The sequence below is a fragment of the Lontra canadensis genome, unplaced genomic scaffold (assembly GCF_010015895.1).
Source record: "Lontra canadensis isolate GAN:19392208 unplaced genomic scaffold, GSC_riverotter_1.0 scaffold38, whole genome shotgun sequence".
Taxonomy (NCBI): Eukaryota; Metazoa; Chordata; class Mammalia; order Carnivora; family Mustelidae; genus Lontra; species Lontra canadensis.
Window position 1 is genome coordinate 18,347,143 of NW_022631032.1, and position 215,030 is coordinate 18,562,172.

Below are 215,030 nucleotides of genomic sequence, written 5' to 3' on the forward strand. Positions count from 1 at the left end.
CAATGGCTTGGCTTAGGTTTACAAAGCGCAAAGTTAAGTGTCTGAGTGATACGTTTACTCCTATAAATCCAGATTATAATGCTCTTTCCAGAGTTAATTCTAGACTCTTAGGGTCACTTTCCAAACAAAAAACTATAAATATTCCTTGAATATCTACTATGTGCTGAGAACATTTCCAGGTCCTTGTCCCCTGTGTATTCTGAACTTTAGCTCTGATGATCTTGATGAATCACCCATGAATCAGAAACATTGCAAAATATCATCTTCACTGCATGTTGTGTCAGCTCAGTCTCCGAGCTGGATATGTACTCTTCAGTTTCTGGGAAGGCAGAGATATTTCAAAAACAATTCCAGGAAAGGAAGCAAATGTGCCTTTTGATACATTTGCCAAGTAGGACACAAAATAGACCTAAATTTGTAAATAACATAACAATTATTTTTCCAAAATTGCTATGAGGACATGCCCAGCCGTCAGTGATCCTTAAAATATAATTCAGCTATGCTAAGATCATTTCCAGGTATTTCTCCAGCCTGGACTCCTCTGGAACCTCAGACCCACTCATCCAGGCACCTACCATTGACACTAGAGCCCAAGTGATGTAGCCTAAGTGCTCTCCTGCCGGAAATCCTTCCATGGCTCCCCATTGCCTTCAAAACAATGCCTTGCCTTCCCAACACAACCTGCCCACGAGGTCTTTTCTAACCCTGGGCCTGACCCTCTGGACTCAGTGGCAATCTCTTAACACATAGTCTTCAAACACAACACTTTATTGTCTCTACTTTGGCCACACTGTTCCCTCGGCCCAGAGCACCCTTCTCTCCTTTCACCATCTTGCTCATTGTGCAAGACTTGCTCATCCATCATCCCTCTGAACTCCTAGGCTGGACTAAGGGCGCCTCTTCTGGACCTAACGTGGGCCTTCTTGCCTAAACATGGACCACTCCGTATTACAATAACTGCACACATTTCCTCCACTAGACTCATTACATTTTGCATATCTTTTTGCCTGGAGTCCTTCGCACACTTTCTGACTTCTGTTAGATACACAACACATGTTTATTGAATTTGAACTGAAGTGGTCATGGTATCTTAGGTGTGTGTGTATGCAGAGTCAGGTGGAGTAAAAGCAAGAGAAGGAAAGTTGTAGAACTTAAATGCAGTCACCCAAGAGCTCTTACATGAGGTCAAACTTCAGAGGCTTTTGTCCTGATCACTTTTCAGTTTTCCAGCATTGATAGACTAGGAGACAAAGACAATCAGTGGAGAAAAGATTTTCTTTGAAGAGTGCACAAGTCTTGTTCATTGAGATCAAAAGGAATCTTTTTACAAAGTAGAATGTCTTTTAAAAAAAATTTTTTTTCCAAATAGTGCACACAGGGACACAAATCAGAAAAGCCAAGAGTGCTCTGACTAGAAATGGATTGAGCACAACTCATTTTTCTAACCGAGGAGACTAAGGAAAAAAGCTTCAAAGGGCCTGGAAGTGGTAGACAGGAAAGACACCAGTGCCGGGGGGTGGGAAGTACATATCCGCCTCCCCCTGCCACAGAAGGCGTGGCATTCTACCTGGAATCTGTGGGTTTCAGAGCAAACAAGGGAGATGGGGGCCCTCCTGCAAGGCCACAGACGTACCCTGCACTTAACAGCCCCCTGATTGGAGTCGGGGGTGGGCACTGGTCCAGCATCCTTTCCAAAGCACATACTGGCCTCTACCCCACCCCACTGCTCTCCCAAGTCTGCCGAGCTCCATCCCGGCATGTCCAATCTCTCAGACAACGAGGTGGGGGCTTGTATGGATGTTTCTCTCTGGCTCCTCAGGAGAGTTTAGGATATGGGAGTATACCCTCATTTTCCCTCAGAACCCAGGCTTTCACACATTCTCAAACCTTTTCTTTGAATTGTTGTTTTTCCCCTGAGGCAGTAAATGCTACAGACCCGGTGATCTCTATCTAGATGAATTCTGACATGTAGCCAGGTTCAGGGGTTTCTGATGTCCTTGACATGTACCCTTATCAGGTAACTGCCCTTCAACAATTGCAGACGCCAGAACAAAACTAAACTTTATATTCTTCACAACATAAAGGAAAACTGGTAATGGGGCAGGGGAGCTGGATCATTCTGGATATTTTGGTTTACAAGCAAAAGAAAACCTGATCCAAACTGGTTTAAGCAAAAGGAGGAAATAATAAACTCAAGTAATTGGCAAGTCTGGAGTAGTTTACCTGCAGGTCTGGCTTGATCCAAAACTCAAACAGGATCATAAGGATCCATCACTTGCTCTGGTTTCCTTTGTTTTAGCTCTATTACCTGGTTCCCCAAGATGGCCCCTTGATGACTTTAGACTCCTCTTCTGACTACAATCATTCCAGACCTCACCCCCCAACCCCCTTACACTGCTCTAGTGCTTTATAGCTGTGCAAGAAATTATCCCTAAACTTAATGGCTTAAAGCAACTGTTGTTATTATAGCTCACAATTTTGTGGGTTAGGTGTTTGGGAATGGCTCAACTAGGCAGTTCCTCTGCTTCATGTAGTTCTACTTGGTGTCATGTGATTGGAGCTGGGTGTAGATATAATCCCAGCCAATATTATGGCTAAGGAATCCTATAGGGAGGGAATGGTGGTGGATGGATCCTGGGAAGGGATGTTAATTTGGGGTAACCTAAGGAGCAGACCTGTACAAGGTCTTGTAAGCAGGTGCTTTATTTGGGAGGTAACCCCAGGGAGCAAGAGGGAGGGAGTAGTGGGAATGAGACAAGGAGGGAGGAAGATCCAAAATAAGAATGTTGTGAGCAATGACGCTTGATTCTTCTATCCTGGGACATTTTCCCACAAGTTCCCTTCCCTTAGTTTGAAGGCTTCCCTTGGGGGCATCTCCAATACACCTTACAGGCTGTACTTGCAGAAGCAAAGCAGGCTCCCAAGGCTTCAGAGAAGACCCCAGGCAGAAAAGTGGGAAGACATGGGCATGACCTTCGTATGGTGTAAGATGAGTCTAGCCTGTATGGAAATGTGTTCCCAGAGCTGATGCTGAAATCCAAAAAAGACCAGGGATGTGATTCTAGGTATCAAAAACACCTGCCGCATGAGCCAACAAACCAATGTCCCCTGCAGGGTCAGAGCCCAAATCACCTTGCCAAGTGGCTCTGGGGAGCGTTTCTGCAGTAGATGTGGCAGGCGTCCACAGGCCCCTCCTGTGCAGCAGATCAGCACAGACCATCTTCCCTTTGGGCCTGTCGGTGGCACCAGCCAACACCACCTGTGGCCAATCCAAGTCAGGTTCTTTGGCACTTGTTGCAACAAGGGACACCACACACCATGAAGAACCATGTAGGAGGCTGTTGAAAGAGGCTTACAAGATCAGAGCTCGGGTTGGGTGACTTGGGAAGAGTGCCAGGGAGTATGGTCTTGCTCTAGACTGGAGGCTGTCAGAAAATGGGGCAATTTTACGATTGGGCATCTTAGTAATTTTTTTATAGAAGGCAGTGGAAGGAAAAGAGGGGGACTAAAGTATGATTGATCAACAACAATTCATGTTTTCCAGCAAGAGAATGCTATTGGACCATTCTTGTAGTTTGCTCAGTTCTTGCTTTTGTCTTTTCTCACCCATGCTGTCAGTGTGGACTTGCTCTGTTTCATTCCATCCTGGACACAGAGTGACCTTGTCCAAGGCTGATGTTCATCACATTGTGTGTTAAGCAGGAAGGGAACTCTGCAGCCCAGGTATGGGTGCCAGGCTTGGTGGCTGGTGTCTTTTTCTTCTCAGGTGTCATATGATACAAGCTCTGCCCTCACAAGTGACAGGTTCCCTCATTAGCCCAGCTGCATGGCTCTGAGCAAAATCAACTCATGAAGCACAAGGAGCAGAAGAGTAGGCACAGATCAGGAGCACTCCCGTTTCTCGAAAAACTCTAAGTGTGACTGGAGACACAGGAGAAGATTCTATCTTCTCAGTGACTCACAACCATGATATTCACGGCCCAACCTCAGAAACCACCAGGGCTCACCAATTCACTTCCTGCCGTCTGTTTGCAGGCGACAAAGCATGATGGCGATGGCTCAGATAACCTTCCCAGCCCCAAAATACTTCAGCTGAACGGAGCCAGGCTGTCAGGGAGGAAAGCGACAGGCATGCCACATGTTGTAGACTCTGTGGCTGCCTGCAACCATCACAAAAGTATTTTAAACAAGACTTGGAGCATGTGGAGCAGTTTCTGAAGCAGGGTTTGTGCAGGGCCACTATGCTGACCAATGCCTACAGTGGCCCAGGCTAGAGGACAGTCAGGCATTTTAATGCCTTTGGACAAATCAAAGGTTTAAGAAAGTCAGCAGAGTCAGGGTACGTGATAGAGAAAATTACATGTTCCTAAGAAGGTTCACACGCCTTGATCCCCAAATCAACCTCACATTGCCACTCAAACTGTGCAAAATCAAAGAAGGATCTCATCAGAATTTCTGGAAGCTCAACATTTTCTCACCATGTTTAAGACTGGAATTATGCACAGAGGCTAGTATTCTGGCTATAAGCCAGAGACAACCTCATCTAGCCAGCAGCGTCTCACCCAGCCTGGGTTATAAAACTTATTATGACTACGAAGTTCAGTAAGGCATTGCTGAGACATCTCTGGTGCCTGCGTCACATGCCATCAGGCCACTTCTTCCAGCCACGGCTCCTGGACAGCTCTGTGTGGCTCTGATTCCCTTCACCCCATCCTAAGGGTCTTCTCTGAAAACAGAGGTGTTCACAGAGCCGGGGAGCAGGAATCTTGGCTTGCTGGGCAAGTTAACAATCCCAAGGCAACTCTTAGTCACTGCGCGGGGATGGGAATCTGTGCAAGGAAGTTCCCGTCTCCTTTTTTTAGCTGGATAATTCTAGGAGGCATTCTGTATACTTCTCGGAAGGGTCTAGCAAAATCAGGCTGCAACTTTGAGAATGTGCCCTTAAATTGGCTTTTCCTTCTTTCCTATCTCACTTCCTCACTCCCACAGTCCTACTTCCCAGGTTCATCTCCCACATCAACCACTAGTACCAAAGCCTTGCCCAAGGCTCTGCTTTCAGAAGAATCTAAATGAAATCACACATAAACACAGTCTTCCTTTATTACATTAGCTTTCCGGGCTAACACATTCCTTCTCCTAGTACAATCCTTCTCCAACTTAGGGCTGCAAAATTAGACCAGGGCCTCTGAGAATCCTGCCACAGGGCCCCAGGCCCCACTATAGGGCTAGTCCTGCACCCCTAACATAACCAAGAAGTTCTTTTCAGTTTCCTTTGATGGGTCAGCCTTTCTAACAGGCACCTTTTGCTAGCATGTGGCAGACATGTACTTAAGTGTGCTTAGTCCTACAGAGGCTGGGAGATACAGAGTTAGGTTACTTTAATATCTCGTATAATTGAAGGAAGGGCTGGACAACCCAGAGTAGCATGACACAGATTCTTTACATGGAGAGGAAGGTGACCCCAAACAGCTCAGGAGGCTCATATTAAAGAAGACAAATGAATCTACAAATACAGTAATGTGAATGGGTTTCTGTAAGCTCCAGGAAGAAGCTTTGTCACTGCTGTTCACTGATTAATTTGAGTACTTAAAACATATCTTCAGTATGGGATATGGTTAATAGATATTTATTGAATGGATGAATCAATCAATGAAGGAAGGAAGGAGGAGAAGGTGAGAAAGAGAGGAGGTAGGTGAAGGAAGAAGGTTTGGGGAGGAAATGAGGATGAAATTATCTAGTCCCCAGGCTTTGGGCAGTCCCTGCTCTTTCCAGGGGTCATGACAGGTGATAGTGTCCCATTATTCCTCTGCTCAGAAGGCTGCTGTGGCTCTCCACTGTCTAGGACAAAGATCCCACCCGCTTAATGTTCCATGCAATTCACCCACAGCCCAGCCCTAACCACCTCTCACACACTCTCCATTCAGGGCACACTGGCCCACGAACCCGGTCCTGACGGAGCTGTCCTAAGCCAGCATCATCCCAGTTTTACAGAGGGAGAAACTGGCTTGTCCGAGGTCACAAAACTAACAAAGGATTCAAATCCCGAAGCACGGATCTCAGTGCCCTAGCGTTCTTCCGTGAGGAGCTGCGGCCGCCCAGATAGGTGAACTTGCGCCATCTAGTGGCACAATTGGAATAGGCACCAGGTGCTCGCGCGTCGGACAATTAATACCGCAGGCTATACGCCCCTGAAAAGTTTCCTGAAACTTGGAAAAACAAACGGGCCTGTGTCCTACCGTCACCCCAACACCATGATCAAAAAAGTCAACAAAAACTAATGCCACCATAATACGAAAGAAGAACAAATAGTGCCAGGAGATTTCAGGAAAGTTCAAAACCCTGGGCGGCTGGGCATGCCTTGATGGGGTGAAATGATTCAGAGAGGAAACTCCTATTTCCTTTCAAACGTCACCACACTTTTGAGTAGCTCAAAACCAGTTCAGCCGCTGATGATTCCAGCTACCATTTTATTTGTTCATTTTTCTTTTCTCTTTCTTCCTTCCTTTCCTTTTCCTTTTTCTTTTCTTTTCTTTCTTTCCTTCTTTCCTCATTTTCTCCCTCCCTCCCTTCCTCTCTCCCTTCCTTCCTGTTACTCTTAATCCTCATCACCTGTAGCACCCACACTTCCATTCCCTCCTCCCCTCTGGTAACCATTAGTTTGTTCTCTATAGTTTAAGGGTCTATTTAGGGAGTTGTTTCTTTTTTCTTTGTGCGTTTGTTTCTCAAATTCCACATATGAGTGAAATCATATGGTATTTGTCTTCCTCTGACTGACTTATTTTACTTAGAGTAATATTCTGTAGTTCCATCCACATAGTTGCAAATGTCAAGATTTCGTTCCTTTTGAAGTCCAGCTACCATCTTCAACATCCATTTTAAATGCCCATTATACGAAAGATGACATGAACACAGGCGTCAGCGGGGGGTTGTTCTAAGTATCTAAGCCTTAGCTTGGAAACCCTCTATTACAGGACTCACATTTCATTGTAATTGTCAATTTAAGAAACAAACAAGTTTTCTCTGGCCACAGGTGTGAATTCTTTGAGCTCAGTGTCTGCTTCTTTCCCACCCCACCCCCCGCAACTTCAGCACGCAGCCTGGTGTCAGGCACAAGGTGGGCACTGGGTGTATAACGGGAGAGTGGGGATCACACTGCTCTTTGGGGAGACCTCAGGATGGTACCATGCAGAGTCTACCACAAGCTGCCAACCCCACTGTTAATATTGTAAATTTCAAAAGGTTAAAAAAATATCGCCCTCATTCAAAGTGTAGTGAGCATGTGCCGAGGTTTATTTAGCTCATTCATGAGGGAATCCACAGAATGATAAAGTTGGCATAATCACGTGGAGGAAGAAAGAATGTTGAAGTAAGACGTGGAAATTAGATAATGTCTCACAGGGCAAGAAAACCTTTGCGAGTTATATTTTCTGGTGGATAGAAATTATTTGCTTCTGTACCAGGATCAAGTCACTTAGAACTCTCCACTCTTCCACAAATTAACATCTAAATTAACACCTAATCTCATGAGTCCAGCCCTAGCCAATAATAAATTGTAAGCCAGATTCACGTGTCTAAAGAGATTTTGATCATCCTTAGGTAGGTCCTGTTGGCTAATATCCTGCTATGATACTGGAAGGACATACAGCCATCATTTTGCCTTGTTTATAGGTTTTAGATGATTTCTTAGCAGAACCAATGGACTAGTCCCGAGATGTTTCTAGAACAACGTGGAATCCTCATCCTGCGGGGATGCTCAGAAAGCACCTAAGACCTTCAGTTTTGTAGACCAGGGATTCAAGGATAAGAAAATTCGTCACCAGAGAATTGGCGCTGTGCTAGGGGGAGTCCAGTACAGAGCTCCCTCGCCTAGGACTGTGGGTTCCCTGGGGCTCCCAGATATCCAGCCCTTGCAGACTCTCAGGACAATACCCCCCAACTCCTTTCCTCACCCGTGCCTGGGCTCTGTCCCTCCCTCATACTCTGCCCCTCCACACATACCCGGTGTCCATCGCCAACTTCTCCACGCACCCAGGTGTGTCCAGCTGGCTCTTCCTCCTCACACACTTCCAGCTGCCCTCTCCACAATCCTGGGAACACCGTTAGAAGATAATTCTCAACCAAATGGTAAAACCATGAGTCTCATACAGATATAAAAGGGAACATGTTAAAGATTATATTTAACTAATGGGAGAACCATTTTATTTAAGTAAGGAGAGAACAGGAGATGTTATAACCAGTTCAAAAGAGAATCCAAGGAAGAGACACATTCATGGATGAAGAATATTGAAATGAATATGCAAATGGAGGCACAATCTGGCTTTTCTAGTGGTGGGAGGGCAGACAATGGAACCTTTACTGGACAATACAGAACGTGCAGGCCAGAATGGTCTAGTGGTGAAGCTGGGGTTGCCTACAACTCTGGAGTTGCAAAATAGCTCAAAGACAATGAGAAGCTGGATCCAGAAAACCTGCAGGAGTGTCCTCTAGATCGAGCGGAGTTTTCTACTGAAATATGAATTTGTTTTCTCTACACGAGAGTCATAGAAGCCCCTTACCATCCCCCTGACCCATCCAAATTTCCAAGGCTTCCCTTAACCCCAATCTGCTACCTTCCATCCTGTTTGAATACTGAAGCTCTATCTTGTGCCCACAAGGCCCGGCTTTTTGGCAACACCTCCCATGGCACATGGTGTTCCTGGGAACCACAGGGCTTCTGCACGTAGCACAGAGGCCTCCGGCTCCTCGGTGGGCAGCCAGGACATTTGGGTGATTATAACTCCCCATCACAGTCACTCTCCCTCTGTGCACCCACTGCTCCATTCCCCACTTGGTTGCAGGCCTCTCTTCGCCATTTTCACTACGGTAGTCTCCAACCCGTACCCTTGGGACATACGTTCCAGTACCCCAATGGATGCCTGAACTCATGCATAGGACTGAACCCTACATATACTGTTTTTCCTTATACATACCCACCTATGCTCAAGTCTTGTTTGTAAATTACACACAGGAAGAGGTTAACAACAGCTAATTAAACAAATAGGGCAGTTATAATGATATTGTAAAAAAGTAATTATGTGACTGTGATCTCTCTCGCTCAAAATATCTTACTGTACTGTCCTCATTCTTGTTTTTGTGATGATGTGACATGATGAAATGACTACATGAGGAGATGGAGTGAGGGAAAAGATCCCTGAAAGTGTACACATGTGCAAAGCAGTTGTCCAATATCTATGCCACGATGTAACAAAATTAGGAATAATGGAAAAAATATTGACTGGAATATATATATATATATATTGGTTTTGGCCAAATTCATCTTAGAAATTGCCAGCTGACTTGCTTTTTGGGCCCAAGCGTGAGCTCAGATTTGGTGAGAAGAAGTGGTTGCCTCCCTCATTTGTCCCTCGGCCATCTTAATTCTCACAGCCATTGGGTGCCCCTCACCCTGCACCTGTGCCTTGCACCCTGTCCCTGCATCGCACTGTACTTAGGTGTGTGTCATCACCCACCACCCTTTTGCAAAGGGCACATTGGCTCCCCAAATCTGCCACCTGCTTCCACCACTAATTCATAGGATGACCTGGGGCTCCTTCCCAGCTTCTGGGAAACTGAGAGGACTTCTTTTGTTGTTGAAACTCAGCGATTTGAAATCCCATGTAAGCCAAAGCTTTGTAGTACTTAAAACAGAAATTTCAGGGACATCGGGTTGGCTCAGCTTTTGGCTCAGGTCATGATCTCAGGGTCATGAGATCGAGCCAGTCATGGGACATTGTGCTCAACGTGGTGTCTGCTTGAGATTCTCCCTCTCCCTCTGCTCACTCCCTAAACAAACAAACAAACAAACAAATAACATATTTAAAAAAGAGAGAGAGATTTCACTTCAAGGACTTTTCCAGAGGTAACATTTTTAGAGTCATCGATGAGTTTGCCATCCGAGAGGCATAAAGCCAGGCAGTCTGAGGACTGGCCTGTAGTAGTTCTCTCCCTCCCTGAGCTGCGTCATTGCTGTGCCTCGGGGTACCAGAGCTGCTGCTGTCCTCTGGCCTAGGTCTCATTTGCGGCATCCCGGGCATGAAATCAGCCAGAAATCCAGCCCTTGCCTCCTCTGAGCCCATCGCCTCCAGAAGGGGGCTTTCCCTTTGGTACCTCCATTCCACATCAGAAATCCAAGTATCCTCTGGTCCTACTGGGCAAAGAAAACAATCTTGTCAACAAAAAAGATCCCTTCACACTTATACAGAAGAGAGACAATGCATTGACAATTTATTTATTTATTAATAAATAATAAATTAAATAAATTTAATTTATTAACAATTTATTGTTAGGTGAGAACCAACAGACTCACATGGGAGGTGACTTGAAAGTGACTGGAGCATGGACACAATTTCACATGAATTTAAGCAGTAACGTGGCAGAAGGAAGAAAGAAAACTTCTCTTGCCTTTCCTCTCCTTGAGACAAATGGTGGGCCTCCTGATGATCTTCCAAGCACCTACAGAGACTCCTGAGTTCATGTTCACGGTATGTGTTTACAGTTCCAGTGGTCAGAAGGCCCTTGACCTTGCATTATAAAATCACAAGGTCGTGCCTCTTCTCAGGCCTACTGTGTTTGCACGAAGACCCCCTAAGCATCGGGAAGTGGGAGGTAGATGCTTTCCCCCTCAAGGAAATTATCCTTGTTTTACCTTTACAGTCCCCTCTGAGAAGCCCACCAGTATTATTCCAAAACCCAACCCTTTTTGGACAGAATTCTAATGACATTCTCCTCTCTTTCTACTCTTTGTGCATTACTTGATGAGAATTTGTACAGTGCATAGGGCTTACCAGTAACTTCATGTTTTTTATCCCATCTGATCTTTACAGCCTGGGGGAGGTGGTACATTACCCTCATTTTACTGACAAAGAAACAGAGGAAGTGACTTTTGTAAATTTGCTATGGGGAAGTTCAGACATGAACCCAGGTCTTTGATGTCAAACATCTCATCTTTTTCAGTCTCTAAGAAGGTATTACTAGGTCATTCTAATGCAAGCGAAGAAAGAAAGGTAACTAAGAAGAGGAAGTTGGGAGAGGCATTTTATATTTTTTCAGTGTTTGAGCACAGCATGGCATTCTACAACAGAGCCATTCAATAGAACTTTCTGTCATGATGGAAATGTTCTTTACTTGAATCGTCCAATGTGGTAGCCGAAAGCCACAGCTACATGTGTACACGCGTACTCAAAATTAAGAATTGACTTCTTAACTTCATTTCATCTGAATTAAAATGAAGATTAAGAAAAAAACAAAAACACATGTATCCAGTGGCTACGATGTTGGACAGGGCAGTTCCAGAATGCAAAAACCAGAATGCTAGGTAGGTGGTCTCAAGATGTCACGTAGGCCAATAACAGCCGGCTGTGTTTGCCTCAGACCTTGGAGTGAAGCTCCCACAGATGTTGCTTACCTTAAGTAGGCTGCCCCTTGGGAAGGAGAGCATGTGGGCCCAGGAGGTTTCAGCTGCTGGCATGGGCTTGGGCTGTCAACACTCCCATCCGGTGTGGCTCTGGCTCCCTCTACAGCCCTAGCCCCTGTCAGCTCTCCACTCCTTCTCTTCCTCTGCCCCCTCCCCCAGCCCAGAGCACAGCACTCATCCCTGGGTTCCCCCTGCAGGCAGATCAGGACAACTGCATCAAACAAGAGAAGTAATCGTTCACCTGCTCAAAAGTTACATCAGAACAGAGCTGAGAAAGACCTTCAGAATTATTTCTTCACACCCCCCTGGTTTTACAGTTGAGAGACCAAAGCCTGGACAGGTGACCAGTAATGTCCTTGGCCTCTTTGCCCGGGGCCCTGACCCACTGAGCTCACAGATGGTACAGGACCAAGCAAGAAAACTGGAGCCATCTGGCCATGGTCAGCGTTCTTTCTGCCTAGTTACATCCATGCAGTGATTCCCTTAAAAGTGATGATGGGGGTACCTGCAGTCAGTTAAGTACTTACCTTTGGCTCAGGTTGTGATTCTGTGGTCCTAAGATAGAGCCCCTGGTCAGGCAGCCTGATTCTCTCTCTCCTTCTGCTGCACACCCCCTCATGCTCCCCACCCCTCTCAAATAAGTAAAATCTTAAAAAAAAAAAATAGTGATGATGCATAAGGCATAAGTTTGGCAAAGAGCACCAAGTTTCCAATCCTTTAACTACCAACACAGGCATTTGGGTCACTTACAGATGAAAAACATTTCCATCCTGTTCTTAAAGATTCTCCATAATATAATTCTATTTTTTAAATCCCCCCCCCGTATAGATTAGGCTCAACTCTCATAAATAAAAAAATGCTTCAAGCATATTTACTGATTGAATGACACTACTTATCCATTTGGGGGGTAACTACTAACAATCTTAACACTTTTATAAGCAGAAAGTCCTGCTTCATGTCTAACTTCACGGATTTTTTTTTTTTTTCCCAGCTCAGCATAGAGTGGTGAGTGCTTAGCCATGCCAGATGGACAAGTCATGAATAGGTCACACTTGGCTAGAAACATGTAAGCTCTAACTAGCAGACTTTGTCCAATGTCCAGAGTTCAAGGTTTCAGACATGGCAACACAAGTCATCTGAGACTTGAAGTGAGCAGTGCTCACCTGATTTGAGAAATTCTGGATAGCAAACTGTTGGGCACCGCTGGAATGCGTCAGGGAATTAGTTGCCATAGGAACATTCAAAATGATCTTCCTGAAGTTCCAGCAACCAGGAAACACATACATCAGGAAGGTGGGTAGTGTAGGTTCCCGTGGGTATTACATCTCATTTTTAATGACATCATATGAGCCCAAGCCCCATTTCTCTCTATAATTAGAGCTAATAAATATCTTCAACTGGATTGCATGGCAGACTTTGGAAATATTAATCTGCTGTGACTAGAGTTATATTGCTCTGAATTTGAATATGGAGAAGGCAGCCAAAGCCTTGCGCATCTCAAAACGCATATGTAGCAAAAACTAGTCCCGTGGGCTTGCTGTCTGATGTCTGGCCGACAACATGAGAGTGGCTGACTTGCTTTGATGTTTTAAACCGCTTCCATTTTATCACTTGGGAAGTTTTTCAATTATTCCAACCCTGCCATGGAAGAAAGAACGTGCGATTTGGAGTCAAAAGTATTGGATTGAAATGCCAAGCCTGACACTTAATGACTGTGGCCTATTAGATTACTTTCTAAAAATAGTCACTCCTTTGCTTCCCACCACCTCCCTGGGAGAATTGTATTTCCCTGTCTCCTTGACATTGAGCTCAGCCACGTGACTTGTTTTGGCCAACAGTAAACTGGCAGACATGGCTCTTGCACCTCTGTCCTGGCTAGTCTCCTGGTCTGAGGAAGAAGGGTGGCATGGGACCAGATCCAGACCCAGCCTGCTGTTCACAGCAACCAACTCAGCCACGATCTACCAACCCCAGAGGACCCCTAGACACCTAAGAAACGTTATCAGACTACTATTTTAAGTTTTGGGTAGTTTGAAATACAACACCTGATTGACACATTGATAAAGACTTTGTTTCCTTTAACACAGGGATAATGATATCAACATCACAATGTAATCTAAATGACATCCTGCTGTTATCACTTTACCTGCTTAAGAACAGGTAAGTGCCCCACTCTTGCCTTGGCTTCCCCAACATTGCATGTGGTGCCAAATTATCTAAACTGGGACTACAGGACTGCCTTCCCAGAATTTCTGGTATGGTCCTAAGTTAGCAGTGACCACAAGAAAAAGACTTGTAAAGCAGCAGACATATTTTTTATGCTCTAAAGGTTGGAGCGGGAACCAGGAACAGTGGGTGCTCACACACATTGTTGTTGATCTACTAGCTTGCCTTGTTCTAGGCTGACTAACTATGCAATTCCACAAGGAAGGACACCAGCTTCCCCTGAAGTCACCCACAGCATCAAGGTTGGAGGTGGTGAAAGACAGAGGTGGGTTCCAGGTTGCATTTTCTCTTGTTCATATCAAGCTTTCTCTTCCAACTACCGGGTTAGCTGATTTACAGCTACTTTAGGCTCAATCCCGAGGTAACAGCCCTGCTTGGATGCCTCCAGTTCTCACAACTGGGTAGTCTAATCCTTTAACACATCCCTCATTCTCTATCACTAATGGTTCTTTGGTGTCTCTGGACAGACCCCTATACATCATGACTGAATCTGTTGTCTTAACGTGTAAATTCAGGCAACTTCCCCAGACCCATAGTTGCAAGTCACTTCCAACAGAGCAAGAAATATATGAGATTAAGTATTTCTTGAGCCCTTACTATGTGCACTTTAACTAATGTATTATTTCATTTCATCTCATTAAGTGGTCCACATTCCTTGTCCAGGCTGGTTCACTCTTGCCATTATCACCACTTGGTAGTTCAGAGATACCTGCCAGTACAGTAATACTCCAAGTTCTTCCATTTGGGATTGCAGACTGGGACCCAGTGCCCTCTGGGTAACCCTGGATGGCGAGTGCTGTTCCTACAGAAAGAGCCTGGAACATAGGTGTGGGTTTGGGTTAAGGGTTTGTTTCCCTCTCTTCTCCACCCTCAATCTTGGCATCAATTTTTGTCCAAAGGTTCACATTTGCCCCTATCCAGGAACTCAGTTCCCCTCTAAGAATGAAGTCAGCCGCCAAATCTTTGCTTAGTGACTAAACTCTGCTACCATGATCAGGTCTGAAATAGGAACTACTTGCCTCAGTCCCAAGTGCTAACCCACAGAAGTGGCTTCTGTGACCCTGTGCCACTTACTGGGATGCTTGATCCCTTACTAGACATTTACCTCTATTTGGGAGCCACTTTGAATCGAACACGTTCCTTCATCGAATGCCCCTCACGTGACTTCCTTAGATACACCTCCCACATTTTAAGCATTTTGTGAGCTGGTGGCGGGGTGAGAGTATTTTTAACTATTTCTTATTCATATATCTTTTGTTTTAAACCCTTAACGAGGAATCATTTGTAAAATGGCTTCCCAGTCAAATATGTAATCATGAGCAATTGGCTTTGTAGGAAGTAGGGAATGGCAGGCAACGTCAAATGGAGTTAGAGTAATCCTAATTACTTATATCTGCAGAAGCTGTCACTTTTGGAAGGTGTATAATTAGCAGCCAGAGTGTGTGCTGGGAAACGCATGATTGCTTAAACAGGGCGCAGCCCAGGGACTGCCCAGGGTGGGACTCTCCCACTGTGCTCATTGGCCCAGCCTGGGCTCTCCGGTCACTTGCTGAGGCTGACTGCGCACTTGAATACGAGGTGTGGTCAACCGAGCCCAAAGTCCTTTTCCACAGGCAAAGCAGGTATGACCATTTAAAAAAAATTGGATTCTCTATACTCTGATTATGAATTTTCTGTTTTTCTTGTCCAGTGGTTCTCAGCTTTGGCTGCATATTAGAATCAACACTGAGACTCTAAAAATCCTGGTGACAAAGTTGCATCCAGACCCGTCAAGTCTGTTTCTCTAAGGCATCACTCTTTAAGTTCCTCTGATGATTCCAATGTGCTGGAAGTTTGAATACCAGTCCTCGACCAATGGTTCTCAAATGTTAGCTGCGTCGGAATCACTTGCAGTGCTTGTTAAAACCCACCCCCGATTCAGTAAGGGTGTCCAATAATTTGCACTTCACATATTCAGTCTAAGAATGCTGTCAATGTTCAAAACCATGTTGAATTCCTTTTGGATTAGCAGAGTTAACCTTTATTTTGCACATATGACAGTCATTGTGCTAAATGTCTTAGTTTTTTAGCTCACTTAATCTTACTGTCACAAGACTTCTTACCCTTCAGATCTTGGAAAAAGTATGGGACCTGAAACACCTTCTGCCTGCCCTTTATCAATGCGCCTGCCACAGCTCCCATCACCTAGTGTTTCCTTCTGGGCCCTAACAGCAGCATGTTAATCTTACTTCCTCTCTTCCACTTGCATGCAGAGACCCTACCCAGTGGGGACTCCATAAGCACTTCCTTAATGAATGAATCCAGAGTAATCATAGGAGAGATATTACAATGATCTGCATTTCACATAAAAGTACAGAGAGATACAAAAAGATTCAGTAACTTGTCCAAGATCATAGTGGAGGAACTGAGGTTCAGACTGTGTTCTGACCATAGCTGGGCTCTCAAACTGCTGCAAGAATGGATCCTCAGCCTTAAGTAGAATAGCAGCCTTCTTTTCCAGCAAAAACTGAATTCCTCATCTAAGAATGTCAACTCTTGTCACTTGACTCAGATTTTTCCCAGGGGGGAAAAAAATTCAGAATCAAAACCCATGTGGCCAAACTGTAGAATCAGTGGCAATTTCTTTACCATTTCAAAACTCACCTGTTCATACCAGAAACTTCCTTACAATTTTCCAAAACAGGTTAAAAAGACTTCTACCTCATACAAAATCACAACAAAATTTTTTGCACTCTTTTTTTAAAGATTTTATTTATTTATTTGACAGAGAGAGAGAGATCACAAGTAGGCAGAGAGGCAGGCAGAGAGAGAGGAGGAAGCAGGCTCCTCACCCAGCAGAGAGCCCACGCAGGGCTAGATCCCAGGACCCCAAGATCATGACCTGAGCCGAAGGCAGAGGCTTAACCCACTGAGCCACCCAGGCGCCCCCCAAAATTTTTAATATAAGATGTTGGTATTTAGGGGAAGAAAACCACATGAAAACAAACGGATTTGAATTATGACTTTATTTAGTATGTCAATAATTTATTCTGGTAATAAATTAGTTTGTACAGCAATCAAAAGTGTTGCGTGCTTCCCAGGAAAACTGCTTCCAAATGTGCACACTAAAATATACGCAGAATCCTTTAAATAGCTGACTTTATTTGCAAACTCAGAAGTGTGGTGACATCAAGTTATAAAGAAGTACTGTCTTTCTCTAGTAGTTCATGATTTAGTTTTGAGTCTATAAAGGTTTCAATTATCATTTCAGCTCCTGCAAGTTATAATACCGACAGTTTAAAAAGCACCTGATCTAGTCTCCTAATTGGAGAGATGATGAATCCACTGGCCTTGGCAAAGACTACAAAGCTAGCAAGAGACAGAGCATGGATTACAGATCAGTTCTCAGAGGTGGTCTGAAATGTCTGGTAAGGTGCACAAGGCACAGAATATCACACAGAACTCTAGTCGTGTCTGAAAGACCTTGGTTTTACTTTCTGCTTAACAGAAAAGTTCTTTTGTAGTTAGCAAATTTAGTAACTCAGTTGCTTTAGAAACGAACTCACTCCCATCACTGCAGGATTACCACTGGTCACTGATTGCCAGTGCAGTTTAATTCACTCCTACTGGAATGTTTGGAGTGGGGCAACTTTTATTCCTTTGACATTCACATCAAGGGTGCCCGTTGGTTTTAAATTCATCATCAGCCAAAGGAGCTGGTATTACCGGTATCTATAAAACCAACAAAATTGAGCATGGAACAGTTCTTTGCTCTTTGAAGTTCACTCCCACGAGGTAACATATACCATGCTCTCTTCGTCTGAGCTGCCACTGGCTCTAATCCACGGGTGGATTCTGGGACATCAGTGTCCCCAAATAGCCATGACACTTCTCATGCCATGAAGAATGTCATATAATAATACATAATGTACCCCGTCCTTCTGACATACAATTTTTGGTGAAGTATTAGGTCTTAGACTAATGCAGCCCATTTATCAACCAGTAGTACAACGGTCAGAATGGTCACATTCTGGCAAGCTGTTTTTTTTTTAATTGCAGGAGCTGTTCCCAAAACAACCTACCAAGCATCAGTGAGGTTGTTTTTTTTGTTTTTTTTTTTAATTTTAGAAACACACTGCAAAGTTGTGTATATGAAAGACATCTTTGGATTTTCATGTGATTCTAATTTCTTGCTATTATCCACAGCAAAGGAGGACTGATAGCCTGCCTTTATAAATCTGTTTTTTTCCAGGGCAACATCTCTCTGTAAGAGTGGATGTCTGGTTCAGTTACAGCCTATAAACACTGGTTAGATGTGTCCCTAGGGACACATTTATTTAGAACAGGCATCTCATCTTCAGGTTCGTCCTCCGCAAGAGCTGTTGTAGCAGCTCTACGTTTCAGGGCTAGTGACCCGATGCCGAGGGGACGCCGAAAGCGCTGCTGCCAGCCGCGAAGCCTTGACAGGGGGCCCTCTCTCGCGCCATGTCATTAGCCTTAGCTAAACACAGTGCGACAGACAAGACCCAGATCACACAAATATGGTCTGCTCGGATCTGGCAAAGCCACTGAAGCATTCAATTTACTAAGTTGGCAAATTTTTCTTTTTGTTCTGCTTCCAACTTCAGTTCCTTTGGCTGCTTTTCTTGTTATCTTGTCCCAATTTTCAAGGCACATGTAGAATATGGATAAGGAAACTTCCAATTCCTTGACCATTTCACTTTTTGACCTTACTTTCTATCTTCGGGCTCTGGAAAAATTATGAGCTTGGTACACTTTCTCTATAATACCGTGACCAGAACTGAATGCAGGAAGTACAATGGAAATGGTATGCTATGCAGAACAGGAACTGAGTTCTTATGAATGCAAGACTGAGCAGACTGGCTTGGTGTGGGACCTGAAAACACAGTGGGACAAAGCAACAAATTTGCTTAAGTTTAGAATGGCAAAGAGGATGTCCAATTTCAAAGAAAGGGCTAATTCCAATAATCTTAATAACTAAGCCAAAAATATAATCCCCCCTTTTATTAAGGAATCATAATGACTTTGAGGTAGATGATGCTGTTATCGGATAAGGAAGAAATCAGGTGTAAGACACAAAAATGATACTGAGAGAAAGAAAGCACTGATTTGAAAAGATCTTCCTTTAAACTCACATGGAAAATGGAGAACATTTCCAATTCAAAGTTCTAAGCACAAAATCCAGGCATGTCACGTCATGGACTTGCTTCTTTAATTGGAGATGAACTCAGCAGCAATGGTAAGGAACCACATGCTAATGGCACAGCCAACTATGGAAGGGTTGTTCCCGTGAAGGAAGCCGGTGACTTTGCATTTGATTTTTCCAGCTTGGCTCATTCCCAAATGTTCAGGATGTAGATTCCTAAAGTCCTCTTTAGCATTTAACTAATTCCTTGTGGGTGGAAGGGGGTGACACTGTTTCTCCACGCATAAATTGATCCTAAGACAGAGTAAGAAATTATATTAATCACTGAGTGTATCACAAATGTATCAATATTTGACTTTAGTTTTGTTGCAGAATCAATCTAGGTATTAAGGTTTAAAAAAATTTTTTTTAATTTCAAGGTTTATTTAGTTTTCAGTCATCTCTACACCTAACATAGGGCTAGAACTCACAAGCTCGAGAGCAAGAGTTGCATGCTCTTCCAACTGAGCCAGCTATGGGCCCGGCAGGTCTGTTCATTTTTCATTGCTACACCACTTTGTCCTTATTCAAAGAATCCACGTCAGCACCAGAATTATAATCTTAAAAGTGCTTTTCAGTTTTTAGCCCTGAATTCACACTTAAAACGCCTTATTTGTAAAGATATATCACATCTTAAGTTTCTGTATTAATTACTACACTAAAACTTCTCCACTTCACTATTCAGTCATTTGAAGACCTATCCTCTTCAAGGTACTCACTTCTTCCAACTAAAAGGGGTAGCTCTTTGTTTCCTGACCAAATAACCTGCAGGGTCATCTACGTTGTAAATGAAGTTCAGTCTCTGATTATGTATCCTGGCTTCTGTCTACTACAAGACACCTGTGCTTTCCAGTTTACCCCTCATTTCATGTAGGCTGATCCCCAGCAGGGTCAGTACACATCGTGTCCACGCTTTCACTCCTGCCCAGCACCTGAGGCCTCCTCCCCAACCCCAACTTCCTCTTTGGAATTTATGATCTGTCAATCAGCACATTGCTCCATATTCTCAACCCCTTCCTTAAAACATTCCCACACCTTCTGGCTCTAACACAGTGGTTCTCAAGAGGTAGTGGGAGGGGTGTGCTGATATTGTCTCCAGGGGGACATGTGGCAATATCTGGAACATTCTGGGGAACTGCTACTGGCATCTAATGGTAGAGGCCAGGAATGCTACTAAACACCCTACAATGCACTGGACAGCTCTGTACAGCAGAGAGTTATTCTGCCCCAAATGACCATAATGCTGAATCTGAGAACAGGCCATCCCCTAAAGACACTGCTTCCCCTATAACCTCCCCAGTGGCTGGGAGTTCTCTCAGAGTGCTGGTACCACAGAGACAGGAGGAGGGCCTGGTTGCTCCTTTCAGCCACTGTTCTCCTTCCTTCCCTACAACCAACCAATTTTGACTCTTATGTCATGACATATATCATCACTGCTCCTCTCTGTGTTTTCTGGACCCAGTTTAAAGTCCATGGTTAATTCTCACAATCCCTCTTCTGTCACTCCCTCCTACCTACTTGACAAAACCACCAACCTGGTTAAATCTAACTTCCTGTGTCTATATTCACCGACACAGCTGAATGTCTACCACCTTAAACCCTCTCCTGATCCTCTATCAAGAGGCCCCATGTCTCTACTCCCCTTTGCAGCAAATTCCTTGAAAAAAACATCTATGCTTGCTACTTCAAATTCTTCTCTTCTTCTCTCCAGTAAGCTTTCCACCAATCACGCTCCGTCTCTATTACTTCATGGAAACTGCTCTTACCACCATACAAATGGCCTCCCGGTTAAAGCCGTTAAAGCCAATGGTTAATTTCCAGTTATCTATCAGAGGCATCTGATAAGGTTGTTCACTTCCTCTACCTTTTCTCATCTGGCTTCCAGGATATGGCACCGCTGGTTTCCTCCTCCTTCCTTTTTGGCCAGCTTTGCTGATTGCCCACTTTCCTCCCTTACCTTTAAATATTGGGAATGGCAGAGCTCAGTCCTTTCTTTTGTCCATCTCTACCTATATTCACAGCCCTGGTGATCTCTTCCAATCTCATGGCTCTAAATGCTATTTATATACTGATAATTCCCAAATTTACAGGACTAGCTGATCTCTCTCTTTGAACAGTAGACCTGCATATCCAGTTGCTTTCTCACTTGGCTCTCCAACTGGATCAAAAAAAGACCTCCTAAACTTAGTATGTCTAACTCTAGCCCCTAAGCCGGCAGACACCTCCCCATCAGTTGATGGTAAATGCATCCTTCCAGTTATGAAGGCCACAAATGTTGAAATCATTTTTGATTCCTCTCATATCCTATATTCAATCAGTAAAAATAATCCTTATCCTTTAAAGTGTATTCAGAATCCAACCACCTTTCACCACCTCCAGTGCCACAGCTTGGTCCAAGCCATCCATCTCCAACTCTGGTTATCTAAGGGCCTTCTAACTGCTACCTTTGCTATATCCTAACTCCTATCCTTGCTTCCACACAGTCTACTCTGAACACAGCAGCCAAAGTCACTCTATTACAACTTAAGTTGGATTGTAGCACTCCCTTGCTTGAGAATCTTCCAATGGTTCCCCAAGTCATTCACAGCAAAAGTCAAAGTCTTTAAAGTGGCCCACAAATACCTTTGTGATCTGCCCAACTCTGCTACTTTCCTCCTGGGCTACTCCCTCACCTTCATCTATTCTGCTCTGGTCACACTTGATGTTCCTCAATCAAATCAGACCTGTTCCTGCCTTAGGGTCTGTCCACTCAAAGTTCCCTTTGCTGGACTGCTTTTTATCCCCCAGGGCTCACTTCCTCACCTCTTTCAATCTACGTTTGATAAGGCCTTTCTTAATAAGGCCTGCCCTGATCAGCCTATTTAAAATTGCAACTTCTTCTCCTACCAGCACTCCTAATCTCCTTTACCCTGTTGTTTTTGTTCTAGAACACATTTTGATAAAAGAATAAATCTTTAAACTTCTAAATTATAGCAAGCCTGTCACATGAGACTAAGTGCCTGGTGCTACATTCCCTATACTCAGATTAGGGTTCAGCCTTAAGAATGTTAACCTCCATTATATGTCAATCATATTTAAAAAAAAAAAAAAAGGAAAAATGAAAAAATCCTGTTAAAGCTTCTTACTTAAGACTCCATTCAAAATGCTGGCCAAAAGCTGTGGTAGGGATGGGCTTATTGTTCTTATTGAACATTTGTTTTCTACTGTCAATATCTTTGAATGAAAAACAGTAAGTAAATTAAAGGCCAAAATGAAATTGTAAAATTGCAGCTGTGACATACCTCAAACAAGATAATGCGGAATTCTATACGTAGAAGCCAAGTAAGAAATACTATACAACTGTTCCCTCCAAAATAAGTCTAGGAGCTCTGACAATTTTAATTACTTATTAAATAAAGGAGGAATAGATTGCCAATTAAATATTATTTTTCTATTTAACAAGTAATCAACAATTTTCATTAACTACAATGCAGTTTTTTTTTCCTTCTCAAAAGCTAAAATGAGTTAATTAATTTGAGTTTTTCAAGTTGTGATTTACAATACAGCTATTTAGTAATAGTTTTAAAATTTTTTGGTTTTTTTGGGGGGGGGGGGGAAAATATTTTAAAAAAAAAAAAAAAACAATTTACCTAACACACTGTCAAGAAATATTCTCCAGCACTTACAGATTGCTCTAGGTCCTTGCCTCGCAACCTTCCCTGACACCTTTTAAAATTCAACTACTTACCTTGTCATAAATCACTTTTATAATAAGAGAGCAGCTAGGACAGGTTGCCACGTCTTCCCCATTCTCCAAGTCTTCCTATAACAAAATAAAAAACCGTTTGGTATTGTCTTCTCTTTGCGATTTCCTCCTTCCAAACTCCTTCCACCCCTAGGGGCAAGCTCCTTTGTGGCTACCTCCCTAAAAGGCCTGTGAGGGACAAAAAGGCCTGCCCAGAGAAATACCAACTCCATTCTTCCGGCCAAGCGGTACTTAAAAATACCCAGGAAGAGGGGCTCCTTGGTGGCTCAGTCGGTTAAGCAACCAACTCTTAATTTCAGCTCGGGTCATGATCTGGGGGTCCTGAGGTCGAGCCCCACCCCAGCTCCGTGCTGGGCCTGGAGCCCGCTTAAGAGTCTCTCTCTCCTACCTCTGTTCCTATGCCGTAAACCCACCCCAACCCCGCCTCTACTCCCTCTCTCAAAAAAAGACCAGACCTGACCCAGGAAGGTTAGCCAAGGTTCGTCGCCTCAAACCCCTGAGATGACAACAACGTAACCCTGCCTCCAAATAACTATCCCAGCAACTGGGACCCTAAATGGGGAAGGAGGGCAAGACTTATGCTCCCGCCATCCAGCCTTTCCCACCCCCACTCTCCACCCCTCGGCCAGACTAAAGGCCAGGACGATGTGCCCACTGACAGATCAAAGTATCAACTTTCCGGGGACTCAGAGACAGGATAAAGAGGGCGTGTGAGCCTCAAGGTGACAGAACGGCGGAAGGAACGAGGAAGAGCAAACGCGCCTGCTCCGACGAACCGCCGGGCGGGACTCTGAAGTTACCTTGGTAATGCAGAAGTTATCCCCACACGGGCAGGGGTAGAAGTATGCCTCCGAGTCTTCGTCATATTGGAAGTCCTCGATCTCTACTTCGTCGTGAAACACGGACATTGTCCCAGGGGCAAGCAGAGGTCCGTAGCCCCCGCCAGCCAACACTTGCCCGAGAAGGTCTAACTCCGCCGGCGCTGGTCCCAGCCGGGTGTTGTCAGCCGGCGCCGGCTCAGGAGCGATCGCTTCCGGCGCATAGACAATGACGCAACTCCGGCCTCGGAGGCCAAATGGGTGACCGGGTGGCGGTCCCCATGGAGATGGCGGAGCTAGGAGGCGGAGACACTGGATGTGGCGGCTCGCGGCGTGGTACTGTGCGCTCCGCGCCGGCGGTCCGCGTTACTGACCAATAAAATGTGAGAATAGCTCGCGCCGCTGTGACGTCACGTCACCGGAAGTTCCCGGAGAGGGTGGCAGAGTTCGGCAGGTAGGCTTGCCTGGTTCCCGCGGCGCGAGCTGTGCGGAGGTCCCTTTCTGCGGCCGCCGTCTTCAAGGCCGCGGAGCTTAGAGAGGCCTTATGTTGGGTCCGCGGAATCGGTGGCATCAACCCGGCCCTTGACGTCCTGGGGGAGTCGCTCTTTTGCTGGGTCTCAGGCGACGGCCGGAGCACCTCTGCCTCTCGGACCTCCCTTCCTGCGTCCCCGGTGACGGACGAAAAGTTCTCTTGGAATTTTGATTCACCGAGTGACCTTGAGCTCAGGGCGACGCCTGCCTTGTAGTTTGTGGCTGCACTCGCCTACTCAGGTACACCCCCAGCTCTTCCTCACCCAGGGTTATCTTCAAATACCCTAACCTGTGTTGTCGAGAGGACCAAGAGAGTGAAGGCAGATTGCGTTCTAGTCCTGTGTTTGCCAAGCATATCATTATGACAGTGATTTGTAAAATAGTAATAACATCCCCTTTTATTATGAGGAGTTTGCTGTGTACCAGGTTATTGCTCTGGGTACGATTCTTAACATCAACCCCGGGAGTTTAGATGTTATTCCATATTATTAACCTCCAAACTGAGATACAGAGAGTTGGGGATCTTGAGAAAAATCACTCATTTTGGAAATGAAGGTCCTGTCTGTCCCCGAAGCCTGGAGACAAATTACTTAATTTATTTGAACCACGGTTTCTTCTTTGTAAAAGGAATGTCACCAGCAGATACTACCATGAGGCCTCTATACATTAAAAGGGAATGCAAATAAAAGGTGGTTTGTCTTGAAAGCAATGGTATTGCCTGTTTTAATACAACCACATTCCGTGGGGATATTGCTCCATCACCACACAGTTATTCAAATTTCGGTAGAGAAGGAATGCAGTGCAGTGGAAAAGATACTTTGAGAAATAGGTCTGGGATCAGACTCTTGACTGTTGGGAGCTGCCTCTGGGAGCTAGATATTTACATTCTTTTGGGCCTTATTTTGTCTATTGACTAAAAAAGGTTTGGATTAGAGATGATATGCAAGATCACATACAGATCTAACATTCTACTTTTGCATGGAAATTACGAGATTTACTGGTTTATATATACCATGTTCCTTTATATTTACGTGGTATGTTTCATGTAATACTTACATGTATACACATTCCTCTTCTTATTTATATACACATACTCAGGTTTGCATGAAGCTACCAATTTTGTGCATACTGAGTTGAAGCTGCACCTGGTTTGAGGCTTGAAAACCTGAAGGCAGAGGAGTCTTTGGGAGAAAATCAAGAAGTTACATTTAAGAAGTTTCTGGAAGGTTATCCCAAAGGCCTCACATTTTGGATAATTGAAGATCTACCTGGTAGTTAGGAAACACTTGTGAAACTTGTTGAGGCTTAACTGGGGTGATTCTGGTGTGACTGGGCAGAGGAGAAATCCCAGCAAAGCCCACCCAGCTCTGTGGCTGCTCCCTGTATCTCTATAGGCACAGATACTTTCCAGGTACTCCCTTGGAGACCGGAAGACAAGGGAGAGTTTTCCAGGGTCTGTTCTGTAGTCCCAGTGATCATTTTGAGGTTGGGAATCATCTTTAGTTCTTCAGTGCCTCTCAGCATAAGTATGTACAAATTAAAGATGAGCCATTTTTGAATGTACAGAAATGATTGCATTCATATTTGGTGCTTGGAAGTATGAATTGATAGACCTCTTTGAAAGCAGTTTGGACTTAGCAAAAACGATATGCTGGGGAATTTTAAAATTTGTGGTTAATAGCCTTGGAAGTTACAGGCGTTGTTGGGTAAATTTTTTTTTTATAATTTCCTTGTAACTTCCCAACTTTTTTGGAGTGCGTATTACCTAAAATGGGAAAAGAAAAACTAATGGACCACTTCTCAGTAATAATGGACTCTATGTGTGAGGCACTGTATCAAATGTTTTATATACATGATGTCATTAAACAGCCAGTGAGGTGTGTAGGTATCATTAATCCCATCATCAACATTGGGAAACCAGGGGCTGAAGGCAAAGCTGGTAAGTGGCAGTAAATTGTTGTGAGAACTCAGATCTGTCAGATGCTACAACTTAGGTTCTTAATTAACTTTGCTGTCATCTGTGATATGATGGCATTGAAGCATTCATACCAGCCCTGAAGCTCTGCAGACTGCTGAGATTGTCTGGCTAGAGCAGTGCTGGTGCCCTTGAAACCTAGATTTGGGAGTCTACTTGGCTTTCCATACTGCTTTCATCCTGCTGTCTTTTGGCCATAGGCCTTGTCTGCCAGAGGGGATTCCCTGTATGGTGCTGCCCAGTTTGAGTTCATGTTGTCCTGAAGAAAGTAAAACCTATAACCAAACATGTAATGCAGTTTTTTTGTTTGTTTGTTTGTTTGTTTTACTCCACCTAACATTTTTAAATAAAACATCACAATGACTACTAAACTTTACTTTGATTCCTAGAAGGGAGTGGAAATGTTTTGTAATGAGCCATTTTTGGACTGTGAGGGTAGGACCAAAGTAGATTTACTAGTTGCTATAGGATCATTTGCAATCACAAACTTAAAATTCACAAAGAAGTCAAGTCTGTTGAAATGTACCATGAGGCTTTGAGTGTGGCTCTTCCTGAGACAGCGTGGGCTTCCGTGTCAAAAACATATCTGTCGAAGATGTTCGGCGTGGCTGTGGGGCTGGTGACAGCAAAAATGACCCACCCATGGAAGCAGCTGGCTTCATGGCTCAGGTGATTATCCTGAACTATCCAGACCAAATCTGTGCTGGATTGTCACACAGCTCACATTGATTGTAAGCTTGCTGAGCTGAAGGAGAAGATAGATTGTCGTTCTGGAAAAAAGGCGAAGATGGTCCCAAGTTCTTGAAATCTGGTGATGCTGCCATCGTTGATTTGGTTCCTGGCAAGCCTATGTGTGTTGAAAGCTTCTCTGACTCATCCTCTGGGCTGTTTTGCTGTTCATGACACGAGACAGACAGTTGCTGTGGGTGTCATCAAAGCAGTGGACAAGAAGTCAGCTGGAGCTGGCAAGGTCACCAAGTCTGCCCAGAAAGCTCAGAAGGCTAAATGAATATGATCCCCCATTCCTGCCACCCCAGTCTTACTCAGTGGTGGAAGAATGGCCTCAGAACTATTTGTATCTATTGCCCATTTACGTTTAGTAGTAAATGGGTAATGATAGTGATGCATCCTAAAACCTCCAGAAGGAAAGAAGAGTGTTTTGCGGACCATTTGTGTTTTTTTGTGCATATGGCAGTTTTAAGTTATTAGTTTTTAAAATCAGTACTTTTTAATGGAAACAACCAAAAATCTGTCACAGAATTTTGAGACCCATTAAAAGCTTAATGGGAAAAAAAAATTCTTTTTCAATCATAAAATGTTAACACTGCTGCTGTGGAAAATGACCAAAATTCTCAGCATGTGATCGAACCTAGAACTTAGTTCATAATTCTGAATAGAAACTGTGTTTTGTGAATGCGGTTGTGTATCAGGCTGAGGGGAGTTGTTCTTGGTGGTATCCCACCGTCTCTAGGTGGAGTTCGGCAGGGAGCAGAGGGTAGGGGTTAATGGGATTGACCTGATTCTTACTAACACTCTTGCTTGCCAGGCACTTGCCAGGACATTTGTTCCTCTCAGCAATCCAGTGAATTGGTATTGGCATTCCAATTAAAAAATTTTAAGAGGTGATTGGCTCAAGATGAAAAAATAGGAAGGAATCAGATCTGAGCTTTGTTTCACCCATTTCAGGTCAAGCACTCTGTAACTTTGGTACTGCTAGGGTTCCCTTACCAAAAGCTAGATGCTGGGAGCCCCTTTGCTTCCTCAGTGACACTTAGGGTTCTGAATCAACAGGTGCCATGATAGTTCTGTGAATTTACTTTATTTCAGTGTATAAATGCTCTACGAGGCATTCTTGGGTTCTCTCTCTCTACCTTTCTTTTTTTAACTATTCTCACACCTTACCCAATCTGTTACCAAGTGCAGGGCTCTGATTCCAAAATACGCTCCCTGTTCATCTACTTCTGCCATCTCATAACTTTATCCTGCTTTCCTTTGGACGGGAACCTTTAACCGGAGACTCCTCCCTCTATGATCCATTCTTCACACAGTAGCTTGAGTGCTCTTTTGATGTAAATGTAAATTAGGTTGTTCTGTCAGATGTAAATTGGATCCTTTAATGTAAACCTTTCCAGGCTTACTCAGACCCTTCAGTTGCTTCCCGTTGCTCTTAGAGTAAATATTCTGTCCATGGTCTGATGTGATCTAGCACATGTCTGTCCGCTGGACTTAACCTCTTGTCACTGTCACCTAGCTCCCCGCTCGCCAGTCATACTGGTTGTGATTCCTGTAACATAGTAGGCTTGTTTCTGTGATTGAGCCTCTTTGCCTGCTGGCTCTGTCCTTACTGTCAGAATGGTTGCGTCTTCCTCATCCTTCAGGTCTCAGCTCAGATGTCTCTTGAGAGTGCGCTTTCCTGATATTCCTCCACTCATTTCCTTTATCATGCTTATTGTAATCTATATTTGTCTCATTAATTATCTGTTTACTATCATTGGCTGGACACACTGTACTTAAAGCTTCATGACGACATGGGCTTTGTGTCTGGTTCTTTAGTGTGTTTCCACACCCAAAATAGTGCCTGGCACCCCAGCAATTCTTAAATAAAATGAGTGTACTTATCGAACAGAAACCAGTATAGTTCATTTTAAATCTTAATCTGTTGCCTGCAGTAATTTTTTTTTTTATGGCTTAAGTGGTTACGGTTTGTTTATTTATTTATCATAAGATAATTTCCTGTTTCAGTAATAGAGTTAAGTATGAATTTTTTGGTTGAGGCAAGGCCTGTGAGAATAGAAACATTGATGGAATATTCTTGTATCATTTTAGAAAATCCTTAATGTATGTTAACTTTTTATAGCTAATCAAATATTTACATTGAATATATGAAACCATTGGATGTATTTGAAAAAATGGGTAGATTTTTGCCTTTTATTTTGTTTTTAGTACCTTAATGCTTTGGAGGGCCCTCTGAACACAATTTGATAAAAATACCTTTTTTTTAACCAGTAGGTGGCACTCTTGGTTATGCTTACTGGCATTCAAAAAACCAGATTTTAGAGTTTTAAAGAGAACAGCTTTTAAAAATTAACATTTCTTTAAGAAAATCAGAGAAAGACAATTATCATATGATGTCGCTGATATGAAGAATTTGAGAGGCAGGGTGAGAGGTCGTGGGGGTAGGGAGGGAAAAAATAAAACAAGATGGGATCTGGAGGGAGGCAAACCATAAGAGACTCTTAATCTCATGAGCAAACTGAGGGTCGTTGGGAGGGATAGGGTGGCTGGGTGATGGACATTGGGAAGGGTATGTGCTATGGTGAGTGCTGTGAATTGGGTAAGACTGATGAATCACCGACCTGTACCCCTGGGGCAAATAAAACATTATATGTTAATAAAAAAATTAACATTTCTTTTTTTTTTTAAGATTTTGTTTATTTATTTGAGAGAGGGAGAGCATGAGCATGAGCAGCGGGGAGGAGCAGAGGGAGAGGGAGAAGCAGACTCCCTGCTGAGCAGGGAGCCCAACATAGGGCTCTGTCCCAGGACCCTGGGATCATAACCTGAGCCAAAGGCAGATGCTTAACCAATTGAGCCACCCAGATGCCTGCCCCAAGACATCTTTATTTTCAAGTTCAGTTGAGCAGTAGACCCTTTAAACAGCATAATCACTAAAAAGTGTGTCTTAGGGGCACCTGGGTGGCTCAGTGGGTTAAGCCTCTGCCTTCAGCTCAGGTCATGATCCCAGGATCTGGGATCGAGCCCTGCATCGGGCTCTCTGCTCATCAGGGAGCCTGTTTTCCCTTCTCTCTCTGCCTGCCTCTCTCCCTACTTATGATCTCTCTGTCAGATAAATGAATAAAATCTTGAAAAAAAAAAAAGTGTGTCTTATTTGAGGACAATTTTTTTAGCAATGGTTTCCTAAAACACTGAGCAAAACAGTGTTATCATGTTAACTCTGTATCAGTTCAATTTTATCAGGGAACTTAGCCTTAAGTGACATGTAACTATATCATTCCAGCCATTGGTCTGGTCTTTTTTGTTTGTTTGTTTAAGATTTTATTTATTTATTTGAGAGAGAGAGCAGGGAGCCTGACATGGGGCTCAATCCCAGGATCATTACCTGAGCAGAAGGCAGACACTTAACTGACTAAGCCACCCAGGGGCCCCTGCTCTGGGCTTTCATGGGGTGGGGGGGGGCAGGTTATCATAAGGAGAAAGAGTCAAAGACAGGCCAAGGAAGCTGAAAAAGGAAAACATTAAGAGGAAACAATCAAAAGAGACAAGTGGAAACACGAGGAAGAATTGATGGGAAGGAGGTAGTGAAGAGTAGACTTGCTGTGAGGTGATGCTTGCTGATTGTAATGAGCCTTGCCTTTTGCAGCCCAGAGTGCCTTTTCATGGTTTCCCAGAACATGGTTCTTACATGTCATCTCTGCTATTGCAGGAACTTTGTGAGAATTTCAGTGTATGGAAACACCGCCCTTGTTCCAACTGTTGTATATCCAAAGGTCTCACTATAATACCAGGACCAAAGTGTTGCATGTCAGGCAGTCAGCCAGCCACATACTTAATGACTCCTAAAATCTCATGGACTTCTAAAGTAAGTTTCGCCTTCCTTCTTTCAACAACGAATGTCCCATTTTTAGTTTAGTACATTCAAAGGAGAGAAACTACATTTAGTAGTCATACATGAGGTGAAAGACCTCGTGCTTTTTCATTTCTTAGAAAAGTGAGTAGCATGTTTACCCACAATGATGCTGTGACACACTGACAGGAAATAAATCTTTTAGTCAGAAAGCAGTGCTTTTTGATATGACTTGGTTATAACTGACTTTTATATCACTTGATTATTTACTTTTGTTTTCTGACTCTGTCTTCTAAAACATAATCTCCCTCAGAAGGTCTTCGTTTCATTTATGTCTGTATCCCCAGTGTCTGCCACATAATGGACTCTTAATAAATATTTTTCCGATGAAGAACTAACTTAACAAATATGGAGTAGGAACGTAAGCACACTTAGCTTGAATTTTTCTAACATTGAATTTATTACAATTAATTTACATAGTATCTTCCAAAAAGTTCAGAAAAAAGGTTGTGTATATACATTTTCATTTATTCTCTAATATAGGAAAGGACAGCTATATATGGCAGTGTAATATGTTAAATGTAACCATCTGAGACAAATACTCAAAAATTGGGAGAGGACAACAGAATGGTAGGAACCAAAAATATCATCCGACTCACTATCAGTTCTTTTTTTGATAAGCCTATAAGTTTAAATGTTGGGTAATCTTTCTGGTTTTGTTTTGTTTTTTAACATTTTATTGAAACAGAAGTACATAAATCCTTGGACAGCTTGAATTTAAATTTTTTAAGACTTAATTTTTTTTTTTTAAAGCATTTCTAAGTTTACAGCAAAATTGAGGGCTAAGTACAGAGATTTTCCATGTTTTCCCTGCCTTCACACCTGGGTAGCTTTCCCCATTGTCAGCGTCCCTCACCAGAGTGGTCCATCCATGACGGCTGTTGAGCTGCCCTGACACAGCATAATCACCCGGAATCTGTAGTTCACTTCACTCTCAGTGTGGCATGTTCCATGGATTTAGACAAACGGATAAAGACATGTATCTATCGCTGTCACTATGGTACCAGACAGAGTATCTTTAATCCCCTAAAAATCTTATGTGGTTTGATGCATTTTTATAAAATGAAAATACCCACACCGTCAGAATTCAGATTAAGAAACAGCATTGCCACTATTACCTGCCCAAAGGTACGTGCTAACTTGATTTTGAACTTGATAGATGAATTTAGTCTGTTTTTGTGCTTTTTATGACTGGACTCATGCAACATATGCTTTTTTTGAGTCCAGCTTTTACTCTTTTCTTTCGATGTGATATTTGATGCTCATCTGTGTGCCTGCATATCGATGTAGTTAGTTTATCCTCATGGCCTCGGAAGATTTGCTTCTTGCACTTCGTCTAGCAAGAAATATTAAAGACTTATGTGGTGCTGTTTGGGTGGAGTACAATTATTGGGCAGTTATAAAATCTACTCTCCTCTTCTATCATAGCACAAGATTAGTCACATGAGCTTGGTTAGTGATTTTGGAAACTAATAGCTTGAGTATTTGATGGTACCACTAATTATATATATATATACTGTGGAGATCAGGTGAATCAGCTCTAAATAGTGGCAGAAATTTTGTCAGAGTGGAGTTAGGCCTTTTAACTGCTTTGTTTTGTTAGATCAGCTCATAACACTACAAGCAAAAATCCAAACCTTCACTGGCCCCTAAAATAGTCTGGTATTTCCCTACTTTTTCTTAAAATATTTTAACTTCAGTTTTATGTTTGCCCAGGAGGTGTCATGGCCTGTGCTGCTGTCTTGGTCCCTGGGTTGTTGCGAAGCTCTTCTGGAACCATCTGTAGTCCGGCTGCTTCACTGAGACTGACAACCAGCGCTTTGCGCCACCTTACTCTGACAAGGTGGGCTTCTGGCCCTTTGAGTTTCTGGCTCATTTGAGGTGATTCAAAGACCTGACCTGCTGATGGTCATGGAAGGCTTATCAGACTCCTGAAGGCATAGCAGAGCATCTTGCTTAAATAATGCTTGCCACCCATAGACTGTTAAACTTGAGTTAGATGCGCAAATTTTCACTGACCACTTTCTAGGATCTGTAATGTTCTAGTGTATTTTGGATAATCATGATATTACAGGGACAACTAATTACTTTTATGAAGATAATACTTAATAATCTAATTTTACTTTCTATTAAAGCATAATGAAATCCAAAAGGAAAACTGATCACTTGGAGAGAACTGCCAGTGTCGTTCGTCGGGAGGTTTGTATCTTTGGGCTGTGGCAAGTTTTTCTAGGCTGGACAGTGCACACAGATAATGACCAGCTCATGGAGGAGGCCGTAGATTAGCTCCATCCCTTTGAAGGACAGTCTGGGAAAGTTTGTTATGCTTTTGTTCAGAACTTTTCTGATAAGACATATGACAACTGATTCGAAAAGTTGGCAGCTAAATACTCACATTTTTCCTTTAAAACTGAGAATAAATGGATTAATTTTTGAGGAAGGGAGTATAACAGCAACTGAGGGACCTACGCTCAGGACATGTGTAGTGTTTAGGGTTATATTGTAAGGGTAGAACTTTGACAGCCTACATTTTATGAGTAGCTTACCTTTTCCTTTTTTTGTTTGTTTATTTTTGTGCTTCTTTTGGCATCATGTCTTAAAGTCCTTGTTCTTATCCCTACTTTAGAACAACTTCTTATTTCATCAGAGGAGAAAGCATCTCAGAAAACATCTGAGAAAGGAAGGTGGATGAGCTCTTGTTATCCTTCCCATGTGCAGATTTTTTTCCACCATATTCAGACCCTAGAAAGCTAATCTACCACCTGAAGGGGTGTCAAGGGCTGGGAAATAAAGGATCCTCACCCTTTAACTCAGTGAGTAATCCCATTTTGTTTTACAAACATAAATTGGATATTGGATTTTGCTTTTCGAGTAATTCTTCACATATTTAGATATATTTAGCTTAGGGTTGTTGTGTATTCAAACAGTAAGAAAATTATTAAACACTTCTATAAACATGGTCAGACATCATATTGTTGCAGGAATTTTATTTTTAGTATTAGTAGTAAGATAATACTTTAATGTAAAAGACTATTGTTTAGGCCCCATTTTTCAAGCTAATTCTAAAGAAAATTGCTTTGGGATCAGGGGTAGTGTGTTTGTAGATTCAGTTTTAGGCCAATGGTTTTTTTTAGATTAGTTCAGCATAATAGATTTATGGATGTAGAGGAAAGTACAGTTTCCTCAGTGATGATAAATCTGAAAATTCTTTTTTTCTTTTTGGTTTGCTCAATATACAAAAATGCTCTTTCTGTAAATATGTGACTTGTTAGGATTTCTTTTTAAAAAGTGAAATCTTGGGACACCTGAATAGCTCAGTGAGTTAAGCATCTACATTTGGCTCAGGGTCCTGGGATCAAGCTCTGCATTGGGCTTCTTGCTCAGCTGGGAGCCTGCTTCTCCCTCTGCCTGCCACTACCCCTGTTTGTGCTCTCTATCTCTCGCTGTCTCTTGCTCTCTGACAAATAAATAAATAAATAAATAAATAAATAAATAAATAAATAAATTATTTTAATTAAAAAAAATAAATCTTGCCAGTTTTGAAGAAAAAGCAGTTTATTTGACCAGCTTGAACTACATTCTTTTCTGTTGTTTGGTATACTTTGGTATATAGGGTTTGGTATACTTTCTATAAAGGGCCAGATAGTAAGTATTTTAGGCTTCATGGGCCATGTTGTCTTAGATACAACTACGAAACTCTGCCTTTGTAGTGTGAAGTGGTCATACATTACACATAAATAAATCTGAGTGACTATGTTCCAGTAAAACATTATTTATCAAAATACCCAGATTTGGCCTGTGGATCAGAGCTTGCCAATTCCTGAATTAGAATAGCATTTCAGAATTTTATAGGACAAACGTATTGAGACTATTGGGGTGTTTTTTGAGAGGAGTTTGTTGTTTTAAAAATTTTATTTATTTGAGAGAGGGAGGGAGAGAGTGTGTACAAGCAGAGGGAGGGGCAGAAAGAGAAGAGGACTCCTCCCCAAGCTGGGAGCCTGATGCCAGGACCCTGGGATCAGGACCTGAGCCAAAGGCATACGCTTAACTAACTGAGCCACCTGGGGGTCCCTGAGTAAAGTTTTAAGAAAGCTACACAGGAAGCTAATGTAAGCTCTAATAGTGTGATTGCGAAGTTAAGAATTATAATGTCCAGAAGTCAGAAAATGCACCCATGGTATGACCTTGGCAGAAGAATTTTCCATTTGCAATTCTTTTTTTCTTCATTTTTATTTCTTCTCATCTCCCAAACAGAATGGGAGCTGGGAGGAGCTGGATAAAGCCAGATGGTGTCTGGGCTACAGCTTCAGTGGGTATATAAGGTCTGTGGGGGTCTCATCCCAGTTCCTCCAGAGGATGGCTCCTAGCCATAGAGCAGGAGCCTGACCTTGGACTTGGCCAAAATGAATAGCATCTCAGCTTGGGCCCTAATGGAACTGGATAGATCACCAACTCATTCCACTCTGGCCTTTAACTTGTATTGCAAGTGCACTTTACAGAAAAGACTCCTGGCATGTCACTTGCTCTTGAGTTCAAGTCTGTGAGGTAGCCTCAGAACAGGACGGCATCTGCATTTTATGAAAGAGGAAGCAGAGCCGAGGAGATAAGCTAGTGGCTCTCCCTGAGGGAAGCTCCAGCCCTGTTTCTGACTCCTAGGCCTCAGGACCCTGCTGCCCCTCCAGGAGTGGCTAAAGAATAGAGTACTCACCCACACAGAAAGGTTTTTTCCTTGTTAGGGCTTGAGTTCCCTCTGAAGAATTTATTGAATGACCATATTATGATGTTAATGCTTCTTTCTTATCTGGGGCTCTAAATGTAACCAGCCTGAGGTCATGCTGATGCAGGAAGCTGAGGTCTGAATTGGATGACATTTGACTGTTGGTGTTCAAGTTCAGATTTTTTTCTTAAGGCTCAAAGAATAAGCAGTCTGGGTAACCTTAGAAATGTCAAGGAGATAAAAGTAAGATTATGTAATGCTGTAAGGATTGTTGAAGTGAGACTAAGATTTCACTGGAGGGGTCACTCCATGCTTGGCCTCTAGAAGGCTGGCCCACTGAGCAAGACGGACTCTGTCCTTCAGTTTGACAGCAGAGTTTGCTAAGGAAAGCATTTTTAAAATGACAAATTCAAATGCATTTGTTTGGAGACATGCCAGACACTAGGCTAGGTTTTAGGGTTGCAGCACTGAGTGTGATACATAAAGTCCTTGACCTCATGTTCTAGTGGGAGTCTGATCAGAAGAGGCTGATTTTATGCACCCGGTTCACTGCGGAGAAGCCTCTGATCCTTTTTCAGTTGTACTAGTTTGCTTCTTTTAGAAGCCTAATAAGCCTTATCCAAAAATGCCTTCTGTGTGTCATTACCTTTTTGTTGACAAAGCACTGGATTGTTACAAGTTGCTACTTCATTCTCACAGGCACCCTGCAAGGGAGGTGAAGGGGTCCTCACCCCATTTCACGGATGAGGAAGTGAAGATTTCAGAGATTTAGGTGGGATGACCCTGCTTCTTGATTTGCCCAGGCTGTCATCCTGTTTCACTCTCTCAAGTGCCCTGTTTTTGATGCAGATTACATTGTGGCCTACATTTGAAGGATTTGTTTAGTAAGTGGGGGCCTCAGCCCTTGAATTCAGATTTTTGATATCAAATTGGTTTCTCTTTCTACTACAACAGAACAATGTGACACTTTAGACCAAGTTTAATTGAGCAACACAATGGAAGATAAATTTCACATACCCTCATCTGTGTTCTAAACCAAAACTTAAGTGTTGATGATGTAAGAAAGGTAAGAGTTGGTGCTGGCACAGTAGTTAGTTAATAAAGTCAAATGGCTGGGCTCTTAGGACAGAGAGCTCTGGGGGTCCTATAGGCCTCGTGCTGACTGTCAAGTGCTAATAGTCTGCTTGGTCTGTGGTTTTGTGGAGGCTTGGGTTTGAGTGGGGTGAGCTGCTTAGCTGGAGATCTGGACTGTGTCCTGAGTTGAACCCTTAAAATTCTTTGCCAGTCATCACCTACACATTCTGGGAAGATTGTGTGCTGGAATGGCTTTCTCCAACTTGGGGGCCTCTGGGCAGGTATCTCCTTAATCTGGAATGTTTCTAACAGTTGATGCCTAATTTGTTGTGCTTATCAGTGTCTGATAGACAGCCTTGGAGAGATTATCCAGTCTAGGATGAGCTGTAGACAGCATTAGTCTTACCACACTGGTGGGGAGAAAGCTCAGGCCTCCATCTCTGAGAGGTAGCTGTGCGGCTTGTGGAGAGCCTGGGCCCAGTCTTGCGGTGAGACTCCCAGGGCCGTGTAGTTTGATGGCCTGGCAGCCGGCCTGTGGCTCCTACCCTGCTCCGGGTGGAAGCCAACGGAGAGGGGGGCTCCTTGGTGGAAGGCCCGGCATGCCAGTGTTGATCCAGAGGGTCCAGCACAGTGCCAGTGGCACAGAGGCCATGTTCCATGTTCACTCGTTCCATGTTCACTGAGTAGAAGAAAGTGTTAACTGCCCCCCACCTCCCTGGGGCTGATCACCTGTACTGCCTTGGATGACTGACTCTGTAGTAAGGAATGGTAATGGCCTCCATCTCAAGGGACGCGGTGACAGTGTGAGTATACTGTGTGGTTCTGCACAGGTGGGAGCGTGAAAAATGAGGACTTGCCTATACTGCCAGTTCCTAGCAGTACCCAGAACTTATTACTGTCTAAAATGTGTAGGGGTGCCTGGGTGGCTTAGTTGGTTAAGCATCTGCCTTCCCCTCGGGTCATGATCCCAGGGTCCTGGGATCGAGCCCTCTCGAGCTCCTGGCTCTGCAGGGAGTCTGCTTCTCCCTCGGATCCTCACCCCTGTTTGTGCTCTTGTGCTCTCCCTCTCTCAAATGAATAAATAAAAATAAAAAATAAATAAAATGTGTAGTGTCAGTGCTTTTCACGGACACACTTTTGCTCAACAAATTAAGCCATTTGAAAAGCAAGGCTCTTTTCCATTTTCCCCCTAGGGGATCTAATCTGATGAAATAGATTTTATTTGAGATCCGGCAGACCTGTTCTGAATACCTGCTGTGTGCACAGCCCTGTTCCAGGTGCAGCAGCTACAGCAGTGCCTGAAGCAGGTAAAGCCGCTGCTCTATGTGGAGCTTCATTCTGGGGCAGGTCAGCCAGAGAATGTCAGAGGTCATTGATCCTTGAAGGCAGTAACACAGGTGGGGTCCTGGGAGGCAGGACTGGCTGGCGGCAGGGGTGCTGTTCTAAATTGGTGTGTAACACCAGAGCCAAGACAAGAGGAAAAGAGCCAGCCACGGGCACAGCATTTCTGGCAGAGGAACAGACAAGAGCCAAGGCTTGGTGGCAGGAATGAGCTTGGCATATTCAGAGGAAGGTGGTAGGATGAGAGGTTGGCAGGGCCCAGGTCATATAAACTATTATGGGCTTGTATAAGGAGTTGGGATTTGATTCTGAGGGGAATGAAGAAAGGTTTTAAGCCGAGAAATGCCATATGATTCATATTTTCAATGGCTCACCTCTTGCTGGATAGAACATAGCTTTTGATGGGCTTTGACACCAGCTAGAGGCTAAGGACACAGTCCCAGGAGAAGTCACAGTGGCTTCAAATAGGGTTGTAGGGGTGGAGGTGGGGAACTAAGAGGAAGAGCTAGGATTCACAGATTGGGAGTGAAAGGGCTGTAGTGGATACAGTAAGAGCAGAAACCAAGAGATTTCTAGCTTTGGGATTCGAATAATCTAAGTAGATAATGATGCATATATTTGCTAATGTGGAGAAGAACGATTTGGAGGAGGGGAAACAAAGTGCTCAATTTTGGAATAATCCAGGGTGGGAGGTCGGAATGTGGGTAGAGTTAGAGATGAAACAAGATTAGCCGTAAGTTTCATCAGCTCCTATCAACTGTTGGATCTGGGTTGCGGATACAGTGGAGATTCATTATACTGTTTCTATTGGTTTTGTTATGTTTCAATTTCCCATAATAATAAAAAGGAAGAAGCTTGGGGAGATAAAAGAGTTTTATGTTCGATGTGTCATTTGAAATGGAAATTCAAATTAGCTGTTGGTTATATGAGTTTGGAGTTCACTGCTGGAAATAAAAGGTTTTAGCCTTGTAGAGAGTAGGGGAAGGGGCCTGCGGCTAGCCCTGGGATGTGTCAACGTTTGGAGGTGCAGCAGAAAAGGAGGGACCAGTGAGGCCAAAGGGAAATCAGCAGGGTGTTGGGGAAGCCAGGAAAAAGGGTTTCAAGGGAGGAGTGACCAACTGTTGAGCTCTACATGGACAGGCATCATTGGATATAGCAAAATAGAAGATGGGTGACCAGAATGACCGCTGCTAGTACATTGCTAGAGTGAAAGCCTGACTGGACTTTGTTGGAGAGAGAATGGGAGAGAAGGAAGCGAAGCCAGGGCTATATGCCCTTTTGAAAATGTTTTATGTGAATATGAGCAGAGAAATGGCCAGACAACTGGATTAATGGAGAGGCTTGTTTTGTTTGTCTTTTGAGAAGCAGCAAAGCACAGTGGCCTGATGCCTGAATTCCAATCTCTGCTTTGCCACTTACTAGCCTTGGGACTTCAGTTTTGTAATATAGAAAATATATAAAATGAGGGGCACCTGGGTGGCGCAGTCCGTTAAGCCTCCGACTCTTGGTTCTGGCTCAGATTATGATGTTGGGGTTCTGGGATCAAGCCCTGCAGTGAGCACCGATATCAGCATGGAGTCTGCTTGAGATTTGTCTCTGTCCTTCTCCTTCTGCCCCCTCCTGCTTGTGCTCTCTTTCTCTCTAAAGTAAATAAATAAATCTTTTAAAAAATGGGAATGACAATAATAATGCCTGCTTTCTAGAGCTGTTGCAAAGAATGCATAAATGAATGCACACAAAGTGCCTGGTGCATGGTAAGTTGTGCGTAGATGTTTGCGGCTGATGTTAGGTGAGTGGAAGATTGCGTGCTTGCGAAACTCTGTGTCTTGTGGAGAGGGGAGAAGAGGAGTGATGTGTGAGAGAGGGTACTGCTGGAGAAAGCAGAGAGGAAACTCAGCCCAGGGGGACAAATTAGCCTTTGGTAGGAGCAAGGAGATTCCATTTGTCATGCCAGGACAAGGTGTGGACAGGCCAAGCTACCTACAAAGGTGTCCAGTTGGCACCTTTGTGATCTTTCCCCTTGTCAGTAAATCATTTCAGTAAAATCAGTTTCTTTTAGTCAGATTCCTACTCATCACATTGGTTTTCTGCCACAGTTAAAAAATATCTCTGGGCCTTGATCTCCCTATGTGTAAAATGATGTACTATTTTGGATAATGACTAAAATTTTCTTCAACTCTGAAATTCTTTGTGTCCTAATGGTATTTTTGTTTAAGGTTATCTCTAATCCTGGCTTTGTCTACATTTTTAAACAGCAAACAAATGGATGGGAGTGAACAGAGGAAGCCAGCTAGGTTTCCCAAAGAAAGACCTATTTCCTGCACAGAGAGTTTTGCAGCAACAGTAGCAACAAAGTACCCTACATAAAACTAGTTTTTAAAATCGGTATGATGAAATTTCCTTTTAGATGCTGACTCCGTCAAACCATTAAAAATGTGCGCTAGTAAAAGTTGGCAAACCTATTGTTATTTTATTGAACAGTAGAAGAGTCTAAATGTTATTTTATGGAAAACTTCATTTCCTGCCATGTGTTTTAACTTAGGACATGGCTAGTTGAGGTTTTCAGTTGTGAAATCTTTTGATCCGTTAAGCATGAGAACAAGTACAAATGTTAAAACGTATAGTCTCTCCATCATGTTTTGCTTATTCGTAAAAATGAAGAAAGAATGGCATATAACAAGGGCCATGATTACAGATCTTAATTATGTGAAACTAGCTCCAGAATAAAATAAAGATGTGGCCTTCAAAAAGATTTTTCTAATGTTTTTAATCTACGTGATTAGAATTCTTCATGTAGTATGTAGATTTGCATTAATTGAATAAAATAAAGTATTAATAGGAAGGCATGTGTTAAAAAATAATGAATCATGCAACATATTTTGTGTGACCGGTTAGAGCAGTTTTGCCCAGGTTAGTAGGACTGATCACGACAGGTGTATTACCGTTTGTATTAATAGCAATAAGCATAAAACGTCTGGGAACCTTTTTGTTCATAGAGGCTATCTCAGTGAAAATATGACTTTTCAATAGAAAGTGTAACTTCTTTCCTTTCTTCATTGAATTTTATATTTGAACATTAGCAAGCGATTGTTGATTTCATTTTCATTGACTGAAGCATGCTGACCTTCCAGCTGAAATTCTGTGCCCCTCTGCCTGGCTCCCCCTCAGTGATTATGAATGTTGGTTTCCCTGCCCCCAGATGACTCTTGAGGATGTTCTTAAAGTTGTCTAGTTTTATCAGTGAATCCGACAGATGCCAGTTAAACTGTTATAAATGAAATAATCTAGCTCTTGGCTATGTTTTTACAGATTATTATGTTGAAAGAAAATAATGAATGTTTATACAATAAACTTTTTTTTGGTATATCTAAGAAAAATAAGAGCAGTAACATAATGGAGAGTCCTCTGGTGCATCTTATTAATTGTTTTTGTAATAAGGTATTTGAAATAGTATCTGGCAGACAAAGGAAGATTCCTGTTCTACTAAAGAAGTTCCGCCTTCCCTTTCCTCTCTCACAGTGTTAAGCATGAATCTAAATTTTCTGTAGTGGTTACCTCTATACCTCCTTTTCTTCTTAAACAACAAAAGGTTCCTGAACGTCTAATTTTTGTTCAGGAAACTAACTTTAAGTGACTCTTAGTTAGAGTTTTCATTCATTCTGCAAGTATTTACTCAATCTTCAGCATGCATTGAGCCCTGTGCTTGATCTGGGGAATTCATACAGACGCAGATTGAACCCCTGTACCTGACCTTGGGAGGCTTGTAGTCTCGTGTGGTGGAAAGAGAGGTTCTTGAGGATTGGTGGTTACATTAAGATGTGCTAAGTATGATAAGAAGATGGAAACATTTTATTGGTAGAATTGAGGGGATGGAGAGAAGCAGGAAAACGTCAGGCAGGGGTTAGTCTTTGATCAGGGCCTGGAAGGGTGAGTAGGAGGTTGAGGGACAGGGCTGAGAGCGTGGTGCGTGCCAAATGACCTAGGCAGGGTTTTGGGAGGCCGGCAAATGTCAGGTGCCTTTGAGAACAGCAGATTGTCCAGCTTGGCTGGTAAACCACTAGCCTAGGGATACAAGAGAACAGCAGATTGTCCAGCTTGGCTGGTAAACCACTAGCCTAGGGATACAAGAGAGGTCAAGCTACAAAGGCCATTTAGCATTTTTTGTTGTTGTTGTTTTGTGTTGTTTTTTTTTTTTTTTTTTTTCAGTTGAGTGTTAGCCACTGAAGGTTTTTGAGCTGGAGGGTCACTCAGTGAGGTCAGAATACTAGCAGTATTTAGCTGTTGGCTGCTTTGAGAGAGACAGGAAGGCTAAGGCAGTGGTTCAAGTGAGAAGAAATTCTTGGCTTAGGATGCTGGTGGGTGAGCATGGGGAGGAAAAGACATGAGCTGAATTTGTGGAACTTGTTCGTGGTAGGGACAGGATGCTTGGAAGAGAGTCAAAGATTCTGTGTGTGTGTGTGTGTGTGTATGTACATTTACGTGTATACATACACCTGTTGAAAATGGATTTGACTCTTGAGTTCAGGATAAGAACTGAATGGAAATCCTGGTGAGGGGAAGCAGCTGATTCTGTGGGACCCTATCTCTGCATCTCCAGTGCCAGGCAGCACATGCTCAGGGAATGTTTGTGGAAGGGATGAATATGGTGGATTTCGTTGGACACATAAGTGAGCTTGCCATTGGGACGGGACTGTCACGTGACTAAGGGGCCAAGCTTACCTAGGTTCAAATCCTGACTCAGCCATTCCTGAGTGATCTTGAGCAAGTATCAAACCTTTCTCTTGCCTCATTCAGAATGGAGGGTAGCAGCATCCCTTGGGATACAATCTAATTATTCCTATGAACTAAATGAATTGGTGTCCATGAGACCCTTAAGCCCGCACCTAGAATACACCTGAGATAAATGCTCCTCAGTCATTGATTGTTACTCACAGGGGAGCACAGATGTGGGCCTGATTGCCAGAAAAGTAACGATGAGTTGGGGTGAGTGTTAGTAGCTTTGAGAATACCTGAGAGCTGTGGCCTAGAGGTGGGAGAGGGTGTGGGAGTGAGGCAGTTTAGAGGGAGAAGCCATTGAGGAAGTGCGAGGACCGGGTCGGAGAGGCAGGAGGAGACCTGGAGAGTTCCGTATCAGCTCTCCCAGGCAAGGAGAATGTGTCAGGAGGGAAGGAAGTCAAAAGTATGGAGCGCAGAGAGCTCAGGGAGGGGGAGAACGGAGCCTGGACATTTGAGTTTGGTTGTTCAGGCAGGTGTCCATGCACTTTAGAAGTTGTTGCTGTAGAGTGGGAGCCCAGTTAGCGGTGTTGACCAAGAGTGTCATGGATGGAGAAGATTCTGTTGAATGAGGAAGTATCAGTAGAGCCAGAGATTAAAGACAAGATTTCTAAAATAGCTTAAAGACAGTATGGCTTTGAAGTCTGTTCTGGCAAATAGCTAGGATGTGGTACGAGACCACTGTACTTTATAGGTGCTTAGTGTTGTTCATGAGAATAGGCCCCCAGGGGTGTGCAGTACTCAGTGCGTGAGGGCCTGCGTGGCAGTCCTGGGGTAGTTTTGTATAGATATCAATATATGAATATAGGGTAATGTATAATATAATATAATAAACACTAATAAGCTAATTATAATGAATGCATTAAGATACATTATAACCAACATTGAGCCAGCAGCATTATAAGTGGTTTGCATGTATTACTTCTTTACTTCCTCTCTGCAGCTCTGAGATACAGGTGTTGATCTTATTTTATAGCCGAGGGGGGACTAGGTAATGTGCCCAGAGGCCCACAGCTGCTAAGTGTGTGCTGGGGGCATGATTACACACCAGGCAGTGTGCAACAGTGTGGTGACAGAGCCCGTGCTTTTGGCAGCCACACTATGCTGCTGCTTTTTATTCTGTCGTTGAACTGGTTGGGGCAGGCAAATGGCAGTAGGTACCGTGTCTGATAAACAGGAGGTCTAAGGGGAGGAATCATTACCCTGAAGGAAGGGGCCAGTGGGAGTAGGTTTGGAGAGGGAGGGCAAGACTAGGACCAAAAGTGCAGGAAGAAGCTCGGTGTGGACACCAACCCACTTGCTCTCAGGAAGAGGAGAAGGAAGACTGGCAAAAATCCAGAGGAAGAGAGGCAAGGGATTTTATGGGAGCAAGAGAAGGGTAAGACATTTCCAGAGATGTTCTGAGTCAGTGAGGGAGACCAACAACCATCTGGAGAACTTTGCAGTGGGTTTTTATAAGTTGTTTCCCACTGGTAGTTGGATTCCACCTAGGCCTGTTGGAGAAAGGGGCTGAAGGAGCCAGCTTTAGGGTGTGAGGTCCTTTGATCTTGTCAACTTTCCAAGGCACGCTTGGATGAAACAGTGAAGCTGACACCATCTGAGGAGAATGACTGTATTTTGGTCACCTGCTACTGCTTTTGTTTGCTTCCAGAAGTGGAGTTGAATGGCAGTCAGAGGTCGAGGAAAGAGTCATATTGTCTTTTCTCCTCTGTCATGAAAATACTCCAGATTTCAGGAGGAAGAAAAACTCAAAGGTAGAAGAAACAAAAAAAGGAAGGAAGAAACTAAAAAGGAAGGAGGAAGTAGAGGCATTTTGAATTTGGGGGATGCTGAGGTGTGGATGACACTGAAGAGAGCCTAGCTCGCACTTTAGGATTTTCTAGAAATCAGATATGTTGTTTTGAATAGTGCTTCTCAAGCTATGTGTAGTGAAGGGCTGTTTTGATACTGTTCAAAGGTTGTGGATTATTTGTATTTTGTCAAAGATAATCAACACTGATTTAGAAAAAAATTAAAAAAAAAACCGAAAACATAGGGAATACAAACCCAATTTGTTGTCCATAATTAGATTCAACAGACTGTGAAATTGCTAAAAAAAAGTTTCTAGTGCTTGCTTGTAATTTCTGAAATTTGCTAGTCCTGGACTTCTCGCAGGCTCAGAACACACACAAGCTCATATCCTACAGTGGGTTTCACTTTATGTACATCATACATACTCCCGCTAGGCAGGTGGTTCACAGGGCTCCCGTTCCCCCAAGCTCTTTCCAGATGATCCAGCCCGGTACATGGGACATACTAGATGCTCAAGAAACCAACACTTATTAAACAGCCCCTTTAAGAGATGAATTTTGTCTGCAGAATAAAATTCAATTAGTAGGATAGCAAGTCTCTCAAAAATAATTAAATTATAACTAAATTTGTTCACCAGGTGGTGGGCAGCATTTTAAAGCAAAGTGTGCTTTTCCTTTTTTTATAGTTTTCAAAAATCACGTCTTTGTAGATTTCAACAAACCTTAGTTACCAGAAAGCCACTATTTGTTCCTGGTGTGTAGACACACTAACCTCAGCCACAGTTCATCTCTTGGCTCTAGGTCGTGTCAGCTGCTAAGGTGTGTGGGGCTGCGAATGAGTCGCCATCTGTGAAGAGGCTCCGCCTGCTTGTTGCAGATAAAGACTTTTCTTTCAAAGCTGGCCAGTGGTAAGTGGCTTTTCTGTTTCTGTAGTTTTGTGTGTTCAAGAAGGTGCTGTCAACTACAAGGGCACATTTATTTATTTATTTATTTATTTATTTATTTAAAGAGAGCAGGAAGAGGGAGAGAGGGTTGGAGAGAAAGAGAGAGAAAGAGAATCTCAAGTAGACTGTCGTGAGTGCGGATCCGGATGTGGGGCTTGATCCCATCACCCTGAGATCATGACCTGAGCCGAAACCAAGAGTTGGATGCCCAGCCAACTGAGCCACCCAGGTGCCCCTAGAAGGGCTTATATTTTCTTCTGGAAAGGACGACTGTGGCTAGCTGTTTCTCCTGAGGAATAGGAATTCTAGACCATCCCCATTCAGGAGGAGCCTTCTTTCGGCATGGAGAATCTGATTCCCTTCCTCGCCCCAGAGCTCACCTTGGTTTTGAGCCCTTGACCTTCTCAGTCATAGATGAAAATTGCTGCCTTCTGTTTTGTAGATTGAAAAAAGCTTAGTTCTGAGCCACGGACCTGATAACTGATGATTATGCTCTTCAGAAACGGTTGCTATGATAGAATGCACTGGAATAATCTAATCTGCTTGATTATTTGTTGTTGGGGATGGATACATTTTTAAAAATTAGTTGTTGTGTCAGATAGAGAGTAAACACAGCAGTCTGGAAAGAAGAATGCCTGGTTAGGTCACAGAGCTGACCACCCTCTCGACTGAATTCCTGCCTTACTTGTCTGAGTTGCATTTAAATTTTTTGCTGAATCTATTATCAGGATTCCCCAGCCGGGCCCAACCTGCACCATGCTCCTGATTCTGCCGGGTTTGACTCCCTGCTGAATGGGGTGGTCTGGGACTGGTCAGAATACTGACAGGCCCAGCTGTCCCACTGTTCCTGCGAATGGCCTCACCGAGTTGCAATTCAAGTGGAGTTGTAAATAAAGCAGCTTGTATTTCCTTAGGAAAGGTGTGTTTGGGTGTATGTTTCCTTTATTTAAATAAAGCATTCATTTCTAAGTGAATTTCTGGCATGTCAATCTTGGTAGTGTTTCTTAGGAGTCACTTGACTAATTTTGGCAGTCCATCTGGAAATGCGGTTTTGTTAGGAGGAGGATGTGTGATAATAGCGAGAGAGCAGTCTTGTGTTAATAGTTTGCCTTTGAATTTAGAACTAGAAAACAAGATGCTGATTGCACTAATTTGCGTTTGTGAGGCAATTTACTGCAATCTTTGCACATGTTCAGTGATACATATTAAATGCATTTGGGCTGTTTTAGGGGGGCGGGCAACATTTTTACCCTTCAAAAATAGTTAAGCAGTTATTCCATTGAAAAGTGGAAACTTTAATTGTAGTGATCTGTCTTTCCATACTTCCCTTCTGTGGAAGCGTTTGGGTCCCGTGCGCAGCATTGTCTCTGGGCCTTTGGCTCTGGGTTGCACCAAGACTCTGGATTAGAGAAGGCCTGGGCGCTGGTTTATAATGCTGCTGCCTTGGTGGGCCTGCAAGTGTATTAGCTCTTGCGAACTGCAGTTACCCGATCAGAAAAATATATAGTGGTATTTTTAGTGATACAGAAACAGATAGGGTTCCCTTGTGATCCTCAAGGTAAAATTTTTCAGGGTTGGTGTTCTATATCCCATATCGATGAATGGGTTTGGTAATCTCACTGATGTCGGGACTGGCTTTAGAATGTGCCTGATGGACCCTGCTCCAGAGGGCAGTTGTCTTGAGGGTCATCTCTGGCTATTAAGTACTGATTGACCTTTCCTTGTCAGGTGTCCATCAGCATTCATTCCTGGCATCTGAATGTCCCCTTTTAAAAGATTGCTCCCTTACCACTGACTTAGTGTGTGGCTCTGGGGATTGTAAGTTCCTTTGGGTATATGACTGCTTGGTTACAGGATGGCCATTTGCTTGGGTTGGTGATGTCTGCATCTTTGGTGCTGTTGCTGGGATGGCTTTCACTCTGTGCTTTCTGAGGTCATCAGCTTGGTAGTAAGCTCCATGTGGCATTCTGGGGAAGAAAGGAAGGGTCAGGGAGAGAGAGACAGTATGGCTGTAGTTTCTGGGCAGCTGGTACAGTTAGGATTATTGTAGTGGAGTGCTACTAGAGGTAAGAGGGTTGTTCTTGGGCTTATCTTTGGGGTCAGAGATTGGACCATGATCCCACATCTCTGAATTCCTGACCACTGGCCTCCTCTAACACCTGCCAGACTGACGTGGAGGCGCTAGACCGGCCTCTAAATAAGTGAATGAATGTTCTGGAACTTTGGGCACAGAGTTCCAGGTAGACACCTTCAGTATAGACCAGACATCAGCCTCTGGGGCTCTTCCTGTGCTATACAGAGGGGTCTAGTTCCTATATTGGGAAACCAGTTCCAAGAACTCAAGAAATCCAATCTAAAGAGAAAGGTCGAAAGAGGGTACTCCCTCAAAACCATGGCTCCTAGGAGCAGGACTAAACCTTTTAGGTTTTTATCACCAGTAGATCCACTGCCTAGCATGTAGGTCCTTCATGAGTCCCACTCTTGACCTAATCAGTTCTCCTTCCTGATAATAGAAAGATTGGGATTCTCTCTTGGGGCTAGAGTGCCACCAGCAGTCCTCACGTAGTGTGTGCGTGCCTAAGGTTGGCAGATTCAGTGTTCCTTGTGGAGCTCACTGCTGTGGGCAGGGTCCATCCCCTGAGGGAGTCTCTACCACAGTGTCATATGCCTAGTTCTCTGGAGACCACATGACTCACATGCTGGCTTTTCTAGCTCTGTGTTATGGGTAGTTTCTTTCTCTGAGTTCAGTTTCCATGTCTTTATTTTTTATTTATTTTTTTTAAAGATTTTATTTATTTGTTCGACAGAGAGAGATCACAAGTAGGCAGAGAGGCAGGCAGAGAGAGAGAGGAGAGAGATGTTTAACTTCATTAGTTTGCTTTTGCTTTTTGTTGTAGCTGGTGTTTCACTCAGTCAGTTAAGTCATCTGTGCTGGTGAGGCCCAGGGGACAGATTCCAGTTCTTAGTTCCTTGGCTGGTTCCCCTGCTGTTTGGAAGAGCAGCAGGCCAGATAGGAGTGGATGAGTGCGCATCTCCACTAAGATGGCACCCTTCCTGCTTAGTCAGTGCTCATTCCACACTTAGGCTTGCATGGCACTGAGGGGGAGGAAGCAAGGCCAAAGCATTTTTGGAAAGAGCAAGGTCTTTGACTTAAGATGAGAGAACATAGTTTTCATGTTGGAAAGTGACTGAGAGAAGGACTCCAAGAAGAAATAGACGAGAGGAGTAAGATTAGAGAAAAAGGACTCTACCCCTTCCCTCTAGCAAGGCTGCTGCATTGTAGACAGCATCTAACCTACATGGCCACATTCGGCAGCCCTGCCTCTCACGTGTGACAGCCCCGTGTCTCTCAGCACAGAGACAGTGCCGCAGTCCTTGGTGTCCTTGCTCAGACTGTGTCCTCCTCCATGCTTGTCTGGTGAGTGTTGTATGTCTTTTAAGACTCCTCTGTGAAGTCTTTGTTAATCCCTCCTCGCCTGGTAGAATTGACTGCTTCTTCCTCTGCTTTCCAAGCAGATGTTTAAAAAATAAAATAGTGGTTTTATTAGTATTTTCCTGATAAAATCAGAATCACGTATGTAAGAGCTACGAAGAAATCTACACTAAGTACCAGTTCTTCCAGATAGGTTTAAGTGATGGGCATTTTCTGTCCTCCAAGCAGATTTTTGTCAGAGCCCATGTGATTACATTTGTTAGTTTTCCTCCTGTTAGGGTGAGATTATTGAGGGCAGGAATCCAGACATGCTGGCATCTCTACCTCCGGCACCGACAGCGGTGCCTGTAGATCATGAGCAGGAGCTGTCTGTGGTGTGCGCCCAGGGGATGAGGCAGGGCCTCCATGCCTCACGCTGAGGACTAAAGAGTTTTAGGATCTCATGGTAAAGCATCGACATTCGGCCGCGACTTCTGTGTCTGCTGAGTGCCGGGCACTGGGCAGCATCTGTGGGCGGGACGGGGCTGCCTGGGGTCACAGCTGGATATGGATATGTGGCTTCACTACAGAAATAGGCTCTTCCTCCCAGTTCTTCTAATATACACTCACCTGAGAGTGCAGTAGGTGCCTCAGCTCTTGGCTTCAAGAATGCTAATCTTGCAAGGGGCATTTTTAAGTGTGTGTGTGTTTAAAACTTAAAATTTTTCTTACACAGATGCTTCATTAAATATGTATCATGCATATTTTCTTAAATCCATTCAGATGAAGTTTTTATGTCATTTGAATTCTGTAGTATTTAATGAAGGAGTCCTTTTATTTTTTTTAAAGGTTGCTTTCCAAAGTTACTAGAGAAGGATCCCCTTTCACTCACCTGAGAAAATGGTCTTGATCAACATCAAGCAGCAGAGGGCGCTAGAGTTCAGGAGATGAAGCCGCAAGAGTCGCTCATTAACTTATTTTTTTAAACATGGAAGCTGTGGAGATACTATTATATTTCTTCTCGGAGAGCATACAGCAACTGTTTTAATAAATATTAACTATAGTCTTTTTATATTTATATCTTGTCTGAAATGAAAAGGAAATGGGGCGGCTGAGTGGCTCAGTCAGTTAAGCACCTGCCTTCAGCTCAGGTCATGATCCCAGGGTCCAGGAGCCTGCTTCTCCCTTTCCTGCTCCCCCTGCTTGGGCTCACTCGCTCTCTCTCTATCCAATAAATAAATCAAATCTTTAAAAAAAAAAAAAAAAAGGAAATAAAAATATTGGTGGAAAAGAATCAAGTGACTATAGACAAAGGTATGCTGGGAACCTTTTCTGTAGCACTTCCAGCCCAGACTGGTTTTTTAAGACTCAGAAAAATGTCCAGATGTTTAAGGCCAAAGATCAGAAGAGAACATCTTTTAAGGTCATAAATCAAATCAGTAGAGAACATAGTGTGATTTTCATGTAGGCCTCCTGGCTTACATGAAAATAAAATGGGGATAAAATGATACTTTTGCTCTTTGATGGCACAGAAACATCTAGATTGGATGTTTGTGTTGTAGACATTAGTAGTACTGTGCTTAATTGACTAAGCCACTCAGCCACCTCTATTTCCTGCTCATTTCAGACAAGATATAAATCTAAAAAGATTATAGTTAAATTCTGGATTTCTTGAATTTCCATATTAATTTTATGATCAACTTGTCAGTTTCTGCAAAGAAACCAGCTAGAGTTTTGATAGGTATTACATTGGCTCTGTAGATCAGTTTGGAGAGTATTGCCATCTTAATATAATTCTTTTAGTCCATGAACATTAGATGTCTTTTTATTTATTTAGATCTTCTTTGATTTTTCTCCGTAACGTTTTGTAATTTTTTAGTTTGCAAGTCTTATATATTTATTTTGTTAAATTTATTCCCAGTTGTCTTGTTCTTTATTATGCTATTATAAATAAAATTACTTTTCTTAATTTCATATTTAGATTGTTAATTGCTAGTGCTAGGGTATAGAAATACAATTGATTTTTATTACTCATGTATTTTGCAACACTATTTGAACTTGTCTGTTAGTTCTAATATCCTTATAGTAGATATAGTAGATATAGATTCCTGAGGATTTTTTTTTTTAAGATTTTATTTATTTATTTGAGAGAGAGAGAATGAGAGACAAAGAGAACATGAGAGGGAAGAGGTCAGAGGGAGAAGCAGACTCCCTGCCAAGCAGGGAGCACGATGCGGGACTCGATCCCTGGACTCCAGGATCATTACCTGAGCCGAAGGCAGTTGCTTAACCAACTGAGCCACCCAGGCGCCCTCCTGAGGATTTTCTATATACAACATCATGTCATCTGCAATTTCTTCCTCTCTAATCTCGTACCTTTTATTTCATTTTCTTGCTTAATTGCCTTGGCTAGAACCTCTAGCACAGTGTTAAAAAGAAGTGGTAGGAACTGACATCCTTGTCTTGTTTCTATCTTAGGGGGAGAACTTGAAGCTTTTCTCCATTAAATGTTGGATATATTATAGATGTCCTTTACTAGATTAAGGAAGTTCCCACTTATTCATAGTTTGTTGAGTATTTTTATATGTTAGGGTCTTAAATATTGCCAAATGCCTTTTTTTTTTTTTTGCATCTATTGAGTTGGTACCTAGGTTTTGCCCATTATTCTACTAAATGGTGTATTTCACTGATTGATTTTCAGATGTTAAACCAACCTAGTATTCCTGGAATTGTTGCATTATATTCACAAGGGTTATTGAACTGTAGTTTCTTTTCTTCTTATATCTTTGTCTGGTTTTGGTAGCAGGGTAATGCTGGTCTTATAGAATGAGTTGGTAAATGTTCTTTTCTGTTTTTTTGGGAAGAGTTTGTAAAAGATTAGCATTCTTTAAATGTTTGGTAGAATTCACCAGTGATGCCTATCCTTTTCTTTCTGTAAGTCTTGAAATTAACTAAAACAATTTACTTGTTAGGGGTCTAGATTTTTTTGTGTCTTCTTGAGTCCAATTTGGTAATTTCTGTCTTTTTAGGAATGTATCCATTTCATCTAAGTTACCCAAATTTTTGTCATACAGTTGTTCATGGAATTCCTGTAATAACCTTTTCTATTTTTATAAGGTTGGTGATGATGTCCCCTCTTCTACTCTTGATTTTACTAATTTTATCTTTTCTCTTAACTAGCTTAAAGTTTGTCAGTTTTAGTTATCTTGTTGCCCACTTTCAGTTTATTTGCCTTTCTTTATAGGGTTGATTTCTTTATCCCAGGAGTCTCAGTGGTTGGTGGGTTCTCAATATGCTCCAGCCCCAGACTGCTGGAAGAAGAGAGAATGATAGAATTGGCAGTGAAATGCACGAACCACCCTCCTGCTCTCTGGATTCACAATCAGGTGAGCAAACCTGTTTAAACTTGGAGATCTGGTCATCTCTGCCTACCCACAAAGTTTGTGCTCAACTCACTTAATGCACCCAAAAAAACCTAGGCTTGAATGGGAGGGGTACATGCTCACAGTGAGCTCCCCCACACCCAGAACTCAGACTCCATAATGGTCAAAGAAGCAGAAACTTTCTGATGCCTTAAGGAAGATGCAAAAATACTTTGGGATCTTAAAATATCTTCTAGGTTACCAGTGTTCAGTTGAATACTACTTTAGTATTGAAACATTTTACTTTAAGTTTCTTTAAATTGGCTCTCTGTCTGTATGTCTTGTAAATGGTAAATCTATAAATCGGGTTATTTTGTCCCCTAAGTATCTTAAGTAAAAGGAATTGAACTCTTGTTCTGTCATTTGGAAAGGTAGTGGTTTCTGAATACATCCCGCTTGTGCCCAGAGCTGAGTGCGGCTAAATCCATGGTGCTTTTACCTCTCTGGAGAGCTGTTCACACGGGATCCTGGCAGGAAATCCACATTTGTGACTATCACTCATGTTTCACCATGGGACCTGACACAATCCCACATAAGCTGACTGTTCGTTACCTCCGAGAACTCTGATAACAAGGAATGAGCTCAGCACAAATCAATTGTCTTCCTAGTTTTTGACCATTCCTTTTATTTCTAGAGTGTGCCTTCTGTAGTTACCAACAACCTGCCTCCCATCCCATCCCATCTTCTTATCTCCTTTGCCAGAAAGGAATGTACCAGTACAAAGAGTGTAGCTATAGATAAACTGATTTTAAAATTTATATGGAAGGGCAAAGGACTAGAGTAGCTAAAAGAGTTTTGGAAAAGGATAAAGTGGCAAGAATCACATTGCTCAAATTTAAAATTAAAGCTACAGTAATCAAAATAGTGTGGTCTTGGTAAAGGGATGGACACATAAAATTGATGGACCAGAATAAAGAGGTCAGAAGTAGACCAACACACATATGGCCATTTGATTTTTGACGACAGCACTGAAGAAATTCAGTGGCGAAAGGATAACCTTTTCAGCATATAGACAGTGCTGGAACAGTTGTTTATCCATATGCAAAAAACCAACTTTTTCCTAAATGTCCTACTATATGTTGAAAATTCACGCAAAATAGGTTGTAGACCTAAGTAGAGGGCACAAAACTATAACAATTTTTGAAGAAAACATAGGAAATATTCTGAACTTGAGGGCAGATGTGTTAGGACATGACACCCAAAGCCAGATCCGTAAAAGAGGAGATTGATTTACAGGACTTAATAAAAATTAAAAACGTTTTTCTGCAAAAGTCACTGTTAACAGAATGTTAAGAAACAAGCTGCAGACTCGGAGAAAGTTATTTGCACATTAGATATCCGACAAAGGATATGTAATATCCGGAATACGTAAGAACTCTCAAAAGTCAGCAGAATGGAAACAAGCGTAATTTAAAAATGGGCAAAAGACCGAATAGGCACTTCACTAAAAAGGATGTAAGGACAGCTAGTAAGCGATGACAAGATGTTGACCACCATTAGGGAAAGGCAGTTTAAAACCCGACAGAGTGGAATATCACTACACACCTATTAGAATGACTAAAGTTAAAAACCCTGACAATACCAAGTGCTGGTAAGGATGTGGAGTGACTGGAACTCTGTTATATAGCTTATATTGCTAGCAGGAATGCTAGATCCTGCTGCCAATCTGGAAAACATTTTGGTAGTTCTGTATGAAATTAAAGTACATTTATCATTAAGTCCTAGTAATACTGCTCCTGGATCTTTATTCTAGAGAAACTGAAAGCTCTATTCATATAAAAACCTGTGTGTGAACATTTATAGTCGTTCTATTCATAACTATCAAAAACTGAAAAGATCCCAAATGTTCCTCAAGAGGTAAATGGATAAACAAGTTGTAATCCATTCATACAATGTGTTGTTACTCAGCAGTAAAAATGGATGAACCACTGATGCACTGCACTTGGGTGAGTGTCAGAGGCCACATCTTGAGTGGAAAAAAGCCCGTCTCAAAGGTTACATCCTCCATAATCCCATTTTTGTCACACTCTGGAAGACAGAAATACAATGATGGAAAACAGATGAGTGGTTAACAAGAGTTAGGGGTAGGGAAAAGTGTGAGCATAGAGGGAAAGCAGAGGGAGGTTTGGGGAGTGACGAGACTATTCTGTATGTTGGTTTTGGTGGGAGGTAGGCATATCTATGTGTGTCTTAAAATCCACAGAACTATACTCCCTCCCCTGCTTCCCCAAGCAAGTTTTACTGCAAGATAATTTAAAAAAATAAAATAAAAGGTTTTTAAATCTACGGGGGGCGCAAAAAATGTCTAATCTAATTATGGTTTACATGTCAAGTTGTATCTGTTCAGAATAAGGCAGCTGCTTCCCTTAGCATTTCCATTCTAAGTGTGTCCTGTCACATTTTTACCCTCCGACCTTCTGAGTCATTCCTTCCATGTGTCCTCATCTGCCTCATTCATTTTTAGATTCTTTTTGGATTTCCACCCATTACTGTCTGTAGGCTGTATCCTGAGCCTCTAAAAAATGCCGTGGGGGTGGGACCGGCAAGGTTTCCGTGCGTCCCTTGCCCAGGGTTGCAGTGAGCTTGGCCATCTCGGTTCCTAGGGCCATGGAGCTCCCTCTGGTTATCTGCCGCCCATGTGACCTGACCTGGTGCTGCTCCACAGCCCCCTGCTTGGTTTCATGCCTCATTGGCATTTCAATGAAGGAACTTACTCTTGGAGGCTGTAAAAAATCTCCAAGTGGCATTGCTTGAATGCACATTTTAATTGTAGTGCCTGCTCCACTCTGCCCGGTGGGAGTTGCAAACAGCTCTTATGAAGTCAGATTTTTCTTGGAGCCATTCTCAGGTGGCTGATTTCCTCCTGAGGATTTGTCTTATTAAGCCATTAGAGTGGACAATGGAGGCACGTGAATGTCTGGGTGGCAACAGGCTGCTCTATTGGGACATGGGATAAAGTGCCATAAATGTCTTCCTTTATTTTATCTGCTTTGGCTCGGGCTCCTGGCAGGGTAAAGGGTTCTAGACGCCTATTGTGTGCTGGGCTCTAGTTGCTGTGGAAAAGTTGTTTATTTTACAAGTAGAAAATCTATACCCGAAACATGGCCGCATAATGGAAGGTAATGTCTTTTTGCTCACTTCCGTATTACAGTGTACGGTACTCGAGGTGTTGTGTTCGTGCTACCCTGTCAGCTTTTATTGATCAATAAAAGACAAAGATGGCTTTTCGTTCTTTCCAGATGCTAGCAAATGAGAAGGCAGACTAAGATTATTTTGTCACTAAGGAGATGACAGGCCCATTTTCTTTTCTTCTATTTTTTTTATTATTTTTTAAAAAAAATTTTTGGCCAACTTTCAGGTTTTAAAAATACTCTGGTTTCAAAAACAGTATCCTAAAGGCTTTGTTGTCATTACTAAGCCTGCTAAAGATGACCATTGGGGAAAACGATTTATCTCTCATTTCTTCGTCTCTTTTCTATTCTTAGGGATAAAGAGAGGTGCACAGGCAAGCGAGACTGGGAGGGAGGGGACAGAGAGATTCAATCTGTTGGCGTCATTAAGCAGAACTTCTCATACCGTAGCTTCTGTTTTTGAAACTTGCAAAGAAGGGGCATTTTAAAGCACTTTGGTGGCCGGTGTAGTAATTCCTAGATTGTACTTATTCCTAACAGAATGCTCCCTTGCTGCTCATTTCTTTTGTCAAAAATAAAACCCACCTATCCTCCTTCATATAAAAATGGCCCACATATTTAAAATTAAGTTTAGATGTTTTTTCTTTTCCCTCAGAGAAAGGATTTCCCTTCATTTAATAGTTTTCTACCAGAAAGGACCTTTTGTAAATTAAAATAATTTTCATTTTTTCTTCTATTTCTCTGAGATTAACTCTTCTTTGAGATTTGAATTCTTCTTTTAAGTTGTAAAGCCCCAAAGTAAAGTCATGTCAAAAAGTACTTAACTGCCTATCTGCCATGCAGGGCGCCGAGGAGTGAGTGCTGAGGGTTTGGTCTTTAAAAAGCACATTACAACTTATTGCTTCTTAGGAGGGAATTCATTTTGTTGATTTACATCAGGAACATGTAGTGGAGCAAAACCTTTGCTCTGCATACAAATTTCTTTAGTCCTAGATTGTTTTTTAGTGACAGGGAAGAAGGGACCAGGCACCCCCAGCACTTTTTCTTCACCGGCAGCTTCAATGACTAAAACCCTCTCGTATAATAGAGCTCGATGCCAGCAGGGAGTACCTTCCCACCGGGTGTCACGTGGTGGCCACCACAGCCCTGTGAGGTGAGCAGGACGGGGGTTAGTACCCTTTTAAGAGATGTGGCAGCAGAGGCTCAGAGAAATGAAGGAACTTGATGGATTTCATAGACTGTGATTAAAATTCAGTCTTCTGACTCCTACGTCAGTACAGTTTCTCCAAACTAGAGGTCTCAGCCCTGTCAGATCCAATGCCCTCTTTCTAGAACTATCCTGAAATGAAATTCAAAGTTAATGTAATCAACACATGAAAGTATTTTTTGTTTTTTGTTTTTGTTTTTTTTTGGGGGGATGCATAATTCTCTTAGGTGTAATGCCAGAGAGAAATAAAAAGAAGGGATTCCTAGTCACAGACCATGTATTTCACTAGGCCAGTGATTGGGCAGATCTTAAGTAGAAGAGAGAATGAAGTGGTCAGATGGCTATTCCTTGGCATAGAATCAGCGTTGTGAGTGCCCTCTCTGCAGGTGTGGATGGGACAGGCGGTTGTGTGGTGACGAAGGACCACACATGCAGGTTTCCAGCTGGCATGTGGTTGGCCAGAACAGTGATGAACATACTTGGTGATGTTCTGGATTCAGTAGAGTACAGTCTACACAATGGGTACATTCTGGAAAATTCAGACTCCACTAGATCCATACACAATGCTTTGGTTTTTTTGTAAATGAGTTAGGATCTAGTCTCAGATCATTACAAACCAGTTTTCACCTCCATGTATGTCCCGTGGGCCATTCAGCAGTTTCTGCAGGGCAGTCCTGTGCATTGGCGACAAGGATGTGCCGCTAAACCAGCTGAGTACGAAAAGTCGTGATTTGCGGTATTTGCTGATCTCTGTATTGCAGATACAATGGCCGATCTCAAACTACCAGTAGAAACTGGTGCACTGGGCGCCTGGGTGGCTCAGTCAGTGAAGCATCTGCCTTCAGCTCAGGTCATGATCGCGGGGTCCTGGGATCAAGCTCTGCATCAGGCTCGCTGCTCAGAGGGGAGCCTGCTTCTCCACCTCCCTCTGCCTGCTGCTACCCCTGCTTGTGCTGCCTCTCTCTCTCTCAAATAAAAAAAAACTTTAAAAAAAAAATACCGGTTCATGAAATCCTTCAAAATTTCACCATCAGCTGAGTGGGAGCCAGCTCCAGGGCACTGCTAAAACTTCACAAGACATCTAGCATCTCTGGTCCTGCCCTCTAAGTGCCAGTCAGGTTTTCCAAGCCATTCTGACAATAAAAGAGTATCACCATGTATTTCCCAAACACCCCCTTTCCAGGGCTGCTGTCACCCCCATGGAGAGCCGGTGCATTCAGCTCTGATGGTGTTTCCTAAGTGACCTCACCCAACAGGTGCTCTCAAGGGTGGGCAGGTATGGTAGTCGCCGCTTGGTGAGGGAAGCCTCAGCTGCCCATTCTTGCTGCTCCAGAGAGAAGCAAACAGTCCCAATCAGCACTGCAGTCCCGGCCTTAAGCCTGCGCAGCAGCTCTGGCTGTGCCCTGCTGGTGGCCCGGAGGGAGCTTCCCTGGGGCCCAGAGTCTTCTCTGACCAGCCCAGGGCATCCGCAGTGTAATGACACCTGCCCCACCTGCCTGTCCCCGCTCCATGGCTATGACCAGAAAAGGAGCGCCACTCAGGAAACTCCTGCTTCAGAGCTGTCCCCTGGGTCCAGTGTCTCTCTCACAGCCTGGTTCATCCCCTAAGAAGTGAACAAGTGGCAGCATGACTGAAGGGAGTCCCCTCTTCTCAGTTCTGGAGTGGCTGTGCAGTATGGATCACAAAGGCAGAGGAGCGAACAGCCTACGAAATGGACAAGTGGAACCAGGTCACAGGCCCCCCCAACAACTGAGAGCGGCTGTAAAAATCATGCTCCACACTGATAAAAAGGCAGGAGGCGGATGTAGTCCGTTTTCTTAAAGACGAGCATTAGGTGTAAGGCCTGTGCCCCAAGGCACTTATGGATCTTTTCCTTCCTGCCATAGTGTACACTTGACTCGGAAGTGGCCGTGAGAGTGGGTGGAGAGTTCTTCTTTGACCCACAGCCTGCAGATGCCCCCAGAAACCTCGTGTTGATTGCAGGGGGAGTCGGAATTAACCCTCTGCTCTCCATCCTGCGGCACGCGGCCGACCTGCATAGAGAATGGGCAGACAAAGGAGGCGGCTATGAGATGGGGACAATAAAGCTCTTCTACAGTGCCCAAAACACCAGTGAGCTCCTGTTTAAGGTAAGGGAGAAGCAGACATGTCCTAGCTTGCCCTGAGCGTACACATGGAGGCATGTGAGTCGTCCATGGAACTTTCTTCCCATCACTTCTGTCTTCTCCAAAAGAGTTCGTTGCAACATTAGGCATGGCAAGCCTTAACCATGCTCAGGTGGGGAGTAAGCAACACTTGTTAGGCAAGACAGTGAAACAGCTAGTGTTGAGGCTTCCAGTGAAAGGACAGGATAAGGACAGGTTGGGTGGGCCTGACTCGGGGGGGGGTCGGATGAACAGAAAGGTCACCATAGCCCAAGCGGCCACGGAGTCAGGAGACCTACAGGGGGGCTCACGGGTACAGGTGGAGGTGAGAGGCACCGAGTTTGGCCCCCACTGGGCGAATGAAACCTCTGTCGGTTCTGTTGAAAGGAAGTACATGGGACAGGAGAAGCCTTTCACTCTGGATTGCTTTGCAGCTGCAGGGATGAACAAAAGAACAGAAACAGTTAAAAGACACAACTGTGGTCAGTGAAACTGCTGCTTAATTGCCAATGCTTGAGGAAAAGGGAAAAGAAAAAACTCCCGGAGAGTTAGTAATCTGCTTGTTAGCATATTCAGATTTCAATTAAAGCCAAATAGCCTTCTGTACTCGGAAGGCTCTGGCCGCCAGGCTGCAAACAATACCTCTCTAAGTGGAGAGAGTGGCAGACGTGTGCAGAATGGGAGTCTAGGTTCAGCGGCAGTGGCTGTGCACATCTGTTTTGATTTTTTAAAATTGTAGTGTGACCAGATACGTTTGACATTCCAGAAAAATATCCTCGATTTAGTAAATGAATTTCCTGAGAAGATTGCGTGCCGTTTGCATGTTACAAAACAGACAACACAAATCAGTGCAGAACTCAAGCCATACATCACGGGTGAGTCCCTTAGAGGGATCTGGACTCTCTCCACACAGTTGTGTGGTGGCCCGGGGCAGCTGGTGGAGGGAAGACGCTTTCCTGTCGGGAGTTGCTGGCTGGGAATGTCCCTACCTGGGGAACTGGGAGGTGATTCATCATGGAAAAAGGAGGAGAGATTTGGTGGGATTTACTTATTATATACAGGGTTCTTACTGCCCATGTTAAAAATTTATTTTCCACATATTTTAAAGGGACCTTTGCGTCATCGCTGTAGTATGCATACAAAGAATTTATGTTCCGGCCTCGACTGAATTGATGCCATTTGCCATTAATGGTCATTTAAATTACCCGTGGTTTCCCCCTGCTTGGACAGTTTATTTACTTTGCTGAAGCCAGTCCTGAATCTCTACCAGAGACCAGGAAGCTAACTGGCCCTGTCTGAAGAGTGCATGGTGGTCAGCGCCCCGCTTGGCTCGCCATATGCTTGGGGAACCTGGAGGCGCACCCTGTCCCTTGGTCTGGTGCCCGGGGCTGCTACCAGGCGCCGGTGTGTGAGTGCAACCGTGCTGGACTCTTGGGGTTTGGGTTACTGGAAGTAAACCCCGCTACTGAGTTGTGGTTAGTCCTTCCCTGTTCCAGGACCGGCATGCTGGGCTTATTTGGTGTTTTTCTGTTTTTCTGGTAGAAGGAAGAATAACGGAAAAGGAGATAAGTGATCATGTTTCGAAAGAGACTTTGTTCTATATCTGTGGCCCACCTCCAATGACAGACTTTTTCTCCAAGCAACTGGAAAACAGCCATGTACCCCCAGAACACATTTGCTTTGAGAAGTGGTGGTAGGGAGCGGGCAAAGGTAGAAAAGAGAAAGGTGCAAAGTCTCCTCAGGACAGCAACAGAGACAGGATTTGTGGCGTGACGGATTTACCCCTACTCAGCTTTGCTTTTTTTTTTTTTTTTTAAGGCTGAACTAAGTGACCAGATGGAGTGTAAAAGAAAAAAACCAGCTGACAGACTTAGATGATAAATTTTTTACAACGACTTCATTGATTAAATTATTTTTTACTTTATTGATTTTCTTTTATTAATAACTGTCTCATGATGTATCTTGAGTTTCTTTCCTCTTAGGGAAAAAGGAGACATAGACTTAAATTTAATCATATAAAAATGTCATTTTGTGTGTAAAATGTAAGCTCTCTTTATTTGATAGCAACCTTTGTATCTTATGCTCAATAAACTTAAAATTTAAACAAGTTCCTAGTAATTTTATTTTGGAAATTTCTTATATTTAATGTCTTCATTCACCTTCCTGTACCTGGAAGCTTTGCTTCTTCAGACCATCAAAGGTGGGTTTGGAAGTGGAAGATTATGAAGAAAACTGCTTTAGGGACTTGAGTATCTGGCACGTTTGCTTAATGTTAATGAATGTCCTAAGTATGTATCCTGACTAATTGTTAGTTTCTCCTCAAACGAAACCCTTCCCGTGCTCTGCGTCTTGGCCGCCTGCCTTCACACCCTGTGTAGGAGGCGGCTTCTTATTTGGGACAAAGGCACTGGTGACTGCTGGATTGTATGTCGGACCTGCCTTCAGTGACTAGGCTGGCTGGCTATAAGAATGTGCTGAGGATTGATTAGGGGGTACAGAGCCACTTCCAAATCCTGTTTTCCTGTCTTTTATTTCATTTCTTTGCCCGGGTTCTTCTTGGCACCAGCAGCTCTTCAACACATACTTGTTAAATGACTGAAAGAAAGCAAATGACATTTAACTCCTTGCTAAGCCCAGGGTTGGGGGCAGTCTCCAGGATAGTTAGAGACAATGGGGGAGCCTCCTCTCATCCCAAGGCTGCTCTAATGAAACTGCTAGAAAGCAGACTGCTGTCCTTACTTTTGTTTAGATTTTTATAAAATCCAAAAGGAGGGCATAGGTTGAGGCCAGGCCATTCTTTCTGTGAGACACAGTGTCAGGCCCAAGGCTACCAGCTTGGAGAACACTGTGAGGGTAAAGGGAATCTGGGGAGAAAGAAAGATCAGTCCTGGGGACACAGGAGCCCCAGCTGGGATTCTGTTCCTGAGCTGCCGGGAAAAGACGGCTTGGTCCTTGTCATCTCTGGGGCTGTGGGCCTTATAGTGTGAGGACTTTGGGGGCATCATTGACTTTTGGGGCCTGATGATGGCTGGCACCAGTATTCCAGCCTCTGCCCCATTTTGAATTTTGTCAAGTTTGAAGCAGAGATCATTTCTCAACTGTTTCAATCCCAGATTTAAATTCAGCAGGAGGAAAGGAGGGGCTGTTGCCCTGATGGGAATTTCAAAGTTGATTCAAGGCAGAGGTCAGCAGCGTTTCAGAGGTGAGGGGAATATGAGAAGCTCTGGCTTCTGTAAGGAGCCCTGACTCATCAGTTGACCCCAAAGGACCCAGGCCCAAGGGCTGGGCTTTAGGGCTGAGCGCTTAAGATGCACAGGAGCATTAGAACCCTGAGATTCAGGGATGCGGGAGCAGCAGGGGGCTCTTCTGCTGACTGGCAAATGCATCTGGCAGGGAAGGAAAGGTACAGAGAAAGTGGCCAACCCAGGCCTTTCTGTGCTGGGGGAGCATCTTAAGCATAATATGAGATGGGAGCCTGGGGAGATGCCACCCACGCCTCTGTCCATCCACCACCACAGCCTGTCTGCCTGCCTGCCTGCCGTGGTCGCCGAGCAAGGCCCACCAGTCTTGCCCACCACCCTGCCAGTGACTCGCTGTCACTGTCTGTAACCTGCTGAGATGGGCCAGGTCATGACCTTGTCTTGGACCAGCTCTGTCGTTTCGGGTGCTGAGTGCTGGACAGCAGTTCTGGTTGGCTGGCCAAGAATGATCTGTTGCCCTTGTCTGCCAGGCTACTCAGTATCTCTTTGATACTCAGACTGAGCTCACGCCAGCCAGGGTGGCTTGGATTCATAGTGTGGTGGCTGAGAATGTAGACTAGAGAGGGCCCTTGAGTCATACTGCTTATTAGATGGATGACCTTGAGCGAGTCACTCAACTGTGGCATGCCTCAGTTTGTAATTACACACATGTGTGCACACACTTGCAACCGCATATAAAACAGATAATATGCCATACCTCCTAGGGCTGTTACGGGGATTAAATGTGATAAACCATTGAAAGTGCTTGAAGGAGCCCTGCTTGAGTGGGTTATTAATTTGCTATTCATTGTCCTCTTAAAGCATTTTAAGAGGCTGGATGACTTAGGTTTAGTCCACTGACCTTTAACCTCCATGCAAGTAGGGCCTTGTCTTGTTTGGCACTGGGCTTGGCACACAACAAGTGCTTAAGAAATATTTCTCACGTGGGTGAAAGGACCTGCCCAGAGCTGATGAGCTGTGTTAAAGGAATTCTGGAAGATCCTTCCAGCCTGAGTCTGTGAGAAGATGTTTCTTCTTATGACAGGAGACCCTTCTACAGTATATGCAAGAGATAGCTTAAGCTGATGTATGAGTCTTTCTCAAACTTGAAATGTTGCTGTGAGCACCATCATTCCCCAGGAAATGGATCAAATACTTGGTCTTTCCCAAATCATCTGCCATTCCTTAGCAACAGGGTATCCGCGGGTAGACGTGCAGCTCTGAGATAAAGATGGTCCCTGGAACCCTGGTTCGGGGCAGTAGACTCTCCTTCAAAAATCTTGTTAGGAAAATGATGAAAGACAGAATCAATGCTTGATTTAGTCCCCTTTGTTTATCAATTGGCCTAATATGAGTTGATGCCCTAGCAACATCCAAAGATGGTTACCAGTGAGATATTTTTAAAGTATTATTATGAACTCATGGCTTTTTGTACATTTGATGGTATCTACCAAGGCCAATTTTCTGATGCTCAGCTTGTTGGGGGCAAGGGAGGGTGTGTTGGCTGTGTGGATGATGAGGGTTGGGGCTGTCTGAAGTGCCAGCAGTGCTCTAAGCAGGAAGAAGGAAAAGGAGGGGAGTGTGGTGTCAGGAAGCTACAAGGGGAAAGTGTCTCAAGGAGGACAGGCTGGCCAGCTGTGTCATGTTGCTGGTAGGATAGGAAGGATGAGTTCCCATGAGTGGCAATTGATTTGGCAACTGGAAGGTCCCTGGTGATCTCCATAAGAAGGATGTTATGAAGGAAAGCATGAGAAGAAGGTTGGAGTGGGTTTAGGAACAACTGAGAGAAAATAAATTATAATGAGTGGGTATAGATAATAGTTTCAAAGAATTTTACTATAAAAGGAAGGAAAAGGGTAGGAAAGCCAAGTAGAGTCAAGAGAACTCCCCCATGTTTTTATTCATTTTTTAAAAAAATTGTTTTATAGCTTATTATTTTGAAATAAGTTTAGGTTTATAGAGGAGTTGCAAAGGGTTTCCATATACCTTTTACCCAGATTCCCTGAATATCAACATCTTACATAACCCTGGTGCATTTATCCCAAACTAGAAAGTCAACAGTACAGGTAAGTTGGTACAGTACTGTTAACTAAACAACAGTATTTTTAAGATGAGAGAAGTAACAGCCTGACAAGCTATGAAGGAAATCATTCAGTGGGATGCCATTTGGGGATATGACACCTTTTTCTGGAGGACAATAACTCGGTTAAGTGTGATTTATTGAGCGTCTAGTCTGTGCAGTCACTGGGCTAGTCGTTGAAGACAGGAAAATATAAGGTTATCTTGAGCAAGTTAAGGAGTTCGGAAAACTATTTTTTTGTGATTGAAAGTGGAAATGCTTTGCAGGGAAAAGTTTTTTTGTTTGTTTTTTGTTTTTTTTGCACCAGTCACTGGTCAAAAGAGAAGCTGTAGAAGGTCGGCGGGGGGAGTCACTAAAAGATGACATCCTGTGAGTGGAGGTGCGGCGGGGGCCGTGGGAAGGGCTGTGCCCACACTCTGGAGCCGGTGCTCAGGAGGGTTCTACAGGGTGCACAGCTCTGGAAGGTATGTTCACATGTGCTCATGTGAGCAACAGTAATGCGGGCATGTGCGCTCTGTCCAGTGTCGTGCGCCTCTGCCTGAGATTTTTTTTTTCCCCTTTCTGGATAGAAAACAGCAATTTCCTTCATTCCTGGGTACTGCAGATGATCTTATGCTGATAATTTAACCCTAGCACTCTTCTTTCATTTTATTTTAAATGAAACTCAAAGACGTTTTCTATTCTCATCTTAGAGAAATAGTGAGATGCCTTGTCTTTAATATTATTCTTTCCTAATGTATGCCTCCACAGCAAACGTAGTGATGACATAGGAAGATACCTCCTAACCCACCATCAGCTCGAGGCATGCATTTAGAAGTGTTTGTGTTCAGGAATCCAGACTTCCTCATTGTCGAGCAGCCATCTCCGTCCAGTTTGTTCCGGGTTCTTAAAAACCCCACAGGAGCCCATAAACCTGACCTTGTCTCTTCCATCTTTCCCCGGGTCCCAGTTCACTTGCATTCAGCATACCAAGATTTTGTCTATTCTCTTTAAATTACTTGATAAATATGATCATGAACCATCAAATAATATGAAAAAGTATGTACACCAAACTGCCAAAGTTTTCTTCTCTCCCATCCCACTCCCTGGCCTAGAATGAATTTCAATATAAAGAGATTGCTAGGTATTAGACATTTTACAGTGTATTCACCTTGTATATATATACAGATATGTGTGCTGGTAAATTTCAGTCTTCTCACACTCCACTGTGGATGTGTGCCACAGTGTATGTAACTGCATCTCTATGATGATTGTTCTAGATTGTTCCCAGTCTGGCCCTGTTACGAACAGCATTGCAGTGAACAAACTTATTTGTATAATTTTTATGCGTGTATTCCTCTTGAATTACTAGAAGTGTCATTTCCAGATCAAAAGTTGGCTGGTATTGCCCAGTTACCCTGTAAAATGCCTAATTGGCTTATATTCTTTTTTTTTTCTTTTAAAGATTTTATTTATTTATTAGAGATCACAGGTAGGCAGAGAGGCAGGCAGAGAGAGAGGAGGAAGCAGGCTCCTTGCTGAGCAGAGAGCCCAATGTGGGGCTAGATCCCAAGACCCTGAGATCATGACCTGAGCTGACTTTAACCCACTGAGCCACCCAGGCGCCCCTTATATTCTAATAGAGTATTGAAAGCACCCGTTTCTCTACTTTCTGGCAACACTAGATTGTCTAAGTCTTTAAAGTGTATTTTCTCTGTCAGTCAAATCAAAGATGATTTTTGAAAAAAAAAAAAATGCCAGGAAGTAGCTGAAGTATTTTAGCCATTTCTTTTTAGAATGGTGTGTTCACATTTTATGTCTGTTTTGATGTCTTACTGATTTGTCTTTATAAAATAGAAATGAATGCTACTCTTCTGTTTGTATATGTGTTGCAAATATTTTTCCTACTGATACTTGTTGCTGAATTCTGTTTGTTATGACTTAACACCAGAGTTTTAAATATATATATATATATATTCAAATATACCTATCTTTTCTCTCAGCTTTTCTACATATATAGTCTACTGATACTTTTGCAGGCCTTTAACCCATTGGGAATTAATTTTTGTGCTCGACCAGGGATTGGCATCTGACCTTTTCGTACTGCTCTCCAGTTGCCCACCACCATTTATCCAATAGTCTACACTTTCCCCCATGATTTAAAATGCTTCCTTTATCACATGTGAAATTCCCACCTACAGATGGATTTTTTTCTTCCTTAGGCTGTCTGTTCCATAGGATTACTTATTTGTTTGTGTTCTGGTATAACATTGTTTTAATTATTAATGTTTTAATTATTCTAACTTTTTAGTATATTCTGTATTTTCTTTACCTCCTATTACTCATCTCCAGTTTATTTAAACACAAAGATCTAATGCATAGTGATATAGATTCCTTTTCACAGGTAAAGTTATAGAGGGAAAGTGATGGGTAATAGTAACTCAGGGGTTAACTGAACTCACTGGTGGTCTAGATTTTGGTTAGAGTTCTAGTATCAATTGAGTCCTACAGAAGTACTTGACATTTGATGCTTGTTCATTTTATCTCATTAAATTATCCACATTATGTGCAGTAGGCAGGACCGATCAGGGTGATGATGCCTTCCCATTTTACCAAAAAGAAAAATGAGACTGCATGGTTAGATGGTTTGCCCAAGACCATGTGGCTGGGAGTGACAAAGTTAGAACTATGGGACTGGGACTTGGTCTCTTTCCTCTCCTTTCAGAGGGCTTTCTGCCCCCACAGACACATCCTTGAGCTTGTTCCAAAGTTGTCCCCACCATTAACAGGATAGACTGGCTACCATTTTTTTTTTTAAGAGAGAGTCATTTAACCAGAACACCCCATTGCCAGAGCATTCCAGTTAGTGAGATTTTTTAAAAAATCCAACTAAGCCTCTCTGTTCTTAGGGACTGTAGGAGCCTAGAGAGAAGAAACAAAGAATGAGGCAAGTTTAGTTGGCTGTCTGGTAGGCTGGAGAGGTACAGAAAGGTACAGAAAGACCTGAATCATCCCTCCTTGTTCTACAACTTGGTCTCTGCACGATTCACCATCCCTCCATGCCCTGCTCTCCTGATCTGTCAAGTGGGTGGGACTATGCAACTTACCATCCCTTTCGGCATGGCCATTCTGCAATTTCCTGATGGAAAAAAAACGGGCCTTAGAGATCGGGGGGCGGGGGGTAGTTGAGGTTGGCCATTCTGATGAGAGATGACTAAGGAGGATCTTAGCTGTCTTCAGGTCTTTGATTCACTGTTGCGGTGGCTGTTGCTTGCACCAGAAGAAGAAGAAGAAGAAACTGCCTTGGACTGAAGCAAGGGAGAAGTTTGGTTTGATGTAGAGGACTTGTGCACCACAGTGCTGATTAAATTCTGGAGCTGGGGCTCAGGAGAAAAGGTGGATTCACCATTAATAAAAAAGAAAACTGACAACATTTGCCTCTTGGGGCTTAAGGTGGGCTGGACTGAGACAGCGGCTGAATTGATAGCTCCCTGGCTTTGTGAGAAGTCAAAGTTTTCAGTAGTTAGTATCTTAGGCATTTCGTGGATCCAGAAACTGGCAGGCTTGCCAGTTGCCCTTCCTTCCAGGATTATTTTCTTGTTCTTTTTGTTGGAGAGTCAGCAAGAGCAGAGGTACCCAGCAAGGTTCACAAACAGAGCATCATTACAGGAAGCTTTTTAAATACTCACCCCGGTAAGTGAAATCTGTTTCTTACCTTCATTAAGCCTTTATATTATTTAGTAGCAGCAGAAAAATACAAAGCCATACTGAACTTGATGACTAGTGAGCAGCACATTTAAATACAGAAGGATTTATTACCGAAGACTGCATTCATTACAGAGTGGGAAGCTTACTTTCTTTTACCAGTCAACCAATGTGGGATCCATGTTTTTATTTTTATTTTTATTTTTTTAAGATTTTATTTATTTATTTGACAGAGATCACAAGTAGGCAGAAAGGCAGGCAGAAAGAGGAGGAAGCAGGCTCCCTGCTGAGCAAAGAGCCCAATGTGGGGCTCGATCCCAGGACCCTGAGATCATGACCTGAGCCGAAGGCAGAGGCTTTAACCCACTGAGCCACCCAGGTGCCCCGGGATCCATGTTTTTAAGTGGTCTTACCTTTTTAAAAGGTAAATCCCTTTACTCCATTTCTTTTTTTCTTTTTTTAAAGATTTATTTATTTATTTATTTGAGAGAGAGTGGGGGGGAGTATGTACAAGTGGGGAAGGGACAGATGGAGAGGGAAAGAGAGCAGCAGACTCCCCGCTGAGGACGGAGCCTGATGTGGGGCTCAATCCCATGACTCTGAGGTCATGAGCTGAGCTGAAACCAAGAGTTGGTCACTCAACCAACTGCACCACCCAGGTGCCCCCCTCCTCTTCACTCTATTTCTAAGACACAGTTCCCACAGCAGATAGCCCCGACTGTGTCGGTCAGCATCACCATAAAAAAATCTTCTGGGACAAAACTTGGGCTCTGTCCTTTTGACCCAGGACATGGAGTTGCAGTCAGACAGCCACACGCCTTACCTGTGGTACCTCCCCACCAGCTGCATCTGTTTGCAAACAACTCCCTCCCTCCAAAAATTAAAGACATATTCTTTGGGTCTTAAGGAAACTATCAAGACTTACGTTTTAGTAACTTTGTAGAATAGTCATTCAAATCCTTAAAACTAATCCGTGAGAGGGGTGCTAGGAAAGTTTTTAAACAATGGCAGTCTCACTGAAATATTTATTATTCCAAGGAAATAACTTTGAAAACGGTCGGTACTTAAACCAGTTTCTGGTATGGCCGGTCGCTCCAGTACTCCCTCACTCTCCCGTCAGTTGCAGAATCCAGTCAGTCTGTGATCCCAAATGACTCTCAAAGCTGTCCCCGGCTCTCCTGCTCACCGAGGTGCAAACCATCCACACCGCCTCCTGGACCAGATCACTGGCCTCACAGCTTTGTACCCTCTCTAGAACCCCTACACACTTTTCTCCTCCGACAGCCAGGAAGATCTTTTAAAAAGACAAATTTAATGTCATTTCCCTACTTCAAAGTGACCCATAGCCCCCCATCACTCCTCCCAAAAGGACCAGACTGCTGACCATGGTTCGTGAGGCTCAGCTGGCCTCAGGCCCTGGCCCATTCGTCTCAGTCTCCTCGCTGCTACTCCCCACAGTTTCTTGAAGCACTTAGCATATGTTCCTTCCTCACACCTTTTATCTCCATTTTACAAATGAGGCGACTGAGGCACAGAAGGGTTTCGTAACTAGCCCAAGGTCACACACTCTGGTGAGTCAGAATTCTAGCCAGGCAGGGTGGTCAGAGTCCACACTCGGAGCTGCGAGGCGCACGGCCCCCCGTTGACTGCTCCCCCCATGGCTGGTCGTTCTGTAAACCTTCCCTGAGCAGGTTCCCTCTGCCTGACCAGGCTTTCCCCACATCCGGCCCTTCTCCACGCGGCTCCCCGGTGACAGCACCTGATGAAGTGACCTATCGTGTGCTGTGGGCCCCGAGGGAGTCAGGATTGGGTTTGGCTCGTTCACTGCAGTCTTCCCAGCACCTGGCATTGTGGTGTAGGAGTTAAAAACTACGGATGTGTATGGAGAACCATCTTATCTCTCCTGTCCGGAGAAACACACAGGGAAATGGCATAGCCCACTGCCTGGCCGGGGCTGGGGCAGCAAGCAGCTAGTGGGTTCCGAGAGCAGACCAAAGGGAGTTCTCTTAACTAACTGGCCACAGACACGATCACACCCAACAGGAACCTGTGATATACATTCGCTTTGCCTCCATTTCGGCCCACAGTCACTTCGGAAATCCCAGCCAAAGGCTTGTTGGCTCTTGTCCTTAGATCTACTGTCCATGTACTTTTCGGTGCCAAACTCTGGGGACCAGGTCCAGGAGAGCCCAACTCTGCCAGGAGGCTGTGTCACTTGTCTTGGAGGTTTGATGAGCAGGTGGAGTGCTTGTCACCAGGGTCCACTGGGCCCCACTCGTGTCGTGGCTTCTGCCCCTCTGACAGGGCTCTTGGAGACGGGAGTTGCTGGGATAGCTGGGGGATCAGTGCTGGGCCCCCTCAAAAGTGCTGCCGACATGCAGTCCCCCTTTCTCCCCCGCTCCTCACAACTCCCTCCCGCCCAGTACACAAGTCAGTCTTTATTCCCAAGTGCTGCTCTTGGCCTGCCTGTGCTGGGAGCCCAGAGCCCGGATCACACTCATTGCCCACATGCCCCAGGGTCAGTGAGACCCCAAGCAACTGAACTAGGTTGCCTGAGTGATGAGTTTTGATGAACAGAAACCTCCTAATAATGAGCACTGCTAGTCTGAGAGCTATGCCTGAAAGTTGTCTTGTGGTTTCCAACCGGCCGTGATTAATATGTTCAGAGTACTGATAAAATGTGCCTCATAAGAAATGAATTAGAACATCTCGTCCTTGTGTTTTCTTGATGCTGGTCCCATTGAGCATAACTCCAGTGAAGTATAATCAGTTTGGAGATTTGGAAAAATGCAGACAAGGACTGGACTAACATTGGCTGTATTGTTGCTTATAAACCACTAACGAATAGGGATGCCCCAGGTGGCGCAGTCAGTTCAGTGTCGGGACTCTTGATTTCGGCTCAGGTCGTGATCTCGGGGGTATGGTGGAGCCCTGCACTGGGCTCTGCATTCAGGGGGCAGACTGCCAGAGGTTCTCTCTCTCCTTCTGCCCCTGCCCTTCCCCCGGCTCATTCTCACTCTCTCAAAATAAATAAAATCTTAAAAACACGAATACATTAAGATTTTATAAACATTGTTTATAAGTATTCTAAACTTATTATAAAATCGTTAAAGTATTTCTGTTAGAATGGCTATGCTCTGCTTCTGTAACAGGTAACATTCTCAAGGTTTAGCTTGTAGCTCATTTTGTTGTATCCTCACGTCACTGTCTGTCTTGAATTCTGCCAAGGGTGTTGGGGAAGAGAGGGCAGAGGTAGCATGGGGTGCTTTGGAAAGATCAAGCCCAGAAGTGGCCTGCGTCCCATCTGCTCAGGTCCTGTTGGCCAGAACCCAGTCACGGGGCCCCAGACTGCTAGAGGGGCCGGAAGTAGAGGAGCCGGTGGGCACTGGGCTGAACTCTGACTGCTTCTGCCACGTGTGTTACTTGCCGGCATTATGATTACCTGCCCCCGACACCAAGCCCTTTGCATACACCGTTTGCATCCAAAAACCTGATGAGGTGGTGTCAGCTCCCTTTCACACATGGGGACACGGGTACTTGGAGATGTGACAAAATTAATTTGAGATGGCATGTGCAGGTTAGCATCCTAACCAGCTGATTCCAAAGCCCAACTGGGCTTTTCTACCGCACGGGGCCCCATGTCAAACAGGCTTACTGCTTCCTGAACATGGGTGTCCTCAGGCTTTCCACGTGTCAGTTCTCCGACCTTGTACCCAGGTGCATTTGAGAGCACTATGCCTGCGTCTCGTGAAGCAGAGTAAGATTTCCTCCCACCCACACCCCTCCCCTGAGCCCTCCTGGAGGTGGCAAGGTCTTGGAAATAGTTTCCTAGCCAAAGACTCAGAATTCAGCCACAGCTTCAGAAGAACTGCTTTTGTTCCTGGGGGAGGTTTTTTTTTTCTCTCTAAAAACCTCTTTCCATAGGTAACGACTGGGCCAGAAAATGACCAGAACCCTCCAGGGCAGTCGCTCGGTCCCTCCCGTGAGGCTCGACTTGGCCTCCCCTGATGGCACTACCTCTGACTCCCTGGAATGCCCCATCAGGCTGCATGGTGGTGGCAGCAGGGGCATCAAAGTCACTTCGGTCCGCATGTAAATCACCTGATCATGCCCGGAACACCCCATTCCTTTCAGACCTGCTGTGACAGGTGCAGCCTGAAGACTGACTGCCACGTGCACAAGCCTCCTGGAGCCAAACACTACAAGCTTCTACATCTTCTGGTCATTGGGCCTTGTCAGCGCGAACCATAGCCTTTGACCCTATCTCCATCACAGGAGAGTACAATTTCCTTCAGGAATGCAGCCACTTGAAATGCACATGAGGATGTTGGGATTGTTAGGGCCTTGGTTACTTACCTTTTGTAGAAAGCATTACATTTCACAAAGAACAAGCTGTGATTCAACTCACGGCAACCCTGTGGCCAGTGGCTGTCACCCTTGGCTGTACCTGGAATCCCAGGGGGCTTAGAATCTGGTGCCCGGGCCACTCTCTAGATGGAACCTAGGTAGCAGGAATGTTTAAAGCTCTCCTGGCGATTCTAAGGCCAGCCAGTTTGAGAACCGCCTCAGGTAGACCGATATTTTGCCAGATAAGCAGCAAGGTGTGGAGAAGGGGGAAAAAGGCAAGACCTTCAGGAATTACTTGTCAGCCTGGTGCTAGGGCCAAACTCCCTGAGGAATTCAAATTAGCTACAGTCACCTTTAAATTTTTTTCCCCATAACACAGGCAGCCAGCATAAATGTCACTGAATTATTGAAAAACTGTACTCACATCTGAGTGATGTAGGCCAACCACGTGAACGGTGTGGCCTGGGACCAACTGCTTTCCAAAGTCGTGAGAGATGGGCAGTGTTTTTGCCCCAGGCTCTGCTAACTAGCATATTTTTAAAAAGCCGTGATCCTCTAAGAAAGCATTGATTTAAAAAAAATTTTTTAAAATCAATATATAAATATTCTTGAGTATAACTGTGGAAAATGTTAATTTTAAATAGTTGTTTTCTCTTTGATCAGAGCCTTCAATCTTTTTAGGTAAGCTCTGGGCTGGGTGGGGGAAGTTCGCTGAAAAACCCAGAGAAAAACAATTGTACAATGCGGCGTACAAGGGTTTCCAGTACTTCCTTATAAAAATACAGTAAAATGTGTTTATTTTAGCAAAACTTGCAAACAAGGAAGAGATTTGTTTCACGAAATAATTTACTTAAAAGTCTGGTAACGGGCACTCGGGTGGCTTAGTTGGTTAAGCACCTGAGTGGTGAATTTCGGCTCAGATCATGATCTCTTGGATCCTGGGATTGACCTGGCATCCGGCTCCACGCTCAGTGGGGAGTCTGCTTGGGATTTTCTCTTTCTCTCTCTGCCCCTGCCCCCACTTGAGTGTGCGTGCACTCTCTCTCCCCCTCTCTAAAATAAATCTTTTTGGGAAAAAAAAAAAAAAGTCTGAAAACATGCAAAGAAACTGATATAGGGCTTTTTGTTTTTAAACGGTATTTGTCTCTACCACCCCAGGCCATGGGAGGTGGCTGTGCCCTGTCTTAGCAGGTGACACCTGAATCCCCCACTTTCCATCTTCTTTCTATAAATGACAGGAAAGCACAGTGTGCTTCACTGTTTCTGCTATTTTCCACAGGAACTTCATTTTCTTCTCCAAAATCATCATGGTGCCAGGAGTCAGCAACTTACTGAGCCTTTGGACGTCAGGCTAGGACTTTTCACTGTGACACAATACTCAGTATTTACAATGCACTAAACTCATAGATGATTTATTGCTTTAAGTAACTAAACAAGAAATAGAAGAGACAGGCGGTTGTTCGGGTCAAGACAATCGGCATTCTCTCTCCACAGTTTGCCAGTTGCATCTACTTAAAGCCTGAACAATACTTTCTGGACAATATAAACACGTGATAGCATACATGGAAACAACTCAGCCAATGATACACTGATTAAAATAGCACATAACAAGGGCTCCCAACTGGCCGGGTTGCCCTGAAATGATGGAAGGAACATGTGTTCGTATGATGTGCTGAGTACAAAACCCTTAAAAAAGTTTTTGGCATTAATACTAATACAGAATACTTTCTCAGACATTCTGCAAGAGGAGGGGCACACACAGAATTACCTCTTCATTTCCAGATTACCAGTATCTATGGGACTACTTCGAGAAAAGCTGGGAGGTGCGGCACCTCCCCTCCCCACTGTCATTTTCTTCACCAAAGCAGCAGGGTCTGTGGGGTGGAGATACTAGGGCACCTGATGGCCTCCAGGCATTGTCACATCACCAAGCAGCTGCAGAGAACAGCAGGGGATGGACGGTGCCCCAGCAAGGGGGCGGTGGTATGAACAACAGAGAGCCTTGATTTGTAGCCAATGATGGACTTGACTCAAATACTCCCTGGAGGCCCTGGGGGTGGACACAGGCACTGGCTGGTCCAGTCCCTCCTGTGGGACTGGGAAACGGAGAAGAAATAACTTGGCCTCTTGCATTCTAACACTGGGGCATTACGACACATTTCTAACGGATGTGCGGAGACCAACACAGTCAGGGACCCAAGCCCTCGGAGGGCCCGGGTGAGCTCACAAGAAGAGGTCAAGCCAAGCCAAAGGGTAACACGGGACACTGGGGCAAACCGGCCCCCAACCCGGATGCTGGCACAGAGCCTCGGGTCTGCCGGCTCATCAGGCTTTCAACACCAATGCTCTAGACTCAGTTGCCATCCCCCGAGGAAGGCTCTGCGGCCACTTCCCCGGCATCTCCCTCCCTGGCACCCTCCCCAGAATGGGAGTGCCCAGTGCAGCCCCCAGTGGGGGCCCTGCAGGGCCCGGCTGGACCATTTTGCACAGCCCCGCCCTCCAAACAGAGCGAGTCAGGATGATGCTTTCCTTCTGTGACCTCCTGGATGGGGACTTTGATCTCCTCAGAGGCTTCGTCATCCTGATGCGGGCCTGGCACACAGTTTCCCACGTCTCCGGCTTTGGAAAACTGGTCTTCTAAGTTCTTCTCGTTTTCTTCTGCTTGTCGCTTGTCTCTGGCGCTCAGTTTACCTTTGGATTTTCTCATCTGCCTGCTGTGCATGTCTTCTCGGGAGAACCGCCACTGGAACTAGAAACCAGAGAGGATGGGGATAAATAAACACAGGCTCCGAGAACCCAGAGCTTCACCTGATTGTCTGCTTGCCTTCCCACCCACGTCACTTCCTGGGGCAAGACACAACATTCCCAGTGTTCCTGGAGCAGAGCATTACCAATGCCAAACTGGAATCATGGCCCAAACACACCATACCCACTGTTAAGAGCCAGCCTGATGCCTTCCATGAGCTGTGTTTCAGACGTGCAGTTCAGGAGTCTCTGGGGACGAGGGGTATGTCTTTCAGTTGGCTCTGGGAAAGGAGATCCTGACATCCTATCACTTGGAGAAGCAGGATGGGAGAAGAGACGTGGGGCCTGCCCATCCTAGGAGCCAGGGCTCTGGGTACGTGCTTCCATTCTAAGTGGGCTGTGGGTTACCAAGCACGGGCCTGCATTCTCTTACCGTATCACCAGAGTTAGAAGGGCACAGAACCTGGGGCCAACTGAAAAGGCCATCCCAGCTCCTGGGTTCCCACGGGGGCTGGCTAATACAGCCACTGCTGTGACTGCCTCACAGCCCAGCTTCTCCCCCTGCCCACTCCTGTGCCCTTCTTTCCCCACAGGTGTTCCCGGGGGGGCACTCTCCCTAAAACTTTCTTCCACCCAAATATTTCAGAGGCTGCTCCCTGGGGAGCTTCCCTGCAACTAAGCATTTCCCCACTGACAGGGAAGTCAAGAGAGGCTCAGAGAGGATAAGGTTGCACAGTCAGTAATGGAGCTGGGCAAAAACGGGTCACCTTGAAACTATGAGGGGAGACTGGGCTCGAAGAGGCCCCATGATCATGTGCCCACGCGCCATAGACGTTGCTACTGGGGGCCACAGTGGTGCTGAGGTCCAAAGTCAGTGCCCTGCATGGATGGCATGTGGCCTCCAGATGCCAGCCTGGCAGCCTCTGCTGAGGGATCTGAGGCCTCGCCTTGCCAGCACAGCGATCCTGTTGTTGGAGCTCAGGGCTTGGGTAGAGGAAGCTCAGACTACCCCAGAGGGAAGTTAGCTGTTGGTCCTTGGGCAAGTCATTAATCTCTCCAAGTCTCAAATTCCTCATCTCTCAACTAGGTGTCTGCCCCCAGGGTGGAGCTGCACCTCTGGGGCTGGGTCATGCGGTGGTGGACGCAGACAGCGCCCCCTGCCCTTGGGCGGTGTAGAACCACGGAAGCTTTTATCTCTGCCAGATGTTATCCTGGACTCTTATTTTCTTTTTAAAGGTTTTATTTATTTATTTATTTGACAGAGACAGAGACAGCGAGATAGGGAACACAAGCAGGGAGAGTGGGAGAGGATGAAGCAGGCTTCCTGCCAAGCAGAGAGGCCCATGTGGGGCTTGATCCCAGGACCCGAGCAGAAAGCAGACACTTAAGGACTGAGCCACCCAGGCGCCCCGAGGACTCTTATTATGTAACGCAAACCCAGCTCTTCTCTCAGGGTCTGCTCTTGCTAATGAAGCAGAACTTCAGTGTGTCCTCTGGAAGCCCAACCATATCTACTTTCCTATAGAAGATCACAGTTTGTTGATTTGGTATAAGCCACCAGGGGAACACACCAGCCACTTTCTCCAAGGACTACAGGGTGGAGGATTTGGGGCTGTGAGCACTGAGCTGGTGGGCACGATCCCAGCCAACGTATTCTGTCCTTCTTAGACACCACAGGGTAATCTGTCAAACCAAATGCCTTCTAGGACTATAGTCTCCTGTGACCTCAGATGGGCCACGGTGCCATCACTCAGTCCCCCTGCTGCCTGGGGGGTCCCCATCCCATCACAGCTGTCATGGGTGCTGCAGCCGAGTTCCAAGGAGGCCCTGACTCAACTCTCCCTTCTTCTCCAGTCTCTTGTGGAGGCATTCTCCTGAAGCAGAGAAGCAGCAGGAGCCCAAACCCAGGGACAACTGAAAAGCGAAATATTCGAAAGTATAAAGGCGGACTGCCAGGAGGTACCCGCCTGCGAAGGAGCAAGCACATACCAGGGTGCCAACCATGTCTCTCACACTGTGGCAAGGTTTCCCATGGCCCTGAATCTCCAAAGAAATACTCTCACTGGTCATGGTTAGTACGATTGGATAGATGAGTGCGTAGAGGTTCAGGGAGGTTGAGTAACTTGCCCAAAGTCATACAGCTAGAAAACAGCAAGCTGGAACTCAGATGCAGGTGTCTCTGGCTCCCTACAACCTCATTCTTGGTGGAAGAAAGGCTTTAGGCTCTCACCCTAGGGGCAAGGAGGAGAGGAAACAGAGGGAGAGGCCACGCCCCTTTGAAAGGGCTCAGCCCCGCACACAAGTGCCTCCCCTTTCAGACTGTCTGATGTCAAGTGGCATCTGCTGGGTCAGGTGCTTGGCTCATTAGGCCAAATAGTCAGCTAATGGAAATACAGATTTAACTGCCATTAAAGATACTTTGGTTTGGCTTATTTAAAAAAAGATCTACACCAAAGCCTCCCTGACAGGCCTATTTTTAAAAAGAAAATAATGATAAAATTTGAATGGCAGTGCACAGGTGAGCCAAGAAAGGACCCTACATTAGATAACTGAGACACAGGCCCACAGACTTGAACGGGCATCACAACCATCCAGAGGACTCCTGAAACAGAACACTCACCCCATCCCACAGTTTCGGACTCAATGCAACCTGGGAAGGGGAGGGAGACTTCGCATTTTTAACAAACTCCCAGGTAAGGCCCATCTTGCTAGTCCACAGGCCCCAGTCTGAGAAGCGCTGAGCGAAGACAAAGACACCCCTTGTCTTCCTGCAGCCCCAGCTCTGCCCCTCATGGAAGGACTTCCTTGTCTCCCTCCCATCTTCACACCTACCCCCTTCACCACTCCCTTCTGCTCCTTTGAGCAGAGGACAGTCAGGGGTTTTAACAAATAACACAATTGTTCCAGATCCCAAGGCTCAACAAGGCACCATCTCAGAAAGCAAGATGAGGAGAAGCAGGGACACAGCCACCCCCAGGACGGTGACAGCTTTCTGGGGAGGTCTGGAACATCCACACTCTTAAAGGCTGGCAGCCCAGCCAGGAGGAGGGATGCCATATCTGGAGCAGTACCAGGGAGAGCGTCTGAACAAATCAAGCAGCCCACTCCAACGCCAGGGCTTTCCCCAGTCAGTGGGTCTGTGGCACTTGGCTGTGTCGCTGGCGTCCACACTCAGAAAGATTTCCACTAGTCATCCATGTCAGAAAGAAGTGTGCAAAAGAAAAAAATCCTTCACTTGACAGCAGTGTGGGTCCAGAGTTCCATGTCAGCAAGGGCTAATGGATTTAATTCCCACATTTTAAAAACTGTCTGTTACCTGCCCCCACTTCAAGGAGTGTAGCTGGAAGGAAGACTTGGGTGTGGGAGAAATCATCTATTACCTCGGATGGAGTTTAATTACTTGCTTTGAAAGCCCCACTCACAAAGAAGTTTCTTTCAAATGCTGAAAAGTCTTGACGGGAGAATTTTCTCTACTTTGCTGATTAAAAGAGGCCTCAGAATGCTGTGTCCTTGGTGTGCCAGCCTTGTGGTCCCTTTCCTTAGATTTCAATCCAGACAGAACATGAATGTCCTGGGCTCACACATTTCATTACTTATACATACAAAGGAGGAGAGAGTCTGAGGCAGAGGGAACAGCCAGAGCAAAGGCCCTGTGGCAAGAAGGGACACAGAAGAGCCTGTAGGCCACAGTAGCTGGAATGCAGAAGATGGGGACAGTGGCAGAAAAACCAGACCACACATGGCCCTGTGGATCTCATGCAGATTCCCGCCTTTATCTTAAGAATTACACAATGCTTTGGAAACATTTAAAGCCGTGGGGGGACATGATTCCGTGTGCTTCTGTAAGAGATTCCCTTGGCTCCTAGTAGACATATTTGAAGGGGGGACCTATTACCAGAGGATTAGAGTTGTTGAGGCCCAGAATGGTGGGGAGAAGCAGAGGGATTCAAGTTCCTAGGATCTAAAACAGACATGTCTTGAGGATAGAGTGACTATGGAAGTGATGGGGAGTCAAGGATGAGCCCTGGGTGGGTGGGTGTCTCTGGATGGAGGCGGTGCCCTTGTTCCAGGTGGGGGTGGGGCTGGCCAGGTCACAAGCCCCTCTGAGATGCTGGGTAGTAATGGGATCTGTGGTCCTGGGTCATAGGGCAGAAACAAGTACTGAAAATGCGGGTGTGGGAGTCATCACCTAAGAGGGTCAGATTTCTCTTTCTGGGGATGAATGAGATTTTCTAAGAAAGAGACCAGAAAGAGAGAGAGAGAGAGAGATGGGGCTGGGTCTGAACCACCTGCTGGAAGACCAGGACAGTGCAGGGCCAGAGCCCAGACAAAAAGGAGCTTCAAGAGGCAGAGGGCGATCAAGCGCGTCAGTGCTTGGGGAGACCCAGGCATGGTGAGGACTTGATGGAGTTATTGCCATGGTCACTGGGGTACCCACAGCTCACAGGAGCAGGTTGCCAACCTGAGTCAGCAGCAGAGCCACTGGCTGGGACAGTGAGAGGGAGACAACCCATCTGGCTGTAAAGTCCCCCCACGGTACCCCATGCCCAGACTCCACTAGTGAGTGAGGTGACCTCTCCAGGTCACACAAAAAACCTGTGCTCCACAGGAGCCAATCCCATGAATGAGCAGGAGGTAAGGAAGTACTTCAAGAGAGAAAGCAGCCACCCACTTTAGCACAGCTGACTGGGGTTGGAAGAGTCTACTGCTCAGAAAATAGATAACTCCATCCTCTCGCTTTTCCCCGAGGGAAGTTGGTCCACCTCCTCACAGCAGCTTTAAAAATGCTCCCTCTAAAATCTCCTTCTTGTCTCCCTCCGTGAGCCACACAGACTTCATACCGAAATTAAACCACATGGCTCTTCTTTGGGAACCGCCCACATCCCAACCGGGAAGGGCTGGCGGGAAAAGGCAGCACCGCCTCCTTCTCTTAAAGGCTGAGTTGGCGTGTTTTGGCGTCTGATGGCAGCCTGGCTTGTGCTGTTGTTGAATGTCACCGTGAATGCATGCGGTCCCCAGGAGCCTGGGGCCGAGCAGCAGCTAACGGTGGTCCGGGGAAGATCCATCTTCCAGCCGGCGGCTGACTGCTCCTGGTGGTTAATGGTGACTTCAGCGGTTGCCTTCTGGCCCTCTGCTGCTGTCACCTGTCACATTAGCGTCTTGGAGCTGAGAGAGAGACCTCCCTCTGCATTCTACACCATCTGGCTTCAGGTCGCCTTCTCCTTGGCATTCCTCCCAGGAGCCCCCCAACCAACCCCGTGGGTTTGCCGGCTGGCGAGGGGCTGCTGCAATCTGTTCACTTGCTTGTCGCCCCTGTCCAGGCTCCATGTCCAGAGAACATGAGGAACTAAGAGGGGAGCACAGGAGGATGCCAAGCCTGAGGAGCAGAGCAGGTCTGTCAGGCTCTGCCAGAGAGCACTGCGCTGGCCAACAAAGGTGGCTCAGGTGGGCTTCAGGTGACACCTAACTTGGGCTCTCGCAAGTCCCCCTGACTCTCTCATCTCTTCCCGAGCAAATGGCCAATCACCCACAGGAGAATCACCCACCGGCTGCGAAGTGTGGGGTGAGAAGAATCAAAATCATCTGACACAAGGAAGCGCTTGGATTTGATTTCTGGGAACATGGGGGAAATATCTCAGAATGGCCACAGTCTCTTAGCACAACTGTGTTTTCCAGGCTTGGCCATGTGCTGTCCAGGGAGGGGATGAAGGCCCCCAGCAACCCCCAAGACAGCGGGGTCTGAGGACTCTGCCGTGGACTGTGTCCACACCAGCCACTGTCACTGAGAGGCCTTGGGGTCGGGGCACACCAAGGAGCTCTGGCAGGGTCTCTCTCTGCCAAGATCACCACACTTCTGATGTCTTGAGGGATCCAACAGGCTGCAGCCAGAGCTCATCATGGGATTAAGATACAGAGAAGCTAGGCACAAACTCAAGCCATCACACCCCAGCCGGAGGCAGCTGACTTCAGGCCCCTATTTTTAGTTTAGTGGGAGTATCTGGACTACATGCGTGTCTGACAGAACGGTCTACTTTGCTCTCTGACCTGACAGACAAGACACCCCCCACCCAGCGCCCCCATCTGTCTCTTTTCAGCAGCCTCCGGTGTGCTCCCGTTTGCCAAGGGGCTCAGATGTTCCCTTGAGAGCCCTTGGAAGTTGGAGCCAGCTGCCCACTCAACTGTTACAGAAAATCCAGCCGCGGAGGAAGCCCTGCCAAGGAAAACTGGAAAAGGCCATCAAGGTCACTTACCTTTGATTCCTTCTTCTTGATTTTCTGAGGTAGACATGGTCTCTGAAGAAAGACAATCTGCTTGGTGGATACATTCCCCTCCCTAGAACACAGAGGTGAGAATGAGCCATTACCCCCCAGGCCAGCCCCAAACCTCACCCATGTGTCTACCCCTAAGGTTGCTGAGCCCGAGTGCCGACAGAACGGAGAACTGCCACCAAACCGGGAGATGTCAGCAGTCAAGAAGCACTCGTCCCAGCCCAGGCCATCCACCCGGCCCTTGCTTCCAGGGGGCTCTGTGAGGGGCTCAACAAAAGCTCTGTGGGCATCTCTGCCAAGTCAGCTTCATAGCTGGGGGCTCCCCTTCCCTCGATGTGAGGTAACAGCTGGCATCTTGGCCAAATGATAATAAACTGGCTTCTTCCGTGAATCTCAAGAGGTAGAAGCTTCTTCCAACTCTCTGTCTTTGGGAAGGAGCCAAGGAGAGGTCAACTTGGCCCAGGATAGGTGGTGAGCCTCCCGGCCGCCTCTACGGAAGGCTGGCTGGGCATAGGGGTGCGGCCATGGGCCTGATTCGGCCTCACTGGGCCCCGAGGCAGCCTGGCTCCTGGCACAGGGGAGGGGTGCTGAGGAGCACTGCTCATTTTTCTGGCACAGTGAGTGCACTTTCCTCTGGGCCCCCACAGAGCGGCCTTTAAAGATGGCAGAAATATTTGTGAGGGAGATCGCTGTCTTCTCTGCTGAGGCAAGCGCCACGGCATGGAATGTCAGAAGGAAAGGGGGTTGAAAATGAACATATTTTGTGCTGGGGCTGGGCTGGGTGATTTCACACATCATGGCTCATTGAAGCCTCACCCCCGAGGAGTGAGTAAGCCCACTTGTAGTAAGCCCACTCCAAAGAGTGTAAAGACAGGAGACGAGAGCTCATTTAAGGAGTGGGCTTGAGCTCTCACAGTGAGGATTTGAACTCAAACCTCCCCGGTTCCCCAAGCTCTCCACTCCACCACGAGGAGGCGTGTGCAGCACAGGGAAGTGGAGGATTAGGGGGGATTACTGAGCAGGTAGGAGATCTGAGAGGGAGACAGAGGCACCTGTCTGTACTCTCTAGGTTTAGAGAGCTCAAAAAGAGTGGGAGCTTCTCATTCAAATCCAGTTCTCATCGTGACTCCTGTCCTTTGGAGTGGGTGGTGGAGCAGGCTTTCTTCCATCTTACAGACAAGGAAACTAATTCAGAAAAGCTATAGGACTTGGCCAGGATGGACAGTTAGCAAATGGAAGGGTCTGACCTGGGTTCAAGTCTGCATGTCCCAAATCGAGGGTTTTTTTTTCCCACCCTGGTTCTTTCCATCACTCCATACCCACAGAAGTCTTGGTTGTAAGGCAGCATGGAAGTTCCCAATGGCCTGGGGCCAAAAGGTGGCTGCAAACAGGTGCCTGGTAGTGTGCAGACCCACTGTGGCCCAATGTCAGGAGGAAGACACGCTGAGAGCCCAGACGGCCTCCTAGAGGGACCCAGGAAGGAAGGTACGGATTGCCCCCATCATTCTCCACCCTGAATCTGGGCTCTGCGGCTACACGGCCCTGTTGTCCCCCCAGATCACCAGCCTTGCCTCATGCTGGCCATCACCCTGCCTGACATAAGAGATAGGAGACTCAGTCTGGAGACTGAGGTTCTAGTCCCAGTTCTGCAACTTATTGGATACGTGGCTTCAGGTATGTGACAGAGCCTCTCTGAGCCTCAGTTTTCTCATCTATAAAATGGGAATGATATCTATGCTTATAACCACATGGGATAGTTAGGAGAATTCATTCAGATAAACCCCAAATACAGATGAAAGGCCTTTCAGGGACATGCGAGGTCAAGGGAGGGTGGGCTGAGCTAAGGTGGACCAATGCCCTTAAATGTGAAACTGTAAGGGATGCCACAAGCCAGGGTCAAGATGCAGGTCTTTACATGCTCTTCGTGGGACTACTGACCAGGGCCATGATCTTGGGTGAGTCCTTCAGCCTCCCTGGCCATAACTTCCTCAGTCGCAAAATGGGTTTAGTGAAAAGACTTCACCTGTAGGACTTTTTTTTTTGAGTACTAAATGAAATTTTACATGCAAGGTACCTACCCAAGCCAGAACAGGGCACGCAGTAGGGGCTCGATTTCTTTTGTATCTGAGAGCCCTGGGCCCCCACAACCCAGAAGGCTCACCTTTGACGTGCTTGGCAGTCACAATTCACTGGCCAAGACTCCCCATGTGGGAAGAGGGGCAGGGGATGCCCTGTGGGTTGGGGGTTAAGGATCTGAAATCCCAGCTCTGTCACTTCCCAGCTGGAGAGTCTGGTAACCGCACCAGCCTCAGAGGTTGTCACAGGACTAAAAAAGTGACATGCGTCAAGGGCACAGCCCCGAGCAGGTGTTGAGTGATAACGATGATGATGCCGAGGCCTGTTGTTGTTACCTGGTAGTCTTGACCACGGGAGTTGGTAGCACACAGGTGAGCTGCCAGCCATAGGCCGCCAGGGAGTTCAGCAGGGGCACATAGTCGGTCTGCACCTCCACACCCTGGGGGAGAAAGGCCACCATGAGGGCTGCGGCTGCCCCAAGTCAGCCGCTGGGAGACGGAGGGGGATGTTCCATCAGCCAGCCGAGGCGATGGGGCAGGAAAGGGGTGGGGCGCCCGGCAGCCCAGAAGTCCTGCCCCACAGACCCCACTTAGGTGGGAACTAGAGCCAGAGGATTAATGCGTTAATTTGGTTCTATTCTTTCATGGACAGATAGCCTCCGGTGAGTGTCTCTGCAGAAGCACAGTCACCTGGCCTCAGAGCCGTATTCAGGGCAGACGACAACACACCTGAGAATTCCGGAGTGCGTGCCAGGGAGTTAGATCACGTTTCATTCATGATCAAGTTGTTCACATCCAGCCACGGCAGCAACACAGACGAGTGCACGCATGCACACACACACACACACACACACACACACACACGGGAGCTTCACTTGTGTTACACAGCCTGACACGAATGGGCTGATGAGCGCTGCCTGTGTTTTATTTCAGATCAGTGTGTGCACCTGTGTGCTGGGGGCTCTGACTCGCCTTTCAATTGAGAAACTCAGTCCTGCCCCTGTGAGAGAGCACCGCACTGAGGCCACGTCCTGCTCTCTCACTGCAGCGGGCCTCACTTTCCCCTCTGGGATCCTCGAAGATGCTGGAGGTGTGGCCCCCACCCTGTCCACTGTCTACAGTGGGTTCCCCGTCTCTATGAGGCTGGCTTCAGAACTACAGAAAATCTCAGACAGGTTCTGATTCCTTCCAACCATCGCTAGTCAGCAAGCATTTCAGAGTGGTGGGGACAAAGGTGAAGGAAGGCACAGTTCCATTGCTAGTGTTCACAGCTGGAGGGGGCAACAGCACAGACAGGCAAGTGATGGGAATACAAGATGGCCCACGGGCAGGGCCACGAGGCTTCGGAGGTCAACAGAGGAGGAAGGATGCCAGATGTGATCAACACAGGCTTCCTGGGGCCCAAGGGCTGGGCACATATTTGACAGGTGGAGCTAGGGAAGGGGCATTCTAGGGGGAGAACCCTAGCATGTACAACAGAAGATTCCACTGGGCCCAGAGCACCAAGGAAGGTGGGCTTCACTTGGGAGTGGCACTGCTCACAGCGGGACCACAGGTGGTGACTGGCTGTGTTGCTGGAGGCTTTTGGGGAACAGAACCAGCTCATCTAGTTGCTCTGGGCTAAGGGGCTGGAAGAGAGATGAACCTTCCCTCTTCAAATGGCTTTTGAAACCCCTATCGCTGGGCACCCATCCCAGCATGGCTACCAAGTTGCCTGAACTCCTGGCAAATAACTGATCCTTTGGGAGACTGTTTCCTCAACTATAAAAAATAAGCTTTGGTCTCTGACAGTAGTTCTCAAAATGTGGTTCCCCAAGCAACAACAATGGCATCGACCTGGGACCTTGTTAGAAATGCAGAGTCTTGGGACCCTGTTGAGACCTACCAGATCTGAAACCTGGGGGTTTTTTTTTGTTTGAAAGAAACTTCTCAGTAGTTCTGATGCACAAGTTACAGAAGCACTGCCTGGGTAACCAATTAGGTCTCTCTTTTTAAAGATGTATTTATTTATTTATTGTGGGGGGGGCAGGCAGGACAGAGAGAGTCTTAAGCAGACTCCGTGTGGAGCTCAGAGCCAGACACGGCGCTTCACCTTATGATCCTGAGATCATGACCCAAGCTGAAACCAAGAGTCGGACAGATGTTCAACTGACTGCACCCCCCAAGTGCCCCTTAATTCGGGTCTCTTCTGATGACAGGAGAGTCCAATTCTGTGGCCATATCCAGTCAGTTGTTACCTCAGAGCTAACCTTCCCTATCCTTCTCCACTTGAGAAGGGAAAGTAGAGGGCTCTGAAAGGCCCAGTTCTGTAAAGGAATTGGGGTAAGGAAAGGGAGAGGAAAGGGGGAGGACGGGCAGGCTAAGGAGGGGGAAGAAAGGGAGGCCCCTTAATAAAAGAGGCAGGAGCAGAAAGGGAAAAGAGGAAAGGAGAGAGGGGTACAAGAATAATCACTTGATGGAAGGGTCAGGAGGGGCCCCCATTCTGACCCCTTCTCTGAAGCCCCCACTCAGGCCCAGGGATGGCAGATGACCCAAGTGACACCCCTTTCTGCCCAGCCCCCTGGCCACAAGAGGAACTCCCATCCACACCAGCTGGCAGTATCCTTCATGCTTGGCCTGGCCCTCACCACCTGCTGGGGCTGCTTTCTCCCCGACAACCCAACCCCCATCCCCGCATTCCCGATTTCAAGAAGGGAGGAAAAAAGTGTTAAAGCCACACTCTCAAGCTTTGCGAGGTTATGATTACTTAGGCCTATCAAGAATAACCTTCCCACTTTATCAAGCACTGTGACAAACCCGCCACAATCAGACAGTAGCCATGGCAACTAGGACAAGCTTTGGCGCCTCACAAAGCCCTGAGTGGCAGAATGGAGTCCTTTTATTAGTGGCTGCGGCCCGGCTGGATTTTCTCCGCGGGCACCCAGAGCAGTGAGACAATGGCCAGCCCCCCGCTGCAGCCTGACCTGCCCGCTCGCATGGGGTGAGCCCGGGCTGCCTCTATTTTGCTCTATGTTTATTTCATTTTGTCACTATCTTAAAGAGAAAGACAGCAGGCTTTCTCCCAAACAGTTTTTCCCTTCAGGGTAGGGGATGTCAGCCAGAGGGTGCAGAAGCACAAAGACTCAGAGGACAAGAGAAAGCACAACAAAAACAGAACCCTGCTTTCGTGAGTAGTGGTAGTAATCTGGCTGTCACGTGGAGAGGGGAAAAGTAAAATACAAATGGTAAGGGGTGAGGCGGCAACCCTCTGCCAGACTCCCCCGCCCTGACGGTTTGGGGTGGTCCTGATTTAATTAGTGGTAAATGTGGTTTTCTGTAAGCATCTATCAAAGCCCCTTCACGTATTATCAATACCGTACGCAGACGACATTTCTAGCATATGACATGAGCCCCAAGCAGTCAGGGGAAGAGGCTTTCAAGTCCATTAGCTCAGAAAGGTGGTAGAAAACCTAACTGGATGGAGGCTCCCTTTGATCTGCTTTTCTGTGACACTCCAGTGAGGACAGAAAAGCACAAACAGCACTCCAAAGACAGCCTGCTTATCAAACGGAAAGACATTTCTTTCTGGAAGTAGGAGCACAAATTTTAATTAACTCTCCACTCTCCTGTGTGGATCCATAATCTCCGATCACACCTGGAGTGCTAAAAAAAAATGGAGCATGTCCTGTGGTTTTTCAACTCATGTAAAAGGAATTCATTTGTATTTATGGCTCTTTTTTCCCTTTGTTCCCCATAATTTCTCCAGTGGTTGCAAATCAACTAAGGAAACAGACATCCAACACAACCGTCCCTTACCCTCCAAAACTCATGACAACAGCATGTAGAGTTTCTTAAGAAATGCCTTTGTCTTTTGATCATTTTTAAAGATCCTCCATTCAGGGAAGTAATTAGGAGGTAACACACTGGTCCAGTGAGAGAGTTTGTATCCCGAATGTCAGTTTGCTCTTCTCTTTTCTCCTGTTTCTGCATATGTGGAATCTGTGGAAGCAATCTGGGAGAAAAGCAGTTTCAAAGAAAAAGACTTGGCTCCTTCTACACAACTGTGTAAATGAAGAGAGGAATTTAATTTCCCATATCTGAAAAGTGTGCGGGACCAGCACTGGGATGGTCTCCATGCCTGAAAAACAGTGACTGGGGGATGTTTGTCCCTGTTCCTGACTGCCACTCGGTTAGGTCCTCGCCTTTCATGGAGAGGGCACGTGAAGGTACAAAACTGCAAAAACATGTGTTATGTCTTTTGAAAACCGGCTGCCAAAACACTAATGCTCAACACTTACTGGCTGGGTATGCATATGCGACTGTTTAACTTACCAATTTTAGATATCCTTTGATTTCCTACCACAGAAGATAAAGCCTTCACATTCCCATACACATTTCTTACTTCCTCTTTCTTCGTGCCCCCAAATGGTCCTAGTAATTCTAATCAAATCAAAAGTTAGTGTTTGTATTATTACAACTTTGCAGATGTTGCTCAATGCTGGGTCAAGTAATGCACTGTGATCTGCCTTCTTTTTCACATGATACTTTATTTTTCCTGGAGTTGATCATGTCCTCAATTTTTTTTCTTCTTCCCATGTCTGGTTGTATGTGAACCCATCACTAATTTATTCCATATTCTCTAACACCTCTATTCTATGCCTACCGATAAATATCCCATGTGCCTAAATACATTAGTTCTGTTTTTTTTGTTTGTTTGTTTGTTTCCCTCCTCCACTGGAGACATCACTTCTGGAGCTCTCTGCACTCTTTCTCCAATCCTGGTCTGGCCGCTTTCCATGGCTGGGTTCTTCTCCCACTGCTATCTAAGGCTGGTGTTTTCTCTTTCTTGGTTTCCTCTACATATTGCTATAGTGCGTCCTCCCATGGCTCCCCGGGAAACAAATGCCCTGTAAGTCACTTGAATCTGCGCTTTCATAAAAGTGTCGTTGTTCTCACCCTTAACTAACAGTTTGGGTACAGAAATCTGGGCTGAAACCTACTTTTCCTTTGAGATTTTTCAAGTACTTCTCCACTGGCTTCTAGAGATCCACACTGCTACGGAGATATATATTTTGATTGCTAATACTTTACAACCTCATGAGCTTTGTAAGCTTTTAGGATATTTTTCCCCATGAGGTGTCAGAATTTCACAATGTGCCTTGGTGTGGGTCATATGCTTGATGACCTCACCATCTGAGGATTCTTGTCCTTCAGTTCTGAAAAGTGTTCTTTTATTTTCTCTTGAGAGTTTTCCTTTTCTCCATTTTCTCTCTTTCTGGATCTTCTATAAGTCAAAATGGAGGGCTGATATTTCCATGTTATTACCCCTCCCCATTTTCTTACTCTTTTTATTTTCCTTCTGAAAGATTTCCTTTCTCTTTTAGCCTTTTTGTTACCTTTTTAAATTTTCTGCAGCCTTATTTTTAAGACCCAAAAGCTGCAGAGACGGGAGGTAGGACTCTTACCACAATACATAAAAACTTTAAACCAATGCCCCGGTTGTCAGCTTTGCAGTTCACTTCCCACCATCCCATGGTCATTTTTGCTTTGAAAACCAGAGCTTTTCTCATTTTCTCACATGGCTCCTTGTCTGTTAGGTGACAGCTTCCTGTACTTTGCTAAGCCAATTAGCATCCGCTATTTACTTTCCTTTTCTAAAACTGTGTTAAAATCATTCCTCTTTTCTACTTTCTCTTCTAATCTTTTTGTTTTTGTGGATACCTTACCTGTCTATCTATCTGCCTGCCTGCCTATCTATCTACCTACAGTCAGTTTTCATTATTCATGGGAATTATGTTCTATAATGTTGCCACAAGAATTACTGAACACTTGGAGCCAATGCTGTAGGGGAAATACAGGGTTAGGTTTCTTTGAACTTCTGATGACAGCATCTTCATCACCTGATCAATCAGAACCTTGTTTTGTGTGCATTTTTGTTTAAAGACACCTTTCAAAATATATTTTGTTGATTCACTAACTTTTGAACACACAGCCAACAGCACTAGAACTCAAGCCTGAATAAAACTTACCTAACACGTATCTTTGCTCTGTAAGGCACACTGTAGCCTTCTTATGCCTAGAAATACCAGACAGCACTTCAGCATGAGACCTGGAGCCACTTTAAATAGCAAAATCAACAATGAAAGTCACAAAAATGTGAAAAGTGTGGCACTAAGTAGACTGCAAACAGGACACTTGTTTATAGTATGAAAGCTAAAACAGAAAGGCAGAGCATCTCCTTAATCGGGAATATGAATGTCGGCAACTCAAATTTTTTGCCACTCTGCATATGCCTGCAAGTAATGGTGAAAACAACAAGAGGACAGATTTGGGGATTACAAATAAATTTAAGCAAGTAGGATTTGGAAATATAGAATCCATGAATAATGAGAATTGACTGTAGCATCTATCTCCATGCCTACCTCCTACCTATCATTCCTTTTGTATCATTTCACTGGGATTTTTCAGAAGAAATAGATGCCTGTGTCCAACTCCCCACACTGAACACAGCTTTATTATTTTAATTTTAATGAACCAACTGGAAGCCCTTTCTGACTAACTTAGAGTCTGGAAACCATAAAGTAAAAATAATAAATTTGGTGACATAAAAAATAATAAATATGGTGTCTCCTGCAAGACAAAAGACAAGCTGTGTAAAGTCAAAAGACAAAAGACAAGATGGGAAAACATTTGTAGCTCATATTACAGATGAAAAGGGAAGAGCTCCTAAAATTTGATTTAAAAAAAATCCAATAATCCAAGTTTTAAAATGGACACAAACAGGAAGAGAATCACAAAAAAGGAAATTCAGATGGCCATTAGGCACATAAAAAGAAAAACACCATATCCCATAGTACGAGAAATGCAAACTAAAACTACTGAGATACGAATTTCTACCTATCATATTGGGAAAAACCCAGAAGTTTGACAGTCACGTTGTTGACAAGGCTGTGGGGAAGTGAGCATTCTCAGACACTGCTGGCAGGAAGGCAAATTGGTTCAACCTCATAGAGAACAATCTGACAGTATCTCTCAAAATTGTAGATACATTTACCCTTTGACACAACAATCTCACTTCTGGGAACTGATCTGTATTTATATATATATATATACATAATGACAAATGTACAAAGTTATTCACTGGAGAACTGATTGCAATAGCAAAAACACTAAAGATTACCCAAGTGTCCATCAATATCAGGCTTGCTAAATTAAATTATGTTTTATGCACATGATGATTGGGGGCCTGGGTACTGACTGATCATGTGTTGAACAAAGGCGACCAGGACAAGGAAGACAATGCGGGAGTGAATTCCATTTTAGACATGCTGAGTTCAAGGAACATTGTCCAGGAGGCAGCTAGATGAGATGGGACCTACGGCAGAAAGAATATGTTCACCCACTCCCACAAATATGTCTATGCCTCAATCCCTGGACCCTGGGCACATGTCATCTTTCATGATAAGCAAGATTTGGCAAATGTGATGAAGTTAAGGATCTTGAGAAGGAGAGATTATCCAGGCGGGCTCAATGTCATCAAAAGGGTCCTCTGAAGAGAGAAGCAGGTGGTGGGGTGTCGGGGAGAGGGGTCAGTCAGTCAGGGAAGGAGGTATGAGGATGGAAGCACAGGTCAGAGTGACTGGCCCCAAGCAGGACGGTCTCTCCAAGTTGAAAAGTCAGGGAACAGATTCCCTCCCACGGTCTCCAGAAAAAATGCAGCTCTGCCACCACCTTGATTTCAATCCCTTAAAACCCATTTTGGATTCCTGACCTCCAAAAAATGAGAATAAATCCCCATTGTTTGAAGCCCACAGCAGCAATAGGAACCTAATACACAGGTAAAGACAGGGACAGGTAGGATGAAAATAAAGAGTTGGAGGGGAGAGCCCACACTCAGTAGCCGCAAACTCAAGGAGCCTTGAGTTTGGCTAAGGAGGCTCAGGGAGGTCCTGGCAAGGAGGTGAGGGAAGAATAAAGAAAACACAGACTGGAAGGACAGAAATCAGCCCTTGAGTAGTCAGGGTGGGAAACAGGTCTAAGGAGAAAGATTCACACCATCAAATGTCACAAGAGGGCAAGAAACCCGAAGCCCGAGGGACTATTTCTGCAGCTGACAGCGAGGTCTTGGGAGACCATGGCCAGGACATCTTAGGAAGTCTCTTCTCCTGCAGCAGGAGATCCTGATCTGGGGGCTGTGAGGAGACAAACACGGTTCCGCCACCAGATGGAAGCCACCATGTGCTGGAGGGAAGGACAGAGGAAGGAAAGACTTGCCCCTTTGCTTTCTCTGGGCAAATCTCTCTGAGGCCAGCTGGGGCTGCAGCAGCCCTGCCTCCCAGGCCCTCATCTTCCCTCCTCCCCGGGGCCTCCTGCGGGATGCAGCCCCTGCCAGCCAGAGGGAGGGGCAAGGACTCTGGGGCCGGCTGGAGATGTTGTTTTCCTCTTTGTTTTACACACAATGCCCCAGAAAAACATTTTCCTGATATGTAATTAGGCCAACATAATAGAGTCTAAGAAAGCAGTCGGTCTCATTTTAGACAACTTTGGCTTTCATAACGTTCAAAGAGAATATGTTAAAAAAAAAAAAAAAGCTTAGTTCTCAGATGTAGAAAAGGGGGCAGATGAAATGCAGGCGATGTAGAGAAACTTCCAGCCCAAGACTCTTTATCCACCCCTGCTGCTTAATTCACATCTTTGCCCGATTTTCTCCACCATGCAAGAAAGGTAACCGGCTCTGGAGCACTTTGAGAGCCCAACAAAATAATAATGATTGTCGTTATTACTGTTTGAGATGCATTGTTTGCACAAATGGCCCCAATTATTGCCTCCCTGTATCCAGGCCTCTTTACAACATAACTCTGCATAAAGAGGGAGAGTCCATTTCTCCACCCCTTAAGTCCAGTCTGGCCTTGTGATTTTCTCTGACCCACAGAATATGGTAGGTAGATGTGACCTTATGGGAGTTCTGAACCTGTGCCTCGAGGGCCCTTGCTGCTTCCACTTGCTCTCGTGGAGCCCCGCTGATGCTCTGAGGACAAGCCCAGGCTGGCCTGGCAGAGGATGGCAGACGTCTAAGAGATGCCATTTTGGGCCTGTGAGCGGCCGCTGAGGCCTATGTGCGGGCCCAGGTGGGATGAGTCAAGCCTAGGCCAGATCAGCAGAGTCACCTGGCTGATCTGTGGACTCATTAGCAATAATAAAGGGTTGTTATTTTAATTTGCTAAGGGTTAGCTGTTTTATTCCACAGGAAAAGCTAACTGCCCTGTTCTTATTACTCTAGGAAGAGCCAGATGCAATGTCTCAAAGGAAGACCGTCATGAAAGTCACCTGGTCTAACTTGAGAGAAACCAAACTTAAGAGCTGCGACTGAATGGAATTCAGAGTTTCATATTTTTCACCATACTCGAGGCTGGCACACCCAGCCCTCACTTCCTCCCTGCCAGCCACTCTGTGACCTCACTTTACACCCAGAGCCCTGAAGCCTAATTGCTGATAACCCACCACGAGGCCCAGCACGGCACCCCCGCCCCCCACCCCGGGTACCCTGGGAGGGAGAGATAAAAACCCCCACTGGGGAAGAGCAGCCCTGCTCGAGACGCCGCTCTGGCTTCTCCTAAAGAACCATGCACGCCAAGCTGGCAGGAAAACCCCACCTGCACGGGCAAGATAACACTCTCCTGGATGAGCAGGGTGATCTGGTCCTGGTACGCGTGGGTTTCTCTGAAGGCGGGAAGGGGTGGTGGGTGGCAGGCGATGGCGGGCCATACATGCTATCGGAGCTGTCTGCTGACATGCCCCTGCCCCGGTGGGGCAAGACCCCAGGAGGCATGTTACACAATAGGGCTCAGGGATTATGCTGGAGGTGATGAGGCTGCATGTTTTGAGGTTAGGGGGTGATGCCTGGGCAAACCTTGGCCATTAGTGGGGACATCCATGGCCACAGTTCCGAGTGCAAACAGTTAAGCAGCTCAGAGCTGCTACGTCCTGTTGGCTGCTCAGCGGGACCCCATACTGCCACAGCATGGGGCTTACATCCTCCAGAAGCTGACATTTCACACACATACTGAATGCATCAGGGGCTAGCATGTCCTCCCCAGCAGACTTGGAAGCAGCTTTGTTTGATAACAATTAAACAAGACACGTTTTCTCTATCTAGGGACTTGCCAAGTCCCTCCCACTTGCATTGATAAGCGAGGAAATTAGGCTTTCTGGGAGGAAATAGGATTTGCCACTTTATTACTCCCTCTTTAGACAATTTGAGGTGGATGGAGGATCATTTTCGAACCTTTTTTATTTTTGTCACCTTATCAACTACCTGGAAAAGAGAGGATTTAAAAAGAGGTTTCCTGGATATAATAACAGGATATAATTATAAGTATTTACTTAGGAGTTTTGGGGACTGGAAAGTTTGTCTGCAAAAACCCTAGAACTTTTTTTTTTTTTTTTTAAAGATTTTATTTATTTCAGAGAGAATGAGAGAGAGAGAGAGCACGAAGTGGCAGGGAGGGTCAGAGGGACAAGCAGACTCTCCGCTGAACAGGGACCTTGATGCGGGACCCTGGGATCACAAGCTAAGCTGAAGTCAGATGCTTAACTGACTGAGCCACTCAGGTGCCCCCCAAACCCTAGAACTTTTTAAAAAATTATTTTATTTTATTTTTTTGAGGGGGAGGGGCAGAGGGAGAGAGAATCTTAAGCAGGCCCCACCCCCAGCACAGAGCCCTACACGGGGCATGATCTCAAGATCCTGAGATCATGACCTGAGGTAAAATCAAGAGTCAGACACTTAACTGACTGAGCCACCCAGGCCCCGCAAAAACTCTAGAACTTTTAAGACTATATCAGAATTACCACCTTCCTCTACAGTAGAGTCCTGACACCTTACCAATAATCATAAAATGCTAACTCTGGGGGGTTAGAAGATGGAGGTAAAGGGCTAAAAGATGGTCCTGAACAAAGGTTGGTTCAAAATCTTAGAAGAGGAAAGGGAAGGAAAGGATTATTCCACTGTTGCTGTGCAAACTAGCAACAAACAGAGATAAAGAAAGCTGGGTGTCTTGGTGTGTTGGGCTACATCAGCCTTGGGTTCACTCTGAAAAGAAAGTGGGTAAGACCTTGATGCTGTGCAAAGCTCAACACAACAGATTTTCTCTCCCTGACTTTCTCCACCTGGTGAATTTAAGGTGCCACAGTCCCACTTTGGCATTCGGTCAATACTCTCTTCAGTCAATTTTCTCTTCCTGGTGACCCAATTGTCAGCCTCTTGTTGCTATGGTTACCACGAGTCCAACCCAGCTGTCTCTCTGAGCTCCCTTCTCCCTCAGGCTAAATTATGTTGCACGAATCCTGTAGCATGTCCTCTGAGGACGCTGCTCCTGGTAAGTGGACTTCTAATAGAGCATCCAAGAAAAACATCCAGCCTTCAGGACACGTCAGAACCTTGACTGTTCAGTACCCTAAGCCCATGAGTCCTTCCATTCTCTCTGGTTCCCTGCTCCTCTACAACCTAGAGATAAATCCACCAAAGCCTGTAACAGCCCTCTTGGGTTCCCATCAGCATCTTCACAATGACTCACCAGAGGATGAGAAGATGAAGAACCAAACAAAGTCAAAAAAATGAAAATGATCTCAGAGAGACTGGCCAACTCTACTTGGTGTCCTCTAAAAAAATCCCCCTCTCACCGTCTCCTGCCTTCTCACTTCATCTTATTAATCATTACTTGGCACGGATTTGTTTACCTATTGATTGCCCTTTCCTTCACAGGAACGCAATCTCCACAAAGGATTTTATTTGTTCCATTGCTGAGGAATCCCAAGCACCTGGGGAAGCGTCTGGCTCAAGTTGAGTGCTCAATGAAGAGTTGCTGAGTCCATGAATGAATGCACCTGCCACTGCATTTTTGGGGTGGGTTCTGATGTTGCTGTCCTATATTCTTCAAGTCTTATAAAAATTGCTGTAAATCACATTCAACATTGATGAGACATGAGTTTACCGTTAAAAAATGTCAGTTATCCATCTGTTGATGGACATCTAGGTTCTTTCCATAGTTTGGCTATTGTAGACATTGCTGTTATAAACATTCAGGTGCACGTGCCCCTTCGGATCACTGTTTGTATCTTTAGGGTAAATACCCAGTAGTGCAATTGCTGGGTCATAGGGTAGTATATATACACAATGGAATACTATGCAGTCATCAAAAGAAATAAAATCTTGCCATTTGCGACGACGTGGATGGAACTAGAGGGTATCATGCTTAGTGAAATAAGTCAATCGGAGAAAGACAACTATCATATGATCTCCCTGATATGAGGAAGTAGAGATGCAACATGGGGGGTTAAGGGGGTAGGAGAAGAATAAATGAAACAAGATGGGACTGGGAGGGAGACAAACCATAAGTGACTCTTAATCTCACAAAAGAGGGTTGATGGGGGGAGGGGGGTTGGGGGGGTGGGGAGGTGGGGTTATGGACATTGGGGAGGGTATGTGCTATGGTGAGTGCTGTGAAGCGTGTAAACCTAGCGATTCACAGACTTGTACCCCTGGGGATAAAAATACCTTATATGTTTATAAAAAATAAAAAATTAAAAAAAAATGTCAGTTAATCTGCCAGAAGGGTGTGATACTATTCTCCTGGGTGTTCTGTATATGGAAGCTGGAAGTAGATCCTTGTATGAAAATTAAATGTACAGTGTCACATGCTGGTCACCAACCATTAAGGCCACTGGATGTTTTAGCAAAAATTACCTGGTAAATTATTAACTGGCCACATACCAATGCTTCTGTTCCCTACACCTGTGCCACACAGCGTGTTGCTGACTGTTGACCAGAAGACAGCATTTATTTCCTCAGCTCTTGAACCTGAACTTGGGTTTGTGACTTTCTTTGGACAATGGTATATTAACAAATGTGAGGCAAACCAAGGCATGAAATAAGCTAGCACACTGGGGCTCTTGGGAACGCTGTAACTGGAATCGTGTGAAGAAGCCTGGCTAACCTTCTGGGTGTTAAGAGATGCAAGACCCCGTCGCTCCAGCCAATAGCCAGCCAACCACTGACCATGAGAGCGAGGCCACTCTGGGCCACCCAGATATCAGCTGAGGCATGAGAAAGCCCAGGAGAGATCAGCAAAGGTGCTCCAGAGTGGAGCACCTTTTGGGTCCTAAGTGGACCCAAAGAATCCTGAGCTAAGTAAATAGCTGTTGGGAGCTATGAAGATTGGAATGGTTTGCTACACAGCAAAAACTGATACAGACTAGAAAACAAAACAGCCAACTACGATTTAATAGAGACAAGTCTATCTGCTTCTTTCAAAGGTATTTTGTCCCCATAGGGGAAGGTGGCTCCACAGAATCTCCTGGCCCAATGAAGTCTGAAGGGGGCAGTACTTCTGGATGAGCCTTGACCTTTACCTTCTTGCCCAATGTCCCCTTCTGAACACTAGCAAAAACTTTCAAGGTAAAATAAAAAGTAACTTTTGTTTTAGTGGGATAAAAATAAATTGGCTATCTTAAAGAAGTATGGACCTTTAAATCAAAAAGTAATATGAAGTATAATGATAAAAGCTAAAGAATATTCACGGTTGGGACACCTGGGTGTCTCAGTCGGTTGAATGCCTGACTCTTGATTTTGGCTCAGGTCATGATTTCAGGGTTGTGAGATCGAGTTCCACAACAGGCACCATGCTGGACGTGGAGCCTGCTTAGGATTCTCTCTTTCTCCTTCTCCCCCTGTTCTTCTCTCTCTCCCTCTCTTAAAAAAATAATCATGGTTTACAAGCACAAGAAAATGGAAATCCCCTAAAATCCACCGACAGAAAACTAATGAAGTAAATTAAAATATGATTGCTCACACCCAGAAATACTTTACACCCATTTATATGGATGAAGTAGAAACAGTATGAACAGTATGATCCCAAATATGCAAATATAGACAGAATGTCTAGAAGAAAATATACCAAGATGTTACATTGTTAGGTGGCTCCTTTCTCAGTGATGATGAGAGTAGGGTCTTTGCTTTCTTTTCCTTATTTGCATTTTCTAAAATGCCTTCAATTATAAGCACCACTTTTAAAAAACATCCTTATTGAGATAGAATTGAAATATCTAAATATTCACCTACTTAGTCTTCAATTCAACAGTTTTTAATATATTCACAGAATGGTGCAACCATCACCACAGTCTAAATTTGGAACATTTTCATCACTCCCCAGAATTTATTGTACCCGTTAGCAGTCCCTTTCCTTCTCCCCACCTCACGGCAGCCACCAATCTACTTTGTGTTTCTATAGATTTGCCTAATCTGGACAGTTCACATAGACGGAATCATACATCATGTGGCCTTTCGTGTCTAGCTTTTCTCACTTTAGCGTAATGTTTCCAAGGTTCATCCATGCTGTAGCACATTTTAGTACTTTGTTCCTTTTTATTGTCAAGCAACATTCCACTGTACGGGTATATTGCATTTTACTTATTTATTCAGCACTTGATGGTGATACGATTGTCTCCACCTTCTGGATATTATGAATAACAGGGCTATGAAGACTCAAGAATAGGTTTTTGTTGGACATATGTTTTCATTTCTCTCGGATATTTGACTAAGAGTGAAATTGCTGGGTCACATGTCAACTATTAATTATTGACATTAGAGGAACTCTCCATGGATCTCTTTTGTAGAAAGAACAGACCTCTTGGCCTTGTCAGACTATCTCCTGAGCTTTCTCAATCAGTTTTCCAAGTGATGTAAGCAAAGAGACACCCCCTTCTACCCCAGCTGAAGAGGATGTTAAGAATTCTGCTCCAGAGAGACCACTACCTTAAAAGCAATGGGCCATGGGATCCTGGGTGGCGCAGTTGGTTAAGAGTCTGCCTTCAGCTCAGGTCATGATCTCAGGGTTCTGGGACTGAGCCCCATTGGGACTCCCTGCTCAGCAGGGAGCCTGCTTTTCCCTCTGCCTCTGCCCCTCCTTCCCCCCATTCATGTTCTCTCCTGCTCACTCTGCCTTCTCTCTCTCAAATTAATACAGCGCGGTCCTCCTGTCCTGTGGCTCTTGGGCTAGTGGACTGTTTCCCTTGTGGATCCCTCATTTCCACCTCCAGACCTACTGACACTGAGTCTCCAGGGGTGGTGCCTGGGAATGTGTATTTTAAAGTCCCCAGGTGATTGTGAGGATCAATAAGATTTGGAACCACTGCTCTGGTGCTTTCTGACAAAAGGAGGAGGCCCACTTACTGACTGAACATCTGAATCACGCTGATCCTTGCTTGTTGACAGCCATAGGCCCCAGCCACCTCCACTGCCAAACGGTTCCACAGGGCCTCTCCAAAGGGACCTGGTTATTTCCCTGCCACCAAGGAAAACAGAGTCTCCCTCCTTTATGAGAGGTCAGCCTTTCAAACTTGGGGAGCCAACTATCTGACTACCTGTTTTTTCCTCTTTCAAGATGAATATGCCCAACTGTTTTCAACCATTTGCAAGAGTACCCTCCATCCCCATCTCTCTCTTCTGTGTCCCCATAGTCTCTCTGCATTTCTCGTCAAATATGGTGCTTGTGGTGGGACATCAGAGTCTAAGTCAGCCAGTACCAGACTGAAGAACAGAAGGATAAGTACCTCCTGTGGGCATTTTCATAAATGTGACCAGTTCTCTTTTAAGCAGTAGTAACCAGATGCTGTTCTTTGTTTATTCAACCAATGTTTGCAGAAAACTTGTAACACAAGAGAAATTAATTTGGGAGCAGGGAGCATGACTATCATAATGGTTAGCTGAATGGTTTGTCATGGAGTTTGCACAGCCATTTTAAAAATTAAATAACTCTAGAGTAAGGTGGAATGTGTTAAGTATCAAAAGAAAGGGAGAGCAGATCGCGCTAATGGTATCAAAGATGATTCTACAAAGAGCTGGTCCAGGGCAGATGAGGATCCCTAAGGTGAAGACTTGAGGTGGAAAAGGGATTCAGCAGAGGAAAGCAGAGAACACAATGAGGGGACAAAGTGACACACGGTATGATCTCGTAAATCCCACTTTGTCATAGCCCAAGGCATCTGGAGCATTTGGAGGGGAGTAGTAGGTATACTGTTGGCCTATATTAAATTCCTTTTCATTAGAATTGCTGTCAAATCAGGTATTCTCCCTTCTATTATTGATTTTTTTTAACTTAAATGCAACAAATTTTTTTGATACTTAAATGTACCCCCATTACATTTTATCGGGCTGGCCTTGATCCAACATTGATAAATTAAGAGATAATGATATTAGAAGGGAATTAAGAAGTCAGGGAAATCTACTCAAGCCAGAAGCTGGATTAGGTAAGTAATTTTCAAGGTTTCTTTTTTTTTTTTTTCTCTTCTTTCCCTTTTTTTTTTTTTTTAAAGTAGTGGGGTACTTTCCACAAATACCAACTGTAATCTAAATTAGAAACTCAATGTGTAGGAACAGAGATTCAGAAAAAGCCATCCTGTTGACATGACTGGCATGGATGGGTTGTCCAGAATCCTCCCCACTCTCCATTCTCGAACACACCCTTCATCCTCTTCCTCCCATGCCCAACGGGAAGGTCTTTGTAGAGCCCAAGAGCATCCATGTTCTTTAGATCCTCTATGGCTTCCCAGCTTTGGGTCTTTATCCACAGGCCATCACCTTCTAAATCTCTACACAAGCCATTGAAAAAGCAGAGAGGCCAATGCACATGATGGCATCACAGGCCTCAGGAGAAAAGACCTCCCTCCAATGAAAGCACATCTTTGCTGAGTATATCCTCTCAACTAGTCACACTCCATCCCTAAACCCTTCCTTTTTATTTAGTTTTATTAAACTTTTTAGTGAATTTCAAAAAGGACAAATTCCAAGAAGTGGCAATGAAGGTTCACTTAACTACAAGAACGCCTTCCAACCCTCTAATACACTAAGTTCTTCTTGGAGAACCATCTCACTTTCCTCATCTGCTGTTTGCAGACTGTCTATTCACCTAAAAAGTTCTTACAGGGGACCACAGGGAAAGCATGAGAAGAAATGCAGCAGTCCCTAGGAGCAAAGACCAGCCCTTGGCTGGCAGCCAGCAAGGAATCAAAGACCTTAGTCCTACAACCGCAAGGGACTGAATTTGGCCAACAACCTGAATGAGCTTAGGAGTAGATTTTTGCCCCATAGCCCACTGTAAGGAACACAGACCTGCCAACAACCAGTTTCAGCCTTGTGAGACCCTCCACAGAGGAAGCAGCTGAGCCCACCTGGATTCTGACCCAAAGAAACAGTAAGACAGTAATTTTGTGTGCATGTGTTCAATGCTCTTGCAAAATTAGTTTCCACCATGTCAAACTCCCAGGGAAATCTAAAGAGCAAGCCTATCATAATCACATTGAAGGCTGCTTCCTTCTTGTTGTTCTGTAGCATACAATGAAGTTTTTAAAGCATACTGTTGTTGTTGTTTTTTAAATGAATTTGTTATAAACTTCTGGAAATGTGCTGCCTACTTTCACCATCCTTTCCTCTGCAGCAAAGCTCTGAAATCACCCTGCCCCATGGTCTCCTCTCACCAGCTCCACAAGGGTCCTGGTGACTTAGTGCCTTTCACTACCCTCAGGACTTACAACAACAAAGAGATTTTTTTTTTTTATGGTCGTGCAAAGGCCAGGAGGTGAGAATTCATTTTTAATGACTGTATTCCTACTCTCTAGTGAAAGACATCAATCCTTCCTGCCCCAATTCTCTCCATTTATCATTTTTTCACAGTGGCTGACACACAGTAGGAACTCAATATTTATTTGTGGAATAAATGTTTTAAAATGTCTAACTTAACTTGGAGAACTAAATTTTGTACAGGAAGTATACCATTTCCTTGACAATGTTGTGGGTCTGTGACCCAAGCCCCAGCCAAGGGATTCAAGAAAACTCTGTTTGAGAGTTTCTGGGAATAGTTCTATTTGCTAATAAAAAAAAAAGGCACATAGCAGGAAATGCCTTGTTCTTCACATGAGATGCCTGGAGCTGCTGCAGCCACCTTGGGCCTAGCATACCAAAGAGAGACCTGCTAGGCATGCTGAGGACCAGAATGCAAAAAGGTGACAGCACCTGGGTCCTCTGTGATGTCCTTAAGCCACCGAAAAAGCTGACTTTGCAACCACCTCACGTTCCTCCAGACTTCCTGCTCCATGAGATGAGAAGAGAAATCCCTACTGTTTAAGCCATTTCTAGTTGGATGTTCGGCTGTTGACATGGAAAGCATCCTGGCCAATACCATGACTGCCACCCTTATTCTCTGATCTTGGGACCTCTCCCCCAAGTGTCTACCTTCCCTCCATTCCAGTCTATCTCTCCCAACAACATGCCACTTCAGGGCCAACTGTCTGGACTCACGGCTATCTGATGAGATCCCCCCATTACCTCCTTCAGCCCACTGCAAAGCCAGGCTCTTGCCTGGCCCACAGAGTTTTCTGCAGAACCTCTTCCCAAGCAGCGTTTGCAAATCTCTCCCTACTTTGCCTTCACGTCTTCTCTGTGTATGGAAAATATCCCTCTGCTTCCCTCTTAGAAGGCTGTGTATGACTGTGTTTAGGACCCGTCCACATAACCCAGGCTAATCACCCCATCTCAATCATAGCTGCAAAAATCCTCTTTCCAAAGAAGGTAATGTTTACAGGTCGCGGGGCTTAGAAGCTGGTACATTTGGAGAGCAATGTCCAGCCTACCTCACATGTATGTCTGTGTGGGTCGCCCATCTCTGCTTGTCTCCAGGAGGAGCTCCCAGAGGGCAACTAGGGAATGGAGGGCCAGAGGGGGTAGGAAGATTCACTTTTTTAATATATACACTTTGGGATTGTTAAGAGTTGTGTTTAAAATTATTATAAAACCCACAATAATTTTTTATCTCAATTTGCAACATAATTCACACTATCACATGGAATTTTTTTAACAGACATATTCTATCTTGGGCCAGTTTCCCCAGAAACAGACCCTGAGAGGAGGATTTACATGTAAGTAGCTTATTATAAGGCACTGAGGGGGTGGGGGGAGGCGGACAGAAGGCTGAAGCCAAGCAAGGACATGGGTTTATGCAACATCCCCTAAACAGTAGTAGCTTTGGGAAGCTCTGGGGGGTCAGCTATACTCAGAGGTGTCCAACCTGAGACAAGGGAGCTGGGCTTTCATAGCTTAGGGCTTTCCCCTAAGTCACAGACAAGAATTATCCCAGGGACATCCAAGCACCCAGGCACTTCTAGCTCATCTTGCCTGAGCACAAAGCAGACTCCAGCAGCCCTGGTGCATGAGTCAGCAAAGACACATAGGCGTCAGCTGCTGGAAGTGAAAGCACATTGATAAAGAAGGGATCTGAGGATCTAGAAAAACACTGACATTAACCACTAATGTTCTAATTTGGAAAAATAAAATGAACAGATATGCTTTCCCTTCTGGTCTGCCTCTGCTCTTGCCACTTGCAACCGGCAGAAAGCCCCCCTCCCAATGCCCCTGGCTCACTGCACTCCAATGGAGCCCACTGTGTCCAGCAGACCTTGGTCGGTCTCTACTTTCCCAGGGCGCTCTGGTCAGCAGGGTACCATCCAGCACTAAGGACCTTGCTACTCTGAAGGAAGTCTTCTGCCCACCTGTACGCTCGAGGGTAGGAGCCTGAGCAAATACCCCTTTGCGTTCTTGTTCCAGGTCAGCAAAGAGCAGATCCCTTTTATCTGACGCTCTGGGGTTTCCTAATTCCCTGGGAGTTCTCTGTTTTGTATGCACTAAACCTCTTCGCCTCAATTTAAAAAAAAAAGATTTTATTTATTTGAGAGAGGGCATGAACAAGTGAGCACAAGCAGGAGGAGAAGGGGAGGGAGAGGGAGAAACTGACTTCCCACTGAGCAGGGAGTCCAATGTGGGACTTAATCCCAAGACCCTGGGACCATGACCTGAACAGAAGGCAACCGCTTAACCAACTGAGCCACCCAGGCACCCCAATTTTTTTCTCTCTTACATAATCTTCCACCAAGTGCCAGCCATACCATGGGGAAGCTGGAGGGCTGGTTCTCATTCCAAAGCCCATTGTGAATATCTTGCTGTTGCTGCCACAATCCACATGGCATTTCAGGACCCTCAAGTTAAGCCACTGTTGCCTAGAAAGAGGCAGAGGGAAATTTTTGCCTGAAAAAGGACAGACAGCCATCCAGGGCTCCACTCACCCAGCAAAGGGCCTAAGACTCAGATCAGAAGTCAGGACTCCATGACCTGATTATGGCTTTTAGGGATGACTGGTTTTAAACATGATCTCCATCATTTTGGAAAGAGGAGTGACTTACGTGGGGGAACACAGACCCTACAAACTAAGCTGTCCTCTGCCAAGTTCCTAATAGCCAAGAACACCAGAGACCCTTTCCGGGGACAAGAAGAAAAGGGATGTCAGAAGTCAGGAAAATTCAATATGGCCCCGTGGTGAGAGACACCCGAGGGGAAGCTGACTCTAGGTCACAGGGTAACCCTAGGATAAAAGTTCTAGGCACCTAAGGAAACCGAGAGCCTGTGCAGAGTGATGAAAATGGATTTACGAGGACAGAAGAGAGCTACCTGACCCTCCAAGGGTGGGGACCAAAGTGAGGCAAACCCAACAAAGGTTAAGCCCAGTACGAGACTGGGCAGACGTGACTGCATACACATAGACACAGACACACACCTTTCAAAGCTCTGTTCCAAGCAAGACGTTGTACAAAGTGTTGATGATAAGAGAAAGTGGAATTATTCAACCCTCATTTTGCTTCCTTATCTACAAGGAGAAAACAAATATATCTAAAGCCGAAGAGAAGAAAGTAGGTGGTGAGACATCACCAGTTATCTTTTAAAATGTAACTTTTAATTACCTGAGTAAAATGAATAGTTCTCTATAGAAAAATGAAAACGTTAATAGATAAAGCTGCCTCCCACTCCTCCATTCCAAGTCCCACAGAAGCACTTCTATGGGGTTGACAGGTGCCCTTCCAAGCTTTCTTCCTGCATTCACGGATGCCCACAGCAAATGGATCCTACGGTTCTGGGAAGCGTATTCCCCATGAAGGGCACAGCACTGTCTGAATCTGTGTTAGTCAGTCTTGTCCCGAGGAACAGAACCAGGAGGACTTATGAGAGAGAGAGAGACAGATGGAAACAGAGAAATACACCGATACAGGTGCCCCCCCCCACCCCTGCTTTTGAAAAGTTCATATTTTACCTCTTCACTTTTACAGAAGACCTACATCAGTACCTGTTTTTGCTAACTGGAAAAAAAAAATCTGATGAGGATTTTTGCTTTTGTGAAAAAAGGCCATAGTTAAAACTAGCCTCCAGTGGCTGGTCGGCAGCAAGCTCATGCAGGGGCAGCTGGAGTTCTCCACAGGGACAGCCCCACCAAGCTCCTTCCCAAGGAACCACAAGGCTCTTCTGCATTAAGCCGCCTGAGCTTCGACCTGTGTCTGTGAGCACCTGTGACCTTAAGTATCAGAGAAGCCTGAGAGAGGTTATTTTGTGGGTCTGGGAATGCTCAAAAATTTTCCACAGAAATGAATGGTAATTGCTTCTTTGCTTGACATCAGGCTTATAAGAGGTTTCGTAGGAGTGCTCTGGTTTCTGATAGTGGGGAAGACCTGTATGCATATTAGAGGTGGGGGAGGGAGAGACTGAATTTTTTTGAGGAATTGTCTCCTGTGATTGTGGGGGTTAGCAAGTCCCAAGTCTGTGGGGCGGGCCCTCAACTGATTAGACGAGGCCCACCCCCATCATGAAGTATAAGCAATCGGCTTTACTCAATGTCTGTTCATATGAATTTACATAACCATACCTAAAAACTCCCTCCGGTGCAACATCAAACTGGTGCTTGATCAAACAACCAGGCACCACAGTCTAGTCAGGGTGACACATAAAATGAACCATCACAGCCTCATTCTGCATCTTGTCTTTTCACTTAACATTTCTTGGAGTCCCTTCCCTGTCAGTTTATAAGGAATGACTGCATCCATACTAAGGATGTATCATCCTTTATTTAATCATTCCCCGACTGATGGACATGCACATTGCTTCCTTTTTTCTGTCACTCTAATCATGCTGAGATAATGTCCTTGTGCATGGCTTCTTATGAACAAAGGTGCACGTTTCTCTAGAAGAGGGGGATGCATGGGAAGCATGGGCTTGCTGAGTCATGGGTAGGAGTGGGCACTTCACATTTTTAATAGAGGTTAGCAACCTGCTGTCCAAAGCAAACCTCAAATTTTTGAATGAGGAACTTCAAATTTATCAAGCGTAATTGCATGACGTTTAAGGAAAAGGTGTTCAGTCATAATAGCACACTGATGTGTAACTATCAAAACTGAGGTGAGACACAAGGAATTAGATCAAAGTGAAAGTGCCCAGAGCTGCTAAAACAGACTCAGGGTTGTCCTGAGCACCTCACAGGCCTCCTCTGTGCTGTGATTTGCTCTGGGTTGGAAAAGGGTGGAGTGATGTTCTGGTGGTGGGCAGGGGATGGGGAGGGGGGATTGGAGATGGAAAGTGGGGGGAGTGGGGAGGGTTATGTCTTCAGTCCTGGTCATTCATGGCAGTGATCATTCACGGGAAAATCTTCTGAATCACAGGAAAAAGATCGAGAACTGCTGTCTTTGGCACTCAAAGCTATGATCTCAGAACCAAACAATTATCCTAGAGAAACTGTGGCAATGAAAAGAATGCCAGATGGTTTAATAAGAATAAATATTGGCTCCCTTGTCATAGCAGAAGGTGGTGAACTCTAGATACCCTAGAAATTGATGTTACTCCCTGGCAAATCCTGTGTGGATTGTTCAAGAGATGGTTGGGAGCCCCTAGAAACAAAAGTTGGGTCCCCGGCAGCCTACAGAATATAGACGTTTGTGGAGAACAAGTGGGACCTGTGTGGGGGGGAACAGGGTTGGGGCCATTCCCCAGAGTGGATGTCAGTTACGGAAATGCATCTCCCTGAGCCACCCGTGATTCTTTCAGGGGTGAGGTGACAGGTTAGGGGGAACAATAGAACCACCTGAAACCTCTGCCAAGGGGTTGGCGTCGTGTTAGAGGCTAGAGGAGAGATGCTCCCATCATGCCTAAGGACCATGTCCTCTACCTAGCGTGTTTGACATTGGACTGAAAGGGAGCCATCGTACATACGAAACCTTCAGAGAAGCCAAAGCTGAGATGATTCTCCCCAAATGCATGGTGATATAGTCATGATCAAAAATGTCTCCACAGGCTGGAAAATGGGCAGAATAGGATGAGATGAACTTCATCCTTCAACATCCTTCACCTCTTCAACAAGACTGACTACATAGGGAGTGGATGGGGAGAGCTGAGTCCATGCCACCAGACATGACGAAACCTGTCATGGCTGCCCCCACAGCTGCTCCCTCCTCCCGCTAGACTAGTGGAAGCCCAAGTCCAGCTGTCGGGGGACCACGTGCTCACGGGTGGCAGGCTGCTCTCCAGGCTGCTCATGCCCCCCGCCCCGAGCCCAGCAACTGACCGCACCAGGCTGAGTCCCATGTGTCACCAGACCTCTGTAGGTCAGTGAGACCCTATCATTATTACGTGTCTTTATTATCATTATCATTATCACGTGTCTTCATTTAAATTACTTAAATGGATGGTGAAAGAAGTTGTTTTTAGGCAAACTAAGTAGAATACCTTGAAGAGATGTGACAAAGTGCAGTTGCTTAAAAATAACAACTGTGGCTGAATTAAAAGTGGTGCGGGCTGGAAAAGACTAAGAAAAAAAAAATCGGGGAAACAAGGATTCTGCAGTGTGATCCCTTTCCTAAACTTTCATGAAACTGACCCAGGACACCAGTGACAGCAACACTTTGGGTGTGGTTTACACAAGAAAGATGAATTCCAATCCAAGTTACACACTTGTAACTCTAAAAGATTGGCAAATGTATGCATAGTTATGTATTTTACATTAAAATAAAATGTGCGAAATATGAATGTGATTTTCTTTGGTTCTTTTTAATTGACTTTTTCAATTAACTCTCCAACCACCATACCAACTGCATCAACTAAAAGTGCTTTCCCTGTTACCTTGTGGTCAGTTCGGGCAGCAAATTTCACAGGGAGCACAGATGAACTAGAAGGAGTTCCGGGGAGAGGGATGAAGATGGCCTCAGGGGCACTTAACAGCGTCCACAGCAGTGGTGGGTTGTCAGGCTGAGGGTATGCAGCCTCAGAAGGAAGAAGAGGGTCCCTGCCATTCTCCTTCCGGCTCTTACTCTTGACCTACTCATCTGCATTTCCCTTTCTTTTCAAAGAAGGACCTTTCAGCTCACCCTCTAGATTGTAAACTCAAAGAAGGCAAACAAAATAACCATTAGAAGTGTTCTATGAATAGTAGTTCCATACTACTCACAACTGCCTTTAATTTAGGCCACAGGTTTCCAATTGAGAAAAATACAATGCATTTGGCTCCACACCTCCCCTAGCCCACCTCTGCTGTGCTTTTAGAACAAGATCAAGGCAACAGGGGGAGGATCTTTCTAGTTGATTACACCAGGTGACCAATCAAAGAAAGTGCTATTTACTTACCAAATGCCAAGTAGTACACTCGCAACTTTTTAATATTACGTTTTCATTCTCAACTTTGAAAGGTTAGCAGCATCCTCACTTAACAACAGAAAGAGGGAAAAAATGAAGAGGGGGGTGACTGACTTTTCATACACTGTCACTTGGCTGGCAGTGAGAGAGCCAGGATGCATTCCCCAGCCCAGCCTCTGAGATCTACATTCTCTTTCCAACATACTGCAGTGTCTGCGGAGCTGTGAAGAGCTAGATGGGCTTTCTCGTGAGAGCGTGCATGCTTGTGTGTGCGAATGTGTGCTCATGTGTGGACAGGGAAGTCAGGCAGCTGTGGCTTGGCTGAATGAGAATGGTCCATCTGTCCACATGGTTGAGGCTGCGAATATGCGTGGGAGTAAAGAGACTGAAAAGCAATAGGCCAGTCCCAACTGTGAAAAAAGAGAAAAAGCTGGTCAGAAATGTTTTGTGGTCAGAGCCCAGGAGTTTATGGGCGGGCCTGGCAGGGTCAGCCACGAGCCAAGAAGGACCTGCCCAGGGCTTGTACTGGAAAGACCTTTCCCAGAGGCCAAAGGGTGGAGAAGAGAGGAAGCTGTTGGGTCTTAAGGGTGGAAGGTGGGTTTGCTGGACAAACACCCCCAAAAGTGGGGGGCTGTGCAGAAGTGGGGCCGTCTGTGGGGGGACTAGTGAATGGTCTGACCGAGCCTCTTCAAAGAGCTGAGCCGTGGGCCAGCATGCTCTGGCCTGGACACGGCTGGGCTGCGCCGGGACACACTTGTATACAGGTGGTTCTGCTAAGGCGGGATTCTCAAAGTGGGCTTGAAAAGGAAACTCAGTAGGGGAGAACTGGCTATCTGTGTGCTTGAAAGCTCTTAAGTGATTAAAGCCCAATTCTGAGAAGTATATGTGTACCTCATGCTGAACCAAAAAGGCTTCCACCCAATTCAGGAAGCCTTTACTGGAAGACTTAGAGAACAAATACGATCAACCCCAGGCCAAGAAACTCAAAGTGAAGGAAGGAACGTGGATAAAGAAATCACGTAATCGTAATAGGAGCTGATAGGCTTATGCACAGAGAATCATGGAAATACAGAGGACGAGTCTTTAATTCTGAAGGAGTCTGAAAGAATTCCTGGAGGAGGTGACCTATGAGCTAACCCTCAGTCTGTCCATACCAGCCATGAAGAGGGAGAGGAACCCATATGCCGAGGGGTACAGTCTGTCCAGATCTCCCCTCCTTTGGTCCTCAAGAGATGGCAATCAGAGACTGATGCTGCTAAAATGGACAAGGCTCTGTTTGCATTGTGGGAAGTCTGGGAATGCTCCAACGGCACGAGAGAAAAGAGCGAGTCTGAAGACTTGTGCAGGGAAAACTGGCGAACACCTACATCAAAACCATTAATCCGCCTGTCACCATCAGGAAAATTAAGAAAATGTGTTTCTGCCGAACTGGAAGCCAGCCACACCTGCCTATCATGTTGACGTGTGATGGAATAAAGGACCAGCCAGTGATGTGCTGCTAAATGCTTACAACTGGGTTTCTGTGGGGAAAAAAAATAAAATAAAAAAACAACAACCACCACCCCTGATTTCTGGGCTTTGCCAATTTTCATGGTGCAGTACTTCCACTGTGGCCAGCTTCGAGCTACCATGTGGTTGAATCTGTCACTGAGTATGAAGTTGGGAAGAGACACACAGAACTGGCTTTGCAGGCGGGGGCAGGGGGAGAAAGGGACAAAGGATCACAACGACATGACCCAAAACTAGTATCACCAACTAGATTAATGCACAAAAAGAAGAGGTCATGAGAAAGAAAGCTCAAACATCCGAGAAAGAAATAAAATTAACAAATAAACCTAACGGAAACCAATCTGCATAGCCAGGAAAACTTTCTGAATACATCTTAATCTTTCCTGATCGAGGCTCTTAATCCAGGAAACTGAACTCTGAATTAAAAAGACAATTGTGTTCTTATTCTAGTCTGTAACCTTATCTTCCTCCCACAGACATTTTAGATAGAGGATGTACGCATTCTGGTTACACAGCAAGGGCACCGTTTTGAGGGGTGAAGAGAGACGGGCCATCGGTGTGTTCTCCCAATACCACCTTTGTCATACAGCACACAACCACAGACAGCTGCAAGACTCTGCATTTACCCAACTTCGCAGGTGACGATGATGCTGCTGATCCTGGGACCACACGGTGAGGTTCTGGATCATTGCCATCAAGTCACCTTTCTTGAGAAAAGCACACTGTCCTCCCCTAACAGTCATCTGAATGTGCAGATGGCAAGAGATGTTACACCCCACCTGTGGCCTGCCAATCACTTGCCCACAAGCATCTGTTTCCGGTGTGGCCATGCATGGCTTGCTGTTCTGGCCGAGTGTTTCAGAGGAAACAGAGTTATGGAGTATTGAAGTACATGGGCTGGTTTAATGAGGTCCTTAAGGTCCTCAGTTACTACTCCTATGATGTCATATTTCATCCAACCGCATGTGGTGAGCTTCATGAACAGCACGGCCCTATCTTAAACGCAGGGAGCTCAGGGCCCGAGAGGGATGTGACCTGCCCTTGCTGGACTCTCCATGCTAGTCAGAGCCTCATCTCCTTTGCTTCCCGTTTCCAGTTAAGGGCGTGGAGACCCACTGAGACCAAAGCTGGCCGGAAGAAGTAGCACAGCCTGATAGCAAATAGGTCATCCCCTGAATTCTTTCTTTCCTTAAAGACCCCTGACCCCTAACCTAACTGGGCCTGGATGCTATGTTTTAGGAATTCTTGTTTCTGATTGATTACTACAGTTTTCCTTTGTCCTCTGCGGCTTTCAGACTTGCAGGCAGTGATAAGTCGGACACGGGCATGCCCCCAGCAGCTCCATGGACCGTCTCGAGTCTTCTCAGAACTGCTCCGGCTTCGAGAACGGGTCACGGTGCCCTTGGGGCACCTGCTGCTGTCCAGCAACCAGGTGAGGGAGTCACCTGCCATCAGGCGGCAGTTCCAGAGGGCACAAGGGCGTGGCAAGCACCTCCTGGGGGCTGGTGGGACCCAGCACCCCCATACTCCTCACAGAGAGCTGCACCCACATCCGTCCTACTTTGGCACAGAGAGCCCAGTTTGGGAAGTATCCTCAGGGTGATGCCAACCCTGTGTTCTTCCAGGGCCCATGTAAGATATCAGCTCAGAAATCAGTCCTACAGGTTCAGAGGGCTTCTCCCTTTACATCCAGCATGCTGGGTGGGTAAGAGACTAGCCTGAAAAGCCTATTCTCCTATGGCTGGAGAAATACCATCAACGTATATACCAGCGAATCTCAGAAATAAATCACCTTTTCCAGCATCCCAGGGGAATGTGGCTTGAGGAATTCCTCTGTCCACAGCAGCTTCATCGCTTCACGGGTCAACACCTCTCAAAAGACATCTTTCAGCATTTACTGTGTAGCCTTAGGCCAGGGACCTAACCCCTCTGTGCCTCAGTTTCATCATCTGTCAAATGGGGGCAGTCATGTACTTGCCTCCTAGGACTATCGCAAACGTTACGTGAGTGTGTGTGCCCAAATTTCTTCCAAGGATACTTGGCAGAGGAAGCCAGAGGGTCTAAATCCAATAATAACGTCACTCTTATGGTAGTCACAGACTCTGTGCTGGCCTCATTTATGTCACTTGGAGTTTTCAGTTATATGCAAATGAATGCAAGAAGACTCTCCTTCCACCCAATGATCCAGCACACACACAGTGTTTTTCCTACAGAAAGGGAAAGCGGGGCCCATGCCCCCAACTAAAGTGCATGAAAGGATGAATGGGGCCTTGTAGGGTCTACCCAGGTCAAACTGCCTTTCAGAGAAAAGCTACTGCAGACACGGGCAGACCAAGCAAGTGGATAATACAATCACTGTCCAAACAAAAGAAACTCCACTGCCCATCCCACACTTACTTCCAGGACTGTCCATTGTTCGACAACAATAGCATCATAGCCCTGCATGGTTTTGCTATCTTCTGTGGCAACAGCTTCAAAAATGAATACTCCATCTGTCAGGCCATGGAAGGAATCTGTGGAAAAAGAAAAAGGCGGGGTGGGGGATGGGGTTCTGTAAACCGTCTGTGGCAGAAGCCTTACAAGCAGCAAAAATTTTCACTGCATTCATTAATAATCCCAATCAGAACATCTTTTCAGCATGTTAATTAAAGAAGGCACACACAACCATAGAGTCTAGCCCCATCAGAGTGAATGAGACTAATTTACCTCGCAGTTCTGAATAATATCCTTGATTTTATGAGCCCAAATTTCATTGTTAGCAATCACCATTTGATTTCATGCGTTTACCTTCTTTTTCACGCTCCAACGTCAGGATGCACCGGGGAGAACTTATTCAGGGTAAAACACAGTCATTTAGAGACAGTTTTTAGAAGAAAACTATATTTAGGTAGAAGAGATTTTTTTTTTTAAGGGGGACAGATATAACACACCAGATCCGAGCTTGTCAGATTCATTCTAGATACACAGATTCTTGGAAGTTCTCATGATGTGAGCAGCTGTACGGACAGCTCTTTAGCTAGCTCTGGTCAAGGCAGAATCTGCGGGAAAGGGAAATTTTCCCAAACAATTTACCACTGAAAATGTTTCCTCAGACATTGCTCTAGTCAGTCTACCAGGTCCCGAGTTCCACACAATTCAACAAACTTACAGTATACATATAACAGGATTCAAGAAGGATTCATAGTCTTAGGCAAGGGGCGTATAAAGAAAATTACAACAAGGTCCCCACCACAGTAGAAATCATTACAGTGGTGTTTTCTGCTCCCCCTTTTAATGGCTCCTAAATCCCCTAAATTCACTTAGATAAGAGATTTTGGGAAAGAAGACTGGCCAGAGAAGCAAGTGGTTTGGATCTATTATCTGTCATGAAAAGGGATGTGACCCCTTTCAGAGGCTTGGTCTCTCATCTGTGATACAGGATTGAGGATACAGAATCACTCCTGGCCCCGAGATTCCATGCTACAAATCAGCCACATCACTATGTACTGAATTGTGTCCTCCCCCACACCCCAAATTCATATTTTGAAAAACTAAATTCCCAAGTGACTGTATCTGGAGATAGGGCCTCTAGGGAGTCAATTAAGGTTAAATGAAGTCATAAGGGCGGACCATAGTCTGATTAAGACTGATGTCCTTGGGGTGCCTGGGTGGCTCAGTGGGTTAAAGCCTCTGCCTCCAGCTTAGGTCATGATCCCAAGGTCCTGGGATTAAGCCCCACATTGGGCTCTCTGCTCCGAGGGGAGCCTGCTTTCTCCTCCCTCTTTGCCTGCTTGTGATCTCTGTCAAATAAATAAATAAAATCTTAAAAAAAAAAAAAAAAGACTGATGTCCTTACCAGAAGAGGAAGACACCATAGCATCCCCCCCCACTCCCCTCACCCTGCACAGAGGGAAGACCAGACAAGGATCTAGAAAGAAGGGTGGCTGTGTACATGCTAAGAAGGGAGGCCTCAACCAGAAGCCAAATTTGCCAGCCCCTTAACCATGGACACCCAGACTCCTGAACTATGAGGAAATAAATGTCTCTAATTTAAACCATCCAGTCTGTGGTATTTTGCTATGGTGATACACATAGAAATATGTTTAATGATATACTATTTTTATTTCAAAAGGATAATGCACATAATAATAATAAATAAATAAATAAATAAATAAATATATATATATATATATATATATATATATTTTTTTTTATCAGAAAGAGAGGTAAATTCAGAAAGTCCTTTGAATCAAACTGGAGTTCAGGAACTGCCAGCATTTTCCCGAAGCCATAAAAAAACAAGACCGGCAGATGTAAATACTTAACAAATATTTAGCCTCTGTCTTCCAACAGACCTCATAAACAAAATCCAAAGGTCATTAAGTGAGAAAATTATTTGCAACAACAAACATAAATAAATAAATGGCTATGCTTAACATTTTTTATATGTGTATAAAAAGCTCATGGTGCTCAAGGGAATTTTTAACTGCATGATCTTTCTGGAGAGCAATTTCACAATGTCTCAAGAGCCTGAAACAAAAAAGTCCATCCTCTTTGACCCAAAAATCCTACCTCTTTCAGTCTATTCTAAGGTAATAATCACTAAAGCCATCAAATATTTAACTACAAGCATTACTTATAAAATTCCTTGAAAACATAATCTAGAGGCTCCTGCGTGGCTGAGCTGGTTAAGTGTCTGCCTCTTGGTTTCGGCTTAGGTCATGATCTAGGGGTCCTGAGATGGAACCTGTGTTAGGCTCTGCACTCAGCAGGGAATCTCCTTGAGATTCTCTCTCCCCCTCTCTCTGCCCCTCCCGTTCATGCACTCTCTCTCACATAAGCAAATTTTTAAAAAAATCTAAAAACTCAACAATCCAAATATTCAACCATAGAAAAGTAGTCAAGTAAGTTAGGAGACTTCCATATGATTAAATACCATGTGGTCACAAAAAAATCATGGGAATTCAATGATTCCGAAAAATTCCTCGGAGACAATGTTATAAAGAAAAGAAAAAAAGAAAGAAACAGAATACAAGATTACAGTATGAGCTGTATGTGAATTTTGTTAAAAGGGGTCAAACAAACTTTAAAGAAATACATGAAATCTATTAGTAGGTATGAATGGTGGAATTAAGTACAATTTGCATTTTCTACAAGGTTAATGCAAGAGTTAACACAAGCATAATACAAGATACAGATGAAAAATAATTTTCTTTTTCTCTCCTCTACGTGGTTCTGGAAGGCAGAACTAGAATCAAAAAGTTTTAGGAACTATGGGGAGAAAATTTTAGTACAATAAAATAGAACCTTCCTTACAGTATTCTAAAAAATGGAAGAGAAAACCTCAGAAGAGCGAGCACTGTGTTCACTGGAAACATTCAAGCTTATACTGAAAATCTTTCTAGCTACTGGTTCATTCATTCCAATGCCTACCGAGTGTCAATTTCATGCAAGATACTCCTGTCCTCACTGAGGATCCTGCAGGCAGCAAGACAAATGAAATCTCTGCCTCATGGAGCTTCCTTTGCAATGGGGGAGGGAGATAGTAACATAATGTCACAGGTGATATATGCTATAAAAATATAAAGTAGGCTAAGGGGAAGGCAGAGGCAGTGGTTGGTTATTTTTGGAAGAGGTGATCAGGGCAGGTCTCCCTATTTTGAGTAGAGATATGAACTTAATTAAGCAAGGAAGCCTTATGGATCTTCAGGGTTTGAGAGTTCTAGGTAGAGGACAGAGCTGGAGTAGAAACGCACAGTGAATGAGGGACAGCCAAGGACCGCAAGAACAATGGAACCATGAGAGAAGGAAGTCAAGACTAAGATGACTGGTGGGGAGACCAGACAATGAGGGGCTTAGCCATGTGATTTGTCAGGCCAATGGGATATTAGCAGGTATGATGTCATTGGGGCTTGGCAAACACTTGAGTGGTTGAGTTTCACCTCTTCTGTCTCTGCCACCACTTGGAAAGGACATGCCCCAGCTGGCCCATTGGTTCCAAGTACTTGAAGATGCATGGAACAGAGCTTCCCCAGGGGAGCTCAGCTTAGATCAGCTCTCCCACAGACCTGACAGTAAGCCCCGCTGAGGTCAGCAGAACTGCCTCATGTTATTGCTCAGGCCAACCCACAAATATGACAGAATAAATCATTACTGTTCTAAGTCAAGGACTCTGGAGTGTTTGTTGCACAGCATTATTGCGGCAATAGCTGACTGATGGGTGTACTTCTGTTTGGCTTGGCTGTATTCTTGATTATTCCAGAATGATAGGCCTGACCAGCTCAACAAACCACGGCTGTGAGATTCCTGGAGCCCAGCAGCCTTACCCAGATACTGTTCTAACCTGACAAGGTAATACTCCATTTCAAGTAAGATCAATGTAACTTAATCAACTTACAACAACAACCATGTGCCAGTTCCTTATTTGTTTTCCTAAACTGAAAGACTGTTATCAAAGAGCTTTAGCAAAAGTGCTAAGCTTGCCTCTTTCATCTGCTCTGCTAAAAAGTTTTCCCCAGGTGTTTGCTCGAGGCCCTCCTAACGGACATTCTACAGAGATAACCAGGGAAGAACAGGGCTGCTCTTCAGCTGAACCACATTACAAGTATTTGAGGCTTTAGGACAAGAGGGACCATCATCAAACTCACCTTTAAGATCCAGCTGGAGCTCCTGCCGCAGTAGGAACGCCCTATAGAACCACTTTGAATAAAGCTTTCCCAAGTCCTGAGCTGGGGATTCTTAGGACTAGAATTGGGGATTCTTGGGACTAGAATAGATTCAACGATTCCCTCAGGATTATACCAACACAGCACAAACTCCCACAAGGCTTCTATCAAAAGATGCTCTCTCCAATTTCCAAAGTCTTTACATACAAAGTTCCTCAATGGAAAACGTGTAAGCCCTTAAAATGTGCCTACTATGCGCTTGGCGATCTGACAGAAGCATGATGGTGCATGTTTAGCCTACCAACAGCCTCGTATGGCAGAGCTGGGGTCCAGAAGGGGGAAGGAGTCACTGCCGCTCAGCCAGACATCCTTCCCCAGCCCTGGCCTGGCTTCCGCTCCTGCCTCCCAGCTCACAAGCCTGGAAGGACGACTGTGTGGCCAGTGGGGAGAAGTATGGCCAGACGTGGGCTGTGAAGTAGGAATGAGCCGGGTCCTTATTTAGCTGTCTCATCCACTGTCTGCTCTCCCACCTTTCAGTCCACCGCTCTGCTATTCTGAACCCAGAGTGCTGATTCACTTGCTTAACTCTAATGCAAGTTCAGAATGGCTGTCAAAATTTGATCATCTGTAACAGCAAAAAAGTCAGTGAAGCACAGAGAGCAGACAGCTGGGCTTTTAAAGAGCCCCTCGCTTTGACACCCTCGTCCACTCCCCAACCTCTCATTGCCTTTACTGGCTCAGCCTTGCTATAATGTGCACCAAGCTGGGTATGAAGAGGTCTAGCTTAGAGTGAAGGCTCCCAACATAAAAGGTTAAATCACCCTACATCTATGGAAAACACTCCATTATTACTGCATTTTTTTATTAAAGTAAAGATGGTTCCCTACTGTGCACAGAGAGCTATTTGCCCCGGTATCATATAAATATTTGATGTTGGTCTTTTGGCAAAAGGCCACCTTAACATTCCAAGCTTATGATTTATAAGAAGGATGTGGGAAAAGGAGATGAGCCCTATTATTCTAAGAGGTGAATTCGGTGGGGGTCACCGCTTTTCCCCTGCAGCCTCTGGGACCTAGCAAGCTAAACTTCAGGCTTACCCTTATGGTGTTCCCCAGAGTTCAGTTAGAAAACGTGCACATGGTGACAACTGATATGCAGTCTGGTTTTGCAGGATGAAATAAAAAGTCACCATTCTCCTGTTAACAAGCTAGACTGGACTACTGGGTAGCCAGCCTAACAGATTTCCTTGGGTCCCTGAGAGCCCCCCCATTCTACATCAGAGGCTGCTCACAGCCCCACCTCGGTGCCAGCAATGAAATGTGCCAACTGCATAACCGTAACTGTGCCTTCTGTCACATGGACCTGTAACCCCCACCATAAATGTAATCACTGGTCATGCAACCCCAGGTCATGGTACCGTGCTGCTCACCAACAACCATACCATGCCTAATTGGCTGACATTATGAAAAGAGTGAGCAGGCTTATTGCCTTCCATTTCCTGAGCCCTCATGGCTGCTCTTGGCATGCCTTCGATCCTGCATTCCAACTTTTAAGTGGTGAGTGATCTAGAGGAGGTATCCCCCTCTTCAGTTATATCAAGGTGAGCCAGCAAGGGCAGAACGATTTAACCAACCAGACGGGGAAGGAACGCTCTGATTCAGTGCTTGCTGGTCCTGAGACGTAAGATCAGGCACGGCTGACAGTTTCTCCTGGAATCTTTTCCCCCAATCTGCAAGGCTACTCATTCCCTCTTAGTGGGTGAGCGGACAGAGGTCACAGGAGTTCATTCATGTGTTCATGTTCAAATAGAATGCAAGGGCCAGACTAGCTCTAAACTGTGGCTGATTTGATTCCGAAACCTACGCCCTTTCAAACATGAAGAGATGCGCTGAGCTACCTCGCTGAGCTACCACGCTGTGCCAGGCGCTGGGGCTCCAGCTGGGCGTGGTCATCCCCAACTCTGGACCCTAGCCTTTCGAAGTCACCTGACTTCCACACCCTACTCCAGCCGTGGTGTTTCGGGTGGCATCTTAGTGGGGTCACAGGGAGATTGGCCTTAGGGCTTCCTTTTGAGGTTAAAACTGCACAGACGCCATGCCTTCCTCTAAGGGGCAAAAAATAAAAATAAAAATATACTTGGAAGTGGATCAGGTATGTATATACCGACACAAGGGATAACATACAGCAGTGAGGAGAAAAATGATCTGCAATTATACGTAAAAATGTGCATGAGTGTCACAAATGCAATGAGTCAAAGAAGCCAAACCCAAGGAGGGCATTCACTTACGTGTTCATGTAAAGTTTACAACTCATCTCTGGCATTTCAAGGTGTGACTACGGTTATTCTTGGGGGATAGGGACTATAAGGGGTATATGAGGGGGGCTTTTAGGGGGCTGGTATATTCTATGTCTTGATCTGGTGCTGGTTACATGGATATGCTCACCTTGTGGAAATTACTAGGCTCTATCTTTATAGTGTGCATAGTTTTCTGTATGTGTGTGATACAGGGATAATAAGTTCATTTGAAGATGCGCTATGGATACAAGGGAAAATGCATGTAAGGTATACGGAAGGCCCACCCCCCACATTAGTAAGTGTTCCTCTAAAACACGAGCCATGCCTGTAATCAGCAGGCCAAACATTCCCGGAGATGGCGGCGTTCCAAGGAAGTGGCTGCTGGAAGCACCTGGAACTGCCTCATCTCCTTTCCTTTCCGTTCCGCCTACACCTAGTTCTTCAGGCCCCCAGGCTCCTGTGATGCGCACCCTAACACCAGCTTCTCCCCTCATCTCCACTGGTATTACCAAACATCATCCGGAAGCTTTTATCCATCACCTCCTGTATACGGTGTGTGGTGCCCCGACACTGGGGTGCTAAGAAGGATAGGACGCAGAACTCACCCGAGGGCTTGTTAAGTACATCTGTATAAAACATGTATCTTGTGTGTGTATTTTATTTGAAATAGGTACTTTTTTACATGTGTATTTTGCAAATATAAAGTAATGTAGGTTATGCTAGGCATCAAGAAAGATGCCAAAAGACCAAATGCCATTTGGATTTAGATGTGGCTGGGGCATCAGGGACGGTCTCAGGGAAGACAATCTTTCAGGACAGCAATGGAGAGACATCTAGGTATACTGTGTTTCCCGATGAGGTGTAGCGGGTAAAACTCAGCATCATCTGGAATGTGCTGCAGTCACAGGCCTTTAGGAAGGCGTTAGAACTAAACACCAGTTTGCCAGATATAGAGGGTAAAGAATTAGGTGGATGACATCACAAGGCAGCGACCTGACACATAATGCAGGACATTCTGCAGGGTGAGAGGCTGGCTTTATTTCAAGCAGTGAGGGTCATCAAGAAATGATTCCTCTATATCAAAGAGAAGTGAGGCCATGGTCACCGTACGCAGCACATGCTAGTGGACTGGATTCTGGTTTGAATCACCTGCTACAAAGGACATGTTGGAAACAACTGAAAACATCTGAATGTGGGGTGGGTAAGGATGATACTGCCAGAGATATAAGGACTGAGGGGGAGGGGCAGGCGAGGGTGAGGGGAGCGCCGGGGGAGTAGGGGAAGGAGAGTCAGGACAGGGCCAAGAGAGCACGGCACAAGGGTAGGGGGAAGTGGGGATGAGGATAGGACAAGGGTAGAACAAGGAATGCAGAGCAAGGACAGGGCCAGCCAGGGGACTAAGGGAGGGCCAGGGTGGGCAAGGAGAGTGGGTGGTGGCAGCAGTAGCGTCGGCGGCCAGTGATCGCAGCAGGGGACTCTGTCAGCCTGGAGGCCCTTGGCAAAAAAGCAGGCTCCTGGGTAGGTCTTCAAATGGTGGGCACCCAGCTCCACCTTGACCTTCCCCTTGGGGATAACCACCCGACTCCTCATCAACAGCAGAAGGATTCCCCTCCCCGCCTCTCCCACCCTCTGGAAGCAGAGATTCTGGCCTTTGTCTGACAGGGTGGTGTTTCTGTGTGCCTGTCTGCCTGGCTGTCTGACCCACCCCTGCACTCATTCACACTGGGGGCTGGGAACCCAGGTCCTGCTACTACCCTAAAGGTGACTGGAGCTCCCCTCCCTTCCCAAGGGCCACCCAAGCCCTCCCTGGGAGGCTAGACCTCTTGCCAACACGGTCACCTCTTTTAACCTCTCCTCATGTCTTTTTTCCCTTCCCTTACCCTTCTTTCTTTGTACTACTTCCTTGCCACTTACTGAACTTTGCAATGCCTTAATCACTATGTGCCTTAGTTTCCATAGCTGTGTCATAGGGATAACAACAGTATCTGCTTCACTGAGTTATGGGGATTAAATGAGTTCCTATGTTTGAACTGCTTAGACGAGGACCAGCACAGAGTAATTGCTAGGTGTCCATTAGCATCATTATGCTTCCCTTTTGTCTGTGTTTTGGCTTACCAGGCCCCAAGGGCATAGTCTACCCAGCCCAAGATACCTGGTCCTTCTAAGGCTTCATAACTGACCCCAGGAGAGGAGTCCTAGACTCAGCAAAGGCCCAAATTTAAGGACTGTTCAAGTTTTTCCATGTCCTAAGGGGTAAAGGCTTGAAAACAGAAGCTAGAGTCCTAACTGAATAATTCAAGCTAAGACATCACCCTGTTTATGGGACAAAGTTCTCAGGAGTTTTATGACTCTGTGGAAAATATTTCAGAGTACAAACATCCATTTAAGAATCAAGACTGTTGTTTTTCCAGATGGCAAACAGCTTAAAGATGTGCTTCCAACTCTGCCAGGTTTAGTGTAAGGAGGCTAGTTATCTTATTAGAAATAGGTTCCTTTTTAGAATTATGACCCACTTGCCTTTTTTTTTTTTTAATTCTGGGAAAAGATCATATGTGTATTTTATCCCTGGCCCACAGAAACCTTGGCCTCTTCCAGAGCAGAAACACCCTAACCCACTGAGCATGGCTCCTAAGTCACATCCCCCTCCCATCAGAAACATACAGGGTGAAATTGCATTTGAATTTTGAGTGGGTTTAAATAAATATTGTTCTGAGAATTTTGCAGCCATTCTCTGAGACTGAGCCGGGCAGCTGCTGGGGAGCTGTAGACAGGCCACAGGCTTGGGGCTCGGCTTCCAGCTGCACTTGCCAGGGGAAATTTCATGTTCTGTCTTCCAGGCAGAAGGGCTGGATTTCACGCGGCTAAAGCCGAGGGAGGATATAACAGCATTTCAAACTCTCAAGTCAAATCCGAAGAAAAAAACTCTTATGAATTATCTGTGTTTCTGGACTTGAGGTCAGAGAACGGGGAAGGGGAAGGGAGTAGGGAGCCGTCTTGGTTGCCAAAGCCGTAATGGCCCAAAAGATGATAAATGGCATCGTGAACTTTCGAGCTGTCCTCAGCTTGCCCCAGACATGCCGGGCAGCAGGACCAGAGAAAATTTCCCTTTTGACACCCGAATTCTCCAAAGTAGGACTGCCTGTGTAGCTGCTGTGTTCAGTGAGTCACTGAACATCTTTAAGATGTTAGTACAGCTAACCATCAGTTTCCCAGGGAGAAATGTAGAAGGGCATATGGCCTCAGAGAGCCTCTACGGGCCTGAGGGAAGATAAAAGGAGTCACTGGCACCACCCAAGATGGGTGATGGGGTGTCCCTGCAGGAGGCCAAGGGGCTCCTCCCTGACATCCCCTAAGGCCAGTGAATCAGGGTTGTAAACATCTGCCCCGAGTAGAGGCCACTGGTGTTTTATGGTGCATCTCAAAACAGACCGTGATGTTCTCTGGCTTCCAGGACCTTCACAAGCACCCAGGGAAGGCCTTCTCCTACAGAGGAATCCTACCAACCTTGCCACCAGAGGACCACTTTGGCTCTTCATTAGTTGCCTTAATGAAATGTATACTCTAGAATTGCACTCATAAGCAACTAGCCGCTAAGCACATAAAGTAACTTACCCTGCATTCATGTGCTTTAAAGTGGTCAATAGCCACATGTAGCTGTGGCTACCATATGGGACAGCACAGATATGGAACGTTCCCATCATCATAGAAAATTCTGCTGGATCGTGATAATTGACAGGTATTCTTAATGAGCCTGCCACGTCTCTTACATCATTTATCCATTCCACAAATGGTTCTGGCCCCTTATACTTACAATGCCTGCTGCTATTGTATTAATATGTTAACATGAGATATTGACATGTAGATAAGAATAAGGGACTCGCATCCAAAATTAAAACCTGTCTGTGTTGTACGATGTCGCAAGGCTTCTGATGATTTAAAGCATGTACCTTCAGAATTAAGACTGATGTCTCTTCCACAGATGTTTGCTGGCATTTCAAGGATTACAAATAAGGTTGACTCCAAAACTCTGTTACTGACTCTGCTAATTCTTGGAGAGAAAACTGCTCTACAACCAAGACACGGTGCTATCAATGCCCCATGCCAGCCTTTGCTGGGATCAACACATTTGGTGTTAGGCTTCACTTAGGAATCCTGCTGACGGGTAGCCCTCAGGATCCTTACCTGCTAGGATGTTGGCCCCACTCCCCAAACGGCCTCCCAGCTCTGATGCACCCTAGTGACTCAACTTGTCGTTGTATTCACCCCAAACTCTTTCTTTGCCTGACACCCTTCCCCACTGTGGGCACATACACTCTGCTTTAAAAGAGCGGCCATCAATCAAAGCACTCCATGCAGCCTCCCCCAGAAAGAGATCATTACTGAGGAGGGGGTACCGGGTGCCATGAGACCCAGAGACAGTGTGTTTTTCTACAGAGCTTACAGAAACAAAGCAGTTTGATTCACTTCTCAGGGGTTAATCCTGGGTGTTGCTACTGCTACTTCCAAGGCAATAGTGTTTACAAACAATTTGCACTTGGGTAGGGGGTGTTTGGCATGACCCCAGGGGGCAATTAACAAATGCGAAATCATCTTTTTAAAAGCCTTTAAAAGCAACGTGGATTGAGGCCACCAGGAAAAACACAGAATCAATTCCATTTCTCTGTCATTTCAGAAGATACCTGGCTGATTCCTAGGGAGGTTCTGGGAGCACCGGGGATGGATTTTGTGTGAATTAGAAATCAATGCAGCGAATTTATCAGTTGCGGGGCTATCTGAATGGGGCAGGCTCTGAAGACGGGCTAGGAGGAAAAGAGAAGCAGAGTTGGTGAGGGCCGCCCAAGGTTTGTAACTTCCATACCATTGACCATGCCAAGGTAGAAGACAGCATTCACCAGCATGCCTCCTTTCCGGAAGTGGTCACTCATGTGCTCCAACCAGTTGGCGTCCAAACCGCTCACCGTCTGGCCGTTCTTAGAGACCCGGAGAGGAATGCTGACAGGATAGTATTGGCGGCACTTCTGATGGCTCTTCGGCTTGTTGAAAAGGGCGAGGATCTCCATTTCTGTTGGGATTTGTAAAGGAAGTGGGAGAGAAGAGGTCAAACAATGATAAAAACCTGCCTCCTTGGGTCTAGTAGGGAATCTCTTAGGAGCCAGGAGAAACGTTCTCAAAGGTAAACTCTCTGTTAGGTTGCACCTTTGCTGAATAATAAAACCTGATTCCAACTGTACGTTAGGGAGCCTTGAAAATGACATATACGTCAAAGACTGAGCTTCCGGTGGGTACCTGGGTTTTGAATCTGGCGTAGGAGGATGAACAACTGTTATCTGGGATCAGTTTGTACAGTCAGGTGTTTGTGAAGACATTGGGGACATTTCAAGAAACTCATACAAAGGTGTTTTGGGGTAAAAAAAGTGGATGTATTTGGATGAGAGTTGGTCCTTTAAAAAAAGGTGAAGAGACAGAGGCACATAAGACTAAAAATACTGCTTTAATTCCAGGAAACTTGTACACCCCTGAACTCACTATTTATAAACTGCAGTGGTGTTTCCTGGGGCCGAAACCATAATATTTAATCAAGTACATCAAAAACACACCATCGATATGTAAAAATAAATATGCTCCCGTAAATGGGAGTTCTTGCCTGGAGTGGTAGGTAGATGGCACTGGGAGTGGGGCTCTGAGCTTTTCCTTCCTTCATTTATATAGCTCAGTTCTTCAAAAATCAATACTCACTACCAGCCAGCAGCTGCCCCACACTGGCCGTACGTGCTGCTGGCCACGAGCGAGTGGTATCAGCCTCGAGGAACAAATACCTGGAATTTCAATCTAAGTCTTGAAGGTCTATTTTTGTGTTATTCATGTAGTCAAGCGATCAGAGTTTACCCAGCCTAAAAAGCTTTGCTCACACAGTCTAGTCAGTAGTATGCTTTGGTTTCCAAAAATATCTACTGGAATAATAAGAAAATCCCCACCCTTCTTTCAAAGAAATATTTTAAAAGTCGTAAACAATGGCTGACATGAGCAAAAAGGACAAAGCATACTCATGCTCCCTGCAGGGGAGACCTGGCCTCGACCCACCTTCTGGGATGCGGCCTCCCACCATATTTCAGTATCTCATGATTCTGTAGTATCCAAACACTTAGCTGCATTATTATTCTTTTAAGCACAATCGCTTTCCTTTATTTAAGTAAATGAATTTAAAAGGGAACGTTTGCTTCATGACCATCAGGGAAGCAGCTACCGGTCGCTATACACAGAAGGAATGATGAGGCATATTAACACCAAATATGTCCATCCACACAACAGCTAAAATTATCCCAATAGGTATTGTGTTCTGGGCAAAGGAAGTCTTTTACAGCTCCATCTGAGCAAACATCAGCCAAGGTCCCTCGGGAGCAATGCCAGGCCATGACCCTTTGTCACCAGCAAGAGTTAAGCTAGCGGGGGGACCATTTCAGGGTCTCCATTGTATAGAACCAATTAGGAAAGAGAGGTGCCCATCTTTAAAAGTGGCCACCTGGATTTTAAGCAACCGAATCTGGCCTATGTATGATCCCCACTCCCAATTACATTTTGCAGTCCACTTGCCTGACTCAGGAAGCCACCTCTAAACAGTAAATGTTTTCACACAAGAAATTAGGTCTTGGTGTACAGAGGTGGTAATCACTGGACTATATTCATGTCTTTGAAATACACACTTGAGGAATGGAGTCATGCAAAGAAATGGTGGGGAAATCATGCAACAGATAGGCGCTAAGGGGGACAGGATGTGAACTACAGAATCAGGCCTTCTTCAGTGCTTAGGTGCTAGGGGTTCAAATAAAAGCCACAGCTACTAAAGACAAGAGGATAAGCAATGCTTTAGTGAGTCCCTGACTTTATTCGGATTTCTTCCAAAGCAAACCCTGTATGTTTTGAGTGCCAGTAGTTTATTTGGGACATGATCCCAGGAAATAGAGCACGGGAGGAGGGGTAGGAAATAGGGAAGAGAGGAAAGCCAGTGAAGGGTGCCTTAATGAGCGGGTTACTGCTGTAGCAATTGGGGCTCAGTTAACAGAGCCCCCTGAGACCCTGTACAGAACACACCTCAGATTGCCTTCCCAAGGGGCAAGGAAGCCTGGGCATTTATCCTCAGGAACTGAGGGCCACTCCTGAGGTAAGAATTCCCTGGGGGTGTCTGGCCTGCAGGGGCACGTTCTCATTTCAGAGAACGCTTGCAGGCAGAGGCTAGGACAGCCGTCCTCAGGTGACCCCAGCGTGGGCCAGAGCACCATTCACCACAGTCTGTTCTGGTCAAGCACAAACGTATAGATATTAAAAAGAAAAAGAAACCACAGCCCCTACAGGGGAGAGGCGAGTGGAGAATCTGACAGCAGCCAAAGTCCAAAAACACATGACGACACTTCATCACCCACAAGGATTCCCCACTCACACGGCAAGACAGAAACACAACTTTCCCAAACGCGTAATGAAACAGAAAAAGGGGAAGGCCAAAAGGGGAAGCGGGGGCTGCTGGACGGGAAGGGAAGGCAGAGCCTGCCAGACAAGGTAGACAGCACGGGGCTGACCGTGTCCCAGCTCTCCCATCGGGATCCTCCCCAGGGAAGAGGGCCGAAGCCAGAGACAGAAATAAATTTGTCAGGAAGGGAAGGAAATGCTGCTGGACTCAGGAGCCTCCAAAGCATGAGTAGCGATGAAATATTGGGAGAAATCTGATTTCAGATGTGTAACCCTTCAGTTAACTCCCCTCTCCCGCTGAATCCTTGGCCACAATCCTCTCACTACTCACATGGAAACCGGACAACAGAACTGTCCCCAAATGATGCCCTTTGGTGTTTTAATACTCTGATTCTCCAGCACACATCATCACATGGGCAGGCACCGAGGGTTCCAAAAAGAAGTCCAAAGTTTGTTTAAATATTCTCAGCTGCTTTGTGACTCTGCCATGACCCCAGCTGGAAGATTTTTCCAGACATGGGACAGAAAGTCCCAAAGGAGGGGGGAAAGCATTGTTTCTGAGAACGTTCTGAGAACAGCTGAAGAACTGGTCTGGCAGAGCATCCGAGGAGCATCAGGACTGTCTTGACTTGGATTTTTATTTGTCTTCTTGTCTTTCTCTTTCTCCCTCACACAAGGGGGGCTTGCCTCGTGCTATTTAGATCCCCCATGTGCAGAAAAGTCCCTGTAATAATGATAGGGGATACATACACGTTTGCTGGATTGACTTGAACCTGACAAGTGCAACAAGCTAGGGAAAGAGGAGGGGCATGGGGCCTCCTGGGCGCTTCCAGCCTGACAGCCAGGCCTGCCACCACCTTGCTAAGCTCCTCAGGAGCAGAAAGGAAAGAAGATGCCAGTTCTGAGGCCCACGCCAGGCAGTGGGGATTTAGGCACGGGGTGGAAGTCTGCAGTCTGTCTGCAAGTGAGGCCCCAGAGACCCTGTGATTGGCAGGGAGCAGGCAAGCTGGTTGGGTCCTGGTGTTCTAAGAGACCTCCAGGCTGGAGGGAAGAGAGAGTTCAGCGTCTGTTTAAAGCACGGGGCTCCAAGGGTTAGAGTGGGTGGAGGAGGAAGCTGGCGAGTTGCCTGGGTGGGAAGAAACATGTGGGAGTCAGACTTGACCTGGTAGCTGGACTAAGCGGGGGCTAAGGTCTGCTAAGGTCACAGGCAAGGAGGTGGGGGGTGCTCAGACGAAAGGTTTGCACTGGGAAGCAGGGCTGTGGGCTCTGTGGTGCGACAAGAGGGCAGAAGGGCCTGGAGCCCATCCAGATTCCTGAATCTGAGAGAAACTGCTTCAGACTTCTGTCATGCGTGGGTAGGACAAGCAGGGCCCCTCTGGGTCTGGGTGCGGCCTGTTTGTGTGGACAAAGCAGGGGAACTGTAGCATACACAGCATTCCACGGGAAGCCCCTGGCAAGGGCAGCGGTAACCACGGGCACTTTGACCTCCACCATCTGATGTGACTCTCCCAGCCCACACGAGGGGCAGCAAGGGTTCTGCGCCTAGAAACCTTGAGTGGATCCCCCAGACATCACAAGCTGGAAAGTGACAAAGCCAAGAGTCTTTCCAACCCCAGACCTTGGGCTGTTTCCAAATCTAACAAGAGGCTAATTTCATCAGTACACAGAAAGCAGGAGCCGCTGAGCACGGGTGGGAGCTCACTAGCTATTTGTTAATGGACTGCGTGAAAGGCCAAGAAGATGGAGGCAGGTGGCAGATCTGGGAGGAGGCAGAACCACAGGCTAGAACCATCCTGGGGGCACGGAGAGGGGAGGGGAGGGCACTGGCTCAGTGTGGGATGGGGGGTGGCTACACACCAGAAAGGCCAGACTCAGGAGGACACCACCTCTCCCTCCCCACACAGTGAGCTGGCTGCACAGGGAGGCCAACTGAATAAAAACTCCTCAGCCGAGAAATACAGTTGAGGTCACTGAGGTTTCTGACTGGCATTTCTAAGCATTTTAAGTGGCTAGGCATAGGATAGGAAGGACAGCACTTGGAAGATGCTCAATTATTATCTCAGGGATGGTGAGAACAACCTGAATTTGTGTGGACCTTCCTGGCCTCTTTGTTTCTCTGACTGAAGATGATGCAACAGAGATGCTGAGAGAAGGACAGACAGGAATGCTGCCAGCCAGGAGAGAAGTGACAGGTGGACATCTGGGGATGCCTTCCTAACCTTTCTCTGCATTGGCCTTCCCCACCTGGACTGATGTTTACAGATGAAGAAAGCATGCTCCCTATCAACAGAAATGCATCACAAGGGGCCATTCATGCTCTTCTGAGTACAGCTACGGGGGGTGCTGTGTGTTCACCATAAGGCAGGGGAAGTGTGGGAATGGCAGTGTCTAGGAGTGAGGCCCCGGGCTGTCTCTGCACCTGCTCAGGAGATCTCTGCATGCATGAAAATTCTCCAGGACCAGGAAAGAAGTCAGTGATCAGGAAGAGAACCCCAAGATTGGTCTCCAGAGGTACCTGTGTGGGCAAGGGGAGCAGAACCTCTGGACCAGAGCAGCCGTTCAAGAGCCCACGGGGATGGGGAGGGTGGCCTGCCGCATGTCTGGATGGTGAATTTGCTGGTGAGCCTTATGGGAGCAGTTGCAGCCTAGACCTGCTCCCCTAGGCCTCCTATAAAGGAAATAAATTAAACGAGGGGAAGGAGGGGGAAAGAGGGAGACTCCCTCTGGATTTTTTTTAATTGTCTTGCTGTGATTGCCTATTTAAGCCCACCTGGCAGAAAGAGGAGTATAAACACTTCACCCTCCTTAGGGGGCCCTGAGAGAAAGGCAAGCTGAAAGCTGAGCAAGCAGCAGGGAGGGGAAGCTGGGGGGATGCAGGGCACAGGGTGATGGTGGAAGGAAATGGTAAGACTTCTCAGGAAAGAGACTGACAAGAGAGGCTGGGGTCAGGTGAAGGCCATGACCAATGCTGACAGGGCCTCTGCATGTCCAGCCTTTGGGGAGGCTGGGTGCTCAAGCTAGGAGATAAAATTTCACTATGTGACGGCATAGACGGTGACTTGCCTTATCTGCAAGATGGACTTCATAATAGCGTCCACTATCATAAAGCTATTGTGAGGCGCCATCAAAATGGCCCATCGGAAGAACTTAGACCGGTTCAGCCAGAGCTGCCACCATCATGACTGTCGTCTGCCCATCCCCCACGAGGCCATGTATGTGTACCAGTAACACCTGTATGTTCGTGAACTGATGAAGCAAGTCCAAGGGCTCATTCCTGCCACACAACAAGGGATAAAGGATAGCAACAAGCTGCCAAAATTCCAGAGACCTGTGGCCTCCTGAGTAGACAGACAAGGCCCAGTCGTGTGTAGTCAACAGACAGCCAGCTGCCCGCTGAGTGAGATTAAAGTGGTATACTTCTCGGCCTCCAAGGCCCAAAATTCCATCCACTATTGGGCTGACCACCTCCAGACACGCATTAACCCATCATTCTTCAGCAGGATCTGGTCTGCTAGTAGAGAACAGGGTCTTGAAGAAATGAGACACAGGCCAAGACAACGCCTGTGTTGAGGGGCTCTGTGTGTTCAGCAATGGAGGGGAGTCTCTGCCTAAGGGAGGCAAGCAGCCCCAGGGGAGCATGTGGGGGAAATGGTCCTAGTACAATTCTTCCCAGTAAATTTTCCCTTGGGTCAACCACAGAGGGCAGGAAGTCCAGAAGCAGGCTCAGAAAAAGGTCGATTCTGGAGCAGGAAAGATCAGAAAAGTCCCGAGGGGTACTTCAGTATTGATGCCCTCCTTTCTCCAAGTCAGGGCTCCGTACAGAGGCAGAGGTCCGTGGGCAGGGCTACTGAGCCTGCGTGCCAGTGGTAACAGTTCACACTTAAGAGTCAAGCAGTTCCGAGTGCCTTAAATGTCTCCCTCACGTAACCTTTCAACAAGAAACTATTGTTCTGTCTCTATTCTCCAGGGTAAGAAACTGAGGCAAAGGAGGGTAACTTGCCCAAGACCACCTAAGGAGAAGATGGCAAATGGAATGAATGTAAGCAGAGTCTAGACTCTCAAAGATTATTTATTTATTATTTATTTGAGAGAGAGAGAGAGAGCACGAGTACCAGCAGGGGAGTAGAGTCAGAGGGAGAAGGAAGGGAGCCCAACATGAGGCTCAATCTCAGGACCCTGGGATCACGACCTGAGCTGAAGGCAGACATTTAACCCAGTAAGCCACCCAGGCGTCCCCAGAGTCTAGGTTCTTAACCCAGTGCTACCTGCCTCTCAATGACTCCTACTCTTTTCTCCTGGAGGGCCTATGCCTGTCCTGAGCCCTCACCCTTGCATGCTCCTCCAAGGAGGACTATCTTCTTCCTGGGGATTCAGACCAACACATCCAGCCCAACACCAGTAACAAGATGGTTTCCGCAACAAGATTTAAACATTCATCAGGAGAAACATCAGAGTCTCAGCTACTCTGGAGGAAGGAGAAGTCTACCTCAAACTGTGTAAAATGTTTCATAAATGAAGAGCCCCACTTTAGTACATATTTAAGAAGGATCTGGACCTTGATTAAACAACTATCACAATATATCCCAGAATGGAGGCAGTGCCAATCTCCCCCCCTAAATCAACTTTGTAAATAAGCCCAGAACGAACCATCCCACAATTTCCTTTTCAAGAAGTACTGACCTAATATAATAAAATAAACTGTTCCACCTTCTTTTCTACTCTCAAAGCATAAACTGTTCCTCATCATTAATAAGAGGCTAATTTCAGGCCACCTGGGTGGCTCAGTCAGTTAAGCATCCAACTCTTGATCTCAGCTTAGGTCATCAACTCAGGGTTGTGGGATCAAGCCCTCGGTTAGGCTCTGTTCTCAGCAAGGGGTCTGCTTGTCCTTCTCCCTCTACTCTTCTCCCTGCTCTCTGTCTCTGTCTCTGTCTCTCTCTCTCAAACAAATAAGTAAATAAGAGGCTAATTTCAAGACTCAGTAAATGAATAATAACATTAACCAGGAAGGTTAAGGCTAAGGAGAAAGGCCTCCTAAGGCCTGGGGATCTCCTGGGAGTCTTGTTGCTTGTGCACCTCATAAAGGCTGGAGATGGCCATGAAGCTCCTACAAGTGCTTGGTTCTCAGGAAATGGCTGGAAATGGCTGGATGCTAGATTTTCTGGAAAAAGAAGAAAGGGAATGACAGGGAAATGGAGAGAAACTTCACTCACCATAAACTGAAGGCCTCAGTGAATCTTATTGGTGTATGAGAGTATCACACAGGGGAGACCGCACAGAGAGGCATGAAGGGATGGTGGTTAAGGCAGCTGGGCTCACAGACCAGCTCTGCCAGTTTCCAGCCTGGGTGAAGATGTACTCTCCCAGCCTCAGTTTACTCAGCTGTACAATAGACAAGGAAACCACAGCAGCCCACATTGCAGTGATATAGAGAGAACTAGGAGATCAGTCATGTGAGGTGCTTACTGGGGCAGGGCCTGGTGTACAGGAGGTACCACTAACCGCTGGTCACTATCATCGTTGTTATGTTCTTATCTGAAACGGCCATGCTAACGTGCACGCTCTAACAGCCAATACAACATAAGAGGGTTCACACATCGGTGGTCTCTCCGTGGCAGTATTCCCTCCACAGTGCGGGCCTGTCAACTAGACACACTCCCTGAAACCTGGTTTTTTACAGCCGAGTGAGCTGAATCACCAGTTCTCTGCCCAATTCATCTTCCAAAATGGCTCTCTGGATTTCTCTCTCTGGGTGGACATTCAAAATGAACAGACCGAAAGCAGAGCGATTCTGCATGGGTGCCCTGCACATGAACACTTCCTGTGCGAGGAGTGTGGTCATTCAAAGGCAGTGCAAGAGCGTGGGGATAAAATCCCTCGAGTCCTAGAATCCACTTCAGATGTGACATGTTGGAGCCACCGCAAGTCAATTTCATGTAGTCCTGCTCTCCCAGAAGTCATACATCTGTAAGCCACCAGTCAGGAGGCACAGAGAAATCCAGATTCTCCTGCGATGGACTGCTGTCTGTACATTCACATTCCATTTCTTTTTCCTAAAATGCCGTGGGGATTACTGGAAAGCTGTTAGGCTCTCTGTAAGTGGGTCAAAAGTACCTGTGTTGACATACTTACTTCCAGAGAGTGGCTCCTCATGCACTTCCAACAGGTCACCATCTGGCCCATCCAGAGTCTTGCTCACCCTGTGTGGGGACAGTTCTGCACCGTCCCCTTCTCCAGAGGGTGAGGTGGGTTGCTCGGCAATGGGCGTCTCCCCTCCAGGGCCTTGGCCTGGCTCCTGGCCGCTGTCTGTCCCCGCTGGAGCCCCGGGGTTCTCGTCCTCCCCGCACCTGCCCAGCTCCTTTTCTGCAGCTCTGGTGTCCACTGGGGGGCTGCTGCCTGCTGACTTCGCAGGGCAACCATACTGAGGTATGACACCCACGAATTTCAGGCCCTGACTTGCAGCCTCTTGGACCTGTGAGGCAAACAAAATGAAAGGGACTGGGTGAATGGAATGTTCTGTCAAAGGTGGGCCGTGCGCAGCATCCAAAACACCTCACTGAAGGCGTCTGTGGCTGTTTCAGTCTCCGACATGAAATCTCTCAAGGTGGCAGATGTCCATGTCCCCTCTAGGCAGCGGCCACACCCTAAGCCTGGTCCCACTGGGGACTGACGGCATGGGGCTTGCACTTTTTAACTATGAAGCATGTGGCTAGACAGGGCTGAGATTCCCTTTCTTTGAAATACTGCATCAGTCCCCTTTTCGTTATTTTTTTTTTTCTAAGAGGCTGCAAGAAGGTTCTAAAGGATGAGCTGGAACAAAGGGTTTGAAAGAGGAAGTTCATTTTGGTAAGAGTTTGTTTTTTCATTATTTTTTTTTTTTTTTCTGATGAATCACCTACTTCCTGCCAATCAGGCTACTGTGTAATCCAGTAGGTCTATATAGCCATATACTAACTACCAGATGACATTTTATGACCCAAAGAGCTTCCTCTTTTCAACAATGGTTTTGGCAGAGAAGGGCGGAGGTGGGGAAAATCACCATTGTGTGAAAGTTGGTGTGCACGTTCCCCACAGCGGGGAAATCTGACACCTGCTCCGTGGTGCTCTCCGCCTCTGCCAAAGGCACCCAAAAACCACCCAAAAAAGCAACCTGCAGGTGTTGCTTGGGCAGACTCATGAGTCTCCAAGCCATGGTGCCCACCATCCAGTCCCGGTCACAGAGAACTTGTTTCTCACTTCCTGAGCCCCCAAGATGGGGGGGGCTAATGGCCACGTAGAGTGCCAAAGCACTTTAACTCTTCCCTCCCTGACAAATAACCCTGGCAACTGAATTTAATAATCACAGGGGAAAGAAAAATGGAAAAGAGTAGCCAAATAAAATCAAGCAAGAGCCATTCCAAACTAGGAAATCGGCTTTAGGGGACTTTCTGGGCAAGGATGCTCAGGTCACTTTATAGCTAAATCAAGAAGTGAAGACCCCAGAGTTGTATAAGTCTTAGTCACCAAACCCTTGAGTGGATGACCTCAGAAAATCTTGAGGCTTCTGCAGGGATCATCCACCATCATTTGAGAATTAGTAAGAAATACCAGCATGGAGCTACTCTCTCTAAGAGATAACCAAGCCGTGGCAGGCCTCTTTGGATGAACCACCCTAACTTATAGCCAAAGGTCATTTTAGTTCAGTACTGCATATTCTGGAAAGCAATCTAGAGCAGTTACAAATGTACAGTCCAGTCTTTCTATAAAATCTAGCCTGTGCTAGAAATAATGACAACAATAGGAGAAATTACCATCTAGTGCAGACCTACTGTGTCCCAGGCACTGTACTAGGCATTTTCCATAAACTGCCTTGGCATTTTCCATAAATTGTTCTGTTTACTCCTTCGAAGACCATTATAAAAAAGAAACTTTCCATGAAACAAACCATTTTCCACTCTGAAAATTCATTTCTCACCCATTAATCTGTGATACCCACCTACTTTTAGAAATTGTTTTGGAAAGCTTCTGAAAGAAGACACAGGTAACGAAAGTTTTCAAAAGAGAAGAGGGGAAGATAATTACTGTCTAAGAACCTTAGGTTAAGGGAAGCTGCTGGCTACAAAGCCTAGCTCTGAGCTTCCTGGCAACATAGGCAAAGCAATGGATCTTAAAAATCTCAAATGAAATGAGGAAACGTGCCAGGTCCATAAGAGAGAAGCATAATTTGGAGGTATGGAACAGAGAACTTTGTTGTAGGACTCCTGTAGCACCATGGTGTAAAATATGTCTTCCTCAGTTCTACAGAAAATGAAGAGACATTTTTCTTACATCACTTATATACTGTTAACCCTTGCTAGCTGGCTAGGACAGGAGGCTACAGCACAGGGGTGCAGCTAAAGCGATGTGGTCCAGGCAGCCATGGACAGCTGCATGCGGGCGTGTTTCAGACCTGGGGACCCTGGCCATGTTCGTACTGACACCTCCCATTCCCACTGCAGGGGATGGAGGTGGCTTTTTTTCTGACCTTAATTTTCTAAATCTGTTAACCATTTCACACATGACTTGCCTACACTTCTTCGGAAGGGCTTTGGAAACAGGTTTTTTACAGTTTTGAACATGTGATGCAAATTCTCAAGGCACTAAACCTGTAGTAAAAGTAAACGAAACCTAACGGCCACAAATTGTCACATGTGAGAAAATACTATTAATAATTTCCAGATGTAGCTCCTAGCGGAAGGACCGTGAGCCATCTTCCCCCAGGCTGCAGACCTCTGTTTCAGCTGTCAGTCCCCTACACTCCAGCGTGGCTCACTCCTTCACCAACTGCAAATCTGAGCCTCTCCGTTCGCTGCGGCGCTGCAGGAACAGGGACCCTGTGGGCACAGGGTCCCACACTCGCACCCAACCCCTGCCACGGGTGCCCACCCACAGACAAGACACCTCTGACTGCTGACGCATTTTGAAAAGCTGGTCCCACTGAGGGCTCGACCACAGGCCAGTCTCAGCCTGAGCCATGGGGTTTGAAGGCTAAAAAGGCCTGGCCTGGAGCTCGAGGTGTGAGACTCTGGAACCAGAGTTACACAACTTTCTAGGCCTCAGTTTTCTCACCCATAAAATGCAGGGGACCTGGGGGAATCCTACTTCTCTTGCAGTTGCTCTGAAGATTAGACACTCCATATGGCAGGTGTGTGGAAGGAGAGGCAGAGAGAAGGTACTCCTAACTGTCACTGTTGCTCTACCCTCGCTCCTTATAGGTCCCAGGTTTCTGTGACCCTGCCGAGATGGCTGACAGTCACCCAGAGTAAGGAGGCGAGGACTCTGGACACAGGCCATTATCCCAGTCCTCTCCTTCTTTACTGGGACTTGAAATTGAAGAGGCTTTTGCATTAATCGGACATGTGCCCTTCTCCCACAATTAAGACAACCCTCATCTTTGGAGCTACTGTACTTCAAACTTATCCTCTATGCCAGGGGTTCCCAAAGTGGGGTCCCTTATTAGTAGCACCAGCATCACCTGGAAACGTGTTAGAAACGTAAATACTCAGGCCTCGCTGGCTCAGAAACCATGAATCAAAACCTCCTTCAGAATTGGTCCCCAAATAGGTTCTGCCTAGCACCTTCTATTTCTGGATCATGAAAGAATCATGACATGAGGGTAGGGCCCAGAGACTTGTGTTTTAGCAAGGCTTCCAGTAATTCCAGTGTACCCCAAATTTGAGAACCACTGTTCTAGAATATATATGCCACAGAGGCAGAGCTTTGTGCATGGCTTTGTCCCTGGTGCTAGAATGATGTCAGATGTAGAGTAAGTATCCAGGCAATGAATGAATGAATACAATAAATAGTGAGTGAATAAGTACGTCTCCATTCCCAGAATGAGCTCAGTGAAGGTGGGGATGCAAACGGATGAATTTTTCAGTTCCAGAATTCAACACACTGTATTAAGTTCCTACACTGGCCCAGACTAACATAGTACTTAGTTGCTGGGAGTACAAAATAGGAATCCCAGCTCTCAAGAAGATTCAGCTAATTATTGTAAATAGATTTTAAAAACAATTACACCACCAAGGCACAAAAATGCTTATTTTATAATGTGATGTTAAAAAAAATCAAGATTCTAAACCTTATAGACATAGTATGATGACAGCTATGTAATATTTCTATTAGTGTGTAATTTTTCAAACTTTTTCTAATGAGTATGCATATGACTTTTATAATTGAAAAATGTAAATACTCCACAAATTTCTCATACAGAATGATAATATAGTATCGGATATACAGGCATAGATATGACAGTGATTATTTCTACCTCAAGGGGAGGCTGAAAAGTTTCTGACAGGTCAGGGCTGTAACAAATGAAATAATGTAATATAATAGGAAGAGGTGAGGGGTTTGAGAGAATTGGAGTGTGTATGCCTCACTTCACACATTCAAATTCAATAAGCAAAACCTAATCAAATCTGCAGGAGGTTTTGAAGGACGAATAGGAGTTCACGAGATAGGTGAAGGAAAAGGAGAATGGCAATGCAGATAAAGAGAAAGAAGGCTTATCATGGGCAAAACTAGATGGTCTGAAACAGCCTGATAATTTGAAGTAACTTCTATACATGAACATTTCTGGATCATGACCGGAGAAACCAGGAGTTGGGGGCAGGGGATGGAAATCAGAAGGGCCATATCATGGATGTCATTGAATGCCATGCCAGCAAAAGGCTGTGGCTTCACTCTGCAGGCCAGCATATTCTCCAACTTTCCCACTGTTTTAACTCCAAGAGCAGAGAATGGAGGTCTGAGGGCAAAGCACGGGATTTCTTTGAATGCTCGTCTTTTATCTTAAACACTAATGAGAATTTTGTATCCTGCACCACAGTACTGTACACTATCAAAACTTTTAAAAAGATGCCAAAGTTAAATGCCTCCCTCCCACCTCCAACCCATGCATCCCAGAGAAACTCATGTCCCAAGAATATGAAACATCTTTGTGCATAAATCTTTGCAGCTCTGCTTACTTCCTTTGGGTGGATTCCTGGAAGAGGAATTAATGGGTCAAGGGATATTAATTTTTCAAAGGCTTGATACAGGCTGCCAAATTGTTTATCCGAAGGGGGGAGTAGTCCTTTTTAACCGAGGAACCGCATTTAGATTTTATAAAGATCAGTATTTGGCTAGACCCTAAGGGCTTCTAACTCTAGTACAGCACTTTTTTTTCTCTTAAAGTCATTTGACTATGTTTGTTAAACGGATCCTTGTTTGTTTCTCATTCATTCCGTTATTCATTTGTTCATTCACAGCCTTCACTGAGCAAATCTCCTGAGCGTACTAATGGGGGGCACCAGCTGTCATTTGTCGGGCTTCACCCTCAGCCACCTGGTCTCCTCACTCTATACTCCCCCTGGTGACCTTCCCTACTCACTTGGGTTTAGTCACTAGTCACATGTTAATTATTCCCAAATTCGGACTCCCCAGCTGTGACTTTCCTCTGGAGTTCACACCTACACGACCGATGATCACAGCTGCCGGCTCCACCACTGGAGACACAGGCGTCTTCTTGAGCTCTTGCCTTTCTCCAACCCTGTGTGCTCACCACAGGCTGCCAGATCTATCCCCCCCATCATTTCTGGAATTCCCCCCGCCCCCTGCCATTCTCTATACACCTAAAATCAATTTATTTCAGGTCTCATTCTCTGCTGCTGGGCACTGCCATTTCTCCAAGCCATACCAGGTCCTCATGAGCATGGAGTTAAATTAGTATGGAAGATCAAATCATGAACACCCAGGTCATCTTGTTATGGAATTCCCTGCAGACAGGCACACACATGCCTAAAAATTTCTCTAATGACTGTGATTATTAAAACAATAACTGTCAACATTGTATAATGCTTCCACAAAGAACATTAACGTGCATGATCTTAGGCCCCAAATAAAACCTTACAGAAGAGGACACAGGCTTTGGGACAGTTCTGTGACTGGCCCAACTATCCAGGGCTAATCACAGGCCAAGTCCAGATTGAGCTCAGTATCCTAAACCCACCCCAATGCTCCTTCAATGTTACCACCCTTTCTACTGGATGTAATCTAGCCTGTGCCAAGAAGCTCAGTTTGATACCAGTTTAAACTGAAATATACCTGCACCCACCTTCTTATTTCTGCTACATTTAAGAACCACCAAACCCCCAGCACTTAGAGGAGTAATACTGCTGGTTTAGACAGCAAAAATGAAGTAAGACCATTTTCAACCAACCAATCCAAGACTTCACTCAACTGCTCTGTAATGAGTAAGCACAAATTTGATAGTAACTCTATTTTCCCAACTTAAAATCAGAGATTATGATGTGAAAAATATATTTTTTATTTTTAAAAAATTTATTTCTATGAAAAGTCTCAACTTGTTATAAAAAATAAGAGCTTCTTTGGTTATGCATATATTTTTTAAAGATCTATTTATTTGAGAGAGAGAGAAATCATGAGCTGGGGGGCACAGCAGAAGGCAGAGGGAGAAGGAGACTCCCGCGGAGCAGAGAGCCTGATGCAGAGCTGGATTCCAGGACTCTGAGATCATAACCTGAGCCAAGGCAGCCGCTTAACTGACTGAGCCACACAGGTGCCCCGGTTATACATTTAAAGAATCACTTTCATGAAAAATAACATGACCTTGGAATCGTCCCAGAAAATCAAAGATGTATTGTCTGTTACTCTGCTTTCAAAATCAATACCGACTGCTAAAGATAAGTTCAAATATACACCACTTTTCCCTACTTTCTGAAGGTAGTATGTTCCTGTGAAAGCTTCTGTTGGTTGCAACGACATAAAGCGAAGAAACAATTACCATTAATTTCTATGGAAAAAAATTTGAGCAGTCCCAGACCCAAAAAGTAACCTCTCTTAAGCCTTTCTGATACCTTAGGACACATTTTGCTGACAGAGGCACAAAACAGATGGAGAGCACAGACGCTCACAGACACAGCTCAAAGTTATGGAGGCTGGAGGCTGAGATACGGAGTGTAGCTCCTGGGGAAGGAGACTGGTGGGCTCACTGTTGCTGTTTGGGGTGCACGCTGCCTCTATGATGGCTTACGGCAAAACAAATGGATGCTATTTTTGCTTTTTGTCTTTTTTTCATAAAAGCAAAAATCCTTACTGGATTTCTTCCACTTGGTGAAAACAGGGACTAAAGTAGATTTTTGCAAAAGAGAAGTGGCATAACATGAATGCTCTAAAAGTGGGGGATACCTGCACTCTGTCCAGTGTGTGCTTGTGTTTTAGAGGACATGTATCGGTCAGGGTGAAGCCAGTTACAGAGACATGGAACGTGGGCTGGATTCTCTAGCAATGGAAGCTATCTGTAACCTGGAGAAAGGAGCATAACAGGCTCCGGCTGACCAGTCAACAGGAATCAGGAGGGCCCACAGGCCATACTAGATAGCACGTGTGAAGGGTCGGAGTCTGTCAGAGATCACCTTACCAGAATCTAGCTAAAAGGGTGCTGAGGTTAATTTTATGTGTCAGATGGCTAAGCTATGGCGATCAGTTGTTTGATCAATACTAGTTTGGATGCTTCTGTAGAGATATTTTAAAGATGTGATTAACATCTTAACTGACTTTGAGTAAAGCAGATTGCCCTCCGTAATGTGGATGGGCCTCACTCAATCAGTGGCAGGCCTTAAAAACAAAGACTGAGATTTTCCCAAAGAGAAATTCTACTTGTTGACAACAGCCTAGAAAATCTGCCTGAGTTTACAACCTTCAGACTCAAGACTACAGCATCACTCTTACCTGAGCCTCGAGCTGGCTGGACAGTCTTGCAGCTTTGGGACTTGCCAGTTCCCACAGTCCTTAAAAACCAATCAATTTTAGTCTCAGTATCTCTCTCTCTGTAGATAGATCAATCACTAGATAGATAATCCCACTAGGTCTGTTTCTCCAGAGAATTCCGACTAATACAGGAGGAAGACCAGGAAAAGGAGTGAGAGATGTAGGGTAGCACAGGTCAGGCAGATAAAGGTCTCTGAATCTAAACCTGACTTGGTGGGAAATGAAGAGATAGATGACCAGGAATTCCCAAAAGGCAGGGAGAGAGACTGTGTCCCACCCAGAAACAAGATCATTAGGACTTAATCTAGCATTGATTCAAGGTCCCAGGGGAGAGATTAGAAGCATGGCAAAAAGGTTACTAGTGGTCCCTATTGTCCAGACAAAGGTTGGAGAAGGTACATTCATAACTGGTAGAGTTAACTTCTACCAATTATAGGCAGTTTCTAACTCTATGATGAATTTGATGGGATTCTCACAACACATTAGCTCATTAGTGCTGGAATTAGAACCTCACGGACTTTTAACAGATATAGAGCTGTGCCCTCCAATATGGTAGCCATTAGCCAGGTGTGACTATTTAAATTTAAATTAATTCAAATAAAATTAAATGAAAAGTTCAGTTACCAGGCACACTAGCCACATTTCAAGTGTTCAACAGCCACTCGTGGCTAGGGAGCATATTATTGGACAGTGAAGATACAGAACATTTCCATCATCACATAATAATAAATATTATTATGGGCAAAATAAATCATATAAAATACTGAATAATAGAAACAGAGGGTTTTTTAAATTTTATTGATTTATTTGACAGACAGAGATCTAGAAACAGTTTTCAACAATGACTTCAGAGGCATATAACATAGGGAAAAGACTAAGACTCTCTCTCTCTCTCACACACACCCCCCACATTTACCCTAGACCAGACCACTGCTCACTTTGACCCTCTCCCATAACTCATGGGCCAGCATTCCGTGACAGCTGACATTTTAATGCCTTTGGGGATTTATGAAATATAAAGAGAACCTAGAGAGGCATGCACTTACGTCAAGAACAGACACAAAAGTGCTGTTCTGAGTTGCACGGTTACACATGAGTCTTTACGGTGAATATTTTATCATATGCACACAACCGTTCTCATCTTTTGTCACCTAAACTCTTGTACAGCCTTCTGAAAAGAAAGGTTCAAAAATAACACCGGTTTTAGCTCAAGTCTGAAGATGCCCTTGGTATTCTTACGTGTTAACATTTAGCTTTAGGAATTGAAACCTTTACTAAGCACTGTTGGGAGTTTAGCACCATTATCATACAAACCTGCTGGTATTGCGGTTTTCTCCCTTAATGACTGGGAGGTCTCAGAATGAGTCCTGGACAGGGAGTCTGAGACCTACAGCTTTGGCAACTCTGCCACTCACTAGCGATGTGACTGGTTAAGCCAGTGGATCAATCTGAACCTCAGTTCCCTCATTTACAAAATGGATTTAATAAAACCCATTCATTCATTCCATACCTCAACACCTTACTGTGTGCTAGGAAGTAGGAGCAGGGGACATGATAATGAGTCAAGCAGGCGTCCCTGCACTCTCATCGTAATTTGATCCAGCTCAAGGGGTAACGTAGAGACTCTGAAGAGTTAACGTGTTCAATCCTTCTCCAACTGTCTGTTGCTCAATTTGAAGGGCCACCACTTACCCTTGTCCCTGGCAGGGCTGGGGTTGGGGGGAAGATGTACTGCTTTATTCTCCTCTACTATTAGGGGTGATTTGGTAGGAAGCTCAGAAAATGCTGGAAGAACTTGGAAAGCAGCAAACTCCCTTGAAAACAAAAAGAAGAGGTGGAGGCCAGGGTCCTGGCGGCAGTAGAGAATGGATACGTCCTTTGGTAGCTCTCTTCAGGGCAGGCATTTCTGACAAAAGGAGCTTTATTGATCCTCATTACCTGCATTAATTGACTTAGTTCTTTCATTTAAAGTTTGCCTATAATTTCATAATCTATTAAAAGTGCAGTTATGGGAGTTATAAATAAGTAGAATGGATAGGGTGTGCTGTTTAATTCTTATTCCTCAAAGATCTTCAATTAGTTATTGGTGCCCCTGAAAACCAACCCACTAGAGGACTCCAAACCTGCCAAAAGTCTAAATCAAAGATGCAAAAGGGAGGTAAACGAGGAAAGGCCGATATGCAAGGAATGACTCAGTGGTATCTCACATAGCAGCCAAGTGGACAGTAGGGAAGGGCCAGAGCTGGACCTTAGGAACACCTGAAACCAGTGTCTTCAGCACAGTCAGGAAACTTTCTCCAAGTTTTGTCTCTCCTTTTATTTGTTAGCATCACTCTTCTTTCTTATTTAGGACAAATTTTCTCCATGTGGCAAGATACAGGATCATTGACAACTTCTGAGTTTTCTGCTTATAGCCTAGCTACTGGAGATAGAATGCCCAAACTTCCTGGTTACACATGGCAAAAGATCCCAGAGAAGGGCTCTGATTGGCCCAGTTCAGATGAGGTGTCCACTTCTGGGCCAATCAGCTCTGGCCAGGGCAGAGCTGGAGGGCTCCCATGGAAGTCATCTAGCTGGGTTGTTGGAACAAATGTTAGCAACGTGAAGAGGTAAGAAAGTGCCGTAAGTTATGTAGAGGAGAGGAAATCCTCAGTATGCCTGCACAGAAAATCCATAATCACAAAAGCTTACATTTATTGAGTGCTCATTGTGTGCTGCAGACTATTTTAAGGGCCAGATAAGGGTTAACTTGCTTAATCCTTATAATAACAATAGAGTTTCTTTTTCATCCCCATGTTACAGATCAGAAAACTGACGAAAGGAGGCACAGAGAGGTTGCAAAGCTTGCCCAAGGGCACACAGCCTGTAAATGGCAGGTAGGATTCAAACCTAGGCAGTCTGGTTTCAGACTCCATATTCCTACCTATACTGTTCAGCATTATATTGTCTGTCTTATAGCCTATACTCTAACTCATACTATGAAATAGCAGGGCTTGATTATGAAGATGGTCAAATCTAGAGCCTGGACTTTTTACTCTGTAGGCAATGAGGTGCCATCACGGTGTCCGAGCAGCAGTGACACAATCAGGTTTCTCCCGAGGAAGATTGAACCATCCACAGGATGTGGTATGGATTGAGATGGGGGTGACAGTAACAGAAGCAAGCAGACGGAAGGCAAAAAGAGTTGTTGAGGCCCTGGGAGTCACTGCAGAGGTTGTGAGAAAGCTCACAAGAGCTACGCTTGCCTGGGAAGGATGTGAGTGACAGATAGATGGGAGACCGGAAGTACAGACAGCAGTCTGCCGACTAAAAGGACAGACACCAAAGGACTCTGATGTGCTAAACTATTGGCCATCACCCAAACACGGACATGTTTGAAAAAGGTGGAACTATTAGGAATAATGCTGTGATGACAAGGACGAGTTGGAACTAAGGAGGCTGAGGCATATGGCCACCTAGTTAAACATGACCAGCAGTGAAGGCCCAGAAAGCTGCTTTAAAAAAGACTCCCATGACTGCTCTCTCTCATCCTTCCCCGCCCAACATGTGGTCCGCTTCTTCCATCACTCTCCTGTTACATCCTTGGCTTTCTCTGCCTGGCCCCTCCCAACATGTCAAATCCATCCCATCCCACCCTGGGTCACAAGGCTGGCTCGACGTCTTCCATCTAGACCATGAGCAGACCGTGTGCTGACCAGCAATCCCTCTATCCACCCCTAGCCAGCGCTCCTGTCCTTCCCCTAGAGGGCCTCCCCAACACCTTGTTCATGCCCCTCCACTTTTAAGAAGCTTTGTTCTTTTATCATTCAAAGTTCGTCCCCTTGGGGGTCTAAGCAGATCCCTCTGTTTGGGAGACTGTTCCACCCAAACCCCCCATGACCAGTTTCTCCTTGCTACCAGGGTCCTCTCTTCCCATTGATGGCCCTCCCGGAAACCCCAGTCTAAAAAGTGTCACCTGGTCACGCGTCAACATATCTCTTTCCTTAATTTTCGTCATATCACTTACTTCCACCTGTTTCCTTATTAACTTTTATCTTTCCCAGTTGAATGAGAATTCTGTGAAGACAAGAACGTTGTCTATTTTGTTCCCTACAATGTCTCCAGCATCTGAAACAGTTGTTGGTACCTTATAAGTCCTCAATAAATATCTACTAAAGGGAAGAATAGGAAACAGATGAAATTTGCAGCATCTGAGGTTACTTCTAAGTGGAACGTCTATGACTCTACAATTTCAGGAACAATACATCTGGGACCAATAATGTTTTGCAAATAACATTCAATTGAGATTTTGAAAATCTGCACATCATTTGCTACTCGTCTCATTTTAACAGTGAAAAAAACCTGAAGCCTAGAAAAATTAAGGGGTTGCAGGTCCAGGGGTACATCTTAAGAAAGCCAACTGTTAAAATAAAATTATTTGTAGTCCCTTGAGTTTCTAGTCCATCTCCTAACAAACCAGGCCAATCTTTCCCTCAGGCAAAAGAAAATATACAGCAATAAACAATTTGTTCATATCAGTACTTCTTATCAAGTTAAAAAATGCCTCATAACTGGGCATTCCTTCAAGCCTTCTTTCTTAAAGGAACTACCTAACATGAGACTATGCATTTCCTTAAAAAACAAAATGGAACAAAACAGCTAGAATTCAGAATCCCGGAGCTGCTGAGGTTGACAACCCCAGTTTTATACTTTGGTGATACCGGTGACCCTGGAATTACAGGCTTGAGGCAAAGAACCTTAAGGGCTTATTAAGACTCCTACGAATGTTCTGGAAAACCAGTTTTAGAGTCTTCATGGAACTCAAATCTCAGCACCACAGTTAAATGATTGAGGCAAAAGAACGTAAGTTTAAAGAACTTTAACCAAGAGCAGATGTTTCCCTTCACACCACACTGCTTTAACATCCAGTATTTGCGATTTTCTCCCCCGCGCCAGTCCCTGATTTACATAGGCCTCCAAAACATTGATGAAAGGCACTTGAACAAAATGTTGAGATGGTGTGGTTGGATCAGTGTTATCTTAGTTTTACCTCTTGGTTTTTTAAAAATAGAAAACAAAACAAAACAACCTTTTCTATTCCCAGGACTTCAGACCAACAAAAATATAACATGGTCCTAATGGCATTTGAAACCGCCATGGTAAACAGAGCAGTTAAACTAAGTACTTGGGGATGGTTTTCATTACAATGTGCTAAAGAAATGAATGTTTTATTGTTCCTTTGTAAATACCCTGGAGAACCCTGGACAGTTCTTCTGGAAGATGGAAGTGATTTGAGGGAGTTTCAGATCTCATGAAGATATGTGATCTCTTTGAGTAACAAACAGGATTTATTTTGGGGGGGAGGGCTTTGCATTCACAACCATTGAGAATTACACTTAAAGATTATTTTCAATGTCCAATAACCCTTATATTCAATACTCAATTCTACCTCTTGCTTTCCTTTTTATTTTTATGTATTCCATATTTTCCCTAGCTTTGTCTCAAAGTTCTCTCCCCGTAGAATGAACTGTAAATGAACACAGCATGTTCAAATTCATGTATGTGGCGGATTGTATGTTCCAAAGATGGCCACAACAGGATTTCACGTTCCAAAAGGTCTGCTAGAACCGTGCCACTCCCTAACCAAAAAGCAGAGTCTATGTCCTTCTACTTGAACCAGTATGAGCTTCTGTGATGGTTTTGACCAATGAGTAAGGCAAAGTAAGGTGAGGCCTTGTCATAAAAGTTCAATGAACGTCCACTTTGTGCTCCTGGGATGCTTTCTCTTAGGACCTAGCCATCATGTTTTGACGAATCCCAAGAGCCTTGGAGAGGCCTGTAGCCAGCAACAACTTGTCAGCCATGTGAGGACGTCATCTTGAAGATGGGTCCCCCAGCCACGTGAGGCTGCCCCAGGTTACACCACGTGGAACAAAGATTAATTATCTCTGACAAACGCTGCACAAGTTATAGATTTGTGAGCAAAACAGGATAGTTCATTACATGGCAACAGACCTCCTCTTAAAATACAGCAGTCCTCACTAACTCATACCCCTGGGAAGATACCAGACTATAGCCATTTCAAGTCAAACCCATGTCCTTTTTAACAGATGTAGCTAGCAGCGCTCTCAAATATGCAGAAATGTAAACAAGGATTACATGAATACTTCCAAGAAGTGGGCCTTGAGGGATACGCTCACATCGAAAGGTAAGAAGAGTTTGTAATTAGCGTCACAGTTTGTGATGATGCATTCAAACTGCTGGGATGAGCGGATACTCAGAGGTAAGCACTGCCTCTGCAGCGTGCCTTCCATTATTAATCAGCTGCGCAAACCTGTAGACAAGCATGAGCTCGGTTCTTGTTTATCACAAGTTACAAATGTGCAGAAAGTGAATTAATGATGACATTTTACTATTCAAGAATGACACAGAATAATGCCCACATTCCCAGGCACCATCAGAGTCAGGAGGGGTTGTGAAGACCTCTGCTAAGCATGAGGCTCAGGGAAAAAAATTCGTCTGTGTTATTCTTCATGTGTCCTAAAGAGAATCTTCCATTGCCCTCTGGGGAGGGTCTCAGAAGGTAGTCAGAGGAGCAGCTGCGTCTCTCATTCAAAACGGGAAGTCACTGAAATGAAGTTTCTACACCAACTGAATGATAAAGAGTTCCATCAAAAGCTAACCTTATTTCTGTCAGGAATGTATTTAAACATTTTCTTTTAAAGTTTCTCCATCTTTTCAGGTATTTTCTTTTGACTTCTACTCCCTGTGTCCTCCATACACCAACCTTTTCCTCTCTGAAGATGCTTTCTTTGTAAAACCTTCTTTGTCTTCTGCTCCATAATATCCTTATCACCCCATCAATAACACCCTTACTGCCTCCACCGATAACATCCCCATCTCTGCTGCCAATAACAACCGCTTTTAAAGAAAACGTGGTATATGTAAACGATGGACAACCATTAACAAGAAGGAAATCCTACCATTTGCAACAACATGGGTGGACCTGGAGGGCATGATGCTAAGTGAAATAAGTCAGGCAGGAGACGACAAATACTGTAGGATAGAACTTATCCGTGAAATCTAAAAAAGGCAAACTCACATTAACAGAGTAAAATATGGCAGTAACCAGGGGCTGGGGGTGGGGCAGGAGAAACAGGGAGCTGGGGGTCAAAGGGTACAAATTTACAGTTATAAGATTAATATGTTCTGGGAATGTAATGCCCACCGTGATGACTTTTGTTAACAATACCATACACACTGCATAATGGAAATTTGGTAAAAGAATAGAGGTTAACGTTCGCACCATCAAAAAAAGGTAACTATGGATAAAAAAGGTAACTATGGATTAATTAACCTTAATGTAGCAATGACTTTACAATATGTAGGTATATGCAATCATCATGTACACTTTAAATTTACACAGTGTTATTTGTCCCATATCACAATAAAGCTGGGGAAAAAAATAAGATTCCCCACTACTCCTACCAATATACCATTCCTATCACCCTCACCAATAATACCGCTACTACCCCAAACAATAACATCCCTAATATCCCATCTGATTACGTGCCTACTACCCATCCTCTCCAGCTACCTATCCAATATGCAGGAATACTTCTATAAGGCTAACAGAATGAAGATGTAGATTAGGAAGTAATTAATTAGATGGGAAACTTTGGTTTGATCCATTTTCTCTGACTGCTTAGGCTAGATGTATAATAACTGGTTATTAGAATACTTGGATCTTTTGTCCAAACATACATATCCTTGTGTTCCTTTTACAGATCACAGCACCACCCACATCATGATAATCTATCTTAGTTTTTAGTCCTGTAAGCACTTAGGTCAGAAGTGATGCAACAAGTGAATCATTTAAAGTTTTGATTTTCCTCACAACATGTTTTTTTCAATTGGAGTCTCACTCAGACCACAACGCCAACTTCTAACCTTAAAAAAAGAAATGTGCAAAAATCTTATATTAAACCCTTATATAATTATATTATATTATAAGTACTTATAATATTTTATAATATATATTATGTTATATTATATTATATATACTTACAATATAAAAATCTTATACTAAACCCTTATATTAAACTCCAGTCACAGTTGTTAGTTAAGGGGGAAAGACAAAAACAGTTATCACTCAGCAAACATTGATTTACTGGATGGAGAGCACTGGGAATACTAAAATGAGCCCGTCTGGTATTCAAATCCAGCATGCCACCATCATAAACCATAATAGTCAAATAAACCTCTTTGATGAGGCTAGACTGACCCCAGAATCACAGAATATTAGAGATTACCAATGTGCAAAAGCCTCATTTTACAGGGAAGAAACAAAGAATTCAAAAGTGTTGTGCCTTGCTTAAGTCACAAGTTTCCCTTATCGGAATCAGGAGAAAATTCTGGAATTGGACTTTTAAAATTCCAGAGTTCTCCTTGAGGAGGCAAGTCAGTTTCAGTAAATGAATACTCTGTGTCCAAATGCTTTCCCCCACCTTTCGCCACAAGCCTGTTCAAAACCACCGACTGATCCCAGCGTGACCTGCTCTCTGAGTGGGAATTCTCCCCCAAGGCAGTAAAGGGGAAAACCTTACGGGGCGGTAATCCTGTCACATTGGTTTTCAAAAACCCTCAGAAAGATTCCACATAATCTCAAGCAATCCAAGTGAAACCTTCCAGTTTCGGGTGAAGATACAAGAGGCAGCCTAACTGCTTGGCAGGATAAACTCTGCTTCTCAGAGGAGCACCCCACCCTCCGCATGCCGTGGGGCCGCTCCAGATTCCTACATTCATCGTCTGTGCTGGATCCCACACAAATCTGGCAGACAGGAGGTCTCACTGAGTGGGGATGTTCGCCACCTCTGAACAACGCAGACGGGCAAGTTCAACCTGTGCTGCGAACCCGACGTGTGTTCACTGACGGTGCATAATTAGCACTCAAAACATGTTCCATCTCATAAAGAAAGAAAGATAGAGAGATAGATGCATGCATGCCACTTTGGAAACTTTCCTGGTGATAACAGCAATTTCCATATTTGTAAACGTGTCTGCTGAGAAGCACGGAGTAGAAACGGGTGGCAGGAGGACCTTCACAAGTCACTTCCAGAAAGGGTTATACTCAACAGGTTTCGAACACCCTGAACACTGGGAAAAGTTACTGCAAGTTACAGGGAAAAAGAAAAATGTATGAACGTCTGTCTCCTTTATCTTCACTGCATTACCTCTGAAAGCATCTTTCTACGCAATTCTGATACCGCACAAGCCTCGGAAACCCACCAGCTCTCGCTCTTTCATTCCATAAATATTCCCCGCACATCTGCTGTAGGACCTACACTCTTCTTGGCATGGAAACAAGAGACAAGAAACAATAAACATAATAACCAAGTGAAGAGAGTAAAATAGCTCTGGGAGGCAAAAAGAGCTATAGGGGAGAGAGATCGAGAGAGAAGAGTAAAGGGAATCAGGAGGCTGGGGAATGGCGAGGCATTAGGTGCTCTTTTAAAAAAAAAAATGGTGGGCAGGGTGGGTGGGCTCACTGAGAAGTGAACTTGAGCAGAGATCTGAAGGAAGTTAAGAAGTCGGCCAAGCAGATATTTAGGGGGAGTAAAGTCCATACAAATGATCTCTCCTGACAAAAGTTAAAATAGCATTCACTAATGGAAATATGATGACCCCCCTCACCCCAGCCCCCCGCTGTAAGCTGAAACAGCCCCATACCCATACCCAGTCCCACGCTGATCTCCTGGCTACACTCTGGGTTTTACCCCATAAATGTTATTTCTCAGGAAAGAGGGAATGCATTACTTCACACATTGCAAGACTTTTTACAAAGTCTCTCACAATACAAGGGCTCCCTGCCACTTTATTTTGAACAACAAAATGCTTACTAGGGAAAACACATTAATCAAAACTGGTTTGAGAACTTAATTAAAGTCATCTGATGGACTTAATTTTTTAGGAGGGAAACACATCTAACAAAAATTTAAAATAATTCCTGTGGCATGAAACAACCTTTTGGGGGCCTGCAGCATGCATGTTTCTCAAAGACGGCATTTAAAAAAGCAGTGTACAAATTCTATACACAAAAGAGAAAACTACCAGCACCCCGATGGGACTCACAGAGTGTTGACTGTAGAGCAAAAAAAGGCCATTTACAAGAGATTCCACTTATATAAAGTTCAAAACCAGGCGAAGCTAACCTTTGGTGTTGGAAATTACACAGGCTGTCTCTGGGGAGGAGGCGGGGGGGAAGTGACGGGAGTGGCCAGAAGAGGGTTTTGGGCTATTCCATTTCTTGACTTGGTTGCTGGTTACCCAGGAGCATTCATTTTGTGCACCTCACTGAGCTGTACACTTAGGATTGATGCATTCTCCTGTATTTACCTTATCTTTAATAGAAAGATTTTTAAAAGGGCAATGCAGAGTAAGGGGTTACATTATGGAGATTTCTCATTCACCGCTGAGCTGGATAAGAAAAAAAAAAAAACAACTATCCTAGCGTTAAACGAATGAGTATTTTTTTTTGACTTAGAGCTTCTAGTGATGGCATCACTCATGAATCTTTAAAGTACTGGATTCCAAACAACTTGGATGAAAGTAAATATGATGAGCTTGAAACCTTATTTTAGATGCCCCAAAAAGTCACTCTGGTGATGATAAAGATGCTGAAGGCAAAGATGCATGAAAAGAGTAGGAATAAAAATGTTTCATGAAATGTAAACATGGGGAGAAAAGTATTATTTCCAAATGGCTGTATTTTATATGTCTAAAAAAGGGCAGGCACAACTAAATTAATATTTAATATTATAAACAAAAATTTAAAAGGCTGTAAAGTTGCTCCAAACTGTGTTCTGGATCTTTCCATGGGGAAAGTTTTCCTCTTTTATCCAATATACGCTATGTACTGATACTGTTCCTTGCTTCTTGTGGCCAACAAAACTCAACCACAATTTTTTGTGTGTCAACTAGAAAACACGGAGAACTCAAACTGCTTAAAAGAAATGAACCCCACAGAACTATGCTCTAACCACTAGCCATAAGTGGCTATCAAGGACTTATAATGTGGGCAAAGCAACGAAGGAGCTGAATTTTTCATGTTATTGAATTTTAATTAACTTCAACTTAAATTTTAAAAATGAAGCAGTAGAAAATAATTCTTTTTCTGTTAAACACAACCTTATTTTGTAGGATATTTCACTTTAACTGTTGGAAAAGTAACATCCAAGTTGAGATGTGATACAAATGTAAAATATATACCAGATTTCAAAGATTTCGTTTGAAAAAATATATATAAAATATCTCATTACAGGTTGAAAACATAGTATTCTGGTTATGTTTTATATATATATATGTATATACATATATATATATAATAAAGCATAGTACTAAACATAGCTAAATAAAACATAATACTAAAATTAATTTCACCCTTGTTTTTACCTTTTTAACATGTCTACCAGCAAATTTTAAATTACATGGGTGGCTGAAATTATATTTCTATTGGAGAGCACTGCCAAGGAATAAAATGCCACTTTTGATTAGCAACTACAGGGGAGAGATAAAAGAATGAGAAATCAAAGCTGGAAAAACCAATATATTTGAAGATCTGATTAACAACTATGGTGGAGTACAGGGTGGGGAGGGGGGGAGAAAGAAGAAAAGGGGAAACATGCCCAAGAAATCAGTGCTTCTTTTAAAGGCCCGTGGTCAGATAAGCACGAACGGACCCAGACAGCAGGGCAAATGCTATCTATGATTCCACAGCTGTCAACAAATCCAATGACCTAGTTTTTGCTGACTACGTGTTAGAAGATTGCCATGTATGTTATTAAAAAGCAAGAAGAATGACAGAGGTGCTGAGCACATGTCTTTCTAGAGTGACAAAGGAGAGGAGGGAGTTTTAAATTGCTCTGCTCCAGATTTTCCCTTCATTAGAGTTTTGGGGGAGGATTAGGAACCACCAAGTGTCTGTCTGGGCATAAAAACTTGTTTTAGCAGAACAGAGAAAGTGCAATAAAGTCTTTCACGCTTGTGAGCAATGGCCATTGTGTGCAGCTGGGAGACACTAGGAGCCCACTGTAAAAAGAGAAGAGACTGACCCCTCTGCTGCTAACCACCGTGATTGTCCCTGGTAGGGACAGAAACAGGTGTCTGGGAAAGAGGAGAAGCAAGGGGAAAGTTCTTAAGTTATACCTGAGAAACGCCAAGGTAAGGTAAATAAGCAGGTTTCTTACTGAAGACCTTTACAGAGCCTTGACTCTTTTGAGGAGCATCATGACCCTTTCCAAGAGGATTTACAACATGTGTGTTCCCCAAACACATGGACTACAGCACCCTTTTTGCTGATGAGCACTGCAGGAAGGGCACATTTTCAAGAAGCACTGGCTTAAGAGGAAGAAACTCCAGATCTATAGCTCCTTTGGGCTTTACCCTCAGCCCCAAAGGAACATCACTGTCTGCTATAAGCAGAGTTTGGAGGCACTGGGAACTAGAACGTGGTGGTCATCCCAGCTCAGCCAGCACCAGACTCCTTCCGATGCCGACTTCAATAGCTGTGAGAGCGAGGTACATCTCAAGTGGGGCCACAGCTGTGTCCTGGAGAAGCACACATCTTCTTCAGGTTCAGCACCTCACAGGCTGGCCTACAGCCAACCAAGCATCCGGCTCCTCCTTAAAACCCTTAAAACTAGAGAAAGTTGTATGCGCCCTGGAATCAACAGCCTTCTCCCCACAAGTGGGGATGGAAGAGATATCAGACTCCCACTGGGCCAAATGCGACCCAGGAGGGTGGGAAGGCATCCTGAGAAGTCTGACACCCAGGCTGAATTTCTCCTTAGAATAAAACATTCATGGGCACCTATTAGCCACCTCTCTTTTGACATATCTTCTCTTTTCCCTCTAGTCTTTTGTCTGCTCCACTAGCCCCTAGAATGTTATCTGATTCCTTGGTTTTAGGGCAATTTCTCTGCGAAGACCACAAAGGAATGCAGGACTGACAGCCACAGGCTGCCCACACAGCCAATAATAGGCTGCTTTCTGTTCTAGACACATCTAAATGCCATTTTAGGAATCCCCAGTTAATTCTGTTTCTGATTTAACCTACAAGTGTGCTTATTATTATTATTTCACGCACTATGTGTTGTAAAAGCTAAAAATTACATATAATTGCAATGCTTCACACATGAGCAAGTTCTAATCCCCTTGTTGGGTGTTAAAATTCAGTTGCTTAATAAAAAATTACATTAAAGAGAACAATGAAGATAATTCAGCAAGCCCATGGAAAGGAAGAACATCCTAAATTTAAAAGTGAAAAAAAAAAAAACAAAAACAAAAAACCAACTCACCCCACAAGACCAGAAATATCAGAACCAGGAAGAACACAGGAACACACACGAGTTCTATGGGGTAAAGGACAGTGGTTTTTAAGCATAACGCAAAGACATTTTGGAACAGGCCTTGTGAAATGTGTGCTGGAAAGGGAGAAGCCACCAAACCACGTTCCACAGAGGTGGCCAATGACCTCACGACCACACCAGCTTTCTGATTTGTAGTCTTGGGGCACGAACAGGGTTGACAACCCTCCCTTGCTGAGATACCGTCAACCTCCATCACCCTCTCTGTTCCAGTTTCCTTCAGACCTCTTAGTGACTTCCTTTCTGCCTCTTTTCTCTGCATGGCAGTCAGTGCTGGAATTCCCCAGGGCTCAGCATCCTTCCTTCCTCAGTGATTTCATCCATGATCATGATCAAGTTTCAATTAGCATTTTCCAGCTGGTGTCCTAGCCCAGATGGCTGCTGTGAGCTCCTGCACTGGAGAAATAAGGCCCTGGTCCATAGTCCTCCTAATCTCAGCAAAGGCTCCTGTCCATTCAGTTGCACAGGCCAAACCTGCTCCTCTCCACCATACCCTGTTACCCAATCCAATTTTGTACTATTCTCTTACCCTGCTGAGTTCCTTGGCTCCATAGTTCTCAAGTCAAACCTCCTCTCCACACCTTCACTCCAGCTGTAAACGAAGCTACAATCTCCAATCGTCTACACAGATACTCCAACAGTGTCCTAACTCCACCTACTCCTGCCTCCAATCCAGTCCTCACATCTCTTCCCAGAGTATCTATCTGGTATCATTCTTTAGCTCTTCCTTAAAACCCTCCAGTGACTTTCCATTGCATTTGGGATAAGACCCAAATCCTGAGCCCGGAGGGGAGTCCTAGCTACCTCCCCAGCCTCACTGAGCAGCACTTACCCTCCTTTCTCTGCAGTCAAATCACAATGGCCTCCTTCCTGTTCCTTGAACCAAACGTGCTCCCTCCCACCTTTTAGCCTCTGTCCAAGCTATTCCCTAACCACTAGCCCCGACTCTCCCTGCTTACCCCCCCTTAGATTGCAGTGCAAACACCACTTCTTCATACAAAGAAGACTGTAACCTGGGTCAGTGTCTCTCACCATGTTCTGTTTTGGAGCATTACCCATTTGTGATTATGTCTCCATCAGGAGACCTGCTCCGTGTCTGTGTCCTCAGCTACACTGTAAGCTTCATGTGACTAGGGACATTACCTGCACTGGCTCACTAAGGAATCCCTGGACGCCCCCACATAGGGGTCCTCAATGATCTGTTCAAAAGAGCATGAATGTATTTTGGCCCACTGCTGCCGGATCTTGGATTCATGCAGAGAGAGACAACGAAGATAAAGAATTTGTCTTGTTTTTTTTGGGGAGTGATCTAGACAAACAAAAAGCTCCCTCCCTCCCCTCAGGCTCAGATTAACTTCAACTAAGTTCCCTGGACAGAACAGAAAGGTCTCAAGTCAAAGAAAATAGCAAGGGGACAGAGGATCAAGAGGGGCTGGGGCAGGAAAGGCACTTGATAAGAAAACAGAGGCCTCCAGGCAGCAGGACTTAGATTTTCTCTCCACTCTGAGCATCTAAGCCTATGAGGGTCTGCCTACCACCTCCCCAAGCCTGAGGACTGGGCGTCCAGTCCCATCAGCAGCTGATGCCCAGTCTCTGGGCACACCCAACCTGGGCCTGCCTCCACCTTTAACTCACCTCTAACTTTAACTTTCTCCTCTCTACTGGTAGCTTTTAGCTCCCACTGACAGCAAACAAAACTTCCTCCACCTGTATCCTGAGCCACCACTTCCTTTCTCTCTTTCCAAACTCATAGGCTCTTAAGCCCATGGAGGGAGGCCATCTTTGCTGTTAAAAACTGCTCTTGCAAGATTAACCAATAGCTTCTGGTGGCCAAACCCGGTGGGTCACCCAACCAGTGGGTGCTGACTCGACCTCTTTCCTGCTTTTGTACTATTCTCTTACCCCAGATTCTGTGACATCATGTTCTTCCTTTTTTCCCCTTACTTCAGAGAAGTTCTTTCTTTTTCCCCTTCTTTGGGTCCTCTCCAGTATTCTAGTCATAATGCTCTCCTCTCTCCCCTCTGTAAGCACAATTGTTCTCAGGTCATGACTCCATCCAAGGCTTTGCCACCTCAACCAGTGGCTATTCAACGTGTGGTTCTCAGCTCACTGCTGCTCCACCAACTTTCTGTTAACAATCCATGACCAGATAGGTGCATGAAGTCAGAGTGAGCATGTAGACACTCTTCTGGCTCTTCAACACTGACACCATATTTTAATTGTATTTTCCAAAGTATCACTTCTTAACGGACTGGAAAAAAAAAAATCAAAGAAACAAAGAAACTAGTCCTTCACCACAGATAATTTGAGAAACACTGACCTAGCTTCTACAGTTTTAAACTTTTCGATTAGCTTATGGTGAAAAACCCAGGGACTTCATAATAAGAAAATAAAAACGTTATCAACTTCTCTAAAGTTGCTGTAGAGCAAGTTTAGCCAACCAAAATACTGGCTTGGTATTTCCACTAGGCAACAGTGAGTGGATGCTGAGTGGTGGCTGCCCCTCTGAGATGGGCCTGTGCTACCCAGATGACCACCTGAACCTCCTTCCCTCTGTCATCACCTGCCACTGCCTACCGATCCTGTGGGCCTCTGTGTCTGCACCTCATATGACACCAGCTCCATTCCTAGAGTCCTCCTGAAGTCCAGCCCAACAACCGCAACTGTCTTCTAGAATGTTCCCTTGGGTGTACTACCAGTTCTTCAGTCCTAACAAGTCCATCACCAACCTCGTTACCTTTCTGGGTTCCTCATGCTGTGTGTTCCCCATCCTCACAAGTGACCCTACCTCACACTTCAGTCACCTGAGTGTCATTTTAGGGTCCTCCTTCCCCTTCTATGAAACAATCTTAATGATTCTTCCTCTGCATTTCTCTTTTAATTTGTTCATTTCCTTGACAAATGTTTATTAAGTTCTGGAGACCAAAGCAAACAGGATAGCCCTCTCTTCCAGCAATGCCTCACTTGTCACCCCAGCCTCTTCCCCCCCCCCCCACAGTTCTGTCTTCCACTCTGAGGACATGATCATTTACACTCCATTCTGCCTTCACTCCTCCCCTGCTCCTGACAGATTCACCTTTTTAAAATGGCACAATTTGCTTGGCTTGGGGGTAGGTGGGGGGTGTAGGGATGTAAGGAAGCCTTCTAAATGTATTTCTCTTGTCTTGCACTAATTAAAATTAAACTCTCTGCACCACACTTGTAGAAACGAGGCCCTAATGCTCAGCAATCAGACAGAAAGCAAATGATGAGTCATTTATATACTACAGGCAAAGTTTCATAATCCTGAGGATTTAGGATATTCTATTTCATTAAAAGAAGCCGCTTAGATTTCAAAGATCTGTCGAGTTCTTTTCTTACAGTCAAGACTTAAGCAGCATCATTTGGTTTTTGAAAGGACAACGCATCTAGTTTAATCCAAGCCACTGAGTTTCTGACCGTGAGTTAGCCCCCATAGGACAAGGCAGGGGTCAGCCTCATCATCCCTCAACTGCCTACATTCCAATGTTTCTGGGGTCCGGTGTTAGACAGACCTAGTTCTAAGATGATCGTGTGGGTCACTGCTCCCCCTTCCATCATAAAGGGGTGTGAACCAAGGGGCAGAGCCCAGAGCTGAGAGCTTGAGGGCAAAGACCCTGATATCTCACCTGGACAATGGCTGGGGGTATGGCTCTCTCTGATGGGCAGCAAGGCCTAGAGACCCAGGCTCTAAATCTGTCTCCATATACCGGACCCAGTTACCCCTGTCCACCTCCCATGTGGTCTCTCCTCCAACTGGGACAGCCCCTCTCAGTCCCTGAGCACCACACAAAGAGGCAACATGGCCCAATGGTCACAAACGTGGCCTCTGGCTCACACAGGCTGGCTTTAGACCTTAGTTCTGCCTTTCAGAGTTGTAACTGGGCAAACTGCATAGCTTTTCTGTGCCTCAGTTTCTCCACCTATAAAATGGGGCTAAGCCTTCAGAGGGGATGAGATGGGGGTTAAGACTATAGTGTCGGGCACACAGAGAAATTCCCTCGGTGCAGTGAAATCCCATTTAAAATTCAAATAAACCTATAGATACATAAATATGGGTCAGCAGCATATAATACAGCCAGAGAGCCCAATCTTTTCCTTCCCTTTTCTCCTCCCCCCCCCCCCCCCCCCCCTGTCAGTCCTCCTCTTCCCCCTCCCACTCCCCTGTATTCTGCTTCAGGGGCTCCAGCCAGTTCCTCCATCTTTGTAGTAAACCCCCCCCTGCTGTACCCCTCCTGAGCTGCCTTGAGTAGGGCTCTGTTTCAAGTCATCAAAAGAACCCTGGCCAGAACAGGCTTCCTCTTCCCTTTGTTCATCCCAAACTGCAGCCCAACAGAACTCGACTCTCAGCCTTGAGCTTTCATTCCACACTCCTATCTTTACCAAGAACAATATAGTTGGCCTCACCCCTCGCTTTTCAGGGCCCTCACTCTATACCACACCTCTCTAAAACCTTCCCCACTTGGCCACAGAGCCTTCCTCTCCAACCGAGTCCCACTGCCGTCCACTGCTGGCTCTCCTGTAGAAAGACCTTCCCTGGGCTGCATCCTTGAACAGTCCCAGCCCCTGGGCAAAGCCCTCATCCTCTCAGAGCTCTTTCCTCCTGCCTAGAAGGGAGACACCACTGCCAGTCAGGCCTCTTGACCAAAATTAGTTGAAACACAAACCAGAAAATGTGTGCAACTCTGAGATCTTCAAAGGGCTTTCCAAACATTCGAGCACTTTCCCAAGAAGCTCCAAAGAACAAAAAGGAATTTGAAGATGAACATGTAAGCCCTTTATATGACATCATTCTGTCTCTTTACAATCTCCTTGGGAACTCTGAAGAACAGGAAATTCCAAGGGGCCCCACAAATCCACCAGCCACACGAGACAGGCTCCGGAAGTACCTGGTGACCAAATCTTTGTCTCATAGGAGCAAAGGCGGCCCCTCGGCTCTCCAAGAGCCTTGAGACTCTTTGTCCCTGGAGCATTCGGTTCCAGGACTTGGAACATACAGTCTCTCTGAGTCTGCCCATAAATCTGCCTTTTAAATGTTTTGTCATCCATAATAAATAATTTACAGAAAGGGCTGGTTGGATGGAGCACAGCAGGAAACAAGAGGGGAAAAACAAAAAGCGGTAGCCCAGATTTAATTTGAGCAGCTAAAGTGTGCAGAAAAATCATCAGACCACACTGAAAGGAACAGAGTCATCTTGATATAATTCCCTTCGCCCTCTGCAGAAAATCATGATGGAGAGGGCCTGAAAATTATCGCACCTTCAGCTAATTTTACATGACACAGATACAGATGATTTTATTTTTCCTAATTGTGGAAAATAATGAAATCGCCTTTCCCTCCTGCCATCCATGTTCTCTATCCAAAAGTTCTGCTAATTTGAAACATTCGGTGGAAAAATAATAGCAGGCCCTTGTTCTTAAGAAAAAAAAAATCTAATCACTTTGAATTTAATTCCAATATGCAGAGAATATGAGCTTATCCTGTGTGATGGTACAATGACAAAATGAGTTAATTACCATCTCATCATAAGATGGATCTGCTTGTCATAGGAACAGGAGCCATTATTTCACACAAAATAATGACCCAGATAAAAAGTAATGACTGTAAGCTGTAGCCGCCGGTGGCTCAGCTTCATCCTGGCCTAAGTGAATGGCAATTAACAAGTGTCACCACTCTCTCTCTATACAAATAGGGACCAGAATATTCATTAAATATTTACTGAAAAGACACAGTGGTTTTTGGTATTTTTCTTCCCAGGGAGCTCCCGGGGTCTTCTACCTGTGTGATGACAGAAAAATTTACACATGTGTGAATTCTGCCATCAGCTGGAATAGGCTGTTGATCTCACAGAGGGACATTCGGTTCTCCTCTGCTCTTTGCACGCAGAAGTGGTGCCTTCTCCAGAAATCTTGTCTAATGACAGAGAAGAGGAGCGGAGGGAAGGAGGCCCAGACCCATTGGCTGGATCCTTCCAAGGTCCGGCCCTCGGCCACACTAGACAGGAAGGGACAAATGGCGGGACGATCTCAACAACCCCGAGGCATTGGCGGGAAAACTTACCTGCGCCTGCTGACCATGATCATGAACCAATCCTCTATTTAAAGGAATGGAGATGAGAGATGCTGGGATACACAGAAGAAGACCAACTGTGGGTTAGAAATCTCCTAGTGTGGAAGTTGTCTAGTCTGTCTGGACCCAATGCTTGTTGTTTGAAACCCAGGGGCACTGTAGGAGCAGGATGTCACCAGTGGGCTTTTTAAAGTATATAATTTTCAAAGTGTTAAAAACATAATTCTTACAGAAGCACAGAATGAGCTAATTCAATGAACTATTAGATACTGATGTGCACAGATGTGAGTTCACACACACACACACACACATACAATGTCTACCTGCACTATAAACACTACACACACCAGTATCTGGGTGCCCACTGATCAGGCTGCTTTCTCCTTAAGACCTGATACAGGCACAGTGTAATGGGACAGTCACGCCAGTGATCTGGTTTGTTCAAGACAAAAACACCAAGTCATATGGGTTTTTGTTAGGTTTTGTTTTTTTTTTTAAGATTTATTCATTTATTCATGAGACAGAGAGCGAGAACACTCAGGTGCAGGGGGAGGGACAGAGGGAGAGAATCCCAAGCAGGCTCTCCGCAGAGCAAGGAGCCGACACAGGGCTCAATCTCATGATGCATGATATCACGACCTGAGCTGAAATCAAGAGTTGGCTGCTCTCTGACTGAACCACCCAGGCACCCCTCAAATCCTATGTTTTTAAAAGAGCACACTTGATTGTATGGACAAAGTCTCATGTGCCCACCTTACCCACTTACCCCTTAAATATTCTAAGCATCCCACTCTTGATTACAAGCCTATTTCTAAAATGATTTTTTTCCCAGTACTCAGATCATGGGGTAAGTTCCACCTTTAATATATCACTACCCAAGTTTATTAGAGCATTTTATCTGCATCACCAGATAAGAGGGCCCTTTTTATGTAGACACCTACGTGACTTATACAAATACTTGTATTGTCCGGCTTATGCACGTGTGAACAAAAAAATGCCTTGCCACCCATTTCTTTTTTTTAATTAATCATTTTTATTAACATATAATGTATTATTAGCCCCAGGGGTACAGGTCTGTGAATCATCAGGCTTACACACTTCACAGCACTCACCATAGCACATACCCTCCCAATGTCCATAACCCCACCACCCTCTCCATACTCCCCTCCCCCCAGCAGCCCTCAGTTTGTTTTGTGAGATTAAGACTCTCTTATTCTCTTATGGTTTGTCTCCCTCCTGATCCCATCTTGTTTCATTTTTTCCTTCCCTATTCCCCAACACCATCCCCTCCCCCCCGCCATTTCTTAAGTAATGATCTGAATTCCACTAGAGCAGAAAGAGTCTCCATCATCCCAGTAAAATGATCAGGAATGTTGACCCAGTCTCCTGGTCTTAGTCCCCAACCATACATGGGGGCTGGGGGTTATTCCTAAGGACTTGTTGAGCCTGAACACTCAATCAACGTTGAAGGCAAGTGGACAGGAAGAGAACAACAACAAAAGAGTCACTGGGTGTTTAAAGAAACAATCTATTATTTCACTCTTCTGAACAGCAAACCACTCCCCCCATCCCCTGGCATTTACAGCAGAATCCAGGCCCCTACCCCCACCCCTTGCACTCCCTTACTTCCCCAAAGCTTCTCTGATCTTTTGATTCCCCTCAGTTGCTCCTGCACCAGGCCCTCACACATGCTGCTCCCTCTGTTTGGAGGTCTCCCCAGCCTTTCCTGTGCAGCCCCATCACCAGGGGACCCCTACCCATCCTTTCTGTCTTGGCACGAGGGACCTCCCTGACAGCCAGGCCACGTGGTGTCTGCTGCCCTTCCGCCCTGCTGCCTCCTCCCGGGTCTGCCTTCTAGGTATGAGGACATGAGGTCAGGGAACACAGGCGTTTCATTCTCTGTGTCCAAGCACCAAGGGGGAAAGGACTAGTTCTGGCCCAAAGCTGATGGCCAACACTATTCATTAATGAGTTTACTAATGGACAGACTGGATCTCAAACAAAGCATCATCCCCTCTCTGGGATAGGGAACTGTCAATTACTGTGGAAGAGTGGGTGAGAGAGAACAAGGAAAGCATTAAGGAATGAACTTAGCCCCGGTTTGAGCAAGAACATTCCTTCAGCCGTATATTTTGTATTGAAACACAAGTGAACCCTGCAATGAGGCAGGAAACCTCATAGGGCATGAAGAGAAGTTCAAAACCAGACACATTACTGGGCAGAGAATGATTCTCCTGCAACTAGGCAATTTTCTCCGGTATAACTGCATGCCAGTGGCCGCAGGACTCTAGGGTGCTCTCGCACTAGAAAGAAAGGTGGCTCATGGCAATAAAGACCCACAGGACAAGTAGAAGGTGGGATTTGGGCGGGGGGTGTGTGGGTCACACCATCTTGAAGGTTTGAAGGGAGTCTGAGTAGTAGGCCCAAGCCTATCAGCCATTAGTGCCAATCCAGCTTTAAAAGACAAGGTCCAGGATCCTGCCTGCCTGGGAAGGGGGGAAGCTACCTTGTTTCTGAGTCATCTTCAGTCTGAGCCATGTGTGTACAGAATGGGGGGTTGCACCCTTGTGGGGCTGCTCAAAACCCAGGTCCAAGGAGTCCCTGGCTCCTACCCCAGCCTGTGGAGTATGGCCAAACTGCCCTAAGCCAGCCCCCACCAGTTCGCACTGCAAACCTGGTCAGTTGTCCCGACCATAGGGCTCACCTTCTTAATAAACTCTGGGATGAGTTTCTGGCCTGTCAGGTGGTCTAAGGAGGAACAGCAATCTAATTCCAAGATGTAGCGTTCATTGTGAAGATCACTTTTCTGAGATCTGAAGAGAGGAAAAAAACACATAAAGATTTTGCACATATTATATATATGTGTATATATCATATATTTATGATATATACATATATATATTCATATATATATGAATTGTTGGGTATTCAATGAAACCCCAAAATCTTTCCTGAAAGTAAATGTTGAAAAGCACTGCTGAAAAATAGTTTATAATAAAACTCAAATTTTATATACATATATATATATATATTTTTTTTTTTTACTTAATTATACACATCATGGAAAGACCTATACATACTATCAAGGAAAACACACCATTATAGAAATTTAGGACAGTATAGCTTATCCATTAAACAACACGCACATATTCCCATGTTTATTTCCCATGGGTTAATATCTGACAAGGCATAGACAAAGAGACACACCAAACCACTAACAGCACCTACCTCTGGGGGATGGAGATGGTCTGCATGGGAGCTGGATCTAGGGGTGGTAGGGTAACTGAAAGCGACTTTAGCTATATCGCTATTTTTTTCCCCTTTTTCTGAAAAGAATATATTCTAATAGCATTTAGGAAATTAAAATTAATTTAAAGAGACTTTTAAAAGGTTCAACCCTTACAGAAGGCAATCTGGCAAAATCCATCAAATTAAAGATACATTAAAGAAAGAATATAAGGCAACTGAAGTCCTGGGGAAAGAGTGGGTATAAAGGTCATTTGTGGCAAACAGCTGCAGGGTTCTGGTTGGTGCAGAGCCGGCCAGCATGGCCCAGCCATGTCCCCACACAGGTGGCGCAGCTGCTTCTCTCTTTCCCACCATGTCCTTGTGCATATGATGGGACACTCTGTGCATTCAGGAGAGCCAGTAGGAAGTGATCACCAGAAGGAACTCCTACCACTTCATGCCGTTCCTTTGAGGGACTCCTACATGACGCTCATGCGGGCATGAGGAACTCCTGAAAGTGACACGAGTATCAGAAATGGAAGGTGATTCCTTGGCCCACCCAGCCAGGCATAAGGCAAGAGGAAATGGATTGCTGCTAAGTGTATGCACAGCGTGGTCTAGCCGGTCACGGGGATCGGGACTAAGGGACCAGGATTCTGGGCTCTGTCCGGGGTTTTCCAGCACAAGCACAGCCACACCCCACTGGCCAAGGGATGAGCAGGGCTCTCTCGGCCCACTTATGAGGAGCTCTACCAAAGAGAGGCCCATGCCAGCCCCTGTAAGAGCAGGTGTGGCCAGAAAATTCTTAAAGTGGGCGCTTTCACACTGAACTCATACACATGTATCCTACCAAATAAGTGGTTTCTGAATATGCATATTTGCTATATTTTAAAAATGAATTTCTAAGATTCTTATATATCATTAAAAGCAACTTACATTACCATTAACCCTCTGGGTATGATTTATGTGAAATTTGAAAGTGAAAAAATTTTAAAGAGGATTTGGTTTTTTCCCAGGTGTGCAATTGTGATCGGGTAAGCAAACGTCAATAGTGTATCTTGATTTTATTTTTCCTCCTAATTCATCCTTTGAGGAGTAGGGATTGAGGCACATACTTTCGAAACATAAAAGAATAAATGGATTCCAAACTGGTCAAACTGGAATAAACTAACACCAAAAGAAGAAACCAGTTCTGTGCCTGAGCCTTCTTGCATTAAAATTTGTCAGACTAGACACTAGCTCTCGTTTTTTCCTCACATTCTCATCCCCTACCACCCCCACGCAAAACACATATTAAGAGGAACTAAAGCAGAAGATTTTAGAGTTTTCAAAGACTTGGTCATGACATGCTGTCATGGGTGTTTGTGAGGTCTCAAATGACGAAGACAGGCGTGGGAGGAGGTGTTCTAAGATATGAAATCCCAGCTTCTCTGTCACATGAAGACAAATGTCAGACCATGAGAGGTTATTTATAAACACCCACTGAGATTTTAAATGAGTAGCTTGAGAACCAGTGATCATTTTAAATAAGTCGACACCACATCAACTCAGTAAAACACTCGTAAAGTGAATGGAGTCTGCCTTTAAGCAACTTACAGCCCAGGTTCATAAGAAATAATCTTTGGTATAGGATCTAGTAACTACCACCTTTGGTGCTAGAACAAGAAGTACTACAGGAAGGAAGGCATCTCTGGTTCATTTCATCAGGTAATTTACCCAGTTACATTTGAGCTGAAAGGAGCACAAAATATCTACAAAAATAAGCGTTACTACAAATTTTCTAGATGAAACATGAAAAACCACATCTTGACCTATAGTCTTGGCAAAGCAAATCCAATATCTGCTGAAGGAATAGATGAGCAACTAATCAGTCTTCCCTTGCCTTTAGGAATTAGCTCCACAATTTAGCAACAGTAAATATGGCTGGTGTGGTGAACACACCCTTCCTCCCAATATTCTCCTCCTGCTGGTGTTCATGATGTTGTACAAACCCTCCCCTTGAATGAGGGTAGGACTTGCACTTCACTTCTAACCCATCAGAATATGGCAAAGAGGGTGGGCTGTCACTCCTGGGATTGCGTTGACACTGTAAGGCTCCATTTTGGCAGACAGAGCCACATATTCTTCTTGCTGGCTTTGAAGAAGCAAGCTGCCATGTTATGAAAGGGCCACGTGGCAAGGAACCGTGGGCAGCCCCTGGTCAACAGTTGGCAAGAAACAGGGATTTCAATTTTATAACTGCAAAGAGATAAATTCTGCAAAGAACCTGAGGGAGCAGTGAAAACAGATATTTATTTCCCAGGTGAGCCTCTGTTGAGATCACAGCCCAAGCCAACACCTATACTGCAGCCTAATGGAGACCAGATGCAAAGATCCCAGATGAGCTACAGAAACTGCGGGGTAATAAATGTATGTTGTTTTCTGACACTAAATTTGTGGCAATTTATTACAGAGCACAGAAAAACAGTAGCAGTTGCTGAGCAGGAAGACAAGGCAGGTTCATGTTTTCCCACTGGTGACCATGGCTAGTTCCAGGCCCACAGATCTACTCAGAACACCGAGAGGGAACACAACGGTGGCTCAGTGGGTTAAGCCACTTCTTTTGGCTCAGGTCATGATCCCAGGGTCCTGGGATCGAGTCCTGAATCAGGCTCCTTGCTCAGCAGGGAACCTGCTTCTCTCTCTGCCTCTGCCTGCCACTCTGCCTGCTTCTGCTCTCTCTCTCTCTGGCAAATAAATAAATAAAACCTTAAAAAAAAAAAAAAAAAGAACACCTAGAGCAGTCACTGACAGGTGATGAGGTTTCCTGTCTCTGAGGGCCAGGACCACCTTGGGAGAGAGAAGATGACACCCAACAGAAGTGGCTTCAGGGGCCAGGGGTGGCCCTCTAAGGGATCACATCAGGAGGGAATAGATACTCTACAGTCATTCAAGTCCCCAGGGAAAGAAGCATTAGCATGAAACTCTCAGCTGAGGAAGCATTTGTCACCTTCCTACAAAGGAGAAGAAATACCACTTATGTTTCCCCAAAGGTCATGTCCTTGTGTTATTCTGGGAAAAAGAAATGAGAAACCACCAAACTTGCCCTCGAATGAAGCTGTGATGGCTTCCACTTCTGGAAAGGACAGAGAGATCTGGGTTTAAAGAAAAAGAAAAAGGAGGGACACAGAATGCATTTCTGCAGGATTAACTACCAAACCCTCCCTCATCTGGAAATTAACACCAAATACTCTGAAATTAAATGTAAGCACTCTGAGCAGAGTACTGCTAACAATGACATATGCTTCACCTCCTCCCTCCATTGCCTATTCCATAATTTTCTCCAGATTTGCCAGTTACAGGCTACAGGTGCTAAAGTGAACTAGAAGGGGATCAATGAGAACTAGAGATCAATGATACATCTCTAGTTCACTTTGGACAATTTAAACCACCTCTAGGTGACTCTGGACAATTTATATAAACTTTCGGTGTCTTGGTTTCTTTCCTGCTAAATGGGAATATTATGAGTAGCTGTCTCTTAGCATCCTTATAAAAACTAAATAAGACAAAAACATGTAAAGTCCTTAGCACAGGGCATGACAGGAGGTCTGAGCTCAGCAAACATTAGCCACTGCTGACCTAGTGACTATCATCTATAATTGCATCTTTACTTTCCAAACACTCCTCACAGTTCATAATTATTCATTTGAGAAATACTGACCATAACTACTACTATGTGCCAGGCACTATTCTTTAGCATATATCAATAGACAAACACAAAAATCTCTGCTCTCCTGGAGCTGACAGTCTAGGGGGATAGGCAAAAACAAATAAACATGCATGAGCATATAACAGTATGTTCAGCAGGGATAAGTATAGAAGAAAAAAGAAAGAGCAAGGTGAAGAGAATCAGGAGTGTTTGAGGGGAAGCTGCAGTTTTGTTGTTGTTAAAGATTTATTTACTTATTTTAGGGAGAGAGAAAGGATTAGCAGGAGGAGAGAAGGAGAGAGAAACCTCAGACTCCCCACTGAATGTGGAGTCCAATGAGGGGCTTGACGCAAGGCTCCATCCCAGGACCCTGAGATCATGACCTGAGCCAAAATCAAGATTCGGCTTCCCAAATGAGCCACCTAGGTGCTCTTAGAAGCTGCAGTTTTAATGAGGTGGTCTGGGTGGCTTCACCAGGAAGGTGACATTTAGAACAAAGATCTATGGGAACTGAAGGAGCTGGCCATGCTGATATCTAGGATGAGAGCTTCCAGGCAGAGGGAGTAGCCAGTGCAAAGGTCCTGAGGCAAGATAATACAAAGAGGCCCTGAGGCCAAAGCTCAGTGAATAAAGGGCAGAGAAGGAAGAGAAGAGAAGGCTGAAAAGTCACTAGGAAGCCTGGAGACTCCAACTGGGAAATTGGAGACTGTTGAACAGAGAAGTAATATGATCTGGTTTATTTTACAAGGCTCCCTACGGCTGTAGGAGGCAGCTTAGAGACTAACTCAGTGGTCCAGCAGGGAGATGATGATGGCTCAAAGTGGGTTTTTAGCAGCGTAGCAGCAGTCATAAATTCAGTTTAATACATAGTCCAATCTGGATTTCAGGAGAGGAGCTGGAGATATGAATTTGAGAGTCATCATCTTTCAGATGGTATTAAAGCAAAAAACTGGGTAAGATTTCAATTAATGTAGAGAGAGAATAGTCAAGGACTGACCCTTGGGACCATGACCATGAAGAAGACATTGGGAGAAAAAAAAATAAAGCCCAAAGCAGAAGGAAAAACCAGAGAGGAAGGAAGAAAACCAGAACATGCTGTCTGTCCTGAAAGTAAAAGGCAGGAAGCATGTCAAGAGGCAAAGGTATGGGCCACCCTGTCAACTTCTTCAACTAACTCATAATCTTCTATTATGAGAAGACGCATAATCTTCTCCTCAGTTTACCAATAGTCTTGAAATCCCCAAAGAGAAAGTGGATTTAGTCCATCCTATGGAAAAAGTGCAAAGTAATCTGTTTATATTATGATTAAAATGGGTCAATTATCAAATTAATCCATTGATTTGGGTCCCATACAGCTTGGTTCCTTGAAAAAATAAAAACATCTTCATGCTGCTAGGTCATTTCTCAAAAACCACCTGAGCGATAACTAAGTGAAAAGAGCTCTAACCCCTCTCACATCTTGAATCCCCCACTTGGATGCAGCATTGGAGAGTTGAGGGGGGTTTATTTCTACTCCAAAGGGATTTTCTGAAAGGAAGAGGAATAAAAAGGATACTCCTGAGATGTGATGTGCTGAAAGCCAAGAATACATAAGACAAAACAAATTCAAATTCTTAACGTAATGACATCGTGGTAACAAGGCACATAAACTTGGAAGTCCTGACTGCTTAGGATGCTGGAGAAGCAGCTAAGACTTCACAGCCCAGTTAAATTCTAAAAAGCCACCACAACATGACAACTAAATGTAGTGTGGTACCCTGGACTGAGTCCCATTACTAAAAGAGGACATTAATAGAAAAACTGGTGAAATCCAAATAAAATCCACAATTTACTGAACAGTAATGTACCAGTGTCAATGTCTTAGTTTTGACAAAGGTACCATGGTAACATCAGATACTAATGCTTGGATAAACTCGATGAAGGGCATAAGGGAATTCTTTGTAATTTCTTTGTAACTTTTATGTGAAATATAAAATTATTCCAAAATAAAATTTATTTTTAAAAAAGCAAGAAAGGCATTCTACTTTTCTGGGATATATATATTTCCTGTTTTGACTCTGTAATATTTTATTCTCTGAGTCAGTGTCTCTAGACAAAACTATCCATCCCTCCACCCCTCCCTACTATACTCTTCCTATCAGAGACCCTTCAAATCACATCACTGCAATTTCTAAAATAACTGAATCTGGAGGACAAAAGGAAAGTGGCTTTTGATGTGCCCCAACTTCTTTTGATGTGCCCCAACTTCAGGCACTGGAACAATCTAATGAGAAACCTTGGGCTCTGTGAAACAGACAGGGCTTCCCATAGGGCAGGTATCCTCAGCCCTGGTTGCATTCTCCTTTGGAAGCATTTGGGGAGCTCTCATAAATTTTGATTGATTGGTTTTAGGTATGGCCCGGGCAAAGGGGCTTTGGAAACTCATGGGTGATTCTAATGTGTGGTCAGAGTGAAGAACCACAGGCCAGGCTGGGTATGTTGTATCCACTACTGTCCAGATTTTCCCTGGCCAAGAACTGAACAAGTCCATGGAAAGAGAAAACAGAGAGAATGACTTGTAGAGACCAATAATATAGAATCCTATAATCTCAGAAGAAAAGAAACTTCCAAAAAAAAAAAAAAGACCAGACATTAAGGAAATATAAAATAAGAATGAGAACCTTTCTCTATGCCTCTTTTGATCAGAAAAACTCAAAAGTATATCCAACTTCTTGCTCTCCTCACTTCTTTTTACTTTTTTTATTGTGGCTAAAACACACTTAACAGAACATTTACCATTTTAACCATTTTTAAGTGTTCAATCAATGTCATTAAGCACATTCATAAGGCCAGACAACTGTCCCCACTATTTCCAAAACTTTCTAATCATCTAAAACAGCCCTCACTTATTTGACTTCTTATAAACGGAATGTGGGCCAAAACTGAATAGAAAATTTTAAATGAATGCTTGCAGGGGTGCCTGGGTGGCTCACTCAGTTAAGCATTTGCCTCCTGATCTCAGCTCAGGTCTTGATCTCAAGATCAAGTTCTTGATCTTGTTGTGAGTTCAAGCCCTGCATTGGGCTTGGAGCTGGGCATGGAGCCTACTTAAAAAAAAAAAAAATGCTTGTACAACGAACACATAAAAGGAGATTTAGACACTGAGCATTTGTGCACAAACCTCTTTTAATTGTAGGGCAGGAGAGCAAAGAGCCCCTAGGCTGAAGTACCTCAGATGTCAGCGTTACTGGCCACAGATGTCGTAGTTGTTTAAGATCATAAGAGAAGACCACCTATTCTGTGTCGTGGTGACCTCATTACTCACACACAAAAATGAACTGTCATAAAAACAGTGTAAATCAGAGCTGGGCTCATTACAACAATCATGTCTGCCCAAGGGTTATACAGTCACTCCCCAGGGGGCCAGAGGGTCAGAATGTCACACCAGGATGCAAACTCCAAGACCCACAGGCATTGAGTGGAAGAGGATATTTTTTGACCAAAATACATAATCTAGACACTCTGTTTTCATATAAGAGATACAGGAATGGTCTTCATGTTCGTGGAGAAATAGGCTCTCTCTGCTTTTCATTCGAACACAGAATCCTATCAGATGCCCTCTTGCAATGCCATTCCTGAAAGCAATGCAGTTGGGAGAAAACCTGCCTCCATCATGAGAAAAGTCACAGTGTAGGAGCGACGTTCAATAGTAGATGCCACATCACTACAGTGTTGGGGAGACAGTGGCAATAGTGGAAACCTTGGTAACCTGGGCAGTTTACATCCCAGCCATCGCTAGCGATTCCAGGCCAGGATGGCCAAAATGTCTAGTTTTTTTTTTTTTTTTTTTTTTTTTTTAAAGAATTCATTAAATCGTGTGTTTATGTCAGCCATAACTGTCAAAATTTTGGCTTTAGACAATGTTTTTTGCTATGTTGGCCAACCTCTTGGGGTTGAATTTGACCTCCCAGCCACCAGTTTCTGGTCTCTCAGCTACATACACAAAGCTCCCACGTGGATTGTGTAAGACTGATGAATCACAGAACTGTATCCCTGAAACTAATAATACATTATATGTTAAAAAAAAAAAAAAAAAAAAGGCAGCAGCAGCAGCCGCAGCTACCTGTGAGTCACAAAAGGCTGGATCTCAGGGAAGAGATAAGAGTGAGCAGATTATCTAAGTTAATTACAATCAGAATAGCCAACCCATAAACTCAACCCAGATAGTTCATGCCTTGTAATGACTCAGCAGATTCTTCCCCTTTCTGCTCCCGGATAACCCACGATCATGGCCAGTGCCAGTTCCTCAGTGGCTGGGACATAACCCTGGGCTAAGCCTTTGAAAGAACATGTTTGCTAGCAAAGACCCTACTGTCTATGAGTACTTTAAATATTCAAAATTAACACGGGCAAGAAGGTTAATCCTCAAACTATACTGACAAACTGCCAAGTAGTTAATAAAAACCCATTTTGGTTTCACTAGCAGATCTGAAATCAGTCTACTAAAAAATAAATGCCTGTCAAAAAACTACTATAAATGATACTTTTAAAAAATAAACATGTGAATAAATACTACCATACACACTACTTTTAAATAATAAACATGTAACAGATCTCTCTCCAACTCATAAACCCCTTCGACAACTTCAAAGACCATCATTTAAACAACATCCCCTCTTTCCCAGGACACCAGGCCCAGTTTGAACTTGAGTTGTGAAAAGAAAGGAGAGGATGTGCAGTTCATCAATAGAACTATTTTTGCTTCACTTAGGAATAATCAGAAAGAAATGGTGGTAAACTCCAACTTAGATTACTAGGCACTTCTCCAAACAGGAAAAAAAAAATACTGAATGTCAGTTGACAGAAACAAATTCCCTATGTCTGGGAAACAGGAAGGATTTTTAAGATATTTCCCCCAAGGCAATACCAAGTTCAAGTAAAATAATCAGAATAGCTTTTTTTTTTTTCCTTCTAAGTAGTAGGAGAGAGGAATATGAACTACAGATCTGAAGTTTTGTCAAGGAAAGAAAAAAAAGGCATTTTCTAGTTTCATTAACTAACGTAAAACTCATGACAATAAAAAGGTCTATGTCTTCATTCATCTGTTCAGCACCTTCTTGACCACTGACCACATACATCTCAGGTACTATGTTAGATCCTGCCTTCAAGATGGCCATCTAACTATGCAAGTGCTATCTACTGTATGCAAACCCTATAAAAAGAGAAGCGTTATGGGAGTTCAGTTACTTTCAGTGTCAGGGATCAGGAAATCTTTTAAAAAGCAAGAAGTGGGGGCACCTGGGTGGCTCAGTGGGTTAAGCCTCTGCCTTTGGCTCGGGTCATGATCCCAGAGTCCTGGGATCGAGCCCCGCATTGGGCTCTCTGCTTGGCGGGGAGCCTGCTTCCCTTCCTCTCTCTCTGCCTGACTCTCTGCCTACTTGTGATTTCCTACTTGTGATCTCTGTCAAATAAATAAAAATAAAAAATCTTTAAAAAAAAAAAAAAAAGCAAGAAGTGTGTCAGCTGAGCCTAAAGCTGAATGGAAATTAGTCATGGGACAATGGATAAAAGGCTATTCCAGGCACTGAGAGCAGAGATTAGTAAGGATAGAGACGGAAAAAACCATGAGTTACAGGATGGAAATAATAAACGGTCAAGTTTGGTAAAAGGTGAGGACCGGCTATCAGGATCGGCAGGACCAGTACATCAGAGACCGGCGAACACTTGGATGAATCTGCTATTAGGATGGACCTGTGATGTGTCTACAGTGGGCAGGAGAGAAGTGAGATCCATGGTCAGAAAGAAAGGGTGAGGTGTGCCCCTGCAGGATGGGACTTCCTTCTGAGGGAAAGGGGAGCCATGGATGGTCTTAGATAAGAGAAGACACTAAAATACAGACTTCAGGAAGGTGAGGCATGTGGCATTGTGTAGGATGGAAGAAGAGGCAAAGAATGTCTTTGGAGAGCAGTAATGAGCTAAGGTTTTGTGGAGGGAGTGGACGGATGGGAGACAGAGTTTAGGTATTTCCCATCTTTGCAATTGGTGGGAGTTGGGGTAGGATGGGGAGGGGAGTAAATGCTGCTCCCCAAAGATGCTCTCAGAACAATGGGGAAAAGACTTCCGATCATTTTATGACTCCTTCCCCTTGCAAAATAAATCAAATCTACAAAAAAATTAAAAAATTTAAAAAAAATGAAGCTGCTGGAGTCAAAAACGTCCCCTATTAGTGAAGCTTAAGAAATGCTTAGGGGGAAAAAAAATCCAAGTAAACAAATCCTAGCAAATTATTAAATAAAGGACCTAACTCTACAGTTTATCAGGGGAGTTCTGAAGTAAGAAGTAGAAAGGAGAAGAATGAACTCATAGATGGGTCACTGCCTTTTCTTCTGATTTTCTCTTCCTCTTTCACCAACAGACATTCACCACTTCTGTTGATAAGGGTTTGGTATCACCAGGAACATTTGGGAAATGATGGGGGTTGGGGAACTGTGCAAATGATACCCTAACCACACACTCTCTTAGGAAGCTACGCTCTGCCAAGTGCGTGCAAGTCATTGTGGGCATCTCACTACCCAGTACTACAGTACTGCTGTTTATTCTAGAGAAATCTTGCCACATCCTGTCTCACTGTTTACAGTCAGAGCCAGCTGTCTGGTAGATAAACCGTCAGGGACTGTGCAACCCCAAGGAGTTCACCGTTAATCTTAAAAGCGATGGGAAAACAAACAGGCTTTACCCCTGCGGTCCCTGTATAACACAGTGTCAAAGAATTTCAATGCCCACCAGGCTGGACTACAGAAAAGAGAAAAACCCCAAGGAATGGGATCTGGGGCAGGGTCCTGCTTTCTCTGGGATCCTGTAAGGTTCCTAACTTACCCTGAAAGATGCCAAAAGGACTAATATTAGTATTAAAGCACAAATAATATTTTATCACAAACCTAACACCGAATAAAAAGCAGGTTTGCCTGATATTACTTCAGAAGTCACATTATCTGCGAACAAAACTAACAGTAAGTAATTGCACCCCAGATGAATGCTCTCTAGGACTCTCTCACAGGCCCTGTCCAGTTGAGTGACAGGAAGTCCCTTCTCTGCTTACATTCAATGCACATGTTCCAAATTAAAATTCATTCATTGTTTCCTCCTTTTCTCGATCTACCTACCTACACCCTTGAACTAAATTATATGATGGAGATGTTCTCTATCTGTACTGTCCAATACAGTAGCCACTAGCCACATGTTGCTACCAAGCACCTAAAATGTGGCTAGTGCCCATGAGGAACTGAATTTTTAATTTTAACTTAAATGAATTTACATTTACATTGCTACACGTGGCTAATAGGAAAGGACAGCTTAACTCTCTTCTCACACTTTAATGTGAAAACAGGTTGTGAAAACAGATCATTGGGGATCTGGTTAAAATTAAGATTCCAATTCAGCCGATCTGGGTGAGGCCTGGGAATCTGCATTTCCAAGGAGCTCCCAGGTGATGCCAGTGCTGCTGGTGCAGAGACTACACTTTGAGTAGCAAAACTCTAACTTCTTCAGGAACCATCCAAGTGACCCAGAAGTTTCATGAATCAGTCGTCTCCAAATTTTTTGATAGCCTACTAGGTCCGTAAAAACTCCTGACTACCACTGGATCAATATCTTACATTTTTGTCATATAAAATACATACAAAACAAATTTTAAAAAGATGAGAAGCAACTGAAATAGGCAATATTTTAAAATTACAATTACAGTAAGTTCATATTATGAATAGTTAATATTTCAAGACTTAATAGACTCTTGAAATGAGATTCATTGTTAACAACAGTGGAGTTAACCCACATTTCAAAATGGCTTCTTGATGCATCCAAATATCTTTTGCTATCCTCTCTCAGATCTGAATAGGTCAGCATTGCATTTTTTGTTTTGTTTTGTTGTTTTGTTTTTTTTTAATCTCACTAGGAAAGCTCCGACAAACAGTGAGAGAGGAGTCAGTGTGGTCATTTTTCTGCGTGTGAGTCTAAGTGTGTGTGTGAGGAAGAGACAGACAGGGAAAGAGAGAGGGAAGAAAGAGACAAAGACAGAAGGATTTTATGTTCCCATTACTGGTATTTTCCTCAATCTTCAACCACCTTACAGGAATTTTTTAAGTCATGTGTATATTTCATGAGGGTTAAGCTACTAGAAATAATCCACAAATCCACTTCACTGAGTTTTCAAATGAAAGCCTTCCTCTGAACCCAGTCTCTCAGGAGCCCTCCTGTTTCGTATAGACAGGTGACCCCTGACCTCTGCACCCAGCCAGGGCATCATCTTCAACCCGAATGCTCAATATTAGTAATGCATAATTTCTCTCGTAATTTGTCAACATAAATAAATATACACAGAAGCTCAGTACTATTTCAACATGGGTATGTACCTCACTTTGGTAATACTGGCTTAGATAAATGCATAGAAGTTTCAGAATGATCACAAATCTCTAAAATAAAACTTTACTTCCAACAATAATAGCAAACTCTATGTTCTTGAAAACACATGGTAGAAACTCTCTTCAAATGATTATGTAAATGTAATTACAATTTCAACAGAATTTACTGGGAATTGGAGAAAATAACTTTGGAGTCTATATGGAAAAAGCAACCCGCAAAAGTTGTTAAGATCTTGAAAACAAAGAACAGTGTCTTAATAGATATTAATATATGCAACAAACTTATTATAGTCAAAATAGCGTGGGATAGCACAAAAATCAATAAAGTGATCACAGGAATAATAAAGAATTAGGAATAATAAAGAATTGGGCACAAACTAGGGCATATACAGAAATCCAAATGATGATACAGGTGCCATTTCATTCCATGGTAAAAATCAGGAGAATGCAATAAACGCTGTTGATAAAGACAGCTATTTGGAAGAAAACAAAGGTGGATCCCTACTGCACACCCTAACACTAGTCCAGTCAACTGGGAGGAGTTTTGCCTGTCAGGGGACATTGGTAATATCTAGAGACATTCTAACTCTCATTAACTGTAGGGTCAGGGGCAGCGGTGGTGCTGTTTGCTACTGGCACCTGGTGGGTAGCGCACCGGAGGGCTGCCTGATACCCCACAGTGCACAGGACAGTTCCAGCCCAAACTGGCAAGAGTTGAGACACTATATAGGCAGAGAACTCCTATCCTACTCTTACCCCTAACCCTAATGGTTAAAAAAATGAGAAAGGAACGGTGTTAGTAGTAGACAGATCCTGATGTAAATCCTGGCTTCTCCAATTAGCAAAAGCATGACTCTGGGTAAGTGACCGTTCTGGGTCTCGTCTTTTTCGTCCTGCTTTCAGGAGTAAAGATAATGTACATCATGAAGCAACGAGTGGGAACGCTGGCCAGACACAGCCACAAATAGATGGGAGCTGTTACAGCTGGTACCATAAATAATGAATCCTATTATGAAATGCCTGCAAACATATAAATACTCTTCACAAGAAAAGTGGGCTTTTTGTTCCTATTAAGATCCAGGTTGCTTCCCAGAGCCATTTTGGGGACTTTATAGAAGTCTGAAAATAAAAACTTCAACAAGTTGGGTATGTTATAAACCCCCCCCAGAGCAGGGACTGTGCTCATTTCATTCTAACAAAAGCTACTGCCTTAGAAGACACAAGACACCTAATAAATACATTTTAGGTTTTTTTGCGGGGGTGTTGTTTTAGGTAACAGAGAAAAAATAATGCACTAAGCACCTCAAAACCATTGGAATAGAATTTTTTAGTGCAGAAACTGACAAGACCCAGCCGGGCTCCCAAAAGGAGTTCCAAATGCTTTGCAGTGTCAAAGTGCCCTGAAACAAGTCTGGGTATGACCACACCTCTGGTTCCAGAACCTAGCAGTGGGGAGTGAAGACCCTGCAAAGCCCAGAGGATCTGGGAATTCTCTGAAGGCCCTTCGGTAATTCCAGGGCTCCTGAGCTGAAAGATGGTATATTTCTGTGCCATGAGCCTCAAGATAGAACTTAAGCCCCATACCCACCACACAGTCCCACTCACCCACCCCATACTTCAATACTACAGGAGTCATTAATAATTATCTTCTTTTTTAAAAAAAGATTTCATTTATTTATTTGAGAGAGCGTGAGCAGGGGGAGGAACGGCGGAGAAGCAGATTCCCCAATGAGTAAGGAGACTGACATGGGGCTGGATTCCAGGACCCTGGGGGATCATGACCTGAGCCAAAGGCAGACGCTTAACCAACTGAGCCACTCAGGTGCTTCATTAGTAAGTTCTTCAGGCTAGATTTCCTGCGGTATGAAATGGGAGGTAGGGGATAAGGCAAGAAAATGGTACCTTTCAACTACAAAACAGAATTAAGTCTGAAACTTCCACTGAACACGTGATAATGTTTTCAACAAATATTAACAACAAAAACAACCATCATGAGGACACAGTGAGAATAAATTACAAGACTTAACACATAGGAGTGAAGCAAAAGTGCTCTCAGATTCTCAGAAACAGGTGTTGTATGAATACAAGTTACTAATTTGGTTTTTAAAGCCTTTGGAGCCATTTTTCAATTCCAACTCGTGGTTGATGAATGGGAGGCAAATGAAATGATGTACTCCACTAAATCGTATTTATGGCATTTACCTCTTTGTAAAATGGTTCCATCTTTCAACCACTTAAAAATTATAGAAGACAGTTAGATAGACATAAAGATAATCATTATATCAAATTCCTAAGAACACTGAAATCACTGATAATGTATTTATATGGATCTGAAAGTTATTTGTCCCCTGCTGCTGCTTTCATAGCGAAACCTGTAAGATTAAGTTCATACTAGTCTTTTCCAGGACCCAACACTGGTAATGCCCATGCCTTTCTCAGCTTGAAAAACACACACAATCTAATTTAAGTCTGATTGACAAAGAAGAGAGAAGACAAAAAAGACTGCCAGGAATATTTAAAGTAAGGCAATCTGAGTTCCTAAATTTAATATGCAATGGGCATAAAAATACAAAAATCTAACACTTCAGTAAAAGTATTTGCAACTAAATTACCTACACTGTGTGCACAAGGCCCTCAAAATAGTGGCAGGAATCCCTACAGCCCACCTGTAATGCCACAGAATAAATCCTCCATTGTTACTGAAAGATTGCGTGGACTGTGGGAGGAAGGGGCCCTTATTTATTTTATTTTAAACAAATACAGACATTTCATGGTCCTGTGGTATTTGCATAAGATCAACAGGAAATTTCAAAAAAATGTCGTGCCTTGTGCTTCTGCGTTTTGGTACCTGCTCGCTATTCTCTGCCGTTCTAAGCTATTGGAGAAAGACTGGAAATCACTAGTATGCTAATTCTCTCTCTCTCAGAGGAGACAAAAATAAATAAATAAATAATAAAACATGGGGAAAGACATAGGCATCAAGGACAGCTATAAAACGGGGTGGGGGGTGGTGGGGGATGAGCTTTCAGGGAATGATGCAGGTCTGTCTCTCTGGCTCTCTCCACTGGGACAAAGGCCAACACTTTGGAGGTGGAGAATAAGAGTAACTAGGCAAGCCATTACGGGTGTGGAGTGAAAAAAATTCTCTTCCCCCAAGAGAATGTGGCTTTACACCAGCATATTAGATTGGAAAGTGCAAACACAATAATTAACAGTGAATCCTGATACTTCAACACACCAGAAAAGGGTGTCACTCCAGTGTGAGATGGGAAATAGGAGGAATAAATTAAGGTAGTCCTCAGTGATGCTGGACAGCTCCTTGGGGGGTACAGTGGCAGCCCAGGAGAGCTAATCAAGTCCTGCAAACACCTCGGGAAGCTTGAGAAAACTGATGAAGGCTGATACCACGCCAACAATAAGGGGCAGCTGCGAGCCCAGAGTGGGGGCCCTGTTTATGACTGAATCTAAAATAACGACCCCCCTGCGAAACAGACACCTTCGTATTCCCTGCTCTCATTTAAGAAAAGAACTTCGAATTCACCTTCCTCAATTTCCGCTGTCTGGGAATAAACCAGCTGCTGTGGTTTCTCTCCACCACTGTAACACATGTCAATCACTGCTACGCCCAGTGTTACTTTTCTTCCCCACATGTGATTCCAACAATCAGCACGCTCCAGGGCTGAACCCCAGCCTCGTGTGCGAGCATTTTCTAGGGCACACCCCTGTAGGCGACCACCCCCTGTGTATTTCGTTTAATTATGAAACCTCTTTCTAGAAACCCTGTAATTCTCCCAAGAGCCAAAGTAATTGGTAGAAATTAGACGTGAAGAGACACAAGGCCACTTAAAGAGGACACTTTCGATTATAATTTTTAAGAGAACTTTCTTTTCAGTTCCAGTATAATTTTGTACTTTCCAATTCTGTCCTTTTCAAATGCCAAAGAAAATGCTCATGTTATCTTGTGGACTGTAAAGAAAAAAAAGGCCAAAAAAAAAAAAAAAAGGCAATGTAATGCATTTGTACTCCACTTAAGTCCACAAAGATTTCCTTTCCTTTGAAGGCCATCCTTTGGATGTTTTTTAAAAGGAAAAAAAAAAAAAGAGTAAAAAATAACGTATATATACCCCTGTGGCAAATTACTTTTATTTGGACAACGAGAGGATCCTCTGTGTGTGTGTGTGTGTGTGTGTGTGTGTGTGTGTGTGTGTTCCATTCCCTGGGGTCCATATTGTGTGGCTGAGTTATCAAGATACACTTTTGGTACTGGTAAATATGTAAACCAAAGACAGATCCATTTTGCAGTGAATTTATGACCTTTTTAGGAAGTGATGGTAGCAAAATTCCAGGGTATAGTTTTATTCCACTCAATTCAGGAAAATTCTATTGAGCAACACCTACTCAACCACCTGGCACTCTAAGTAAGTAAGGGGAATCCAAAGTTGGAAGATATTTAGCAAGGAGGAGAAAGGGTGGGAAGACATATATAAATAATTACAAGATAGTCTGAGAAGTCTAATGATTGCTGTGGGTGAAAGGAGAAGAGACAGCTCAAAGGCAGAATGATTAACTCCACCGAAATAAGCATCATACAGAAATCTTAAAGGTTGCAGGATGGCAGCCAGTGGGGTGGGTTAGGGCTGCACAATGTTACAGGCCTGCCCTGGAGATACTGAAGATTTGGTTTCAGACCACTGCAATAAAGTAAATAGTACAATAAAGCTAGTGCAATGAATTCTTTGGTTTCCCATTGTAGAGAAAAGTTTTGCTTACACTAAACTATAGTACATTAAGTGCGCAATGTCATTATGTCTAAAAACACAAAGTACATACCTTAATTAAAAGTACTTATTGCTAGAAAATGCTAACCATCCTCTGAGCTTTTAGTTAGTCCTAATCCTTTTGCTAGTGGAGGGTCTTGCCTCGATGCTGATGGCAGCTGACTGATCAGGGTGGTGGTTGCTGAAGGCTGGGTGGCTGGGGCAGTTTCTTAAAATAGGACAACAATGAAATCTGCCATATCCATTGACTTGTCCTTTCACAAATGGTTTCTCTGCAGCATGTGATGCTGTTTGATAGCATTTCACCCACAGAAGAACTTCTTTCAAATTGGAGTCCGTCCTCTCAAACCCTTTATCAACTGCTGCTTTCTCAACTAAATTTATGTGATATTCTCAATCTTTTGTTGTCATTTGAACAGTCTCCCCAGTATCTTCACCACTGGTAATTTCCATTTCAAGAGATCAGCTTCCTTTGCTCATCCATACTCATGTGTTAGTCTTATTGTGAGTTTGTAGCAGTCCACTCCCATCTTCAGCCTCTGCTTCTAATTCTAATTCTCTTGAATTTCCACCACATCTGCAGTGACCTCCCTCACTGAAACCCTGAACCTCTCAAAGTCATCCATGAGGGCTGAAATCAACTTCTAAATTCCTGCTGATGTTGATATTTTGACCTGTTTCCTTGAATTACAAATGTTCTTAATGGCATCTAGAATGGTGAATCCTTTCCAGAATGTTTTCAATTGGCTTTGCCCAGATCCATCAGGGGAACCGCTGTCTCTGGCAGAGAGAGCCTTAGGAAATGTGTTTCTTAAATATAAAGTCGAAACTACTCTTTGATCCATGGGCTGCACAATGGATGTTGTATTAGCAGGCACAAAAACAACATTAATCTCATTGTACACCAGAACTCGTGGATGACCAGGTGCTTTGTCAATGAGCAGTAATATCTGGAAAGGAATCCTCTTTTCCTGAGCAGTAGGTCTCAACATTTGGTAAACCATGTTATAGATGTGCTGTCCTCCAGGCTTTGTTGCCCCATGTATAAAGCAGGCAAAGTAGATATAGCGTGATTCTTAAGGGCCCTAGGATTTTCAGAATGGTCGATGAGCACTGGCCTCAACTTAAAGTCATCGGCTACATTACCTCCTACCAAGAGAGTCAGTCTGTTCTTTGAAGCTTGGAAGCCAGGCAATGACTTCTCTCTAGCTGTGAAAGTCTTAGTTGGCACCTTCTTCCAATAGAAGGTTGTTTTGTCTACACTGAGTATCTGTTTAGTGTAGACACCTTTACTAGTTATCTTAGTTCAATCTTCTGGATCTCTTACTGCAGCTTCTACATCAGCACTGGCTGCTTCCCCTTGCACTTTGATGTTATGGAGATGGCTGCTTCCCTTAAACCTCATGAACCCACTTCTGCTGGCTGCAAACTTGTCCTCAACAGCTTCCCCACCTCTCAACCTTCACAGAATTGAAAAGAGTCAGGGCCTTGCTCTGGACTAGGCTTCGGCTTAAGAGAACGTTATGGCCGGTTTGATCTTCTCTCCAAACCACTGAAACCTTCTCCGTATCAGCAATGAGTCTGTTTCACTTTCTTATCATCCATGTGTTCACCGGGGCAGCACTTCTAATTTCCTTCAAGAACTTTCCTCTGCGTTCACAACTTGGCTAACTGTGTGGTGCAAGAGGCCTGGTTTCCAGCTTATGTTGGCTTTCAACATGGTTTCTCCACTAAGTTTAATCACTTCTAGTTTTTTATTTAAAGTGAAAGACCTGCGATTCCTCCTTTCACATGAACACCTAGAAGCCACTGCAGGGTTATCAATGGGCCTGATTTCAGTACTGCTGTGTTTCCAGGAATAGGGGGACCCAAAGAAAGGAAGAGAGATGGGGGAATGGCTGGTTGGTGGAGTAGCCAGAACACACTTTTATCTATTAAATTCACTGCTTCATATGAGTGTGTTCTGTGGGGCCCCATAATGATTACAATAGTAAAATCAAAGATCACTGACCACAGTGTATAATAACAAATATAATAATAATGAAAACATTTGAAATATTGCAATATCAAAATGTGGCACAGAGACACGAGGTGAGCGGCTTTTGGAAAAATGACATTGATAGACTTGCTTGACACAGGATTGCCACAAACCTTCATTTTGTAAAACACACAGGATCTGAAAAGGGCAACAAAGCCATCTGTATTTTGAAAAAAGTGAGGCCCCATTTAAAGAGAGAGAAGTTTTCATATAAAAATCCAGATTTCTGGCTGTTCTTGAACAAAGGTACAAGATCTGGTGACACCTGGCAACAACAGGGCAGGGTGAGGTACCAGTTCTCTGACACCCACGAGCCCCCACCCAAGGTCCTGGGCCCTGGAGACATCCGAGAGTGCAAGCCCTATCTTTAAAAAAAAAAAAAAAAAAAAAAAAGGCAGTCTTCAGGATTTCAGATTCCCAGCCCCAAAAAGGGAATAAGGGGGAAAGGCTGGGCATTTTCTGATATTTGCTTTCCTGGAAATAAAACAGCCCAAAACCAAAAGTATCGTCTCTCACTGCATCACTTGACACTGGGCGGCCAAAGCTGACTCATCCTGCAATCTGTGCTGCTCGTAAGTACTTGGGAGTACAGCCTGCTGATGGGTCTGAGAGGAAAAACTTCTCCGACTCCAAGCATATGGTCAATTTGGAACTGAGCAGCTCACTTAGCACAGCTTTCCGCAAGCCACTGCGTCTCTTCTAAGAAATACTAGAGGCATCTGGTAGAGAGAACAAGGACCACAACAGGCTTGGCTCAGGCAGCAACACAGAAGCGGGCCTGTCCTCATTGGCTCACCATGGATTCCCACAACCCCCCACAGCCTCACCGAGCTCAGGCTTCTCTCCTGGCTCCTGACTTCCCGGCAGACACCTGCCACTGGACCTCGTCCCCCAGCGACTGCCCGCAAACACCATGCAACCAGACTGACGTCATTCACATTCCTTCTGTGGTGGCCGCTGCCTGTGCTCCACCCAGGTCCCCTCCAAACCCATCCCGGTTCTGTGCATCCCCCTAGGTTCTGCACGCTTCCTGGTCTTCCCTGGCTGTTGGAATGCCTTGCTGGGATGTGTCCTAGACCGGGGAATTGTCTGAGGCAGCTCGTGGCAAATGGCTGCTGGGTGCTGGGAAAGGAAAGCCGGTTCCCAGCCTCAAGGTGGGCTCACCGCTTCCTGCAGAATCAGGCCAAGACTACACTGTACCCTTGATGGCTTCCTCCCTTTCCTGTCCGGAGACCCACTCCTAACTGAGGCTTCTGGGGAACACCTCCCTGATGATCTTGCAGGATCTGCTTCTGGGAAACCCCACCAAGACACAGCCCCACCCCATCCCTACCCTCCCTCCTCCAGTTAACCTTCCCAGCCACTCGGAGTCAAACGTGCCGCCTGTTTTGACTCTTCCTTTTCCTTCACCCTGTCCCTTTGTGGCTAAATGTTCAATCCCCCCGTCAGACGCATCTCCCATCCAACTCTGCCTTCCCTTCCCCCGCAGCCTACTTCAGTTACCCACGGGCTCCCTCCCTCACTGATTGTGTTTTCTCAGCCTCCACTGTCTTTCCCTTTTAGCTTCCCCTCTTTTGCTTTGAAAACTCGGCACTTCTAAGGGTTGTTCCTCCAAAACAAAACAAAAATTTTGCAGTGGCTCCCCACTGACCTCAGGATAAAATTCAAACTTCCTAGCCCAGCTTGTCAGAGGCCTCCCAATCCACATGCCTCATACCTCTTCTCCCTGCTTCCCTCTGACTTGTGCTCCGGTCAGGCCACACCATCCATGGTCTGCTTATCAGGGCTTTGGGCTCCCCTGGGCCAGTCCCCCTGCCTAGGAGATCCTCCTCATCTCTTGTTTCCCTGTTCAAATCCACCATCATTCTAGACCCAGAGAAGAAGGGGATCATGGAGACTGCTTCTTTATCTAAAGCACCCCCATTAACAAATTCTGGGTGAGAGTTGAGAACCCAGACCTACAGATTTAGCGGCCAGTCACATCACTTGCATCATATATATTTGACAACTGTCCCCCACAACCCAGGTAGATGAGTTTCTTGAGAGCTGAGATCTCTTTGGAGTCATCTTTGCGTAGTGAAGCTACACCACACATGCTTATCTTAGACAAATCTCACTGAATGAGAGGACTGTTCACCACTTAAAACGGAGCCAATTGTTCTAATCAACAGGCAGATGAGTCCCAGAATGGATGGGAGACAGGAGGCATGGAGATCCCGTTCCCTCCACCTCCGTTCTCACCAACGCCTCTCCCAGTGCAGCGCCTCACCCTCTCAGATGTGATTCTAAGGAACACTCGTTCTAAACTGAACCAGCTTACTTCCCCGTGGGGTTCATTGCTGGAAACACCAAGCTGATCTCATCCTGAAGGAAAACATGCATTGGGCAGGTAGAGAAATGCTCCGGTATTACATTTCATGGGCAATAAAGAGATTTTCAAGGGCAGTTTTCATTACATGCATTTTCCACCATCCACAAGGGTTTCTGCATCCCACCCCTTGCATTAGCAGTAGCTCATCTGTGCGCCCCACCTCCTCACCCGAGGCCCAAGGGCACCTGATGCATGTCCACAGAGTTCACAGATGTTGTGGTCCCCTGTATCATATAAGGCGATATCCCAGGGGACCTGGACCCAAATGGCTTCATCCATTAGTGATGAAAAACACATCACAAACACCCTGAACCGGCTCTATGAGTGAACAATGACAAAGCAGCAGCTGGAAAACGGAGCGGCCCAGTGTGTTTTTGTGGTCATGCCTACCACCATAAGACGGCCTAGAATTAAACCCACATTCATGAAAAAGCAGAAGTGACATGTTAATGAGTGACTTCTCTCAGCTATCAAGTTTTGAGATCTTTGGCAACTCATTCTAAGGAAAACTGCCCCCCAAAAATGAAGGCTACTTGACTGTACTTGGACTTCCGAGTGAGTGGAACTACACTAACAATAGTGTCTGTTAAAAATCACTAAGCGTTCTAAAGAAAGCATTTCAGGAAAGTAGTATAAACTCTCTTTCTACTTATTCATTAAATATTTCAAATTCAGCTATTCATTCCTCTGTCAGTTTTCAAGTATATTCAATATACCTAGGATCAAGAACAATTTGTGCTGAGGAATGTGGGTGGCCTTTACCAGATTTTTCAAGAAAAAGGATCAGGTAATCTTTCATGGATTTAAGTAAAGTTCACCAAAATCGTACAGGGCCCAAAGGAATGTTATTGTACTGAGCTTCTGGGGTGACTCATTAATAATCCAGTCCGACTGTCACTGATACTCTCAAATGATCCAAACTCCACCAGGAGACACTGCATTAGAAGACCTAATAAACTCTTCCTGCCTCATGTACATTACTCCTATTTTTGTCCCCAAAGAAATCAGGACCAAGCTAAAAGCCCCTACCTCCAGAAACATTTCCTTTGCTTCTTTTCCACGAGGAGGTGACTTCTCCTTTTCCCATGGCATCAGGTACATGCCTTATGTTCTCAGTGAAATCACAGGTATCTAGAAGGCAAGCTCCACTGTCCAGTTGAACCTTGCACCCTCCACCTCCCCACCACATAGAACACCTAGCAAAATACCTTACAAAGAGTAGAGTTCAGTAAGTGTTTGCAAAGGAATGAGTGACGAAGTGAATGTAAGCTTGTATGGTTCCATTCTTTTTCCTGGCCCTGCTACAGATCTCAAAGGCCAGTTATTTGCTAAAAACTTTATGTTCGCCTTTCAAACATATTAAGGTTCATATCCAGGTTTCAAGTTGTCATCCCATGGTAATTCTTGAGAATGAACTTGATTTGGACTGATAGTACTCTAAAAAGTTTACCGATAGCTCTTCTAGAATGGTTCAGTTAGAAAATATTAACCAGGCATTTACTTCCTCTTTGAGAGCTAAATCATTTCATTTAACAGCATCTACAGCTATCAGAACTTTGGCAGACTTTGTGAAAAATATCATTTTAACAGTCTTTATTAAAAATTAATCACATACTTCCCTTCGTTCATTTCTATCATATAAACTCCCCATTGATACAAAAAAAAAACACCCTCTGTTGTTTTTGTTTATTTATTCTTAATAGTGTGGGTTCTTTTCCTCGGGATGCAAAAATATGGTTATTAGGTTTTCCAGGGGAGAAAATGCCTGTCCCTTAAAATGATACTGTATAATCACTCTGCTTCCCACTGCCACTCTTCCCACCCAATACTAATGGGAAATGGAAGTGAGGGAAAATCTCTTGGTCATTTTTGCCATGAGAACGCTAAACTATAATTCTCATTATCATGACAAATCAAAAAGCTTTAGCAATTTCCTTAAAAAAAAAAAAACACACAATAGGGTGGAGTGAGAGCATCTTCAAAGATTTGGCACAAAGTTATCCAAAGAATTTCTTTCTCTGAACCTACTTATTAAGAACCGAATGTTCCCTAAAGCCATCCAGCAGTAGGTAGACCCCAGGCACTGTAGACTAGAGTGAACTTAAACCCGAGGAGAATGCCATCTTCTCTTTTTTGAAAACCCTCCTGCACACTCATGTCTCATTCTTCTTAATGACTTAACCCATTTTCCTTTCCTGGAAAGTAAAGTCATTAACTCAGGGATGGTCCTCAGAGGAAGTGGGGACAAAAATATATGAGTGTGTGTGTGTGTATGTAAAACTTCAGCTCTGCTGCTATCTGGTTATGGACTACTACCAAAAGTGATGGTTCTTAATCCTTAAAAGGAGCTTTCTCACCCACTTCATCTGATCATATCATTGAGACTTAGCTCAGGTCTTGCAAATCATTTAGTACCAGAAAAATCTACTAATGTGCCCCTGACCCTACAGCACTCCCTCACAGCCCAGCGCAGCCTAGGAGCCCTCTGCTCTTTCTCACTTTTTCCGGTGCTCAGAACTCTCCCTAGCAGGGAAAGGGCGATCCCCGAGTAGTGTTGGTGAGTGTCAGGCATGGAGCTGGACAAGAATTAGGTCCTCTCACCCTTGCTGCTCTAGGTGTGATTCATGGACCAGTAGCATTGCTATCATCTAGGAATGTGCTGGAAATGCGAGTCCCAGGCCCAACCGCAGACCTGCTGAGTCAAACCGCCCTTGAAGAATGTCTCCAGGAGATGCTTAGGGGTACCTCAATGTTTGAAAGGTGCCACTCCATAGCAAAAACAAAAAAAGTGCATCTTCACATTTACAGTCAAATTCATGTATGATGTACTGACTTCATGCCAAATCCCATCCTCACATCACCTGCAGCAGAATTATACTGAGGGATACTCTTGGGACCTGACCAAAGTGGATCCTCCCCTCTAAACATCCAGTCCAATGGAATGATGAAAGAGGCGGAAACACCAATGCTCAGTGAATGCCTCGCGTGACCTGGAAGGTACACGGCAGGATGGTTTTATTTTGTTTCTTTTCTGAAATTCTGACTTGCTTGAGATTATTGAGCGGTAATATGGAGGAAAGCGGAAATAATGAAATTATTACCTCATCTAAAAATCAAAGATCTCTTCCCCGCTTTTTTCATAAGGGGGTTGTCCACAGAATCACAGGGGACAAGAACACAGCAAGTACTTCACATTGGGATTCAGATGGGAGTCTGCCTGGTCCCTGCCCAGGACCAATCAGAGCTCTGCTCGCTGTCATTTGTGTGACCTTGACAAATAAGTCAACATCTGGGCCTCGGCTTCCTTACCTTTAAAATGGAAATAAAAAAGAGTACCTCTTTCAAAGGCTGCTTATGAGAACGAAATGATACCTGTAAAGCCTGGCATATGGTGAGCACACCACATGAGTGACCCCTGATAATAATGCGAACCCTGTGTCTTGGTGGAACCTGAAACCACTATGGGTCCACAGTGATTTCCTCTGGTGACTGACTTGGATATAACAAATCCACATAAAGAATGAATATTCAAAGGGTGCCTGGGTGGCTCAGTGGGTTAAAGCCTCTGCCTTCGGCTGAGGTCATGGTCCCAGGATCCAGGGATGGAGTCCTGCTCTCTGCTCAGCGGGGAGCCTGCTTCCTCTTCTCTCTCTCTCTGCCTACTTGTGATCTCTGTCTGTCAAATAAATAAATAAAATCTTAAAAAAAATGAATATTCAAAAAAAAAAAAAGAAGACTTGAGAAAAGTTTCACTACAAAAGCCATGGGTAATGTTGAACATTAGCAAAGGTGTCGGCCATCTTTCACTTCAAATTCCAACCCAGGCTGACTCTGACTGAAAGCCCAGAGCTTGATCAGCCATGAAGAAAGAAACGCTACTGGCCAGGAAGGAGGGGCCTGTCTTAGTCACCAGCCCTCCGCCTCACAGCTGTCCCTGTGAGCTCACGGGCCAGATGTCTGTCTACCAGGCAAAGTAACTTTTAAAGAGAGAGAAAAAGAAGCAGTCATTCTGCACTCTCTCTTTTTAAACTACAGCACACGCTGTCATTCCTCCCAGGAAGCTTGGCTGAAGGACAGATCTGATGATTTCTTTTGCCAGACTTTATTTCAAAATAAAACACAAAAACATACCGTGCTTACTATCCCACTTTTGCTGTTTTTTTTAAATCACTTAAAATTAATACTGCTCTTTTTGAGAAACCAATTTCCACCTCTCTTTTCCTAATTAGACCTGATAAAAATATAAGAATAAGCATTCAAGTGGACAAACCATATTGAAAATACCCTCGAAGCCTTAGAAATTAAAATGAAGATAATTCAAACACAGCACTTGAATAAAGTGGGTTTTGTTTCTCCTCCCAAGTGACTGACGGAACATACGGTAAGTTTAAAATATCCGAGTATTTCTGGAGTTTGGAGGAAGATAATAAGTTTCTAGCCTTCAAAAAAACAGTGTGTTTTGTAGCCATGCATTTCAGATTAACAGTATGATACTTCACCAGCTGTATATTCTGGGAGCACACCTCCTCTGAAGAGGCATCTTTCTAATTGAGTGTAATCCAATAAATTAAAGGACGGTCAGGATATGATATGGAACTCTCTACTCACGCCAAGTGAGTGTGGGCAGTTCACAGGACACTGTGAAACTTCTGATTGTCTCTCACTTTGCCTTACCTGTCAGAGGGCAGAGGCCCTGGGGACACCAGGAAAATTCAAATATATTCTCTACTCCCCCCGCCACCCCTTCTCACTTCCCCTTCTCCATTCAACACACATTAGCCACCTCGTAATGTGAAGCTAAGGTTCACCTCAGAGGACTTACCTGTCAGTTTTCTTGATCAGGATGGCCCTGAAGATGTGCTCAAGTGGTGTCTTCTCCCGCTCGTGGGTTGGCTGCACGAAGGGGTGCAGGGCCACTAGCGAGAAGCCCTGCTGGTACAGCTCCAGGAGCTGGGCGGGCAGGTCATGCAAGGAGGCCAGCCTCACCGCTGAAGACCTCGGGAGCTCAGCTGGGGGTGCAGAGAGGAGAGGCTTATTAGGGACGTAACAAAAGGGCTCACCCTCCCCCAAGTCCCTCTCCCCTTGCCCTTGCAGACCTCCAGGTCACCTCTTACTAAGAATGGGTTTACTCCTGTCTTAACTACTGTCGTCAAAGAGAACTTAAAAAAACAGATTATTTTCCAACTCATCCAAAGGCGTTGCTAATTGGATATTTTAAATCTAGAGTCAATCTTCTCAGAGATCACATTGGAAAAGTCATTTCCACCCCCTTAAAATAAAAAAAGAAAAGGAGGAGGAGGAAAAATGACAACTGCATGCAAATATAAAATTCCCAGGTGGCAAAAAACAGCATTGACAATGTCAGAAGACAAATTGGAACATATTTTCTGTGACACTTAAGACAAAGAGATAACGTCCTTAATTTGCAAAGAAATCACTGAAAGAGAGAGAGAGAGAGAGAAGAAGGAAAGAGGAAGGGAAGGGAAGGAGAGGGCAAAGAAGGGAGGGAAGGGGAAGAGGAAGTGGAAGGGAAGGAGAAGCTGAAAGGAAGGGAAGGGAAGGGAAAGGAAGGGAAGGAAATGGGAAGCAAGGAAGAGAGAGAGAAAGCCAAAATATACGAAGAGGCAATTGCCTAAAAAAACACAAAAAGCTAACCAATATCCGAAGAAACATTCAAATTAACTCCACATTAGAAGCACACAAAACATATTTCTCACCTACTGAATTATTTTAAGATTTGGATTTAAAATCTTTTTTGAGAAGGATGGACAAGAATCAAAAATCAAAAGGTGTAAGCAAATACCCAATTTAAAGTATACATCCCAGCCCTATCACCCTTTAGACTTTTTCCCTAGGGGAAATCAGTATTATCTGCTTTTTGTACACATGTTAACAACTGCTGAATTCATATACAAGTAAAAATGTCTACATATCTCCCTCCCTTTTTATACAAATGGTAGCATAGCGGCGCCTGGGTGGCTCAGTTGTTTGGGTGATTGCCTTTGGCTCAGGTCATGATCCTGGAGTCCCGGGATAGAGTTCCGCATCAGACTTCCATCTCCATGGGGAGTCTGCTTCTCCCTTTGATCTTCTCCCCTCTCATGCTCTCTCTTACAAATAAAATATTTTTAAAAATGGTAGCACAGTGTTACACATATGGCTTTTTGCTAATTTTTATCAATTGACAGTATACTTTTCTTAGAAACCATTCAATAGCAGTGCGCAGAGCTTTTTCTCATTCTTCTGACAGACGCAGTCTTCCACCATATGATGGACCATAGTTTATTCAAACTCTTGCTTTTATAAGTAATGCTCATGGAAAATATCACTCCTAGCTAATTTCACACGGGTGCACATGCAATACATCATACCTAGGAATTCCATACCTAGGAATTTGCTGGGCAAAACAAACAAACAAACAAAAAACACACTGTAATTTTTTCAGATATGGTCCGATTTCTTCTACAGAGTAGCAAGGATTTACCTCCCATCAGTGATGTGTACAGGTCTTCCTTTTACCATGTCCTGGCTAATCTCATAGTGAAAAAATAATCCCCATCCCTGTGGGGTGATTTATATTTCTCTTACTAGGTAACTTCTACTTTTTCTTACTGAACATTTCATGTTTAAATACCATCTGTGTCACCTTTTCTATTAACTGTTCATAATCTTTGCCTAGTTTTCTATTGGGTTAATGGTCCTTTCTTCTATTGGTTTGTAGAAATTCTTTATATATTAGGAAATTTAGTTCTTATTTGTCATACTAATTATAATATCTTCCCCCAATTTATTGTCTTTTGACTTTGCCTAAGGTGGGTTTTGTCATGAAGAATTTCTTTTTATATGAAGCTGAACTTCTCAATCTTGTTTTCAATGACTTCTGAGTATTGTGTCATAGCAGAGAGATCTAGGATTATAAAACAATTCTCCTATGATTACATATGTCATTTTTTGGATATGAGTCTTTGATCCAATTTGGAATCTATGCAATATGAATTCAACATTCCACCCCTTTCCTCATTACTTTGAGATGCCACCTTTATCATATTATATTCCTGAATATACTTAAGTTTATGATTGTGATCTACTAATCTGTATTAATAATTTTAATGTTATGTTTTAAGATCTGGTCAGGCTATTTCCTGAAACTTCCTATCTTCCTGTTTAGTTTCTAAATCTTCCTGTCTATTCTTATTTTTTTTTCCAAATGGTCTTTAAAGCGAGTTCATCAAAACCTCCTTCCAAAAAATAATTTTATTGATATGATCGAATCATGTCATATTATAGCTTAACTGAGGGAGAATAGCTATTTTCATCATCCTACAAGTTCCTGTCCAAGTAGAAGGTATAATTTTTGTTTATTTCAGATTTCTTTGGAGTACCTCAGGCACATATTAAAGTTTTCTTCCCATAGATATTGTACACTTATCAATTTTATTCCTATTTGTTTTTACTATTGGAATAACATATTTTGTTTTCTTTTTACTTCTATGATACCCATTGTGGGCAAGAATGTTGGGGAAATAGGCATGCTCTTCACGGCCAATGGGGTGAGCTTCTCTGGAAGGCAATATGGTGTTTGCCTTCATCCCTAAAGTATACACACCCATTGTCCAATGACCCTACCACTGGGTATCAGGCCTATTGCTGGACTCATAGATGTTTTTCAAGATATATGGACAAAGATACTCACTACAGGGTTGTTCATACAGCAAAACCCTGGAACCAAATTGTTCTTCACTGGAGGGCTATCTGGCTAACACTGGGATACCCCGGTGATGAATTCTATGGGCCATTTAACAAGATTAAGATAAATCTGTTATGTGCTGATGGAAATGCATCCAATATAAATTACTAAGTTAAAAGGCAAGGTGTCTAACAATGTTTATGATAGTCTTGTGTACGAATAATTAGAAAGATAGATAATCTCTTCAAGAATAAATTTTTTTCTGAAAGAAATCACAAAAACATGACTATTAGAGAGGGATGGAGCATAGAGAGCAGGATGGAAAGGTGGTTTTTATTTTGTACTTCCAGTACTATTACCATCCACAGGGGTCACTGGGTGAGGGTTTATGAGACATTTTGTTTCTTATTTATATGTGAAAACATTATTTTAAAGTGTTTTATGTATTTTTTAAAATAATGTGTTATTTTAAAACACAAACTCGAGACACCTGGGTGACTCAGTCGGTTAAGCATCAGACTCTTGATTTCGGCTCATGTCATGATCTCAGGGTCCTGAGATTAAGCCCTGCGTGGGGCCAGCTCAGCAGAGTCAGCTTGCCCCTCTCCCTCTGTTCCGCCCCGTGCTGGCACCTTGCGCATGCATGCACTTTCTTTCTCAAATTAATTAATTAATTAGTTAAATCTTAAAAATAAATAGGGGCATCTGGGTGGCTCGGTTGGTTAAGCATCCGCCTTCGACTCAGGTATTGATCCCACAGTCCTGGAATGGAGTCCCACAGAGGGCTCCCTGCTCAGCGGGGAGCCTGTTTCTCCCTGTACTCCTCCCTCTGCTTGTACTCTCTTTCTCTCTGATTAATTAAGTCTTTAAAAAAATAAAACACAAACTTAAAAAAAAATCTAGGACTACTTAAGACTACTACTTAACATCAGCTACTATAGCTCTCATTTCCATATATCATGCAAGAAATTTACAGGAAAAAAGAAATCTATAGCAAAGTCTCCAGAATCCTGGGGAAATCTCCATTAATAACAGTGACAAATAGCAGACTGGCCAGGAAAGCAGGAAAGTATGCAGTCTTTCCCCTTGAAGGGTACATTCTGGATATGCTGCTAGACAAAAAATATCTAAAGACAAGTCTGGTAAAGAATGCTCAGCCCCTCCAAATTCCCATGCACAGAAACCCTCTAAGTACTCCCTTATACCCAGGCAAGGGGTATATCCCGGACCCCTTGCTTTAGAGCAGGGGTCAGCTGATTATGCTCTTTGGTCCACCACCAGCAGCAGCATGGAGGAATTCATTAGAAATGGGGACTCTGGGACCCCACCTCAGACCTGCAGAATCAGAATCTCAGTGATCTACATCTTCACAAGCCCTCCAGGAGACTCTGAGGCTGAGAACTCCTCTCCAGAAGGTTCCTTTGGCCCTTGTCCAGGCACTCTCCTCTCCTCTCCTCTCCCCTCCTCGGGCAAGGAAACCAGAGACCTAAGGACATGCACCTACCTGTCACCCACAGTCCAACCTCACACAATCAAGCCTGGAATTCCCTGCCCTGATAGCCCCAGGCCCACTGTGGGGGCCTGCACAGTCTTCTTCTCCAGTTTACAACAAGGCAGGACTATGCCCCCACTGAGCACTCCCAGACCCCACGCAGGATGGAGACTAAGGCACGACACCCTGTGGGGAGACACTGCCCCAGGAGCAGAAATTAAGGAGCACCAAAACCTCAGCAAGATAAATAACAGTGTAATGCAATATGTTAAAAAGGGAAAATTCATCCAAAGTCCATCATGAACAAAATATCAAAACTTTTAATAAAGATGGGATCAGTCTTACTGATTTTTCCTTTTTCCTTAAGCTCCAATATGGCTTAGTACAGCAGTTTACTAATCTCATCTTTTTTTAAGATTTTATTTATTCATCTGAGTGAGAGAGAGAGAGAGAGAGAGAGAACATAAGCAGGGGGCAGGCAGGGGTAGAGGGAGAGAAAGAAGCAAACTCCCCACTAAGCAGGAAGCCCAATGCGGGACTCGATCCCAGGACCCTGGGACCATGACCTGAGCCAAAGGCCGATGCTTTACAACTGAGCCACCCAGGCGCCCCGTGATCTCGTCCTTTTAAAAAAGGTTGCTTCACCTGCCTCACCCTAGTGCTGGTTCTGGCCCAGTATCTCTTGCACTCTCGTGCCTAGGCCCTACAACTGACAGGAGCCAGTCCGCATGTGGGTTGTGCCAAGGGAACGGGGCAGGTTTAGATCACAAAGTGGCTGAACTGAACCAGAGTCCCTGTGTATGGCATCGATGCTGGCTGTTTCATTCGCAAAACTGAACAGACTTTTGGTAGGTGGGTGAGCCCTTTTTGGAAGGTAATTTCACAATGTCAATCAAACCTAAAAATACTAGGCAGCCCTCCACTTTGATGAAAGTATGTATGAGTCAACCAGTATGAGACCACCCACTCAGCCAGTCTCCACAGTGCAGTGTATTGTAAATGTTTCAAGTATCTCAAAACTCTTACTGCTATAATAAAATAAGCCTTTCCTGTGATGCTGATCATTTATAGATTTGTTCCCCCTTATGCATCGTGCTGTAATAAAAAAGTAAAAGCAGTCGGTGCTTTGAGAAGATCTGGGATTTTAGCTATATTCCTCACTGGTGTTAACCCTGGGCACGTGAAAACCCAGTTTCCCTTATTTAAAATGGGCCTACTAACATCATACAGCAGCTCTAAGAGTCAAATGGGACGTTGCACGTGGAATCGACAAAGCTCCAAAAGATCATGGTCAGTGGTGGTCGCAGTGGTGGATGGGGACACCGGTCAGCTGGGGCTGGTGATGACACCATGGTGCTGGGCCACTAAATTGTTCCCCGTTTCCAGCCACTCCCCTACCCTCCAGGCTTAAAGATCAGTGCCCCCAAAACAGGAGTCAATCAACCACTTTCTAGTTAAATGCTCCCTGAATAAAACATCATACCTTTAAAATTTTTATCTTAAAATCTCAAGATGTATCTCTTGTCAAAACTCAGCAATTTTATGGCTTTAATTTTTGGTATGCATGCTGGCAAAGTAAGTTTTAGCTTCACGGTTAAAAAACAAATAAAAATGAATCTCAACAATCTCGTTGCAATAAAAAAAACCACAAGCTCTTGTTGTAAATATGATTAAGGGCCTTAATTTCTTGTTTCTGTTTGAACCTTCACCTTCAGAAAAACTCTAGTTCTTATAAACTGACCAATTCTCCAGTATTATTCCTGGAAAAATAAAGGAAGGAATGACTTATCTGTTCGGATGGACATACCAATTGTAGCCTCTTGCTCTAAATCTCACCCCACCCACCAGGATAACCTCTCTACTATTTTTGTTTTGTAAGATTTGCCTGACTTCGGTTACGAATTATGTAACCTTGGGTGAGTCATTTAACTCCCACCCCACCTCTTGGGTCCATTGTTTATAAAATGAAGCCCCTGGATCAGCAATTCTGAAGGGAGCTTCCAGCTTTAAAATGCAATGATTTCATTATTCAATTTGAAGAGTAACACCCAGTTTCTAACTGAAAAAAAAAATGATATCGGATAATATAATAAATGCTTTACAAAGCGAACTCAAAGAGTTCCCCTAAACTAGAGGCAAAATGGGAATAAGGACAAACCACAGGTGTGGGTGGGTGGAAAGATGGGAGAGAAAGGGAGGCACGAAAACAGTTTGTTGCCAGAAGGGTAGAATAAAAATCAATGTTGTTTGTGAGGGTCCCAGCCTTCTGCCCATCGCAGGCACTAGGAAAGGATGTTGTCTGCTCTGACTGTCCCTGGGAGTGTGGGGAGCTTTCCAGGGGCATTCTAGGGAAGAGATGCCTGCACAGTCATGGGAGAGGAAAGGGGTATTTTAAGAAGCATCCCTGGGGACTATGGGTTCCTCTCTTCCCAGTGGAGAGCTACAAGGACAACAGTGTGAGTTATCTGAAGTTCCTCTGACTTCCTGGGGTTTTATCAGGAGTCCTCTCCAGGACTGAACTACAGAAGCCACCTCATCTCGTTACAATTTCTAAATATGAAACTTCATATTCTGAAGACGAGGGACACTGATGATGTGGTCTTGGCCAATGTTATTCCAATCTGAGGCTATGCCACTGTTAGGGCCCAGTGTCTGTCTGAAGATCACGCTTTCCAATCCGTCAAGTTCCCAAGTCTTTATTGACAGGGATCAGTCTCCAAGCCCAGGGACCAGGCTGGATGCTCCCTGTGGTCCCACTCAGGGAGCTGTATCTTCACCGACACAGGGATTTGGACCTACTGCTGTGCAAAGCCCAGTTCTCCAGCTGTCCTCTCCCAGCAGCCTGGGCAGGAACTGGTTCTTATCTCATGACCTGGTAGAGGTTCTGGGGCAGAGCACAAGGCCAGGGACTGGGGCCCGCAAGGAGCCGGATGGATAAAGCAAATGAGAGACAGAGCTATGGGAAGAATAATGACTACCAAAGCCCCACCTCACCAAGGGGGCGGCATTGTGTCCTTCCAGCCTGGTTACTGCCAATGGGAACATAGGCCCAATGGTGCCAGAACTTCTAATTCTTACCTTAAAGAACTCCATAGTCTTGGTCCTCATAGAAACTCTGCTAATCTTTAGATTTGGCAAGTAATTCCCATTTGATTTTCAAGTCCATATGGCCCAAAGCCAAGACCTGGTAGGTTGCAGAGTCTGGATGGGGCATTTGATAAATGTAGGGGGATGGATGCTTCCCTACTCCTTCCTGTCCCCGATCTTCACACTGTCAAGGCACAGTATGAACCTCGGTCATGTACTGAAGAGCTTGTGATTCCATTCATTCCCAGATCATCACAATTCATGGCAGCCTTCAAGGCTACACCTGTACGTATTCGACACAGCCCCCTATTTCCAAATCTTCTCTCCTCTATGCTGATGTAGAGATGAACAGAAAGTTTAGAGCCGTATAACTACAGTGTGAATCCCTTGGAAATATTTTTTTTCCTCAGTCAATTCCAATAACAGGCTTTTGATTTCTAAAAAATCAAAATATAGAAAGTACCGCTGGAAAGGTATTTGGGGTGGCACGAGAGTCCAGAGAGCTTTTGGAATAAGCGTTTTGTTTTCCTTTCAGAAAATAACTTCATATAAATAAATAAACCATTATTCCAGGGGTTTAAAAAAAAAAAAAGGAATGCAAACAGGGGGAAAGAAACCTCAGCCACAAAACCACACATTTCTTAACACTCCTGGGATGAAGTAGATTTTGTTTTTGCTATGACTATGTTTTGTTTAGCAAAAACATTCTGCGCCCCACTTATTCCCTGGAAATGAAGCCCTTCCGACGTCCGCAGAAGACCCAAAGTGACGGCTTTGCTCCCTTCAAACTTTCTTGCTGGGAGAGCGCCAGGTTCCCAGACAAGAAGGAAACCAGTGGTGTTCGGCACCCGCACAGTTCTCTCTACCCTACAGCAGGCAACGGCAGGGTGAACAGCAACAGCTTCTGTGATTTGGCTCAGCCATCATGTGTGACTTTAACCTAATTATTCAAAGTCCGACTCTGCTTTTCTAATTACATCTGCTAATGGATCTGTCAATACCAGGGAGTGAAACCTGAGAGAACGACACCATCCCCCTCGGGTAATTTCCCTCGCAGGTAAAGCTGATAATGACACTGTTCAACCAAATCTCTCTTTCTCTCTCTCTTTTTAAAGTTCCTTGAAGGCCGCTATTTCTATAACACCAGTCTGCCTGGGCTCTGCAGTAGCTTCAATTTAGCACAATGCTCAAATCAATCATTTTTCAATGTGCGGTTTTTACTGTATAGGTAAGGAATAAGAATTTCGTGTTTTAAATAGTGTTTGCAGCCCAATGTCTTCTGTCTGTGTCATTTCTAAAGCTGCAGAATAAGTTAAAACTCTCATTTTGAGGCTTTCCGAATTCAGATTTCTGTCACCATCTTATCAAATAAATTCATGTTTTGGTTTTTTTTTTTAAGATTTTATTTATTTATTTGACAGACAGAGATCACAAGGAGGCAGAGAGGCAGGCAGAGAGAGAAGAGGAAGCAGGCTCCCTGCTGAGCAGAGAGCCCGACGTGGGGCTTGATCCCAGGACCCTGGGATCATGACCTGAGCCGAAGGCAGAGGCTTTAACCCACTGAGCCACCCAGGCGCCCCATCAAATAAATTCATGTTTTTAAAACTTAAAAAAAATAATAATATAAAGCCTATCCAGGTCCAGGAGACCACACCATTAGAACACTACTTATTCTTTTTTATTTTTTTAATTGAAGTGAAATCCACAGATCAATCATTTTAAAATGAACAATTCAGTGGCATTTAGTACATTTGTAATGTCATACGACCATCACCTCTCTGTATTTCTAAGACATTTTCCTCAGCCCAAAAGGAAACCCCATTTCTGTTAAGCAAGTTCTCCCCATTCTCCTCTCTCTGTGGCCTTTGGCAACCACCAATCAGGTTTCATAAAACACAGTTCTCAACACCATATCTAAGTCATCGATAACTCAAGGGGAAAATCTCAGGAAGACTGAAAACTCTACTTTAAGCTTAATATAAAATCTAGGATTCTACAGGTCAATCACGGAATAACTGGTAAAGCAACAGATGCCTCATCACATGAGTTCTTCAGATGCATGCCACAAGACTACGAATGACTATGAAGCATCAGACTATCAGAGGCTGTGGCAACAGGTGTGTGCACGTGTGTGCACATGTGCACGTGTGTACAGAGAAGGGTGGACGGAGAGGGGGAGTCAAGTTGTTATTGGTTTGCTTGTCATTTCAAAGGCTCACCCGCAGTCACTGAATTACACACACACAACATCACATCCCAAAAAATTCAGTGTCTAGAAGTTGGAAGGAGAGTGCTGAATAATTCCCATTGATTGTACCCATTATTCAAACCCAAAAGATGGCATTACTGCTCATCTCACTGGTCCACTTTGTCAGAGAAGACCCAGGCAAAGATTCATCAAGAAAGCTCTTCCAGTGACACAGGCCTCACGCTGCTTGGATTTCACAGTGGGGTATTCAAATATTAAAAGCAACAGGCTAGAAACTGAACTCAGAGTATTAATAAAATATTTCACGTACTTAAAAATATTTTTTCTAGTGAAGAGAAGATTCAAAGGATCACCAAGTCTTCAGAATTTCTATTCAAACTGGGCCACACCAAACCCAAGGAGAGCTTAGCGCGAGTCAGAAGGGAAGCTCATTGTCCGTATTTTATGCCATTTTCCTAATTGAGCATGATATCATCATGAGAGCTGACACTCCATGTAGTTCTCTTTGATTCTGAGAGTACAATAAAATGATTGCATCCCAGACCAGCCACTAATGAATATGTACAAACAGTATGGAAATGGAACTGTTTAGAATGTAAATGGGACCCTATATGGATTTCTAGGATAAAGTCTGAAGACTGTATAAAAGTAATCAGTACTGGAAAAAATAATGTCACTGCGGCCAAGTTCTCAGAGAAGGCATGTCAAAAAATAATGCACCTTTATAAGGAGCTGTGGAGAATCAACTAAGAAGCATGATTGCCCTGATACATTCTTATTCAGGTGTGCTGAAAGCAAAGAAGCTAAAGGAACCAAAGGAGTGCCTAAAATGGGCAGTATACGAGCCAGCAAACACATCCTGACCTTGGAGACCACGTGGTCCCCTATTCCCACACATGTTCTCCCCACCACCCACATGGGCTAACCCCATTAGAGCCAGCCAGGCAGTCAGCCCTTTCAGAACAAGAAGGGACATGGCGCATTTTTCAAGTCTGAAGCAGCCAAGCGGCATTTTCATTCCTTCCCTACATGTACACAATGAAATCCATCAATGGTGGAATGGCCATGACTCCGCCATGGCTCATCCCTACTACAGACTATTAAGTAGCAATTTTAAACATGAGTTGGATACATACCTCTGACCTGGAGGAAAAACCAAATGGGGATATGACAACAAAAGCAAAGGAAAAATGTAAAACTGTCACCTTGCAGAGATGGCCAAATAGTGACAAGACAAAAGACTGTGGTTATAGATAAGAGGTAATTGGGAATCCTAACCCCAAACAACATACAATGGAAAAAAAATTTTTTTTTTTCCCCGAACGGATGGTGCCCTAAAGTCATGAGCACACTTCAGTCTGGCATTAACTCAGGCCACAAGAGAAAACTTTGGTTTCTTTTTACCTTGATTTATTATCACAAAGGTCTCAAGTCTACAATAGAGTTTCACATTGGTATATCAATAAAGTCTTGGCTTAGGAGAATTTTTTTAAATTTATGAACACAGTAATATAAAAATATATGAAATAATAAAATAATGCACTACAGAAACTGCTGGAAAGCACAAAAATTCACCATGTGCAAGAATAGTTTCCAGATCTTATGACAAGAATAAATTCCACCATCTGGGAGCTTAGCACATCTCCTGCCCACAAAGGAAATCCGCTTGTTGGTTCAAAGGCACTATGCCCAGACACAATAGTAAGTTCACCTTGGCGGACTCCTTTTCCTCGCCATAGTGGAGACATACCATCTAGTCCATGACACAGTCACAAAAACATTCATAAGGCTTACAAAAAGTTCTATATCTTGGAAATGCATTTTAATAAATAACATTCTTAACTACATGACATTGCAAAAGATGCAACAAAACTGAGTCAAATGAGAACTCAGGCCAGACAGTTCCTTTACTCTAAAAAAGGCTTCCACACCTGCATTTTCAGCTTTGCATGAACAGTTACTGCGTTCATGCGCAAACTCCCAATTTGGTGCATGGAAATAGAAAATCACACACACAAGTTGAGCAGCCCCGGGCTCCGCTAACCAATTTGCATGCAAAATTGTCATCAGCACTCTGGTTTATTTTTTGCCCGTGGAAGAGATGGGGATCTCTGATGCCTGAGGAGGCCAATTTTAAGAAGTATTTTGATTCCCACTATAAAAATGGAGTCCCAAATAGTGTCTAGGGTCTCTGCATGCCTGTGTGTCCCTCTCAGCTGCCTTCTCATGGATTCCAACGGAGGAGGAGAAAAGCTGGAGAGTGAAATTAGGTAGAAGGGTTAGGTGAAAGCAAATGGCCAAGGGAGGTTCTCCAGAATAACAGAGAAGAAATGGGGGAGGGAGCGGAATTTTTTATTTACATCCAGAAAAATGTCATCTATCTGCAACAGTTGGCACAAAAAGGGAAAGACAGATTTTAACCAGGCAGGAGAAAGGATTTTCCTGACTTGTCAGTGTGAATTTATGGAAAAGGACCACTAGGAAGTGTGGCCTTTGAGACTGCCAAAGAGGGTGTGAGAGGCATCTATGAGTTTATATAAGGCATCTTCAGGTTTTTGCTAACATTTCTTCCCCCCTCCTCTCTCCCTTGTTTCTTTCCTCCTTTCACACATCACTCCTGAGCACTCAAGATGTGGTTAGTGTGAATGGAGATGTGCTTTCGGTGTAAACCACACACAACTTCAAAGACTTCATGTGGAAAAAAAAAAGAATGTAAAATATCTTGATAAAAATTTGTTATTGATTACATGTTGAAATGACATTTGGAATATACTGAGTTAAATAAACTGTATTAAAGTTAATTTACCTATTAATTACTAATGAATTTACCTATTTTAATTTTTTAATTTAAAATTCTTATTAGAACACCTTAAATCAACCCATGGCTCACCTTATATTTCTATTGGGCAGATCCATTCTAGAATCTTTTTTTTAAACTAGACTCCTTTTATTTTAGCCCAAAACATGTGATCACTTCTCTGCCTTTATTAAGGTGTCAGTTTAATTCCTTACTAAACATCCTTTAACTACAGTTATGAATAAGGTCACTTCTTTTCCCAAAATAAAGCTGTGACACCAAGGAATGGGGAAAAGCTGCAAAAATATTTACAGTGTGGGATCGGATGGGTAATGTTACATCATGCATATTAAATCTCTTTTTTTTTAAGATTTTATTTATTACTTATTTGACAGATAGAGATCACAAGTAGGCAGAGAGGCAGGCAGAGAGAGAAAGGAGGAAGCAGGCCCCCTGCTGAGTGGAGAGCCTGATGTGGGGCTTGATCCCATGACTCTGGGATCATGACCTGAGCTGAAGTCAGAGGCTTTAACCCACTGAGCCATCCAGGCAGCCCTATTAAATCTCTTTTTACTAGCTGTCAACAATTCAAATTGGTGGAAGAAAGCAAAGCCTCGTGCTGCCTTCACGTTTGATATTTTAGTCCCTGAGACTCTTGAATACCCGCTCTTCGAGAATCTCTAGTAACACAGTCACGCCGGCTTCTAAAGTGTTTACCTCTCTGGAGCAAGCGGGTTCTCACAATTTTTCTGTCGCTACTCCATCAGCAGGTCATACACCCTCCTGAGTCACACCTCTCCCCCCATGTGCCAGGCTGGGGGTTGGGGGGAGCTCTCAAGCTGGGAATCACTGCTCTGGTAAACCTGGAAATGAGTGCCAGGGGCTCCCAGCTGGCCAGCGTCCTGGCTGAGATAATTCATATTAGAAATATCAGGAGATAGTGAACCCTCCAGCCTGTTTTGCTGAGTGCCTGGAAGTGCTTTGTACTGGATTTTCTAGATGATCCACGTTATATCCGAGAGATACAAATTTTCCCTCACGCCCTTAATAAACTCATGTGTGAGGTCTTCATGGCTGGACTGAACAGGGCTGTCTCCCTTCCTGCGTTTCCTTACCTGGTTTCTTTGGGGGTAGGATGGGTGGCTTCATGACATTAGGAATCCTCACATCATGTAAGAAGTGAGTATTATTATTACTTTGTTACAACTCAGTATAGTTTGTCTTATTTCTAAATGGTGCAGATCCTACTAGGTAAACAGAGAACAGAAATCTGGCATTGAATTATAGGGTAGAAAGCTGGTGATGTATCAAATCTGGCTAAGGTAGAGAGACAGACCCTGTGCTGGTCAAGGCTCCCGCTCTGGAGCCAAACCACTTGGGTTTACTTCCTCTTTTATTATTATTTTTTAAAATTAAAGTAGAGTTGGCACACAATGTTACATTAGTTTCAGGTGTACAACATAGTGATTCGATAATTCTTCTCTGTTATGCTGTGCTCACTGCCAGCGGAGCTGTCATCTGTCACCATTTGATGCTATTAATACCACTGACTACATTCCCTGTGCTGTACCTTTCATCCCCGTGGCTTGCTCATTCCATACCTGGAAGACTGGATCTCCCTCTCCACCTCACCCATGTTGCCCCTCCCCCCACCAAATTATCTGGGTTGAAATCTCACTGCCACCCCTTCCTAGCTGTAGGACTTCAGGTGAGTTATAAACCCTAATGGGCCTCAATTGTGTCTGTGTCGGATAAGAGTAGTATCCATCACATTAGGCTGGCATGAGGAGTGAGATAATGCACATAACGTACTAGAACTGGACCTGGGACCTGGAGCTCTTTTGTTTATGGGAGCTGCTAAAATCTTTATCGTCCATATTATTATTATTAATAACCCTAAGCATCTCCACACTTGTTACCAAGCATGACAGGTCTCCGTGTCTGTAAATGGACCCTATGTCTGAAACCACTGAAGCTGTACACCAATATTCTTTAGTTTTCACCCAGGACTATGATTTCTCAGCCTAAACACAGGCCTGCAATTTTTTCTGCAATGCTCTTTTAAATGCTGGTCTGAACTTCTATTGGTTTCTGAACATGAACCCCCAATGGTCTAGAGCAACAGGACTCAGAAAAAAAAAACGAGGAAAGCACCAGATTTGCACCAGACGCTACCACAGACTTTCATATCACAGAACGGGCATGAGGAGGAATGGGGGGGGGCACGGCTGCAATGGGACCGGAGATGCCTAGAGTGCCAGTTCCAGAAAATGGCACCATCTGTAAGAGTAACCAGGAACCAGTAGGAGAAGGACAGCAGAAGGCCCTACTGAGGCACATTAACCAAGGCCCAAAAGGAATAAAAGAATAAAGGAGCTGATTGAGAAAAGAGTGGAACTATGGTGGGAGACCCAATCAGAGCCTTGAACACAAAGGGTGCCCAGAAAAGGAAGACGACAAAGGGATGGTAAAGAGGAAGGCATCTGGCAGGAGACGGGACAGAAATATGTCACCCCTGTTCTGACCACTCTCCGTGTCTGTTTGAATTCATCCCAGATTTGTGAAGTTAAATGTGCAAAGAAAAAAATATTTCTTGAAGGAGGCATAAACCTAGAGGTCACTGCAGTCTCTTCCCTTTATTTCCTCATCTATGCATCCTAAATTCCTCTCCTAACAGCCACCAACAAGGACTCCATCCTAAATTCTGCAGCCACTCCCCCACTCCCGGCCCCCGCCCCTGCCTGTTCTGTCTGCAGCTCCACTTGGAAGCACTGTAGGTGTAACTTTTAAAATGAAAGAGTGAGGGGGTGCCTGGGTGGCTCAGTCCCTTGAGCGCCTGTCTTCTGCTCAGGTCGTGATCCCAGAGTCCTGGGATGGAGTCCTGCATCAGGCTCCTTGCTCCGCGGGGAGCCTGCTTCTTCCTCTCACTCTGCCCCTCCCCCTGCTTGTGCTCTCTGTTAAATAAATATTATAAATAAATAAATAAAATGGAAAAAAAGCCCTAAAATTCTGTCCGCAGCTACCGCAGAGAAAGGGGAGGCTGCAGGAACAGTGTCTGCCTCCCCACCGTGGCCGCAAGCGGGTGGCAGCCTCGGGGGCGGGGTGTGGGGGGGTGACAGCTGGGTGTGGAGGAATGCACCTGGAAGCAAGCTGCAGATGGGTCAACTGCCTCCTGACCACTATACTGCCTGTTCCTCCCCAACTCCTTAGTCTTTGAGAGATTAGATACCGCTTTTGAATCGCTTTTCTGAGAATCATGGTTTCAAAGTGCTTTACAGCTGAAAAAGTCCTTAAAGATGATGATAAGAGAAGTGTCCTTAGAAATAACAGCAATGGGGGCCCCTGGGTGGCTCAGTGGGTTAAAGCCTCTGCCTTCAGCTTAGGTCATAATCTCAGGGTCCTGGGATTGAGCTCTGCATCGGGCTCTCTGCTCGGCGGAGAGCCTGCTTCCCCCCCCCTCTCTGCTTGCCGGTCTGCCTGCTTGTGATCTTTCTCTCTCTCTCTCTGTCAAATAAATTAATAAAATCTAAAAAGAAAGAAAGAAAGAAAGAAAGAAAGAAAGAAAGAAAGAAAGAAAGAAAGAAAGAAAGAAAGGAAGGAAGGAAGGAAGGAAGGAAGAAATAACAGCAATGATGACGATGATAACCAGTATCCACTAGACATATGCCATACACAAGACATTGTTTTAGGTGCTTTACAGGCATCCTCATTTAATACTCCAACCACCTCTCTATGACCTCCGTTTTAAGGATAAGGAAACTCTGGATCAGAGAGGTTGAGTACATTCCTCAGGTTGCACAGCTGGTAACTCATGAACCCAAGCCTCAAGTTCAATCACTCAGAACCTATGCCCTTAACTATGAACTCTTTTAACTACCTAACCCAGCCCACTCATTTTCATGGATTGTAAAGTGATGTCCACAGGGATGAAACAATTAGCTATGAACATATAGCTAGCTGCAGAATCAGGACTATAAAAGACCCCTGGACTCACGATCCAGTGCTCTTTTTACCATCCCACAAAACTATAACGAATGCAGCAGGACCACAACATAAGACTCCTTGTTTCTGCACAACTGTGTGCCTCATGGGTGTTCCTTTTTAGGTTCCGTGGTTTGCTCAAGCACCATCAGTAATCAGCTGCTAGATCAGTGCTTTCCTTGAAAGGCTGATCACAGGAAGGTGGACAAAGCCTTTCTCAAAAATGCCATGTTTATTTCTTCAGTAAATTTGGTAGTGTATTCTTGACTGGAAAAAGAAGTACAGCATGAATGCGAGTCACACATTTACAACGGGAAAAGCAGAAAACTAAGGATCACTGCATCGTGATTATAGAAAACCATCCGGAACCAGACCTGCTTTGTTTCAGGGTAGGACACAAGAAAATAAACAAAGCAAACGCTTAACAGCAAATCCAATTTTCAAACTGAAATTTTAACAGTGATCTTCAAAGACATTGATAAAGTGGGGGCTGTTGTAGTTTAGCTGGGCAAACGCAAATGACAGGTACCAACTTTCTCCATGTCGCTGGACTGCTGGCCCACAGTGCAGAGGTGGGAGGCAGAGGACAAGTCACAGCCAGATTAACAGGATGTTGTGGCAGACCTCCGTGGCCAGTATGAACAACATGTGGAGTGCGCTTCCCCTGGGGGAAGTGATAAAGTTTCCCCCTTCACCTCTGTTCTCCTAACGGTAATCATTTTTAATGCTTTTCTAAAATCCCACGTTCAGACGTCTTCACAGGCACGTGATTTAATAGCAATTGCCAAATTGCCCTACAACTGTCTTACCGATCTGTGGAGTGAGACCGTGTACTTCCCCATAGTACTAATCCAGAAGGTGAAAAATGACACTGTTGCTTTATTCTGAATTTCTGTAATTAGTCATGAGTTGGGAATATTTTTATATATAATACATAATATATAATTGTATATTTCTTACTCTTCAGCTAAGATTCCCTGCTACCCATTTTTTCATAGCACAGCTTATCATTTTCTTAGCGATTCATAGTACAGTCTTCTATAAGATGGGTATTAGTCCTTAATCTGTTATGTATATTGCAATTTTGTTTTTCTTTCACTATAGTAGTGACACCTTGTCTGCGGGGGATATGGTCTGAGACCCTCCGTGGATGTGTGAAACAGCACGTAGTACTACACGTACTATGTTTTTTCCTCTACATACACACCTACAATGAAGTTTAATGTATAAGTCAGCCACAGTAAGAGATGAACAACAGTAAGAATAGAAAAGAACAATTATAACAACATGCTATAGTAAAAGTTACATGAATGTGGTCTCTCTCTCTCTCAAAGTATCTTATCATACTGTACCCACTCTTCTTCTTCCTGTGGTGATGAGAGATGAGAGAAGGCCTTCATGATGAGATGAAGCAAGATGTGTGATGCAGGTGCCGTGACGTAAGGTCAAGTTACCACTGACCTTCTGATGAGAAGTCAGAAGGCAGGTCATCTGCTTCTGGACTGCAGCTGACCACGGGCAACCGGAACCCCGGGAAGTGAAACCGTGGATGCGGGAGGACTCATATAAAAGTTCTCAAGTTGTACGTGGTCCACACTTCCAAAACTTTTCAGGCGTCTGAGCTAAATGGCATATTTAGAAAGCTTTTACACTGACATTGAACTTTATATTGCAAACTCCCTTGGGAAAAAAAAAATTAAAAATAGAAAAAAAAAATGATCAAGAAAGAAAGAAAGCAAGCTCCCTCTATGGTTAAAAATGATGTCACTGACCCCTAAGATAAATGCTTTGAACTAGGTTTCAGACCATGACGGCCAATTGTGGCTTAGCCTCTGGAACAGTCCTGGTAAGCCAGTTGTGTATATGTGCTGAGGTACAGAAACAGAGTGTCTAAGCAGGGTCCACAACCCCAGAAGAGAGTGAACTAAATATCCAGGACCGCCCCTCCTCCTCTGAAGCTACTGAGATATCTTATCCCCCCCTATTCTATTCAAATTTAGACTGTAGATTCCTTGCGTTCATGCCCAATATATTGTTTCTTGGCAATTCAGTAAACACACTGTTGGGACTTTAGAGCTGGAGGGGACCCTCGTTTTAAAAGATGGGGAACTGAGACTTCTCCCATCCTGGACCAACATTTTTGGGCACTGCTGGGGAGAATCACAACACAGAGGCCTGGTCTCCAGCATCAGCAGGGCTAGCACTGCGCACACCTCTGTGTTTCCCTCTCCTAACTAGTCCAGGAGGAATTCCAAGCCTGAACGACATCTCATCCATTCCATGACCCCACCACCATTTCCTTCCAGACAATTCCATGTACCCAACTCTCCTAAGCCTCCATCTCCTGAGCTCCAGACCCACACTGAAGCTGGTTCAGAAAAATCTCCATTGGCACATCCCATAGGCAGTCAGAACCCAACATGCTCGGAACAAAACCCCATCTTTCCAACACTTGCCCTGCCTCCTGCATCTCATCATGGTCCATAGCATCACATCCAAGAGCAGCACAAACCAGGACCCTGGGAAACAACGAGCACCTTCCTCTCTCTCTCATTCTTCTCTATACCCAGTTGGCTGCTACATCTTATTGAATCCATTGGACTTTACTTTCTAATCCTCCCCCCTTTCCATAGCCATGCTCTCAGCCTCAGGCAGTCTCCTGTGGCTTCCTGATCACCATGCCCACCTCCAAGCTACATGCTCCTAAACCAGCAGCCCAGTGGTCTGGCTACAACACAAGGCTAGCCCACTAACCCCTGCCAAAATCCCAGGACCCCTCATGTGCCCAGTGTTTCCCACAGGGGATGGTACTGCCTCTTAGGAAACATTCTGGAGATTCCAGGGGACACTATTAGTTACTACAATGACTGGGAGGTCACTACAGCAGGTGAAGGCCAGGTAAGTGACATGTCTACAAGGCATAAGGCAACCCCACAAAGAATTGTCTTGATCCCTACACAATTTTTAAAAAATCCCACTGGCCATGCTTTGTAGGTAAAAAGCCTATCATTATCAGAGCCTAGAATTTAAAATTGCTTTAAATATAAACTAAAATAATATTGCAGGAATGTACTTATGTAAATCGAGAAATCAACAGCCAGAAAACTTTTTCCCCACACTGTCACTGAGGACATCTGTATCAGTCACCTGGAAGGAGGGGAAGAGCAGGCCCTCTTAGAATGCCTATCCCCAGGCTACATCTCAGATCTATAGCTCAGATCTGCTGGGCAACAAATAGGGCTGTTTACTACTCTTGCTTACTCAAGTCTGAGGTGGATTGCAGGAGAGGCTGTGGGGAGCCATGTTCTGGAAAAGCCTGTTAGGCCCAGGATGAGCCCACCAACGAAGAGTTCACAGTTGCTTAGTAATGCCTGCACGATGGCAGGAATGGGGGAATACAAGACCCCGACCTCACCTTCCTCCTCTCCTGCCATTCCCCATCTGCTGAGAAAATCCCTCCTCATCCTCCACAACTCTTTCTAGTAGAGGCTTCTCCAGCCTGCCCAAAGGCCTCTCTCCATATCTCAAGGCACCATCTAGCACTTTTTTGCTAAGGTAACAGTTGACTAGTGTGTCTCTTCCGGGCAGGCAGGGACTTTGTCTTGCTCCTTTTCCTCTCTTCACAACTAGCCTCCTCTTTGCCTAGCTGATTACCAGACTTCAGTAACTACCTTGCAAGTGAATAAATGATTAAAAAAAAAAAAAAAAAAAGGACAGCAAATACATACCCAGTTGCTGGGAAGGATAAGGCAGCAAACTGGTCTCCTCCTCTACACAGTGTAGCCTCCCAGCACAATCCCCGGCTCATCTGAAGAAGATGAGGACTGGCGGCCAGCAAGGCCTCCCCGCTCCAGCCCCAGCCTCCGTCTGGGGGCCCGGACAGGACCTTGAGGCCCTCGAGGCCTCCTAGCTCATGTACTTGGGCACCGGGGACCAGCAAACAGCTGCAGAAACGGCCGCACACACGCATCCCCATTTGTCTAGGTGGTGATCGTTTGGGTGAGGAGCTTGCTCTGTGGTGATTTTCTTTCACTATCACTTGGAGGACTGATGTTATTTTTAGGGGCTGGGGGACACCAAAGAGGCTTATCTGGCAAAGGAACACGATTTGTTCGCCTGAGCTTTGCGTGTGTATGTGAAAATCCTCACGCTCCTCTCCGCAGTTCTCAAATCCATTAAGAGGCTCCATAAAGAGGTTGGGGGCAGGAAAACAAAAACCCCCAGGATGACAAGCGTGCAAATTAACCCTGGAACCAGGCGAAGAACTGGTGTTGGCAGACAGAAAGCAAGGAAGCTGGTCCTGGGTAAGGATTAGGGAAATGCTGAATAAGAGAACATTCTGCACAAAAGTTTTATTAGGAGAAGATATTAACACCCGTCATTTATGGTCCCCAAAGCCCACTAGATTACAGTATATTATCATTGAGGGAGGAGGCGTCCACTGTGTTCAAAGGACCAGAAGCACTGAAAATTCAGGACCCAGGGATGTACGTTCCTCTGAGCTCCCTCCTCGGGCTCTCAGATAATCAACTAATAGAGACAAAATAATCTAATCACGAAGTAATAACTGCACATGGCAAAAACACAACGGATATACTACTCAACAGAATTATACATCAGCTGTTCTGACAAGATGATAATGAAACATCAGACAATCTGTGAGAATCACATGCCAAGGAGAAGTACAAATTGGGCTCCTCCATTCCTCATGGAAATTAGAAGAGTCTAAACTAATCAATTAGCTCCACATCCCCCACTACCTCCACCCCAGCTCTGCATTACTATTGCTCTTCATGAAATTTCCTGGGACTGCACTTATTAGTCGGTGATCGCAGATATCAAATGAAAATCAAGTTCTCTGCCGAACACAAGAGAAACTTTACATTGTAATGTAAGATGAACTGATTAAGAGCACTTAATCTATGAACAGCTAATTCTTCAAACCTCGAAGCGGAGGGGATGAACTGTCAGTAAGGAGAAATGCAGCTTGGTTTTGATCACACAGAAAAGAATGGATTCTGGAGCTCAGCAAGCTGACTTATTAGCAAGTACAGTAACTGGGACTGTTCTTTCTCAAATTATGCTCTGCAAGTTAGAATGAAGACCCAATCTTTGGAGAACCACGGGAGAAAGGAAACCTTTCCTTTTAGGAAATACATTGCTTTGGCTTTGAGAGTACCCTAAAAGTTGCGAGGCAGCTCAAAGAGAAGAATGGTTTCTCTTTCTAAGGCAAATTTCGTCTTACCCAACTTCTTACACATTGGAAAGGGATTACAAACTCAGGTATATTCGGAATAAATTTATTACCAAAAATAGTAAACACTGTCAATTGAAGAAACTCTGAGAAAAAGGGTCTCAGCATGGCTTTTTCACTCTTAAAAATTCTTGAGGATTCCCTAAGAGCTTTTGTTTGCATGAGTAATATGTTGATATTTTTTATATCAGAAAACTTGAAACAAAGGTATTTTTTTAAAGGTTTTATTTATTTATTTGACACAGAGATCATAAGCAGGCAGAGGGGGAGGGGAGGTAGGCTCCCTGCTGAGCAAAGAGCCCATCCCAGGACCCTGAGATTATGACCTGAGCTGAAGGCAGAGGCTTAACCCACTGAGCAATCCAGATGTCCCTAAAACTAAGGCATTTTTAAAACAAGATTATCCAAGCACACATTAAGTGGTGATGATGTCATCGTACACCACGTAGCCTCTGGAAAACTCCCCTGTGCACCTGTGAGAGAATGAGTGAATAAGGCAAATAAAGACCTTAGCGTTAATTTGAAAAGAGTTTTGCCCCTTAGGAGCTCCCTGGGGTTCCCAGACCACACTCTGAGAACTGCTAGACTCATGTCTGGCTGACACAGAGATGTTGACTGTTTCAAGCACCACTTCCCTCGTAAAAACAAAATACTCTATGTGTATTATGAGTCAATAAAAAGTTTGCAAAATGGCAGATGTCCGCTCTGTAAGAACTTCAACAAGTATGTGTGAAACTTTCTGGGAGAATGACAGGAAAACTGGCTCTTTAATCTTTTACAGTCCACCACATTTGTTTGATGGTCTCTACCAGCCCAGATGACTTACTGCTTCCACATAGCGCTAGAAGATGCCTCTTCCAAGGGACCAGCCTGTCTCGGTAAATTCAGTGCCTTCAATAAACACTGTGGGCAGGTCAGCCACTCCCAAGAAGCTCAAAGTGTTCCTCAGGGATCAGGAACGCACACTGAGGAGAGAGACTCCCTGGGCTCAAACCCCGGCTTGGCCACTTAGTGAATGACCTTGGGTGAGTTATTTAAATCTCTCTGTGCCTCTGTTTCCCCAAGCATAAAAAGGGCCAAGAACGGCATTTACCTGACAGAAGCTTTATAGAAAGCAAAAGGATTAGATGCCTAAGACATAGTAAATGCCCAATAAATACCAGTTGGTATTATACCTTAAGAATATACGAGGTGCCTCAAAAGTCTCAAGACAGTCTTAAGCTCAAAGTTCAGAAGTATAAGCTCCATAAACTTACTAAAAAAAAAAAAATACCATTATTTAATTCTGTAAATTAAAAATAAAATCTTACTGTTTTGTTTCAGTCCTTCTGATGGAACATGGTGAATGCTGCCTGAAACAAAAATTGTACTACTAATCTCACAGTGGGATGGGGAATAAATAAGATGACTACATAATTATAATATATAAATATTTATGGTATATACATAAATGTGATTATTATAATATAAATATAAATAATTCTTACAAAAAGATTTTTTTTTATCAATAAGTCTTAATTCATTAGACATTTATTAAGCACCTGCCAAATGCCAGGCTTATACCAGATGCCAGGATGGGGAAAAAAAAAAAAAAAAGGCAGCCCAACAAGGTGTCCGGCCAATCGGGGCTTACCCAGTCTAGTCGGGGCAGGCACGGAAATAGTTCAATATAGCATGTAACCTGCCATATGATTAAAACCCAGTCTTCCCAGGGTGTTGGGGCCCCAGGTAGTTGCATTCTTTGCCCAAGCTGAGGCAGAGGGAAGGAAGAAAGTACTGTCCTTGCTGACATCTGGAAAACATTTTCCCTACCAGTGAAGTGAATTTTTCCTTTAACTTGTCATTGATTCAGTTCAGCCACAAGAAGCCCATCTATCTATAGCTTTCTTCTTGCACCAGCTCTGCAATACAGATAGTGAGCTTTTCCGTCTTTGTACATTGTAAATTGTCCTTCCAACCTCCATAATGACAAGCATTTCGACCCATACGTTCTATTTACATATCACAGTAACAGCCTCTTATTTAGATGTCAAGTTCCAGTAACTAAAAACTCGGATGCATACAAACACAAAGCACAAAGACGCCGAAATAATTCTCAAAAATGGCTACTTTCTATAAATTTCCTCTGGAGAATGTCTCACACCATAGTTACTCTTATTTTATGGAAAGGTATAGTGGGTTTTTCCACTTTTTTCCCTAGCACGTTGGAAATACAGAAATCTGAAGATCAACTGAAAATGCAATGCTCAGCTCCACGAATTCTCTAAAGTAACCAACCAGGATTTCAACTGAATGAAATTAGTCTTCATGGAAGCAGAAAAGACTAAGTAATGTCCACAAAGTATTTCAGGCATCTAAACTCTCACAGGAAGAGTCCCTTACCCATGTGAAATACTGATGTCCATTTTATCAGTATGTCAAAAGACTGAAAATTAAAAATCAAACTTAAATCTACACTCAAAATTCTCCAAAATTTTTCTTAACAATTCTAGTCCCTGTTCAGAATTCCCTTGCCTGAGTAGCTGGCCTTTATCTCTGTAATGACTTAGTCAATATCATCATGGTAGAGAAAAAGAATGAAGAGTGAGCATATTACTATAGAAATGTTGACCATTTGTTTAAATACTAGAGAAAAGCAAGCTCTAAGATTTATAGGATAATAGGTTTAGAGAGAGGCTTATCATTCTGTAACTTTAAGTCGTTTGACATTTGCAGCCCAAAATAGAAAACTCAGAAAATTAAATGTGATTTTTTTTCTTCTCAGATAACCACAGCCAAGATGTTTTTGAGAGCATGAACTTTCCAAGTGATGGGCTCATTTCAACACTGTAGGTGGACATAGCTCTGGTCTGAATGTTTGTGAGTTTCAGAGATGATCAAGATATCACATATGAGTATTATACAAAATCAGATAATATGGTATGTAAAATATGCATTGCAGAGAGAATAAATTATGTGGATTCTTCTGGCCCTGTAGAACACCAGAACTGTCTCAATTTCTCTTTTTCCAATGTGGTTTTTATCTACTGTGTGTTGTTTTGATATGTGTACTTTTATTGGAGGCTGGTGGGAGAAGCTGCACATAGGAGATTTTTTTTTCCTTTTAAGCATATTTTGTTTTCATTTTAGGAACAAATTCCTCCTCTCCTCATTTTTTCTTCCCCCAAGGCCCATTAGGTGTATAAATAAACTCACGGCCCAGAGGGAAGACTTCAGGAGCCACAGGTGGGCAGTTCATCTGAATTTGCTGATCCCACTTTTGTCTGAATGGCCCTCATCCTCTTCAGACCACATCTGAGCAAGCCAAGTGAAGTAGGAAACAGAATAAGCGGATCGGTGATGTCAGCCACCAACATCACTGGCCAAGATCAAAACCTCACATTTCACTCAGAGGTTGGGTAGGGAATATATTTTTTTAACTGAAATATTCTTCCCAGTTTTCTCCTTTTTTGGCTAGGGTAAAAGTATCATATCAAAGGCCTGTTATACAAATAACAAATGTGAGAGACATACGAGCAGACATTGCTTGAGCCTCAATTTCCAAGCCAAAATTCAGGATGTGAGGTCTAAAACCAGAAAGAATATTTTAGAGCCAGAAGGTTTCAGAACATTTGAGATGTGTGGCCTCTCCAACTATGACATGGTCCACTCCCTCCCACCCACTCACTCCAGAATTTCTTACCTTTTTTAAGGCAGCCCCTACTCTCGAATGGCCAGACTTCTCAAACAAAATGACAGACAACACTGGCTTGGCCCCAGTATAAATCAGAGAAGTCTCAGAACACACTACTCAGTCATTTGGAAAGCGAGCTGGAAGGCCCATCAAGGCCCTTCAGGCAGCCCAGGGGCAGGGACAACATGGGCCCATGCAAGCCTATGATGGATTGAGTCAAATGTCCGTGACCCAACAGCTAAACCACAGCATAGATCCCATTAGGCAACACTCAGCTAATGAACTGAACCAGACTGTTCTATGACCATTTTTGATGAGGAATAAGCTCTGCTATAATGACTTTCTTAGAAGATTTAAATACATACATTATAGTAGGGTTCAATGAAAACAATGTCTTATAAAGGGGAGACCATCTCCTCAAAAAGACTCTGAGGTGATTTACCTTGGAGGCACATATTTCTGTGAAACTCTTCTATGAATTATCAAAAATAATTAAACTTTAAAAGACTCCCTCTATTCCCATTCTAAGTTTTATACACACACACACACACACACACACACACACACCTGTATGTATTTTTCACTAGGAAACCCAGGCTAAGTACTGGGGTTTGTCTGTAATAATCTAATACACTATAACCCAATGGCCAAGCTACAGACAATAGCAGGTGCTTCAAGAGAAAGAATAGGGCCCTTTCAAGCAATTATGGAATTACACAATGTGACCATGTTTACATTATCAAAGGGAGGCAGACCCAATTACCTAGCTACTTCAAATTAATAACCCCATTTACCTCAATTATCTGGCAGGCAGGGTCTATATAATCTGAGCAATTACCTCAATTCACTCAGATGGTATAGATTTGGCCTGTGAGTCCAGAATAATTTTTCCTTCCAGAGCGCCTCCACCATCAGCAAATATCAAAACGCACAATAGCTAATTCACATCAGCTTCTTCCATAAGGATTTTAAATCGAATTCTCTCCATTGTCTACCAGATTAAAATTTGTTATACTCTAAATAACCTAGGTTTGAGGGTTTTGTTGTTGTTGTTGTTTGTTTGTTTGACAGAAGTAGAGAAGTGGGAAAATTTAGGAGACACTCAGTAAACAGGTTTGGTTGGAGGACAGGGCTCAAGGAAGTAAATGCATTAAGTCTGGGGCCTGTATATGGGTCTTATCCACTAGTAATAGTAATTGAGAATGTCAGTGAATCGTTTGTTTTTCCATGACATCCTAATCCATTCAGCACCCTATGTTTATTCACTGTATTCTCACATCTTGAATCTGTGGGTGGGTATCTCTCATACATTAGGGGAAACTTTTTAGCCATATTCGCTTCAAATATTGCTTCTGTCCCATCCTCTCCCTGTCTACTTCTGAGAACCCAATTATACATATCATAGACTCCTCACTGTATCCCTTTCTCTTATGTTCTGTACGTTCCACTTTTTCCTCTCCGCACTTCAATCTGAATAATCCCATTAGCCTTCCTTCCAATCCACTTTGCTTTGTCTTCTGCTATGTAGGATGTTCTGTTAAACCCCTCTAGTGAGTTATTTCCCATTTTTCCCACTAACAGAATGCCCATTTGAGTCTTTACAGATGCCAATCCTCTGTTGAAATTTTCCATCTTTTCATCCATTTTCCCTGCTCAGAAAAT

General features: G+C 44.4%; 3 protein-coding genes and 1 long non-coding RNA gene across 8 annotated transcripts; 2 read left to right on the plus strand and 2 right to left on the minus strand.

The window, feature by feature from the left end:
• Window positions 1–16,666: 16,666 nt before the first annotated feature.
• DPH3 (diphthamide biosynthesis 3) lies at window positions 16,667–23,599 on the minus strand. 2 transcript variants are annotated; one of them, XM_032869763.1, is made up of 3 exons: window positions 23,409–23,596; window positions 22,591–22,665; window positions 16,667–19,118 (listed from the first exon to the last, which is right to left on the minus strand). In XM_032869763.1, exons 1-3 carry the CDS (start codon window positions 23,514–23,516, stop codon window positions 19,053–19,055), a joined length of 249 nt encoding a protein of 82 aa, XP_032725654.1. In that variant the 5' UTR covers window positions 23,517–23,596; the 3' UTR covers window positions 16,667–19,052. The 2 variants fall into 2 exon arrangements, with proteins under 2 accessions (XP_032725654.1, XP_032725655.1); XM_032869764.1 differs by lacking the exon at window positions 22,591–22,665 and having other exon boundaries at window positions 23,409–23,599.
• A 363-nt stretch (window positions 23,600–23,962) lies between these two features.
• On the plus strand, window positions 23,963–60,483 carry OXNAD1 (oxidoreductase NAD binding domain containing 1). 4 transcript variants are annotated; one of them, XM_032869766.1, is made up of 9 exons: window positions 23,963–24,197; window positions 30,377–30,532; window positions 32,297–32,420; window positions 32,713–32,776; window positions 45,074–45,180; window positions 51,873–52,014; window positions 58,275–58,517; window positions 59,299–59,407; window positions 60,075–60,483. In XM_032869766.1, exons 3-9 carry the CDS (start codon window positions 32,302–32,304, stop codon window positions 60,227–60,229), a joined length of 939 nt encoding a protein of 312 aa, XP_032725657.1. In that variant the 5' UTR covers window positions 23,963–24,197; window positions 30,377–30,532; window positions 32,297–32,301; the 3' UTR covers window positions 60,230–60,483. The 4 variants fall into 4 exon arrangements, with proteins under 4 accessions (XP_032725657.1, XP_032725658.1, XP_032725656.1 ...); XM_032869767.1 differs by lacking the exon at window positions 30,377–30,532; XM_032869765.1 differs by lacking the exon at window positions 30,377–30,532 and having other exon boundaries at window positions 23,964–24,197; window positions 32,294–32,420.
• Window positions 60,484–73,278: 12,795 nt separating this feature from the next.
• On the minus strand, window positions 73,279–207,875 carry RFTN1 (raftlin, lipid raft linker 1). Its single transcript, XM_032869262.1, has 9 exons — window positions 207,857–207,875; window positions 188,011–188,284; window positions 161,394–161,502; window positions 131,540–131,879; window positions 122,805–123,008; window positions 111,404–111,519; window positions 83,308–83,411; window positions 80,879–80,960; window positions 73,279–74,631 (listed from the first exon to the last, which is right to left on the minus strand). Exons 1-9 carry the CDS (start codon window positions 207,873–207,875, stop codon window positions 74,236–74,238), a joined length of 1,644 nt encoding a protein of 547 aa, XP_032725153.1. The 3' UTR covers window positions 73,279–74,235.
• On the plus strand, window positions 92,630–94,751 carry LOC116874776. Its single transcript, XR_004384058.1, has 3 exons — window positions 92,630–92,654; window positions 94,275–94,381; window positions 94,715–94,751. It is a non-coding gene; the product is annotated as an uncharacterized LOC116874776 (long non-coding RNA).
• Window positions 207,876–215,030: the final 7,155 nt, after the last annotated feature.

Coding starts and splice junctions, on each gene's coding strand:
- DPH3 (XM_032869763.1), bottom strand. CDS start 23,516: ATGTCCGTGTTTCACGACGAAGTAGAGATCGAGGACTTCCAATATGAC. Junction 22,666..23,408: donor ATAACTTCTGCATTACCAAG/GTAACTTCAGAG, acceptor ATTTTGTTATAG/GAAGACTTGGAGAATGGGGA. Junction 19,119..22,590: donor TAAAAGTGATTTATGACAAG/GTAAGTAGTTGA, acceptor ACTCTGTCTTAG/GATCAATTTATGCGTGGAGA.
- OXNAD1 (XM_032869766.1), top strand. CDS start 32,302: ATGGCCTGTGCTGCTGTCTTGGTCCCTGGGTTGTTGCGAAGCTCTTCT. Junction 52,015..58,274: donor CTCTCTGGATTCACAATCAG/GTGAGCAAACCT, acceptor TTCCTGCCATAG/TGTACACTTGACTCGGAAGT. Junction 59,408..60,074: donor ACTCAAGCCATACATCACGG/GTGAGTCCCTTA, acceptor TTTTTCTGGTAG/AAGGAAGAATAACGGAAAAG.
- RFTN1 (XM_032869262.1), bottom strand. Junction 123,009..131,539: donor TGAGGAGCCACTCTCTGGAA/GTAAGTATGTCA, acceptor AAATCCCAACAG/AAATGGAGATCCTCGCCCTT. Junction 83,412..111,403: donor AACAATGGACAGTCCTGGAA/GTAAGTGTGGGA, acceptor TTTCTCCCCCAG/GGTGTGGAGGTGCAGACCGA.